Below are 288,358 nucleotides of genomic sequence, written 5' to 3' on the forward strand. Positions count from 1 at the left end.
CTGTTAGATCCTTTGACCTCTCTGTATTTACTAGTGAGGTAATCAGAGACCGGTGAGTGTGCTGTGCGCATTGCATGTTTTTAGTGGAGTCTGGTAAATGTTAAAACTTTACTGCTGGGATAGGAGGCAGGGCTTGAGTTTCCCAGGTTGTTCTCCTCACTGATGAGGCTCGTCAGTGTTTATAAGGCAGAATGTGGCACTTGGATGTAAATGTCAAAGAGGAATCATTATCAGCACGGCAGAACAAGTACGATTTGTACCTTTTATGTCATTTTATTTATCTTCTAAAGATTTAATGACTGCTGGAAAATACGTGTAAAGTTTCATTGAAGTAAACCCAGTAAGTTCTTTACTAGCTCTGTTACGCCCCATCAGCCTTCCTTTAGGCCTAAACCACATTCAAACAATCTAACTCAAACAATGTTCACATCATACTGACATTTCACATGTTTTAAGGTAAATCTATATTAAGTAGGAGTTCAATAAATATTTGGACATTTAAAGTTCTAGAGCAGAGTGTCAAACTCATTTTCATGTTGGGACATTACGTTATGATCATGAACGTCCTCTAGGGGCCGCTGTGACAGAATGGATTAATAAAACTACTCATCAACAAACTGTTCAAATATTCTACCTTTCTCTGCATTCAATGCATTCATAAACAAATATTCAACCTCTTTTGACTTTTATGTAATTTGGAATTTTACAAACTGAAATGATTTGATTTGACTGATATAATATTTAAGCACACAGCTGTCATCTTGAAGTTCTAATTCTGTGGCTGGATCTGAGCCTTCAGCTTGACACGGCTTCTAGAGGATTTCAGTTTCAAAGTCAGCAAAGTGTTTAGTGAACTCGATGCACAAAAATTGCACTTGGTAACAGCAGTGGTGACTTGGCTTCTAGTTACTTGGCAACATAAAAAAAGGTTACTGGTTCCTTGATGCATCAGATTCTCCCATAACCGCACCAGTATCTTGAGCAACTTGTAGTTGTTGTGGTGTGAAATGGGATAGGTGATGTGACTGGTGTGAGCACTATGCTGGCCAGTAATGATAGATACATGACATAACTGTTTGCTTGAACTTTACATTTAGTGATTGTGTCCCTGGGCAACACTTGGTGAAGTGTCTTGTCCAGGTGAACCAACACTCAGCCTGCTGGTTGTGGTCAGTGGCCCCAGAGGGGCCAGAGGGGCCAATTGAATGGCCTGGGTCTGTCAGTGTATCCCAGTGCAGCTGTGGCTGCTATGTAGCTTCCCACCATCAGTGTGTGAATGTGTGTATGATGAATGACTGTAGTGTGAAGAGCTTTGGTGTCTTCTGGAATCTGTCCACAGGAAAACTATTAGTCATCTTCACTAATGTGGTTTTATGGAAGAGTGGTAAGAAGAAAGTCGTTGTTAAAAGAAAACCATAAAAATCCTGTTTGCAGTTTTCCAGAAGCCATGTTGGACACAGCAAACATGTGGAAGAAGGAGCTTTGGTCAGACCAGAGCAAAATGAAACTTTCTGATCAAAGTGCAAAACATGGAGAACTAACACTGAACATCACTCTGAACACACTATCCCCACTGACAAATATGGTGGTGGCAGCATCATGCTCCACCATATACATGTACTAGAATGACCTAGTCAAAGTCCAGACCTCAACCCAAGGCAGCATTTGAAAACTGCTTTTAACTAAAACTCTCCATCTAATCTGATTGAGCTGAGTTTGGAAAAGAAGAACAGGAAAAGATTTCAGTCAGTAGATGTTAAAGCTGGTAGAGACAAACCCTACAGACTAGCAGCTGGAATCGCAGCAGTAGGAGGTTCCACAAAGTACAAACTCAAGGGGTCTGAATACTTTTGCTTTTCAGGTTTTTATTTATAAAAAATGTTTTGAATCCTGTATAATTTTCTTTCTACTTCATGATTGCATCCTACATTGTGTTGGCCATTCACATTAAGTTCCAATGAAATATATTTATGTTTGTGGTCGTAATGTGTCAAAATACAGAAGGCCATTGTCATTTTTCCACTGACAACGGAAAAATGACAAAAAATAGAGCCAAAAATAGCTTCAAAATGAACATAGAATGCAGAATACTGACACACCTCCACCCCCTCTGCTCCACCTTAACCACCCAGGAATATACAAGAATCATCAGCACTGGCGCCCCCTAGAGGTGTGCTCTCTCTGTGTTCTCTCTGCCGCTCTGTGGACTGTTTGTGAAACTTCTGAAGTCACAGATGATCCTGGTGACAGCAGTGAGTCTGCATGCAGACAGGTTCAGCTGGTCCACTGCTGAGCCAGAACCACCTGGAGCTGGACCTGCTCAAGACAGTGGAGATGATGGTGGACGTCCCCCCCAAACACACACACACACACACCCGCACGCACACCCCCCCTGCCTGCCCTCATACAGTCAGTGACATCATGTCTACTGTAGATCAACGCCTGCTCTCGTTCTCAGGACCTGAGACGGTTCTCCCACACACACTGTGTGTACTGGTATCCTTAATGCCATGCACGTGTACCCTGTCTTCCTCATTTGTAAAAATATTGTTTATATTCATATTTGCAAGAAAGAAAATGTTTGTTTAATTTTCTCTTTTTCGTTTATCTGTATTTTAAATGACTGGTGTTGAGAGCAAACCAGAGTCAAAGTCACATTTCTTGTTTGTGTGCATCAGACTTGGTGAATGTAGCTGATTCTGATGGTTTAGTTCTGAAACGGTGTGTTAGTTTTACATCAGCTTCATCAGGACACACACCTCCCAAAAAGTTCCTCTTTTTCTCTTCAGTCTACAGAATATTTTCCCAAAAGTGTTAAAGATGGTCAAGATGTTTCTGGTGAATGTGAGTAGGCCTGTCACAAAAACAAAATTCGATGAAAGATAAATTGCCATAGAAGTTGTTGTGATTAAATGATAATAATATTGTGTCCAAAAGTTAGAAAAAAAACTCAATGAGGAACCCGTCGGGTCCAGATGCTTTGCCACTACTTAGTTTTAATCATTTGTTCCATGTTATTGGAGCTTCAGTCATTTTAAGGGCTTCCAAGTCAATTTTTGGAATCTATCTGATTTAGAAAAGAGCCTTTACTAAACTCATGAACCCACTTGCTCTGCAGAACTAAACCTCAAGTGTCCTACTCCACAGTTTGCTCAACAGCGCCCCCCTTTTTCAAATTCTGACCCCACCCAAATCCCCTCTCACTTTCAGAGCCACTCAGAAGTTTCCTGCTCTGCCTTGTTTTTGTCATGTGATCCAGGATCAGACAGTGAGTGTTATTTAGAAATACAACATGATAAATCTGCCAATAAATCAGAAGTGTCACAGATTGACTGAACTCTTGGCCTGTGATGGTTAATAAATACAGGTTAGCAGGACAGAGGTTGACTGCAGGGCAGAGATCAGTGTGGATGTCACCTCTGCTGCTGCAGTGCTTTCACAGCACAACGAGGGAAACACAGCTTTTAGAAACACTGCTTCTGTCAAAATAAACAAAAAGTTGTTTCACACGGATCAATTTCTTAAGGAATAAAAAGATCCTACATTTATCAGACCAGAGTAACCCTCTGGGCCCCCTGTCTGCTGAAACGTGATGCATTTTCCAGCTGGAGCCGTCAGCAGTCGTCCTGTCCTGCAGTGGAACGACAGTCTGTGAACGACTCACGTTTCAGTCACACCTCCCACAGAGCGCACCATTCCAGGCCAGGAAGTCATTTTACGCTTCTCACACATGTGAGAAAGTTTTATGGGTCGGGGGAGAGGAGGAAGAGGAGGAAGAGGAAGGAGGTGCTGTGATACTCAGGTTTCAGATCTTCTAAGAAGCCATGGAGTGAAGACTCAGTTGTTTTCTAATTTTTTGCTTGTTTACTTTGGTCTGCAAATCTATTTGGCTATCTTATATCACACATTTGTTTGAAAACAAATAGATTTATGAAAAAAATTAATCAAATGCTTACCTTATCTGAACTCAGAGGTTCCACCTTTCATCCATGCAGTGGCTTACCAAAGTATTCATAACACTTTTCCATATTTTATCACATCACCACCATGAACATGAATATTGTAAGTGACTTACAACTGTGAAGGAGAATTAAAGATGATTCAAAACATTTTTTACAAAAAGATCCACAGCTCAGGGGGGGAATCTGTCCACAGGAAAACTATTAGTCATCTTCACTAATGTGGTTTTATGGAAGAGTGGTAAGAAGAAAGTCGTTGTTAAAAGAAAACCATAAAAATCCTGTTTGCAGTTTTCCAGAAGCCATGTTGGACACAGCAAACATGTGGAAGAAGGAGCTTTGGTCAGACCAGAACAAAATGAAACTTTCTGATCAAAGTGCAAAACATGGAGAACTAACACTGAACATCACTCTGAACACACTATCCCCACTGACAAATATGGTGGTGGCAGCATCATGCTCTGGGTTGCTTCTCTTCAGCAGAGACAGGGAGGATGGTGAGAGTTGATGGGAAGATGGATGGAGACGAATACAGGACAATGTTGGAAGAAAACCTGTTTGAAATAGACTTGAGACTGAAGAGGAGCTTCAGGACAACCAGCCTAAACATAAAGCCAGGCTATAATGTAATCCTTTAAAACAAAACATGCATTTATGTTAGAATGGCTCAGTCAAAGTCAAATACCAGACATAAACTCAATCTAGAATCTGTGGTAAATCTGTTTTGCAAAGAAGAATGTGAAAAAGACTAGGGTTATACACACAGAGGTCACTTCCTCACACTCTGGTTGAGGTAACAAGCTGCTCTGCATAGAGGAAGTAAAGAGTTTAGAGCTGAATTTAAAGGAGACATATCATACAAAATTTACTATTTTAAGAATTTGTAAGAATTACAATTCTTAAAATAATTTAATAATTTGTAACAGATTTGTAACACATTTTTGTGTTCTGTAATGAAATAGACGTTTTTGTCTATGACGTCACTGCATTTGCTGTGGAACTGCTAAACAAGGTCATGGACTTCCAGCTCACCAATTTTATGAATCCATCTTTTTTTTTTTTTTTGTCGCGTCAATTTTCAGCTCTGCTGAAGTTGCAAATAGACGAGTCCAAATGTTCAGTTCTAGGGTGTATTAACACACAATTTCTTACATCACCGTCCGGTGCCTGGTTAAATTGTATGATTCTTGGAAATGTTCCTCCCTCTTCACCTACGACTGCAGACCTGTCCATGGCTCTAACGCCATCATCAAGTTCGCAGACGACACCACAGTGATCGGCCTCATCAGAGATAATGACGAGGCCGCTTACAGGGAGGAGGTAGACCGTCTGGCTGAGTGGTGCGACAAAAACAACCTGCAGCTGAACACCGAGAAGACCAAGGAGCTTATCGTGGACTTCAGGAGGAACGCTGACCCACATCCACCCATCCACATTAAGGGGACAGTGGTGGAGCGTGTGGACACCTTTAAGTTCCTGGGAGTCCACATCTCCGAGGACCTGACTTGGACGACCAGCTGCTCCAAACTCATTAAGAAGGCGCATCAGCGCCTCTTCTTCATGAGGACCCTGAGGAAGAACCGCCTGTCCTCAGAGATCCTCACGAACTTCTACCGCTGCACCATTGAGAGCATCCTCACCAACTGTATTACAGCTTGGTACGGGAACTGCTCTGTCTCCGACCGGCAGGCGCTGCAGAGGTTGGTGAAAACTGCCCAGTATATCGCCGGGGCACCGCTCCCTGCCATCAAGGACATCTACAGGAAGCGGTGTTTGAAAAGGGCCGGGAAAATCACAAAGGACTCCACTCAGCCAGCACACACACTCTTTTCCCTCCTGCCCTCTGGGAGGCGTTACAGAAGCCTACGGACCAGAACCACCAGGCACCGGAACAGCTTCTTTCCCACAGCTGTCACGCTTTTGAACGCCTCCCGACATAAAACATAAACTATAAGGACTGTACTCCCCTATCCTCTCATACAACAATAACACATGGACTATCCACACACACACACACACACATCACGGACTGTTTTCTTCACACACACATACAACCTGTAAATTTTATCTGCCATTATTTATCTATAATCCATTCCCTACCATTCTTGTATATTCTGTATAATCTGTATAATCTGTGCATATAGCTCCCATATTTATATTTATACACAATATCTATATCTCTTGCTATAACCCCTTATAGTCCATACATACATAGTCTTGTACATCTGTAAATAAATATTTATATCTCGTAGAGCACTTCTGGATAGATGCAAACTACATCTCGTTGCTTGTACTTGTGACAGTGCAATGACAATAAAGTTGAATTCTATTCTATTCTACATCAGTGAAGAAAGTTCTCCTGATTTATACAAAGTGCTTAAGGACAAAGTGCTTCAGCAACCTCTGCCAGAATCAAAAGAGATTTTCTGAAAGATTTTGTCTGATGGATACATCACTTCCTTCTCTCTACAGAAAAGCAGTAAGCTTCAAATGATACTAAAATGACAACAAACTTTATTTCAGACATGAATTTTGTGAGTCCTGGCCATTGGTCTGATAGTAGCGTTGTTTGAACAGCTTCTCTTAGCGCTGTCTGCTAGCTCTTAGCTGCCACCTTGACAATATAACTATTGCATGTTTTGAATATAATTTATTCAGCTTTGTTTTTGTGGGTTTTGTCTTAGGGGAACACATGATCCAAATGCATTCAGTGCAGTGACAGTTTCTGACATGGGCAACCCCCACTGAACCAGAGGATCAGAACATCAACGGTACCTTTAAAATAAATAAATAAATAAATCATTGCCCCTCCCCTTGCTCTACAGCTTTGTGAGGGGTGGAGGGAGCCGGTGACGGTCACCCATCGGGTAGGACCACTTCTGATTCAGTGGCATTCTTGACATTTGCTAACTCCTTACCTGTCAGGGCCTTGTTTACTGGAATGGATGCAGAGGGTGTAAATACAGTAATATCACCATGGTGACGCTTTCATTTGAATGTGTGGTTCTGCAGGCTCGTCTTCATTCTCCTGCTCTGGGTCAGACTCTGGCTCCAACATGTAAGGTTGGATGGACAAGTCGTCCATTGTTGACATCTTTAATAAACTTGGGAATAAAAAGTTTCTCTGATAATTGCAGATAATTGTATTGCTTCTATCAAACTACAAAAATGGCCAAACAGGGTGGAGAGGATCATTGTGTGCCCTGGAGGGGGCGGAGCATGAAATGTCTCATTTAAAAAAACGCAGCAAAACAAGTTGCTCTAAAACAAGTTGCTCTAAAACAAGTTGCTCTAAAACGCCTCAGAACAGGGAAAACAGGAAGTCTGTGAAGCTACAATAACAAGAAATTCAGACCACAGCATTGCAGTTCTACTTTATATAGACCATAAGAGCATTATTTACATGTGAAGAAGAAGGATTTAAAAGCATGATATGTGTAGCCCAATTACACCGTTTTAACATGGGTAAGGGCCCCTGAGTTCATTAAACTCATCAAGTTATAAATAATAATTTTAGTACACTCTCGTGTTTTAAACTTATGTTGAGTTTAGAGTAATAATATACCCGTATTTCTTTCCCTTCTCACCAAATAGTAGACTTAAACAGAAATAACACACTCTAAGTATAGTTCTTAATAAATCAAACGTACACCTGTATGAGAATTAAACATGTATTAAACACATTAACAAATGCACAAACTGTGAAATACTTCACTCTTTTAAGTTCACACAATATATTAATTAATGTGGGCCCACAGTTCTAAGTTCACCTAAGCCGGCAATACTTAACTAAAATAGTGTCCCAACAAAACAAAAAGAAACCCCGTTGCAGGCCTGTTGTGAAGCGTGGAACTTGGCGCCCCTCTCCGAGTGAAACCCCGAGCCCTTTCAACACCTCACCCGTCCTCAGTCCAGCCAGCAAGATGTCCTCAGGCCCCAACCAGTCCGGTAGTCCTCAGGATTCGGGAACAGAGACGTCCAGCGTAGCCCAGTCCTCCAACCACTCCACCACTCTTTCCACATGCGTAGCTCGCTGCTCCAGGCGCTACTCCATAAAGCTCCCACTTCGGAAACTTTAACTGAACTGTCCGTTAGCCGGGTTAGCTAACAGTCCTCAACGGCTATTCACTGAGTTAGCGAATAATAAATGCCTCAGCGAGCATTACATATAGTGTTCAGTGAGCTCCGGTCTGGAACTCACAGCAGCGGTAAAACAGAGCGTAGGGTTGATATACTTTCACCGACTGTCGAGCTGAAAGCCGAATTATGTACAAACCCGTTCGCTAAATTCTGTCACGTTTCTCTCTTTTTCGTGATCCTCCCTCTCTCCTTCCTGTCTCTCCCCCTCTTCTCTCTCCTCTCCTCCTGACCCTCAGCCAACCACGGACCAGTCAAGTTCCTTTGATCTACCCCACTTCCTCTTGCAACATGAGCCTTTCAAAATAAAATACAGTGAAAATTACTTTTTAAAGAACCTGAAATACAGTTTCTGGTTAACACTGATTAATAACATTTTTAGCATATTTAAGCAACACATTCTAAACTATCACTCCTTTGAACTTAATTCCTTACAAACACCTTTATTTTGGACCGGGTTACATATGTCCACTTTAAGGCCAATCAAGTTCGGTTCCTAAACATCAGACTGATGAGATGATTTGTCATTGTAAAGCATATTGTGATGAGTGCAGTTATTTTATTTTGGGAAATCATTGTTATGATGAAATGAGGAACACTGTCTGAAGGGTTAATGTGATAGATGAGAGAATGGTTGAACAACTGAAAACTCTCAGTAGCTTATTGACAGCAAACTTGAAAAGGAATTATTTTGTAAATCTGGGATGAGATTCTGCTGTTCCTCCACATTCCAACTTCTCCCATTTAGATATAACCAATCAATCAATCAATCAATCAATGAATCAATCAAGTACCTTCCAAAAACAAAGACAAAGCTAGTTGTGTTCTGTCAGCTAAAAACAGGAAACTGAAGCTACAGTTCACTCAGCCTCACCCAAACTGGCCTATAACTGGACAAACTTCACCTGCTCTAATGAGAAATGATTTCATCTGCAACGTTCAGATGGTCGGATTACAATCTGGTGACATGACAACATGGTTTCATCCTGCCTTCCATCAATACTCCAGGGTAGTGATGGTATCATGGTGTGGTATCAAATTCTTACAAAGCAAAGGGAATATTCAAAAGCAACCAGCCTCTATAGTTAAACAGAAACTTCACTACAATCTGTGTAATGAACTCAGCAATAAGATTTGCTGCCTCCTTTAAAAAGCGCAGATGCAGATTGTCTGGACATGCAAAAATTTTGTGGTCAGTGTCCTTTAAGGTTTTATGTCTTGGCAACTGAAATGGGCTTAAAAGCAAACAAATCTCAGCTTACATCAGTTACTGGGATGGAAGAGAAACGATCAGAACTTTAAACGTTGTCCTTTAATTCAACCAGAACATTGTATCCTGCAGCTGGAACTAGTGGTTCCTAAAGCCAGTCCTGCCTCCTCATCATCTCATTCTCCTCTGACCTCTGACATCAGTGTGGCATTCTCATCCATACAACTGTGACGTACTTGATATTTGCGCATATTCAGACAGTTGTTTTTGAGTGGAATGATTCTGTGTTCTGTGATTCTTCTAAAGAAGTGAGTCTGTACTGTAGTTGAGGCAGCTTTGCTCCCTTTCATGAGCACAAAGGCAAGAGGCTGAGGTGGGAACTTCTTGTTCATGTGTCGAGGCAGAGGAGGTCGTTCAGAGGACAGAAACTCACAGGCAGTCTCTGGTCTGCCCTCCACTTAAACTCTTTCACCCAACACACACACACACACACCCACCCACAGACACACACACACACACACCCACACACACCCCCCGACACCCCCCCCCCACACACACACACACCTCGTCTCCTCTCTTTCCCCTCTGCCCTCAACTTAAACCTTCACCCCAGTCTTACCTCACCCCACTCCTCCAGGCCTTAACCCCCACCTAGTGTCTAATGGCCACTGTTTCACTCCGCCTGTTGCCTCTCCTGCAGCAAATCCATCCTACCCAACACACAAACACATCAGATGTGTGTATGTGTGTGTGTGTGGGGGGGGGGGGGGGGGGGGGGATGTGTGTGTGTTCACATTCACACACTTCTGATCAGGGGCAGAGTACCCAAAAATCATACTCCATTAAGACTTCAACATATTTTCACTCAAGTAAAAGTAAAAAGCAACCGTCTAAGAAATTACTCAAGTAAGAGGAATAATAATAAAAATATTCCTAAAAGTAACTTTTTTTCATATTTGGTAAAAAAAAAAAAAAGTCTACTGAAGTACTGAGGGATTAAATTATCAATTATTTGATATTATATCATCAGATGCACCAAAATGTAGAGTTATGTAAATTTTGGTATTTCAAGAACCAAAATGACACTTTTTCATATAAGTAACAAACAAAACAACAAAAGCAGCCAAAATTGTTTTTTCCAGATAAGTTTTTTTTTTCAATATAAAACTTATGAAATTATAACAAAAACTGCAGGTGTGTGTTTGTGTGTGTGTCTGGGGAATGTTTGGTTAAAACATGTTTTTCATTCAGTGGGCAGAGAATCCAGAAATGTTGTTCAACTAAGTAAGAGTAGAAATACTTACTAATAAAATTACTCAAGTAAAAGTAAAAAGTACAGCTAAGTAAAAATACTTTTAAAAGTAAATTTTCTCAAAATAAAGTGACTTGAGTAAATATAATTAGTTACTACACAACTCTGGTCTTACTGTAAAACCCTCACAGCTTTAGCCTTGATGGATCTAATGGCAAAAAGAGAAACAGCAGCAAGAAACACATTATGGAAGTGAAATACCAAAAAAAACAAAAAAAAACTTTAAACCTTAAAAGGCTTTTAATCAGCTAATCAACTTGAAGACCATTAGACCAAAACAACAGGACTCAGTGGTGAGTATCCTCACTGTTCTTCTTGATCACTCAGCAAATTTGTTCAGATCCTTGATGTGTGTATCCAGGGTCCGCCTCACTAGTTCACATTTTCTGCTTAAGTCAGTGAGTTTTTGTTGAGTCTATGCGGATGACAAGCTGAAGACAGATCACTCAACAGGACCTCAGGTTGTCATCCTGTGATGGACCGACTCTTTTACAGTATTCACCTCCTATGACGAGCCTGCCTCACCCCTTCACGCCTGATGTAGAAAGTATAGGAGGACATGACTGTCTGCCTTCACTCCTGCACAGCAGCATCCCACCTCAGTATGACCAGGGTCAGCACACACAGCAGTCTGCCTCAACGGAAATCAATAAAACACACATGAACCTCATCCTCATCTTTAACACAGACTGCTATCTGCAAACCTTTCTTTCATCCAGTACATTTGGCTAATAAATTTTCATTAAATTTATTAGTTCAGATCAATTTCTGCGATGGTTCTAGTTAAGGCTGCCTGACGGCTAATGCAGTGCCGATCCAGATCTGTTAGTCATTCGGTTCCTGACCAGTTCTGTGTTATGGTCCAGATCTTTTAATATCTCCCAAAGTTCTATAATCACATCACTAAAATCTGTTTCATGTTGCCAAATCATTTCCACATAGAAACTGTGAAGGCTGTGACAGTTGCAACAGTAGTCAGGAAAAGGTCAGAGTTCACAACAAACAGGGCAATGGAACAACAGCACCACCTGATGGTTAACATTGCACAGAGCAACACACTAGAACCTCTGACCCCTGACCCTATCTCCAGTCGCCACGTAAATGATGTAAGGATCCCATCGTCTCCATTCATCAAAGGACAAACCATTAAAGATGCCTTTCTGCTAAGTTCTTTAAGAACATTCTTTAGTCGTGTGTGTGTAGTGGGGAAGAGAATAGAATCCGCTAGAAGGAACTAAATTAAAACTTTATTCATTTTATACCAACAATTTAGTTCTGAAAACTCAATGTGAGACATTATAAACTTAAATCTCACCTGAATAAGTGCTGGTTCACACCATTCTCTAGAATGTTGTGCTCTGCTAATCTGCTAGTTTAGCAGATTAGTCATTGACTGCCAAGAGTCGCTAGATTTATCACTGGTTTTTTTGAAAAATAAAAGTTTGAAAATTAATAAACATAGTAATAAGGTGGATAAGTTGACAACAGCTTCTGTCTTTTCACCCTAAGGACTCATCCCCACACCCCAACCCAAATCTTTTGGCTCGGCCGACTTTGCTGTAATTTTTCAAAATTAGCCAGGAATAGGGTTTCAGGCGTTAGTTACACTTTAATCGCAAAAGAGATGCTGCCCTTTAATCCAATCAAAAAAATCAGCATTTCCAAATATGCTGCAAACATTTCACACCCAGTACACAGCAGTAAGTTTATACTAGGCCTGTCACACGAAGCTGAAGTTCGTTTCCAGTTCTAGCTTCTGATTCTGGAAATGGCTAAAGGGCGATTACACCTAATGTTTCACTACCTTCTGCATCTTTAATCAACTCTAGTTTAAAAACTGATTTCTGATTTGTGAAACTTCAACAAAGGTTAATTTGACCATTTTTTTGGATCTTTGTCAGTATAATTGCTCCAATTCCAAAACTACAATACCTAGACACTTCAAACCTGGATTGGACTATTTTCAACTAATAGCAGAATATTTAGAACCATGGTTGGGATTTGTGAAACCTTTATCTGATTTGTGAAACTTCTATAAAGGTTGATTTGACCACTTTTTTGCATGTGGATCACACTAGAACTGCTGCAGCTCCAAAACTACAAAATCTAGACACTTCGAACCTGGACTGGATTATTCTGCAATAATAGCAGAATATTTAAAACCATGTTTTGGATTCGTGAAACGTTTTTCTGTGAAACTTCACTTCACTTAACAGACTGCTGCAGAAGATCTTTCCTTCCAACAGCCATCACCATCTACAAAAACTCTTTGAAGAATTAATGAATTACACCAACATTTAATTTCCCATTGGGATTAATAAAGTGGTTTTCAATTAGAATCGAATTTGAAAAAATCTGCATGGAAAAAGTGTGAATAGTAATCTAAACTTTAGTGAAGTTTCACAAATCATGTAAAGGTTTCACAAATCACAAACATGGTTTTAAATATTCTGCTATTAGAGCAGAATAATCTAGTCCAGGTTTGAAGACTAGACTAGGCGTTGCAGTTTTGGAACTGGAGCAGTTATACTATGACAGAGATCCAAAAAAAGTGGTGAAATCAACCTGTATTGAAGTTACACAAATCAGAAAAAAGTTGAACAAATCCCAAACATGGTCATGAATATTATGCTACTAGTTGAGAATAATCTAGTCTAGGTTTGAAGAGTCTACGAGTTGTATTTTAGGAACTGTATCAGGTCTAGTGTGATCCAGATGCAAAAAAGTGGTAAAATCAATCTTTATTGAAGTTTCACAATCAGATAAAAGTTTCACAAATCACAAACATGGTTTTAAATATTCTGCTATTAGAGCAGAATAACCCAGTCCAGGTTTGAAGAGTCTAGGCATTGTAGTTTTTAAACCAGAGTCGATTAAAGACACAGAGGGTAGTGAAAAATTAGGTGGAATCGCCCTTTAGCTATTTTCCGAATCGGAAGCTAGAATTGGAAAACTTCAGCTTCGTGCCTGACACGATCAATTTTGCTGGGAAAATTACTTAGATAAAAGAAAACATTGTCGTTTGAGACCATTAACTAATAGAATAACAATGGAATATCAATTAATACCCTCTCAAATGTCAAACTAAATTCTAAAGAACATTTAACACTGGAACTGCAAGACATTTTAAATACAAAATAAACAAATAAAATGGATTATGAAGTCTCTGTAAGCAAACTTGCCCTTCAAACTATATTCGACAGGTAATATCATCAGTTACGACTTTTGGGGAAAAAAGTACAAGCTTTGTATCTTACACTTTTTTCACAAAAGTGTGTTAAAGAGAGATTTCTACAAACAAGCTTCATTGTTTTAATTAGGTCTGAGCAGCGAAAACACTGCAAAGATGTTTTATAGTTTTATTTTCCATCTGCTTAGACAGCATTGCTTCGCACTGTTCTAATAGATATAAAACTTGCTTAAATGTTTCCTCAGGGGTCACCCTGGGTTTCCCCTGGAGGAGCTGCTACGTCCGCCACCCGACTGCTGATAAGCAGAGGAAGATGGATGGATGTTTTCTTGCCTAAATGTCTTATTTTGTACTGTATTCTGTTAGCCTTTAAAATATTTTTTTAAATATAGTTTTGCCTGTCAGACTACATAATGAGGTAACAGCTTTGTGGTTCTTATCTACTAGTTTACCTTCAGGCTGTAGGTCCAGATTGTCCATTTGTCTGGTTATCTGTCGGGTCAGTGGCCCGGGGCTTCAGTGGGCCTGGTCCCCATTCTCTGACGATGGGGATGATTTGTTCCCTCCGTTGTCCGGGTTACCCTCTGCCATAGGATCTTTGGAGAGTCTCATCAATCTCGAGCTGTGAGTCAGTAATAATCCTCTGCAGAGCTCCTTCCGGATGGTTCTCTGCATTCAACCATCCGGTTCCAGGATCTCGTCTCATCAGAATCAAAACCACCAAACAACATATTTGATAAATCCATTTTAATGGAAAATGTAAAACTTTTTGAACTTTAATGTACAAAGCATTAACACTTGCACTTCAAAATTGAAAATTGAAGCAAGCCATGTTTTAAAAAAATACTTCACTTAATGTATATATGTATATATTTACACTTTATAGTTAACTTTATTATTTTAACCTTTAAATCTCAAAAGTTCACAATAGTAAATCTTATCAAAAAAGCAAGACAATTTGTTTATTAAATAAATTACATCTTTTTTTAAATGTCAAAATTTTACAGCGATTAGTTTTGTTTTCATAAACTGTTGTGTAGAAGTCTTTTTTTTTTTTTTTTTTTTTTTTTACATAATACAACTTTACAGTCTGAACAACAGCTTGGCAGTTCATTTGCAGAAAATAGATTTATGGCATGAGGACTGGAGAGTGTCAATATTTCCCAAAGTCGCAGGCATTAGCCTGTGTGTGTGCGTGTGTGTGTCCTCCATCACAGTAGAGATCATAACAACTGAAACCACAAAGTAAAAGAAAAGAACTATACAGCTCACATTTACATGAAGTCTCTCTTCTTCATTGCATTTTCAGAGCTGGAACGTCTCTGCAGAGGAAGAAACAACAGTTTGAAAAAGAAAACCGAGAACAGAGAACACAGACGAGAACGTCTAGAAAACAAAAGACACGGACAAATTGGAGAGAAAAGAAGGGAAAGAAAAGAAGCTGCTGAAGCTGCTGAATGAAGCATCCTTAATCTCCTGGTTCTCTCTTGTCTTCTGTTTTTACTCCTTGATTTTCTGGAGCCTCTGAGATTTTGTGTTTTGCTCCTGATGCTGCTGGTGATGCTACTGAGATCAGCAAAATCTTCCTTCCCAGAAACCACAAGCAGATTAAAGTGAGCCTGTCCTCAGCAGTTCCTACAGAGGCTCAGTCTGTCACTGATGCAGCAAGCCAAGAACAGGCCAAGGAGGTCAGAGTTCCTCCAGCGGTCCTTGGTGTCCTGCAGCCATCTCTGCTCTGGTTCCAGGCAGTGAAGCTTCAGTCTCATGGGTCCAGCAGGCACTCTGGTCCTGACTCTCCGTTTGGCTCAACAGAACATGGACTCAGCTGGGTTTGGAGTTGGCCACTAGATTGGGTCTGACAGTGCAGAGCCTCCAGCGTCATGGGAGCAGCTTTGAGCAGACCACCTTCAGCACATGATGAGGAGGGTGAGGCTGAAGACCGGCGAAGGTCGGAGGTCGTTTTGGATAGCACGGTGGAGGTTAACTAGGTGTCATGAATTCTCTTCCTTCAGATCTATGTCAGAGTTATTCCTCTTCAGTGAGCTCACCACCTCCTTCACACAGTGGTACAAGATATTCTTCACCTGAAATAGGGACAAACATCAACAATTTTATATGTAATCAAAAGATTAAACCTACATTTCTTTTGATAAATGAAAAACTTCTAAATGACTGTCGCAAATGGGCTTCATTTCTCTTCTGCTCCTACTACAGCCGAGGTGGTGAAAGTAAAACTAGCGTCTCATATGAAAAGTGTTTTTGGCAACGTCTAGTGGTCAAACTGTGTAGGTTGGGAGAAGTGAAAGTGCAGCCTGGAAAAACTACACAGAATTAGGATGACAACCAGCGGTGACCAGCTTCTAGTTAGTTCCTCAAACAGGTAACTGAGTTACAAAGCTCTGAAAGTAACTAAATACCATAAAAACAAAGTATTTGATTTATACTTCATGGCAGTTAGTTACCTGAAAAAAATGCTAATCTCTTAACACCAAATTAATAACTAATATTATTGTTTATAAAACAAAAACTTGTTTGAAATTCTGCTTTTCTGCTTAGATACAATAAATTTACATTTGTTAAATTTTGCAAAAGAAAAATCTGATGTTTAATTCAAATTTTTTCTGCGCTAATTTATAGGTTATTTATTGATGAATATATTGCATGTGATTGCTTGTTATTTATTTGTTTACATCTGGTCATTTTGAACTTATCACTCTTAGGAATATATATATTTTACAAACTTTGTATTTATTACCTAAGATGGAGTAGCTTTCAACAAATAAACTATTTCCCCTTGGGGATCAATAAAGTATATTCTATTCTATTTACTTTGTGGCACTTCCGTTACCAGAAAACGTGCTCATCTCTTAGCAACAGACTAACAACAAATATTGTTGTTCAAAAAACATAAGATTTCTTTTGCTCTTTTGAAATACTATTTATCTTACACGACTTACTACTTAACTAACATTGTGCAGTTAGTGAATTTTGCAGAAAAGTGAAAATGTTTTTTTGTCATTGGTGGTAAATATAAAAGTTGTGGAAAAGACAAAAATATAACCTTCTTCCCTTCACAATAAAAGTATACATTTGGGTGTGAAATATATACATTGTAAACACCACAAAGTAAAAGTTTGATTTATACTTCGTGGCAGTTCGCTTTCAGAAAATAAATTCTCATCTCTTAACACCAAAATACTAACTAATATTATTGTTTATACAACATACACTCTTGAAATACTGCTTATCTGCATAGACACAAGAAATTTACAGTTGGTAAATTTTGCAAAAGTAAAAATCAGATGTTTACTTCGTGGCACTTTGTTACCAGAAAACGCGCAACAATTTAACAACAAATATTGTTATTGTTCATAATGACTTAAAGCATAAGAATTTTAGCCTTATTTTAGCCTTGCTTTGCAAGTGACCTGAGAGAACTATTGAGGCTTTCATTTTGAAATGTTCAGTAAGCTTCATTTTAAGAGGCCTCACTAATCCCTTGTTTAATAGTGGTTCGGTTTAACCAGTCATATAATGCCCAAAACAGCAAACACTTGCTGTGAAAAATGTGAAGGCTTTTATTTTGTTGGATATGTGTTGCTGTTATTTTGACAGTCCAAAGTGGTTATCAGTTTAGGGGCATCAAGTTTCATGAGTCATATGGAACTTAATTCCTTTGCTTTACTGCTGTTTTGTCTGTAGTAAGTGTTCCTGTAGTAAGATGGCATCTCTGTGGTTCTAACTGGAAGCTTTGATCTTCTCTGTAGGAACCGAGTTCCACCATCTCTATAGTTCTCTACATCTCTGCTCTCCTCAGTGTTCTATTTCTATGGTAATTCATCCTCTCTGAGAACTTTCATGTGTGAGTGAGACACAGAGGGACAGACAAAATCCTATCTCTGTTTTGAGTCCAACAAAACAGTGTCAGTTAAAATTTGTTTTGATTTGAATTTGGCTCATCATGGTTACTCAAAAAGCCAACAAAAGTAATAGCACCCATCAAGCCTTTGATATTTATATTGTGAGGGGGCACGCACAATAAATGCATTGCTATGGCAGGCCCCAATTAATATAGAACTGTTGATATTTATTCCATACCAACAGGCTGCAACTGATGATAAAATTAAAGTAATCCTGTCAATCATCATAGTGCAAATTATTTTACAAAATTATGTTATAAAAAGCTGAAATGGTTTTAATATTGAGAACTACAGTATGTGCACAAATATAGAAATGTAAACTCTACAGGTTTCTTTAGTCTAATAATATTTGTAAAGTCTCTCAGTGGTGACGAACAGTAAAGATAGTAAAGAGACCAGGTTTATTTTGCTTTGCTTACGTTCAAATTAGTGCCAGGATTTTAGTGAGTTCAAAATTTTAACACAATTAACTCCAATTATTATTATTTTTTTTTTTACATGCAAAATTCCTGAGCCGGAACCTTTGCATTGTGTGTCTCATATAACTGTAACAGCAGAACCCACTGGAAGAAGATCGGTTTCTTCTTCCAAACTGATCTGATTGGACGCTGGAACACACTATTGTTGTGTTCAAGTAGTTCTAAAAGGAGTTAACCTATCAGCGAATCTATTTAAACCTAAAATATAGCACCTTGTGTATTCATAGATTTAACCTGGGATAATATTCATGTGAAACACCAAATGGATCCTGGCCTGTTCAAAAGGTTCCTTACCTGCAGCTTATCCTCATAGTTGACCTCCTCTTTGTTGGCACGCAGCTCCTGGGTCAGGTGGAAGGACCTGCCCACATGCTCAGGAGACACAAAGTCATTGATGACTTGGACACAGCTGTGAAGATTCTGGACCTGATGGACAAGAAGACACACAGTTCAGCACAGGACAAATGGACCACAGTCTACCTACTGCAGAAATAAGTGCACAATAAGAAAAAACTCAATGAAATGTGTGCTTGGTTGGCTTTTGTCTTGGTTGTAACCATGACTCTTGATGATACGTTTTCTACTGTTGGAGCCTCTTATTCCTCTTCAATGGTGTGGGTCCAGTAGCAGAGTGGAGTGTTTGTGGATTGTACCCATGACAGACTGACCAAATCTTCTCTGTCACTGCCAAACAGTTTTTGGAGGAGGCAGTATGATGATGTGGGGCAGTATCTTCATCACTGGTTGTCATTGGATGTAAAGTTTGTCCCAGACAGACCAACACACCCACACTGCCTCTGAGACGAATGCTGCATGGAGAAAAGGACACCATCCCACAGCCACATAGGACCTTGTGCAGAAATTCCCAGACTTTGTCCATGTCTCTGTTGAGGTAGATGTGCCACAGCCCTCCAGGTCCCTCAGCCGCCTTCGAACGCCCTCGTCGAAGGAGACACTCTCGTGAAGGAGAGTGTCAGGATGACTGGGGTTCTGTATGGTTCACCCATGTTTGTTAAATGACCCAAAAGTTAAAACTTCCAGCCTTCGATCCAACAAACGGCTCCAAACCAGAATTATCATCAGAATAGTGCCTGGCATGGCAGAGAGGGTTTCACTGGTTTTTCTTTGGTGGAACCAACAAACTGAACTTTGCAGGTCGACACTGATGAGTTTTTCTGACAAATGTGTCTCCATGTTGAGGGAAAGAGCGCTAAAGAGCCTCTTGGCTAAGAACACAGCCAAGAGGCATCACTACAACAAAGACTTGAAGACAGGAAATATCCCAGTGGCTGTGCTGTGTGGCTACCTGGTGCATGGCCCCTGCAGGGATGAGGACCGAGTCTCCCAGGAACTGAACAACAGTCCAGCCTTGAACTCCGTGCTCATCCAGGAGTCGCTGGCGCTGCTTCCTGCTCAGGTACCAGCTCTGCTCTCTGATTGGGTCCTGGTCCAGACACACATCTATACCTTGCTCCTTACACAGCTGACAAAGGAAGAGAGTTTGTGAAGTGACAATATTATGTTGTGTAATATGGCACTGAATGCACTGAAGAGTCATCTGAGTCTGCTGCATGTATTCCATGCAGTTACCAACCTTGTGCAGAAATTCCCGGACTTTGTCCATGTCTCTGTTGAGGTAGATGTGCCACAGCGCTCCAGGTACCTCACTGGAGTCCTTCAGCCGCCTTCGAACGCCCTCGTCTAAATCTTCCTCCTCAAGACGCTTCAACACTCCTACAGACACAAAGTCACATGCTACTCATACAATGCTTACCCATTCATTCTGATATCACTTTTTATCACATTTAAAGGTCCCAGACAAACAGATAATAATAATAATTATGAACAAGGTTCTTCTACAGCAATTATTACCCTGAAAACAGAACAGTTCAAAAGTCATTAATTCATTCCAAACATGCATTTCCTATTTGTATTTCTTAAATAATAGGTTTTGTTCTATGTTTAATACAATTCTCAGTGGATTTTAGAAAAACTAAAAGACAATTCAGTCATACAGGTTGCTTCGTTACGTCTCAAAAAGAATCATTTAAAGTTACCAGTTTTGGATAGGACTCCGTTCCCTTTCGCCACTCCGACATAAACCAGGACAGAAACCACATCTGATACTTCAACATGGAGGTTGGCAGTTCCAAAGTCTTGATCCTGAGACGCAGCTACGCCTGCAGCGACAGACAGCCTTTAATCACTGCTGCAAAAGTGAAGGCAGTGGAAGATTACACCAGGAAAGAACATTTGAACATCCCAGGAAAAAAGTCCTCCAGAAGGAGTTTCTTTTGTGTTGGAAAGATATTGATGGTTTTATTATGGACCTTGGTCAAACAGGTCAGCATCGTTTAGCAGAAGCTTTTCCAAACTTAAACCAGATTACTGCTGTGTATTTATGCCTGGTGCTTTGATTTCAGCCAGCTGGTATAAAATTAAAACTGTCTGCCTAAAGCTGCCAACGTTGCTGGTTAGCAGGAGTGAAACACTGACAGAATTCTGTTTTTACTGACATTATAGAAAAACATTTTCCCTCTGAGGACAAGAAAAGTATTTCAAAAACATAAATAAAGAGTGGAATCTAAACCAAATCGAACTCCTCCAGTAATCTGCTGTATTTTTAGAGCCAGGACCTTTAGAGATTTCAAGATCTTTGCCACTATAATATATCTTAGCATGATCAGTTTCCTTGGGAAAACATAATGACTGGGGATTTAAGGGATGAAATTATAAAAAAATTTGTTAATATTTAAGAAATAAACAAATGCCATTTTAATTTCAGAATTTCAATATACAGAATGTGTATTCTACTTTATATTTCATGACTGAACATTTATGGTAAAGTTAAAGATTTAGTAGGATCTGTGACACACAGGCAGGAGTTTAGTGTTGGGTTTTGCAACAAACAATTATCAATAACACCAGAAATAATTCACCCATGGCAACAACCAGGTTACATCCAGTACACTGCAGCTTTCAAAATATCAACCATGTAGAGTTAGCAGTGTTAGTAGTGCACTGACTCTTGTCCATTTAAAGGCAAGACTCAAAATGCTGATTTCGAAATACTTGAATCAAGGTTTTCCAGGGATTTTGTGTCAGTCTGTTACCATGCATCGCAATCGTCTGAAATATGTCTTCAGCCTTTATAATTGCAACAAAATAAGAATAGTTGTGTCTTTATTGTGTTAAAGAGCAGCTGACACTCAGCTGTAATCTGTTGTTATGATGTTAGATCTCTCTAGACCTTACACACTTCACCTTTAAGCTCTCAGAACATAAACACTGTATCTTCATGTGAACTCCGTCTACAATGAACAAAATCAAACTAAACCTGAGCAGTTCGTCCTGAGCTGATCCTCTTACCATATGCACAACATAGTCTTGGCCCGAGGTCAGGCCTGACAAAAAAAGATGGCAGGTGTGAGGCGAGGTTGAGGCTCCCTTCTGGATCCGAATACTCTGGCAAAGGAAGGTTCTTCATCAGGTCGTCATACCTGAAAAATATGTTTATGACAGACTATAAAATAAAGCTGGTTTTATAGAGAACTTTATCATTTCATGACTTGGCTGATAGTTGTGCAGTGGAAAAAGAGAGGCCTTTTTAGAGTTGCTCTACAGAATACTGAAAACACAAAATCTAAGAAAATACATCAGATTTATGCCAAATTTAATGCATTTGTCAGAATTTCAGTTGATCTTCTGACATGCTACATGGACATTTACAAATTATCTCATAAAATTATGATGATGCTGACTCATCATAATTTTATTAGTGCACACAGTTGATCACAGTTGGATTTCTGTTTTCAGTTAACTTATCAGGATCATCAAAAAGCCATGACATCATCATCTGGGCCTTTGTAAATTGCTTTTAATGTGTAATAATCAAACTGAATGCAAACTTCTGAATTTTAAAAGCTGTGAAAACTTTCTCTTGGTCATTTTTTGGCATTTACTGATGTAGAATAAGTTCAGTAATTCTAAATGAACTAAAAGAGGAAACTTTAGATTTCATTTCAAATAGTGAGAAAAAATGTCTTTATACACTGCATGAAAATATCAGTATGTTTATAAAATTTTAAAAGGTTTACCTTGATGGCATCAGAGCCATGAACTCCTCCCCAGACGGCCAGTCCTTCAGCCGGTAGACCATGGCTTCACCGTCTTTGGACTTTGGTCGCTCTTAACAAGGAACAGAGTTTTAGTTACGGTAGATTAAACAACAAAACTAATCAAGTCAGAGTGAGATCTAATCAACCTAAACTCACTGGTAATGTCTTCAAATCCATCCCAGAACTCCTTTATTCCAGAGTTGGACACCACCTGGTCTTTGCAGTTGAGGAGGTCTCCCTGGTGGTCTGCAAACTCCTGGTTAAAGGAGTCGGCCTTCCACAAGTTGACATTCAGTCGCTTATGGATCCCCGACACCAAAACAGGCTGGAAATGCACAGAAAACACAACAATTAACTGTCCAGCCTTTACTGCTGACGGTAAGCGTGGTAGTGGATGATTTGGACCTGACTGTACCTGTCCTTGTTTCCAGCACTCTCTGAACAGCTTCCAGTTGTTCTGATTGCGGTGATCTTTGAGCCACAGCAGCCGCCTGTTGTTTAGCCACGAGTGAGGAATGTCTGGGTACTGATTGGTGGAATCCTCCAGCACCACTGCAGGCACAGTGGCTGACTTCTTCCTTTGTGCTTTGGTGTCGTCCGTACCAACGGGGGAGGGGTTGCTGTTGTTGCTAGGGGTCATGTGATCCTGCTTGGTTGACAGCTTGGTGGTGATGCTCTGGCGGCTGGCAGGGATTTTATTCTCTACCACTGAAGCAATGATGTCATCCAGGATGTTTGGCATGGTCCGACCATCCTTTCCAGTCTGTGGACACAAAGAATATTTCAAGAAACTCAAATAAAGCAGTTTCACTGTGAATTTGAAAACCTTAAGCTTGTCTAAGGTGATGCAACAGTGTGCACTATTTAATGGGATTAATGAGCTGGTCAGTTTACCTGTGCAGCAGTAGAGTAAACGGGTGCAAAGGCAATTCCTGCATCAGTAGAACCCAGCTTGAGCTTTCCTGCAGTGGTGGTGAGCAGGTCTCTGAGCGTGGAGCCCTGCTCTGTGCTGTTAGCCACCAGAGATGGGTTTTTACACTGCTGCAAGACCCCTTCCCCGTCTTTCTCCTCTTTCACACATTTACCTGGCACCACTGACTGCTTGTTTTCTGTTACACAAGAAGAGCAACAATGTAGCAACGTAGTTTCTGAAATTAAAACCAAACTTAAGATACTAACTGTGAGATAGTGACACACCAATAAATTAAAAAAAGTAACTTTCTTTTCTAACCTTTCTTTTCCTCCCTGGATTTCTGCTCTGCAAGGTCAGCCAGGAAGTGAAGTGGGGACTGAGACTCAGGTGGGGTGACAGGTGTACTGTCATGGTCACTGTCAGGACTGCTGCCCCCCCCATGTCCTCCGTTGGTTTCTGCCTTGGCTCCTCTGTCCTCTGGGTTCTGCTGGGAGCCGGGCTCAGCCTTCACCAGAGACAGCTTGTTACTGTGGTTCAGCACGTTCTGCAGGACCTGGTGGACAGAAACAACACAGTTACATTTAAAGACAGACTGAGTTAAGTTCTATAAAGGGCTACATACATCAAATATGACTTTTAAAAAATTTGTCCGTTATTTGACATTTTGAAATTGGGCCTCTGTCTCTTTAAAAAAATCCTGATCTTTTTAAAACTCTGCCTTCAGGAAGTCATCAAAGCATGGCTCCTCTATTTGTCCTTTATCAAAGTTTTTACCAACGCTGAACTGAGAAGTAGTTCCTATAATGAGCTCATCAGATGCACAGTTCCACCAGGTGTTTGCTAATTGCTGCTGGCTAGTCTGAAGGAGCTGAGTGGTGGACTGGCAGAGGAGGGCTGCTCTGTGAGGTGGAAACTTGGCAACTGCTAGGGCTAGGTCCAACCAGGTGTTTTACACAGCTGAATGGTTGCCATGGAGATGAAAGAATTTCTCAAACATGTATAAAAGAACCAAGGCAACACTTTAGGCATGTTTTTAATAGGGAATAGAATCAAAGTAAAGTTAAAAAAAGTATTTTATACAGAATACTGCCTTATTAAATTTAACAGCTAGACACAGACTGAAGGTGAGAATCCTTAAGAAACATTTGAACTGTTGACTCAGTCTGTTTGCAACATGAGGAGGTCGGAAATTCTGCAGCCCATCTTGTAGTTTTATTGCCCAGTTGAGGAGTTAAATAGGATGAGGGATCAACATGATGGGAAGTCTCTTCAAATATTCATCTTGAATTTCCATTTATTTAAAACCTAAGCTATGCTTAGAAGCAGATCACAATATGCATGTAAAAGTTCCCTCATTATGAATGAGCCTGTGGTGTGCCAGAATGGGGCAGACTGCAGTACCTGTGACACTCCATTAGTTGCTGGGAGCTTGGTGAGGACGTTCTGTTTGGTGCAACACGGACATTTAAACGGGATGTTGCTTTTGTCTCTCAGGGAGTGAATGGAGGTCACCAGCTCTGTTAACACTACAATAAAAAGAACATTAAATGTGAAAACATGTTAAAGACAAGTGTTTCAGCAAAAACATACCATAACTATACATAGTGAAAATATAAAAATCAGTAATATCCATCACATTAAAAACAGACATGAAGCCAGCATGTAGTGTACCTTTGCCAGGGATGATCTGTGTTGGCATGAGATGCTTATGGTCATGAGGTTGACCTTTAACACACTTCAACCAGCCATACAGCTCTTTATCTAAACAGAGAGATGACACAGGTCATTAGCTTCAGAATTAGCCAACATCTGAATGATTCCAGCCCAATGTCTACAACAATACTCATGTTACTGCAGACAACAGGGAACTTTAATCCTCTGGTGACTACTGTGATTGAAAAGTCTTCATAGTTAACAAAAAACTGTGAGATAAAACTACTTTATTCCAAGTAATTTATGGAAGATTTGTCATTTAAATCTGTAGGTTACATGTTGAATTTTGAGTTTGTTTTCACAGCATTTTGGGGATCAGATGGTCTAGTGCTGCCCGTCTACAAAAACAAATACTGACCTTTGCAACTCCTTCTCTCCTTGGCTTTGTAACAGTCGAGGCAGACCACAAAGCCACATTTCTGGCAGACCCAGTGGATGTTAAAGAGTGTTGCTTCACAAGCGTCACACATCTCTCTAACCCCTCTCACGGCCCGCTTCCATGCTAGCTTCGCTGAAACAGAAAAAAACATATTCTGTGTAAAAATCTGAGCAACTTTTTTACAGTCAAGGCACAAAAAGGAAATCCTGTGTGAATTGTGGCATTTTCAAATCTTTAGCGGGTTCCAAAGCTAAACTAAATCTAGTTTCACGAGTACAAACACAAACAGAAAATTCCATTATCAATTTTAAAGGAAGCCGTGCTGGAATAAGCTTACGAGATCTGCAGCTCAGGAGGATTACGTATAAAGACTTATTTAAATTTATCACTAAAAATGTAAAAGGAAAACCTGCCTTCAAACACACCTACAGTTATGAACCTCCATTTTTCCTAAAATTACATACTTCCCCATTAGAGAGCATGTTAGTTGATTTTAGTCTACTCACCATCCTTCTTGATCCAGCTGGCTGCAGTGTTTTCAGTCATCACCATCTGACAGAACTTATCTCCTATGTAGCTGAGGATGTACTTGGCAGTGGTCTGGTCCAAGTGGCTGTCCTCCAGGGGCCCAGGGACCCATAAGGCCAGGGCCTCTTCGTCAAACTGGTCTGGGGTGGAGAAGCCATCCATTCGAATGACTCCATTTTTGCTGAAGGAAAGCCTGGATGGTATTAAAAATAACAGGTGAAAAGGTGAGATTTTTGAATAAAGATCAATAAAGCTCCTGAGAACACCACTGGAAGTTCAGGAAGGTTTTTGCATTATAAGAAAAGAGTTTGTTTTTTTTAATGGAGGGGGGAAGAACACTCCTGAAACTCAAACCAACAAAAACCTCAAATATCACAGCAATGACCCATTTATCTATGATGTCTGCACTGAAAGACAAACTCACCGTTAGGCATGACCTACTTTTAGATGAATTCATCTAATAATTATTTGACCACTTGGGGGCGCCCTTTCTGTGCAATTTTATTCCCAGATGTTCAGTATATCTTTAATATGAAAATTTTTAAAGTAAAATAACAGCTTTGTCTCATGTCATAGTTGAGCAGGATACTGTGAATTTCACACCCTTGATTCCAAACCATGTGCAAAATTCTCAGCAGTTCATCAAACAGCATATTCTTCAAAGATGTGACAGGAATTCCTCACGTTTACTCACATAAAACACAATTTACCATCACACACAGCAAGATGGAAAACATTGCAAGGCAGTTTTACAATAAATCAACAAGAATTAAAAAGTTAACAAAACAAATCAAGTCAAAAGTAAAAGTAGATGCCAGTGCTTCTGTGTCTCAGGAGAACCGGAGCTATAAGAGTCAGATAACAAATTTTGTTAATGATCTTTAATGTCAAGCTATCTGACAAATCACACACAGTCTGGGCCAACTGCAGAATGACTGAAAACAGAGTGGAAACACACAATATTCTGTACAGGAGGACTGCAAAAATGGAACTACGGTGGCAATGTTGGATTATATCTCCATAAAAAATGTGTAGGATTATCAATAAAGAAAAATCATGGAATCAAATCTGAAATAGAAAAATAATTATGCTTCAACATTTGTAACTGGGCAAAGCCCATGTCATCTGAAAACCCAACTAATAAGGAAAATATTAAAAACTAAATGTCTCCTCCGGGACACAGATGGGTGAGAAAGCTATTTACCGTCTGAAATAGTAGAACCGGCAGAAGACGGGGGAATGGGCTGGCTCCTCCCCCTTTTTACTGCGGACGACCCGGCACTCTCGACACTTCTGGAGGTTAGGTCCAATTTCTGAACACGAGTCATCCTGCAGAAAGGACTCCCCTGTCTGTTTGAGCTTCTTCACTCTCCTCCAGTCTTTCAGCACAGAACGAGGGATGCCATCTGAACAGAGCACACACCAAGTCATTAGTCCTGGACGTGACAGACAGATTACACGGAAATGAATCAGAATCACAAATGTTATTCTGATTCATTTATGATGAAGCTGGCAGCCTTGGTTCCATTTGAAAACGGAAACTTTGAGACTTGAGAAAAAAAACAAAAAACATTTGTTGTTTTACTCTCATGTTTAAATGTGAACCTGTTTTAAAAGGGGGGTATTATGTAAAATGTACTTTTTTGAGCTTTATTTGAGTTTGTTCCTTTGATTCTTTCAGAAATCCTTTATTCTCTCCTGGCAGCCATTCAGAGGTGGTCTCTCATGCTCCACAGAGCGCCCCTCTCTCACTCAGCTCCTCAAAAGGAACTAGCAAACACCTGGTGAAACTGTGCGTCTGCTGAGCATAGTATATGAATTACACGCTCCTAGGAATGGTTGTAAACGGTATCATGGAGGAGCATTGCTGTGATGAGGTGCCATAGGTGTAAGAACAGGTGCTTCTTAAAGAGACAGAAACCCAATTCAAGGCATCAAATTACAAAGTTAAATATCTTTGAAGCTATGTTTTATATAGAGAGCATTTTTATAACAACTGAATGTAACACTTTCTTGACTGTGCTACAAAATGCCACTATGTACCTGGATAATAAATAATACCGCCTTTTCAAGAAATTTGGAAAAAGCTATTTAAGGATCCTACAAACATTCCAAGTGTCCCCTGAGGCAGCTGGGAGGTAGCTTGCCATACTTGGTGCATGAATGTGTGCATGAATGGAAATGACTAATTTCATTGGAAAGCATCTTTGAAACACACTCTAAGTCTGATGTCATTTCATTAAAAGTTCCAGACGCTTCAAAATAGGGGTGCACCGATTTTAGCAGCCAGTCAATTTTCTTAATTTTGGGAGTTCGGTGTTTGGCTGATACTTACATGTTGGTAGAATTAAATTCTATCACATGTGAAGCCGATTTTACCTACCTCATCAGAAGTCTAAATCAGCCACTACAATTGAGGGAAAATCCCAAAGGGATCAATCAATCCATCCATCAATCTATCTATCCTCTTCTGTTCTCCCATGAGAGAGGTTTGACTGACAGACCAGCTCACCAGGTCATGTCTGTATGTTTCTAGTTAACAGTCACCCCACTGTTGCAAGCGGAGTAACTTCCTTGCTATATTTAGCAACATTTTAGATAAAAAAATATTGGTATTGGCCAAAATCAGAATTGGCAGGTCGATTAGATGGGTAATCTGCGATCAGTAAGAAAACTGCAGTCGGTGCAACTCTACTTTAAAATTCTCAGTGTTTTGCATTCTTTTTACATTTTTTACATTTGAAGAACATTAGTGAGGGGGAAACACTTTCAAACATTAACAGTACAGGACTTACTGCTGCTTGCCAGTTTAAGCTTGGTTTTCTCACGAGCTGATCGAAAGATGCCGTTGGGCTTCACATCTTCATCGTCCTTCTCATGGTCTCCTTTCCTTTTGGCCATGTCATTCTGCTTCTTCTTATAGGTTGGTTTAGACTGGCGCTTTGCTCTGCCCTCCATCTTGCTTTCACTGGTGTCAGAGTCGTCTCCTCCACTTTCTGACCCAGAGTCATAAGAACGTTTGAACGCTCGCCTTGAGAGATGACTGGATTTCTTTTCCTCTCCACCTCCACCTGTTGATCCAGCATTCTTCCCCTCCAGGTTTCGTTCACCTTTGCTTCCAATGTCTTTGTTCATGTCCACCTCACTGGAAGTGGAGGCACTGAGATTGACCGTACAGGGCTTGATCATATCTGACATGGCTGTAGTGTTGCACATGCTGGTTGTGGTGGTGAGCAGCTTCTCTGCTTTCGTGTTAGAGGAGGCCGTCGTAGAAGTCTTGTCCTCCTCAGAGTGTCGCGTTAACCAGGCTTTCTTCAGCTTGTGGTAGTTACTGGGCTGTGCTGAACCCAGCGAGGTCGATCCGGAGGACTGGCCATTAGGTAACGGACTGGATGTGCCTGGTGTTGTGCTACCAGGTGCACAGCTGGTGTTACTAATCTCACCTGAGGAGACTCCGCTAGTACAGGGTGGAGGGGTGGAGCTGTGACTGGGTGTCTTTTCAACTGGATCCACAATTGATGAAGTGTTTCCAGTGGGCAATGATGCAGGACCAGCAGGGAGGTTGGTCTTAGACTGGGCTGCAGCCAAGGCAGCCTTGTGCTTTTTGAGATGTACAAAAGAGGACAAGTTAGGCTGGTTAGAGGCAGTAATGGGACTAGAAGCTGAGGTGTTGCTTTGAACAAGTAGGGCTGTTGCTGCCGAATTAGTCAGAGGCAAAGACAGTCCTGGTGATATGGAATACGAGTCAACACCTTCTCCTGAGAGGCTGGGCAGCCAGCCTCCAACACCAGGTTTAAGGTTTCCAAACTCAGCTGAATATCCTGACTTTGGTGGTTTATTCTGAACATCAACAGCTGGTGAGAACACAACAGGGGACCTGCACATAGAGTTTGTATTGCTGACACCTACAGGTCCCTGATAGCTTTGCATGGAGGTGGCTTTATACGGAACAGAAACGTCGTCCATGTTTGAGTTGACTTGAATAACTCTGCCTCCTCCAGCTTCTTGAGCAGCCTCCCTCAGACGTGGACATTCCCCTGGGAGCCTCGAAGGGTAGGACATAGAAACCTCCCTATGCACCGTAGCACCAGATTTGTTAGCACCAACTGGACTTTCATACCTAACTGACGTAGTTGGACGTACAATGACGGAGGCCATTGCTGCTTGAGGCTTACCCCTCAACACATCTGTGTCTCTACAGAACACACTTCCTCTTTCTTGAATCAGATCTCTACCACGCCATCCATCTGTCATAACATCCCCACTGATAGCGGAGGCCACTGAGGTGATGGCAGCACCGATTCCATGGACTTTAACATCCCTGAGTTCTGGCACCAGCGTGGGAGGCTTCTGCTGCTCTGCTGATGTTTTGGTGCCAGCTGTTGGTAAGCTGACTGGCTGGATGGGTGTGAGGGTCGGGGGTGACAGACGTCCACCATAGCCCGCTTTGTCCCTATCTCTGTCCTTCTCTCGCTCTGCCGTCTCTTTGCGCTCCAAAGACAGCTGTGTGGGTGGATGGTAGACAGGAGCTCGGTACAGAGATGGCATTGCCCTGAGCTGGTGTTGCTGATGCTGATGATGGTTGGAGACCAAGGACATGGGGGACGACGTGGAGGTGGTATTGGAGGCGGCAGGACTGTGGCGATCCTTCCTGTCCATGCTCGTCAAATGTTGATGAGGGATAAGAGTAGCCTGCTGGCTGAGCTGCTCAGTAATTTTCCCTGCTAAACCCTCCCCTCCCTCTGGTTGGTGCTTTATAAGAGGAGGAGGCTTAGAGAGAGAAGCTTTGGAGCTGTAACTAACCAAGGACTGACTTCCCTGGCTTTGCACAGCCGCCCCAACACTGAGCCCCACTACTTTGTCATAGTAAGAACTTTGCTCCTTGGAGGGATACAGCCTTGGAGGCTCATTCACAACACTGTTTGAGATTGTGGTGTAATAGCTGCTTTTTTCTGGCTGGATGACGTGGGGGTGAGTGTGGCTGGTTTTTGGACTTGAAGAGGCAAGAGCTGGTATCCGGACAGGGAATGCTGGCTCTTTGCTCCTGTCCCTGTCCAACCCGGGGTCAGAGGGCCGCAGAATCTTAGCAGTGAAAGGTGCAACCTCAATGCTCTCCTTCAGGATTTGACGATTCTCCTCCTTGTATTTAATGGTCCGGTCTGCAACATGAAGTACTTCCTGAAAATTGAAAATCCACATATTGTCAGAAATTACAAAATTGTATTAAAATAACTTCATCCAACAACATTAAAATGGTCACAACTACAATAAAAGACCCATTCATTAATTCAAACTGCTTTATATTCTACATTTATTAATAGTTCTTTGTGCTTTTTTTGTTTTCATCTTCTGAACTTTTCTTGTTAAGTTTATCACAACTTTTAATGGGCCTTTATGTCTGAAGTGAAAGCTATAATATTTTGAAATGTTTAATAGGTACAGTAGTTTTATTTATAAATTCTGCCACAACTCATGATCTGGTTGTGACCAGAACTGAAAATGAGTTTGAAATTCCTGCTGTACACCTTTCTGTTATTAAAGGAAAACACCTGAGACAGTCTTCAGATCTACAAAAAATTATTCTTTTCTTCCTTTTTTCATAAAAACACAGAATGTTAAAAATCACAAAATTTAAGATTTACAATAACATTATTAAGCTATTGCAATGGGAACAATGCTAAATGCTTTTGTTTTTATTCACATTTGTAAATTCTGTCTGTTTACCATCAAAAACATACACAGCATTCAGCAGTGAATGTCCTCACACTGTTGGCTTGTGCAGATACAAAGAAAGCAGTGGTGACAGATGAACAAAACGTGAATATGTTCTGAAGATGAGCTTTTAACAAATCTTAACTGAAATGTTTAAAGCAATGCTGTGAACATTACCCTCTTGGTAAAACAGGTTCGGCTGATTTGAAGCAGTAAAACTCCTGTGTTGTGATCTTTTTTTTTTCTTTTTTAAATCACAGCTTTTCCTTTTCACTAGAAAAGCAAGTTTTGTTATTTATGTAACAAAACACGCGTAATAGGAGATTATTTTTACAACAGAATATGAACCATATGAAGCTAAAACTGCTATTTGAAGAGTTCTGGTTAGAACATTTTTACCTTTTTAATCCTAAATGCAAAATGTATATTATTTGTATAGTTTTGGCTTAATTACTGCTCTGAGTATGTTGGTCTTGAAGCAAATGGCCTTATTTGAGTCTGAATACTCCAGTTAACTATTATTTGATTACTAAATGAGTTGTTATAAGTTTAAATGTCTAAAGTATGTAAAATGTTCATTATATTTTTTAACCTACATGATTTCCAGACTGAAATCAATTTCTTATGAATCACCTTGTAATTTGTAGATAATGATTACATGATATAGAATTGTGCTCTCTTGTGTGAGATCTGGAGATTTTCCTAAAAAAGAAAATGACTGATTCAAGAAAAGTTTAAGTGGCAGTAGTACCTCTCAACACAAATGTATTTTTACTTCATCAGGTAAATTCATATGCTGGATGAGGAGTTCATTTTTATTCAGAATCATGTTTATTATGAATTTAGGGAAGTCATGAAAGGGTGCCCCCTATCTACCTGGGTCCAACACCCAACATAATACCTGTCCATCTATGGCAGCACTGGCCTTTCTTAAACAATGCTGATCCAGCTGCTGGAGGCGCAGGTGTCACTATCTCCAACCACTGACTGGTCCTGAGATATTGCTTCTCATTGGATTTAAAATGTTACTGAAAGAAAATTAATATTATTGTGAAAAGTTATACTGCATTGTCTAGATGTTGTTTGGGTAAAACCATCCAGAATATTTTTTACTGTCATTTTTAAAACTGTGTGCACACACCTTCATTTTCAAGTAAAATGCCTCAAGTCCAAGTCGAGTCCATCAAGTCAAATCTAAAGCCATTGAATCTGTAACTAGAGTCTGACTAGATTCAAACTCACAACTTGAGTCCATGTCTCTGTTATTTAGAAAGCCTTTAGTGATGATGGCTTTGTAAAGAAATCATCATTGATTATGCACTTGTGCACTTTGACTGCACAAGATGTCACAGTGCAGCTACATACCTGTGTATTTGTCAGGCGGGCTTTGCTGTGCGGATCCAGGTAAAGGCGGTGCAGGTGGACATCTTTTCCTGTTGGAGTACGACTTCTGTCTGTCTGGTCTGGTTTTATTTGAGCAAAGATTAAATTCCTGACGGGATCCACAAAACCCTTTTTCTCCACATCTCTGCACACAGACAATACAAACAAGTTAAAGCAGATGCTTTTGCCTGAAATCTCATCATAAAACAACATTTTGCAACCCTTTTTAAATGTTAATGGTGGTTAGATAAGCAACAGTGGTTTGTGTATCCTTAATGCTCCATTTTGAAAATACATTAACCATTAGAAACATAGAACTAATGATAGGCAAGTTTTTTTTAGAAGTTTTGTTAAGAATAGAAGGTTTTACACAAGCTATTGTTGGGTTTTAACTCAAAACAGACATCACTCTTAATTAATCACCTTTAAGACTATTTTTTGGAAAATAAAGTTATAGATTTATTGTCTTACTCTTTATGAACATCCATGGCAGTCTTTGACATTGATGGGTTGGTATGCGTGCTGATCTTAGCAGAGGGGCGGTGAGCGTCAGCGCTGGCTGGCCTGACTGGAATGTGGTTCAGTAAACCGAGACCATCAGTGGAACTACCAGCAGCCTGATGCAGCCATGGACTGGCAGTGTTCTGCACAGGACAAGCAAAACCCAGACAGGAAAACACTTTACCATCACTGGTAAATGGCTACAGCAGGAACAAAGTAAACACAATAACACTAAAACTTAAAGAAAATGTTTTAAAGCAATAGTATGCAACATTTACAAAAAATGTTTTTTACATATTTGTAAAAGTTATGTCATGACAGTGCAATATAAGAGAAATAAATGTGAAAAAACAAACTCATGCTCCTCTGCCTTCTCCCAGTACTACCTGCAAAAATACACAGCTCAGTCAAAAACAACCAACCAGACTCAGGAGGAGGGTCTTAGCGCTGTCAATCACTCTTATGCTCAGACCCTCCCATTTGCTTTCTGCTGAGCTACAGGTGGGTCACTGCAGCATAGCCTGCCACGAATGCTAAGGTTATTTAGCATAGCCACTGATGACGGCGGTTAAACAAACAAAAAAAACCAACAGTTTTCCTATCTGTTAAATTGTCACTCTGCCATTAGCACATTTAGCACGATGTGCACGAGGTTGACAGCTCTAAGCCCCGCCTCCAGGCTCTGATTGGTTGTTTCTGTCTGGTATTAGTGCAATAGCAGCTGAGGGAGGAGGTAGAGGATGATGACGGCGGTTAAACAAACAAAAAAAACCAACAGTTTTCCTATCTGTTAAATTGTCACTCTGCCATTAGCACATTTAGCACGATGTGCACGAGGTTGACAGCTCTAAGCCCCGCCTCCAGGCTCTGATTGGTTGTTTCTGTCTGGTATTAGTGCAATAGCAGCTGAGGGAGGAGGTAGAGGAGCTTAATTTTTTTCACAGATTATTGGTCTCAAACCATGCTGTCACAATATAGTGATAGTTCTAATAAATATGGAAAAAATATGTTTTTGGAAAAGTTACATACTGCAGCTTTAACAGTTACGTGCTACTTTGTAAGTTTATGTCCTACAATCCCAATGAAATACAAGCTAGATGTGCTTCAAACCCCCTGAACTCTGAGCATTACACCTACCCTCCTTAAAGACGCCTCAGAATTCACAGTGATGGGATTTTCAGAGTGCACCCATTTAGCAGTTGGTGGGAGGCTGAGTCCTGGGGGGTATGGAGGTGGCGTTCCATTAGGGTAAGGCCATATGATGGGGAACAAACTAAGACTTGCTGCTCCACCATGACCCTGAAAACAGAGGGAAGATTTAGTGGACCCTTTCCCCAACGCAACATTTCAGAATAAGAAAGAAAAGGATGAGTTTAAAACAGTGGAGGTATTATTGTGGTTCTTATATCAGGACACACACCTGCAAGAACTGCTGCTGATGTGTGGCTGCTGGGTGAGGAAGGGCAAGGTGGCTGAGACCGCCTGGGGAGTCCAGCCGAGGGTGTCCTGCAAACAGGGAGCCTGGGGGAGGATGCATAGCTGGGAGCATTCCAGGGGGCAGGAGGTGTGGATGAGGGAGGGGTGAGGAGTGAGGAGGGGCGAGGAGATGAGAGGCACCATGGGAATGGGATGCAGATGTTAGGCAAGGGGAGTGTGGAGAGGGGGGGTGCAAGGGGTGCAGATGGGGATGCAGATAGGCTGCCACATGGTTGGAGGAGTTAGATGGAGTGACAGAGTTATCTGAGTCTGAGCGAACTAATGCTGGGTCCCTGTAAACAGTGAAGGTCTCGTTCTTGTCGATGATCAGCGGACTCTTTGTGCTGCTGCTCGCACTGACTCCACCCGCCTCTGACCGCAACCCCACTGGCTTGAAACCAGAGCGTTGAGGTTCCACTAAGTCCACCTTGATGGGCAAGCGAGCGCTTGGGGATGGGGAGGAGTCGGGGTACCTCAGGACTTTATGCTTACTGACCTCAGGAGTAGTGTTTGCTTTGGGTTTGGAGATGTCCAGGAGGCCTGGGTGGGGTTTAGCTTTAAGAGGCTCCACTGGGTTCGGGTTGGGATACGACTGGTTGTGAGAGCTGCTGGGGGGTTGGGATTTCTGAACAGGACTGGATGTGTGGCTGGGGCTCACTTTGGATTTGACCAAGTCCGGGGAGGGGGTGGGGGTCTTGTGGAGGGGGGGTTGCTGCTGTGGAGGTTTACTGGAACCCTCAGATAGAGAAAGAGGAACTACATGGGGGACAGCTGTATATTGTTGCATCTGTTGTGTGTGTTGTTGCTCATGCAGCTGCTGTTGCTGATGATGAAGCTGATGAGGAGAAACAACAGTTTTCTCCTTGTCCACCAGGGGCGTAGTTTCAGCTATGGATGAGACCGGCCTGGAAACGCATAGGACAAAAGGAACTTTAACAAATCTGCTAATTTCTTCAACAAAAGGAAAAGAACATGTGAGTTCCAAACACACTCCCCAAACAGTGATGTTTTAACCACTAGAAAGACAACAGACACATCATTCTGCCTTGCTTTAGGGCATTAATGATGTATCAAATCATTCAAATAACCAAATTATTAAAATTCTTCTAGGCAAATTATTTGCTGCTGAGTTGGTGTTTCAGTGCCCAGCATGTGTGGAGCAAATAGTTCTGTAGCTAATGCTTAGCATAAGTGCAGCTTTACAGATGAATTTCCTACTATCCTGGTCACAACAAATAGGTGGCGGAGTGCACTGTGGTGTGTACATAGCTGGCATGTGTGTGTCTGTGTGTGACAAAGGTGTCAAAGAGCTGTTGCTCACAAGGACACAAAATACATAAGTGGCTGTGTGTGGAAAGTGAGAGTTCATCTATTAAACTGTTTAACAGATGAGCTACGACTAAAGATGAATGCGACTTGAGTATTTTTGATAGTGTCTTTTTCAGCCTGATGCTTTATTATTTTTATTATTAAACTGAATATAATTTCAGATTTATGTGTAATTTTTGTCCAGGTTGACTTAAAAATTAGCTATTTGTATGACAGATTAATTTTCTAAACTACAGAAAAGTAATTGTTAGGAATACACATGTAAGAAAATTTGGACCAATATTGATGTTATGGCAGAGTTTACCAATATTTTTTTTTTCTATTTGATTTCTAGATAAATCGACAGAATAATCAGTATTATTGATTATAATATTACTAAAATAATTGTTTTACAGCAGCCCCAGTATGTGTATCTGATCCTGGATCAACAATTTTTTCTTCTCTGAAAAAGATACTTAGAGAAGACACCATACTTAAGTATGAGTACAAATACATGTGAAAAAAGACTTCTTTTGAACTAAGTTAAAAAAACCCAACAGGTTTTGAAGTTTAGTTAGGTAGGGAAAAAATCTACATGTTCACTTTTAAAGATACAAAATGACTTGATAAGACAAAAAAAAGGTATTAGGCATCAAGAAGTTCTCTTCTTTTGCTTTCCTTAGCTTTGTTGGTATAGTGAAGATAAATTAAATAAAAACCTCCTTTATAAAAAAAATTATAAAATATCATGGGTGCATGCTAGTTTTTCTTCAAACAGGAGAATTTAGTTTGAACTGTACAGAGCTCATTCGTGGACAGCTTGATGCGTTTCGGAGCTTTGGTTCGGTTTCATGTTCTTTGAAGACGACATGATTTCTGTCTGCACCGCACATTTTCCTGTTTCTCCAACTTTTACATCGTATTGATTACATAATGGAGTCATTTGCAATAATGTAAGGAATAGAAAATACAAATGTTTCTCTTGAAATGTAGGGAGTAAAAGTAAAATACTGTTCTTCATTATACATACTGAATTACAGCATTTATAAGTGAAGTACAGTAACAAAGTACATTTACTTCATTACTTGACACTTGTCGACCGTGCGAACTAAGCTTTTGAAGTCAGTTTTAACATCCAAGCAACCAACAAATAAACCAGCTTAATGAAATTAAGTTAGCATAATTTTTTATATTTATTCTTTCCCTTTATGTAGAAGACTTTAAGTAGTACACTAATTTTTCTTTAAAACTCATGCGTGTTCTCTGACACAATAATATTTTTTAATTTGCATTAAATTTTTTAAACACCTTTTTTGTAGGAAGTAAATATTCTGAAAGTCAAATAGATGCAATGAGTCAGCTGGCTCTGCTAGCTGCAGTGGGATTTGGTGAAAACCTACATAATTAAATAATAAGTGGTTTCTGAGCTGGATTGTTTTACTCAGCATACACAAGGGATTGGTTGAGTGCATATATTCTTTCCATTTCATTTATTTCTTTAGTAATTCATATGCTTTTACGTGGCCGGATGGAAATTTTATTTGTCTCTTTAGCATTGCTTTTTCTGCTGGATGAACGTACCAGGAAAACACCAGAGGCTCACCTCATGACCTCAGCTGGGGTAAACTCCACTTTGCCGTTTAAACTTTTGGGCAATGTAACGCTGCCTCCAGTAACTCCCGGTGGCTTCATGAGTGAGTCCACCTCCGCTCTGCGGCACCCCTCCGGTGGGGACGGGGATGTGGGTACAGGAGGTGAGGAGACGGGGGAGGGGTTTAGGGGGAGGTACGGGGAGAGGGCCACCGACTCGTCTTTCTGGGAGGCAAGCAGCGCCGAGACCGCCTCCGAGCTCTCCTGGTGTACGGTGGCCTGAGCGTCGTCTGTAATGTCAATCACGTTGTTGCCATGGAGCTGGGACAGTGATGGAGTCTGGGATGGAGATGATGCTGGAAGACAAACATTAAGCAGGGTGAGAAGCTGGAAGCAGCTGAAAGGCCTACCTTTTACAGTGCAGGCTGCAGCCTACCTTTTACAGTGTTCTTGGTGTTCTCCCCAGCTCCACTTTGGACCATGTCAGGTATGAGAGACGCTTGCTGCAGTGGAGACTGGGTGATCCGAGTCACTGCCTCCAATTCCTCCTCTTCATTTGTCAGAATTTGACCTGAATCTTTTACTGCACTTTTCTTAATGTCCTCAGCTGCTCGGAGCTCCGCCCACGGAGACAAGCACCTGATGAAAGACGAGGTATCGTTCATTTTGGGTCCCTTTAACACTGGCTTCTCCTCGTCCTCCATTTTGGAAATGGCACTTTTTATCACATCACTGCTGCGAGTCTTTAGCTCATTCTCAGAGTTAGGCTCAGAGGAAGAGGAGGAGGAGGACGAAGATGACGAGGATGATGAAGAGGAGGAGCAGCATGATGAGTGGGTGATCCTCTTGTGTGGGTTTTCTGAGTCACTGCTCTCTGACAGATCTGAAGTCATGTCAGCCTTCAGTCTCTTCAGACCTGCTTTCTTCTCATCTTCTTCACCTTTCCTGCGTTTGTTTGCAGTCTGCTTTACCTTGGCCTTAGATTCTGGGCAAATGAAAACAATAACTGTTAGTTTTATCATGTTACATAAACATAGAATCTCAAAACCTCAGTTTAGATAAAAGACAATATATCTGGAGAGGAAAACTTGACCAATAGTAAAGTAAAAAGAGATTTTTCCCAGATGTTTAAAAGGACAATAAGAGGGGAGGGCTGTTTAGTGGGTTGCAAAATAAAAACATTGACAGGTGAATAAAGGAATTGGATAATAAGGAGACAAAGTCAAAGAAAAAATATCGACTGCTGATTTGCTTGACTTAAAATACACGATAGCAGATGATATCAGTGCTGTGTGACCATTTGACCCAGAGCAGAAAACATGATCATGCACATATTCAACCCTGAACAGCTGCACCTCATCACACCATGGCCTCCCTCCATGTAGAGGTATTTAGAAGGTAAAGTTGAAGGCCTTATCTCATCACAATCTCTTTAAATGTTTTATCTAATTTGGATCTAAGATCCAGATTGCCATTTAGTGTGAGGTTTTGAAAACAAACATATGACTGAGAAACGAAAAGAGCCAGAGGCTGCATCCTGGGAGAAGGAGTAGCAGGTGGAATACAACCTGCTAGAATGGCTTTCTGTTAAAAATGATGTTAATGAGGAGAAGTGCAGCAAGGATCTGGTTTTGGAGGGAGATCAGCAGCAGTTAATATGTTAACAATTCTGTTATCTGGACACATGAGGGGGTGAAAGAGTCAGAAAACTGAGAAGGTTGGCTGGACTGAGCAGCTGACTGCCTGGGTCAGCCACACTGCTGTGATGACACCTGCAGTAACTGGTTACTATGTAAGATAAAATGAGCATTTTTCTGTTGTTTACTTATTGGTATTATCAATAGCCTGGTGATGAAAGAAAATACACTTTATGATTTATGAAGAGTTGATAAAATGTACGTATTTTCTGCGGCTACAGAAAAAAACTTGGAATACAATTTTTCACAGAAGGGATATCTGTGTGTAGGGAGTAAGACAGCAAAATGTGGTAAAATTGAAATGTGAATACTTTTCGGATTAACTACAAATGTACATTTCTCAAATGTCAAACTTGCTCACCTCTCCCAGTGGTTTCCTCTCTCCGGTCCTTGTCCTCCTCTGGAACGCTGCTGTCAGAGCCTTTCCTCCTGGAGGAGCGGCCGCCGCGCTGCTCTCTCTGCTCTCGCCCGCTGCCGCCTGGTGAGTGGTACGACTGGCTGACCGTCTGCTGCGTTTGCTGCGACTGACTCTGCTGCTGAGGGGCCAGAGGCCCCTGGGAGGTCTTAGGGCTGGGTCCGGATGACATCATAATGGGACGGGGGCTGTTGGCCTGGGCTCGTGTGTAATGACTCTGTTAGAATAAAAGGAGTTAGACATGCGCTTTAACAAAAATCAACATCAGAGATTTAACACAAACTGCCTCATCATCAGATTAAAGCTTGTAGTTTATATCTGTACTGACCACAGCTGCTTTCTGACTTCTGTCTTTAAGACATAAAAATCCTCTTCAACAACAAAACTGAATTTTCTTTTGACTGTCACTTGAAGATGACCTTTGTACCACTATTGGTTGACGAGAGCAGCAAAATGTCACTGGAACTGATTGAATGAGCAGAGCCCTATCTGTTTAGGTCATGTTTCAGACAAACCTTCAGTGCAAACAGTGTCACTGAAATCATCCAAGAATCTAAATGTTGATAACACACTAGGTGGATATGATGAGGGAGCAATACTAAAGTCATAATGGATATCGATACAAAACTTCAACATTACAGGTGCAAGATGAACTGGAGGTTTTAGTCTATTCTATGGTTGAACCAGTGATACGCCGGTGTTTCAGACCTGAAACATCTATTATGGGATTGCGGAACAAGTGTGGCGTGGCAATGTGAAACAAAGTGAACACACAACAATAACTGGAAGCTGTGGGTGTGTAGAGAACAGAATCACCGTCTGATCCTCCAGCATGTCTGATCTGAGAAATAAGCTGCAGATAATAGCATGAAGGAGAAAATGCTGCAATTTTCTCCTTGTTTTTAAAACAGTGGTCAGAATGAGAACTGCAACAAACCCAGATGTGGGGGAAATGTTTGACATACAGTACAGACCAAAAGTTTGGACACACCTTCTCATTGAATTCAATGAGAAAGTGTGTCCAAACTTTTGGTCTGTACTGTACATATCGCTCAGTTGTAGACCCCAGCTGCAGTCTCTAAAAGAAGGCGGATATGTGACCTCCACAGATCAACTTGTATGATATGAAAGGACAAAGTGATTAAAGTGTGAGTTTATAGTGGAACGATGAATGAAAGGGGTCAAAGCTATGATTAACAATGAAACTTGTCTACTAGCAAACTATTTTAACCTCTGTGTGTTCTAGAAAGTGCAGGTATGGAGGATTAGGGAGCAGATGGAGGAGAGGGGGGTTAAGGATACCTGAGAGTTGCCAGTGGTCCCGACGGGTCTCCCTCCTGCCATCTTTAATGTATCAAACAGGAAAGAAAATAATAAAAACAAAAGGAAAATCAAAATGAAATGATTGTGGGACAAGGACAGATTTTATTAATGACTGTAGGGGCCAGAAGTTACTGATTTCTAACATGTGAGCTATTTTATTCATGTTTGTCTTATGAGGCATCTGACAAGAACAAAATAAAAATAAAACATAAAACAAAATAACATAAAAGACAATGATCAAATTTATGTATTTAGCAGACACCAGTGACATGACAGGATCTTACTGCTAATCTGAGCGACAGAATGTTTGAGTGGTGACTGAGCACCACACATAAAAAAGACAAACCTCACTATGCCTAAGTGCATGTGACTAAGTTTTAAAGGAATCCAGTGAGACAGTCTCATTTCTGTTTGAAATCTATCTCTTTAAGATACAAAAATTACAGTCAGATATGTGAAATAGAAAAATGTATTCCAGTCACAGAGAGCCTCATCTTAGTGGTCATAAACCTACAATAAACAAGATTTACGCAAGAGCTATAAAAAAAACACACAAGTTTCCAGATACTCACATGAGCAGAGTTGTTCTGGCTCGATCGCGACCTTCGTCTAGAGGTGATGCCGATGTTTTCTCCTTTTAGCAACGAGTGAACTACATCATCCAGAAAGGTCATCTGCACCATGGATGGGTCCACATTCTGAGGCTCTAGCACCTGAACACACATCAACCATGTTTTACACTGTTCATTGTTAACCAGGGGACAGGCCTGATTAACATGAAGTTGAAAAACAATTAATTTTTGGTGCCATATAATCTGAAAGTCAAAGTGCTAATATAAACATCACCATACTTAGTCAAGATAATCACCATATTTACAAATAATATTGCAAATATGATCTACCACACTGAAAAGCCTTTAACTATGACAATATAAGACATACACTTTAAAAGCTGAATTCAATCAACCTGATTTCTGAATATAAAAATCCAGTGACAAACTGAAAACGGCTGACTTAATTCAACAGTGGAAGTCAAATTATATCTTGAGTTCTCTTCTCATATACCTGGTCATTCATAACAACCATATTTCTACTGAAGAGGTCATGGTGCGTAATGATTCCAGTGAACCATTGGGTGGCCGAGTCTTGTCTGTACACACGCACACGGTAGCCATTGAGGGAGTAGGGTCCTGAAACAAAAACAACAGGTTTAGGGTACCACTGTTTAAATATGCAACAATACTTCAAGTTCAATCATGGTCAAAGCAATAACAACCATAACAGACCGTGAGGAAACAAGGTTCGACTGACTGATGCTTACCTTGCATAAAAATTTCCTGCACCTTCTGGTTTTTAAGCCACCCTTTCACTTCTTCTTGGAGTTGAGGGTTGTCTCTTAACACTGGGTTCTGATTGTCCACCTCATCCTGAAACATGTTGGACACCAACTAATCAGCAACCAAATGACAATGAAGTTGTCTAAGCTGGTCAACATTGATGAAACTCCCCAACACTACATGAGCAGATCTTCCAGGTGAGATCATCTAAATAGTGACAGTGAGAGGGAACCACCCTTTGTAGAGTAACAAGTTGGAACTAAATATACAGGGAATATTTCAATGTTTTCCAGAGGGAGACATGTTCTAGAATGCATGATCTATGCCAGGGGTCGGCAACCAATGGCTCCGGAGCCACGTGTGGCTCTTTCATCCTTCTGTTGTGGCTCCCAGTGACTTTGGGAAATAGAATACTTTATTAAAATTAAATCATTAAAAAATTATAAATTAAAATCATTTTAAAATAAATTTCTAAATCTGAATATTATGGTAAACTTGTAACATTAAAACAAAAGTTTTGAACATTTTTAGCACCCAAAATATACGTCATGTCCGCTGATGTGCGACAGGCATTCCTGGCGAACCCCACATGTCTGGCAGACCGCATTTTTTTAGCGCACTGATTTATTGACTTTTTGATCCTTGCCTGGAAGATACATCATGAATAAATCCAAGAAAAGGAAACATTCTGAAGATGGCAGAACATTTAATGCTACGTGGACAGATCATTTTGCTTTCACCGCTGATGAAACTGGTTCACCAGTCTGCTTAATATGTGGCGAAAGACTAGCAAACAACAAGAAGTCAAATGTTGAAAGACATTTCAAGAGCAAACACTCTGTCTTTGCTAAAAAATATCCCGAGAGAGAGGAGAGAAAAAAAGGCCATTTCGGAGCTGATGCGAAAGGCTGAAGCGTACGGAGCCCCCTAGGGGACATGGGGAATTTTTTTTCTTTTGTGTTCCCTCGCAAAACTTTTGCGTTCCCTCGCAATACTGTACTGGTCAGTTATGCAGCATAATTGAATACTGTAAGCCTTTCTTACGGTGGGCGCCGTACTTTCTGCTTTAATATAAGGTTATGTGAGGTTTTTCCATGAATGTTAGTATCTTTTTGTGAAATATCTGAAGTTTTATATCTTTCTTTAGGGTAGAAAGGCACCACAAACCTACGATATAAACAGAAACTTTCCGTAAGTAGGAAAGAAATAAAAACACATTATAATTTGGACTATTTCTGAGTTATTATCGCGGGTAATAAATCATCTGACAGTTTTGATTGTGTCTCTGTTGTGTTCGTAGTCTGAATGGTTTAAAGAGCTGCTTTCAGTGCCGCTCCATCTTAGCCTTAACAGACATAAACATGCAGTAAAAAAATCGATTTTCAATCAGTGTTTTGCACCAAACAGTTAATAACAATAAACAAGTTTTCACTGAGGCTCTGTAAGAGCCATATGAATGAAATAAGTAATTATTGATATGACAGGAGCAGGAGGCTTTGACACTGGGGTGGTGGGCATGTCGATGTGGGAGTGACGTCATCAGGTATGAATGGGAAGGATACTGGCTTTGTGTGTATTAGGAAGCAGGTGAGCGGGGCGGTCAGTCCTTGCAAAGTTTGGAGCATGATGATCAAAAAGGAATAAATCGATAATTGTGACAGAACAAAGAAGAGGTCTGGAGTTGATTGATACACGGACAGATGAGATTCCCCGAGTTAACCCAGTGCGGCCCTTTACCATCATTAGTTTGTCGTGTTTTTAATAATAAAAACTTGTTAATAGTAAAAACTGTTTGGTGCAAAACACTGATTGAAAATCGATTTTTTTACTGCATGTTTATGTCTGTTAAGGCTAAGATGGAGCGGCACTGAAAGCAGCCCTTTAAACCATTCAGACTATGAACACAACAGAGACACAATCAAAACTGTCAGATGATTTATTACCCGCGATAATAACTCAGAAATAGTCCAAATTAGGATGTATTTTTATTTCTTTCCTACTTACGGAAAGTTTCTGTTTATATCGTAGGTTTGTGGTGCCTTTCTACCCTAAAGAAAGATATAAAACTTCAGATATTTCACAAAAAGATAGGCTACTAACATTTATGGAAAAACCTCACATAACCATTAAAGCAGAAAATACGGCGCCCACCGTAAGAAAGGCTTACAGTATTCAATTATGCTGCATAACTGACCAGTACAGTATTGCGAGGTAACGCAAAAGTTTTGCGAGGGAACGCAAAAGAAAAAAATTCCCCATGTCCCCCAGAGGGCTCCGTACCGTACTACGGGACACAGAAGCAGACTGCGCATTTTTTGGTTTGCTTGGTTCGTTCAGTGCCGGTGGATAATATTTGGATAAGTTTTGATTTTTATCTCCTGAATAACAGGAGGACAGGTGACTGCATTCTGTTTCTATTTTTCCTTCAGTGCGGGTTGGGTAAGTTTTGATTTTTATTTCTTAAATACAAAGACCCAAATAGACAGAGGGTATTTTGTTTGAAATTGAGCATCAACAAAGTGTAAAATGCGTTTTGTTACATACAGAAATAAAATTTTGTGTTCTCTGCAGCAGTTCGTTGATTTCATAAACGCAACATAGTATCGATTTTTGTACATGGCATATAGGTTTTTATATATATGACGTCAAAATGGGTTGTGGCTCCAAGTGCTTTCTTTTTATTGGGAGGCGGTCCCAAATGGCTCTTTGAATAGAAAAGGTTGCCGACCCCTGAGCTATGCAGTATAAACCAACATTATAAATGTACACATGGTTCTTTTTTCCTTTCTAAAAGGAATAGTTACATTTAGTTACATTAGACATTTACATTTAGTTACATACATTTAGATTTTCTCAACTTTTATTAGCAGATGAAGATCAGGGTTCCTACACATTTTTCATATAAAAACATCAGACTGACAGAACCTTTTAGAGTCATCAGTCTTTTACAATCCTTTGAAAAATAAAAAATGAAAACGTTCCGAACTAACACATGGCAGATATTTCTCCAGAGTTCAGGATATCATGTGAATGCAAGCATCACCAACAAGCTCTATGCTGTTTTTCCCTCTACTTGTATTACCAAGATTTTCTCTTTTGCATCATTTTATAGCATAAATAGATTTTAACTTGACCATCCCTGTTAGTTTTGATTTCGAGACAGAACTTTAGACTGCATCAACGCCCAGCTGGGTCCCATAGAACTGCCTTTAACAGATGTCACTTCTAGTTGCTTTCTGTCTGACTACGTCAGTCTTTCACATCATTATGGAAGGATCTTAATCCACTCTTCATTTTAACATTTCTTTAGTCTGCTAAGATTCAGGAGATTCTGATTTGCTTTCATAAAATCCTAACATCATTTCAGTCAGTTTGAGGTCAGAACTTGGACTAGGCCATTGGAACACGCTGACATACTTGTCAAGTTTTGGACATTAGAATATGGGAAATTTGATGTCCGGGACTAGCAACTACTGTCGGAAAGGGGAGTGGGAGTAGACTACCGTAAGAGCAGGGGAAGGGAGTATGGAAGGCAGGGTGTGGGGGGCACGTAATTACTATAATGGAGGAAAATGTGGAGTAGACAGGTATGTACGCTGATCATTCACTCAGCTAATGCCTTGTGTTTGGGATCCTTGTTTGTAATCATTCTCCACATATTTAGCTACTTCCACCAGGATATGTGCAGAAGGCCTTCTGACTTTACACTGAACTGAAATAATTAATTCTGGAGATGATGAACGTGGAATTTTTAGAACATGGGATGTTTGTGACCTTTGAGCTTTTATGATCACTTCTTATTTAGCTTTTTGTCAATTTATGTCACATTGGCTTGTGAAGATAATGGCCTAATCCTGTTGGTACAAAACACAATAAGCTTTCAAAAAGATCAATAATAATTTTATAATCAAATACAATCTTTAAATAGGGAGTTAGTGTGTTAACTTGATACGGTGCTATTATCTCATTCTTTTTTAGAGCTGCACAATAAGTTGCAGCTGTCTGTGGATATTTTATGTAACATTTGGTAAATGAATCTTCCTGAAACTTAAACGACAAGTTTTGGAAAACAGTAGATTGTATTTCAGCCTCCAGTTTTCCACACGTTATTCAAACTCTTCCCCAGGTAGGGTGATCACATCGGATCCATCCAGTCACACATCTGTGATACATATTAAATCCATCTTATTCAGCAGGAATACTTCTGTATGGTTGAAAATTTGGTTCCAAATTCCAAAGGGGAACATGGAACAGTCCTGTTTTCATCTGGCGCCTCTCTGGACTGCTGCAGCTGTTATTACAGAGCTAATGCAACTTGCTGATCTTCAATGAAAGTTTGTTTACTGCATAGTATTGTGAAACTTGTTGTGCAGTTTTGGACACTTAATGTCAGATTAAAAATCATTTAAAAACCTGGAAAAAACTAAATCGTTTTTATCAACTACTGATACTCCAAATACTACAACTGAGAGTGTGTGTTTTCTTTGTTCCATGACTGTAGTGTTAACAGATCCAACCTCAATGATATTTCTCTCACAAAACATACAAAAACATGTTCAGCAAATTTATGAACAGCTGCGTATGGAGCTCTGGGTGTGTTACTAATAGTACTTATTTTAGGGGGCATGGGACAACTTCTTATTAGTAATGGATTAGTAAAATTACAACAGCAATCATTTTACTAATCCATCTAGCACTACTGGGTTCCAGCGATTTCACCAAAATAAACATAAGGTCAGTCAGTGGGTGAAGTCAGTGCAGAGCTGCAGGATTAAACGCTGATAAAAAAAGACCTGAACTCAGCAAGAAGCCAAACAGACAAGGCACTCATAGATCTCAGCTCAACTTCCTCACCCAGCTGACTGCAGCATTCTGCTCAAGGAGTAAGCCTCCACAAGATTGGTTACTGGTAAAACTATGACTGGAACGCATGAATACAGCTTGATCTGGAAAGAAAGACTAAAAATATACAGTACATGATCAGTTCTTCAGTTATGAAATTATTGAAATTAAATATACATTTATGACTACATAAAAACAAAATGCAGACGTGCCTAGAATGCAAAATGAGTTAAGCTTTTATTTTTCACCTGGGCTCTAGAGCACGTCTATGTTATAAGATCAAAGTTATTTTAATGAACTGTTTATATATTTGAATGTAAACTCCATAAAACTCTGATATCCAGCATGAAAGGTTGAGTTAAATGATGTGCTACAGAATCCTGAACTTTGGTCATGTAATTTAAAGTTAACAGAAAAAGAATGAACTAAAATATTGTTCTTTGCCAACTAAACTCTCATTTCAACTCCAAAAGCATTCCAGAAAAATACCAGTCTGGGTTTAGATCCAATCACAGCACAGATACTGCACCAAAACAGATTTTAAACGGTCTGCAGTAAAATATGGATCAGAGCTTATATTACTAGACATTAGTGGAGCTTTTGATACAACATCATTCTGCTAGACAGGCTGTCCTGAAGGGTTGCTACTCATGTCTCAGCAAACAGAAAATTATTTGTCAGTACAGAAAGCTGCTCCTCAAAACGTTATGACCCACAACACGATGTTCCAACTGTAGGTCCTTCTCTTTTTAATCTATATATGCCATTGTTGGGGGGTGTCATCAGGAGATATGAACAAAGTTAAAATTTCACAGCTACACTGATGACTCACAGCTCTGTATCACTGTCTCATGATAACCCAAATTCTGTTGTGCTATTAACTGTATTTTAGAGTTTCCTTTAAGTCAATCGATCCCAGGACCTTCTTGCTGCAAGGCAACAGTGCTACCAACTGCACCACTGTGCAGCACTCAGTATGTCATATTCAAACTGGAGCTTCTTGAAAAAATAAACGCTATCTTAAGAACATTGCCAGAGTATCACCTTTTACCTGCCAGTACTATGCAGAGACTTTGTTCATACTACCACATTACCAGAAAGTGAACTCACATCACACTGATTTTAAAGTCTCAGCATTGACTGTGTCTATTTTAGAATTGATTTACTGCCAAGATTTAACAGCACAAATCTCAAAGTATTTCCTCACTAATCTATTATAAACGACTGTGTTTCAACACCTCCTCACTTTCTGCATATAAATGATTTCTATTACTTTTAATTCCTTGTTTTGTCACAAATAATTGTCTGCTTGATTTGATCATTTATTGTAATTTAAATGTCTGCCTTCCTGTTTTTAAGCCTGTAAAGCACTCTGTGGCACAATGTACAGTGTAACACATTCTGTGTTAATAAGGTTTGATTCATTCAGTCATTTTTAAAAGCTGTTTTTACAAATTAACTAAAAATTCTGTCCGCTGTAGAGCTGTTTAGATCATAAGGGACGTTGGACAACAGGACATTGTCTATTGATCAAACTACACTGCTGTCACATGCTACTGCAAGAGATAGTAAACATAGCACAAAAGATTTGGTGCAACCCAGGTGCAAAGTTGAGACTGAGGAGGGACTTTCTTAGACTGTTGAGTCAGCACAGACCCTTTCATTATCTGCCTGTTTTTCAGCGTCAGCACTCAACTTTCTAGCAACAGCAACCCACAGACTTGAGCAGCAAGCTGGCTCACTGAACAGTGATTTCATTGTAGATTTTTGCCAAACCGTTGGACCCCCTTCCCCCTTCCTTCCATTCTTCCTGTCCAACTGGATAAACCGATGGGAGTGGCCACGGTTTGTGTGTGAGTGAGAGAGAGTTTTATGGCTCTATGTGGATCAAAGGTCTCCTTCATAAACCTGGATGTTTAAATTTACACAGACACAATACGTCCACATGTAAAAATCTGAGAAGTGGAAGCTTCTCTTTTCTTAGATTTATTTGGTTAAGCCCAGTTCACACTACACGATTTTAGAATTGTCGGCCTATCGTCGGCCGATTTTCAAAACCTGAGACTACACACTAGCCGACCAAAATCGTAGGTATAACGCGTTCGATCGGCCCGATCGTGCAGTGTGTGGTGTTCAGCCAGCCACACAGGAAGAGTAACACACCACACACGAACTGATTTCTCACCTGCATTCAGATTCCAGACCGAAAATACAGGAAAAGCCCACTATAACACACGTGAATTTAGAGTAAACAAACATGGCCGACAACGTAGAAGTTTGTGAGCTTATTTTAAATATAAAAGACGTAACATGGGCATAAAAGGGCAGAAACTCATGGTGTGGTCACCATCCTCCTCTGACCTCAACCCTATTGAGAAAACTTTGGAGTTTCCTCAAGCAGAAGATCTGAGGGTGGGATGCAGTTCATATCAAAACAGCAGCTCTGGGAAGGTATTCTGACATCCTGCAAAGAAATTCAAGCAGAAACTATCCACAAACTCACAAGTTCAATGGATGCAAGAATTGTGCTGTGATATCAAAGAAGGGGTCTTATGTTGACATGGAACTTGGTCTGTTAAGATGTTTGTGATTGAAATAGCTTTTGATTTTAGTACATGTGACCACTTAATGCTGCACATTCAAAGAATGACCGTTTGCAGTTCTTTATAATCCATAAAATGTTTAGAAAATCTGCTGTGCATAATCATTTGGAACAGTGCATTTTGAGTTTTTTATTTTTGAAAAAATACTGTTCTCATGGGGAACTTTGTTCAGTAAAATTTGATTTATACTGTAATAGTTCCTGACTTGAAAATTATACTGACCATCATTTGCATTGAGCATTTAAGAAAATCTGAGAAAATATCACTTGCATAATAATTTGGAACACGGTATAGTAAGAAAAACTCACAATTTCAATATTGTGATTTTTTTTTTTACAATAATATATATTTGCTTATGTAGAAATCTTACTTTATACAGGCAAAAAGAAAAGAATGAATTGCTCTGGGGAACCCCAAGTGGCTGTGGTTTTTGCTTAGGACCCCATGGAGGATTAGAAATGAGTCCCTAACTCTTACATTTCATGGTGCAGAAGAGGGTTTTTGTTTCTGTATTTTGCAGCATTTAAAGAAATATTAATGCCCTTCCTGACAGCTCACTAACACGGTTTTTAAATATCCTAGAGGAAACCTTGTTTATTATTTGTTTGACATTATATTTCTCAACCATGTGATGGAAGGTTTGCTGCAGTTTGATTTTGCTTGTCTGCCAAAGGTAGTCAAACTATTGTTTGTCTCAGTTTCTGTTTTTTTTTATTTTGTATTTTACATTGGCTGTTCTACTCCTAATTGCACTTACTGAACAACTTCAAGTGTTTTTACATGTTTCACCAAGCTTGTGAAACATGCTTGGTGTATTTAAATGTGCTGTACTGGTGCAAAATAATCAAATCAATCTGTAATTCAGTTTATTTATGTTTGTGTTTAAGAAAGAAAGGCTTCAAGTCAGTTCAGCTGTTTTTCTGTATTGGATCCGTATTGACTGATGCTAAAGCTCAGATATCTCTATCAGCATCTGAAGTGAAAAATGTGGATCGGTGAATCCCTAATAACAATGATAAGATTAGCTACCATAACTATGCAGATTAAAAGCAACTCCACATTTCAATGTCACTAGGTGGCTATGAACCCATTTAAATATTGAGGAGATGAACAGAACAGATAAATGTATGGATGTGCCATAACTTTATTCATCTGAACAGAAACAAAACTGAGTTATTATCTTCAGACCTAAAGAGGAACGATCTAGAGTCAACACACAGCTTCATTTATTACAGCTGGAAACTAGAGATCAGGTGCAAAATCTTGGAGTAGTGATGGACTCTGACCTGAACATTCAGAGCCACATAAAGACAGTTACAAAGTCAGCCTTCTATCACCTGAAGAACATTTCCAGGATTAGAGAACTAATGTCTAAACAAGATCTAGAGAAAGTCATCCATGCGTTTATCTTTAGTCGCATTGATTACTGCAACTGTGTGTTCACAGGTTTATCTAAAAAAAAAATCAATCCTCCAGCTGCAGCTGATCCAGAACACTGCTGCTGGAGTTCTAACTAAAAACCAGGAAGATAGAGCAGACTTTAAAATACTGTTGTTCATAAATCACTGAATGGCTTAACACCACAATACATTAAAGATCTGCTGTTGTTGTAGACCTCTCAGGTCTTCTGGTTCTGGTTCTGCTCTGCATCCAGAACCAAACATGGAGCAGCATTCAGCTTCTATGCACCACTGATCTGGAACAAACCTTCAGAAAACGGCAAAACAGTCCAAACCATGCATGCACCGATTAATTGGTTCCTTATTTTTGGGAGACTGGTGATCAGCCGATACTTACAAGTGAAGCCGATCTGATCTATCTTGCCAGAGGTCTAAAAATCAACCACTGTCCTCTTCTCATCTCCTGTGAGAGAGGTTTGACTGATAGGCCCGTAGGCTTTACCAGGTCATGTCTCAACATTTGCAGTTAACAATAGTCAGTCCACTGTTGCCAACTCAGCACCTTTCTTGCTATATTTAACAACATGTCAGACAAAAAAATGGCAGAAGAAATCTGAACCACCAGGTCAGGCTTCTTAAAGGCCAGTAATCAGCAATCGGCCACAAAACTGCATTTACCCATGGTCAAAACACTGAGCTCTTTAAAATAAAGGCTAAAAACCGACCAGTTAAGGGTTGCTTTCGATTCATAATAACTGAAAAACAAATTCCCTGTAGTCTGGATTACACATTTTATTACTTTCCTTTATTTTCCCACTTTAATGTAATTTTTTTGGTTTGGTATTGTGTAACTTTTTTCATGTAAACCACTTTGAGCTGACTTATTGCTGAAACGTACTTTGCAAAGAAACCCAGCTTGATTTAACTCACCGATTTTCTACTTGTTTTTCCAAACACAGGGCTGGAAAGGAAATCATTCATTATAAACCCATGAAGTACCAATCTAAGACTGAATCAAGATGAGAGAAATTAAGAAATGTTACAGCACTGGAAAGTAAACAAATGGTCATCACAAGTGTTTTACACACATGAACGAATCACAAACTACAACACAGACCAATTGCAACAGCAGCAGAGCTCGCCTCTGGAAGAACAGAGAAACCACAGAAACAGACTCTCTCTCTTTCTCTCTGGATATTAGGACTTGTCTTATGCACAAACTGTTGGCTAAGGGAGTGAGTACAGAACACAGCCATCCCATCTGGTTGACACTGAGTGGAACACAGTGTTCCAGAACAAAACAAGGAGCTGCTTCCAGTTGTCCTGAAACACACTCTTCAAATTCAGAGCACACAACTACATGAGAGAAGTTTAAATGTGTCTGTGCCTTACTGTCTGCGGAAGATTTATTACATCAGAGGTGTCATTTGAAACATTCAATATTCTTATATACATATTCTCTGTTGCTAATGGTAGCCATGGCTACTCTCAAGTGACAATACAGACTCCATTAGGGAATTATTTCTCTACAAGTTACAATATGGACATCTGTCATAAAACGCAAAATACTCTGTTGCTTCTCAGAGAAATACAAGTCTCTTGTTCAAAATTAGGTGACATTGACATTTTCAATTTTGCAATCATAGTAGGCTTCACTTATGAAAAACCATTGCAGATTAGCAATAATAATAGGACAAGTCTGATATATGACGATGTATATATATTTACAGTTGTATTTCATCCCTACTGACCAAAGGTGGTGCATCGAGCACCTTTGGACAGGTCGAGTACTAATGACAACAAAGTCACCTGTTACCTGACGGGGACCCACGTGACTCTATATAGTCACATGGCACCCGCCGTTCAATCCCTTTTGTTCTTCTCGCTGACAGGTGTGTTGAGTACAGGTGTGTGGTCGTGTGAAGCTGGTTGCTTCTGTGTGTACCACTGTTATCCTAGCAGCTTGTTGCTAGTAGCCCAGTGACCGAGTTTGGTCGGAGCTGCGGGTAAGTCTCGCCCTCCAGGGCCTACACAAGCTGTTTTCACCTTTGCCAGATCTCAGGTAACCGCTGCGACGACTGGTAAGTTTTGTTCTTTTCTCAGCAGTAGTTTACTGTTTGCTTTGATTTGCCACATTCATTTTTGTGGCTCTTTTGACTCACTGGTGGGGTTTCTGCAAGCGCTGAGTTGATCTTACTTTGTTGTCGTTTTATCTGACTCACCTGTAGATGACCACCAGAATGCTTGGTCCCTCGGAATCCTTGCTTCTCGCGAGAAGGTTGAGGGATTGAACGGCGGGTGCCATGTGACTACATAGAGTCACGTGGGTCCCCGGCAGGTCACAGGTGACTTTGTTGTCATTAGTACTCGACCGGCGCATGCGCAAGAATGATCATTCAGTGCTTGAAGCACTGCCTCTGGCGGTCATTTGGGATTCATAAAACCATAGTTACAGTAGTAACTTTCGTTTTCAGAGGCCATCCCCTCAGAATGTGGAACAGGAATATAGGAATGAAAGTAAAAACTAGTTTTCTAATTCAGATTTTAAAGTGACAGGAAGTTTAGTGGTACTAGAGAGCAACTTTAACCTTGGTGTGAAGAACCTTGGTACACGGGTGTGGCTCTAACCTATTCTTCCCCAGTCTGCCCCGGCCAGATTCATCTCTATTTGCAGATCCTGTGCGGTTACTCCTGGTTTTTGGAACCACCTCAGTGGAGGTGCAAGCCGGACATAGCCAATTTGGGTTTCCTGGTAGCAGACTGCAGTCGGTGATTGGCCTGAGGAGTTAGGTCTACAACAACCATTTTTAATTCGCAATGAGACCATAGTAGTTGGAGAGATGGCGAGATGCAAATTGATAATTCCATGTTCAAACCTTGAGGTTCAAACCTCTTTATCAATTGTGACAGAAGAGTGCATTTTTGTTTTATTGCAATTTAATTATAAACAAGCTGAAAAGATTGTCTCCAAATGTTTGGAGCAACAACTACATTTTCATGAATCTAGAAAATGGAGTCACAATGATGTGGCCCTGTTTTCACCTCCCTTTAAGTTTTGGTCGTGGTGTTGTCTCAGAGTAGATGGTCTCAATTACAACACGGTGTGGTTAAACAAATCCCAAAGCACAATTGTTGCAAATGTTGGGTAATATTTCGCCAGCCAGTCAGTAACAAATATATAGATTTCATCAGGCCCGTGAGTTGATGGTTTATTACCTGGTATGGTTGGCAGGCTGACTGGTTAGAGACAAAGTCCCGCTGACGGTCCAGCAAGAACTCCACTGCTGTTACTGAAGACAACAGGTTCTTCCCAACCAATGGTTTAAACACCTGGAAAACAACACAACAAACAACTTATTATCAATAGAATCATTTATCCCTGTGAAAAATACAAATATCTTGACTGAATGTACTTAATGTTCTAACTATACAGAACATTAAGTATATACATGTATATATATACAGTACAGACCAAAAGTTTGGACACACTTTCTCATTGAATTCAATGAGAAGGTGTGTCCAAACTTTTGGTCTGTACTGTATATATATATATATATATACTTAATGTATATTAAGTATATACAGTGTATATATATATATATATATATATATATATATATATATATATATATATATATATATATATATATATATATACTGTATATACTGTATATATATGTAGAAATCAACAATAAGAAACTTGACATTTCCTCTGACACTGTTACACAACAAGCCACAAGACTAAAAACTCAAAACATGAAAGGTGAAAACAAGAAACAGAAATGAAGGAAAATCAAATCAATTACTGAGTTATAGGACAGATGAGAAGAAGGGTGAAGATAGGACATGATGAAGAGTAGCAAAGAGGAAGTGAGGGATGGAGAGAAAAGAGATGAGGCTGTAGAAGAGCTCTAGAGTAATGAATAAATGAAGCAGCAGAGGTAGTCTGACAGTTCAAAGGCAAAAAAAGTCAGCTTTGAAGTTACCTGTTTGACTCATTCAGTACACAGACGTGTTTAGCTGGAACTGCATGAAACACAACTCTGCTTCACATGAACCGCTGGTCATCATTATATGACACTTTAAATTACGCCGTATGTCGCCTACTGCTGGACAGGTCAAAGTACAAAACGCCACTCAGAAGATTAGAGGGCCACAAGTTGAATTTATAACAAGGTCAGTTTGATGCAGAGGGAAAAAAATGCTTTTACTGTCAGACAAAGACAACCAAAGAAAATACAATATGCAGCTTGTTAAATCATAATTTTATTTATTAAAGCTGAAGTTTAAATATAATTGCTTTCTTATTAAATAATTAACTGATCACATTTTTCAATTGGCTTCAACTAGCCACAACCATGCCTGATTACAGCCAGACCGTAGAATCAAAACATCCCCTACATAGCACCTTTCCAGTTACATGAAGCAGGCTGAGGATTCATAAAAAGCAGCACATCATGAGCAGAGGATCAGACTGCCTTTAGAACAGTGGTTTCTAAAGGCTTTGGGAGTCCAGAGAACCACAGTATTAGTATTATATAGAGAACCTTTATCCATGGAGAAGACATGGTGGATGACCTTCTCAGGAGAGGCTGACCTCCAAAATCACTCCATGAAATCATCAATGACTCTTGCAGGAGGATCAGAAGACTTAAGAGAATCTAAAACTCTTCAATAAATTGCCTTTATTGAAGAGTTGTCCAAGGACAGAACCACTACCAACCAAAAAAAACCATAAAGGCCTGCTTCATATTTGTCAAAAACCTTTTGGGCTGCTGCAGTGGTGCAGGGGTAAAACACAACCCATGTATGGAGGCCTTAAATGTCAACGCGGCTGTCACAGATTCCAGACGCTAAAGAAAACCCAACTAATTCAGGTTAACCTCTAAGAAAACCTATGGCTGTAGTTAGGAGACCAGTTTAACCATAAGTATGAGAAAGGCAACAACTTTATCATATAGATTAAACTTAGTTTGGTTTATGTTCAACACTGAACATGTAAGCATTCCTGCATAACATTTTAACAAAAAATGTAAATAATATTTGTTTGATTCTAATTTGTTGACTAAAGCTGATAACAGAGGATCAGATGCTTAGTTTGGAGTCAGTTACTTCAAACTGTTAGATAGGAGGGACATACGCCATACACACAATATGAAAAATAATTGATATTCAATTTCATTTCTGATTCCTGAAGGCAAAAGTTTGTTTTTATTACAGAGGAGAACAATACATCTCTGACACATGCTCCTGTCTGAATCAGAGCTACACCAATAAGACAGCTCAGCTCTCACATCCTGTTACTTAACTGCTCACACACTAAAATCTTTCCACTGAACAAGAAATAAAGGGCTGGTCTATTTTCCAATATTTTTTTTTTGTTTGTTTAAAGATGAATCATTTCCATGTCAAAAAAAATGTACAAATGTTTTCAGCAGTAGCCTAGTTTAGTATTATATAGTGGCATTAGCTTAAAATGAAGTCACACTGTTCTTGTACCAGCAACCCTCCGCACATGTACACACACATACCATTTAGCCACAACTGGGCCATATCTGTGACTAACAAGGGCTAGGAAAACTAGATTCCTGTCTGTATCTCTGCTATATGCAACAGCAGAGAGGAAGGCTAGACATACTTTCAACTTGCTACAAAGTAGAAAAACGTACTTAATCCAGTGAATCTAGAGAGAAGCAAAGACACAAAAACTCCCCATAATGAACAGATCATTTTTAGAAAATCAAAGGTAACAATGGGACATGGGACATTCAAACATAGGAACATCAAAAAGTGACCTGTCAGCAGAGCAACTACCAGGACATCCACAGGTTTACTCAAGTTTCTGTGGCATCATTCAGGACATACAGTACCTCCAGCTATTCAGCCATGATAACTATTGCTGTTATCATTCAAACATGACCGCAGTCAGTACATCTTGGACTAGTAAATATGTTGCTTAGCAGCCATGGAGTAAGTTAAGGTGGATAAAAAGATGAAAAACTTCACAAGGCCCAGCGTCAGCAGTCATACAGCCAAGAGTTTAAGCCATTAAACCAACACAATAAAAACACTTTATTGTATTTTTATTTACTTAACACTGTATGAGTAGAACTTATTTTCTTATAGGGACAGTAGTATGTATTTCCTAGGCACATAGTGCCATTTTATAGCACAATTAAGTAACTATGTTACCTTCAGTTGTTATAAAGTCAAAGAAAATTAACTTTGCATCATAGACATGTTAATAGGGATGCATGAACCACTTTTTTCCCTTTCAATACAAATACAGATATGCAAGATTTAGTATCAGCTGATACTGCTCCGATACACAAAAACAACCAAACTTACTTAAAATGTTTCTCTTTTTAAAATACAGACATAAATGTACTCAATTACAAATTTAATTGATAACTCTGCACCAGTACAGCACACTTAAATACAACAAAACCTTTACAATCTTGGTCAAACATGTAAAAACAACTTTAATTTGGTCAGTCAGAGCAATTAGGAGTATGAATCAGAACACATTGTTACCAATATCCAATCTACATTTTATTTCCAATATCAGGACCGATACAGATATTAATATTCGATCAGTGCATCTCTACGAAAATGCTTAGTGCAACATTTTATAGTGGAACTATAAGTTACACAAAACAAGTTCCACACATCCTTCTCCAATATGAGTAACTCTTCAAATAGTCTTTTTCACCTCCTTATGTACATCGCCTCCGGTCACTCAGACCAACATTACCCAGCTGATGTCCTACAGAAGGGACGCGTGAAAAGTTGGCTCAGACAAGTCAGCAATGGGTTTCTGCATCTAGCAGAAGTTCTACCTTTGACACCTAAAACTGCCCTAACTAACAAGCTTACAAGTCACATAACGGACGTTTGGCCTCCCAAAGCTGATTGAATTGGCAACAGATAGAGTAATCAATACTGCCCGAAGAACAGCAGCAACCTCAACTGACAGCCATGTCAGTCTGAGCAATCTCTCATCTGTTTATGAATCAGAAACTCGACCCACGCAGAGTGATCAGTGAAGACAAGTTATCCAAACAAAAGACTCCAGGTTCCTGTCAAATGATTGCTGTCGGTAATAAAGACCCCTTAAAAAATCTTCTGGAAATACATATTAGAGTAGAACCAAGCCAAAGGTTCTAGTTCACATTTTATGATGTGAAATATTTTTCATCATCAACATCAAATCCAGAATGATTGAAGTACATTTTATACTAGTTGCAGTATGGGTTGACAACTTTTCTAGCACCTACATGGTGAGGTAGTACTGAGAACACAGTTCCACGCGCACCCCCCCCCCACACATAACATATCAACGTCTAGCTAGAATGAGCATAACCTCCCGTTCTGCTGTGGAAAAAGTCCAAACTTGTCCGTTTATTACCTTCTGCCTGTTTGCTGACTGACGCACCTCAATCTTTACTGACTGATGGAGAGAATTTCCAAAAATATAAAGACACAAGCAAAGGTGAATACTAAAATCTGTGAGATTACCTTTTCCTCTGTTTCCCAAAATGATTGAATGATGGCTTCGTAGAAAAGCTTTTTGCAAAGCTAGCTGTTATCCATCAACCCAACAGGAGACACAACGAGAAGAAAGACTGATGAGGTAAAAAAAGACAGCATGGTTTCCTCTTGTGGTAAGAAAAGACAGATGGTGAAGAGGGGGAGAGAGCAGAGCAGAGGAAGAGCTACGCAGCAGACATTTTAACTGCCGCTGACGAAAGAGTGAGAAAGAGAGGAGGAGAGAGAGGGAGGAAGACGGGGAGGGAGGTGGAGAGGGAGGAACAGAAGTGAGGCCAGCCAACACTCACTTCCCCTCTATGTGTGTGAGTGTGTGTGTGAACATGATGGAGACTGGTTCTCTCTTTCACTTTCTCTCAGCCTACAAGCCTGTCCTACTGCCCAGCTCAGCTGTTTTACCCACTCAGGCTCACATTTACACAGAATAACTACTACTGTAAACCTGAGGACTGCACAGCCTCCTGAACATAGCTACATATGAAACTCATCACTCATTACTCTCAAAAGTCTACATAACCCTGTTAGAATGTCAGGTTTTAACATGATAAATCATTAGAAACATTTCCCTCATGATACGACTTCACAGAGTAAAACAAAACTGAAAAACAAATCTAGAAGTAGTAAAAGAACCACCAAACCTGGCTGCATAAGAGGCTACAACTCTATCACTATATAAAGGTGTGTGGAGTTTGTTGAACAACTTTTTGGCTTCATCTCATTAAATTCAGTTCATCAGCAGGTTACATTGAGGAGTTGGTGACATTTATCCACCCTTTCTTGAAAAGTTCTCCAAATCTCCAGGATTACACAAATCATTTTTTTCCACAGTTATCCTCAGATGACCCTCAGATTGTTTTTGTCTGGTTTAGAGTGGAACTCTGACTTGGCCACTCCAAAGTTTTTATTTTCCTCTCATGAACTTATTTACTTACTGATCTGGATGCATCCTGAACACACCACCATGCTTCAATGTGGGCCATTGTCATCAAAATAAGTGACATGCAGAAATAATCAATGCTTAAAAAGATTTAATTCAAACCCATTTGTGTCCAAATGTATATACCGTAAACTATATATACTTTCCTGAACACAAATGTGTTGGGTTTGAGATTTCAAAAGCCTGCCAGCTTAGCTGTGACTACGGTGCTCTTTTGGAGATGGTCGGTGTTGTTTTTGCACCAAACACAACTTCTGGAAATGTGGCCAAAAAGATGAAATTAACTGTCATCAGACCATAACTTAATCACCTGAAAGGCTTCAGAAAATATTTACCCATTAATGAATGTTTTCTTTGGAGAAAAGGCTTCCTTAGCAGACATGTAAAGGATACAGGAGATTGCTGTCACAAGTGGAACACGACCAGAACATGTAGGAAATCCATGCAGGAAATATTATGTTTGGTCTCTAACCAGATTACATCTTTTTATTGCCCAAAAGCATTTATTAATAAAACTGAGTGACCTGTGATGAAATGAATGAATGAGTAAATCTGACTACTGTTGTTCTCTATCAGTCACAAGAAGAAACAAACAGCTTCTCTTAAAATCACAAGAATGTATTCATTTAAAACCCATGTTGAAAGTTAACATACTGTGATTATTACATAACTAGCATAAATCAACAAATCAACAAAAAGCAATCATCAGAAAAAATGATTCTCAAAGCAGGAACATAACAATAAATGGGTGTATTATGTTTTTACATCTATCTGTGTGTGTAGGGGGGTGAGGGGGGGGGGGGGGGGGGGGGGGGGCCTGAGTAGCCGTATGCTAACTGTGGAAAAGACAGATATGCCTAAAGTGACAAACAAAATGATGGATGAAATGGGCGCCACGCTAAAGGAGCCTCCTAGTCAGGGCCTATGTCAATGAGTGGGTTGACTGGTCACCACTCAGTGACCAGTCTGTGACCAGTCTGACCAGCTGGTGCATCTCTGCCAGGAACAAGTGTTCCACAGGCAGCAGATCACACCATGGAAGATTCAGAGAAATCAGAGCAGACTGGTTACCAAACAGAGCCTGAGTTCCACAAAGACATTCAAATCTAACAAAACCTGCTCTCCCAGTGAATCAGCTCAATGACAGCACTGTGGGAACTTTCTCAAGCCTGGTGAGTCTCAGAATAATTCAGCATGTAAAGTCAAGCTTGTATGTTTAGAATCTACTGAAGGTCCACAACATGCCAAAGGGCAACCGGACTGACGAGTGTAACTGAGTCAGCACTGAATGCATTCCGACCACACCACAAGAGTCAATACTGCACTGTAAAAATAATAGGACAAATCTTTAATGTTAAACTGAACTAATAATCTACAAACCAGGTCAACTTGAATTTGCATCACAAAAGGAATATTTTTTTTTTCTTCTTTTTACAAGAATGTTGGAGATGTGATTTAATTGTTGTTACCACATGGACATCTAGACATATAGAAGGTAAGAGTCTGGTTTAATCAGCAGTTTCCTGATCTGTGGTTTAGAACTTGTGCAGTTCTGGGTTTCTCTTTTGATTTTAGTAAAAGACAATGAGTCATTTCTCCTGCTAGTACCAGACACACAACTGTTTTGGTTGTATTTACCCAGAATGCCCTGTACTGTAGTCCGCTTCCTTGATGTGATCTCTGGTCCACTTGGTGTTTACATATGCATTCAGACTTCACTTCAACAAAACAGGCAGAGTTTTGTAGGCAGACCAGAGTTCACCTTTCTGGTCCGCTTCAGAGTTCTGCTGCCCATTCACTCCTCTGCTACTGTAGCAGTAAAACTCAGAACATTTCAAAACCAATCCAGGATTAAATCTGCTGACATTTATGCTTCAGTCCAATATGGAGTAACCAGTCTTTCCCTCCAGGCAGGGCAGATACTGGTTTGAGGAAATGGGCTGAAAAAGGTTTAAAGACAATCGGAGATCTTGTGGAATTAGAGGATGAGGTTTTGATGTCATTTGAAGAGTTGAAGGCCAGATATGATATCCCAAGTAAACATTATTTTAAATATCTACAGGTGAGAAATTTTATTAGATCATCTCAAAATCAATGTGAATCCATCCTTCCGCTGTCCACCTTGGAAATCGAAATGAAGAATGATTGTTTTAGAAAAGGAATTATCTCCAAACTATATAGCATGTTAGTGGAGGGGTCCTCTGAGTCTTCTTTATGGAAGCTAAATACCTGGAGGGAGGATTTACAAGAGAACTTGCCTTCAGAGGACTGGGAGAAGGCGTGTGCTGAAGCACAAACACAAACTACCAATACACACGCCTCAAAGTACTGCAATATAATTGGCTAATGAGAACTTATGTGACGCCAGAAAAGCTTAAGTACAATGGTGCCATCCCAGACCTGTGTATTAGATGTGGAGAAGAGAAGGGAACGTTCTTCCATTGTACCTGGAAATGCAAGCATGTTACACAATTCTGGAGGGAGATTAAACAAGCTCTAGAGACTATACTAGGTATAAAACTAGTTTTTGACCCCAAATTGTTCATTCTAGGCTTATATCCTGACAGACATCATATGTCCAGAAAGATTATTACTGCCATGGATTTATGTTTACTACTTGCAAAAAGAGTCATAGCACTTTCATGGAAGAGTAAAAGTAAACCAAATTTCATTAACTGGATTAATGAAATATCCACATTATAAAAGGGAAACTAATACTATTTCAAAATATTTGGGGTCCTTTTATGGAATATATAGAAAACATGGATATGAGGAGTGTCTGGGGTGAGTTACAGTTGCGGTTGGTCCCCTGCAGTGTCCTAAGATAATCTTTATTTGACTACTTTACTTTGAATTATACATTCAAGTTTGTATTTTCTGAACCACGTACAATACTAAAATAATTTGGGCTAATTCCTGGAAAATAGAGAAACCGTTATTGTTGTAATTGTTGTTTCTTCTCAGGGGGTTTTGGGGTTGGGGGCATTGTTTTTCTTTTCTCATATACTTTGTATGTAATAAGTGCTGCTCTAAAATATTTCATAATGACCTGGCTTTCAAGGAAAGACAAGTTGAATGTTGGACAATAATTTAACTACCCTGGACTTTTCTTTTGATGTGAGAGCACATTTATGTCCTGTATATTATTGGAAACATTGTTGAAAAGCCAATAAAGATAATGTTGGAAAAAGAAAATCTGCTGACATTTGCACCAAACACAACAAATGTCCAAATACTGAAATGAAATAGTAAAATTAAAAGAAAACAAATGATGAATGTATTTTCAAAGGTGCTATTACTTTTTCAGTCTTTGACTAATTAACGGTTATGATCTTGCTAAGCATCAATGTAAAAAAATGTATGTCCAAAAACGTTTGAGAAGAGGTGAGTAGAATAAGAAGATAAGAATACTCTGCTGGGTGAAAGGGCTGGACTGGTTCTTGACAGGGAGACGTTACATGTGAAGGCCTCGCTACTAGCAGGGTAAGCTATAATTACATATGCACACACAGATCCACAGGAGGCGATTAGACTATCCCAGCACCATCTGCTCAGGAGGGCAGGCGGCAGGGTGGGAGGGTGGGTGCTTTTTTTTTTGACCCAATTTCCAATCAAATTACGTACAACTTGCTCATGGCTCATGTGCAAACAAACCACACACTCCCGCTCTTTCTGCTGGACGACAAACTGAATATCCGAGAGTTTCTTCATGCCTCTGCAAATGGAAGTTTCTGTCCAGCAAGGCCAAGAATTCAACGAGAGAAAATGCAGAGAAGATGAGTAAAGAAGCTGTGTGTGTTCGACACGCTGCTGTGTCAGCACTTATTAGCTTTACAGTTAAGCTTACATTACATGAAATTATTCAGTTTTCAGAGTTTTGTCATTTTAACAGCATGCTAGAAACAATAATGGGTAAAGACATTCCATGAATCTCTTGGCCTCCATGATCATAGCACACAGATGATGACTCAACATTTAGCACATCTCCCCCAGGTTCACCACTGACTGCTTTGGTTCTGTAGAAGGATTGGCACAAGCATGAAAACTCCAGCAAACTAGTTAGCAATAGTTAGCAAGCTAACTATTGTGTTCAGTCAGAATCTGGTAAACTATTATTATACTTCAGAATCAGATGACTGAACTGTGGTTTAACTCCGTCCAATTTAACTGGAGGTCAACCGGCATCATCAGCCTGCAGATAAAATTGGATGTTTTCCTGAAATGAGTCTTTACAGTGAACATTTGGCGGATTCTTAACAGGCATATCTTTGGGCAGCGCAGTGATGCTGCCACTGTCCAGCAGGTAGTCACCAGAGGAGAGTGATGATCAATTGTGTCCAAGTGTTTAGTTGGTCAGGGCATTAGTCTATAAAGTATAATTGTGTTACTGGTGGTAATAAGCATGTTTTATACAGATGTTGTCATGCTTACAGTTTGCTTTGATGCTTTGTGAAACAAGGTGTGGCTGCTGACAAGCCACACCTCTGCAAGAGTGAATCACATGGAGCCAGACAGAAAGGCTATAAACGTTCCATGCGTCCACACACACACACACACACACCCACGCACACACACACACACACACACACACACACACACACGCCCGCACGAAGACACACAGACACATGCACACACACGGATGTGAGCTGTTACATGTGTGCAGTTTCCAGAGACTTTTCATCAGTTTGCAAATAAACAGTTGAGTGAGTAGAGGGCTTGTTCACAGCCTCAGAGGCAGAGAAATGATCCAAAGGTCCTGCATGTCAGCTTTGACCCCCCACACTGAGACAAACGTTTGTGTCTATTGTCTATTAAATATCTGGTTCCAAACTTATTCTTAACGATGGTGGAGAAACTTAATGTTTTAAAAAAAGCTGCTCACACTAGACCCTTGTATATATGAAACAAATTGCTGGCGTCACTCTTTGTAGAAATGGCCAGTGATGTACATCTGACACCACCAGTGTTGCTCTTTATGGCAACACTGGTGGTGTTGCCACCAGTGTTACTTTGATGAGCACTGGAGGGATATTTTAACCTTTTCAGACTACTTTCCTTTCATTTTAGAATCAAATTCAGCTGATGTTCCTGTCGATGCTTCAGCTGACGTTGTTTATGTTTTTCTTTCAAATGTCTTTTTATTTTATTTTTATTGCAGTATACTGAAAAATAAGGTACAAAGTATAGCCATAAAATTTATAAGATTGTAACCCACCAACAAATGACAGCAGACAGCCACACAAAACTAAACTGAGATAAAATAACATTTGAACAGTAGAAAGAAAGAATACTGAATACTAACCCTGACAAATATATTATCCATAAATATGAAAAGAAAAACATATGTATAAGAAAAAAAAGGTGGAGGGTGGGGGGAACATTAGGAGGGGACAGGAGTTACGGTACTCAGAGAAAATTGTCAAAGATTTCTTCTAAGGAGTTAGGTAGGGGCGCCAAACTCAACTTAGAAGGATGCAACACTGCTGATCAGCCGGCAGCTACATGAGAAACCAATCCTATGTTAATCTACAAAGATCTGAAAATCAGCTGTGAAAGAGGGCTGGCTGACAGACCACCCACCAGTACTCAATAATAGTTGCCCCACTGTTGATAATTAAGCAGTTTTGGTGCTATGTTTAGTAACTTTTCAGTCTAAAAAAGCAGGATCTACCAGAATGAGAATCAGCCATTTTAAAGATCACTAACGGGCCAGAAAACTTCAATCGGTGCACCTCTAAAACCTGTTCATGTTCAGAAGGAATGGCTACTTTAATGTAGGAATATATGACAGCAGATCCATCAGTTCAGCACAGGTTAAGAAGTTAAAGCTACTCGCTTCAATGTGAGACTCAAACTCTTAACAGCTATGTTCTGATTCGTCGTCTTATCAGTCTATCTGTGCATCCATCCCTCCATTCATTCATGCATTGTATATACTCACTCATGAGTGCAAGGCTGCAATCAATAGGTGAGAGACAAGTACAGCTATTGCATGGGAAACACAAAGACGAATAGGAGCAATGATAGCAACTGTGACGTGACCTAACATAGATGGTTTTGAGAAACCTGATACCTGGAGGGAACCCAGGCTTCACTGGCAGAGAAGCCAATGAGAACCCAAATGCTGTCAGAGGTTTTTATGCATTTTCTGTTCATACAGAAAATGCATAAAAACCTTAAAATACCTTAAATAACCTTAAAAAAAATAAAATGCTGAATCTTAGAATCAGATTCAGCATTTTATGGTCTCATAAAATGCTGTAATATGAAACTATTTTTAAAAGTAATACTTTAACATTCAACTGGTCCAGTCTTTCCACATGGGTCTTTCCCATGCAGAAAGACCCAGTGGGGCTCACACAGCGGAAGTGGTAACAAATGTGCCACCATGCAGCCAAGCCAGTGGCCTGCCTCCACACATCTGACCTCGAATCAGACCCCATTCCTCATCCAGATGGTTTAAAAGTGAAGTCAGTCAATCCTTTGCAGCTCCAACAGTTTCATCTCGTCTGGGAAGGGTTCCAGCAAGGTTTAGGAATAGAAGTGTGTACATGGCAACTCCAGAAGCACATTTTATGAGATCAGAAGCTGGAGTTTGATGAGAAGACCTGGTTCACAGTCTCCACTACAACTCATCCCAAAGGTGTTCCTCTGCCTTCCATAATAAAGTAAATAACCTCAGTGTTATTTTAGATTTAGCCCCATATTAACAGGTCAGATTTCCTTCTTTCATCTCCAGAATATTGCTAAAATTAGAAATATTATGTCGAGGAATGATGCCAAGAACTAGCCCATGGCATGCATGTGTTCCTTCCAGGCAGAACTACTGTAACTCTTTACTTTCAGGAAATTCACAAATTGCAGTAAGAAAATGTTCAGCTGACCCAAAATGATGCAGCAAAAATTCTGATGAAAATTAAAAACAGAGATCATATTTCTCTCATTTTAGCTTCTCTTCATTGGCTCCCTGTTAAATCCAGAATAAAATTTAAGATTCTCCTTCTCACAAATAAGGCCCTTAATAATCACCTCCATCATACAGAGATCAGATTGATCCATGTGTTCCTAACACAGAACTTCACTTTGAGACTGCAGGTTTGCTGCTGGTTCCTACAGTTTCAAACAGTAGAATGTTTTTCATTTCTGTGGCAGCCATCAACTATTTAGAAAGCTGGTGAAGTCTGAAAACTTTGCTCCTTAGCATGGTGACCACTCTCCAACACAGACTATCCTCTGTGATCTGATGTGGTCTACCACGTTGTGGCTGAGCTGCTGTCATTCCCAGTTGCTTCCACCTTCTTCTAAACACCACGAACAGCTGTTTGTAACCACTGGACTCATTGCACAGGTGGAATTCTCTCATGGCACCACACTGGAATTCACTGAGCTCCTGAGAATAATTATTTCATTAATGTTTCTAGAAGCTATCTCCAGGACTGGGAGCTGGAACTATCCACCTGTGGCCATATATGGGGTGGGAACCCAGTAAACAATGATGAAAATGGGAGATGCAGTACAGACGAAAAGCAACACAATGACAGCAAAGTGCAGATGTGTGTTGTATGTACTGTATATATTGTATATTTCTTCCTTACTTCAAATAAAGTTCATCTTTGAATTTTAAATCTCACATAATATCAGGACAGTTCAGTACAGAGGAGGGATCAAATCACTGATACCCGAGTCTGAAAGCACATCCAAGGCAGCCTGGTAGAACCAGCTCCTTGTTCTATGCTTTGCTTCTTCCAGAGGGTCTGGACTCTAGCTGTAGAGAAACGATTGCTTCCTGGAGGCGTGGACTGTGTTGAGGAATTAAGTTTTACCTAACTGCTAACATCTGTCTGTGACATACAGTACAGACCAAAAGTTTGGACACAACTGTGTGTCCAAACTTTTGGTCTGTACTGTATGTAATGCTCCAGTTCGATGCTAGAAAGTCTACCAGAAATTGCCTGCAGTGCACAAAATCGTCCTCCACTGCAAAGAAAGAAGTACAGATTCAAACGAGGCGACTGTAGTTCAATATTTGGGGCTGAATGGCTTCGCTTGCTTCCTCTGCTGCCATTAATAAAACTACAGGCAGACCACAATTCTAAAACAGCAGAAAATAGATGTCAATGTTTACAACTTCTCTCCTTCTGTTCCGATTGGCCCGGAAAAACAATCTACAGGACAAAATCCAACCGAAAGGAAGAAACCCAGACTGTAAGCAAGAACTTTTTCAAGCAGAATTGCACAGGAAGGTGATGGCCAAAGTAAAGACATGTAATTTAAAGTCAGTTCCAAAATAGGACATTATCACAAAATAATATTATTTGGAAGTTATTAATAAAATAAGCAAAACATTTGTTTTCCAGAACAGTGAGATCCATACTGTTTTTCACTGCAAATATTAACCAAAAAAAGATAAATTATTTTGATTATTTGTGTTCAAAACAAACAGCAGACTGATCCATAGGAAAAAATTTTAATTTTACATAGAACAAGATTTTTATGTTATCCAGCTACAGCTGTACATACCTATTTGTACAGTAAAATATGAGTATAGTCAGATCATTAAAATAAGTGGCATTATTTATAGAATTGCATTAAGATTTACTTTCTGATCAAGTAGATTTGGTAAGACATGCTTATGGTTCAACAATCTTCCAGATTAGATGGACTGGCTGATTAAAATGCATCAAATTACCAAAGGAAATGATTTATAAAGGAAATGAGTCATGTTATGAAACTTTGTCATTGCGATGCTAGAAGATACAGCAGAGTTAACCATGTGCTTTAAACGGCAGCTTGTCAACTTTATGAGGTTCTACCTCTAGGTGAAAATTTGCAACACTTTCATCATGTGTTCAAGATGACATCACAGCTTTGAGCCTTTCACCTCACTGTACATTCATTACTATATGATATTATTACGACTTAAATAGTCCCTTAGGTCATGTTACACACCTGCACTGATCTCACCTCTTCTGGAGAATTTTACAAGTATAGTTTTTGTCTGTATGTGGAAGCTAGATTAGAAAATATTGAGCTTTTGACAATATTGGTAAATATTATGATTGCAATATCAGTTGCCAGATCTACCTATTTTTTCTATAATCATCTGTGTGACCTTTAGCATTCGGCAGCTAGTGTGAACATCTGTAAGACTGTCCAGCTGGATGAATGTTACATTAGGATGAAAAATGCAAGGTCATAACGCAATATTTTAGTGGACAATTATTTATTTATTTCATTTACGTATTTTGAACAGACAAAAAGGTAAAAAAAAAAAAAAAAATTAAAACAAATAATCATGCCTGTTGACAACCAATTTTAAATTAATTGTTTGAAAAGGAGTCAGTAGTAGATACCAGATCTTATGATTTCCTGCTCTTCTCGTACTCATAACAAACATTTAAATCTTCCCACGCCAGATAAACTCAAATTATTCCCACATTGAATGAAACTTAAATCTCACATATATTTAATCCTTAAATGTACATTTATTTATACATTTTTCATTTCAATAGAATTTTTGGTCTTTCAGACACCTAAACTATACTACATATTTCCCAGTAAGATTGCACATCTAACAGTTGTTTGCAATGTGAAAATTGCACACACTATTATTGTGATAATGTATTTGTGATATATTGCACAGAACTAAAGTTACTCTATTTCTTTCTATGGTTTTCAGCTCAGATAAATTTTCTTTTGACCAAACACGTGGTTTGTACAAACAAATCAAATGATAATATAATGCTCTTCAGGCGGTGCTGCGTAACTGTTTATGTCTTCATGTTTGTCTTGGGCAACTTGTTAAATTGGGAGATTACTAAAGCTCATTAACTAATTCTAGAGATGTTTAGGGACAATTTCTAAAAAAATTAAATTGTCTGAAAACAAATTTACTTTGTTTAAAACAACCCATTTGTGTTTTGAAAAGTTGAATATGGAAATAATATTTCCTCCTGAAAACAAAAGAAAAAATACTAATCTATTTATTTAACCAAAACATAACCAAGTGAGGTGATTGAGAACCAGTTCTCATTTACAAGGCCAATCTGGGTTAGAAGCCTGAGAGATACAGCATGCATGTTGCAGCAACATGTAGAGGGAACTCTGCTAAAAGGCCAGAGGAGTTCTGTGCAGTAGCTCGGCTCCAGGGACGACATCAAAGACTCAATTTAAAAGGCTCAAATCCAAGTGAAGTTCTGAGTCTTTACTGATGAGATAAAGTTGGGTTTAAACTCACACCTCTGGTTCAGTCACATTACTCAAAGGAGACGTTTTTCTGTAGAACTCAGCTTTTCTCCTTTGACATAAACCAGATGAGTCATTCAATAACCACACAACACTACAAGGCCCTCTGCAGCTTCCACATCACTCTGCTTTGATTTCCTAAAAAACCTTCATGTAGACAAAGTGATTACAAACCGATTACAAATCAGTTGGTAAAAAAGACATTGCATCATCGACATAGAATTTCACCTGTTCACAACCAGATATCAATTTGACCAGCAGCACGAGATAAACTGTTGAGATCAACCCAAACAAACAAGCATACAGACATGGAGGCCTGAAAATTACCACTAACACTTCAATATGTGCATCATTCAGATGTTTCCGTTTATTATTCAAATGTGAAAAATTTACTCTATATTACTTTGTTTTTCTTTTAATACTAAGAACGCTAGAACATGGTGTACGAGGAAGGATGCATACATCAAATGATCCAATTCCATTTTATTTTTTTCAAAGACATCCATTTATGAACCTTTGATGTTGTTGCTATGACAACAGCAGCACAGAGCAGGGATAGAAGCTAGAGTACAAAAAAATAGACAGGAAGACAAACAGAAGAGCAACAACCAGGAACAAACTAAATTTCATCCCAAAGCAGCTTCTAAGATCAATTTATTACATATATATGTCTCTAAAGCTGACACACACAGAACATCTCCACGGCGCCAGCACAGATTTTGTTGATTTCGTACATTTTTCTCAACTTAACCCCCTTATTTAACAGCACTGCTCTGTAAGATTAACCACAGAACCTCACTGCCACAGACAAACAAGTCTGGCAGAAGTATGGACATAAAATCGAGACAAAAAAAAGAGAAAATGTGTGTGTACTAGGTCTTTATATACTTGTGGGGACCACTGCTCCTTGACAGGACAAATCCTTGGTCTCCATGAGAGGAAATGCCGTTTCTGGGTTAGGGGCGTGTGTGTGCATGCGTGTAGGGGTGTGTGTGTGCTAATGAGCTAAGACATTGTTTCTGCTTCTCAATCAATTATTTTTGATTTGTGATGTTCTAGCTGTCAGTTGTTGATTCCTCAGTAGTTTTCAGACACACAAGAACAAACCCTTTTCACACACCAGATGCATCCTCAAAACACTCGTTGGTTGAGCAAAGTAGCACAGTTGGTATCACTGTTGCCTTGCAGCAATGAAGGTTCTGGGTTTGAATCCCTACCTGAGGGTCGTTTTACATGCAGTTTGTTTTCCTTATGCATGTGTGTGTTCTCTCTGGGTACACTATGGCTTTCTCACAACCCTATCAGTCTAAAAACATGACTGATAGGATTGTTCTCAGGTTCAAACTAGAGTGTGTGTTTGTATAATTTGTCTTGTCGGTCAGTCGATCAGTCCTGATTTCCTTCATTTTGAGTAACTGGGCGATCCTTACATGAGAAACTGATCTTATCTTTCTCTGCAAAAGATCTGAAAATTAGCCACCTCTCTCTGCTGGTAGAGAGGTGGGACTGATAGACCGACCCACAAGGTCATGTCTGCATGTGCGTGATTAACAATAGTCACCTCACTGTTGCCGACTTAGCCATTTTGTCACTAAGTTTAGCACAAAACCCAAATCTGTATCAGCCAAAATTAAGAATTTTCAGGTCAGGCTTTTTGAAGATCAGTGATCGGCCAGAAAACTGTAATTGTTGCTAGCCGATTTATTGACCCAGAAATTATTGCGATAAACGCTAACATTGTTGTTTGGAGACGTAGGCCTAACTTCTAGCTTAGAGAATAGATAAATGTTATGTGATGTTTTATTTGTTTTTGCTTTTTTCCCCTTTAAAAACAGTTGAAGGAAAAGGTGCCTAATTTCCTCAGGACTGAGGACACAGAAATTCTTACTATTCTGCATAATCTTTCCACAACTGATCAAACTGAACTGTGTGTTCTTTGCCAGCTAGCTTCCTATCAACCAGGCTGATGATCTGACACTCTCTGATCACAACATTCTAACAGCTAGCTATCTGACTGATAAACTAGGTCTGTTCTACACTTTCTCTTTTTAAAATGATTGCTGAAAGCTGAGGTTAGGTGAGGATACAAGTCAAGGCTTGTGATAAAGTGATAACCAACAAGTGTTATGCATCTTTACACACTGAAATACAGGCTCAGAGTGTTGGAGGATAAACAATAAAGTCTGATGTGGACATGGGTTTTACACCTAAAGCACAACACAGTCACAATCTGTTGTCTCAACACAAAACTCACATTTTGGTGATACATTATAACACCGCGTAGAACGAATTCGATATGTTAAAATAGCAGTCAGGTACAAACATCTACCTATTATGTATATAATAAGAAACTACTACCACTACACAGTGATAATGGCACTGGAAGAGGAGAATTAAAAGTGCATTACTTTCAAAGTAAGCAAGAGGCAAAGTATGCTGGGTATGCTGCAGTATTAATGAGTAGAAAGTTCCTTGATATTTCTGCAGTTCAATTCTTACTGAGATGCTAGAGACAGAGCAAAGTGCCTACAGGCTGCATAGCTCTCCCCTGCAGCCTGTCGGCTCTACCTGGTGGCCTATTGAAGGGAAACTCCTTCAATCTTTCACTTTAATAAAAACAAACTAATCAGATTTTAAAGTAAAACTGTGATGAAACAAGCATTTAGAGCAAACAGCCTGCAAACAGCACGTCTACTATCTTCTATCCACATGGTATTCACTGCTGAGAAAAACAAACATCAGCTTTTCAGTGATCTACCGTCATTTCTGTTTATTTTCACCAGACAATTGATTTTCTACTAGAATCAAATCCAGCAGATGTTCTGAGACTTGAAGCTCCTTACCAAACTTAAATCATCGATAATACCATATGTATTATCGATGTATTATTTGGATGTATGATTTGGATGTATTTGGATGTATGTATTATCGATGATTTGGATGTTTGAAACATCCAAACAGCAGTAAAATGTTGTGCTGATTTTTTATATTGATTACTGAGAACCAATTTAAATATTTTTAACATGAAATATAAATGGAACAAATATATTCTTCAAAACAAATCTAGCTGTTACACTGTGGTGAGAGATGTTCATCTTATTTCCTGTCAAAATAAAATTATTCTAAATCTAAGTTTGCCTGAATACTTTGAATACTTTTAGGCTTATCAAGATAAGTAAGTCTAATTTTCTACTAATATAATAATGATAACACAGTAATATACATCTAAATCATGCAGTCCCCAGCATGATTGTGCTGGCTAGTCTGACGGAGCTGAGTGGGGGAGTCCTGGAGGATGGAAGCTTAGAAACATCAGCTCCAAGGCAGGGCTAGGTCCACTCAAGTGTTCTGAACAGCTGAGTGGTTGTCAGGGGAGATTCAAGGATTTCTAAAACATGCATGAAAGAATGAAGGCAACACACCAGCTATGTTTCTAATGAGTGAACAACATTGTAACATGATGTAAAGCTGGTTGGTGAATGTACTTCATGCTCCCCCAGTGATTCTTTGTGCTTGTGTAACAGCAAACTGCTCACTTGGTGGAGCTCACCTCGCCTTACCTTACCTTACCCTTTGACCTCTCACCAACTGTTTTCCTTTTGACAACCATTAACCTGGTAGGTTAAGTGGGGCAAACCTGAGCAACTCTTTTCATGACACCGTCCCATACTACAGCAAGAAACACCAGCCTGTCTTCACTCCAGTCTGGGGGTTAAAGCACACCTTCCAACTTGCTCCGTGCAAGATGACAGAATGGTGAAATCACCAAATGACAGCGGCGGTCAGTGAGAGAAGACCCAGGTCCAAATCACATGCTAAGTGACATCTACTGCCAGTTTAAGCTTTATTTATGCTCCAGCTTGGTTTGTGCGTTTCACACATGCTATGGAAAATGCGAACATTACATATCTCTTAGCTCCGAAACTTTTTAACTAAGTGGACAATTCCGAGAGAAAAAACATGGCACAGGTTTGCAAAAACAGTCATCTAAGTAATGCAGCCCATTTAAACAATAATACCACCACCACACTGAAGGCTAACTAACAACTGTGTTCTTTACTGCTAAACATGTTGTGCAGTGTTACCTGTTTGCTCTACTCTGAAGAATCAGAGTAGTGTCGACGAGCCACAGAGCATAAATGCTGCAAAAGTTGTACCCATCTGGTTCCAAAAACAATAAAAAGTTTTGGGGCTGAATGTACATGTGTCAAACATAAACCAAGCTTCACAGCTGGAACAGGGATTGTCAACATCATTCCAACAGAAAAGATTTAAGGTGGTGTGTGAAAGGGTGTGAAGCTTTGAGCCAACTTGACCAGATTTATGAAAATACTTAAAAACCAAGACAAACTGGCAAACAACCTCATTATGGAGACAAAGAGGCCTTAGGAAGTTTACCAGAAGATGTAAAAGACTGATAATCAGACTGAAAACTTATCTAAAACAGAAAGATAATGCATCAGAAAGCAGACGTGTATAGCAGCTTCTCCAAGAGATGGATTCTGTATCCTGCCAGGTCAGTCACATGACTGAGCTGGTCATGTGACTCCAGCCCCTAAAATGGAAGGTGAGGTCTTACCAGTGCAGGCCACTGGACGTGCTTGGCCTTGGTTCCCTGCAAAAGGCCTGCAGCTCCGGCTCCTCCAGCTGCTCCCTCCTTCCTCTTTGCCCAGACCAGCTGGTGCTCCAGGAGAAACAGCTGGAAATCCTCATAGACCTTCACCCACTCCCTCTTCTCCCACTCCTGGTCATCAAATTCCACATACACCTGAAGACAGATAATAACAGCATTCTATGAGAGGAAGGTAATGTGACAGTGTCCAGGGATGATAAAACCACCACCACCATATTCAGCAACTAAAGATTTGTTCTAGGGCTACAGCCAGTGATTATTTTAGTAATCAATTATTCTGACAATTAATTTGATAAAAATTGCCTCATTCTGCATTTTTCATTTAATCACTTAAGGGTTTTCTATACAATATTAAAAATACAATAGTTTAACAACTTGCTTGAATACGAAAACAATTTATTGTCTAAAATTCAGTAACAGCATTCCTTTACACAAAGAATAAATATGAAGCTAAAAACAAATCCTTTTAATATCAACATGTGAAAAGCTCGACCCCTTCTGCTGGACTCTGTGTATGACTGATCTGGGGATTAGTATTTAATAATATTAATGTGAAAGGTGCAAAACAAGATTTTTATTTATTTATTTTAAGAATTGGCACCAGGTGAATCTAAAACTATAACTTGAGTACTTCTGGGTAGAACATATTAACAAGGTTAAAAGGATTTTCTTTTAATATTAAATGTAAAATGTATCCGTTTTGTACAGTATTACTGAGTATGTTGTTCTTTCAGCAAATGGTGTTTTTGTGTCTGAATACTCTAGCAAACCATTGATTTAGTTCTGAATTTGACCATTTCTGGCATCGATTCATCAAGATGATTTCGATTAATCATTTCAGCCCTAATTTGTTGTGGTTTTGCAATTTTGTCACATATAAATGACCTGAAAAAAACTCAAAAAGCTGGTTGATAGTAAGGCTTTTGTTTTAAGACCAAAAAGTTGACCAAACAAACCTGGTCCTATGTGGAAGGAAAACAGGCTGTTCCACCATTTATAAATGTGTGTGTGGGTGTGTGTGTGTGTGATGGGGGGGAGGGTTATTATAAAAAGATGAAAGGCCTGGTTAGCTGGTTATTACATTTTATTACATTTTTTAAAACATGCATCAGTTACTCTTGATATTCTAGTTCTCAGATGAAATACAAATAAAGAGAGGTTCCAGAATTCCAGACCTGGAATTTCAAAGCATCTTTCAAAGTGATTCTAAATGCCATCATAACTAAACCAGTGGCTGGTAGTTAAACAGAGATGAAATCAGAAGAAATAAAGTCAAACCTTTGTTTTTTTTTTACATCAATTCCTAATGTATAATAGAAAATGCAATTTGATAAAGTCAACATCCACTGCCAGCAGCCAGAGACCTTTCCATGCCCTCTTTAAGATAATCCATTACTGCTGGAGTGCACAGATGTGCGCATGAATCATCCATCCTTCCCTCGTCTCCTGATTCCATCCTTTTTCTCCTTCATCCCCTCCCCCTCTCCTCTCTTTGCAGGCAGCGTGGAAGACAGAGCGGAAAAGGGATCAACGAGTGCATCTCTCCTTAATCAGCCTCCCGCCCTCCTCCCCTCCCACAATGCCCCGCTGCAGTCAACTGAGTGATCACTCCCAGCCAGAAGGCAGTGAGGGGAAGCAGGCTGGCTCTTTGTTTACGGCTGCTGCAGTCTCTCCACATGTTTGAAGACTTTCCTTTCTTACTGCCTGATGTCATGCTTGCCTCTTCTCCCTCCTGGACACATTTCCCACTTTGTTTCAACCAAATCATTAAAAGTCACTCTAGGACGCTGGGTGGAACTCCTCCACCTCAGAGAATGGTGGATGACAGATGGAGACAGATCCAGCCGTTTATTCCTCCTGCATTCCACACAACAAAAGTTGCCCTCAATCACCATCCACTTCTGATGAGGCAATTAGTTGGAGCAACTTTTCCCCATTTGCTGTAAACAATGGCTTATTCATTCATGTAGTGATTCAACTAGATCCGCTGACCTTACTCTATAGTTTCATGTCATTTCCGGGGCGATGAGCATGTTCAGCATACTGAGCGCGCCGTCTAAAGCAAAGTTCTACACATATAAAGACATGGGTTGCCAGGAGATTCTCACTGTAGGATACAAAATACTGCTCTCACTGCATTTAAGCAAAACATTGAACATGACCAAATTATTTGTAATTATATGGGACCTATTATACTTTGTTTAAATCTAGTTATGATAGGTCTGTGGGCTATAAAAACCATGTTCATTATGTTTTTACTGGAAATCATCCTCAGATCATTTCTCAGTCTGCTCAGTTCTGCCTGTTGTAAGATTTCAAGATGAGCTATCTAAGGACTCTCGTCATTTTAAATGCAAATACTGTAAGCCACTGTTGGCCACGCCCTCCAAATTTATGTTTACACCATACATGTGAAAATGGCTGCAAACAGATGAAAATAGTCCAACTGGCCATCTTTGACTCTGAGTGAAACCCAGAAGCAGAAGAAGTGGAGAGTCCTGGCCAATAGAGGTTTCTGGATGGTGAATCAACAACTAAACACCGTCTTTCCCAGCAGCCATTGCACAGCGTATAGAGCTTCCAACCAGCTTACCAGCTCAGCTTGGGTTGCAAGGTAACAAGGCAGTGCGTGCTAACTATGATTTAATAATTGGGAGGCTTTTGAAACGGCTCGATTTCCAGACACCATCAACTTATTGTCATAAAACAGTTGGGTGATAGTATTCAGTTACTTATGTTTTTTGCTTTCTGGAAACAGTAGAGAGGAAATACAAAAAAATTGCATTAACTGAATTTTGCAAAATAAGTCTCCTTTAAAACAGAAAAACAGTTATCCCTACTGCTTCTAAAATAGTGTCAAACGTTGAATATTACAGTTACAAAAAATATTTTTGGAATAATGGAATATATCCAGAAGGATTTGAAATTTTCATCTCTTGCTACCAACCAATTCTAAAGAACAGAGAAATGAGATCACCTGGCTTCTGTAATGCCCTAATGATGTGATTTCTCTTAGTTATCTGTTTTGTGGATTTGGTCTTGTACTTTGGGTTTGCTGTATGTTTTACTGCTGCTGTCTTGGCCAGGCCACTCTTGGAAAAGAGATTTTTTTTTATCTCAGTTATTTTTCCTGGTTAAATAAAGCATTTATACATACATGAATACATTTTTTAAGTTTTTCAACATATTTCCAATTTTACTAGCCTCATACAAAAGGGAAAAGTGCAGCAGTGCCTAGCAACAGGTGAGGGCAGCTCTGTGTTCATCTATGCTTCATGCAGCCAGAGAAAACTTCAGTCACTCTTATATTTCACCTGGTTTCTCATTAAAAGGACAAAAAAACATAACTGGAAATATTATTTGGAGCGTCGTTATATCTGGATACTAGCAACCAATCAATGCAGAGACATTTATGACATCAAACTGAGGATGGGAGTTGAAACTAATCAGTCAATTGAGACAATAAACCAATCATTAACAACTATGACTTGTTCAGCTAACAGTCATTTGATATCATCATCATCATCATCCTCCATCAATGATGGTGAAGCTTTAGGAGGAGAGGGGTCTTCCCGGTGAATCTGTTGTCTTTTTGCTGTGAGTCATCTGAGACTAAATATCTCTTGTGAAAAATGATCAAACAGCCCTTAAAGAAAAGAAATCAAAAGAACTACACTGTCTTCTCAGATAAGAATAATACACATGAGGATTGGGGAAGATCTGTGGCAGAGACTGTTACTATAGTAACTGGGAGTTGCAGTGAGAGCAAGCTGTGGCTCCGTGTGCCATTCTAAGGACTTTTTAACATGTTGATACTAATGAGCTGAGGCTGAAGCCAGGTGTGTGTTTTTGTTTAGTTGGCCTGTCTACATAAATGGAACACACACACATGTCTTTAAGGTTGCTAACTGTTAAAATGAGGAGTAAAAAAATATGAAAGGTAAAACCCTTAAAATGAAAGAAGAAATTCAGTCTAAAACAAAGCTCATGCATCTGCTTTGCTGTTCAGGATTCATATGAATGTGTTCTGAATATGACTGAAGGGGAAGGAGTCAGTGCATATGAAGAAACACTTTTCAGAAGCCTGACATTTCTGCTTCAGACATCCTTGCTTATTAAAACCAAATGTAAAATTATTTTCTGAGATTCTGAAATTGGGGTTTTCATTCTCTGTAGAAAAACACTTGAACTGTTTCACTGTGTGTAAAGAATCTATTTGAGAATTACACTTTCTGAAATAATGGGCAAAAAATATCAAACTTTTCCAAGTGATTCTAATTTTTTTTTAATGTAGTTGTAATAGGGAACTTGTCCCATTCTGGCATCAGCATGGCTAGAGCCAGACACAGTGAGTCTAAACAGGTCTGGACGTCCAACACTACTGGAACTGTAGTCAAAAACAGAACGGGTGATAGGAACAGAAAAATGTCTCAGCTTCATTTGGATTGGTTCACTTTCACACTGCACTAATCAAAGTGGACAAAGTGATACAGTCACAACAGCTGCAGCTCATACAGCCCGATGATGACCGAACAGGAGGGAAAAAACACAAAGAAACGGAAAACCATCCAGCACCAATTGTTCACAATGAAAACTAACCAGAGCCATGCAGACCTGGGCTTCCTGTTTCTAATTTAAACTGATTGATTTCTCACAAGAAGTTGCATGATATGAGCAGAAGGGGGGGCACTGATGTATCCCACATATTACTCTGTACCGACGGTTCATTTCCTTTCTTTGGCATCACTGAATAGTCTGTTTGCGTTTCCCACTGTAAGCAAACCACACAAGTGTTCACTTGCAAGCAAACTGGGACCCACGTTTTCATGTGCACCAGACTTCAAATCAGCTTCCTTCTACTCCTGTCTAAACAAAGTCTGATGGAGACAAAACTCCTTTCACCCAGCATCAGAGGGTTGGAGACCTTTTAACTTCCTTCCATCAAATACTCCCTCAGATTATATATATCTGCATGCACACACATACTTAATGCCATTGAATAAAATAGCTCCACAACATTTGTTTTTTGTTTTAATAGAATCCTGTAGCAGCGCCTGGAGCCCAGTCCCAGTCTGGTGCTGGAAACCATTTAGCAACATAAAAGCCCTGAGGATGTCATAGTGTACTTACTTACATAAAGCATCTGTGGATAGTGAAGTTATGTAGAAAACAGCTGACCATCTGGAAGTGAACAGTCAGTTTTATGGACTTAAAAATAAAATAGAGTTCTGCAAGATCATATATTATTATGCTCATTTTTATATCACCAAGGCCCAGCCACATAATGAAGTTAATATTATCTGCATTATCTATAATGCTCTTTGGAATAAATTGAGGGGAATCTGGAACAAGTTCAGACCACTGAATGTCTAACGGGATTATGGGATCAAAAGGGATTGCTGTAAAGTCAACGACAACGCCAGCAACTGTCTGCTGTCGCTGCTGCTGCAGGTCAACGACTAAATGCAATCTGTGGCCAGATAGGAACTTTTTAAAGGAGCAGTATCATGTAAAATTGATTTTATTCTTTTTAAGTTTTACATCATGTTATAATGTTATTCCCTCATCAAAACCATTGTTTTGATGAGGGAATTGTTTTGATGAGATTGTTGTCAATCCAGGTATGGTTCATGAAAGTTTGAGAAATTCTTTAATCTCCATGACAGCCATTCAGCTGTTCAAAATGCCTGGTTGGACCTAGCGCCGCCTTCCAGACTTAACTTGTTCTCAAAGCTGCAGTTTCCAAGTTTTAAAGCCTCCGCTTCACAGAGCAACTTCCCAACTCGGCTCCTTCAGACTAGCCAACAGCAATTAGCAAACACCTGGTAGAACTGCTGAGCTCTTTATAGGAGCTACTTCTCAGTGAAAAGCTGGTAAAGACACTATTAAAGAGTTAACAGAGAAGCCATGTTGTGATGACTTCATGAAGGCAGAGTTTAATAAAGAGCAGGAGTTTTTAAAGAGACAGAAGATTGAATTTATGCCATTACATTAAGAAGTAAAGTCTCTTTTAATTCAGATTTGATATATGAATATACATTTTTACAGTTACTTTACTGTCCTACAAATGGCAGTATGTGAATGGAAAACACATAATACTTCCCCTTTAAATATCATTTGAATAATTAACTAAACTTGATGCACTAACTAGGATTAATTGAAATTTATGGAGTATTAAACCAAAATGATGTTTCTTGTAAAGTGCCTTGAGAAGACATTTGTTGTGAATTGGCGCTATATAAATAAACCAGGAACATCTGCACAACCGATGTCCTCAAATTATCATTCTCTGTGCATTTTACAGTCAGGTATGAAGCCACATACCTAAAACTGTCAAAACATTACATACAAATCGGGAATAAAAGTCAGGGTGATAATAATCATCAGCAATTTACTATGCGGAATTTTAGATTTATGAATTTAAGCAATATATTGCCACAGTTATCAACTGTAACATTAATAAGCTGTGTGTGTATTGTCATTTAAATGTGGTTTTAGTGGTGCAGTGGAGTATAATCTGCCCATCACCATCAGATGAGGAGCTGATTTCTGGCTGGCTGCACCAGAGGTTCCTGGGAGCCAATGAGCATGAAGCATGAAGCAGCCAACCAGAGTGGAGAGAACAGCCAAATCTGCCTCTTAAATACTGCAGCAGGGAAAACTGGAGCTTTACAGAATACAGAGTAGGAAAAACAGAGGCTGCGAGTCTTACTACTGCTGCTACAACCATGCAGAGTCTTTCTGAAGACAAAGACACAAACAGGTGTTAACCACATCTTGATGTCAGGATTATTGAATGCCATATTTATATTTTAAATGCAGATCCAATAATCACTCAAGCCTACATATAAAATTCCTTAGCAGTTGAACCATTTTATTAAATTACCTTATAGTATGTTGGTGTTTCAATAAAACTAGTCTTACTTTGAATCTGCTGTGATGAAACTGTTCCTCAAACCCCCCAAGCTCCCTCTGGTAATGAGGTTTCAAGCAGCTTCCTGGCTCTTTTCCCACAGACTGAGACTCAGCTTTGCTTTAAGTAATGCAGACAGTCATAGAAAAGACGCAAATTGATTTCTCTGGGCAGGAATGAAGTACAAACAGTTCAAATAATATTGTTTTAAAAAATTAGAAACGTCAAAGATAATTGGGTATAAAGACATACGTGTTCTTTTGCAAAACCTAGAGTTTAACAGAAGCAAAATAGAATGGTTTAAAACAACACTGAGAACCATGTCAGATCAACCCTATCAAGTATGTTAGTATATGATGTATTACGAAGATGAACATCGACTAATTAGGCACATCTGTCCAAACAGACTTGTTGTATTAGCACCCATGAATTTATTTTGCATCCCGGTGAACCCAGACAGGGCTTGATGAAGGGAAAGACGTTGCTGGGCTCAGAGGGAAAATTATCGGGCTGCAGTTTCTAAACACCGACTGCACAAAGACGATTCTAAGAACCAAATATGGGAATACTGATTTATATGTAGATTTAATATCTACAGATTTAAATCAGGATTCTGAGGATAAATAACCAGCTGAGTCCAAAGTCTGATCACTGTTAATTTTGACAGAAAAATTGTATTTATTTTTAGTCTTTGTAGTCACAATCTAGACATCAGAATTGTTTTAGTTTTAGTCAACCAGTTGCAATAAAATTTAGTCAACTAAAACTAGTCAATTTAATGGACAAAACCATATTAAAATGTAGCTACTTTATGAATTCACTTTAATTATTAACAACATTAATCATGGTTTTTAACCAGTTATGGCAGAATATTATTGTCTGAATATGCAATACATACAAAAACAGCTGCAACTTTTTCAAATGTCTTTATTTTTCTGACTTTACTTTCAAATATAGCAAAATATTTAAAAAAGTTGGCCTGCTTTGCCTGAAAATGATATGAATCATCCATAACAAACGGCATATTGATGAAGTGTTTGGAGAGGCTGGTGAAGGATCACATCTCAAAACTCCCTCCTCTTGATCATTCCAACACTGCACTAGAGCCTGAAACACCAGCAGGGGAAGAATACTCATGGACTTCAGCTCAGCATGTGTAACTGGCTGCTGGATTTCCTCACAGACAGACCCCAGTCTGAGAGGGTTGGTAAAAATGCTTCAAGGGTTATCTCCCTCAGCACTGGCTCCCCCAGGGCTGTGTACTGAGTCCACTGCTCTTCACCCTAGTGACCCATGACTGCCAAGCCAGGTTCAGTACGAACCACATCATTAAGTATGCAGACGATACTACATTGGTGGGTCTCATCCGGGACAACAACAAACTGGCCTACAGAGAGGACGTGAAACATCTGGTGGACTGCTGTGATGCAAACCATCTAACCCTGAATGTCAACAAAACAAAAAGAAATTGTTGTTGATTTCAGAAAAAATCTGTTAAGTCACACACTCCTCCTCATCAATGATGTGGCAGTGGAGCAGATCAGGAACATTAGATTCTTGGGGATACAGATCACTGACACTTTGACCTGGTCCCTCCAAACCTCTGGTCTGGTGAAGAAAGCTCAACAATGTCTGCACATTTTACGTAGGATGAGAAGAGCAAACCTGCCCCTCCATGCTCACCACTTTCTACAGAGGGACAATAGAGAACAAACTGACCAGCAGCACCTCTGTCTGGTTTGGAGCATGCAAAACCTCTGACTAGCAACGTATAGAGAGAATGATGAGGACAGCTGAGGGAATCATTGGGACTGAGTTTCTTTCCATCCTTGTCATCCTAGACCCTTCCACCCTCAGCATGGTTTGTTCTCCCTGCTGCCCTTTGGGAAAAGATTCAGCAGCTTCAAATGCAGAACAACCAGATTCCACAACAGCTTCATGCCATAAGACTACTAAACTGCCATTAATTTAATCTTTTATTGTATATACTTATATTGAACTTTTATTACTTATTATTTTATTATTACTGGGCCTTGCAACAAAATTTCTTTCAATATGTACATTTTAAATGTACAATTGAATGACAATCAAAACAGTCTATGTCTACGTCTATATTGCAATCTTCATAAAAAAAATAACTGTAAATCACAAATAATCATCATCAGGACTCCAAAACACTGACTTTAGTGTCCTTTGTTTTTCTAATTTGATGGTAAGCTGAAGACCCCAAGCTTTAACGTCCTGAGGTGTTGCTTTAATATTTCCACATCATGTTCTTTCCTCACCATGTCATTTCACTATCACACACAACTTTATTCACCATGTTTGTCCATACAAACAAGGAATTTAACTAGGTCTCAATGAAGGCAATATAAATATATCATACATAAAAAGAATTGTTGTTTCTGTAAATACACATGTACAGTGTTTTCACAAAACAGAAAGTCATCAGGGTGCTCTGCCTGCTCAGTGTTCATCAGAAGAACAGCCTGTTGAGAAACACAGTCTCTGTGGTGGATCGTTTGTACAAACAGTGCTCTGTAACACTGACCTGAGGTAAAAGTCTAAACAGTTTGGGTCCGGGATGTGTGGGGTCTGCAGAGATGTTAGTTGCTCTTTTCTCAACAGTAGGCCTTTCAAGGTCCTGGACCTCTCTGTGACCTGATTGGATGTTGCAGTCTGGACCTGTCCATACTGCAACCACCACTGTATACCACTGGATATACAGTAGTAGTCCTTTGTAAGATGCAGCTTATGTAAATTAGTAGGACTGGTGTTAAAAGATAGCAAGGAACTGGTTATATACTCTCTCCATAGAAGTGTTACATGACTGGTGGAAACATTTATCCAGGATTCTTGTAATTAAAGCTTGGTCCATATTTAGAACTCAACAGTAATTATTTTTATTTATAAAACTGGTTTTGCTAGCTTTATTTACGTACAGTCTGATTTCTCATCTGCAAAGATGCAAATCAGCATCTGTTTATTTTATTGGGAACATTTACCAGGATAGGGACATTAATGCCCTGGTTTCAGTTAACTATAGAACTTCATAATGTGTTATAATTTATTTATGTGTTAAGTGTGAAATGTGAACTTGTGTGTAAATGATTAAATATGCTAACGTGTCAGCAGAATTGAATGCAGTGCATAGTGATGTGTGAGCTGCGTAGGAGTGTGACAGGCTGCCGGTTAGTGACCGGGTTGGAACATCTGACAGCAGCAGCAGTGGAAGCATGATGAACACTCCTCTGTGTAAACTTCAGAGATGATCGTTACTGCAGATGCCCAGCCTTTACAATCTGAAGCCAGAGAATGTCTCTGATGGAATGAGACATCCTTACAAGGTGAGATGGAAAACAAAAAAAGCTGAACGTGTTGTGTTGCGATGGCAACAGGCTTTCAATTCTCATTCTAACAAATAATAAGATTAAAATTGGCACATGTCCAACAATGTTGTCACTAGAGGTGCACCATCCAATATTAATGTCCGTATCAGTGACAATGTGACCGATCTATTCAGTCCAATTCTATGCTTTGTGGTCTGAGTGACGTCATGCGCTGGCAAATAGGCAAGTGTGTGTTAGTATGAGAAGTCCTAGTTACAGCATAAAAATGCCAAACATTGTACCGATCTGGGATTCTGTTCCCTTTTGTCATATAACAGGACTGATTAGCTCAATAAATCCCCTCAGTTTCATCTGTTCTTCAACAAAAACATTTCTCAAAAGAAATCTGTTTAAAAGTCAAGAGGTCAGAACAAAGATAGGTACTGTGGAAATATCTGAGGAGAAGCAAGGTCTGAAATAATGAAACAGGTTAGCGTAAAGAAAAAAGGAATGGTTTCTAAATAATCATTTTTGAAATGTAAAGTAAATGTTTGTATTTTTAGGAAACAGTGTAATGCAGGCATCCATAAATGCAGTGGAAAACACAAAAGCACTAATCAGGGCCGGGGTAGTGGATCAAACTGAGCATAGCCAAATGGAGGAGAAGCAAGAGAATTAAAATGACTGTAGCAATGTGAGAAAATCACTTAATGTATAAAGAACAGAAAAATAATTAAAGTGATTCAGAACTGAATGTCTTTTTTTGCAGTGAGAGAGAAGAGCTTCTCATTCAACTATGAGCAGAAAGACGTTCAAATCTCCAAAATCAAAGAAAAGCTGTGGAATAAAAATGTTTGCATGTTTGAAGTTTGGCATTTTTATGGTTTTAACTAGGACACACATTTGTCTTTTCATCATGCTCAAATTATTTAGCCAGTAAGAGAATAATCTAGTCCAGGTTTGAAGAGTCTAGGTGTTGTAGTTTTCTAGCTGGAGCAGTTCTAGTGTGGTCCAGATGCTTAAAAAGTGCTGAAATCGCCCCTTACTGAAGTTCCACAAATTAAATAAAGAGTTCACAAATCTCAAAGTTGGTTTTAATTATTCTACCATTAGTTGAGAATAGTCCAAGGTTGAAAAGTCTAGGTGTTGTATTTTTTTAATTAGAGCAGAGGGAAAATGCTAAAGGTAGTGAAGAATTAGGTGGAATCGCCATTTAGCCATTTCCCGACTCGGAAGCTGCAATCAGAAACCAACTTCAGCCTCATGACCAATTGTCGGACACTTTAAACATTCTCTAGCATATTCATGGTAGCAGGATATCCATTTGGAGATGAACATTCAACCTAACCGCCTGCAACCGGAGGTCAAAACAGAAACCACATGGTCGAGTCTGACTGAACACAAACCAAAGGTCTACTTTATTCTGCTGACCATGAGCTGCCCTCTGCAGCCACCACCAACCAGTGGGCCTTGACTGAGAAAATAAAGACGTCCGTTGAACCGTTTGAGGAGTTTAATAGGAAGGTGAACACAGCTACAGCCTCTACAGCTGATGTCATCCCAAGCATCACCGTTCTCAAACACCTCTCTATGGAAACCGTAGATGTTAAACCACGACCGTGAAAAGAGTCTTAGCAGCTGTTGACGAGCACTTTAGCACCGTGGAAGATGAACCTCTGTATGAACTTTCAGCTGGACCCTCGATACAGACAGCTCAGACTGTATTCATATAACAGGACTGATTAGCTCAATAAATTACCAGCATGGTGACATACTTTGATGTTTTTGTTTCTCTCCTTGTGACAAACATTATGCAACTGTAATAGAGATTTGAGCAGATAAATATACCCACAGTATAAGTACTTAAGTACAGTAATCGCTTATAGGTGAAATTATTAGATAACTGGCAAATGTGATCTTTCTATCTATCTATCTTTATTTATTTATTTATTTTTACCTCGCGAAGTATTACTTTTTGAGTTAATATTTGAACCCAATGCATTTTATTTTTTCTGATTTCTCACCAGTCCAGACTCAGTTAACCAGTGGAAGAATGCACTAGCCAAGGAGCTGGAGGAAGACTTGAGGACTGCTACTGCAGATGGAGCAGCCAAGGCTTTAGAGCCACCAGAAGGAGCAGCAGCAGCTTCATGAAAAAATTTGACAAAATTCGGGTGAGTGTGAGAAAAATCCAAGGGCAGCAAACAGTTCTAGCACTGCTGTTCAGCTGGATGGATATTTTACAAAGGAAACCATTCCTGCCACAGATACAAATACTGCGGAGTCAACCGCCTGCAGTTTCCTGGCCTTGCTGCTGCCAGTGCCTTCATGTATCTCTGCGCAGAGTGTCAAAAGTGAACCGCAGCACAACCTCCACTATCCTGGATGAGAAGTAAACCAGACCAACAGCCAAGAGAGCAGAAATGCTAGCATTCTTAAGCAAAAACCTGCCGGTGATGCTTAAGCCTGATCTTGAGAAATGCAAGAAATCAGCTAGATCAGATCACTGATACAAAACTTGACTAGAAGCAAATATCAGATTATTTTAATCTAAACTAGCCTGTGAGGGCTGCTGCAGCGGTGCAGGGTAAAACACATCTCACATGTGGCCTTGTGGTGCGTTCACACCAAACAGGTCTGATGCTTCAAGTTCGACACATGCACTTTTTGTGTGTTCACAACAAATGCATTTTGGGCATCTGGTGCGTCTGGGTTACATTCAAAGTCTATGTGGAGCGTCGGACACATTAGACGTGCTCGACACGTCAAACGTTCAAAACGCTCCAAACGGTTCAAATTGCACCACATTAGACTCGAAATGCGCCGCCATATAAACTTTGAATGTAAATCAGATGATCAAAACAGTTCCAGAAATGGTTCAGAATTCCTGAACCATTTCAAAGGTTCGTTGCAGTTTATTTTTTCATGTTTGCCAAAAGTTGTGAATCTGTGGTTTTTGTTAGTTTCAGGTTCTTTATTATTATTTATTTTACATTGAATGTTATAATAGCGCTAACTGATAGGGGTGCACCAATTTATCAGCTAGCTGATTTGTCGGTGTGGATTTATTTAACTGTGGGAGATCGGTGAGTGACCGATAATTACATGCTAATCTTATCCACTAATCTGATCTCCCTCAACAAAGGTCTAAAAATCAACCTTTGTCCTCTTCTGCTCTGCTGTGAGAGTCTGACTGACTGACCAGCCCGCCAGGTCATGTCAGCACGTTTGCAGTTAACAGTCACTTCACTGTTACCAACTCAGCAAGTCTCTTGCTATATGTAGCAACATTTCTGATAAAACAAAAATGTTGGTGTCAGTCAAAATCAGAATCGACAGGTCAGGCTTTTTAAAAATGAATAATCAGATAATGGCCCGAAAACTGCTATTGGTGCTCCCCCCTACTAACTGAGCAAATGCAAGTTGTGATTTTTATTTATTTATTTATTTTACATTTTTATGGGTGTTTAAGTGTGTGCAGAATTTTCAATAAATTTGTAATTCAGTGAATTTGTCTGCGTTTAAAAAAAAAAACAAATGTAAGTCAATTCAGCACTGTTCTTCTGTATCAGATCAGTATCGGACACAGGAACCTCATATCTGTATCGGTATCAGAAGTGAAAAACGTGGATCAGTGAGTTATGACTAAAGTCTGCAGTAGTTGTGCTGGTCTGGAAAGAGAGACGATACGTGACAGATGGGAGCTGAATCATTTAGGATTTAAATCTGTATCCATGGCAACAGCTTTCCTAAACAGGTCTGTGTATTTCTATCAGCTGCATGATTTCACATTGGTGCACTGTGCACCACATCCAAGCTGAGATAATTATGATGCAAAGGTAGAACCAAAGCAGAAGAAGCAACTGCTGCTGCACACATACACTGCGTGCCAGAATTATATGCAAATCGGTCTTTTTGTTCTAAGTCAAATAGTTTTCAATAAAAATTTGCGATACTCGACACGTTACATGACAATGCTAAGACATGTGTAGATCTAAAATTTCAAGCTGATCGGAGCAATAGTAAGCAAACGGCAGCCTTTTTGGTAATATCTAGTCTGTGTGAGTGAGCCATGTTTATATGCAAATCATTGTTAAAGTGCCAAATGTGGCAAAGTGAGGACGGAAAATCAAAACATTTATTAGATTAGGAACATTTAATGTGAAAACAACAATAATGCAGAGCAAACATAGTCAAAAAGGTTTCTTGATACAATCAGTGTTTTAAGTAATTGCCATTTTTGTGGATAAGAGAAAAAAGCCTTTGGTCCATCGAAGATGTCAAACTTCCGATGTCATCTGATGAGATGTCGTTGGCAGCAGTCAGAACGGCATTCCAGAGTTCATTCTTGGAAGAGTACTGCCTCCCACCGGAGTAAAGCTTCCTTTTCAGGATGCTCCACAGATTTTCGATGGGATTCAAATCTGGTGAACAGGCTGGCCATTCCATAATTTTCCCATGCTTTGCAAAAATACTCTGCAAATATTCGTTGGTAAGCCTCGCAGCATGGGATGGGGCATTATCATGCATGAATACCATATTTTTCCGGAATGACAATTTCTTCTTCTTGTGCCAAGGTTCCAGGTGTTCCTTGAGGAAGTCAATGTAGAGTTTGGCAGTCATTTTCACCCCATCTGCAACTCTGAATGGTCCTACCAGCTCGTTTCCAATGATTGCCGCCCAAAACATCACACCACCTCCTCCTTGCTGACGCCTGATTCGATGGGGACGTGGACCCTCCTTGCAATACCATCCTCTCTTCCATCCATCGGGTCCATCAAGGGTCGCTCTACACTCGTCGGTGAACAAAACTGTTTGAAAATTGACTTTCATATGATTTCTTGCCCACTCCATCCTCTTCTTCTTGTGAACATCCTTTAATGGTGGGCGAACTTCTGGTTTTCCACATTCCGCAACCTTCCTCAGGATACGACATCGAGTTGATTTGGGTACATCTGGAACGCCTGCGTTTTCAAAAACCTCTTTGCTAGTTCCAAGAGCGTTACGGCGGATTTCTCTCTTGATTCTTCTCATTGCTCGATGCGAAACAGGTGCTTTCTTACGAATCTTCCCTTTGTCAGAACGTCCGTTGAAAAGTTCGGGTTTATTCGCAAATCTTTTGATGGTACGATGATCACGGCCCAATTCTTTGCTTATTTCCAAGGTAGATTTGTTATTATGAAGCCTTTGAATAATTTTAGATTTCTCAGCTTGACTCAAAGCACCTCCACGTCCCATCTTGCATATAAAGTTGGCACGTTGCACCAGATGAAATATCGTCATAATTTCTGCCGTTTGTTTACCATTGCGCAGAACAGCTTAAAATTTTAGATCTGCGCATGTGTCAGTATTGCCATATAGCGTGCCAAGTTTTGCGAATTTTAATTGAAAACTATTCCAGTTAGAGCAAAAATACCGATTTGCATATAATTCTGGCACGCAGTGTAATGGAATACAACCAAACCCATTTCAGAGTTCTGTGCAGCAGGTTCTGGAATGCTGGTAAGGGGAAAGGTAATCCAGTCCAGATCACCATCAACACACTCAATGCTGTTCACACTGCAGTGACCAACAGAGAGCAGCTTCATGGACTTCAGCTATGAGATTTTTCAGCCGCAGAACTAACAGATCAAAAGCAAGAAAAATCAGTTCCTCAGAGATTAAATTCATATTTATTGATGTGTGTCAGACACACAATGCCTCAAGTGATTTTTAATTTAATAGGTTATAATCAAATTATTTAAGCTATTAATGCGTGGCTGTTATAATCATATACATACACATACAGCCAGACACACACGTATATAGAATTTATATCCTCCGTCTTTAGTGTACAGAGTGAAATATGAAAATTAATACAAATCTGAGGCACACCAGTAAATTGTTTCAAAAATGTCCTGTGTGAGTTACATCTGCCCGTTTGGCAGGAGTAATTCAAAAGTTTTCACAAACTTTATGCTATTTACATATTTAAGTTTTTCCCCATAACTTTGTTTCAGAGGAGAAGAACATAATGTGGAAAGGTGGTGGTTTTTATGCCATAAGACATTTTAAATGCTACAGCTTCTGATATCACCCATCACACAGTTTAAGTAGGTCAATGCACTGCATAGAGCTGCAGCCAAAGCAGATACTCCCCTTGGATCCAGTCAATGAACCCTGTTCTTAAAGGGACAGTACTATGTGTTTTTTGTCACATATTTGAATTTTATGGCACAATCAAGTTACTATGTTAATTTCAATTGTTATAAAAGTGCTGTATACATCAAATACAAAATTTAATACATTTTAATACATTTAATACATACATAATACATTTAATACATTTACCTCTCTCTCTTTAAAAAATACCTGCTCTTTCTGGAACTCTGCTGTCAGGAAGTCATTACAACATGGCTCCTCTATTAACCCGTTGACAACGTTTTTACTGGAGTTACACTAAGAAGTAGCTCCTAGAATGAGCTACATCTGATAGAAAGTTCTACCAGATGTTTGCAAATTTGGCTAGTCTGGAGGAGTGGAGTGGGGGGACAGGGTGCGGGCTGCTCTGTGAGGCAGAAGCTCAGAAGCTTGGATGCTGCAGCTCTGAGGAAGACCTGCATCCCGAAGGCAGCGATAGGTCGGTGTTTTGCACAGAGGAATGGTTGCCACGGGTGATTAAAATATTTCTTAAACATGCATGGAAGAATCAAGTAAACCCTTCAGGTATATTTTTGATGAGGGGATAACATTATAACATGATGTAATGCTCAAAAAAGTCGATTTTAAAAAATACTGTCCCTTTTACAACAACCCTTGCAGAGAACTGGGACCATTTACGGGAGGTGAGGGGCTCTGTTGTGTAGGCTCACTAGGTGTGAGCTGAAGTAATACCCAATGACGGAATGAAGAGACATTCCTTCTTCCACAGGGTTGGTTCTCTCTGGGAAAACCACATGGGAACGGACATGACAAGACTGATCCACATGGTGAGGATGTGTAGCAGGGTGTGGAGTTCTGGGAGAAACCCCAATGAGAGAGGAACAGAACAAACAGAAATGGTAGAGAGATAACTAGCAAGGCAGAGATGGAGCTTAAGGAAACCAATAGGAGTGACGTGTTCAATGTCTCTGCCGCTCAAACACTACTCATTTATTTCCTCAAGGGGTGTGTGATCCAGACAGGGTGGGGAGGGGGTAAGAACAGGCCCAAAAATAGCATGGCGGTGTAGACGTATGATGAGACGACAGCAACAAGTTGAGTCATTGATTTTGATCAGCAAAATAAACTCTGTGCTACAGGAGACGAGCCAACAGCAGACAGACTGACTGACTGACTGACTGACTGACTGACTGACTGACTGACTGACTGACTGACTGACTGACTGACTGACTGACTGACCCAACCTGCTGCTGTCTGACCGTCCCACTCTGCACGGCTTCACTGCAGTGACACAAAGATTTTATATCCAACAAACAGTAGCAGAGATGTCATCACTTCTCATTACTGTTTCTATGGTGTCAAATGAAAATGTGACTCATTTCTGTAACTACGCCTGATAAAGCAGCTTATTTAGACCTGCCCTAATCAAAGAGAAAAGCATGAGTTTTAAGAAGAGGTCAAAGCTAGAGAAACAAGCGCATGTCTCTCTCCTGACACTTTTACATCCTTGCCTGATTTTCCTTCCTTTTTTCTCTCAGTCCATCTCTCTTGATAATACAGCTCTAATAATAGCAGAGTTGTATTGAGACAATTGTTTGGAATCTAGGGCAGCCGCAGCAGAAGCAGTATGGGAAAATCCCTCTCGTCTGGCCCACGCTGTATGGCTGCTTGCACAACGCAGGCATACATGGATTTTATTAATCCCTCTGTCCTGGGCAGGGATAAAGAAAGGCCAGCCATCTTTAGAAACCAACAGACATCACAATCAGTTAATGACCAAACTGCTAAAAAAAAAAAGCAAAACCAAACAAAACAACTGCTATGTCTCCAAAACTTAAAAGGAAGGAATTCCGAAGTACTACAATAAACAGTGATAAAAATGTTGTGCCTTAATTCGCATATTTCTATCAGTGCAAAGTCATGCTCTGAATTTCAGTTAGTCAGATGTAAATATGGATATGTAAACACTGTCTGCAGATGCTCAGGCATTAGAAATCACTACAGCTGAGTCCTGAGGGCTAAAATCGTCTCAGATAAAAACATTTTTTAACTCAATTAAAACTGAGCAGATTTGGATTTTAGGATGGCATTATTAGTCAACTATTAAACTATTAAATTATTATGAATGAACATCTGACTGGAGCTAAAGGTTAAGTGATGTTGGGTTTTTGTTTACAGATCTACTTCATGTTCACACACAACCCTAAAGTGAGTCGTTTCCTGATAAAGGTGACAACATCAAGCTGCTGACTTTGAGCTCTTCCCTGTCTGTCTCAGCTGCTGGCTGAGTGTCACAACTTCAACACACTGGCTGCAACGCTGCGCTGCTCACAGATTCACCTCCCTGGAAATCAGACAGGTATGCAAAAACATGGCAAATGGACAATATCTTAAGAATTTATGGACTGGCTCATAAATTGGCCAGCCTTCCAACCAATAACTGAGTATACAAACTCAGGAGATCCAAACATCCCAGCTGTTTTAAACAACTACAAATGGGTCAAGTCTTGTGGTATAAATACAGTCTTTACAGTTGACTGCCAGGATAAATCTTACCATCTGCAACCTGCGGCTCCGGAGCCACAAATGGCTCTTTGAATCTTCTACAGTTTTTCTTTAGAACTTTAGCTAAGACGATTAAAAAAAATAAAACTAGTCTTTCTAAATATGGATACAATAATAACAACAGGCTTTACATTTGTGGAAATGTGATACTTTTCATGTCATTAGGTTTGGAAAGTATGTGCTCATCTTTTATATAACTTTCCACAAATATCTTATAAAAGACAATGTATACATCTTTTTGTTTTTTAAAACGTCTTATGTTGGTTTGGATATTATTTTAAAACATGACAAATAAAATGTTGGCTCTTCAAAAATGACACATTTTCTATAGTAGATATTCATCAAAAATGAGAAGCTGTCTTTTTCAAAAGACTGTTATGGAACATGTATGGCGCCTCCAAATGGGGTATTTTAGCTGCATTGAGGGTAAAAAGGGCTCTTTGGACTAGATCAGGGGTCGGCAACCTTTTCTATTCAAAGAGCCATTTGGGACCGCCTCCCAATAAAAAGAAAGTACTTGGAGCCACAACCCATTTTGACGTCATATATATAAAAACCTATATGCCATGTACAAAAATCGATACTATGTTGCGTTTATGAAATCAACGAACTGCTGCAGAGAACACAAAATTTTATTTCTGCATGTAACAAAACGCATTTTACACTTTGTTGATGCTCAATTTCAAACAAAATACCCTCTGTCTATTTGGGTCTTTGTATTTAAGAAATAAAAATCGAAACTTACCCAACCCGCACTGAAGGAAAAATAGAAACAGAATGCAGTCACCTGTCCTCCTGTTATTCAGGAGATAAAAATCAAAACTTATCCAAATATTATCCACCGGCACTGAACGAACCAAGCAAACCAAAAAATGCGCAGTCTGCTTCTGTGTCCCGTAGTACAGTGGTACGGAGCCCTCTAGGGGACATGGGGAATTTTTTTCTTTTGTGTTCCCTCGCAAAACTTTTGCGTTCCCTCGCAATACTGTACTGGTCAGTTATGCAGCATAATTGAATACTGTAAGCCTTTCTTACGGTGGGCGCCGTATTTTCTGCTTTAATATAAGGTTATGTGAGGTTTTTCCATAAATGTTAGTAGCCTATCTTTTTGTGAAATATCTGAAGTTTTATATCTTTCTTTAGGGTAGAAAGGCACCACAAACCTACGATATAAACAGAAACCTTCTGTAAGTAGGAAAGAAATAAAAACATATTATAATTTGGACTATTTCTGAATTATTATCGCGGGTCATAAATCATCTGACAGTTTTGATTGTGTCTCTGTTGTGTTCATAGTCTGAATGGTTTAAAGAGCTGCTTTCAGTGCTGCTCCATCTTAGCCTTAACAGACATAAACATGCAGTAAAAAAATCGATTTTCAATCAGTGTTTTGCACCAAACAGTTTTTACTATTAACAAGTTTTTATTATTAAAAACACAACAAACTAATGATGGTAAAGGACCGCACTGGGTTAACTCGGGGAATCTCATCTGTCCGTGTATCAATCAACTCCAGACCTCTTCTTTGTTCTGTCACAATTATCGATTTATTCCATTTTGATCATCATGCTCCAAACTTTGCAAGGACTGACCGCCCCGCTCACCTGCTTCCTAATACACACAAAGCCAGTATCCTTCCCATTCATACCTGGTGACGTCACTCCCACATCGACACGCCCACCACCCCAGTGTCAAAGCCTCCTGCTCCTGTCATATCAATAATTACTTATTTCATTCATATGGCTCTTACAGAGCCTCAGTGAAAACTTGTTTATTATTATTAACTGTTTGGTGCAAAACACTGATTGAAAATCGATTTTTTTACTGCATGTTTATGTCTGTTAAGGCTAAGATGGAGCGGCACTGAAAGCAGCCCTTTAAACCATTCAGACTACGAACACAACAGAGACACAATCAAAACTGTCAGATGATTTATGACCCGCGATAATAACTCAGAAATAGTCCAAATTATAATATGTTTTTATTTCTTTCCTACTTACGGAAAGTTTCTGTTTATATCGTAGGTTTGTGGTGCCTTTCTACCCTAAAGAAAGATATAAAACTTCAGATATTTCACAAAAAGATACTAACATTCATGGAAAAACCTCACATAACCTTATATTAAAGCAGAAAGTACGGCGCCCACCGTAAGAAAGGCTTACAGTATTCAATTATGCTGCATAACTGACCAGTACAGTATTGCGAGGGAACGCAAAAGTTTTGCGAGGTAACGCAAAAGAAAAAAAATTCCCCATGTCCCCTATGGGGCTCCGTACGCTTCAGCCTTTCGCATCAGCTCCGAAATGGCCTTTTTTTCTCTCCTCTCTCTCGGGATATTTTTTAGCAAAGACAGAGTGTTTGCTCTTGAAATGTCTTTCAACATTTGACTTCTTGTTGTTTGCTAGTCTTTCGCCACATATTAAGCAGACTGGTGAACCAGTTTCATCAGCGGTGAAAGCAAAATGATCTGTCCACGTAGCATTAAATGTTCTGCCATCTTCAGAATGTTTCCTTTTCTTGGATTTATTCATGATGTATCTTCCAGGCAAGGATCAAAAAGTCAATAAATCAGTGCGCTAAAAAAATGCGGTCTGCCAGACATGTGGGGTTCGCCAGGAATGCCTGTCGCACATCAGCGGACATGACGTATATTTTGGGTGCTAAAAATGTTCAAAACTTTTGTTTTAATGTTACAAGTTTACCATAATCTTCAGATTTAGAAATTTATTTTAAAATGATTATAATTTTTTAATGATTTAATTTTAACAAAATATTCTATTTCCCAAAGTCACTGGGAGCCACAACAGGAGGATGAAAGAGCCACACGTGGCTCCGGAGCCATTGGTTGCCGACCCCTGGACTAGAGGATGCAGAGCCCCAGCCTAGAAAAACTGGCCCATATTTTAGGGTGTTACGAGTTTCTACCTGTATGTTATCCGACTCTCCCTGCAGGTGCATTTTAGCCTCTCAGTTTATGTTAATTAACACCACTAAGCTAACACCAAGTGTTGTTTTACAGTCCAGGCTGGTTGTGTGTGAGCACAAACCTACACTAACACACACCGAAGAACACACAATAAGCTTCTCACATTTCATAGCAGAGACAAGACTGGAAGCACTTGGGGAAATTAGTTTCTTACTCATCTCCTCTGTACCTCCTATGTTCCAGACCCCAATGGAGTCCATTCAGCTTTCTTTCCATTACTTCACTATGCACAGTGCAGTAGAGGGACCTCATGTGTTATTACTGTCATCACACATTATTCAGCTGAGTGAGTGAAATTTTAGCTAACATGCCTTAAATTACTTAAGTATAACATTTAGACATGTCTTTAGTGGACTTCACCTTTTTGAAACCACAAACAAAAAGGCTGAAAATTTCCTTAAAGATATAAATCCCTTTTATTATATGTTAGCATTTCTGAACTCTACTCTAGTTTAACCTGTTGATATTTATTACTGCTTTAGGAGGATTTCTTTCTCTGGATGTCCATAGTGCCATTTTGTAGCACAATCAAGCACCTGTTATCTTCAGTTGTTATAAAAAATGCTGTATGGATTTAAAAGATTTTTCAGAAGCTCCAACTTTTTTCACACACACCCTCCTCAGCATGGCAACGCTCCTCCATGATGCCATTTACAACTGTTCTTGGGAGCTTTATAATGAGAAGACCTTCATATGATGAGCTCAGTGGACACAGTTCCTTCAGGTCTTAGAATGAAAGCATCAAAGCAACACGTCAGCTGTGTTTTTGATAAAGGAACAACATAACATGATATAAAGCTCAAAAAGTGGATTTTATATAACATCCCACCTTTAAATGACAAAAGCCTGTGGGAGTGCTTCCTTGTTTCTGTAAAAATCTGTTAACCACAGTTTTTATGGTGCCTCAGGAAAGATTTGCTGTGGTAAATGCAGCGATAATCATGGGGAACTAATATTGTTCCCAAAAAACTAGCCTGTTTGTTACAACCTGTCGTTCCTACGGAGTCCCATAGGGCACATGGGGAAATCTTTTCTTTTGCATTGCCTCGCAAAAGTATTACATTTTCTCACAATAAATATTGCATTCCCTTGAAATAAATGAGCAAATATACCTGAATCTATTTCGTGAACAGTCATAATAACAAATGTCTATTTAAAATTGCCCACATTTTAACTTCACCACACAGTTCCTTTTCTTTTTTATATCTTAATATTGTTACAACCATCCATCAATCCTTCCTTATCAAAGCCACAATGTATGTGTGTGTATGTCTGACTCCAAATTCTAAACAGGGTTTCCACTAAAACCTGCACTAAAACAAACAGGGCATTTTCATGTGGCGTATACTGTATATGCTACAGGCTACAGCATCTGAGAGACAGGCATGGAGTGCAGCGCTGTCTGCTGGCTTGTTAACGCTAATCACAGTTGGGTTTAACTTTAGTTCCAACTTAATTATATAGCTTTTAAGAGCCAAACCTCACAGTGCAACTCTGACTTCCAAAAATAAAAGGCCTGTTTATGTTTGGCCCAGAAAGACCAGAACCATGGAAGGTTATGTTTGTGAATAAACATGAAAAATCTAGAAGGACAAACTATTTATAGTTTAGAAGGCAGTCTTTCCATTATAGTAGTAGAACAACAAGTGTCATCATACTTGTCAATGTAACTGATGACATCAATAATGACTCGACAATAATGCAAATTTTAGTCAAAAGATTAATTTTATGGTTATACATTTTCCTGTTTGTCAAGAGTCCCCCCCAAACAATCTACATCAGTATCTCTGTGTCGATGCATGTTACATAGTAGCTAAGTGCAGCTAGCGGTACTGGCTGGCTGGCTGCGCTACCACATCAATAACAAGCATGGCAGAGTGTCTGATAAATGCTAAATGAGTTCTACCTTTCACCAGGTTTGGTGAAAAGCATCCAAAACCTTGAAAAACTTTGTTCTCCAGTTTGGAAAGGATAAACAGTGATTTATGCACAACCTGAAAGGTTGCCTACAAACCGCAGCAGCAGCTCCAAGAATGGACTAAGAGGTTGGGGACAAAGAGGATAAAGCTACAATAGGTTTTCTAAAAGCTGCTGAATGCTCTGAGGTTAGCTGTTTGTCTGCAACATCTTCCAATTCATCTGCACATTTGCCAGATGAAGGACCTGGGTCTGCTTGTGTTCATGTGCTGACTTTACTTTTTTATGTCATCTTGTTTAAGTCACATTTAGTGGGTACATAATATCAAAATCTAAAAGATTTAAAATATAAGCCAAATTTGTAAATAATGCACACTTAACAAATACTAGTCATTTTAATGTTGGTCTCTACTACTACCAGCGTTTCTCCCAGTGGATTATAAGCCTGGCAGGGCGCCAGGGGGAAACCCTGAATACCTTAAAATAAATGGTGTGCTCAAAACTAATTCTCTCTTTTACAACTGCATCCTTGCTGAACTAAGGCCTTAGCCTTGAGGATCTCCCTTCCTTCACCCAAAGCTGAGCAGTCAAAGCACAGCCATGTGACTTCAGGATGTTCATATTTGCTCACAACTTTCATACTCAGACCAACTGAGAACCCCCAGCCACCCCACCCCACCCCCTGCCTCAGTATATGTCACACACTCAATAGAAACATCATATTTCGTTGAATGTTAACGATTCTATTAACATGGAATTCACATCAGATGAGTGTAAGAGCCCATTGCACACTTACTCCACAACAGCACAATTTATGAGTGCATGAATGAAGTTCAGTGGAATGAGATCAAAAATCAAAAAATAATAAACACATCATGAAAAAAGGTGAGATTCACTGCACAGCATGGTGAATCTCAGCTGCTGAATCACTCTTAAGCTACAACTCCTAGGCTGGAAAACATGAAAAAATAAACTTGACATATTTTATGTATATATACATATGCATATAAATATGCATAGCCTAATATATATTATTCTGTATTCATCATTATTAATCATCTATGTTTCTCAATAGTATATTTGTATTATTTTGAATTTGTATATTTATATAAATATATATATTAATGTTACTAAATTAATTTAGATTTAAAAAATAGAGTGGCTGTGTGCTTTGTAAAATGCTCATCATAAATCAAATCAGAATATTCTATTTGTATTCTATTTTCTATATCCTGAATGCATCAATCCAATTCAAATATACTTTAAAAAAAATAAATGTCCCTGTACATGTAGCTATGACAGCTGTTTGAATAAGGTTTCCAGCAAAAAAGCATGAAAATCTGTTTAGTATTTAGAGAGTTATGATCAATTAAATGTGATGATATTTTATTGTGCCTGCCAAACGTACAACACTGAGTGGAGCAGTCGACCTCTCCAACATGGCGGCCCCACATCATCGACAATAGGTAAGAGCGGTCCATGAGGCGTCTATTGTTTATTATGTCTATGGTCCTGACAAGTTCTCCAATGTGGAAGTCAAAGTAATGAAACCTGTTGCCAAGAGCCAAGGAGCAACCAGAGAGAGATTCAGAAACGCCTGGAAGCAGCAGGCACAGTTTGGTTCTATGAAAACAGGAACAGTCTCAACCTCAACCACCTCTTTGCACACTTACTCCACAACAGCACAATACAAATTCTAAAATAATGATGACTTTGGACAAAGTATGTGAAAAACACTTTATTGTATTTTGAGCTGAATGATGGAAACACTCCATACGGTAAAAAACATCGTAGGATGACATGGGTCCTCCTAACAGGACAGAGCACTGGCAGATGCATCATGGGCCAGTGAATATACCAAAACATTCTGCTGTTCAGTTCTGTGGTAACAAAACAAAAATCATAATTCTCACAACAAACAACAGAAAGGAACAGACAAAGGGTGGAGTGAAAAGCAGGTCTGTGCTCCAAACTGCTTACTTTCAGCTTCTATCCCATAAATTATTTTCCAATCACCTCATTCTGACTTACAATAATAAGCAATGAAGAATGGTTATTTTCTCAACTCATTCCTGGTAGATCTGTAGTCAGAGGACAGCGTTTAGGAGCATGATAGAAATACATCCGCTGCTCCACTCCATGTTTGTGTACATCAGAATGCTTCAATCAAATAAACAAAGACACCACAGGGAACTTTTCTAATGCAGCAATTCATGTAACAGAAAGTCCAACCAAGTACTGAGTGCATGGAAGTAAACATACTTTTCAGAGGCCTGAGATTAATTTACAACATATCCTTTCTTCCAGCAGATTACTGCCTTTACACCATCATTCATATTCCCCTGACCTAGCATCCACTGATACTGTTTGGAGATGGATTGAAGGGAAGTTTACAGAAATGCTCGTTGATTCAAATTTTTAAGGTGAAGTTTGAAGCAGGGCTGCTCACCTAGACAGACTGTTTTTGCTGCCTCTTGCTCATGTTGCTCAAATTACAAGCATGCCATCACAATGGCTGTCACTATCGTCTCAATTTAAACTTTATACAGGCTCATTATTTTTGATAGCAATGCAAGCTCTTTAAGGCTCTGAGATTATGTTGGTCATGCCGTTGCTTTACTATTTAGCAGCCAAGTAAGTGGTCAACTGAGGGATATTTTTCTACAGTAATCTGTTCCCACATTAGAACGGAGCATGGCGCTGTGTGGCAAACACTGGATGGGAGAACAGATCAACTCACATCAATGAACTGGCAGCAAGCAGCAAACACTTAAACAGATGTTAGCACGTGTCACCAACCTTCTTCGCCAGTTGATCTCAGTTTCACTAGTTAGCATTAGCACAGCTAATGCTAACTAGCTGCAGTTTGCATCTCAGCATCTCAGCTTTTCCTGTGTCATTGATCAAAGTATCTCCCAACAACACTTTGTGTTTGACTCGGTGAGAGAGAGGCTCTTCTATGTCTATGCTGGAGTTTTAAACTTCCAGCAGCAGTTCACAATTTCATTCTCAGCCATGAATTTTCAGGTGAGCCTCTGTAGTAAAGGAGGGCTGAGTCTCTATGTTTTTGCAGCACTGCTGTTTGAAGGATAACAACTTGGATGAGGAAAATGGGCCAGTTAAATTGTTTGACACATTGTCATATTATCAGTATCAGTTATATCTAGATATTGATTAAATTGACATCCCCAGTTAGAACCAAGTACAGAGACTGACAGAGGAAGTGAGGTAATGGGCTCCACTGTCCTGGTTAGAAATACTTCCTCCTGTGGAGAATACAGGGACTGAACTCGCAGCCTTGACTCACCCTTTCATCTAAACAGTCACCAAAACTTGGGGTGTAATGATGGTCACACACACTCACATGTGACTGTGAGAAAGCCAAAAAACAAAGGGAGGATTGTTGAGCGCTTTAATTAAAACCAGACTACCTCTTGCTCTTTTTAAAGTGGCTGAACTGAAAGCAGTTTGTGTCTGTGTTGAATGGAGGAGGAGCCACAAGCCCTGCCATATCTCCTCCTGCTAGGCCTGCTTCATCACATAAACCCTGGTCCTGTTCACAGGAGCCTTAGCAGAGCGAAGGCAGGAAAACATCAATGAGACAGCCGCAGACTGTAGAGCTCAGAATCAAGCCGCATCAGGAGAGAAATGATCAATAACAAGAGAAAGTCAGTCGGTTCTGAATCAAATTCATCATGCTTTGATGAGACAGGACTTCCTACTGCTACGCTGTGCTGCCTCGTCTCAAATGATGACATGCAGGGCATGTTATGTCACCAACAAATCCTGCTGTTTTTGGTCGTTATTGTCCCTCTCTACTGTTGCATCATGACATTTTCCCCACAGCCTCAACAGTTTTATGTATTTCTCAAACTTTCAGCATTTGTCCAAAGCTTTCTCTTCTTCTGCCTTTCCCATTTCATCCTCAGCTTTCTCCAGACTGAGTATTTTGCCGCTGTGCCATTCCACCTCCCCCACTCAGAGATGGTTTGAGGTCAACTGGCTCACGTGTTTCCGTCTCCTGCTACTGCATGTGGACTAGAAATTCCACTACTGTTTCAAATTGCAAGTTTGCTGGCTTGAAAGAAGCACATGTACACCCCCCCCCCCCCCCCAACACACACACCCACACACACAACCACAATATGCCTGCTGGAAGTGCACATGCACACAAACAAGCCTGTATATTTATCACTTAGAATAAAATGAGAAAATACAAATCCCAGGATACACATTACATAACAATAGTGAGCTAATGGCAGAAGACTGGAACAGACAAAACACTCAAACAAACTGCCAAATGAAAAATGGAGGGCTTTTATATTGCTTAGTGATTTTATAGACAGTTAACACTAAAACTGCTTTTATAAAAACAACATAAATAAGTTCACAAAAAACAAGTTTGCATTTATATTCTTAATACTGACAATTTTAGTAACTTGATTCATAACTAACCATGCAACCAACCAACCAGTCCCTGACTGATCAGTACATTCCTAACCCTAACATGATCCACCATGTTAGGACCAAAAAAGGTAGGTGATTACACCAGAAAAGGTCCTAAAGACATGATTAAGTACACAAACACACACACACACACACACACACACACAAGTATATACAAACCTAGCAACCATCAGAATCTGCTTTATGGACCAGGATTGTGTGCATGTATTAGAAATCCGAGTTCAGTTTCACATGCGCACATTACACACACATTAAGTATTAATATACAAACATTAGAGGACATCAATTGAAGACAAAAAGAACAGTATGTATGTACACCTAAAAAATTTTAATCTTTTCTTAAAGGCAGGTTGTTATAGTACAACATGATTGCTACTCAGGCTGTAAGGTGATCATTGTGTTCATCAGAGAGACAGCCTGGAGGAAGAAAATGTCTCTTTGGCGGCTTGTCCAAAAATAATGCTCTGTAGGTGATGAAAGTCTGAATAGTTTGTATCAGAAGAATTTTTTTTTCTCTAAAGATTTTTTTGACTCTGGTGGCCTTTATTTCTCAGTAGACTGAGAAATAAAGGAAAGTGAGTTGTGAGAGAGGAGGAAGACATTTGGCAAGGGTCAACAGGCCAGGACTTGAACCCATGATGACCTTGTCGATGAGTAAGGCCTCTGTCTGTGGGTCACAATTTTACAATTTCCCTGAGGGAAAATTACAAAGGACTTTACGATACAGTTAACTCATCCAGCTTAAAGCTGAAAGTTTTCTAATGCGACATGTTTAACAAAGGTTTACAGCAACAAAACTTCGGCTCACCCATGTTGCTTCTGCTCAGGATACTTGAGGAAAGAATCTGCAGAAAGGCTTACTGCTGGCTCTCCTCGACTGTTTTAACAAGCTTTGATGCTAATTTAATTTGTAACATTTTTAATTCTCTTCAAAATGAACTCGCATGAACTCACATGATCACTTTGAATAATCATGCGAGTTATTCAAAGTGAAAGTGTTATGCTTTACAACTGGTGTCACTGATCAAGTCATATCAATTATCACATGCTATTCATTTCCTTTTTAAACTGATACAGATATCTGCAGCTATCTACTAGTCACCCTGGCAAAATGCTGCCTCCCACAGGTCAGTTGTAGAAAATGCACACTGCTCTCCTATTCAATTAAAAAACTCACACAATTAAAAAACTCCAACTGTGGCTTGTAGCTTGGGTTACAACATAAAGCTCCGTTTGCCATGAAATGCATTAACAGTAAAGCTACAATCTACAAATAACCCAGGAGTCCACCACCTGACTCCAGGGATCAGAGGCCACAGCTGCAACGGGGACTGTAAAAAAGGCCATGCATATAAAGAATATGTTTCTTACATATTTGTTAAAACTGTCACCATGTCATAACAATATAATATGATACTGTTATATACTTATATAATATAAGATCAATCTCATCCACCTCCTTCCTCAGGAATTATTGCCATCTGAAGAAATGCATCGCTCCAGACTAAAAACAACCAACCGCCCAGGAGGTCCTTTAAGTCAGTGGTTCCCAAAGATTTTCTGGGCCCCCCTATAGATTACAATAAAATCCCCCCCAAAAAAGGGGGGAAAAAATAAAAAATCAACTGGGCACACACATCATTCAACCAAACATAAACCTATACACATATTTTGTTTTTAAACTCCACTGAAGTTTATTTCACACTTCAGGTTGCAACAAAACAAACTACAAACCATCTTTACAGTGAAACACTTTTGTGTAACTTTTTTTAAAACTCATCCATACCGCTTCCCGCGCCCCCTTGCAATGGCACGGCGCCTCCCCTAGGGGGCGCACCCCACACTTTGGGAACCACTGCTTTAAGTTAAGATGTAGCCTTCATGCATCTGTATCAGCCCAAAAACATTATGTGCTGTTATGATGATCTGAGAACAGACCAAAATGCTTTAACCCATCCAGACTGTGTCAGAAGAACAAGCACGTCCCTAGAAAAGCTTCCATTTTAAAAGTTAGCCCCAAACACACAGCAAACAAAGAATGATCAACAGAGTATTCAGCAACAACATGCTGAAATCTGGGAGACTAAAGAGAAACTGCAGACATCAGTTCACAAATCTGGGAGAGTAAACCGCAGATGACGTCTTGGCAAGAAGTCATAAAAGTGTCTCTTTGTACACGCCATCTGGGTGCGGCTCTTTGGCACTTCTGAGTTTCACCTTCTGCGGTCTTCAAAATTAGGTCATAAAATGAGATTAAGATAATCAACTTCAGATGTTTATTGTTCCAGTCAGAGAAGTCAATAGATTGAAATCACACAACCTAATAATGTGATTGGAAGAGGACAAATCCTGTTATTCTAAAGTCAGACCAACACTGACAACATTTTGCACAAGTGGATGGGCTTCATCCCAGTTCAACATCAGTTTTCACTTCTCCATTTACAGCAGCAGTACTTTAAGAGACGCTCATGTCAGAGTTTTCAGTTATCACCAGGGATGAGTCAATCGGGGTCCTAAATAAGGATATTTTAAATTACTGTTATTCATTTCAATCTATTTTTGTGTGAATGAATGCAAAACAGGCCATGCACATTGTTCTGCTGATCTAATGGTTTCACATTTGCATCCAAGTGTTTTAATTACTGCTCTGTATGCATATTTTTTTCCTTCAGCAAATGTTTTTTTTTGTGTCTGTATACGAGTCTGTACACTCTAGTTAACGATTAATAGATTATCAAATTAGTAAATTATTTAAATAATCGATTAATCGCAATTACTCACTTCAGCCCTACGCTGAACCAAGTCTGCTGCAGCAGAGAGCTATCCGGCAGCTGAAAGGTTGGGAGTTCAACAGAGGGTTCCCCGGCCACATGTCAGTGTCCTTCAGCAAAAAGCTAAACCCTACATTGCTTTGCTTACTGATCTGTGAAAGGGTGTGTGACGGCATGTGTGTGACAGTGGGCAAAAGGTACAAGCAGTCTGAGTGCTTAGCGTGGTATAAAAACAAGTGTCATGCTGATATAATTAACATGAAAACAGTGTGGGGGTACAGTTAATATTGTCTACATCATATCAGGGCTGAGGGATAAACTCTACCTCTCCATTCATCAGGATGCAGACATGGACGTGGTTCTAAATCAAAGCCAAACTTCATTATCCTAATGTTAATTCATTACCTCAGTTTGAGGAGCACAAATGGCAGAAGTGTAGTAGCCAGGCAGTTTATGGTGAATAGATAACTGAGCAAAAATAGATCCTGAAATCTCTGCACTCAAGGAAAACATGGCAGACCAGAGTCACAACACACGCAGGCTGGGGCTGCACAACATATCACTAGGGCAATAGTGTGGGCAATTTTCCTACTGCCAAGGAGTCATTGGAGTGCAACAATTGTTGCCATATATTTTTCAGGTAACATGAACTGTTATTTTACATGCTAATGTAATCTTAATCCAGTACGACTGTCTCATGGCAGCTGATGTTCATACAGGACACTAATGATATCAGCGAAAGTGGTAATGGTCAGAGTGATATAAGAACATATTTTTGATTGTTATGCTGTTTAACTTTCACGTCATCAAGTGTTCAGGATACAGTGATCCCAAACCCGAGTCACAGGTTTGCTAACAGCAGGTAGGGCAGGTATAATATGTAATGCTTGATTGGGTGTTGCTATAAAATCTTGTAACTGTAACTTCGAACTAAAGCATCTTGGGTGGTGCACAGAGAGGGTTTGGTGTGGTGTGTATTTCAATAAGCATCTTCAACAGTAAATGTCTATGAATTAGTTCATGTCCCCATTGGATCCCAGTAGCTGAAGCTCCAGCAACATAATACAGTATTGTAGAGGAGTCCCATCCACCCCTTCCAACCTAACCCTGTAATCTGCATATACTCGACAGTTTTACATAATGAACCAATACAGACGTATTAAAAATGACCAACATCGTCGAAAACCAAAGTTAGATTTTGAATTTTGTTATATTTCTTAGATGATGTCATATTTTGGATTTTTATATATTATTGTATATTTTATGTTTTGTAAAGAGCCACTCAAAAATGTATTTGTTTTGAGGGGTTATCCTCGAAATAAATAAACAAATTTAAAGATTAACATGGTCATCGCCATATTGGATAATTATGTCCCATACTGGATGGTATGTCATCATCTACTGTGCATGGCATACACAGAGTTTCTACCAGGAAATGTTGCTAAGCCCAGAGGTTGGGGCAGCAGGGCGGTCCACCAGCAGCCTACCATGTTTTTGTATTAAAAAATCTTAAGTAGACATGAAATGTAAACATATTAGTGGATACTTATGTTACTGGAACACAAGTATAGAGTCGTAAGAAACAAACCAAAAAAGTATAATTAAAAATAAATACAAATTTTTGCATTTCTATTAAATCCCAATTAAGTAATCAGCCACTGGATCTTCAAACACATTTAGAGCCGGCACAAGGCATAAATGAACTCAGCAGCTGCAACTGTTTAAGGCCCTCCAGACCTTCAGGGCCCCCCACAAACATAACATTTTAACCCATGCCTAGTCCCGTCCCTACAAATCTATGGGGAATATGGCATGACCTAATTTGACATACTTTCCATAGCATATTAAAAAGGCATATGATCTAGGTCTTTTTTAAGCTAATAAATTGACAAAATTTATTCCAACACCTATACTGCAAAAATGATTTAAACCCAAAAGAAACTATGATTTTACCAGCTTTGCTGACCAACTCAGTCTAAAAAAAAAATATATATATAAAGAAGTTGGACTTTAAATATTTTCACAACATCCACAGATTATAAATACATTAAAGAAAGCCATTGCTTTGGCTTCAGACAAAAGAAAACCAAACAAACCAACATGTTGCTCTGAGCTGGCATTACGTTAGTGAACAAGGCCTGGCTGGATGTACTGCTGGCTGCTGTGTAGGCCGCGAAAGTTTTTTAAGTTGTGTGAGTTGTGTCCTGTGTTTCTGGAGCGAGTGCGCATGTCTCTGGGAGAATTACAGACATCTGGTGTGGAGGTCAAGTTGCAGTCTGTGTAGAACCAATCAATGAAGCCAGCAGCAGAACACCCCTCCCTCCCTTCATGTGCTGCACCACAGCTAAAAAACCAAGAATGATTGTACACACAAACAAACTTATCACGCATACACACACCAGTCCAAAACACACCCACCTTTCACACAACAGTGCGCTTTCAGGTCATTGTATTTACTGACAAATCTCGTCACACAAGCCAGCAACCAAAGAGCAAACACATGTAGGCTGAGAGCATGAGCAGGCATACTCGACACGTGTGGAGAGGGAACCTTGCCCTAGATTCTCAAGGAAATCTCATATTACATCTCTGCTTTAGCCGGACTGTGAAGGCTTCACAGTCATCCAGGGTGTGCAGCCCTGTACACTCTATAGGACACACTCTGGCAGACTGCACCAACACACCCGCACACACACACACACACACACTTCTGTTTCTAGCTGTTGTAGAAACCAGAGGGTTTCTACAACAGCTAGACATACAAGTGTATTATCACTTAAGTGACAGCAGACTTACATTAAGTTTTTAAATACTTTTATACTTAAAATATTTCTGCTGTTTACATTTACATGTCTTTATACAGTTTGTGTTTTGATTTAGGATTGTACATTACGATGTCTAACAATAAAATCAAAACTTCAAACAACTTCTGATGACATTAAAGTATCACCTTCTACCATGTGCATTATGGTAACTGCAAAAGCAGCAGTGCCACTGGTGAACATGTAACAATGCTGTGTTGTAATGTCAACAGAAACTTTGGACTTCACACACCACTGTTTCCCCGTGTCCACACACACACAAAACCAAAACCATGCAGAAAATAACTGAAATATCAAAAGGCACTGTTGTTTTTATATTTTAAGACAACAGATTTATATACATGAACTAACCGGAACAGCATTCACACAAAAATGCCTTAATGCTACCTGTGTTTTAGGAGACAGAGCAGGTACTGCAGCTGATAGATCTGGTAAAAGCTTAATGGGACCATTAAACTTCATTTTCCTTTATCACCTTAAGCACATTCTGAGCTATAGCTGAAGTTTCCATTGAAGAGCACAGTTGTTAATAAAGTCTCCATGTTAGGTCATGCCACATTCACAAGCTTTATTACCCTGAGGGACTCCACTACTTCAGCCACACCTTACTACGCTGAAACATGTGGCAATACAGGCAGTTTTTCAGGTGTCAGAGACAATCCCAACAGACTTGTTTCAAGGTGTGTCACCATGGAGCTTTCTTCCCATCTCTGGTGCTTAACCCCAGTCTGTTAGCAGCACTATGGGAAACAAAGGCCTGCACATGTCTTCTAACATTTTAAATCCACATCTGGCTTTTCTTTCAGTCCCAACAGTCTGTGTGGAAAGCTGATACACAGAGCCATACAGACTATGGGAGGCAGGAGGGGTGGGGGGTCGTCTGGCTGAATATTTGTGCAACTGGCAGAACACAGTGTCTGCTCGTCTGACAAGCTTTACAGTCCTTAGGCCAGTCACTGCTGATTGAGTCACTCAGTATCACAGGAAGAACCTCCAGAACTTGATCCCATTAAGTACAGATATGAGGCAAACACCAGCATCTTTGTAAGGTGTGTGTTCACATCTTGTAAGAGTGTGTTTAAGGAATCAGAGCAGGGCTGTTAGCTGCTGCTCACGAGAAGTTCAGTTTTCCTTCCAGTAACAGGAAACACTTTTGGATTGTACTGAATATTTTCACATGTAAATAATTTCAGACCTATGTTTCTAAAAATGGTTCATTCCTCCTGAGGAAGTGCTGAACATCATCTACAGTAATGATGGTGTTAGTCAGGAATAGTCTTCGAACAAAACCCAGTTTAACCTGTTGGATGTTTCTGTCTCCTAATGACTAAGAACTGGTGACCAAAAAGACTAAAGTATGACACGATCTTTATCTGGTGGTCTATAACCATGACTCAGTTCTTCACTAACTAGGTGTACAGAATCAGCCCAATGATTGGACTGATTCTGTACACCTGGGTGGCGCGATGATTTTTATGATAGTTACAGCATGAAATAACTGATTTTGCTGCATCTTGGGAAAAAAGTTGCAAACTTGCATATATTTTAAGCTTTTTTTAATTAAAAAAGTTGAAATTTATGCACATAACCTTCCCCAAAAAAAAGACATCATTTTAACATAATTAAAAGTGCAAATAACACTTTCAAGTAGAAATATCACCATTTATACAAATCAAATTATGTCCTGAGGAGTTGTCAAAGTGCAAAAGAAGAATTCCACATTAAGTCATTCAGGTTAATATGAACCATGTACACAGTAGAAGCAACTCCTACAGAATGTCTGGAAATGGTCTTCACAGCAAAAAAAGGGAAATGTTACTGTTAGCATCATACATGCTTTCATCTTGCAAATTCAGGTTTCAAGAGATGTCATAAAACAAAGTTAAATTAGGGAACAACTGGTCAAAATTCAGAAAACGTTAAGCTGATTGGTCAGATGTGTGGAAACTTTGTGAAGTCCGTGTACAATCTGTAAATGATGAGTGAATTTGCATTAACAGTTAGACTGATTAATACAGGACAAATTGTTGAGCATCATGCTCAACCAGTTATCCTCATGTGACTCCTCTGCTGGACACTGGAGGTTCAGCTCACAGCTGTACAGGGCTTGTGATCGCCTCCTCAAAAGCTTTGGATTGACAACCAGTGGCAATGGCTGCTTGATGGGGCGCCATCATGAAAAACTGCAAGTACAGGAATCAAGCAAGTGTGCCTATGCCAATTTGACATTTTTTTTAATAAAGAAAAAAAAGTACCCAGTGAGTGAGTCACTGTGACCCAGTTTTTCCAAGTAAGATTTCAGATTCAGGGATCCAGTATTCATCTTGATAGCAAGAATGTGCAGATAGGTGCAATGGCTAACCCTAAACATAGAAATGAAATGAGTGAGAAGCTTCAAAACATGCTGTGGGGCCACATGTGCTGAGCAGGGACTCCTGAGTTTTCAGGTCACATGTACATAAAGCATGTGTATAAGAGACATAACTTCCTCCCTTCAGTTCTACGGATCATCAGCAAACTTTTCCACTAGAAAGAAAGTGCACTAGAAATCAGCTCCACATCAAGAGTGGACCAAAGATCACTTGTTGTTTTAAAGCAAACCCAACAGCTCCGGTGTGAAAGAGCCCTGAAAGTCAAGACTGAGCACCAAAATAAAACTCGAACAAACCTGCAATTAAACCCAACTAAACCAAGCGAGTCATCCATTTTTAACAATACAGAACACTCAGCAATTAAGTTAATAAAAATACAGCAACAACTCATAATTTAAATGAAAACATTATTCAATGTGGAGAAGAAGAAAAAGGTGTCATTTATTTGTCATGTTAAAACTGAGAAACAGAAACATCTATAAGAGAAATATTCTCTCTCAGCGTAAATATGTCTAAAGAAAGCCCAGGGTAGGTTAAGCTACTGGTTTCAAGGTGCACCCAGTTTACAGCTTTAATTGGATTGAATTTTAACCTCATAATACACTGACAGTTTACAGTCTTTTCTCTGGCTCAGAGTAGCACAGCATTGCTCAGTTGAAAACTGATTACTACTGTTTAATGTTGCTAAAAAGGAAAACTAATTAGGCATTTCAATGATTTATGGGCACAAAAAATCTTTCAGATTTACTCTTATGATCATTGGTACAAGAATGACTCACTGTGACTGCAGTTCATATTAATCATTGATGTTTCTAAATACCTTCTCTTGAAGCAAACAAACAAATGAAATCAGTAAGTCCTGGTTTTAAAAAATGTAACTTGGATGTTAAACTGTCCATGCTTTAGCCTCTGTTCTCTCATCAATCAAAATCTTGCTACATAAAGCAGATGCAACCGAAAAATCTTATTATAAAGAGTAGAATCATGTGATAGTTTAAGAGTAGAAAATGATCTTTTCTGCTTGGTGTAAATCTCTCCAAAGAGTAGTAGAGTTTAAGATGCTCCAAGTTTGAGAGGCAGTTTCCAACCAGCCCAGGCCTGGTCCTGTAAGAACACAGAGCAGAGGAGGGAGGAGAGGAGAGCTAACCATCCACCATCTGGAAAGAGTTAGCTCACTGCTGGAACAGAGCAGAACAGAGACTTCTCTGCTTCAGTGTGAGCTAAAACATGGATCACTTTCCTCTTACTGGAAACACTGGGAGACAATTGAGACATTTCAAGATATCATAAACAAGGAGAATCACAATTCAACAACCTCAACCTCAAACTGAACATAAGTAAACATGTAAAGATAAGCTCATTTTTACATGCAATTTACTAACTGCAGATAAACATTGTGTACTGTCTAAAGACAAGCAGCAGCGGTGGAGCAACCTTCCATTAATGGCCAACTGAAGAAGCTGAGTGAAAATGCTTAGCAGCATATCCAGAGGTTGTTTGGCAGCACTTGATAATAGATGTTCAAGTGCTGCCAGCATTGCTGCTGAGGTTGGCGTGGAGAAGAAGGGGCCGATCAGACCGTACGGAGCATCAATGCCGTCCTAGAAGGAAGGCTCTTCTAAAGATTATGCACAAGAAAGCCTGGAAGCATGAATGACTGGAACCAGGTTCTGTTCCTGTGGTCTGATGGGTCAGAGGCTGTACTCCTCAGCAGGTCTTGAAGCTTAATTCTGATTTTTTTATTAAATCTGTTTTGTTTTTTGCTTTGATTTTTGTGTGGTCGTTCATACTACTAATTAAATCTGACCACAATGTGAACGGTTTATGTCCCCAAAGCGACCCGCATGTGCAGAAGAACACTGATGTCACCCAGAAGCGCTCTGTTTATGGACATAATAATGGATGGAGCCGTCAGCCGACAGTACTGTCACCAGATCAAAACAAGGTGAAGGAAGCTGACAAAAGAAAGCACAACTAACAGCAACAGCCTTTACTGGAGCGCTGACTGTGAGTCAGTAGAGAAGTTTGTTTGGATGTGGAGTCAGAGCAATACGCATCACTCAGACCGCTTTCATCATTTTCAGAATTAGTATTTTCAGCCTTTGTTTAAATCCACGTTTAACCAGTCTGGCTTCTTCTGCTGCAGAGTTATGATGCATGTCTTCCATCCCCGACATAAAAGTCGGATAAATGTGACATGAACGTTCAGAACTATCCAATATGTATCAGAGTTAGTTCCACATATGGAAGGGGCACAAATCACATTTTTTGATTTGATTTTTTTGGTTGGGCCGTTCAGACCATCATAAAAAAGTCTGACATGTCAATGTTTTTAATAAGAGGAGCATAAAATCTTTGAAAATTGTCACAAAGGTGGAGAAGGATAAAGACTAATGATGCTCTGATGTAAGGAGCATCAAGGTTTCAATTTAAGCTTTCAGTTTTATTTCTATAGAGCCTAATGACAACAAATATTGTCTCAAGGCAAAAACTCATTTCAATTCAATCACACACATTCCAATCGGTCCTAGTTAAAGAGTACAGTATGCTCAATTTATTATTTAAAGTACAGTACAGACCAAAGGTTTGGACACACTTTCTCATTGAATTCAATGAGAAGGTGTGTCCAAATCTTTGGTCTGAACTGAGTACAGACCAAAAGTTTGGACACACAGTTGTGTCCAAACTTTTGGTCTGTACTGTAGTTTCAAAAGTTTCAAAGGAAACCCAGCAGATTGCATTGAGCCACTGACTTGCAGCGTTCACTCCTCCTGGACCAGGATGCAGCAGCAATCGTGGTGTTGTGTCGTTGACTGTACAGCAATCCCTCATACTGAGCATCAATAATTTTATGTGGATATGACCAACATTCAGTTTCTTTCGTACAATCAAAGTAGTAAATCATGCTAAACATAGGTGAAACAGAAACTTTGTTCCTTTCTGCTACATTTCTAACAGAAAGACTGAGTGAAATATGATTGCAATTTGCAAAGTCAATGATTGCTGAGTTCCTCCTTATTCTTATGATTAAATAAATTCACAGTTGGAACCTTGTTTGAAACTCCTCCCGACAAATAAATCCAGTCTGAGATAAACATGTCGTGACGTTGGATGCAGACGTAGTACATCAGTTTGCTCACCTGGTGTTTCTCCCATTATAATCAAGAGTTGTCAGGACATTTAGTTGCCTTCAAACTTTTCTGACTAATCAAATTCCCCAAAACAGGAACCAGCTGATTGCTACTCAGCTTAGATAGTGACCTCTGAGGTATGAGGTTTGTTTTCTCTGTGTGTACAGGGCTGTTATCTGGTACTCAAAGAGTTAATTCAGTGCAGTGGGTGAACTCAAAGGAACTGGCGTTCACGTGGCTAAGCCACTGTTGCTATGGGAGAAAGCCCAGACAGACGAGAAAGAAACCCCTCTCTCTCTCCCTCTGTGTCTCATTCACATTCCCATTTTCTCTCTCTCTCTCTTTCTCCCCCCCCCACTCTCTGTCAGGCTCTCCTCCTCCTGCCCTCCCAACCTGGCTGGAAAACTGAACAACTAATGAGAGTACACAGCTCTCAAATTCTCGAGCTCTCCTTCTCTTCTTTTTCAAACTGTGTACATCCTTTTCTTTCACTTCACCTCTCCAAAACATCACTCTTTCATCCCCCTGTTCTCCATTCTCTGTGTGTTTCTGTAATATCAGAACGCCAGTCAGTGAGTCATGTGGCAGCAGCACAAGGCCAGGCAGAATATGCCAGTACCAGAGAATTAAAAGGAAAAAAAAGACAACACAGCAACCAATCTCTGCCATTTTGTTTTTCCACTGGAAAAAAACCCGAAGAGGATGTTGTATTGATCTACGAGTATCAAATGTAAAATGACAGTTAAGGCTCCAGCAAAATAAGATTCTGTCTGATTTAAAAGATAAACATGGAATACTCCAACAAATCCCTTTGTAAAAGAAAACATAAAAACACTTCTCTGCACCAAGTGACACCAGACCCCTGGGGTTGTATCATCAGTCTGTGTGGATGGATACGTTGGACCTGTTAAAGTTGAGGGTCTAAAAATGTCAATTTTCTATTTTTCTTTTCCTGTATTTCACTTTTCCACTAAGGCAAAAAGTGTGCAATCATGAAGTGAATGAAAACTATTTAACAAATCAATAGCCAAAGAGATTCACAATTACTGTTATTCATACACATACAACCTGTATATTTTATCTGCCATTATTTATCTATAATCCATTCCCTAACATTCTTGTATTTTCTGTATAATCTGTATAATCTGTGCATATAGCTCCCATATTTATATTTATACACAATATCTACCGTATATCTCTTTGCTATAACCCCTTATAGTCCATACATACATAGTCTTGTACATCTGTAAGAAAACCTCTAATCAGTAAGGCTAACCAGAAAAAAAGGCTTCAGTTTGCTAGGGAGCATAAAGATTGGACTCTGGAGGAATGGAAGAGGGTCATGTGGTCTGATGAGTCCAGATTTACCCTGTTCCAGAGTGATGGGCGCATCAGGGTAAGAAGAGAGGCAGGTGAAGTGATGCACCCATCATGCCTAGTGCCTACTGTACAAGCCTGTGGGGGCAGTGCTATGATCTGGGGTTGCTGCAGTTGGTCAGGTCTAGGTTCAGCAACATTGTGTGCCCAAAGAATGAGGTCAGCTGACTACCTGAATATACTGAATGACCAGGTTATTCCATCAATGGATTTTGTCTTCCCAAATGGAACGGGCATATTCCAAGATGACAATGCCAGGATTCATCGGGCTCACATTGTGAAAGAGTGGTTCAGGGAGCATGAGACATCTTTTTCACACATGGATTGGCCACCACAGAGTCCAGACCTTAACCCCATTGAGAATCTTTGGGATGTGCTGGAGAAGGCTTTGCGCAGTGGTCAGACTCTCCCATCATCAATACAAGATCTTGGTGAAACATTAATGCAACACTGGATGGAAATAAATCTTGTGACACTGCAGAAGCTTACTGAAACAATGCCACAGCGAATGCGGGCTGTAATCAAAGCTAAAGGCGGTCCAACAAAATATTAGAGAGTGTGACCATTTTTTGGTGGCGACTTTTTTTTTGGCCAGGCAGTGTATAACAAAGCGCTGCGGTTCAACAGAACACTGAATGGTTTTAGAAGGTATTTCAATCTATTTCACAATTTTTAATGAACTTAAACATTATGTGCAAAACAAAATGTGAAAGAATTACTTTCACATTTTAAATGAAAGTCTCCCTTCCATAATGATCACAACCATTGTTCATTCTCATTTCTTCCATCCATCACAGAATCTCAATTCAAGTACATGACTCAGTCTTTGTGTATTCAGCTCCCACTTTTTTCCAAAAGGAATATCTTTATCGGCACACAGAGCAACAAAACCTTTAATAAACTCTCACTTCTCTTCTACTGATTTATTAAAATATTCCATAGTCAGCAGGTGTGACTGGCTGCCTGCTTTGTGTTCCCTCCCCCTTCTTCTGATGTGACTCTTCTCAGTAAGTGGTCATCATATGCAACCTTTAGTCTCCGGTCAACAATGTGTTGGCAAGATGTACAGAAACGTTTTCTAGCAACACATAAAACTTCATAGTTAGAGGTTTTTTTCATTTTGGGGGGGAATTCAGTGAAGTTACAGTCAGCTTTTTTTTTCTTTTTTTTTTGGTCCACTGAATTCTTTGAGATTCTGCTTTTTGTTGTGGATTCATTTTGAGTGTTGTTGATATTGATGTGCCTATTGATAAAAGAAAATCTGTGACAATATCTAATGTATTAACTTTTAGTGTGTGTGTGCCCCATTTCATAGAGAATCATTTAACCCCCTATATTAGTGATCTCAAAATAAATATTAAAGGTGGGTTTAGGGATATGGACAGGAGTACCTCAAGGTAAAGGGATTTTACCAAAGAGTCTTCAGGCACAATATTAAACTTGTAATAAAAGCCAGTCATTACCTTCTGCTTTTAAATTGCTGAATGTAACCATGTATAAAAATGGTTAACAGAAAAGTATTGTAAGTGCAGCTCAGTTAACCAGAATAAATCACAGGTTGATCATTTTCTTCCTGCTAATAGAAATGCAGTTAAAATGTCTGCAGTTCTATTCTCATTCTTCATAATGTAGAATCTCACTGGGACATCATCAATGTTACCATCACAGCTGCATGATATTAGAAAGTCTTGTGATGCCAATAATATTAGGAAATATTGTGAATTTCTTTTTTACCCCATCTTTCTTGTCTGAAGGAGGATTATATTTTCCTCTTTTTTAATAGTAATTAACTCTCAGATGTGAAGAGGGCAATCACATTAGACCAACAACCAACCATACCAAGACTGTTTAGGTGGTCTTGGTACAGTTTCAAATTAATTGTAGACCACTCTGTTTAAAGTGTGAATGTGATTTCAACACAGCTACTGTTGCAAGCTTCAACCAAACACCTTCTGGTAGACAGGTTTATGTTGCATTGTGGGATGTGGCAGAATAAATACAATATTAAACAATGGTGGCACAGCATAAAACCATATGCATCTTTCAAGACATCTTCTCAAGATCATGCAAAAATATCTCTCAAATCATTTTACCTAGAATAGCCTCCAGAAACACGCTACTGATGTGATTAAATTGTCTTTAATATTTCTACCTGTTCAGAAACTGGCATCTGCTTCCTGTATCTGCATTTGACCATCCTGTCCTGGACACATCTGACCAGAAAAAAAAAATACACTGAATGTCCTCATGTAGTTTGTAGCAACAAACTTTGGTTCACTTGGAGTTTTGTCTGCATGATAGGAAACTGAACCACAGGAAAATGTTACAAATTAAACTCAATAACTGATTTAGACCATGCGGACCAGGTGAGAAAACTGCCTTTAGAAAAAGCTACAAATACAACAGGGTTCCAGACTTTTCGGAAGCTTGTGGCTGGATGGTGAACCTCTGACGAGTGAAGTACAGTATATGTGAGTCATTAGGTTCTTTAGGCTGAACTACTGACCATACAAGAATGACTTCCATGACAGGAATTCAGAAGAATTACTTTTATCAAAATGTTTCTACATATAAAAGATTGGTTGAAAAAGGTGTATCCAGAAAACAATAGAAAAAGTACAAGAGCATCACCAAGAGGGGCATTTCTCTACAGCACACAGTCAAACTCCCTCTGTAGGATTCACACAAGCAGAGCTGCCTCCAAGCAGAATGGAGGCCTCACACACCAGGGCTCGACCTACTCAAGTCAAAACGTATGAAATGAAACAGGCCTATTCAGGACTTCTGCATATTAACTGAGAGCAATGTTCCTCAGATTGTTCAGCATCTCTGTCCAGCCTTCTAATCACACAGACAACCACAGTTCTGCCTGGACAACGAATGCCAGTTATTACTTTACCATGCAAGGAGGGGAACAATAAAAAGCTACGGTAAAGTCAAATGATGTCATCATGACCACAAACCCAACTAATGATTCAATTTCAACCCCGATTCAGACAGAATATCACCTTTACTGTCATTTTTTCCCCAGGCTTGACTAAGACAGTGCACGTGATGTTTATCAATCATATGACATGTAAAACGCTTGCATCTTGTTTAAGTGAAATTAAATGTAAATGTAATCACATGCATTAAATATTCCATCCATCCATTTTCTGTTCACCCTTGTCCCTAATGGGGTCGGGAGGGTTGCTGGTGCCTATCTCCAGCTACGTTCCAGGCGGGAGGCGGGGTTCACCCTGGACAGGTCGCCAGTCTGTCGCAGGGCAACACAGAGACATACAGGACAAACAACCATTCACACAAACACACCCCTAGGGAGAATTTAGATAGACCAATTAACCTAACAGTCATGTTTTTGGACTGTGGGAGGAAGCCGGAGTACCCGGAAAGAACCCACGCATGCACAGGGAGAACATGCAAACTCCATGCAGAAAGACCCCGGCCGGGAATCGAACCCAGGACCTTCTTGCTGCAAGGCAACAGTGCTACCAACTGCGCCACTGTGCAGCCCGTTAAATATTAATGACAATAATTACAGAAGTTTAAATTGACACTTTTTAAAACTGGATCTTGTTGAGTGCTATGAGTAACTGCTTCTCTGGGGGGTTCATTGTATTTCAGGAATAATTCTTCCTATTAGGCTGCAGAACGGTGGAATATTTACTTTATCCCCAGACCCCGGCTCTATTGTTTGTAGTAGAGGCTTCAGCAAAGCCTCTACTACTTTGCTGTAGCAAAACAACTCCACTTTTGTGGAGTTTGTTTTTAGCTAATAAGGAGGCCGGAAATATACTGTGTCATGTTCAGTGGTAGATAAAAGCTGTTGGAATAAATATGTCAGATTTATATCAGCAGAGTCATAATTATTTTTAGACCATTTTTATTCCTTTGATACACTAAAGAAAAAACTAGGGATGAATGATACTAGGCAAACATTATATTACAATATTATTGGTGAAAATCACAATGAATCAATTGTGATCATCTCATGGTTTTCCCTACTCCTCTGTTTATTTTCCTGGGTAGCACACCTTTATACGGGTTATAAATGTAAAGGGGACAAAAATTTATTTCAAATTGAAAAAAAATAAAAAATCTATTGCGTCTTGCATATGTGGACTCATTGCAGTAGTTGGCAAAGATGTCCTACAATCCAAGTGAACACTCTTGGTTTGATACCATTGAAGAGGAGACGCACAGTCTGGTTACATATGCAAAGTAAAAACTAGAGTTATGATCAAAACTACAGACATATCCATGTCCACATAACTTGTCTCTGTGTTGCCCTGCGATGGACTGGTGACTTGTCCAGGGTGACCCTGCCTCTGGCTCATGACTGCTAGAAATAGGCACCAGTCATAACTAACAGAAATAAAGGCTTGAAAACATCAGTCTGTGTGAAACTGAACTAAGTTATTAAAATAAATAAACTTTTTATTTTATATTAAATACTATGTGATGTACCCATGTGTGGGATGTGCCACACCTCGACATTAAAGACAGAAATCATCACACTGCCAAACAATGCAGAGAGTTAGCTGGTGGAGCTATCATGTGACGATTCCCTGAAATTGGTGGAGTGAAGCTTCTCTCAGTTCTGGTGCTGCTCTATGCTGAGTGAGAGTCCTTCCCCTGGTTTGGCACTACTTGTTCCTTCTCAGGTCTGGCTCAGCTGAAAACACAGAATCAGAGCAGACACTGAGGCAGACTGTACTACTGTATTTTTTCTGATAGAACTCCGGATGTTGAATCTTTTATCAGGAGCAGAAACATGCTCTGTTCTTCCACACTCATGTCCATAATGTTTGTGTTACTTCTAATGTAACACAAACATTAGAAGTAACATGTTTGTATTACATTAGAAGTAACACAAACATGTGTTACTTCTACTTGTTTGTGTAGTGCTGCTTAATGCTGCTTAAAACTTGAGCAGCATTAAGCAGCACTTAATGCTGCTCAAGTTTCTACAAAATCGAATATTTTTTCTGTATTTAACTATGAAAGGTAAGCAGAAGAAAACCTAACTTTGTAAACATGAATGCTTTGAACTGCACTTTTGTTCATTTTCCTTTAGTTTGAAAATGAACAATTTTATTCAAATCTATTTTTTCTGTAGTGTAACTTTGGCTATGGTTTAAGTGAGGATTCTCTGCTAAAAATGAAAGTTAAAATTAAAAAAAACTCAGTATATGTCTTTTTTATTCCATGTACTTCACATGCAATAAGCAACATAGTCTGTTAAATAATGATTTAATGAAAGATTTACATGTGGCAGATTATCAACAATTGTGGGTTGACATCCACAGTTCCAAACTACGGAACAATGTAACCATGTCAGGATACAACATGGTACATATTAAACTGCAATGATGACTGTGACTGGCTTTATTGTGCAGCCTCAATAGAAATTAAATGCTGCATGAAAAACCATGCAGTAGAAGTGTGTGAATAAAATTTCTTTACTTGAGATGTTGAAATTACCAAAAGGCATACCATATGCTACATCACAAATCAAGGATTCAAGATTGATTGATTGTTCTATCTGTGCTTATTCAGACAGAACAATATGTCCTTCATTAATGCTTCATTATATTTTTGTTATTATTTAAATTCATTCTTGTTATGTCCTCTGTTCTAGATTCACTTGGTAACTATGACGATTGTTCAGTGCTAGAGTTTATTGCATCCCCAGGGTTATTTGGGAAGCCTGCAAGCCTATAGAAGACTTTATGGCTGTTGTAGAGGCAATGTGTCATGGAGCTTTTACTGCACCGTCTGTGTGTGGGTCTGTGCCTCAGAGTTGGGGGGAGGGGTAAATCCAGCTAGCCCATCTTGGCTTCACATTTCATTCTGTCTCCTTAGGCACCAAAAAACAAACCACTAACACTCTGTGTATCCAGTTACCCAAATACCACACAACCCGCTGTTGCATACAAAACCTGAAGTCTAAGGAAATAAAATCAAATTTCTAAATAACAAAGTACTGACAATCTTACCAACTACATGCAAATAAGTTAAATCTTTACATTTGTAGGGTGTTAGATACTGAACTACAATAAAACATACCAAGACAATCTGACACATGGGCACCAGTGAGTTCTGCACTATTTTCCCCAGCTATAGACTCTCTACGAAAGTTTTAGAGTTGGGAATTAGACACCCAACTGTCCATCACTGGTACACCTGTGAGCTGTCGTGTGAGATTGGTCAACCCTGTAAAGCCCAGCACATTCTTTGCAATTTCCATACAGAAGTTGAACATGTTTGTTAGTGCGACAGTAAGTGGTGTCACAGCCAGACTGACTGACTTGTTGCTACATCCAACAGCTCTATCACTAAGTTATGGCTGTTAAAGTAAGATGGGGAAAAGATAGGAAGGGAGAGAGGAGACTGGTAGAAGTGGTTATGGCAGCACAAGAAGACAAACAATCAAACAACCACCGTCTGGTCTGTTCAAACTAAACGACCATGAATGACCAGAGACTTTCTAGTAAATTGTGCTCAATAAACAGGGTTTCAGTCTAACTTCTTGCACTGGTGCAAACTCAGAATTCTTTTAGGAGCGCTATTGAGAAATTGTGCACCTAAATTGGTGGCACTCTAGAGCCCTAATAAACCACATCACTGGTCTTCAGCCAGAAGTTAATTTCTTCAGTAGAAGTGACAAATGAAGGCAATAAGACAGCAGTGTCCACGTCTTGTCCTCAAAACTCTATCCTAGAATTGGGGCTGTAACAATTCATTGAATGATTCCAGCATGAAGCAAATCATCTGCCTCTGGTTAGAGCAACTTGCCAGTAGAAAAGCACCTTAATGGAGACTGCTGTGCTCAGCTTTCAGACCTTCTTGGCCTGAAGAGACAGGCCAAGAGAACCTGGTGTTCAGTGATGCAAACTCTCATATGCTTCTCCAGCATCATTGGGTGAGTCCTGGCCACTGATTTAGATACTTTGAATGAAGCAGTAGAAACATCTTATTTCTCCTGGCCCTTCTTTAGAGGAGGGTAAGAGAATCTGTGAGTTTTCTCGGACAGTCCCAGCGTCCCATGTATACACTCACTATATGTTCCTAGAGAACCTTTTCTTTGTTGCCGTCTTCTGTTGCTCTGATAGCTGACTCTTTGTTTATGGGGACATTGATTTCTACTATTCCTAATCTTGTAGCCAACTATCCCAGACACTGTACTGCAAGTCGGACTATTAGTTGTGGAAGTTTTCCTTAGACAATCCCAGATGTGAAGTTTCAAACTTTTAAAGAGATGGAGGCCCAATTTCAAGGTGTTAAATTGCAAAGAAAATTTTCTTTTAAGTCATATTTGATATATGTAGCATTTGTATAACAACTGAACAGTTACGTGATTGTGTTATAAAATGGCACCAAATACCTGGAAAATACATTATACTGCCCCTTTAGAGTTCATTGATTACTCAACGGTTGTTATGACTAATGCCATTTCTATGCCCACTTTGATCAACACTATGACACATAACTACTTTAAAATAATACAATTTCTTGTGCTTATTCTTTGGACACAATTCTACTATGAATAACACTGATATTCATGACCTAACACACCGCATACATGCTGAACTGCAGCACAGCAATAACCCTGCATGGATGTATGTGGAAGATTCTTCCCCACTCAGTCATTTTCTGCTGATTGGCCACAGAATACAGCAAAGCTACTGTACACACACACACACACCCACACACACCTACACACACACACACACACACACCGGACTAGTGTAAAACAAAAGCTTCCACAGGCAAAATTAGCTGGTTGCCTTGCTCTTTCCATTCATTGTTCATATGGATGAGTGAGGCCGTTAAATGCCCCATGTCTGAATGTCGGGCTCTACTCAGGATGAGCTTTCAGCAAAAAAAAAAAACAAGTTGCCATAAATAAATTACCATGCTAAATACAAAGAGTGCTATGATTTATCATTCACACAGCTTCCTTACAGCAATGTTAAGAGTCTTGAAGAGGAAATTGTCAAATCAGGAATACAGTAGTTTGGTTTCCTTTTCAGAAGGTTGAAAATTTTTTCCTTTGGGACTAAAATAGAAATGAACATTTAACAGAAGGAATGACTAACTCTAATCCAGTTAGTCAAATGGGCAGTAATCAGTTAATGAGAGAATGTACTCATTGGATTTTATTGCATCAGATGAACAAAACAACATTAACAAGTTGAGTCTGTGTTTATTTTTTCCATCTGTAGTAAATGCGCAGTTATTTTTTCTTCCTTTTCCACAAAAAAAGTAGCCTGGTCATTGCCTCCCTTCTTTGCTCTGTCTGGGATTTTTCCCACTGAGCTAAATTCCTCCGATAGAATTTCAAGCGAGCCAATCAGCAAACAGAAGGAGCAGTTGTGAACAATGACGTAGATTTTCTTTGCCGTTTCATGGACAACATGCAAAGCAAACATAATTATAGTCAGAATCTATCTACTGGGTGGAATTCAGATCAGCACACAAAGTCATTCTGACATCAGTATCAGAACATAGGGATATGCAAATTACAACATATCCATCTGGGCCTTTTGTGAAAAAGCTTGAGAATGTCCTGCTTTTAGCTTTAACTGCAACATGGCTAATTCTTGCTGATGTGCATACTTTACAGCCAAACCTAAGCATTATGTAAGCAATAGAAGAATCTGAGTAAGTGTTAAAGGCAGCTGCCTGCATGTGTGTACATTTATTGTGTTTCAATAGTTTTGAGTGCTAAAACAAAACTACAGACTAATTCTTGAAAAGAGAGCAGTGCAGAGTGAACAAACACTGGTGAAAAAACTAGGGAGCCAGACCAGAAGACAACAACGCAGAATTATAGAATAGAATAGAAGTACTTTATTCATCCCAGCAGGGAAATTACTTCGCAGTTACAGCATAGAGACAAGACACAATAACAACTACCACTGAGTAGTAGTTGTAGATAAAATAAAAAATAAAATGCTATAAATTGTAAAAATATAAAATGCTGTTAATATAAAAAGCAACTTAAGAGCAACTTAATTATTTCTATCAACTCATGCCTAACTCTAGGGTCTGTGAGCTACGTTCAAGTGAAGCCGATTATCGTACAATGTTCAAAATAAAATAGTTAACAGATGTTGAAAATGACTTTTTGTAAGTAGTCTGGGGGAGGGGTGCCCATACATACATAGTCTTGTACATCTGTAAATAAATATTTATATCTCGTAGAGCACTTCTGGATAGATGCAAACTACATCTCGTTGCTTGTACTTGTGACAGTGCAATGACAATAAAGTTGAATTCTATTCTATTCTATTCCAAGTCTAGTCCTCAAGAGCTACCACACCACCCTGCAACTTTTAGACGCATTTCTTCTCCAGTCTATCTGAATCAAAAGAATGGGGGATTCAGCTATTTTATCCAGCTATGATGGAGAAGGGAGACTCCTCTGCAGGATTTGACTGATGGCCAAGGGTATGAACCCCATTTACCCTCCATATCATAAACACACACCGCTCATGCCAAATACAATGTTCATATAAAAAGATTTAGTAAAAAAAAAAAAGAAAAGAAAAGAAAGTATGCAATATACGCTGCGATTCTGTCATAATAGTAAGACATTCCTAAACTAGTTGCAAGTTTCGAATTGGAGTCTCAATCACAGAAGTTTTGATTGTTCTCCATCACTGTCAACTACAGTCAACTCCAGATTCACCTTATTAACCAACTGTGAGCTGGTTTCGGTGACACAGTAAAGCTGTGAGCTTTAAACAACATAGGCTGCCATAAAATGTAATGGAACGCATCAGCTTAAGATCTGGAATTGTCTGCAGGTTGGGATTATGTGAAACAAACTCAAAGCAGTTAAGTCACCAACTGAAATCCTGAAGACCTGAAGAGAAGTCCAGGCATTTCTTGAGGTGCTGGTGAAACAGCTTCATACAAATACCTCTTCCAAAAACTGGACTATACAGATGACACAGAATAACCAGGTCACAAAGTTATCTGCCTAACGAAAGTAATTAACACAGTATAATGGCACACATAAGAGCCTAGAGCCCTAACACAAGACCAATGTTCAGGGACAGAGATTGGAAGCAGAGTCTCTTAAAATGTTACATTTTAATGAGTTAGAAAACACAAAACACAGCCTACAGTTTAGGCTTACAATAAATGCGATGCAATCTAGCCTGACATGTTGGTAACTGATCCAAATATATGGTAGGTATCGTATGTCATGATGGCTGTTGCTCTCAGGTAGAAGACAGCAGTGCATAAAAGAGATTATAATGGTCTTGAAAAACTGTCAAACAAAAAATGAAAATACAACAAAAAATGAAAATACAATGGATAGAACATTAAAAAGAAGAACATGGTTAAAAGGAGAGTGATTAGAAAAGCAGTCCAGGGTTTTCCCACTGTATTATAAGCCTGTCCCCCCGCCAGGCTAAAATTGTTTTTTTTGTTTTTTTTATGTACATCAATAACCCCACATTGCATGAGTCTTTGCTGAGCTCTGCTGTGCTGTGAACTTCATCAGCAGCGCGGTATCCTTCCTCAAAACAGGGTTTATAGCTGATGCACTGAACAGGGCGTGAAGTCGCAGGGGTACACCTCTCTGCATAGTGGCCACCCCACCTTGCATGCTGCTGCAGTTGCATCTCCAACGTTTTACTCAGCGTGGTTTGCGTGTGCCATCTTCCACTCAAACTGGAAGATTTGGAAGGCATTCTTGCAGAGAAGCTTCACCTGTATCAGCATTTATACTAACCCCTCATGTTTCTTTGGAGAATAGTGCACCAAGGCAGGCAAGTTTAAAAGCTACAATGCTTGTTCTGCTTGCTCAAGCTTAATGTGAACCATAAATACAACCAATAGTGACTCTTTTAGAGGTGCGTGTGTAGCATGCAGTGCAGTGAGAATATATATATTTGAGAACAAAGAATTATGTGTGCTGTGTGTGTTTACATCTCACACACACTCACCAAGTACATGTTCTGCCAGAGCTTGGGTTTGTGTCTGTGCTGCAAATTGATCAAGTTTATGACTGTTTTCTCTGGTGAATGATGCGTTTAGTGGGCCGGTTGTTTAGCCTGTGAATGTCACACATGCAGCGCCACAAAGCCTCAAACTGCAGAATATCAAATTGTTTCTCTACCTTTGCTTCTCTCCAAAGGTAGAGAAGACAGACTATCGTGCGGCCGCACACTTGACCTCTAACATGTGAACGAGTGCTACAGGGCCAGCTGGCTGAAGAGTAGAGATCAAAATAACTCATCCCATAAAGACTGGGCAACCAAAACAAACAACTCTATGGCAATTATTATAAAATAACAGTCACAAAACAGAAATGCTGGTCTCTACTATCATTTGCTAAGATGTATCTTTGAACAAGCAGAGCTCAAACTCAAAAATTAAACTCATAGCATCAGATTGTAACTATGGTAACAAAAACTATGAAGATTGTTCTTTGCACTTTTACAAAGTAAACTTGTCAGCTCTTTTAAATCTTAAGTTTGTAGAATTCTTATAAATTATAATCATATTTATCTCTGCTGAAACCATTACATCAAATTTAACAGCATTGTCATTCTTAATAAACAGATGTTAAAATTCTAAATCTGTGGTCTGTGTTAAAATGTTAGCATATATGCCTAAGTAGCCTTTTAGTCAATTTATGCCTTGGGTGGGCACTACATGTGACCAGCATTTGTGTTTGAAGATCCACTGGCTTTTTACTTAATCGGGATTTAACAGACGTGCAAAATATTTATTTTAATTGTATATTTTGTTTGTTGCTTTGAAGACTCTATAGTTCTGTGTTTAAGTATTGTCAACAAGGTCAACATATAATTACCAAGTCATATTTAACATATTTAATTCAAAACCATGATGTACCACTAGTGGACCCTGACCACCAGGCTTAGCGCATTTTCTGAGGGAAACCCTGGCAGTATATTAACAGTTAGGCCTGTTGCGATAAACAATAAATCAATTAATCACAGATAAATGAAAGTTATCGACCTCATTTTAATTTATCGGATTTATTGTTTCTTCCTGCCTTTTTTTCTTTCTATTGCTGACACTGGATGAAAAAAGGCTCAATTCCGGTGCTCTCCACTAACTCCTCCCTTCCTAATTTCCTTAGTGTAATGCCCGGGTCACACTACACGATTTTAGAATTGTCGGCCGATTTTCAAAACCACACATTAACTGACAAAAATCGTAGGCATAACAGTTCGACCAGGTTGTCCAGCCGAACGGCAAGAGCAACACACCACACTCAAACCGATTTCTCTCACCTGCATTCAGATTTCAGACAGAAAATCCTCTTAAAGCCCACTACATCATACGTGAATTATTGTAAACAAACACGGCTGATGATGAAGCAATAGCAATAAATTGTGAGCTTATTTTAAGTGATAAAAGATGTAACAAAAAGAAAAGGCGTTGGATAAAAGAGTAGAGGATGGGGCTTTATTTGCTGCAATGTGGTGTGGAGGTGAGTTATTCTGTTTTTTTCAACTTTACCATTTGTGTGTTTAATCATCAGTTAATTAGTATTTACCAGGGCCGGACTTAGGAGAGTGTGGGCCCCTGGGCTTGAGCCAAGGTGCGGGCCCTACTTAATCATCGTTACATATATATATACAGTACAGACCAAAAGTTTGGACAACTTTCTCATTGAATTCAATGAGAAGGTGTGTCCAAACTTTTGGTCTGAACTGAGTACAGACCAAAAGTTTGGACACACAGTTGTGTCCAAACATTTGGTCTGTACTGTATATATATATACACTGCCTGGCCAAAAAAAAAGTCGCCACCTGGATTTAACTAAGCAAATAGGTACAAGCCTCCTATTGGATAAGTGCTGCATAGGCGATTATCTTTCAGCTGGCAACAAGTTATTTAACCCCAGCTGATGCAATGAGTAACTCCTCATTTCTTAAACAACCATGGCAAAAGACACATCCTGTGGTCGTGGAAAAGACGTTAGTCTGTTTAAGAAGGGTCAAATCATTGGCATGCATCAAGCAGAGAAAACATCTAAGGAGATTGCAGAAACTACTAGAATTGGGTTAAGAACTGTCCAACGCATCATTCAAAACTGGAAGGATGGTGGGGAACCATCGTCTTCCAGGAAGAAATGTGGTCGGAAAAAAATCCTGAATGATCGTGATCGGCGATTACTTAAACGTTTGGTCAAATCAAATCGAAGAAAAACAACAGCAGAACTCAGGAGTATGTTTAATTGTGAACGCAAAAGCATTTCCACACGCACAATGCGAAGGGAACTCAAGGGGTTGGGATTGAACAACCGTGTAGCCGTAAGAAAACCTCTAATCAGTAAGGCTAACCAGAAAAAAAGGCTTCAGTTTGCTAGGGAGCATAAAGATTGGACTCTGGAGGAATGGAAGAGGGTCATGTGGTCTGATGAGTCCAGATTTACCCTGTTCCAGAGTGATGGGCGCATCAGGGTAAGAAGAGAGGCAGGTGAAGTGATGCACCCATCATGCCTAGTGCCTACTGTACAAGCCTGTGGGGGCAGTGCTATGATCTGGGGTTGCTGCAGTTGGTCAGGTCTAGGTTCAGCAACATCGTGTGCCCAAAGAATGAGGTCAGCTGACTACCTGAATATACTGAATGACCAGGTTATTCCATCAATGGATTTTGTCTTCCCAAATGGAACGGGCATATTCCAAGATGACAATGCCAGGATTCATCGGGCTCACATTGTGAAAGAGTGGTTCAGGGAGCATGAGACATCTTTTTCACACATGGATTGGCCACCACAGAGTCCAGACCTTAACCCCATTGAGAATCTTTGGGATGTGCTGGAGAAGGCTTTGCGCAGTGGTCAGACTCTCCCATCATCAATACAAGATCTTGGTGAAACATTAATGCAACACTGGATGGAAATAAATCTTGTGACACTGCAGAAGCTTACTGAAACAATGCCACAGCGAATGCGGGCTGTAATCAAAGCTAAAGGCGGTCCAACAAAATATTAGAGAGTGTGACCATTTTTTGGTGGCGACTTTTTTTTTGGCCAGGCAGTGTGTATATATATATATATATATATATATATATATATATAAATAATATACAGTATCCCTGACTTCCTTCCCTTTGGGTGGTCAGCTTGGCCGTGACTTACTTGTGGAACCGATCCAATCCCCAAACCTTATCTACCTACAAGGCCACAAAAATCAGCCACTGTCAACCATGAGAGGCTGATGGACAGTCCCAACCACAGGTCATCTCTCCATGCAAGGTTTACAACAGTCACTCCATGATTGCCAACTTTTTTGCTGTATTTTGCACACACATGCACTAAAGAATTTCAGCAAGTCAGAATTTTAAAGATCGTGATCGGCCAGAAAATTGCTACCGGTGCACCTTTAATGAATGTAAAGATCATTACTACAAACAAAATAGTTATTAAGGAAATACTTGAACATCTTGAGTGTCTATTCAACAGAGCTTTCCTAAGGAAGAAAAAAATGACAATGTTCTCTATCCATCCTCTATGTACAGTATTTATTTATCCTTCTTCATTTCTATCTTTATCTGTTTCCCTCCCTCTTTCAATTTTTATCAACTGTATCTTTCTCTGTAATTATCAGGTTTATTTCCTTACCAAGTTCAGACAGTCAGGTTATTTCCCCTCTGAGAGACAAACCTGGTCAAAACTTTTATTCAGTGACGACTGGATTTAGCTGCATATCAGGGCAGGGCAGGACACACTCATTGCTGCACTTGACGAAGATGTTCGCCCTTCCGCCGCCTCTGGGCGGCGGAAGGGCGAACAGTCAGAGATCCAGGTTCTGGCTGACCATAGAACCGCTGTTAGCAAGGCTAACGTCTTGAGAAGCAGAGAGGGATGATGGTTCTGTTCCATGTCCAATATGAGTTTTAAAAAACCCTGTTAGCTTGGATATTTTCTTCATCAGCTCTAGGTCACGCTCTTCTGTTTCTTTAGTTCCTGCGCTTCGCTGTCATTCATTCTGTTGTCCGCCATTGTGAGAAATCACTCGCTGATGCTCTGCCCCAAAGCGTAAGAAGCGTCCAACTTGGACCAATAATAATCAAGCATTTATGATGGACATTTGCCAGAACAAATTAGACATTTTTTCAACAACACTGCCAAAATCTCCTTAGTCAGTCAGTGATAAAATTAAGACATTCTGACCTTATTCATTCACAAAAATAGCAGTGCAACAAGGGCTTACCAGGCTGCAGCCCCGGTGCTAAAATCCGGGCTTGTATTTACCATTTTAATGTTTAATATTACATTGAGAACAATGGGCACAAAATAATGGCTACAATTCCAGTTAATTAATTTTAAAACCAAGCATTAATCAATGTTTTACTACAATCTACATGGAATGCATGTGGCTAGTGTCAGCGTAAAGTCCTGACTGAATGAATAACCTTATTACAACCTATTTATGTCATGTTAAAGATGAACACGTTATCACAATAATTTTGGAGATAATTAATCGCTCAGCAAAATTTGTTATCGTGAGAGGCCTATTAACAGTCAGTTAATAAACTGTCAGTCTGGACGTTTTATTATGTGGAATGGTCTGCCAGAGAACCTAAGGGCCGTAGAAAATATTGTTGTCTTTAAGAGCAGGTTCAAGAGCCATCTTTTTAACTGCATTTCCTGAATTACATCATTTCCGTCCAGTTTATGCATTTTCTATACATTTGTGTGTTTTTCCTAGTGGTGAGTGGGGTTGTTTGTTTTGTGGGTTTGTTTTAGCACAGCACTTTGAGCTGCTTTTAGAATGAAGGGTGCTTTATAAATAAAATTGATTGATTGATTGATTGATTGATTGATTGATTGATTGATTGATTGATTGATTGAAAAAAGATTAACTTTAAAGTCAAATTATGTTACTGGGAACCTTGTTAAATAAAAATCTGTATCAATAAAAGTCAAAGAGCATCAGAACAGACTTTAGAACAACAACTGGTTTCCACTGTTTATGTATGAAATTGCTCATCTTTTAATGCTGTAAACAGTTTAGAGTATGGCAAACTTAAATATTACTGTCTTCATCAACATAGTTTCATAAAAATCCACTTTTGAGGGTAATCTGAAATCTTGTCACATTTAATTCCTGATAAAACACTTAAAGCAGAGTTAATAAACTGAGGTGGTGATATTAGAGCATTTGTTTGCAGTGGGCACTGGAATTGGTTACATTATCTAGATCCACTATGATTCTTTTCAAAAGTACCAAATAAAACAGAAAGAGGTTTAAACAGCAAGTGGATGAGATGTTAAAAATCCCAGCCTTCAAGTTGGTTCTCAGATGGTGAAAAAGCAAAGCGGTTCTTTAACAGAACCAGTTCAGAACTGGCTCTAGTGGCAGCCCTGGATAAGAGCTGGAACCTCTTTGGGGAAAAATCTCCCAGGCCTAGCATGACCTGAGGGTCGCTGCATGCTAGACCTGAGGGTCCCACAGCAGAGCAGATGGACAGCTAGTAGATAAGATATGTACAACTGCTCTCCAGTTCATTACCATGTTGTTCACCTTTACCACATAAGTCTGACTATTATTTTCTGCAGCTCTTTTAATGGATGATGAACTTGCATAACAGGTGTACTAAGGGAACCCCCAACCAGACCAGTAGAAGGAGCTTATTGACACTAACCACGGTAGAAAAACATGGTAACTCAGTTAGTAAGAACACTGATCCACACCTCCAACAGTTTCTAGGTATGCTGCTGGGCTGACAGCAGTTCATTACATATGAAAGCCTGCAAAACTTTAAAATGAACTTATATCACAAGCAATTATTTGCCACCGTGGCAAACTGCAGCCAAACAGAGCTTGCCACAGAGCACTTTTATTCACTATATGGCCAGAACCAGTGAGATTCCTGGAAAAGATCCTAAACAAAATGAAAATCAACAAGGAGCCTGTTTGAGCTAGTTCACATGATAATCCAAGAAATATTAAAGGCCCCGTTTACCCGGAGTCACTCTTCAGTTCAATGTTACGGAGTCCGTAATATTTTTGATCCAGACGCTCGTTCATGCAACACCAGGGACCGGAGTATCTCACTCCAGCACGTTTGGAGACCAGGTTTCAGAGTGAAACTTTTTTGTAACAGAATTACTCTTCAGAACACAGCGCTGTTGGGGTTACGCTACGCAAGCACAAGCAGATAACAACAAAAACAATGGTAGATAGCTACCATTGTTTATGTAGCTACAAAAACATGTGATGTACATCACAGTACTGTGATGTAACACAGTACTGTATTGTGTTACATCACCTGTATATAATAATATATATGTTAAATGAGCACTTTGTTCTATGAGGTAGAAGCTAGTAAGGTGGAAGCCAAGGGTCAAATGTACATTTGATGACATCTTCAAATCACTGTGCCATCTAGTGGCCGGGCAAGACAACTACAGCTGACTCAAGGTGTCTTGGCAGTGCTGTCTAAATGTGAAACTTTTCACCAATCAACATCTGACAATACCTGCAGTTCCTGGGCAGTGGTCTCATGTAAACATAACCAAAATAAGCCAGAATGATAAAGGAATGCTTTGTGCACGCTACTCGGTTAACTTTCAGAACATCCCATCATTCCATGAACTGTTCACGTTCTTTAACCCAATTGAAAGACGTGGACATGAAACAAGAAGCTCAAAAACAAGTCAGTTCCCAAATTCCCCCCGTCAGATCCACCACAGGGGCAGTAACAAAGGGCTGCAGGTTTTTAGAAAATCATGGCATATAAGAAAAGAAGTGAATGATGTGACTTGTGATAAGTCACAGTAGCAACAGATTTTGAAAACAGCATTCACACTGACAGACGGGTTTTTGTTTTACAGCTGAAGATCACACACTTAACTGAACCACTAAGGGATGACGTACAAATAGGCCTGTCGCAATAAACGATAAATCAATTAATTATACGATAAATTCAAACTATCGAAGTCATTTTAATTATCTGCACTATGTCTCTTCCGGCCTTTTTCTCTTTCTGTTGATGACACTGAATGAAAAAAGGCTCAACTCCGGTGCTCTCCACTGACCTCCTCATTTCCTTAGTGTAAAGCCCAGAGCACACGACACGATTTTAGAGTTGTCGGATTGTCGGCCCATTTTCAAAACCTGACAGACCACACATTAGCCGACAGAAATCCTAGGTATAACGGTTCCATCGGTTCGTTCCTGCCGTGTGGTGTCCAATAATGAGCACAAAATAATGACTACAAGTCCAGTGTACTAATTTTAAAACCAGGCATTAATCAATGCTTTACTACAATCTACCTGCAATGCATGTGGCTAGCGTCAGTCCTGACTGAATGAAAATCATTAGAACCTATTTATGTCAAGTTAACGAAGAACAGCTGAAAAGTTACCGGGTTTATCAACTGCGGTAGCAATTTCGCTCCAACTCCTTCCCTTGTCATTTCTATATTCTTTGCACAAAATGTTGAATAAACATTAATGTTGTTTCCACATATCATCTCCAATGTCTGCTGGACTTCGGGTTGGCTGTATCAGCTGTTTGGGATTCCCCTCTGTAATTTCCCCTCAGAAAGCACAGAAAGGAGAATCCGCGCTTTCTGATTGGCTACCTGTCACATTCAACAAGCTGCGTTAACGCTCCCAGTCGGGGAAAACCCCTGATTTAGATCGAGAGGCCACAACGATCTACCGTAACACACCAAACACTACAGGATAATCGGTTATGAAATCGTAAGCGACAATCTTAGAACGACCGACGTTCTAAGATTGTCGTAAGGGGAAAAATCGGGGCAAAAAAAACGTGTAGTGTGAACTATTGCATCAGGTAATCAGATGTGCCCATCTTCTCTATTTAAATCTAATTATTACTGAAGGGCAACATAATATACAGACTTCATAATCTGCACTCTTTTGGTTGAATGCAGTATTTATTTCCACTTTGGCTTTATGTTGTCTAGTTTTTATTCAAGTAAATATTTTGTTAATGAAGACTGAGAATCCATTTTATTTTTGTTTTTGGTCGTTTTGTTTATTTTGTTTATCAGTTCCAGTGTTTAGTGCTCTTTTGAAAATAAAGTGTATCTATCTTTGGCAGGAAATTGCATACATTATTATGTCATTTCCATTAAATCAGTGTAAAAAGGTCTTCAAACAATATTATCATTTATCGCAATAATTTTTCAGACAATTAATCGCTCAGCAAAATTTGTTATCGTGACAGGCCTACGTACAAAAGGATTTATGAACATAACTGAACACATCAAACCTCATGGAAACTCAAAATGACTGGAGACAAGCTCACAGAAAGATAGACACCAAACTGCAACCAATGACGAGAAACGCTTCAGAAATCGTACAAGCCATCTATGGCTCTGTCATAATTGATAGAGACGAGGATTCTTCTAAAGAGGTGATCAAGTTCACATGCACATCAAAATGGAAAACCAAGAGGTGAGCTGGCCAGCAGAAGCTCAAAAAGATCCATGCAGCTGGCGACAAATATCAAAACTATTATTTTAGCAATAAGCAGAGTCAATGACTAGGCAGCGACCAAAAGTAGCACAGTTGGTGGTTATGTAAACGGATGGCAGATTTAATTTACTCGCCAGTCAAAGTATACCAAAAATAATGACTAAGCTGAATGTCAGATTTATTCCTTTGACTAGATAAAACCTGTTGAAGCTCAAACATTTTCCTTGGGATATTGCATATTTTATATAAATTTAGGATATATTGTGCAACCCTATCTGTAACTTCTATGAACAGTAAGAGGTAATCCAGAAATGCAGAACAAGTGTGATGAAGGAACATGACACCAAGCAAAGGCAGGTGAAGCAGCAGCAGCAACACCTGAGCCGGGCCACTGCATCACCTTCTATTATCTGTCTGATGTGAGCAATATGGTAATCAGCAGAATCTGATGTAAACATAACCATGAATGTTATGTAGATAATATTCTGGTGACAACTAACTTGTGTTTAAAGCAATGAATGCACTTGAACAGCCTGCATGTTTATCACAACAGAGCTCCCGATGGAGTGGAAATGCTCCACTGGTATTACGCTGATTGGAGAAGTTGACAAGGTAAGCTGTAAACTTGGTCTATATGCTTTATGATCAGAAAGCCCACATGGCCCACCATCTCAGCAGATTGTTTTATATCACACAAGTCAATCTGTAATGAATGGCTCATGTTTGTGTGTTTATTATAAAAACATCTTAAAGGGTCTACAGAGATAGTGGGTAAGGTAGGATCATGGCTCATCATTTGGAGCGTTTCAGACTTCTGTAGAAATACTGCATTCTCTTTCCTTCCTTTATTTAACCGGGTAAAACCCCACTGAGCTTCAGATCTCATTTACAAGAGGGACACATGCACCGATCAGGTTTTTTGCTGCCGATTCTGATGACCTATGAGGGCCGATCACCGATCATTGCCGATCATGTGGATTGGCTGTTAATTTTTCAAGTTAGGTATAAATGCTACTATGTTATCTGGCAAAATGGAAAAATTATCTGGCAATAAATTCACCTAATTCAGAAACATACAAAGTACTTGCAGCCACAAAACAGCAGCTACTCAGTCAAAAGGACAACTGAAAAACCTGTAATCAGTTTTTACTGACTACTGATTAAATATTATTTTTAATATTTAACAGTAAAGTTCTCTGTACCATAAATTATTCACAAGTAAATATCACAGCACTGCCTATATCAAATAATGTCAAGTAAAAAAGGAAACATTTATCCAAAGTCAAATGTAGGTTGAATCAAAATAAACAATCCTGAGTGACTGAATCCAAACTTCCTGAGAACTTGACTAGCTGATTAATGCTGGTTCTGATTGGCTGTTTCTGACCAAGCTGAGTAATTCTGAAGAACACAGAGAGGAGGCAGAGGAGATTGATTCTTTTTCAGAGATTATCTGATTGGCGATCCATGATTAGAACACCTCTAGCAGAAATCTAATCTAAAATTATCATATACATGAAATTACACTTTTACTGTACTTTACATATGTAGTGTGCAATTAAAACACAAAAAAATATAAGTATCAGATTAATATTTGAAGCACTTTGAACAATAGCGAAAGCTCTACTGTCTGACCTTACATTTCTCTTTAGACTTTGAACTGATCAATGAATAATGTGATTACATAACAGGCAATGCAACTGTAAAATGTGACTACCAGGCCATCTCCTAAACACAGATGGATGTTAGAGTTGTAAAGTAATGCACAACATAAACAAATTTGTTGCTTGTTTATTTTTTTTCCATTTACCACTTTATATTTTATGAGTTATTTAAAGGTATTCTGCATTTGCTTTCACCACAAAATAAATATAAATGTACAGGAAGAAATAATATGAACACAAATCTAAGATATTGATGAGTGATAAAGAAAACACCTTCACCATATACAGAAACTGTCACAGGAAGACAAAACTTTGTTGCTAGCACATTGAGAAGTGTGTGTGGGTCTGGATATTTTTACTTTAGCGTCTGCATAAAATATGTTATCTCAGCTTGCTTCCATTTTTATTAAAAATGAGCAAAAAGACTACTGTCGAGATTTGGTCAGAACATTAAGGAATAGTGTGAATGTCAACAAACTGATCAATATTTGTCACGTCTTAAGATGCCGAAGCAGAATTCATCTGCTGTCAAAACCTATTCCATATTTAGTTCAGAAATGCCCCACAAATCTCTGTTCAAAGACAAACATACTGTGAACAGTTGTAGTCGTAGCCAAGTCAATTTGTCATCAAAACAAACATCAACTAGGGAGGAACATGGGGGCAAAAGACAAGGAGCTCTTAACTAGTTAGCCAACAGCAAAGTCGTCAAATAAATTAGGTTGCAAATGATTCATTTAATGAAAAGGACAATTATCATTCTCACACTATTAGATTTGTAGTCATAAAGGAGAGAGCTTAGGAAATGCTTTGAATACCAGCACTGATCTGAAAGACTCAACTGTATTGCTTGTTTATTACATTGATACAAATGATCAATTACAATAAACAGAAGCTTCTAAACATAAAGACACAAATAACACCTGCAAAAGTCCCTTCCCATCTTGTATCAAAGCCTACATTACAATTAATAACACAATAAATATGAACCTCAGAGATGGCTGCTCAAACGGTCAGGTTTTATTGCTAATACTCCAGTTATATAGTTATACTGCGATCCCAGTGACAGATATGTTTATTCATCCTTCAGAACTAGAGCACCAACTATTCAGCTAGTGTCAACATCTTACTCTAAGGTCAAAAATACACAAAGCATAGAAAAACAGGTGAAATAAGGCCTTAATTGGTTTTACTTTTTCTCTACTCAGGAATGCTACTGAACTGACAATTAATAGGGTCAGAAAGTATGGGCAATGCAGTTGTATCAATGACAATCTGACAAACAGTTGACAAAATCCTGACAGCTTGAATTCACATTTAAATTTTTCAACTTTTTAAACTGACTGAACACCATGATATGGATGAAACCAGAGTTCTACTGCTGCTGAAGCTCCAGCTACCAGGAAACTCGCTGGATCATATGCATATTTCAATGCAGTTCATGGAATTATCACTGTGAGGAGTCTTTAGCAGTGCAACGCTAATTAATTCATGAAACTATGCTACTCCCTATGATGCATGTAAAAGCAAAATATGAAATATATTATCGAAATTCAAAATAACCAAACTCTGATCGTGTAGCTTTAAAAATCTGTTTACCAACATTTCAATTGGAAAGCTGCAGAAGCACTCAACAACAAAACACAAGAACTTGTAATACAAACATTGTCCTACTTTTAAGCTTGAATGTATGCAAGAGAACACATGAGAAACAAACTATAGCTGATGTCTTACCCATTACTTCAGACACAAAGAATAACTCTAGCACAAAGCTCTGTCAGTAGCAGCTGATTTCTGGTAGAAGAGGTAATATATCCTGACAGGCTATCCTCAATCAGCAAAACATGCACACAAAGAGAATATGCGAAATGATCAAATCAGATCTGTGCTAGGCTCTGCCCAGTTATCTGCACAGGCAGACAGAAGGTGTCTGGGAACAAAAGAAAACTGAGCATAGGCATACTGTACAGTGTGTACTGTGGGGAAAAATCCTGTGTACCTAGCCAAGGGCTTGTCAAGACATATATTTTTCTTGTATAGTTGTATTGCCGTCATTGGCACCAGTTGTGAAAAATATGCCTTTTTATAATCTGAGGGTCAAAAACAAAAACAGATTCCTGCTGCTGCTCAGTGGCAGCATGTTCCCTTTAAAATCTGAACAATTCTCCACACCATGAGTAACTGACTATTGTTTGAGCTACAGCACACGTTTATGTATATATGTATAGTCTTTTCTAACACTTTGAGCTTATTTTTAGGACAGGCAGTAGGGGGGAAATTAACAAATAAACAAATGAATAAATTACCAACACTGTGTAACCAAGAGCTAATGGGGATTAGTTCAACCTTAAGTCTGTAAGGCGAGAGAAACACTGAAAAGCTAAGCTCATCACCGTCAGCTGATTTGCAGTGTACAGCAGATTAAAACATTTAGCTGCTGGGGAGTAAAATTCCTCCACATGTTTAAACAAATGCAGCACCAACAAGACCTGCCAGCTGTTTGGCTGCACTAATTGATTATACACCTACCACCTGATAGCCCGCTGCGGTTTAAAGATTCTTTTCACGAAGCAAGTATGGGAACACACAGGTTTGATGTGGCCACAGAAAATGTTACACGGGCTGCAAAACTCTGAGAACTTCCATGTAAATATGCAGAGAACTGTCTGTCCGCAGCTAGCTGTTTGCTTTCCATAACCCCCTGCTGGCAGCCTGACTGGCTTCTTGTGTAGTCAGTAACGGGCAAATCTACACACATAGCAGCGAAAATACACAAAACAATACGGGATACGAGATGTTGAGTCTTGGGTCTCGTATCTATGGGAACAAAGCAAGAAAAATCTTTCAGCCTGGCAATCCTACTATAGTACCTCGCTGCCTCGCCAGGAACCACAGATTTTCCCATTTGTGTTTCATGTAATATACCACAGGGCAGGATAAAAATCCCCACATTCCTTACCGTCAGGTCGGAATAGGTGCTGTCACGGTTGCTGACGGCTCGTATTACCCCGGACCTCCATGGCAACCGAACAATATCGCCGATTTCAGGTGACTCGTCCCCGCTGACACAGAGGAACCGTTTTCCGACCAGCTCCGGCCGAGCCTCGACTGCCATGGCCTTTTGCTGGTCGAACCCCCCTCGGAAAACTTCCCAACAAGGACGACCTCACAGACGTGTCATTTATGACATTAAAGTGGCTACTAAGAATCCAACGGTAAAAAAGAAAAAAAGATAAAGAAAGTTGTTCGCTAGTAAAACCTGAAAACCCGACTGGGATTTAATGGAATAGCAATCTCCACCCGCTCAAGCGTTAGTCTCTTCTTTTTGAGGGTGAAAAAAAAAAACTGTGGAACACTGAACCGCACCAAATCCATGCTAGCTAGTATTTCTCCGCTGCTTCCCGAAGCATTCACAAACCGCAGAACTATTGTATCCCTCCGCACAGCCAGTCTCCAGTCACTCTGGAGCTATTTTTGCAAAGGCACCACGACAAATGTTCTTTCTTGTACCAGAGCCAAGAACCCTATCAGTCTACAATGGAGAGAGAATCTGTTCTACAGCCATGGCTGCCTCTGTCTGTCATTAATCCATTATTATTAGCATAAACAAGAACAGCGTCTGCTTCGGGGCTAACTGGTTTTGAAAAATAACTGTGAAAAATTGGGTCATATCTGTGTGCAAAAAAATAGTTATTTTTTAAACTGTCGCAGCTCTTATGTCTAAAATTTTTTTACTTACATTTTTGGCATAAATAGTAACATGGACTTGTATCTTACAGTTCCAGTTAAAATATGCTAAATTGGGTAAACACTAAGTGTGGCTGTGTTGTTTTTGCTCTCTTTCATCAATAGTTGAAATCAGATATTTACATACACCGTCTATTTTATAGCACATTTAAAAATAACAAAGTTGACCAATGTACTTCACAAAATTAAATGCATCAGGGATTAAAAAAGACAAAACAAAATAAAGTATGATCAATAAAAAATAGAGAAAACAAACTAGAAATAAAAGCACCACAATAAGCAGACAATGCAGTATAAAACACCAGAAGGAACTCAAACTGAACTGGAGTTAAAAATAAACATGAAAAGATATGTTTTCAAGAGGATTTAAAAGACATATGGACTCTTCAGTACAAATATCAAATTACAGGCTGGACAGAATTTCGGGGTTGCCTTTACTAAATTCCCTTTATTCTAAGATTTAGACCTAGGCTGCACTAAAAGCATCTGGCCAAATGATCCTAAAGTTCCTTTGAGAATATATGGCTTGAGCAGCTAAATAAATGAATGCAAAACCAGGTAAGACATTAAAGGGAAGAAAAAGAATTTTAAAGTCAGTATTAAACTTAATATTGCCCCACCCCCTCCATACCCTCGCCCAGCTTACCCCACAATACTGCAATGATAAGCTGGTACAAACAATGGATAGACTGATGGAAAAAACTTAAGCAGCCACTACTAATTAGCCACAACTGGTGTGATATAATCATGACTTCTGACAGTCTACAAACATTCCACGGCATTTTGTAGCAACTTTAACTATTGATGAAATGATTGTTCAGTGCCAATATAAAGACAAATGCAGCAGACCAATCTAGAGGTAATGATACCATGAATAGGATTTTCAAAGACTTCTAACTGAAGAAAAGGTTTTACTCTAGAGATCCAACATAACTGATCAATCTGGTCTTGACTTGCTTATCTAATTTAAAATAATTATCTAAAACACTCCAAGATCTCTTCTGACAGAAAATAAACAATGAGATGAGGATCAAGTATCAGGAAATCAGTTAGTTCTTCTATGGGAGTGTAATTTCCAAATAGAAGGACTTTTTATGAGTGGGTAATGTAAAATGATCACAAAAGAGGACCTGTAAGATGGAACCATTGGGTAAACAGCAACAAAGGGGGGGAGAGAAGATATTTACTTTTGTATAGAAATAGAAAAAGACTTTTCTGACAAATAAGATCAAATCCATGCCATGACAGTGCCTTTTAGACTTTTATATTGAAATCTGTACAAAGGAACATTGTGATCAACTGGTCAGCAGCAGCTATATCTATAAAACAAACCCAGAAAACATTTAAAAGATCAAAAAAACTCTTGAAAGTACCATCTCAATGCTACTGCAGATCCTAAGATCTGGGGGGCAATGGTGACAACACTGGTGGGAGTTTTCTCTGCAATCAGTGGATTGCCGGTTTGATTCCCAGTCTGCCTGCCTTCGTTGTTTGTGTCCTTGGGCAAAACACTTCTCCAGATGGAAAGAGTTCTAAAAACTTATGATAAGATAATAAAAAGTTCATCTAGACAAAAAGAATGAATCTTTCCCCACTAGCAACTTAGCCACTACAGCTTCTTTTTAGATGCATCTAAAAGTAAAACCCTTCCTTCTATCAGACTGCCCCAGGGCAGCTGTAACTACAGTCCAGTAGCATGGCATCATCAGCATGTGAATGTGCCCTTCACATGTTGATCATTATTATATACAAAGGCTACTGTCCTCAACACTGCTGTCACGGGTTTGATTCCCAGCCCCAGGTCATTCTCTGCATGTCTTCCTCTTCTCTCTGCCCCTCTTCCTGCAAAGATAATTATAATGGGCACTAGTGCCAACAACCTTAATAAAAGAAACAGACCAAAACTCTTCACAAACATAACACCATCAAAACATCTGGAGTTGGTTGAAGATAATCCTTTTTCAATATTTTAATCATACAAGCGACTTCAGATGAAGGCCTACATGTAGAAATTCTTTTCTTCAAGATTTTTCTTTTTAATAACAGTTTACACTACAGTGTGCTTGAAAGCAGCTGGTACAGAGCAAACATGATTAGGAACAATTTACCAAGTGAAGAATACTGGGCCCAATAATGTGAAATGTTTCCTTTAAGAGATGCACAGGGAGGATATCAATTGGGAAATCTGAAGACGTCAAGTGGTCAACTGCTGTCTTTCCTTGCTGGCTTCAACCTTCTGGTGTTCTCTCAAGATCTCCTTGCCACCTTTCAGAGCACCTCAAGACACTTGAGTCTTTTAGGATCTGCCAACTTTAGCCCCAATTGGATATAGCACCCATCCACCGGACCTACAAACTCTGGAACCAAATAAGATGTAAAGACTTTCCAGGCAATCTCACATCTCCTCACTGCTCTCTGAAATGGTTGATCAACCAGCTCTCCCTCCTTTCAGTCCCTTGACCTAAAGTCTGTTGACCATGTAGACATCTCTCCTGTGATATTCACAATCTGCCTTGTGTCTTTTGTTTCTGAGCCGATCCATGCAATGCCCCATCCTCATTATCATTTATTCCGTACATCTGTGCTGCTTCCCTGATTATTCCCCTTCTTAAGCCTCACTCACACACACTCATGCTGCCAGATTATCAAACACATGATGCAAGTAGTCTTCCAGCACTCTCATCCTCATCGTTGTGATGTTGCTCTTGTTCCCTGGGTTGTCCCCTTTGCCTTGCTCTTGTCTGATTGTCGCTGTTTGTCTATCTGGGCCTCGACCCACGCATGTCTTACGGATTTCCCACTCACGCCTGCTCCTACAAATTACTCTTCTCTGTGCCTCTTTGTGAATGACCACCACACTGCCCGTCTGACCCAGGATTTGGATGAGGAATTGTGCATGTGCTGAACGATATGGGGGATTTAGCACATCATCAGGGACCGGAGCGGATCACAGGAGCATCTCTATGTTCTCACCTCTGACCCCTTCATCAGGGTCTGCTCCGTTCATCGCCTCTCGGCTGATCAGTACTACAGCTGATCGGCAGATCAGGTTAGTGTGTTTATCCCACACACTAATGGATTCATTTGAAGTGTTTCTCAGGTCACCAATCCCTCCACTTTCCTCTGCAGTGCTGCAGCTGATGATTCAGTGTGCTGTTGCTGTTGTCTTTTTTTAAATAAAACACTTTATTTTTCAGGCACGTGTCATGACTGAATTTCCGGGCTGCTCTAGTGAGTCTTTACATCTCCAGAATAAAATACTTTAAACTCCATTCTGAGTCCATAGGTTTTTCAGAGTTTCAGTCTCTTTATTCACAATAAAACAAGTCCTGTACCAACATGGGCTCAGAAGCACCTGGAGAGTGAGAATGCATTGATCCAAAAAAAACCAAACAACCCAGAACGTTTGAAACTGCAAACATGTCATTTTCCGGAGGTATATCCTATGGTCTGATGAAAACTAAAACCAAATCAACAATGACCATTAACCATTATATTGTTAAACATTAACAATAGAAACGTTTGCAAACACCAAGTGAAGTACAGGAGTGGAAGTATCATGTTGTAGGGATGTTTTACTGCAAAACGAACTAGTGCGCTTCACAAAATAAAGGATCACATGAGGAAACATGTAGAAATATTCAATACTTCAGTAAATCAGCAAGTTAAAACATGGCCCCAATGGGTGTTCCCTCATCATACCACCAAATTAAATACAAAGTTAATTGTGATGCATGCAATAAATTAAAGGAAAAAACAGGTTTTCTAGTATGTTACCTGCTTATTAAAAACAAGATCTGTCCTTCCAGCCATCCATTATCTATACAGTACATAGTCAGAATTAGATGGTCATATGTGAAGCTACAGCAGACAGGTCCCATTCAAAACCAAAAGAAAAACTGGTCCAATCTCTGGGCAATTGATTGGTATAAATGTAGTAAACAGCCACATTTTTGTAATCCTAATTGACCTAAAACAGCATTTATTTTATAAGCATGTTTGGGATTAGAGTAAGTTACATAAACAACCTTAATGAAAATATACATGCAAAACAACCTATAACTTTTACCACACATCATTTGAATAATCAGTTAGTGCTGTCTGCATGTTATGGGACGGTGCATCAAAGTGACATGTTGTTGGTTATTGCATTTGTAGATATCAGAAAGTCAGGAAGAAGGGAAAAGTTGCAGTTAAACTTTTTTGATGATTTCCAGAAGGATTCCTCTTTATCTTGCTGTATATTTATGTGCATAATAAAAAATAATTAAAAGGAAAATGCTTCTGGAAAATGGTTAGAAAAGTGAACTATGACTGTCATAATCCAATATTCTTTGATCTTTGTTTGTCAATTGTTTTGTATTTAGATCAATTTTGATTATTAACTGCAGTTACTATTTGTGCTCTCTACAAATAGTAACTGCAGATTCCTCTGTTGAGTTTCTTAGTTTCTTCTTGGTTCAGTTTTTGGGTTGAGTAAGATCCCTTTGTCTATAAGTCACTTTCCCTGCTCAGGGTTTCCTCCATCTGTACACATAGTCATCATATTTCCTTTCCACTTTCCCAGAACTTTAAAAAGTGGTCAGTTTCATTACCTCCTTGCCAGATTGTTTTGTTATCTCAATCCACCACTGCTGTTTTCCCATGTGTTCTGTGGGAAGAAGCTGGAGTATAGGAAGAACACAACTTCTCAGAGAGACCATACTAACTTCATGTAGAAAGACCCTAGAATTTTTATATTTAAACTTACATCAATCAGTAACGTAACACAATGAAGCTGTTCATTATTCTACAGCAGCGGTTTTCAGAGTTACTTCCCTTCAGAGAGCAAATCAACAATCATACCCCGCCCCTCAACAAAACTTTATTACTATTATTTCTTTGTACTTTATGCTGATGCTATACTTAATGTTCCATTTATTTGTTTCACGAATGTTGTGAGATTTACCTACTTTAGCTCTGCATAGCGCCACATAATATGATGCCACAGCTACCTTGTCATTTACAGAGCTAAAAGTACAAACTACTCTGCTGCGATCACAGTTCATTTAGCCTCGTGTTGACAGGCTTCTGAAGATGAGCCTGTGCCTAACTGTGGAAGCCCCACACATTGAAAAGCCCTTTGCTACGGCAATACCGATGGACAAAGCCCTAATAATGCCTATGATTCAGATATTATTGTGTGCTCCTTTAAGCCATTGTTTGACCTGTACTCTTGCGCTGCTAAGTTCCCAATGTTTGTGTCTTCTAAATTTGAATGATCTGCGAGACATCAACCAGTATTTGGAGGTGTGTTATGTTCAACAGTAATCGTCTGATGGCGGTCCATACAGGCTGTGTGACCAGACCTAGGCTCCACTGGAATTCTCCCTCACATTGCTGCACACTACAGCAGCTGCCTTTATGAATAACAAGCAGTTATGACTCCTGCTCCCCTTCCTCCCTCCCAACCTATACCTCTCAGCCTCCTCAATGTGTGTATGTTCATCCATATATTTCTATATAGAAATATAAATACTGAAGCCTGCCTTCATGGATCCCACATGCACATAGTTCAGACGACATTATGCACAACCTGCTCACACTAATGCATACACAATGCACATAAAGCTGGGCATGCAGAGGCTCACAGATGGGGTTTTTGTCTGCCAAGAGCTATGTTTATAAAATTGTGAGGCCTGTTTAATGAGTTAAACAAAGGTAGTCTACCGATTAGTGTTTCTGGTGTTCCTGGGTGAGTCAAACACAGTTAGATAAAGGCATGCATTTATCAAAATCATTTCTTTGCTTCAGTTCTGATCCTTGTGTACAATAAATAACAGGAACAGATTAAATATTGCTACAATAAAACTAATCTTTGTTTGGTTCAGAATCCACAGATGTTTGTATGTCCATCGAAATGTCTGAGAAAAAGGTTTGAAGACATTCATTACATTTCAGGCAATTTTGATTTGTCTTCAGTTAGACTCCTGCAGTCCAGAACTGTGTGATCTCCATAACTCAGCAGAACCCAGTGACACTTTTATGAGACAACATATTTCAGTGGACACAAAAAAACCAGAACCTTACTGTACAACTGCTACAAAAAGCTGAACTATCAATAGCAGATGCTATGGAAAAATTCTAATTTACTTTAAAGTTTTATTTCAATATGTATTGGGAAAATTTCCATCATTCAGTGTTTTCACTGAGATCAAACACATGATAAAAATGAGTCCTGAAAAATACTGTAATGTTTTGTACAATCATGACCAAACATTTTTGGCAGTGACATGCTTTGCAAACTCTGCAACTTTACCAAGAATTTACACTATTCAGATTATTGTACAGCAACAATCAGATGCATACAGATTTACTGCAAATAGCTTTACTAGCTTAAAATGTTTCAAATAAAAATTCTCAATTTTCTTGTATTTTTGCCCTGCTTCTAAATGATGAGCTAATTTAGTTTGGTACACTCATGAGCACAGATGAAATTTCCCTTCTAAAATGAGTAAGTCAAATTTTTAGACTGAGGGAGCCTCAAATTATTTTAATGTTGGTTTTGAAAGGTTACATATTCTATCATGTCATAATGTTATTCCCTCATCAGAAACATACCTGGAGTGTTGCTTAAGGGGGGAACAGTTGGACAACAGTCTTTAACAAAAAGAGTAGCAAAGAAGTCATTTCACAATCAACGATTTTGCAAGAAGTACAGGAATGAACTGCAGTAGACCAGTGCAAAGATATTTCTCTTATCAATCCTGTATTCTGTTGTTGGGGATATCTGAGATATCATCTGAAAAACACGGTGTTGGCAGGATTTCTTTTTCTCACCAACAGAAGCAGCCACATACAGTACATTCTAGTTGTGCTGTTTCAGGATCCTGTGATAGTATGTTTGGATAAGACAAGTACAGAACTCATATGCACATGGTGCCACGTGTGCCCTCCTCCACATGTTAATAAACGAATCATGAAAGATTTGCTCACCTGAGTCTGGCTTATTTGTTACAACAACGGCCTCAGCTGGGCATTGCACCACCATTGTGTAGTGGGCATTACCAACAATATTGTTAAAATCTGAACTTGAGTGACGTAAAAAGCATGTTTACTTCCAGTAAGAAAGAATGAACTGTAGATGTTCTGTATAGCTGTTAACAATCTAAATATTGACTTTTCAGATGTGAGCAGAGAACTCCTAAAACCTAAGAAAAATGTCTCAAATTTATTCAAACGTGATGAAGTTACAGAAAATGACACCTGTGTCGTGGACAAAACATTTTGTCTTGACTGTGCTTTTTAAACGTCTCTAGGTAATAGTAAAGCTAAAAACACGATAAACCCGTCTAAGAGAATCCGACCAATCAGAGCACATAAAGCTCAACTTCAAAATCTTCCGCTTCAATCATTCAGCGGAGAAAGAGTGACCAACCAATGGCGATGAGTATTCTTTGTAAACATGTTCCGCTGGCCAATGAAATGCACGGAAACTTCTTCTCTTCCTGTTTACGTCAGAATCTCCGAGCTCCATCTGTACTGCTGTGGTGTCAGGAACTGGGCAGAGAAGTGGAGGCGAAGGAAGAACAGTCAGAAACAGCCATTGCGCTCCTCTTGGATATGTATTTAATCACCAGGTTATGACTACAGGGAGTGATCAGTGAGATCCGCGGTGTTTTCAACGTCCTGGATGCCTGCTGTTCTTTGATATGGCTAAGTTCTGCTGGATCTGATCGTCGAAGTTTTGGCCGAAGAAGTTCTGACAATAGACCTTGTATCGGTGCTGTCTTCCTGCTCTGACACATCTTCACCCAGCAAAGGCAGAGGTCATGGTGTCTTGGATCATTTCCAGAAGCGTCGTGTAAGTACTAACGTGGCTCACAACTCCTGACTGAGTTTAGCTTTAAGTTAGTTTAACCCAATACTGGTAATAGCTAGGTTAGCTAACCTGTTGTCCTAGTTACGTCAGGTTCCGAACTAAAACTTTCTCATTCTTGTAACGTAGTGAAATTTTTGTCAACAGCACGCGATTTTGTTTATGCTGTAAGATTATTAGTGGCTATATTAGGTGATATGGAACTTGTAGGGCCCTATGCTGGCTGGTCTGAGGACCAGGAACTTCATGCTAACGCTGCGTGTGACCCTCAGCCACCAGGGCTGACGGTGAGTCACACTGGGAGCACCTTCTGTTCACTCTTGAAGACTTTACGTGTTAAATCAGAACAGTTTGTAAACCCTGCCTAGCTTCATATGGCAAACGTGATGTGTTCAGGTACCGTGATGGTTGTCGTCGGATTTTGTTTGCTCACAGCCCAGCAAACTGACCTGCCAGTTTGATTTTCTGCACCTTGTTCAAAGTCATTCTAAGAGAAAACAATCAATTAGGCCGTCATTTCGGATGTGGATACTGAATGTCATTGCGTAGGTTCTTTTCGTTTACTGGAATTACGTCACACCAAACCTAACGCTCTAGAAACAAAAAAAGTATTTTTCAAGACTTTCAAACTATGTGGGCACTGAAACAGGGACTTAAAACAAAATGTAATTTAATTCAGGTTTTATTTGAAAGAGAAATAAAAACTAGGGTGCACTGATTTATCGGTGCCAATTTCCTTAATTTTGGGAGATCGGTGATCGGCCGACTTTTACATATGAAGCCGATCTTATCCACTGATCTTATCTAGCGGCAAATGTATAAGAATCAGACCAGCCCACCAAGTTATGTCTGCAAGTTTACAATTAACAATAGTGACTCCGCTTTTCCCAACTCAACAACTTTCTTGTTATATTAAACAACATTTCAGACAAAAAAAAAAAATGGTATCGGCCAAAATCGGCAGGTTAAGCTTTTCAAAAGATCGGTGATCGGCCAGAAAACTGATTGCAGTTTTCTGGCCGATTGGTCGGACCCCTAATAAAAACCCTGTCAAATAATGTCACAATCACAGATACAGGATAGAGTCAAGATTCAAATTCAAAAGTAGTTTATTGATCCCAAAGGGAAATGAAATGTTTTTATTACTCATTTTAATTTAAATTCTTCAAATAGTTATTGTAGATAGTGACAGTTGTTTGCAGGAAAGATCTCTCCTGGTGGTCTGTATTACAATAAATTTGAAGAAGCCTCTGTTTTTCTAAGGCTGTCTCATGAAGAGGATGGTCAGGGTTGTCCATAGTTTTCTTGATTTTTATGAAGAATCCTTCTTTGCGTCATGATCACCAGAAGTTCCAAGTCAGAAAATCAGCATGATTTTCTCCTTGCTGTGACGAGTAATCGGATCAACTACTAACTGAGTATGAAAACAAAGTCTTTACATTTAAACATTGTAACAATACATTTATGAGCAGATGGGTCATTACTCTGTTGACTGATTTACTAAGATTCAAACAGTCAAAGTTCAAATAAGCAGGTAATAAGTATCACTATCATCACCTTTAATTAAGGCAGCAGTCATATTAGAGTTTTACTTGGGGTTGGTAGAGGCACCTCTGACATTGCTGGTGTTTGGAGTTGCTTTTTGAAAATTCCTACTTCCAAGTGCAAATCGAATGCATCAAAACATATCTTCTTATGATCTCACACTTTTGCTCATGTTCATTTGTTTATTCAAGATGCGAACTACACTCTGACGACTGGAAGTGGGCCAAACTCTTCTACAGTATGAGTGTACAGGATGGGTTGCAGTTATTCTAGTTAACAGCAAATCAAAACAAACCTGTTGGTCCAACCTGAACGAGTTTCATGGGTGTTTAGAGATGTGATTGCTCAGAGTGGGTGTTAGCATTAGCTCCTAACTAAGTTCTGATGTAATCTGCATTGGTGAAACTAAAGAAAATATTTTCTAAAAATGTTGTCACATAATATATAGTGGAGAGAATAGTTATTCGATGGACTGCAGATTTTTCAAGTTTTCCCACCTACAAAGAATGAAGAGCGCTATAATTTTCATAGCTACACCTCAACTGCGTTAGACTGAATAATATTCCAGAAAGTGTTTCTACTCTGAGGCCAGCGCTCCAAATCACCTCCTTCAGTTGTATTTAGTTCTTGTGAGGGAATCAGTCGTTCCGATCCATCTGCAGCTCAGGTGTGATGGGTGTTCCAGGCGGTTGACCTATGTTGGCCCAATAAAACTTCGAGACACAACATGTTTCATAGATGTTGTTGAACTTATGTTCTGGAGCTCTTATCTGCTTGGCTAATGTCCAGGCTTTGTTCCATGATGCCAGAGGACGAAAGTAATTCATGTTTGTTGAATCTACGGTTAAAAACCAGGACAAAAAAAAGAGAAATGAATACAGGTGTAACTTGAGAAATGCTTAGCAGCATCAGAAGCTGATTAGCACCAAATTTAAAAACATGATTGCAATGTGTATGCATTATATAAATTTGTCTTTACCAATAAAAATCTAGCAATAAAAATTAAAAAATACATTGAGAGAGGGAGTAAATGTTATTCCATATTCCATATCTTAACTTATTAAGAATTTTATTAAATGAAATGATCATATTCCAGGTTTTCCCCCAGAAAGCCCGGTGGTCGGGGCACCTTGGCGGAACACCAGGATTTGGTTTTAAAAGATGTTACATTGACAGGAAACGTAAAATATGTTACCAGAAGACATTGCCGATGATACTTACACCCACAATAATAGTTTTAAAAATACAGTTAAAATAAATATCAATTATTTGCACTCATGTTAAATCCAAATGAAGCCATCAGTCAGTGGATCTAAAAACATAATGTAATGCTGATCACATTTAGAACCAGCCCAAGGCATAAATGAACTAAGAGAATATCAATGTTGTTAAATTTGATTTAATGGTTTCAGGTTAGATAAATTAAAAGATTTTAAATTGTTTAACATTTAAATTTAAGATTTTAATGAGCTGGGAAGTTTACTTTGTAGAAGTTCAAAGATAAGGAGCCCTCTAGCGGACAGGGACATTTTTTTCTTTTGCGTTCCCTCGCAATAATGTACTAATCAGTTCATGTGGCATAATTGAATACTGTAAGCCTTTCTTCATCGTACTTTCTGCTATAATATAAGGTTTTCATGAGGTTTTTCCATCTATCTTAGTATGTTGTTGTGAAATATCTGAAGTTCTATATCTTTTTCTTTAGGATAGAAATGGACCATAAACCTATGATTAAAAACAGAAACTTTCCGAAAGTAGGAAAGAAAAAAAATACATCCAAACTATATCTGAGCTATTATCACAGAGTAATAAGTCATCTGACAGTTTTAATTGTGTCCCTCTTGTGTTGATAGTCTGAATGGTTTAAGAGGCCGCTTTCGTGCAGTTCCATCTCAACCTACACAAACAGACATATGCATGTTTATGCATAGTTTCAATCAATTTTGTGCACCAGAGTTAAGAATGAACACTGAGGCTGTTTAAATGTGTATACATGACATATATGTATATATGACATTTGTGACTGTATACAAACCATGTTCCTTGGAGGGCTCCGTACAAAGATCAATCTTAATAGTTAGATTGTTTTGTTACCATAACAACAATCTGATGCTGTTAGTATTATCTTTGAGTTTTAGTTGTTCAGTAATACATCTCAGTAAACTACAATTACATTTGACTGCTTGGTCAATTAAACTAGGCCCCCTCACCCAGATTCCACTAATTCCATGGTAAAATGCTGTTAGTGGTGCTAATGTTTGCAGCAAGAGGGGCCCCTAAATCAAATTCTGCTCAAGGCCTCATTCAACATTGGACTGGCTCTGCATGATGAGCTAGACTCACTGCACTGGCATCTCTGCTGCTGGATGTAATGGGACAAACTGGAGATTTAATTTATGTGGCTTTAGTAACTCTTCCATTGATTGACTATTGTGACTATTGAATTTTTAATAAGCACCACAGAAACTGTTTTGGTTGCCCAAACAGTCTATGGGACAAGTTGTTCTGATCTTTGCGCAGCTGCGCAGCAATTTTACCTGACTTTAAGTAGACGAAGCATTTGATATGATAAAATAAAATAAAACAAACCAGCATGCTCTGCTGGTCACGAGGTGAGCGCCAAGGCTCCTCCACAGGCTGAACCACCAGTCCACTAATGCACCGGCTAACCAGGTACTCAAACTTTATCACCATTTTGAGACATAAACACACATGCCGCACATAATGCTTTGTTCATAAAGATATATCATTCTCACTGCACTCTCAACCTCCAAATGTGCACTTGTGCACGTATAGCAGGGGTGGGCAACTCCAGGCCTCCTGCAACTTTTAGATGTATGTTTACTTCAACACGTCTGAGTCAAATAATGAGGTCATTAGCAGGACTCTTGAGAACTTGACTGCACTGATTCAGCTATTGGATTCAAGTGTGTTGGACCAGGGAGACATCTAAGAGTTGCAGGACACCAGCACTCGAGGACCAGGATTTCCCATCGCTGACGTATAGCATGGCGACCCGCCAGGCCTATCATACACTGGGGGAAACCCTGATATTGTGAAAAAGTTCATTAATGTTTGTCACTAATTTCGGAGACTGAAACTCATACAAAATACGATATAGATTTAAGAAGGTTGTTTACAACTTGCTTGTGTTTTTTTATTTTCAAAAGGTGCTCTTAGACTGATAAACGAGCCTCACCAGAACACATCTAATTCACCACACATGACTTTATGTTGGTTATTCTCCCATAAAGGAATTTTCTCTAACTACTCCCATTTGCTTCAGCAGCACTTCAAAAACAATCCACTCAGTGCTTTTAGGGGAGAGTCAAATAATGAAATTCTTATTTGTCAAGTTCAAACCAGATGCTGTGAGCTCAACATGGCAGAGACTGGAACCCTCCCCCATCTCGTCTCCCTCTGAGTGTTTCGTTCTGTTTTCTTGTGTGTTTTTTTTTCTGTTTCCTTCTGCTCCATGCTTCCCTCCCTAAAACTGACTGTTGGTGGTGTTCGATGTCAGGAAACTAGTGAAGCTGACCCGGAGCCCCAAGTCGAGGCCCATCAGAACACACTGGGGCTATTTTTTCAGCTGCATGAAGGGTGGAGATGTGGGCGAGGTACAGAAAGATCGAGTTAGTATGAGGTAGGGGCCCCAAGTTTAAAGTTAAGGAGAACAATTTTTTCATACATCTGACATTCTGGTTTGTAGAGTTTAAGAAAGTTTTCAAGCATTTTTTTATTTGTTGTTTTTTTTTTTAAGGGTTTAAAGAAATGTGCTGCAGTCTTTCTGTGCTGCTGTAACATAGTGACAGTTGGCTGCTGTCGTGTTCAGAGTGCTTCACCAAACATGGGCGTAGCTTTGTAATTATCCTGCAGGAATGTCTGATTCTCTTCTTACAGTTACCAAGTCTGCAGGAGCAGATGTAGACAGACTTTGAAGAGGAATACATTTTAAAGACATAAAGTAGTGTATTATAATGACTTTATAATATATTATAACGTCATGTATTGGTCTTCAGGATTTTTGCATGTGGAGAGTTTGCTTTAGGGATAGTCTCCATTTCTTAGAGTCCTCTCTGAGGGTTAAAAAATCACCAGATTTTTTTTAGCGGCTGAGTTTTATGTCAGTAACCGTTCGACCTACAGACATGCTGCAGGTTTGCTCACCAAATCAGGCTTTTCAGAGTTTAGTGTTAAGGCTTCCTCCAGAAAACGTTCTAAGCCTGGTGGTCGGGGCACCGGAGCGGTCCACCATGTTTTTGTATTAAAAAAAGTTAAGTTGGCATGAAATGTAAAATATTACAGAGTAATTAATTGTGACCGGAAGACTTTGCCAACAATGTCTTCCAGTAAACCAGCAAACGTAAAAACAAATGTACAAATGTAAAAACACCAAACCAAAAAAATATGTTTGTTTATTGAGAATTACATTGATATTAAATTTGATTTTAGATGATTTAAAAGGTTTTAAATTGTTTAACATTTAAATTTAAGATAAAGGAGCTGGCAAGTTTACTTTGCAAAAGTGCAAAGAACAATCTTAATAGTCACATTGTTTTGTTACCATAGCTACAATCTGATTCTGTGACTTTAACCTTTGAGTTTGAGTTTTATTTGTTCACAAATACATCTTGACAAATTACAGTTATCACTGCTTGTTTTTTGAGCTCAGCTAATTAAACTAGACCCCCTCTCCCAGATCCCATTCAGTCTGTATGAAACACTGATAGTGGTGCTGATGTTCTCAGCAGGAAGAGGAACCCATATTCTGCTCATAGAACATTGGACCGGCCCTGCATGAGGAGCTAAATCCACTGCACTGGCATCTCTCTGCTGGATGAGAGAGTCAAACGGGACATTTAATTTATGAGGCACTAGTAGAAATCAAGTTGTTTCATTTCATGACTGAATTTTCAGTAAGCGCCACAGAGACGATTGGTTTTAGTTTCCCGGGTTTTATGGGACGTGTTCTTTCTGATTTCCACTCGGCTGCGCGTAGCTGCTCTGCCTGAGTGGAGTAGAATAGAGGTAGAGAAGACATTTGATATGGCACAGTTTGATGCATGGTCGCGCTGCAAAAAATAACAAAAAAGCAAAAACCAGCAAGTTGGATGATTACGAGGTGAGCGCGACAGTTCCTCCACAGGCTGAACCACCGTCCCACTAACACACCGGCTGAGTGGGGAACACATACATAAACTTTAATCAAATTTCACTGCAAACACAGAACCACACGCTGGGCAGCATGTGAGAAGTAAACACACACGCCATAAATAGTTCTTTGTTCACAAAGATATATCATTCTCACTCCATGGCACTCTCAATGCTCACCTGTGAAAGCAGGTGAGCAAATAGGTTATATTTGCGGTTTACATTGAGCTTGCGCAACCAGAGGAAGCGCTGTCACTTTTAAACTTGAAGTCTACCTTGGTGCAGTATGCTCTGAAGAAACATGATCGTCACAGTGAGTTAGTATAAATGCCGATACAGGAACAGCTTCTCTTCCAAATCATCCAGTTTGAGTGAAAGATGCTGTGATTGGTGCGCGCTGCCGGCTTTGTGCCCTGTTCAATGCATCAACTATAAACTAGAGGTGCAAAATTCATTGGCAAACCGATTTAATTAATTTTGGGAGATTAGTGATTGGCCAATATTCATATGTGATGCTGATATTGTCCCCTGATCTTATAAGAAATCAACCACAGTCCAGAAAACAGCAATAGATGCACATCTACTAATAACCAGTCTTTCAGGAATGATTCTGCTCTGCCGGTGAAATGCTCAGTGCAGCAAAGATGCAGGTAGTCTTTAAACTATTGTTTTTCCCTTTTTTTAAAAATAATTAAAACAAGCAACGTTTAGACTGGCTGGGGGGCAACTAAAACCTGGCGGCCTGCCAGGCAGAATACACTGGAGGAAAAGACTGTTGTGGGTCTCTGAGATTCTCTCCTGTGCCTTCATCACACTGTAAATTCACAGCACATTCCCATGACAATTCCATGACTAAACTCTATCCAGACGTTCTTGGATGAAGTCAGGAAGGAGCAACACGCTAGCACAGCGCCACCGCCAGGCTGGAGGCCTGTGTAACCAGTGCTGCTTCTCCCTCTGGATGGCCACACCACAGTGGTTTGTGTGGGCTCAACATCATGACTACAAGTGGAGGCTGTTTACCACAGCGATCACTACCCTACATCCTACGCTCCATCTGAGTGACACTGATCGCTAATCAAGTCACATTAGCTCATTAATATTCATAAGCACACCAGTTTTTGAATCTGTATAGTCCACTTATTGATTAATCAAATTTTAAATGAGTTGACAATTATCTTAATAATTGATTCATCATGAGTAATCCAACAAATTATTTCAACCCTAATTTAAACATCAATTTGTTCTCAAAGGAGAGAGCTTTGAAAGTACTTCTAGAATTGTTTAGCATATTTCTGAGATGTTTCTTTACATTTCTGGACTGAGTCAGAATGCCTCACTACCTTTGGACAAAAACTCACAGTGCCTTGAAATAAGAGTGTAGCACACAGTGAAGACAAGAGCCAGGGAGCTTTGGCAGTCTTTCAGTTTCTATAGCAACAACGGGAAAATAAACTGCTGTGGTTGTGCTCGCATGCTGCTGTGGAGACTTGGGTTTGAGGGAGTATACATGACTAAATATAGTGTGTCTGTGTATTTGGGAAGCTGCTGTTCTTATGGAAGCCGTCCAACTCCAGATTTTTGCCCATATTGTGAGATTTGGTGTTATAAAACGAAGTATGTGTATGTAAATGCTCTGCTAAGGTTGACCTGTTTATTGGTTGGAAGGCTGAATCTGAATGAGGGAATTTTGGCCAGAAAAAGCTATCGCACTATTTCACCAGCACAATGAGAGAAGTTTTTATGTTATTTACAGACTTGTGGAAAAAATGAGGACAACTCATTAAACATTGCTGTCTTTATTAAAAATGTTCCAATATCAAAATCTGTTCTTAATTTTTTAAAATTTATCTCTGAGTAAAAATTGGCATAATTGCTCTTTAAACAAAACTGAGCTTTCTAGCTGAGCTTTCTAGTTCGAACCCCATAATTGCTAGTCTGTTTCTTGAAGGCCTACCAGTCTCTGACATCAGTCTGAAGTCAGTTCGTCCCTCTCCTCACTTTCAGATATGAGATGTTTGATTAGTTAATTCTACATTCAGCTTGTTTTAAGTCATCCCATGGCATCACAATGAGATTAGGAGCTGGACTTTGATTTAATTTCATTACTTTCGTATTTTTACTGGGACATTTTAGGTCACTTTTTTATGGATGGTCTCACATTTTAACCCTAACCCTCTGATACACTCTACATATTGGACTCTGACGATGAGCTGGCCAGGTCCTGCTGCAGCAAAGCATCTCCAAACAATGACACCCCCACCTCCATGCTTTACTGGACTGCTATATTTGATTTATACCAAACATATTCTCTGTTCTTGGCTCCTGGAAGTGATCTGAGGAAATCTGTTCCGAAGCCTGAAGTTGGAGGGAAGATGTTGGTGGCTGTTCAGAACAGAACCATTAGCTTGCCTAGCAAAACATTGGCATGTGGTTGATGTGGTTGAACCAAAATTCTGATCAGATTGGCAGCAACTTGGGTTCAAGTTGCCCAGGGACACATCATTTTCCTAGTCAGCCACTGATTGGCTCATTAGCCAAGGGGGCAAGTACAGCGATGAATAGTCTTCCAGCGACTGCTCATTCTCTCCTCTAGTCTGTTGCTGCCTTATGCCGAGGCAGAGTTGGGTTTGTAATTCTTTGATGGATTCCACCACAGCTGCCCTCTTGCCTGGTCCCATGGTGAGCTGAAGTTTGACCTCAGCTTCCTGAGGTGACGGGCGGGTGAGAAGCTCTGTGTTGTCTTATCAGCCACTCATGAGATGAGTTGAGTCATTATATTTAGGGGTGCACCGATAAATCGGCCCTGATTTCCTTCATTTTCTGAGATTGCTGTCGGCCAAAATCAGATTTGGCAGGTCAGACCTTTTAAAGATCTGTTTTTGGAGTTTTGCAAGAAAACGGCAATCTTTGCACCACTAATTGTTTGGGACTTTAGTAAATTTGGGGACATTGCAAACCAATTTATAACTCAATTCTAGTGAAGTGCCTGGTGAGCAGACCCTGTGCTTCCTCTACAGATATCTGCTGCTCTTTTACACCCTTGCCAAAAACTTCCAAAAGTTATCCTGCTGTTATCCGTGTCATCTGGCGTCTTTCATTCCAGTCAAGAAGAAAAATCTAATATAAGGAGACCATTCTGGCTTGGTTCTGGTTTGTGCTCAGTTTAAGTACTTACATGAGTAGAAAATTAAAATTTGACCATCCTTTATTAAATCTTAGAAATGATTAAAAACAGATTCATGATGCCTCGTGTAGTCTTAAGGTGCATTATTTTCCAGCAGGAGTCAGAGGTTTTTCCTGCTGAACAGAACCAGGTGCATTGCACTCTCTAGTTTGATCTGCAGAGAAAGCTCTGCTGTGGAAATGGCACAGAATGAACAGAGAGAATGAATGCAAAGAGTAGTTTTTCTTGCTTTGGAACAAAGAAGACACAATGTACACCCTGAGAGAAGGTTTGTGGGGGTGTGTGTGTGTGTGGATGGTGATAGTTTTCTCTCAGCTGTGTTCATGTGGAGTTGATATAAAACACATCTCTGTCAGATTCTGACTCTGCAGTAACTCAGTGTTTCTTTATTACTGGAGGACCTGTCTCCTTTTAGATACTTGCACAATGGCTTGGTCTGGCGTTTCTACTAATTACGTCTGCTTGTTGAGCGCCTGCTCTAGCACTGCACCACACTTCACCCTTACAAACACATTGGGATATGATAATCAGTCTGTTTAACATCTCAAGACTTTAAAGGAAGAGCTGTTCTGATGGGTTTTTTATTTTCAGATTGAAAGAATATTTGATTAATATTTCATTTTTGTTTGCCATTATTGACTGACCTCATGAAGTTTTTTCTTTTGTCTCCTTTTTTTCCAGACTCCTGTTTGGGACATTGTATCCTGCATATTACTCCTATAAAGCTGTCAAGACCAAAAATGTTAAGGAATATGTAAGTTCTCAAGCTTTACCTGCATAGCAACATTTCTGACTGAGTTGATGACATGTACACCATGTTCCAAATTATTATGCAAGTGATATTTTCTCAGATTTTCTTAAATGGTCAATGCAAATGATGGTCAATATAATTTTCAAGTCATGAACTATTACAGTATAAATCAAATTTTACTGAACAAAGCTCCCCATGAGAACAGTATTTTTTTTCAAAAATATAAAACTCAAAATGCACTGTTCCAAATGATTATGCACAGCAGATTTTCTAAACATTTTATGGATTATAAAGAACTGCAAACGGTCATTCTTTGAATGTGCAGCATTAAGCGGTCACATGTACTAAAATCAAAAGCTATTTCAATCACAAACATCTTAACAGACCAAGTTACATGTTAACATAGGAGCCCTTCTTTGATATGACAGCACAATTCTTGCATCCATTGAACTTGTGAGTTTGTGGAAAGTTTCTGCTTGAATTTCTTGGCAGGATGTCAGAATACCTTCCCAGAGCTGCTGTTTTGATATGAACTGCATCCCATCCTCAGATCTTCTGCTTGAGGAAACTCCAAAGTTTTCTCAATAGGGTTGAGGTCAGAGGAGGATGGTGACCACACTTTATCTGTACAAACCCATCTTTGTTCTGACTCAGCCACAAATCTCTTCACAGTACGATAATGCTTCAGTTTTCCTTAAATATCTAATGTTTTCATACCTTGTCATACGGCACTACACTCTGATGATTTTCCAGCAGAGAGATCCTTTCTGTTTCCCATGTTGCTTGAAACCTGTAGCCTGCTTAATAATGTGGAACATCCTTCTTAAGTAGATTTCCTTTAATTGAGCTCACCAGGCAAACTAATCAACTGAGCTCTCTGAAATTAATTATAGTGATTCAAAGAGCCCTGACACACAATACCATCTATAAATTTAATAGTACAACAAAAAATTAAATCTTTATGCCACTTAAATCCAATTTGCATAATAATTTGGAACACGGTATATTTATTTAGCATACCTAAGGTTGGGGACAATACGAGCAGGAGGAATTTTATTTAAACTCTTTGTCAATGGGTTGAATTTGTTATCTCATGAATAAAATACAAATAAGGTGGTAGTTCCACTTTACATGATTTGTTCTCAATAAGCCTCTTGGCTTGGTAGTTGGGCAAAATGGGAGGACATGCAACGTCTATAAAACCGCTTCTCCACTAACTGGTTCTGTCCTAGTCTTCCATGGCCAAATTCATCTGCATTAATTCAAATTCAAAGGGGAATCCCTTTGAATTTATTGACCCCAAAGGGGAACTATATAATAAAGTAGCAGATTGTTCGCCGCTTTTCTCTGCAGTACAAGGCGCGGCGAGCCATGTACTGTGATTTGATTTAAGAAATAAAGAAGCAGTTTGATAGACAGCTGAATGCATTCGTTGATTGGCTCATGATTTACGTCACTGCAAACTCCAAACAACATTTCCCATACAGTATAGCAATGGACCAGCGGACATGCCATCTGCCATCATAGAGCTGTTCAGTGTGGAGGACCATAATTATGAGTTTAATTTGAGCAGTGCCAGGAACACATGCATTAAGCTCTGGCAGCGCTGCTAGCAGCTCATCTCTATGAAGAATGGGCAGCAATGAAAATATATTCTACTGGAGAGTAACTGGTGCATGATCAGAGATTGTGATTGGCAATATTGTGATATCTTCAATTCTGTGTAGCTCGGCTTTAGCAGTAAAAAGTAATCTGTGAGTAAGATGCATGTTGGTTTGAATAAAATGTCAGATTGCTCTCATTTTGGGAATTTGGATTGCCATACATTCACTAATCCATCTTCTACAGATAGATTTGAAGCATTTTACCCATTTTAGATTTAGGGCTCTAACAGTCTGGTTGTCTATCTGGATTAGGCATTACGCAAATAAAATCTTCCCCTAGCCCCATAATCAGGAGACTGGAGCTGTACTCCCATTTACCATTATAAATCCACCTTCCCTGTTCTATGCACTAAGGTTTCAGTCGAGTTACTTTGCCTGTGGATTAATATGGAAACACCTCTTTTCCTACCAGAACAACACGAGGTTGTGTTAAACTTTATCAGCCCAGGACTTGTTTAATTTTGTATGTTCCACATCTGTTAGGTGTGTTCCCTGTAAAAGTGCTACTTGACACTTGGATTATTGGAGTCGCAGTAATAATTAGTTTCTTTTGATTGGACTATCCAGACCCTTCACATTATGACTTACTACAGTTAAGTGAAATGGATGGAAAACCACTAAGAAACTACTAATACTTTGCTGTACAATTTTTCAAAACTAGGATTCAAATGCTCTTTTTTTAGATACAATAAAGTCCTCAGGAAACAAAGAATCACAATGCAGAAAACAACAATTATTAAAAGTGTAAGAGTGCAAGGTAATGGTTTCATTCGCTGGCTTATACTATAATAAGCAGCAACAAACACAACCCAAAAAATTGTGTGTACAAAAACAATGAAAAGGAAAAAGATTAAGAGTGTAGCAGTTCAAGCTCCTGCAGGTATGCATAACTTATGTACGTACAGTACATGCTTATGTATGTACTTCAACAACAATGTGAAATCTACCAATAATATTAATATAAATTGTGTACATGAGGCAGATCTAATTGTGACTTTGTAAAATGATAAAGTTAGTAACAATGTTGGGCACAATTCCTGAAGACAGACCAGTTTAGAAAAGTGAAATTGATGATCATACTCGGTTAGTAGTTCAGCAATTTAAAACACAATATTTCAGTGTTGAGATCTACTTGTCAAGAGTTGCTTTTGAGGTTCAGTCTCATAACTCATTTTGTATGTTCACTTTGGCCCCTGACACACAATATCATCTATAAATTATATTGTAGCAGAATAATCCGAAGTGCTTGTAAAGCTCTCTGTGCATCTGAGAAGGCTGCCACACTGGAGGTATAATCCATTGTAGGTCAGCGGGGCTTTGTCTCTGCTGTCCTCAGAATGTTAGCAGCGTCTCCATCATAATGCAGCATGGCAATGAGCACACAGAGTCTTTCTCCATCTCCGGGTTTCTTGGGTGCAGTGGCCCGGTATGAGCAGTTGACTTTCACATCCTGCGTTGTGGATCTTTGTCTTCTGGAGTGTGTTGCTTGGTGGATATGGTGTTAGCCGTTAGCTTTGATACGCTGCTGTCATACTTGAATTTACTTTCTTTTTTTTTGCCATTTATTGAGAAACGTCAACTGAAATGTATTTCTTTAAAGTTCAAAATTATCAATATGGTTTTGGTCACCTTTAATAAGAAGTTATTGCTTTTAAGGCAAAAATGTTAACAAACCTGCTGGAGCTCTGAAATATCTGTTTTTACTCCATCTTGGCTCACTGGTGCTCCCTGTTTACAACTTTTGATTGCATTACCTATATCCAACAGAGTGCACATTTAAAAAGATAAAGTACCAGAATGTAATTATAGTGAAATAATCAGCTAATCTGAAATAGTCGGCTAATTCAACGCTGGCCCATTATGTTTGGGCCAGCATTGAATTTCTATAAGACAAAATGAAATATCAGATTTTTTTTGAGTCCATCAGAAACACCATAAATTCACTTAATGGAAATGCCAATTTTGAAAAAAACTCAAGTTTTTCTATAAAAATCTTTTGTGCTAAGATGAAGTGGTTTTTCAGCCGTATCATAACATTTCTCTTTGCATCACACAAGTCACATGATCAACAGCTGGCTGTCACTCCTGGCGAAGAAGACTACAGGAAGTAGTAGAAGGCTGATGGTTTTTTTTTTTTTTTTTTTCTGACAGTGTGCAGCTGGCTCCACCAGCATCTCACAGTATCACACAGTTCAGAGCAAGTTGTGTCATTCTAACGTGTTGAATCCATAGCTCTTCTGCAAAATGGCCGACTACAATTTCCCCAAAATGTCACAAACATAGCTGCTCCCAAGTAGGCGGGGCTTGTCGCTCCAACACCTAAATAAAACGCTAATGTCTCCTCTGATTGGCTGATAGATGCTGAGCGCCAGCACCATGACTGAATTATGAATGTATCTCATGTGACTCTTTACATCAGTCGCTGCCATAGTTGTTAAAGACTTATCGCATAAACAAACTTATTCACGTGTGATTTTAATTTAATTTCTCATTTAGTGGAAGCATTGCGATTGTGAAGATATGTTTTGTGACATCAGCAGAATAGTGACAAAGATTTGCACACATTTGTAATGGAAATTCAGCTAGCTCTGTTATGTTAAAGCCCTACTCATCTGTAGTGATCTGACTGATGAAACTGAAGTTGTTACCTGGTTTCCATCTTCTAACAGCACGAAAGCAAAGGGACTATTTCAGAGGTTTTGAAGACATTTGGTCTGCATTGTGTCCTCTCTGTTTTAAAACTAGTCAGATGTGAATGCTGGATGCCTTAAAAGGAATTTATGTGAAAACTGCAGCACTCTTTCTGAAACGGGTCGTTCTACCTTATACTGATGTTGCTTTAGAAGAAACGGGACGCTCTGAAAAATGCCGCAGGACAGGCTCTGTTTGAACCCAGACTTTGATAGGAACATACATGTAGATATTGGTTTAAAAGCTGAAGCTGGATTCTGTGGAGAGATTGGTGATGCAACTTGTGTCAGTGAGAGTGAAATCCCCGTCGACTGAATTAGAAACACATCCCCAGCTCACCCACAGCAGATCTAAAACCCTAGGTACCACAAGTGTCTCTCCTTTCTTCTTCATATTTTAGATTTTTGCATTTACTGATTCTTTAAGGTCTCTGCACACTCCACAAGAATAAAGATGTTTGCTCTCTGTACCAGGGCTGCTAGGAAAATGAAATGGTTCTATTTCTTGTAGGTTGTTCTTGATGTGTCACCTGGTCTCATGTTGTAAAACCACTACTATGTTTGATCAGAAATTTGACGGTGGATTATTTCCTAACGTATCCTCTAGTCTTATGAGAACTTCCCAGGAAGTCTTCTGTGTTCTTCGTATCACATCAGTTATTTTTTGATTGAGAAGCTGACACTTCTGGTCCATGCAGCTCAGCTGAATGACCTCTATTATCAAGGTGAAACGTAAGGAGCTTGTCGAGTGTTCATATTTCAAAACAGAACCTTGAAATATGAAGGTTTCATATTTCAAGTTACTTCATAACCTTCAAGGTTATGAAGGTTTTTCTGTCTACAATATGGGGTTGTGGGGACCACTGTTTTGGGTTAGGTATGTGATTGTAAGGGTAAGGGTTAGGCTGTAGAAAATGAATTGAGGTCCATGTAAAGTCCCCACAAGACACGAAAACACAACTGTGTGTGTGTGTGTGTACGCAGCAGACATCCAGTTCATCATGAGGTCACCTGTTGACTGGTGCAGCTGTCATGCTGCCTCCAGCAGCTCTGTCTGCATGTTGAATTCAGTGTAATGGTATTAGTCTATCAGTGTATAGATTTCTGTGTTGTTTTTGTTCAGTCAGCCAACAAAAAGTTTTATAGCAGATGCTATAAAACTCTTCAACAGTCTAATAACTAGCAGAGGTGACATTATGATTAATTTCTACCTTGAGTACTAACAGCTAATTTAATGCAGAAGAGATAGACTTGGTAGATTTGAGTATAGACGAGCATATATGAGAGTTAATGAGTAGTTGGATTGTGGAAAATGGGACTACTGTGAAGGCAGCTGCAATTCAACCACACATACATTCCAATTGACTCTAGTTATCAAATGGAGCATTGAGCTCAGTTTATTATTAAAATTAGTGTAAAAAGCTTTGTGTCTTGGGAAACCCAGCAGATTGCATTGAGTCATTGATTTGCAGCATTCACTCCTCCTGGACCAGCACATAAATAATCGTATCGTTGACTTTGCAGCAATACTGCAGCAATACTGAGTATGAATGTAGCGATAGTGGAGAGGAAAAACTTCCCTTTAACAGGAAGAGACCTCTCTGGTACAAGCGGCCATCTGCCGCATCAACTGGGGATTTGAGAAGACGGAGAAGAATGTACAAGAACTGATGCAGAATTATTTTAAAAGTAAAGAATCAAAGGAAAAAGTTAATAGCAGGAGAGGGAGAAGGTGTAGTTGATGGCAGCGTTATCTCACACCCTATGGGGAAAAAAACTGAGAGAAAACTAAAGTTACCTGTTGAAATAATCCAGTTCACATTGGACAATGTTGGATTACAAGTTTTGAAATAGAAGTGATCTAATCTAGTTCAGATGACATAATATATTCTGTGAATTCTATGTTTTGTTGTTTACACATAATAAAACATCAAAGGCCTAATGTAATATGACTATATAGAAAGGCATAAACCGAATTAATCCAGACGTGTGTTCAACGATGTAATCAAACAGATTCAGATTGTTTGTTTGTAAGTCATGTAGTACTTAGAAATCTTGCCATTTGGTATGAAATTTAAGCCAAAAGTTGCACACTAAATGGCTATGCGGTTAATTTATTTTAATCCTGAGCTATTCCAATATGATCACTGCTATGTGTAGAATATTCATCAACAGGCATTAAGGTTCACATAAGCCACCTTGTGGCAAATTAAGTAATCAGAGTCTACATGAGGATAACATCTTTTTAAACTCCCTCAAATGCAGTTGATTTTTGGAGCCGACTCATCTGGCAGTAGGTTGGGCTGTACCAGTCTGCTGTGGTGAAGACAGCTGAGTCACAAGGTGAAGCTCTCAGTTTACCAGTTTATCTATGCATATTAGGGCCACTGTAGATATAAAAAATGAGTATATTTCTGCCAAAAAACCAAAAATAATTAGATTAATCTAAATTTTATTTTTGGAAAAAACTGAAATCTTGAGATTAGCCAAGTTTCTAGAAAAAAACGTGAATTTTTGAGTTTCAAAAGTCTAAAATTTTTTAAATTTTACAGTTCAAATGTTTTTGTTTTTTCAAGAACTTTCCATCTCAGAATTTTACTCTTGCTGCATTTTGATCCGTTCCATAATTTTTTGGCCTGTTCACAATGTTGTTTTATGTGCAGATTTGCTTACAAATGGTAAGTCTTCTTGTGATTATCACATTATGATGTCACTTCATTTTATGTTTTTGATGGTAAACCATACATGGATTTGATTTTTATGTAGAACAAAAGCCAGGTCACTTTGGTAAACCAATAGATGGCTAAATGGGCCCCGGGTCACTTTGAACCAGAAAAATTGGACCCCGAGGTCAAAAAGATTAAGAATCCCTGCTCTATAGGGACTATGTTTCTCGGCTGGCCTGGGAAGGCCTTGAGGAAAACAGATGAATGGATTCATTATGTCACGGTCAAAATATTTGGAAGGTTTTCCAGCTCAGTACAACCCTGTACTGAGGTCTTGGGGTGGAGATCCTATGCTTGAGCTTTTTGGAAACTATAGGTTACGTGGAAAGTAAAAAGGTTAAGGATATTTTGGTAAGTAAAAATATGCCAGCAGGGGTTTAAACTTGACCCCTAAAAAACAGACAGATTGTAGAATATTCATCCTAATTATTCTGGGATGAATATTTAGGCACTGTGACAAAACATTCTTGTAAACTTCATGCTGGACAAGTATCAGGGGCGCACTATTTGGTTAGCTGAGGTTTTAGTTTTAGTGAATTCAGGATTGTTTAGAAGAAGGCATGAAACACAAGGCACTTCTGATACAGAAATCCAGGACAACATGTGGCTAATCTGGCAGGAACTGAAGGACAGCTCAAACATGATGGAGCTATGGGTTTCCAGGCCCCCATGGAGCTGTATTGTTTTTAATTATATGTCGCTGGTTGAGAACAGACCGCAGCACCAACGCTGCTCCATCTCTGAAGCTCCTTTAGTGGAAAACCCCTTGGATGCTGGAGTGTTTTCTGGTTTACATGCTTTCTCTGCCCAAGTACACACACTCTGTACTCACTCTCATCTCTCCAGCAGAGAGAGATGAGAGCACATGCACTGACATTTTCTCAGGTCCTGTCAGTGTGTGTTCAGTCATGCAGCAGCAGAGTCTGGCTTCTACTCCAGCTGGCCATGTGACTGTCTGGCTGCCACAGCCTGCTGCTGCCTTTCATATGGAAATGCAGCCAGGAGAGCCTGGGAAGCCCTTTAGGAGGAATGGGGAAGTGACAGATTAGGAAAGACAGCAAAAAGCAGAAAGACGGCGAGCTCATCTTGTTTGCCCTTTACTGCTGCTGCTGCAGCTACGGGTTCCAGGATGGATCAAACAAAGAGAAAAGGAAATAATCTGATTAAAAGCTTGTTTTAATATTTGGGCTTCCAGTCCCTGTTTCATTTTAATTATTTATTTTACTCACAAATGTTAGTCAAAATAACGTGTCATGGTAGTAATAATATCAAGGTAAATAATTATGGTTTGACAAGCACACATTAAGTTGGCATTTGTTATTAAGATGCATGTTATTAGATTCTCCATAACATGTCTACCAGACTGTATTAATGGTGATGTTCTGCAGTGTTTAACACCAATCCAGCTCAGGTGTGTGTAGATTAACCGTAGTGATTCTGTGTGTGTGTTCAGGTGCGCTGGATGATGTACTGGATTGTATTTGCTTTGTATACAGTCGTGGAGACAATCACTGACCTGACTGTAGCTTGGTGAGTAACCTGAATGAAGCACATTGCTAACCTTAGCACACACACACACACACACACACACACGCACCCACACACACACACACACACACCCGCATACAGACACATTTGAACGTAGTTAGCATGTTGTGCACATCCTGCAGCTAAAAGCACTAACCTCAGTTTGTTCCTGCCAGTACTGGCTTCTAGTTTTCTGGTCTGACATTCTAATCAGAATTTTGACCATTTGAGTATTTTTGTCAACAGACTATAACACAAAGAGCCCAGTTATTATGAATGACCTAAGACATATGCTGCAGGTTTTCAGTATTTAACCAGCCCACCACTGGTTAGTGCCAACCCTGGGAAAATGATTGATACTGAGTTGTAGTTGACCACTTAGATTATTTTAATCTTCTCTCAGTACACTAGTCTCAGTACTCAGTTGACTAACTCTCTTGACATTTGAAACAATGCCCTGTTGATAAAAACAAAAAGCACAAAATTATTAAAATAGCTTTTTTTTCTAGCAGAGGTAGGGCAGATTTTTGGATAAGATTGATTTCACATAAGTATCGGCCAGTCGGCGATTTCCCAAAATGAAGGAATTTGTGGTCAATTTATCTGTCCATTGTTCATTCCTTGGTTTATAAATGATGTCAAACTGAATCCATTTTTCTTCACCTAATGATGAGACCTGAGTGAAGTTGGCCCCCACTTTCTTCACATTGAACAAAATTGGTGTCAAATGTTTGAACAGCAAACATTTTCATTTGTGGCACTATCATTTTAAAAATATTAATAATGTTTCTAGGGATCATCAAAGGTCAACCAGCCAGTCAACATTTACCCAAATAAAATAAAATATGGTGTCAATCAATTTACATTAAGTTACATTTGTGCTGGTTTGTGCAGCAAAAATATTTGCAGCACAGTTGATTGATGCCAAATTTGCTTGATTTTGTAAATGTGGACTGATCTCTGTTAATCTCTAGAGATATTTAATCTTTAACTTTTTGATGCACAAATGTAGCACAACAGTTTGACACCAATTTCATTTAATTTGAAGAGAGTAGGGGGCTAACTCCACTCAGATAAATAATACATTTAATTTGTAGGCGCCCTTCTTAACACTATTGACATAGTTACGCTACGTCACACATAGTTTAACATAATGTTTTACTTGATGGAAGTGGCCATGTTGGCTGCATGTCTGAGGTGGAAAAGCAGCTCAGACCTGAGCCCCATGTGAGCGAGCAGTTTCTCTGTCTGTCCAGGTTCCCTCTGTACTATGAGCTGAAGATGGCCTTTGTGATCTGGCTGCTGTCGCCTTACACCAGAGGAGCAAGTCTCATTTACAGGAAGTGTCTGCACCCCCTGCTGTCCTCCAGAGAGAGAGTACGACCATCCATCTTTCTCTGTCTGCCTCTGAGTACACGCTAAACTTCTGTTGAGAATATTCTGCTTCTGTTGCTTTTTACCTGATTAAACTGTCCCCAGTAAGAGTGTTATTGATTGTATCCATCTAGGAAATAGATGAATATATCGTGCAGGCCAAAGAGAGAAGCTATGAGACCATGGTGAACTTTGGGAAGCAGGGATTAAGTATTGCGGCTACCGCTGCTGTCTCTGCTGCTGTCAAGGTGAGTGAAAGAACATTTTCCATTTTGAATGCATTTCTTTTAATGAAAAGAAATCATGTGTTAATGTAAATGTGTCCAGTATTCCACTGGTGTGCTTCTTTGTAGCTACACTTCCCAGCTGAGTTCAGACTAACATGACAGGGATAAATGGGTCTGGATATGGGAACCAGTTCAAGTCATAAATCTGTTGAACTGAATTATTATACAATGATGGCAGATGCTTTGAAACACTGCTGTTTTTTTATCAAGTCACTCTTTTTAAAACAAAAATGTGGATTATTGCTTTCTCCAAAAATATTGTTCATACTTCATGTTCTCCTGAGCATTTTATTATATTTGCTTCCATCTCATGAATGGAATGGATCCTTCAGCTCTGTTTATTATATTCTACTTTTTAATGATTCAAAACCTGCATTTTAACAGGGATGTGAACTCTTCTAGATGTATTGTAGTTGTGAAAATTCACTTTGGCAGGGTAGATTCTGACGTTCTAACGTAGTGGATGCCGCCGGGTTCTGACTGCACCAGGAGCAGTTCTATCAGTTCCATCAGAGACATTTTCTTCAGAAAGGAATGAAGCAAAGGGAACATTTGATCAATGTTTCTAAACTTGAACTAGTCTTCACTGTCTCCTTTGACCCTAACATGACTTGTGTTTTTCTTCCTCTGCACTGACATCCTTCAAAGTGTGTGCACCTCAGCATGCTCCTCTGAGAGGTAAACAGCAAATAGCATGCTTATTCATACAGTGCTGCCCATCACATCCTCTCAGCATACAGCCATGGGTATGGACTCTATGCTTTATTATATTAGGACATCATAGCAATGATCTGGTCCACCAGGGTCTATGAAAAAACACACATTAGTTACTAAACCAAAAAGTGACCAAAGTGGAAAAATGTTTGGTAAGAAAATTAAGTACACCCTACAACTGAACTGATCTGAATGAGAGTGAGTGAGAACAACCTACAGTACAGACCAAAAGTTTGGACACACAGTTGTGTCCAAACTTCTGGTCTGTACTGTATATCTGAATGAACTCTGTCCAAACGGCACAAGTGTGATCGTTTCACCCCCAAGAAATCCAGTCTGTGCTCCTCCCATACGTAGAACTAAATCAGATACATATCTGACTACGGTTCAGTATCCTGAACCGTATCAATCTAAATGTTGATTCTGTCAGTACCGAGGTGAATATTGTTTTGGATAGAAGCTAGCTTTATGAGATACTTTTATGTGCAGTTTCTCTTTGCCAATTAATCATATTTGCTCATAGAGGAATTAAAATTTGAATTATCAAGAGCTTACATTTTCAATTTGAGAGCAGAACTTTATACCTTTGCGATGTTTGCAAATATGAATATGGCTTAATATAATAATGCTTTTGTGTGAATTATCCTTCCATCCATTTTCCCAGTATAACTGATTGGGTGAGGGTGACAGAGTAGACTAAGTGAATTCTGATGTAAATAATGGCTGCAAGTTCTAATTCTGAAAATGATGAAACATTTCTGAAGTGCACCACTCCTGGTCCAGCTCCACATCCAGACTTCTCTCCAGAAGCTGCAGTCAATGTTCCGCTAAAAGCTGCTGCTACAAGTTGTGCTTTGTTTTATTAGCTCCCTTCATCTGGTTCTGATCCTGTGACGATGCTGCCAGCTTTCAAGAACTTTAAATTCCCTCCATAGACGGCGGCGTCCATTACTGCCTCTGTAAAGAGCGCTGCTGTGTGACACCAGCATTCTTCTTCTGCTCATGCGGGTCGCTTTGGGGACACAAACCGTTCACAGATGTCTGATTTTGGTCACATCATTCATTAGAATGAACAACCACACACACAAAAATCTGATTCAGAATTTCAACAACAACAACAGGCATCAAGACCTGCTGTGTGAAGGTAGCTGAGGTCCCATTGCACTTCAGTGTTACTTCAGTTCATTGATGCTTGCAGATATTTGTTTCTTCAGTCCAACATGATGAGGTCTGGATTGTCTGTCTCTGCAGCACTTCGATCTGAATCCCTGCTGCCAGTCCTGTCAGAGACGAGAAGAAAACCTTAGAATTCCTACTTGTTCAGTCCTGATTCACTGCCATCAGCTCTGTCGTTTAGTCTGCCTGCTTAGTAGTTTTACTTTAGCATTCTCAGCATTCTAAACACAGTCTACAGCAACGGTGTACTTAATTTATCACAGTGATTCCTCTGATAAAGACCAGATCATTTTCTTGTGATGTGCTAATAAATAAACCCTAGAACTAAACAGGGAGAAGCTTTCAGACCTGCAACCCAAAAACTTGGTATGGATTTAATAATTCAATGTCTTGCCAAAAATATTTTCTATTTTTGCAACTATGATTCCCAAATTACCTTTGACTATTTCATATACGAGGCTTTATTATTTTTCTTACTTTTGTTGTAGTTTCCACTCATTTTGTCTAACTCTGTCTAACTATGTTAGCATGAAGAAATTTTGTATCTGTTATTAAATAAATGAAGGCAAGGATCATATTTCATATGTCTGTATTTCAGTTTGGCCTCGTTAACCTTTCTGTCCTTCATTTATTAATGTAACAGGACTGATTTATTAATGTGTTGGCTCTTTAACTAACACAGAGTGGCTCCTCATGTTGTTAGCATCTTTAGCTCAGTGATAATCAGAGAGAGCAAGAACATTCTAGTTACTGATCTTCTCATCATTTTTAATATTTTGTATTTTTTTCTAACAGAACTAATGTATAGGCTGACACAATCAGATTCATTGCGATGAATCAATTATTGAAATAGCCATCGACTAATTTAGAAGTCAATAATTGTTAACTAGAGCATACAGATTAAAAAGGCTGTTTACTGAAAGAACAACACACTCAGGGTAGAAATTAAGCGAAAACTTTACAAAACTATAAATTGGAATTTAAGATAAGAAAACAAAACTACCTAATTTATCTAGAAATGTGTTCTACCCAGAAGTCCTCAAGTAGCAGATTTAGCCTCACCTCTTTCAAAGTCCATATAAAAAGCACCATTAGCTATCCAGTTATTAATCGATTAATCAAAAAAAAAAGAAAAAGAAGATATTGATGTTAGATGTATGCAATTAGCTGAAGATTCATCCTTTGTGTTCACTATAGGAATGCTGCTATTGCATTTTAGGCAATAAAATTTTCATTTTCTCATTTAAGAAATGACTTGGATTATTTGTTTATTTGCATCTTTCAATGTATTTCCAACTTTGTATGAAAAGACTTAAGTGGTTAAATGAAAAATCTGCAGAATGTGCCAATTTTGTATCTGATTAATCATCAGAATAATCAATGGACTGCTTGATTACTAAAATAATCCTTAGTTTACTTTGACCTGTTGGCAGTTTTCCAGTTGAGCGTCTGTGCTGCTGCTCAGGATGCAGTTTCCCAGGAGACGTTTACTTCTCTGTACTCCTGGACCTGAGTCAGAATGAATGATGCAGGAGAAATGATGCAAACACTGAGAATTGTGAAGACAGATGACTGCTGCTTGAATGAAGAGTCAGGAATTCACTGAACTGATGTTTCTGCCAGTGTTTGATAGAAGATGTTGTTTATGCTTTTTAGAATGAACCATGAAGAGGTTTACTTATACTTTCTGAATGTTTCATCTTTAATTGTTTCCCTCTGAATAAGAAGAGCAAATTAAGATTTTTTTTGTTTAACACCAAACAAACAGGGTCTTTTTTTTTCTGGAGCTACGCCTCACCTCTCACATATTACTTTACTGTCTGACATGTAGACAGTAATGGAGAGAAGTGTTGAGCTGTGTGCAGTAACGTTGCCTGTTGGCTTGTCAGGGTCAGGGAGCCATAACAGAGAAGCTGCGCAGCCTGAGCATGCATGACCTGACGCAGATCGGCCAGCAGGACGACAGAGGAAACCAGCTGTACCCGTACAACCCCCACTCAGCTAACCCGGCCTCCAGGAGGTCCCAGAACATCGACCCGGCCTCCAGAGATGGTACGTACACACACACACACACACACACACACACACACACACACACACACACCACACACACACACAGGTCTGTTTGGATTTCTCTCTTATTAGGATATTGTTGTGACTTTCATGCATTTCTGGAGCCTCCAGCCAATCCTCACCAAAACATTCATTCAGACTCATATACAAACACACACACACACACCTTCATGCACCGTCACATTGGTAGGCAACTAGTGGCTAAGAGCCTTGCTCAGGGGCACAATAACCTATGGCAGGAGGAAGCTGGAATCAAACCCACAACGTTTCCCTCTGATCAGGAGTTCTGGTGAATTTCACCTGCACAGAATGTGTCCACATCAGCACTGCTCTGAACGTCCAGGAGAAAGTCCAGAGAAATGTTTCCCTCTGTCCCAGAATGAGTCAGTCATAAATACTCTCCTTTACCAGAACCTGTGATGTTAAAATCCAAACTCATGACCACAGGATCTAAACACGGACGCTCCAGGATCACATTTGAGACACAGAAAAGTCAAAGTTTCTGAACGCATAACAACAAAAATAAAAACAAATTATTTTCTTCTTTTCATGAAGCTTCCTCTAGTCCTTGCTCTGGCTGCTACCAATACGAAAAAGGAAAAGATGAACAATTATTATTATTATTATTATTAGTCTTCTTGTCTTTTTTTATGGAAGAAGCTTGTTAACTTACCTGTAACTGCGCTGTAATATATTGTATTTAGATCAATGGGACCCTGAGGGACTATAGATGAAAACTAGCATCTGTGGCTAACTCAGTGATATTTTGTAATCTACCTTCTCCCTTTGAAATAAACAACAACAGCTGTTCTATATTATGTAATGGAGAAATTACCCAAAATATATACTAATGTATGTATTTAGTGGAGTAGTTATGGTCTTTAATGTTTTAGGACTGATCACAGCTGTGATGTTCTCACAATAAACACAGATCATATAAATATTCACACCCTAGAGGGCTCCAGAAACTAAACTGAAGAATAAACCTGTTCATGGCTAAGGTATGGCTTGGTTTCTGGGGGTTACGGCTACTTCCTGTTCCCATTCTTTGCATTGCTAATCGTCAGGTCGCCTCCTGGCTGCATTAGAAACGGATCCAGGTAGCCTGTCATCACTGCACTTTGCCCACTGCTGTTTGGACTGATTTTCTCTGTGTGCTGTTTTTCCTCGGCTTCCTCCTTCCCTGCAGGTTGGCTGGCATTTCAATGAAAGCACTCAGCAGCTGTGTGTGAAAGAGTGTGTGTGAGATGACTTCCCAGCAGACAGAAGGGATGAGATGAGATGAGGTGGAGTGGGGATGCCAGCAGAATGCCAAACACATACTCACTGTTCCTTCTATGCTTGTCTTTTTAATACACACGCGCGCGCCCACCCCCACATGCACACACACACACTCTCTGAGTGGAGCTCAAAAAGACAGAGCTGAAGAGGAATATGTATGAGGAGAAAAGAGATTCCAAGGATGGATGCAGGAGGAGTGATGGAGTGAACATGGAGGCATCATATATTCAGCTCAGGCAGCCAGAACCTTGGGTTACCTCATCTGCTCTACAGCTCCCTCTAGTGGCCAGATACATGGAGTACAGGTGGATTAAATTATGTCAACAAATATTCCTGTTGGATTTATTTACTCCTGGCTCACAGCTCTGTTGCTGATGTTACAGACCTGCCAGTGAGTTGCCATGGGAACCTACAGTGGGGTGCATCTGTGTGAATCATTCTAACACATTCTCTCCTGTGAACACACATGTTGGTAATTAGTGGCGTTGCAGTAGATGTAAAAGATTGAAATTGATTTATCTTTCCATCAACAGCTTTGAGTTCTGACAGCGCACAGCTGGCGTCTAGGCAACCGTAGCCTGGGAAACATCGCCGGTTACGTGTCTGAGGAAGCTTGCATTGTTGGGCTGCTTTTCTGTGGCTCTCTGACCTTCTCGATGTTTTTGTCTGAAGGTTGATGGAATGGTATTTGGCTCTGTCCTTCACATTCAGGGTGTTGGAGAGAATTACCACAGAAGTGACTCTGTGGAATCCAGAGGTTCAGCTGGGAGTTAAACTTCAGAGTTCTGCTGGGTTAATTGTCTCTGGTCCAACCCATCATTGATTATTTGAATTATTTCCTCACCATGTCATCATGTTCTAGATCCCGGCTTACATATTTGATAGAGTTTGAAACAGAAGCTCTTTTAAAAGTGACAGGACTCTGAACAGATGAGCTCTGAGCCGACTGGAAGGTCTGTGGGACAAACAGCAGAGTATCTGCAGCTAGCCGCAGTGAGACCTCGTTTCATTGGTCTGTGGAGGAGGAGCATCAGGTCTGAAGTTGATGAAAAAAAATAGGCTTTTTTTCCATCAGTGGATAACATGGAGAACAGTTGAGGGGAAGTGCTGTATTTTCTTTATTCAGTCAGTTGTTTGGTGTTTCTTGATCTCTTGGGAAGTTTGGTCCCATTACATCTCTTCTAATTGGCTCCTGTCTGTTTCCTTGGATCAAGTGGAGAGACGACCTAAGACCCAAAACAAACAGAAAGCACACACTTGCAACAAAACCAGGAAATCCCTGGTAAAACAGCTGTTGGGGTCAGAGGTCAGGAAGCAGCAGCAAGGAAGCCATTGTTTTCAGGTGGTGTGGGTTAGAGCGTGGAGCTGCTGAGTCAGAAGGTCCTGTTGGATAGGAACGGGCAGAGATGTGGGCTGGCCTGCATGGTGGGGCAAGGTGGGGCGGGGCGAGGCAAGGTGGGGCTGGGTGGGGCAGGGTCACTCTGTGTGTTCAGCTAAGCTTTGTGTTGTTACAGAATTCAGAACAAAAAAAGCTCTGAGCTGGATCTGCTTCACTCTGAATTTTAGTTTTTACTATTTTAATATTCTTTAAAGTCCTCAAACTGGACTAGTTTATGTGTTTTATTAAACAGCCAGTCTACCACAAGATGGCAGTAAAGATTACCTTTTTCTTTCATTTCAACCCTTTGGTTTATTGGTGAAGCTTAGAGCAGAAAGTCTGAGCTTCTGACTCAAAAATAATTGCAGCTAATGTGAAATTTGTCTCCATTCTTCTGACTTTAATCACAGCGTTTAAAGTTTGTGTCACCTTTGTGTTGATACCACAAACAAAAGTAATGTGTTTTGGCCCAAAGGTCTGTATTATTATTATTATTATTGTTGTTGTTGTTTCCTTTGTGAGTGAAGGGACAGACAGGGCATTTGTTTGGCTTCTGCATATGGACATTTACACACTATTTAAATACGTCAACAAAAAAAATCAAAGACTTCCAGGCAAGTCCAGATGATTTAACAACCACTGATAGATCCTATAACTGGAACTGAGGTGCTGAGTTCCTGAACTTCTCGTCATGCTCATGAGGTGTTTTTTTTACCCCTGGAACCAGGTGAAGCTAAAACGATGCCATTTGAGAAGTTTGGCTAGAGCATACAGAGACAAAGAAGGTTCTTCTTGTCTTAAATGCACAAAGCATTTATATTTTATACAGTTTTGGCTTAATTATTGCTCTAAGCAAGTTGTTTTTCAGCCAACAATTAGAAGCAATTAGTTGATGATTACTTCAATAACTGATTCATCATGATTAATCCGATTAAGTGTGTGTGTGCTCTAGGTAGCAGAAACATGAGGGTACAGCTGAGCTCAGCTGCACCCTGACTTCTTTAACACACACCGGCAACACAAAGACACACAAACATGAACACACATTGGGGTTGGAAGGGAACCTGCTTGATGTGGACCGAGAGGAAGCTGAAACTCCTCAGCGGTGCTACAGTCATCAACATTCACAAGACCTTGTGAGACATGGAGGATCCTGCCTGATGTTAAATCCTGAGCCTACTTTTCACTGTTCTTCTTCTGAACAGTTCTCTCACAGTACACATCATAATGATCATCTTCCCATATGGTTAGGTTTGTTGTCATATATACATTTTTACCACATGTAACATTCCGTATGTCAGAAACTGACATCTGATGAGGGAAGGAGAGGCCCGATGATTTCCTCCTGGTAGATGGAAGTCAATCAGCTCATCAAAGGAAGCTTCACACACAATCACATGGTTTCATTGATTACTGTGTGTGTGTGTCTTTTGTTTCTCCAGAGTACTACTATGAGCAGGAGGATGGGTCTGATGAAGAGGCCGAGCCAACGTTCTCTGAAGATGAGGCCGTCAGTCAGAAAGGACTGAGACGTTCCCAGAGCGTCAAGATCACAAGATCCAGAGTCCGCAAAGACGTAAGTGTCCACCTGACCCTGCTGACCGGGAAAATATTAAAAATACACTCCTGAAGGGACAGACAGGGCATTTATTTACACACTATTTCAATACGTCAAAAAAAAGGAAAAAATCTAAGGCTTCCAGGCAAATCCAGACGATTTAACAAGCACTGAGAGATCCTTTAACTGGAACTGAGGTGCTGAGTTCCTGAACATTCTCAGATCTTTGTTGCTGCAGCTGAACTTCTAACATTAAGCTTAAACTGGAACATTCTTAGTTGTAGTTTCCTGTATGAGAGGCTATTATAGAATGATGACTGCATGCTTTCCACTGAAACTAATCCATTGCTAAAACCAGACAGTCCCCACATTTTTCTTTGCCAATAACTAATTGTGAGTTTCCAAATGGTTTCACAGCTTCACCTGTGCTAAAGATGCTGAGCTGAACGTTTCTCAGCAGTAACACCCTCCAGCGAGCTGATCTTGAAGCACCTTCTGTGTTTTCTGTCACCAGCAGCTTCGTTATGGATCACTGAAGATCAAAGGCAAGAAGAGGCCGGCGCTGAGCTCCGTTAACTACGGCGCGTCATGAGACCCTGCAGAGCTGCCTGCTGATTGGTGGATGATGCTGTCATCTTGTTTTCCCACTCTGACGTTTCCCTCTGCTGGACTCTGTGATGACCAATCTGCTGACATATTTATTACCTGCAACTCAGAGTGTTTCCCCTCAGAGCGTTGTCCAGGGGTATTATGGTCTGTCTGTCGTCTCTCACTGGGACTGATGGGTTTTTACTGTATAGGAGTGGGAAATATTTTGTCTTTTATTTTTTAGACACATTCCTCATCATCTGCTCTTTCATTTAATATGAATAACGTGGTACCACTGTGGCTTGGGGATTTCAAATGTTGCTAATAGCTTTAGTATTAATTTTATGCTTCTGCTTTCCAAAATAGCTGACTCCATAATCAGAATAAAATATTATTTTCATCAACTGAAATGTTCTTCTGGTTGATGGACCTCCTCACGTCTGACTTGTTGGTTTGAACTCATGTGGACCATTTTCTGTTTCTCTATGTTGGATCAATTAAAGTGCTGTTTTCGAACCATTGCTTGAAGCAAAACGATGCTTTTAGCCTCAGTGTAGTCATGAGGAGCATTTCTGACTGTGCTGCTGCTTTCAGCTGCTTTTCCTCTGTTAGACGTGGCAGCAGCTGAGTCATGTCTCAGAACAGGAAGGGGGAACATGCTGGCCCTGGATGGACAGGAAGCCAGGCCTGTTGGAGTGTTCCCAACACTTTCATTCTGTCAAAAAGGGGAATTCGCTAGTTTTTCTGACTTTCACTGATCTACCCGGAGAAGATCATGGTTGTAAATTTCAAGCTTTAATTATTCTGAGTGTTATTGGTTTGCTTTTTTATGACTTTTTTGTGATTTATATGCTTTTTATTGTAACAGCATAATTTGCACATGCATATCCTCCCATTATTTTATATGTGCTGATGTTTTTCATCTCTGATCTAGTTTTCTGTGTGGAGACAGACCAAACCATGTTAGCCGCAGCACTGCTGCTTCCTGTGGAGCTCAGCATTTCTCTGAGCCAGTGTTTTTTAAACATCCTAATGAACAACCTGCAAATGTGCAGCAGCACACGCTCACGTGTTGATGTCCATTTAATGCTCATACCTGACTAAACCAAAGGCCGATGTGCCCACCACGGCTGTGTGGACACAGTTTTTAAAATGTTTTGATGAGTTTGATGAAAATACACTAAAATAAAATCTGCCTGTCAATATAAAGGCAAAAAAAATGTGGCTTTTATTGTCTTTTATGCTCTAAAGACATTGTTGTTTCTTTGTTTCTCCCATCACCCAAAATCACTGCAATAAAAGCATCCATTCAGGACTTCTAAACCACTGCTTCCTTGTATGACATCATGAGAAAATGTAAGAAGACCAAACATCCTGTAAACTACTGTGAGACAGACCAAACCATGAGACCAAACCATGTTTGTGGAAGTAAAACCCCAGATGTTGAGCCATGTCAGACAGTGTAGTAGGTAGTTCTACCAAACACTGAGGAAATGTTCAGTAGCAAACTTCTGAATTTCAAAATTTCTTAAAACTTCTGATTCTGGTATTTAGCAATTAGAAATGTTAGTAGTGGGAGAGGACCTAAAACAGGAAATGTTTGGTTTGATTATTTGTCAGATGTTGAAAACATAAAGTTGGTTATATAAATATCTACATTCAACTGTAGTTATTACACATAAACAGATTGCATGTCTGAACATCTCGTATGTCTAGAACAGGGGTGTCAAACTTACGGCCCGCGGGCCGGAACCGGCCCGCCGAACGATTTAGTCCGGCCCGCTGGCTAAATGCATTATCGTTATTCAACAACGATTATTGAAAAAAAACATGTACTTCGTTTAATTTAAAATCTGCAATTCCTATATTATCCACGAGGGGCGCTGTGTTTTATTCAGAGTGGACAACATGATGCAACACTGCATCGGAACTAACAGCAGATGGCAGCACTGAGCTTCAGGTCCTGTAAACGGCTTCGATTCTATTGCTTTACCAGCTTTTTACTTTGGTCCTGGCAACCTCATCAACGAAATGTCTTTGTCAAAAAAGAGAAAGGTAGACACAGAGTGTCGGATTTTTCAAGAAAAATGGACTTCTTCTCATTTGTTCACGGAGGTGAATGGAAAACCCGTGCGCCTTGTGTGTCTGCAGCAGGTTTCGGTGCTTAAGGAATACAATATTCGGCGCCACTATGAAACTCAGCATGGCGAAAAATACAAGCACTTTAACGGAGAACTGAGAAAACAGAAGATAAATGAAATGTTGACGGGTCTGAGGAAACAGCAATCTGTTTTCACCCGGAGTCGAGAGGCCAGTGATGCTGCGGTGAAAGCCAGCTAGCTAATTGCTAGCCAAATAGCGTTAGCATCAAAGCCTTACTGTTCGTCAAGAACTGCATGCTGAAGGCTGCCGAAACTGTGTGTCCTGATCAGCGACAAGCTTTTGCCAATATTAGCTTGACGAGAAAATACCGTGGCAGACAGAATTTCGGAACTATCGGCAGATTTGGAAACCAACTCAAACGCAAAACGGAGTCATTTCTCGCATTTTCTGTTGCAATTGATGAGAGTACTACTGATATTGCGGACGTCTCTCAACTGGCCATAATCGTTCGTGGAGTTGACGAGACGTTGACTGTCACAGAGGAGTTTCTTGAGTTGGTGCCCATGACCGGACACCACGACAGCTGAAGACATTTTCCGCTCCGTTGCTGGAGCGCTGGACAGAGTCGGGGTGGACTGGTCCCGCGCCGTAAGCCTGGCTACTGATGGCGCGCCGTCAATGATTGGGAAAAAGACAGGTGTTGTGACAAAGTTCAGAGAGAAAGTACAAGCTGCAAATAAAGGGGGTGAGTTTTGGACATTTCATTGTATTTTGCATCAGGAGGCATTTTGCTGCAAGTCGTTAAAAATGGATCGCGTCATGGAGGTGGTTGTCCGAACTGTCAATTTCATCCGAGGCAGAGCTCTCAGTCATCGTCAGTTTGACAGCCTTCTCAGTGAATGCAACATTGCCCATGGTCTACCATACCACACTGAAGTTAGATGGTTAAGTAGAGGTGCTGTGCTGAAGAGCTTCTTTGATCTACATGGGGGAAATTGGACAGTTCATGGAGAAGAAAGGTAAACCTGTTCAGGAATTACAATGCCCGCTATGGCTGCAGGACCTTGCATTTATGGTTGAGATCACAGGACACTTGAATAATCTGAACAAAATGTTGCAAGGATGCATATGTGCATTCAAGTCAAAGCTGACGTTATGGGAGACGCAGACGGCAAGCGGGGACTCTGTTCATCTTCCCTGTCTAAGAGATGTGTGCGCAGCAAGCGTTAACCGTGATGTGAAACGGTACAAAGATACGACTTCAAGGTTGCTGAGTGAGTTTGAGAAAAGATTTCAGGTATTTAGCGAACTCGAGACAGAATTCTCAGTTTTTCGCTCACCATTCACAGTCAGAGCTTCTGATGTGCCCGTTGACATGCAACTTGAAATCATTGATTTGCAGTGTGACGTGGAATTGAAGGACAAATTTGCATCAGTTGGCTTGGACACATTTTACAAGTGTCTCCTACCAGGATATCCTAAACTGACAGCACTGGCTGCGAAAATGTTGTCCATGTTTGGGACTACCTACCTTTGTGAGCAAATTTTCTCACTAATGAATATAAATAAAACAAAGCTGCGCTCAAAGTTCACACATAAGTACTTAATACTTAAATGAGACTCTGAAATTGGCTGCTGCTCAGGACATGATGCCTGATATTGATGTACTTGTCCAGGCTAAAAGATGCCAAGTTTCAGGGGCAAATACTGAGTAAAACCAAATCCTATGGAATGTTACTGTCAACGTTGCACTATTAAAAATTACAGCTTTGAATATTTGCTGAATTAATTCTGTTAAAGTTAGTGCTAGTCAGTAACAGATTTACAACAAAAGAGTTTTGTTGAGTAAAATATTTATCATGCATGCAATACATGTTATGTATGTAAGTTTTTCTATATGTATACATTTTATGCATCAACAAGAAAGGTGACAAATGTACTTAATTAAATATCTGTTTAAAGCAGCTGACACTGAAGATTTCAAATGTGTGAAGCCAGACAATTTGTTCAAATTGATTCCCAGATGTGGAAAATTGATTTTAAATCATTTATTAATTTTTATCTGTTTGATGTATTATGTCATGCAGGACAGTGTTTTTAAGTTCCAAAAACTGTGAATAAATGTTTTGCAACATTGTACAATCACTGTGATCAGTTCTTATGCATAATGCACTTAAATAAATGTAAAAGTAGTGTTGAAATTGCACATGCTTTTCTTAAAAACTCTCTTTTTCATAATATATTTTGTAAAAGTGAAATTTGTTTAATATAAAAATCAACAAGTCCACTTTTACTAGTTCTATTTAATCTTGCAATGAGTTTACTTGTGTGGCCCCCTTGAGATCAGATTAAGCTGTGTGCGGCCCCTAAACCAAAATGAGTTTGACACCCCTGGTCTAGAAGTTTCCGTTTTGCTGAAAAAATGTCCAAAAAACACCTGAGCTCCCCCTGCTGGTATTCTTTGGTTAGTGCATCTACTGAAGCAAACTACAAACATTTGATCTAAACTAAAGTCACTCATTCAAGCGGCATCGAGTTCACAGATGTGACCTGTGGCTTATAATGAACCAGAGGTCAGATGTTTTTCACTGAATCAGAACAAACTTCTCTTGCTTCAGGCCAGTTAGAATTTGCATTTACTTAATGTCAAAAATAAAATTTTAAGTGTTTTTTTTTATGTAACTTTCTTTGATTTCAGAGGTTTATATTCATTTGGTGAGTATCAGGAATAACTATCTTTTAAACTCTATGACATGGGTCAAACCTTTTCTACAAACTGATAGGTTTGTAGAAACTTATCTGAGTTAACTGGAGTCAACCTGATAAAGAAGACTGATCTGGTTTTGATCTGGTAACGACTGTGGGACCTCTGGAAATGATGGTTCATGAAGGATTCTTTATAAAAATAAATAAAAGAGACACAATTATAGACAACCTCAAGTATCCTCGTCATGATCCTGTCAGTGTCTCCAGAGTTGCTGTAATACAGACTGCTAGAGGACATCCTTCCTGCCGACAGCCATCAGCATCAATAAGTGAAGAAAACTGTGATATTAGTTCAATTTAATTTTACCTCTGGAATTAGAAAACATTTTTGAATTGATTTTTTGTCCATAAGCTACTTTGGAGCTAATTTGCTGGTTCACTCAGAGACACTGTCCATGTGGAAGACCCACTTGGGTTCAATTCTTGAGATGTTGCATCAATATTTCCACATAAAATAGATTTCTAAAGTGCACCAGTCCCTCCTGCAGTAAAACTACATGATGCTGCCTCTCTGCACTACCCATCTGGGCTGGTGAGCTCTGGGGTCCAAACTTCCCCCTCTCTGTTCCAAATGTAATGGTCATTATTTCTATCACCATCTCCTCTGTCCTTAAGCATTATGTTGTAATGCTTAAGAGATAAAAATCACAGCACACACATATAATTAAAACCTTTTAATTTCTGTCTGCTACAGTGGTAGAAAACTGCAGCCATGATTTTCAGAGAGCAGCAGTAATGTGCTCACCTGCAGCTGATTCTCACTGCATCTTTATCTGTGTGCAGAAATATGGATAGTAATCCCAAATATGTTGTGGGAGGGGCAGGGCTCTTTCATCCACAACCATGCAGAAGGATGGAGGGGAACATAAAGGTGATGTAATGTTGTTGACTGCATCCTCCATGGTAACAGCCAGATGACCTGAACTCTTGCTGCAGATAATTTCTACATGCAGCTTTCTGTTCCTCACCTGATGTCCTGCTATGAAACACTTTGTTCTTAGTGTCACAAAGGCCAAGGATTGATGTTATCTCTGAACAGGAGCGAATAACAGAGCCTGGGTAAGTTATCATTGTGGTGAGTGAGTGTATGCTATTACGTCAGAGGGATTTACTCCACAGTTGCCCTGTTGTGTAATGATGCTACTATCTGACTGTGATTTCCAGTCCAGTAGAACATGTTGAGCTGCTGGGACAGGACTGTCTCCTGGACAGTCTTGTCCAGGAGACAGTCCTGTCCTGAAAATACAGACAGCAGACATGTCTGTACTTTAGGTTTAACCCACATGAACCCAGCTGTCAGTGACCCACATCTGACATGAGGGCTAGTAGTTTGATGATGAAGATGGTGGTGTGCATGTGTGTGTGTGGCTCAGTATTGTTTCATCCCAGTTTGTCTATGTCCAGCAGCTCCTGCAGTTCATTCTTAATGTCTTCAGGCAGTTCCAGGGGCGGCAGGTCATCCAGACACAGATCTTCCTGAGCCGGCATCTCCAACGGCGGCAGCTGAGGGATAGCAATCTCCTTGCTTTTCCCACTGTTCTTCCCTTCCTGCCCGCTTCCCGTTCCCATGGCACCCGCTGCATGAGGGAGCACCCAGAGCTCAGAACGCTCCCCAAAGTCTGCGGCCTCAGACTGCAGCCGGGCGTTCTCCAAACGTACCCGCTCGTTCTCGGCCGACAGCCGCTGGTTTTCGTTCATCAGATGGTCGACCAGGCGCCGCAGGTCGTCGATGGTGGTCTGCTGCTCCTCCAGGCGGGTTTTATCATCCTTGGTGGTTTTGGAGCCAGGGCACGGTGAAGTCAAACGCTGGCAGGCTCCAGCCTGCCGAGTCTGAAACTGGTAAAGCAGGGTGTCGTACTCTCGCTCAGCGACTCCTCTGCCTGGTTCAGCAGAGAGCCTGGCAGCGCCAGCAGCCGGGGGCTGACCTGACGGCTGGGTTTTGGTTAAGGGGTCTGGCCCGGCACCGGGTCGCGCCCTGGTTGCCTCACGTCGAGTTTCTCTCTTCCAGCGCTCTTGAATCAGCCTCTGCTGTTTGATATGGCTGTCTCTCTGCAGCTCCATGGACAGACTGGCCTACAGAAGCAGAACACCAACATCAGCCATAAAGCTACGCTACACTACGCTAGCAATAACTTTTAACACTCAGCTGACAAAGAAAATACACAGCTATGGTACACCTTTATTTCTAATCCCAAGTTTAATGAAATATGTAACTTTTATAAAAATATATTCTTTTCATATTTATTCAAACCCTGTTAAGACAGTATTAGTGAAAACATGGATCTCCTCCACCTCCTAACTGAGCTACTATTGCTGTCTGAAGAAATGCACCAATCAGAGCCAGGAGGCGGGGCTTAGCGCTGTCACTCAAACTCATGTAATCGCTGCACAAAGTGCTAATGGAGGAGAAAAAAGTTGCTATTACAGGAAAACTCTTTATCCGCTGTCATCGGTGGCTATACTAACTTGCCTTAGCATTCAAAATAGAATCGGCTAGCTGCATCGCAGCAGAGAGTGAGGAGGGGTGAGAAGCTCATTGAATTTTCTCAGTTTGTATTGATTTTGAAGCAAATAAGTAAACAATTGTTTGTTTTAGTATTGATTAAATCTCGGATGCAATCATGAAATGAAAGAATAATCTGAAAGCAGCCTGAGACTCATGGGAGTGTCAAACCTAAAGCAGTACCTTCGTACCAGAGCATCTATTAAAAGCTTCAACCTGCTTCAGCTGATGAAGTCATGCAGACAGAGAGGAGAGGAAAGACGGGAGTTAACAGAAAAGAGCTGAAGTTTTGGGCTGTTTGTTTTACAAAAGGACAGAGGACTCATTATGTGCGAATGATGAGCCAAGCTGAGAATTTAGCTAAATCTGTTAGCAGCTTCTCCTCAGAATGCTGGGAAAACTGTTGCTATATTCAGTAACTAGGCTCTCCTGACATGCCTTGGATCGGATGAGCATGAACAAATAACAACAACATGAATCTAACTGTAACCCATCACAGATACATAGAGTGGATTTAGATCAGTAATTTCAAAATCCTGACAACAAGAATCAGTGCTGGAGGAGAACTTAGTACAACTACTGAGAGGAATAACAGATTCTCACCTGCTCACACTCTGTTAACTTCATTGCTTCTGTGAGAAGATCTAAAAGAGACAGAGAGACATGGGAATGACATGTAGTATCCTCAGTCATGTCTTTGTTAGTTGTATTACCACCCCATACCACTAGAGGCAGTAGTAGATCTATGGGGATGGAACAAAGTGAGAGATGAAGAAGCTATACAGAAAGAATCAGAATGATGAGCTGTGTGGAAGATCATTAAGAGAAGTTCAATAGATGCTGAGTGGAGCTCATTCATAAGAGAGCAGAAATTACATACAACCCAATAATTCAAATTAACATCAATAAAGTCAATCATTTGAAAAATGGATTTTGCTTATTAGTAAATTACTGAAGCATCACAGAAATAGAATTAGAGAATAATGATGTGACCTGTTTTCATCGTTATTCAAAGTCAGCCTGCCTCAGTGACATTTGGAACTACTGCCTGACATGAGTGTACTTACAGAATAAATTACTAGGAAGACCACATAGTCACACAAATATTTGTCAGTGCAGTCCAGATAAATGTTTCTATTCTTACAGTTCCTAAGAGTAACACATCCAGAAAACCATACCTGCAGCTTTTCCATGGCAGGAAATGGCCTCTTCATACTTTCCAGCAGAGACCAAACGTTCTGCCTTTCTGCACTGCTGATGTGCCTGAGCACAGTTAGATGATGGCACGTGTGCAATATGGTAGAAACAGGGAAGAGGATGCAGAATAAAACAATTTGTTTAGAGTTGCACTTTGTTCAACTGCAATATATATGCATTAATTAATAAGAGATGTCCAACTTTCCAGCTCAGATTTTAGGCACCATGAACCTGAAGTTACCTCTTATCTGAGGAAGATAAGGTCATTTGATAAGATCGGCTTTACATGTAAGCGATCTCCCAAAATTAAGGAAATTGGGGATAATTTATTGGTTCAGTCCTACCCTGAAACAATAAAAAACATTTCATAATCATCCCCAGCCATGAGTCCCTTTTCATGAGACCCCTCCCAGTTAAAACAGATATATGGAACAGAATACATCCCACAGCAATGTGCTCACATAACACAGTGAAGAACTCAAACAGTGATGTTTGGATTAAACAGCTTAAAATACACACACAATCTTCAAGCTCTCTACACTGTATGAACACTTAACACATGTTTAGACAGAGTTAAATCTAACACACACAAAGAAGCTCAGAGTCCTCGCCAACACTTGGCACATCCATTATTAAAAAATAGTTTTCTGGGAGCATGCATGTAAATAGTGAAATTATGACTCCGATTTTACTGAGATGGTGCAATTTCATGGGTTAGGGTTAGGGTTAGGGTTACCCTAACCCATAAATCATCATACCAAGCTGAAAGTGGAAATGTACAGTACAGCAGATAAAGCAGCTGAAATATTGCTTTTTAAATGTCACTAAAGTGTTACTATGGTGATAATTAACAGCACAATGCAGCTGGCAACTTGAGAGAGGTGAACTTTGAGGAAATCCTCCCTCACACAGCACAGACTGGGTAAGTCCTTCTGACATATAGATTTTTTCCAGAGCTACGGTCCTAGATGCAGTAGCTCCTTCTACACAACTGAATCATATGGTTCTGCAGATGTACAGTACAAGTCATTCACTTGATTCGGGTGTGTTGGATTTGGGTGGTAGCTCTAGAGGACTGGGCACCCGCTGACCTAACATATACAAGAGCTCAACATGGTTAAATTATTACCTAATGTTTCATTGATATGTCACAACTAACATTTGTGAAAATAAAGCTAAATAAAAATGCCGTTCTCGAGGAATTTCTCATTAAGTATTTTTGTCCCTCGTTGTTATCCATAGAAAAAAAGATAAATAAATAAGTTCCCATCACTCCTCATAAACATTAGCATATCAGAAATCCAAACCGCTGTGACGGTATTGAGCAGCTCACATAATTGGTTTTCTTCCCTGTCGTTGCCTGATAGGAAAAAGATTGAAGTCGTTTAATGACACAAAAACATTAAACGTGTGCGACAATTAGTCGAGGGTCAACGTATGGACAAATATTGCTACTATAATAGCAAATATGCCCATACAAGCAGTATACTTGACCCACAACCGAAACAAACACGATAGTACAGTAAGTACTGTACAGTAAGTCCTTGTAAGGCACTGTGTAGGCATTTAAAACCGTGTCGGTCAGTTAACATTCACCATGCTAACACGGACTCCTTTACATTAGCTTGTTATTGCAACATCAAGATGGGAACTTACCAGGTTCAGAGGACTGTCCACGACCTCCATGGTGTCGCTTCGTCGATGGTTTACTCTACATGTACTGTGCCTCTGAGCTTCTGGGAGTGTCATTCGCACAGCAATACAAATATATCAAATGTATAATAAACACAAAGAAATTAATTACAGTCGAGGAAGCTCAGTTGCCCTCGTAGCACTCAGAGGTACAGCAAACCGTCGTGACGTGACAAGCAGTCAATTCAGACGTGGCAAGAGGCGCACGCGCAATAGGCAAAATCTCGGGGTGAGGGAACGCAAGCCGCCATTTTTTGTATGGCAAAACAACTCGCTGGTATCATTACGTTCTAGGGAAGGAATGATAGTTAGAACACCTGTTGGCTGTAGTGTGGTTCTACAGGATTTTAACTCATGACCACAAACGACATGATTCTTGGACCAGAAAAAGAGTTTGTCCTGAAGATCCTTATGAACGGATTTGTAGTGCACACTTGCTGATATCTCAGTTACATGCAACACCTGCCAATCTTTACTGATATATTCATATGCACGTCATTGTACTGGAGTTACTTTATTATGCTTCTCTGTTTTTCTAAGTCTCACTCCTTTCTACGGAGGGACAATAGAGAGGCGAGCAACATCTCTGTACGGTTTGGAGTGTGTAACACCTCTGACTGGCAAAGTATAGAGAGAGTGGTGAGAATCACTGGGACTGAGCTTCCTCCATCCTTGACACCGCTGGCAGACGCTGCCTGTCCAAGGCTCAGAGAAATACAAAAGACCCCTTGCACCCTCAGCATGGTTAGTTCTCCCTGCTGCTCTCTGGGAAAAGATTCAGCAGCTTCAAATGCAGAACAATCAGATTCCACAACAGCTTCATCCCTCATGCCATAGGACTAGTAAACCCCCATTAATAAATTTTTTTATTGTTTATATTCATATTGATTCTTTTATTATTACTTATTCATTTTATTATTATTGGTGCCTTGCAACGAAATGTCTTTCAATATGTACATATACTATGTATACGACTCTGACTACATGCCAAACACCTTTGATTTCCCACACACTCCAACACCAGACAAAAGAGGAAAGTTCTGGTGATGAGTTCATAATGTCAATCACAGAAACCACCATTAAAAACGGCTGTGGTTGATGAATCAGTGGATAGATGTACTCAGTGTGATGCAACACATAAATATCAATGCTTTGCATTTACAAACCAAAACAGTCAAGAACAAACCTTGATAGAAAAATGAATGTACTGACACAAGTGCAATGGAAGTTCTATGCAGGTTGACAGCTCCTTTCCTGGCATGTCCCTCATGGTATTAAAGGTCATACGCCCAACATTCATGCCCATTACACTTACCCTAACAATGTTAAAAAGGGCAGTAGAAAACTAAACATATATTTAGAAGATTACTTTCAGTATACTTGTATAAAGTACTTTATATATATACTTTAGAAATATACCTTGTCATTAAGTTGAGTATACTTAATGACATGTACTGCCCACAGCTTTCAACATCCACAAGAAAGCAGAAGACATTTTTCTAATATATTTTATCATATTAAATAATATAATCTAAAATAATATTAACATTAAATGCTGAATTCTGCTATTAATACATATTAAAACTTTATCCTAAAACATTAATCGCATTTTGGTCAGCGTTTTAGTTTTGTCATGTTCAAACCGGAACTACATGTGTGTTCGCCTGGTGATGCATTCAAGTTTTCTCGGAAGTTGTAGTTGAGCGCTGCGAAATTGCTAATCCTGAAAGCAATACAATGCCAATAACGTCCTATAAACCAACCAACAACTTTCTCCACATTATATGAGAGCGGCCATACTGAATTCGTAAATTCTTGTATCGACTTTAAAGGTCGGTTTCAACTTCATGGCGCATTCTAATTCCTTTTCCAACTGGTAACTCGGTAATCCAATTTACGAGCATGAAGAGAACGCACCAAATGAGTCCAGGAAGTGACTACTGTTATTGACCTACTGATTGACATCCACACGGGACTTTATCGTGCATTTTATTAATCGTTAGAGGGGTTTTAATTTGTGCTTCCGCACTGTGTCCTCGTCGATTTGAAACAGATTCTATTTCCAGACACAGCGAGGCAGCAAATGTTGATAAAGAAGAGAAGCCATTGGTGCCTGATAGCTTCAGGTATGGTGTCATTAATCCTGTTCGTGACGCTGCTGTACAACGGTAGCAGCGGCGGCGGGCTGCGCCGGAGCAGCTCCAGCCTGAGACATGACTACCAGCTGATGGGGAGACCGCTGTACAAACTGGACCTGGGCTGGCCCAATAACCCGGAGATCTTCACCGGAGAGGTGTTCTGTGTGGCTGTCAACCAGTATGCGGCGGTGGTGTACGTAGCACAGAGAGGTACACACCTTGGTTAATGTGACACTGTGTATGTTTGGGTGCGCAAACAAAACATTTATCAGCAGCAAATGTCACAAAGGTGATTATCGTGGGGCTAATCTACTAATCTGGAAATATATTGCCATATTTTTTTCCCCGATAATGTTATTTAGCTGGTGACAAATATTAATGTTTTTGTTTAGTTGATATCAATGTAAACATTGATGGAAACCTGAGATCACATTAATCAGCTGAGTAAGCCAAACTTAGCTAAACGATGAAAATGCAGCTGTCTTTTGCAGAACATTGTTCTGTTCCAGCTATTTGTTTATTTACCAGTGATGACAGCAAGAGTGAAAAGAAAACATATTTGCAAAAGGGTGCCCAGGGGGTGAAAACTTCACTGTTTATTTATCATATTGAGATGGTCTCACCAATTCTATCTGAAGCCTTCCACAGGCTTTTAAACTCAGCAAACAACCTGCAGTGCAGATTTGTTAGTTTTCAGGAATGTGCTTTAACAAGAGCCAGAAAACAGATGCCTCACAAGCCCGAGAAGGCGGATCAGCAAAACATCCAGGTTCTTTCAAAATGGGAACAAGGACCATTCACAGACTAAGATGTTGAAAAAATTAGAATTCGTTGTCCTCTTTGACTGAAGTAACTTTGATGATTCTGTGTGATGCGCCAAAAACAGCAATAGCCTCTTTTTGAAATGATCTTTATTGGTTCCTAGCTACACCATCTTTTTTTCATTTTTAGACGTGTTTCTAGTTATCTGAGTCAATGTTGACTTTTGCTTTTCTCCAGGAGCTAATGTCCCCAAGGTGCTGGTCTTCACCACAGAAGGAGAGTTTCTCATGTCGTGGAACACAACCACTCTGGAGATGCCTCATGGGATGTTTTTAGCAGACGCATCCTCCAAAGATCCCACCATTTGGATCACTGACGTGGGGGACGGTCCGTATGGCCATTCCATCAAACAGTACTCCCCATCAGGAAAGCTTTTGCAGGTAAATGCTCCTTTTAGATTGTTCTTTAATACCAGAAACAGGATTTTAACACAGAAACATTCTCTGTCACTCAACATTGTTTTATAATCTTTTCTTGCATGTGTCAGGTGCTTGGGACTCCAGGTAAAGCAGGTTCTGGGTTGGACCCTCTGCAGTTTGACCAGCCAGCTGAGATTTTTGTCCATGAATCTGGGGAAATGTATATTGTGGACGGTGATGGAGGCATGAACAACCGCCTCATCAAGCTCTCTAAGGACCAGAAAGTGTTGTGGATGCATGCAGAGAAAGGACAAGGTCTGGCTCAGTTCTACATTCCTCACAGCGTGACAGTGGATAGTGCCCAGAGAGTGTGGGTGGCTGACAGGGGCAACAAAAGGATCCAGGTGTTTAACTCCATTACAGGGGACTGGCTGGGCACATGGGGCAGCTGCTTCACAGAGGATGCACCCTACTCTGTTCGCCTGACTCCAGACAAAAAATATTTTGTTGTTGTACAGCTAAACACCAATCAGATTACACTGCTGGATGCACCACCTGTTGGGTTAATTGGTCAGTGCAAAGTGGCAAGCGTCATCCAGCTGGCGGAAGATGTGAAGCCCCACCTGGTTGATCTGGATCTAAAGGCCGGAGCTTTGTACGTGGCAGAGATCGGAGCTCAGCAGGCTCAGAAGTTCACCCCCTTCAGTCTGGGTGGAAGTTTGCTTTGAATGCATGCTGGGTTAAAACTGAAATATTGAATTGGAAGAGCTCAGATGTAACTGAGATTCCAGTTTTAAAATGTGCCAGGATGTCAGTAAGATTTCTAATTATGATTTAGAAAGTTAAAAAAAATCAATAAATAAAATCCTCTCATGCTTAATATTAGATGTCCTATATATCGTCTGGTAAATCTTGCTCTAAGAAATCTTGCTGTGAACTGAAAGTTTACCAATTGTTTGAATGGCCTTTATTGTTTCTGCTGTTTAGTGCGGTTATGTCCCTGCCAGTTTGCACTGCTTGAATACATCAAAATCCATATGAAGATGAGGAGTTTTTTTTTTTCATCCTGCTGTTGACACTTGAAGCTGTTTGTATTCATGCTGACTCAGTTTGTACCTTACAAGATTTAACCTGACACATTTATTCTCAGTGACATGACCCATGTTTCAACTTTATAATGGGAATTGTTTTGCACTTTTTTTTCTATCAGTCAGTGTTTTTTCTGATGGAATGCTTGTAATTTACATGTAAAAGTAATCGTACCGTAAGTAAGCTTGTAAGTGGTGAAAGTGAAAAGAATAGTTGATATTTCTCTGTGGTTCAAGGCTGAACCAACTGTCTAAAAGAATAATATGGGTTTGGAATTGAGGCCCTGGTTTACTTTGAAGTACAGTTGTTCTGTTGGCATTAAGGTGTAAAGACATGATGCTCTTTTTTTAAATGATTTTGTGTGCTTATCAATTTTTTTTATTCTTTTGTTCGTGATTAAAATCAGGGATATTAATGATCGATACATTGTAAAAGTATAATTGTTCTGTTCTCTTGGTTTTAGTATTTAGAAATGAGTTTCTATGAAATTATTGTGAATTATAGTTCCCATGGCTGTGGTCGAAAAATTTTGTATGACTCCTAACTTCTTGAAAATGAAGAGAAGTGAGGATGGTGGAAGCTAACCGCTAGCGACACCATCTGTAGCTGGCGTTAGCTATTTAGACATCTCAGTCTGTTAATGTTCACTAACATGATAAAGTATACCATTTTATTAACATCTTTAGTTTTAAACTGCTTGTCAGTTAAAACAATGTAGATCAGGAAAAATGTATCCACATTTTCAAGAAAATCAATCTTTTTACTACAGACAAAGGATCTATTACTGTAATGTTTTATAGAACCTCACTTAAATATTGAGGTTGAAACCTGTGTTTTATTTAAATGTTTTAAGATTTTTTTTTCCTATTGTCATTGTTGTCATAAAGCCTGCAATTTCCTTCAATGTTGAGGGTTTTCATTTTAAGGACATAGATAAATTAATGTCAATGTCAAAATCATTACATATCATATCACTATGTAATAAACAAAATTAAGGCAGAATGTGAAAGCAGTGTATGAGAACTCAAGTCTACATGATTTGTTTGGAAACCTCCCTTTTTCAGTGTCTTGGCTGAGTTATAGTTGCTTTAACAGTTCAGGTTGAGCGCGTTTTTGAGCCAAGACAGCAGTATGGCGTTTATAGTTAAAGTTTACATTGGAGCCGCCTGGAAGAGCATCAGGTCCTCACCCAAACATCAGAACACTAAAACTGTTACATGTCTAAACATTAACTGCTGATTGTGACACAAACTACAAGGCTGCAGAATTCCCTTCACTCTCTTTCATCTTTGTTAATTCCCCCTCCTACTTCATCTAAACAGTGTTAAAAGCACATAACTGTTTCAAAAGAGTCAACAGTTGAAGTGAAACAAGGTTAAAGGAAAGGGATTTGTGGAGGTATAAACAACAATGTGCTCTGAGCAGATGTTTTTTTTCCCCTGTATTACTGTAAATGACTTTTCTAATATTTTGTGTCTCCTCATGTCATGTATTTGTTGACATGATAGTCGATGCTTTTATTTTGAAAGGGGCTTGGAACGGTAAGGTGACTGACGCAAAACGGTAGAAGTAGCGCGGCCGTTGGGGCAGAGAAAGTTGACATGAACGAGTCGGAGTGAAGGGGAGATAGTTGGGGTGTGATTCAGGGTGACAATCGGTTGGTTGGCGCTTGGTTGATGAGGGAACAAGGTGAGTGTGTTGTCATGTATATATGTTTATTTTTCCTGCGGAACGTGTATTTCTCTATTGGGTGTGACGGTTGTGTTTTGCCACTAGATGGTGCTGATTTACTATGGTCAACCGTCAACAGTTGAAATACGTTGCATTTTATTTCGTGACAGGGATTTTGGATTTTAATAAATACATCTATTGTAAAACATAATTTTAGCATAGAAGGTAAAAGATTTATATGTTAAGGTCAGAACAACACTGTTTGAGTACTAATGTTATTTTATTTGTATATTTTGTAGCTCTTACGGTGAGTTCACAATAAAAGGCTGTTCAATAAAGGACTGTGAACCATCAGTTTAAGAGACCATCTTATTCAACCGGGACGCTACAGTAAGAGCTTGACCCAAGCTGAGAAGAGCTTCACCCCGAGCTAAGAAGAAGTTCAATCATTCTCAGCACCAAGGTCCCAGTGAAAGCCACATTAAGGTTCCAGCTTCACGGCTCCAAGTAAGGTCTTCTGGGATTTGATGGTCAACGGTATAGCCCTGTCCTCAGCATGGAAGCATCTGAAAAGGAAACAGAGTACACAGAGGACCTACCTGTCAACGAGGAAGAGGAGCCTCCATGCTCTGTTCGTCAAAAGAAGCCCACAGAAAAAATGCGAGCATATCAGGAGGAGGAGGCCCACAAAAAGGAAAAACGTCTAATCAAAGTTTATAATCAATGGAAAAGGCAAGTACGTATGGCACGAGAGCAATTAAAAGGAGACATAACAAACAGTCAAATTGCTTCACTCATGGACATCTTAGAAAAAGAAAGAGATGGCGTCATAAACTTATATACAGAAATAAGGGAAATCATTACTCCCTGTAGTGACACAAGGCGACTTATAGATGCATGCGAAGCAGTCACCAATGACATTATCAGAGTTGCATATGAAAGACTCTCAGGCATAGATGACTATGACAGTGGGAAAGTGAAGGCTCGTCTACGTGAACTTCTTAATCCAGACTATGCTCAATCCATTTACAGTTCTTCTATCACATACTTAAGTAAACGCTCAGACGCCAGTAATTCAAACTCTGCAAGGTCAGTAGTAGCTGTAAAGAGAGCAGAGGCTGCAGCTGAGTTGGCAGCCAAGGAGGCAGAGTATGAAGTGTTATTAGAAGAAGAAAAACAAAGAGAAAGGATTCAACTTTTGGAGGAAAGACAGAGAAAGGAGCTAGAATCTCAAAAACGTGAATTAGAGAGATTAAAAGCTGAAAAAGAGTTAAAGGCTGCTCGAGCTAGATTAATAACTTATGACCATGAGATAAAGAGTGAGAGCAGTGTTCATGTTGACAGTACCAGAGCAGCTCAGAAGGCTTCCATAGTTTCTGCTCCCATTCAAGTCCCTAAAAGCAACATTGTGTCCACCTCACCTCCACAAGCAGATGTTCTTTATTTAGCCCAAGCATTACAGGACAGTGTTACCATGAACAGACTGCCAATGCCCGAGCCTTCCACTTTCACAGGTGACCCAATAGAGTTCATCGAGTGGAAAGCTTCATTTGCTGCACTCATTGATAAAAGGAACATATCACCTGCAGACAAGCTGTACTACTTAAAGAAATATGTAGGGGGTTCAGCTCGACAAACACTTGATGGCATCTTCTACAGAAATGACAGTGATGCTTACCAGGATGCATGGGAACGCCTCAACCAAAGGTATGGACATCCATTTATTGTACAAAAAGCGTACAGAGAAAGACTGGCAAAATGGCCAAAGATACAAACAAATGACTCTGCAGGATTTAGAGCATTTGCTGACTTCATTCAAACATGTCATGAAGCTATGCCACACATAGAAGGTTTAAGCATTCTCAATGATTGTGAGGAGAACCAAAAACTTGTTCAAAAATTACCTAACTGGGCAGCTGCAAGGTGGAATCGTCAGGCCACTCAGTACATGAAAGAAAATGGGAAGTTTCCAAGTTTAAGGCACTTTACTGAGTTCATGTCTTCTGAAGCTGAGATTGTGTGCAATCCCATCACGTCATTTCAGGCTCTCCACTCAACAGACGTCACCAAAACCACCAGTAAAGTTTACCAGAAAGAAAAAAGGCCCACCTCCAGTGTTCTCCATACGCAAGTGGTAACAGAAACGGAAAGCACAAAACAAAGGTCAAATATTAAACCACCATGCATGCTCTGTCAAGACAACGGACACAAGCTTCACAGTTGTCCTCAGTTCAAAGGCAAATCACTTGAGGAACGAAGAAAATACATAAAAGATAAAAGACTTTGTTACGGTTGTCTCAAACCCGGACACAGCGCAAAGGACTGTCGTTACCGACTTGCATGTGAAATGTGCAAGAAAAAACACCCTACCTGTCTGCACGATTTTAACTATGACAGCAACAAATCACAGACAAACCAAATTCAAACGAATACAGAACAGGCTGCAACAACCCTGTCTCTCAATGCAGAAACCAATGAACAATGTGTAAGCACTTCTATGATTGTACCAGTATGGGTTTCTTCAGAGCAACAACCAGATGAAGAAAGGCTTGTTTATGCACTCTTGGACACCCAAAGTGATACAGTATTCATTAACCAAGAAGTATCTAACAGTCTCAAAGCTAAGTCAACCCCAATAAGATTAAGACTCACCACAATGCTTGGTAAAAATGCAGTTGTGCCAAGCGAGCGTGTCTCAGGTCTCAAAGTGAGAGGCTACAACTCCTCAGAAATAATAGAACTCCCTCCTGCTTACACTAAAGACTGTATACCAGTCAACCGCTCTCACATTCCTTCCTGTGAAACGGCAAGGCAATGGGATCATCTAAAGGTAATAGTGAATGAGATTCCACCACAGCTAGAATGTGAAGTTGGGCTTTTAATTGGCTACAACTGTTCCAAGGCATTAGCACCAAGGCAGGTCATCTTAGGAGGAGAAGGTGAACCCTATGCTGTCTGCACAGCATTGGGCTGGAGTATTGTAGGCCCCACATCATCTCACAATGACTCTTTCAGCATATCTACTGTGTGCCACAGAGTTACAGTCAAAGAACTCCCTTTAATGACTCCCACTGATGCACTCAAGATTCTCGAGTCTGACTTTAAGGATGATAGCAAGGATAACAAATCAGTGTCTCAAGATGACATTCTCTTTCTGAATACACTTAAGGAAGGAATTTATAAAAACAATGAAGGACATTATGAAATGCCACTGCCTTTTAAGGAGAGACCTCTGTTACCAGACAATAAGCAAATGGCCACTGTGCGACTTCAAAGCCTCAAAAACAAACTGTCAAAGGACCAAAGGTACAAGGAGCAATATGTAAAGTTTATGGGCGAAGTCATAGAGAAGGGTGATGCAGAGGAAGTTCAAAACGAAGCAAAAGAAGGAGAAAGGTGGTATATTCCCCACCACGGAATATATCATCCCCAAAAACCAGACAAACTCAGAGTAGTCTTTGACGCCTCAGCAAAATATAAAGGTAACAGTCTCAATGATCACTTGCTGTCAGGCCCAGATTTGCTGAACAATCTAAATGGTGTTCTAATCAGATTCAGACGGCATCAAGTTGCATTATTATGTGACATTGAAAAAATGTTCCATCAATTTCATGTGTATGAAGCGGATAGAGACTATTTAAGGTTTTTGTGGTGGAAAAATGGCAACCTGAATACTGAGCCTCAAGAGTTTCGAATGAAAGTCCATCTTTTCGGTGCCACATCCTCACCAGGATGTGCCAATTATGGATTAAAACATCTTGCAAAAGAAAACGAGACACAGTTTCCCCTTACATCTCAGTTCATAATGAAGGATTTCTATGTCGACGATGGTGTAACAAGTACTGCAAGCGTCAAGGAAGCTATTCAGCTCGCCCAGGAGGCTCAAACACTTTGTGCTTCAGGTGGCCTCAGACTACACAAGTTTGTAAGTAATGACAAAACAGTGTTAGAAAGCATTCCATCATCTGAACGTGCCTCTCCACTGCAAGCATGTGACCTAGCATTTAATGACTCCAAACTTGAAAGAGCGCTAGGCATTCACTGGCACATTGACTCAGACACACTGAGGTTTCGCTTTCAATCCAATGACCAACCTGCTACAAGGCGTGGCATTCTATCTATGGTTGCATCTTTGTACGACCCATTGGGATTCATCTCCCCCTTTGTACTCACAGGCAAAAGAGTGCTTCAAGAGACATGCAAACAAGGCACAGGCTGGGATGATCCCCTTCCCAGTGAACTAAAGCCAGTATGGGATAACTGGAAAGATGACTTGAAGAACTTGGAGAAAATTACAATGTCACGCTGTTATGTTCCTAAAGACTTTGGCCAAATAGTAAAAACCGAGCTTCATCATTTTTCTGATGCAAGTTCATATGGTTATGGTCAGTGTTCGTATTTAAGATATGTAAACAAAGATGATAAGGTGTATTGTGCTTTAGTTACAGCAAAGACCAGAGTTGCTCCTATTAAGGTAACAACAATACCAAGACTTGAACTAACAGCCGCTGTTGTTTCCATTATTGTAAGCAACATGTTAAAGGATGAGCTTGGGTTGACACAGATTGATGAGTATTTCTGGACGGACTCTAAGGTAGTTTTAGGCTACATTAATAATGAAGCGCGCCGTTTTCACACATTTGTCTCCAATCGAGTTCAAAAAATAAGGCTCAACAGCACCCCTCAGCAGTGGAGATACATTTCCTCTGAGCAAAATCCAGCAGATATTGCCTCCAGAGGTTCAAGCGCAGGTGAACTCATCTCATCAGACTGGTTCAAAGGGCCACAGTTTCTGTGGGACAAAGAAATCCGTCCAGCTGCAAAGATCAACATGGACTTACCACTTGGAGATCCAGAAGTTAAAAGGGCACATACGCTGAACACTTTCAAAACAGAGAAGAAAGGTTTGGCAGACAAGTTAACAAAGTTTTCTTCTTGGTACAAATCCACTCAAGCTGTTGCTCGACTGATTCGCTGTGCCAAGAGAGATAAAACAACAGGTCACAGCACAGCACAAGAAAGACGAAACGCTGAATGTGTTATTCTAAAAGATGTTCAAGCAAATGAATATCCAGAGGAGATAAAGATGCTTAAACATGGAAAGGCACTTCCTCACAAAAGCAAGCTGTTTCAGATGGACACTTTTCTTGATAGTGATGGACTCCTTAAGGTGGGAGGAAGGCTAAAGGATGCTTCTTTCTCTTCCTCACTGAAACATCCAGTATTAGTTCCAAAGGGTCACCATGTCACTCAGCTATTAATTGCTCATTTCCACAGTAAGGTGCAACACCAAGGGAAAGGAATGACAATCAATGAGATCAGGTCAAATGGAATTTGGATTCCTGGCATCAACAGAGCTGTAACAAAATTTATACACCAATGTGTAAAGTGTCGCAGACTCAGAAGAGGAACAGAGGAACAAAGAATGTCTGATCTACCAAAGGTGCGCTTAGAGCCATTGCCACCATTCACATTTTGTGGAATGGACTGTTTTGGTCCCTTTCTAACCAAACAAGCTCGAAAGGTGCACAAGCGTTATGGACTTCTTTTCACTTGTCTTTGTTGCAGAGCAGTGCACATAGAAATGTTAGATGATATGACTACAGACGCATTTATCAATGCGCTCCGTTGTTTTATAGCCATAAGAGGAGCAGTCAGCGAGATAAAGTGTGATCAAGGAAGCAACTTTGTCGGAGCTAAAAATGAGCTGCAGGAAGCTTTACAACAAGTGGACACTAACCGCATTATCACATTTCTGGCTGAGAAGCAGTGTGACTTCAACATGCACACGCCTCATTCAAGCCATACAGGAGGTGTGTGGGAAAGGCAAATCAGGACGGTTCGAAACATCCTGCGCTCGACGGCTTCACTTTCGTCAGGCAGGATGGATGACTCATCTTTAAGGACATTCTTTTATGAGGCAATGTCGATCGTGAACAGCAGACCTCTTACAGTGGATAACCTCAGTGATCCAAACAGCCCAGAGCCATTGACCCCAAATCATCTGCTCACCATGAAATCAAAGGCAGCCCTGCCCCCTCCAGGTAACTTCATCAAGGAAGACATTTATGCACGGAAAAGATGGCGGCAAGTGCAGTACCTATCAGAGCAGTTTTGGTCACGTTGGAAAAGGGAGTATCTATCTAACATCGCAACAAGGCAGAAATGGCATACTCCGAAGAGAAATCTGAAGGTTGGAGATGTTGTCATGGAGAAGATGGATGATTTACCTCGCAATGAATGGAGATTAGCACGCGTAATGGACGTAGTAACAGATAAAGATGGACTTGTAAGAAAAGTAAAGATTCGTTTTGGAGAACGGAAGATGGAGAATGGGCAGAGTTCCCGTAAACTTTCTATAGTGGAACGCCCAGTGCAGAAACTGATTCTATTATTAGAAACTGTTTAACTATAGTCTTAAGTTTAAGTTGCATTCTTTCTTATGTCTCGTGTTTTCATAGAGGTTAAAGGTTACAGGTCATTTTTTCTGAAGGAAATCATTATCGCTCTATTTGTTTAGTTAAGCTCTAATGATTTGGTGGGAGTGTAAATGACTTTTCTAATATTTTGTGTCTCCTCATGTCATGTATTTGTTGACATGATAGTCGATGCTTTTATTTTGAAAGGGGCTTGGAACGGTAAGGTGACTGACGCAAAACGGTAGAAGTAGCGCGGCCGTTGGGGCAGAGAAAGTTGACATGAACGAGTCGGAGTGAAGGGGAGATAGTTGGGGTGTGATTCAGGGTGACAATCGGTTGGTTGGCGCTTGGTTGATGAGGGAACAAGGTGAGTGTGTTGTCATGTATATATGTTTATTTTTCCTGCGGAACGTGTATTTCTCTATTGGGTGTGACGGTTGTGTTTTGCCACTAGATGGTGCTGATTTACTATGGTCAACCGTCAACAGTTGAAATACGTTGCATTTTATTTCGTGACAGGGATTTTGGATTTTAATAAATACATCTATTGTAAAACATAATTTTAGCATAGAAGGTAAAAGATTTATATGTTAAGGTCAGAACAACACTGTTTGAGTACTAATGTTATTTTATTTGTATATTTTGTAGCTCTTACGGTGAGTTCACAATAAAAGGCTGTTCAATAAAGGACTGTGAACCATCAGTTTAAGAGACCATCTTATTCAACCGGGACGCTACAATTACTAATTTACAGAAATCCACAAGAGGGCAATGTTGTTCCACTCAAACCCTGTCGGGCAGAGAGGAAGACGTACTTTTCATTGAAGGCGTCTGAGCCATGTGGTCGCAGTCACAGTGGTGTTTTTTTTTTTTTTTTCAAAAAAGATGAACAATCAACAGTGACGGGTTGGGGGGAGGGAATAACAGAAATAAAAATTCATGCCAAACAATCAGAATGAAATGTTTTTTTCTGCAAATCAGCGTAATAAAAGAAACTTTAATGGAAAAGGAAGGCCTGTGCCAGGGAACCGTTGCAATCCAAAGATACTTTGAAATAATTACATATTCTGCTCAAGAGCTGTTAATTTCACATATTCACTGCTGATTTATCATCGCTGTCACTCTTGGCCATCAGCAATATAGAATCACCCAGAGTCAGAAGCACAAATGGAAATCTCCTGCAGGCTTTTCCTGATCTCAGAATGGCTGTTGACAATATAAAGCCATAAAACAAGCCTTGTGCTCAGAAATGTTCTCTGACAAAGTGTTATTCCGTTTTGGTTTTTTTTACGATAGAAATGGCTGCCTTCGCAGGCTCTGATTCTGCACCACTGTGCCTCACCGTCTCTCAGTCCAGCACAACAATTTTCAAACTAGAAAATTCCTGAAGAAATTTAACTGGGGCCTGCCAAAGTGTGCCCGTCGGTTTGGACCCAGCGTTCTGATGCTAAAAATTAGCATCAATGCTAAAGAAAGGTGAAATGTAATCAATAGCATGTGAAGAGTAACAAGCATGTTGACGAACCTGGACTTGCACAATTCCGTATGTTGAAATTAGTGTATAAGCTAAAATTAGCCAAATGCTAATGTAAGCCTAAATGCTGTCAGTAGCATGTGGGGTATCATTAGAATGTTTTCTTGACAGGTCAGGTGCACTCGTGGGGGGCAGTGAAATGCTAATGTTTGTGCTAATGTTAATATACTGCCTTGCTACGCAAGGCAACGCACTAACCTAAGAGAGAAAGATTATACAGGCTAATATTATTGCACTGCCTATGGCGGTGTACAAACCAGGGGGGAGTATTAAGGCTTTTATTTTGAAATTTTCAGTAAGCTTAATTTTAAATGGCCACACTAATCCCATGTGTAACAATGGTTGGTTAAAATCAGTTATAGAATGCCCAAAAGAGCAATTACCTGATGTAGAAATTGTCAAGGCTTTTATTTTGAAATTTTCAGTAAGCTTCATTTTAAATGGCCACACTAAACCCATGTGTAACAATGGTTGGGTAAAATCAGTTATAAAAAGCCCAAATCACAAGTAGTTCTAAAGGCCAGCTCAGTCCTCCTCTGTAGTAACTGACAGTTCCACCATGTTGTAGTTCTTACATTCAGCTCAGACCTCTTTTGTAGGCACTGAGTGTCCACCATGTTGTAGTCCTAACCTTCAGTCATTGTAGTTCTAAAGAGCAGCTCAACTGTCATGTGTGTGAGACAGAGAGGGAGAGACAGAATTCTAATAGTTTGAAGTAGTTAGTTTTTCCGAAAGAGCTGACAGGAATATTCAGGCTTTTATTTTGAAATTTTTAGTAAGCTTCATTTTAAAGGGCTTCACTAATCCTATGAGTAACAGTGTTTGGGTTAAATAAGTTATATACTGGCGAAAACAGCCAGTAGCTCTAAATGGCAGCTCAGCACTCTGTTTTAAGAGTGTTAGTTAGAACTACAGTGATGCGTATTTGTAGTCCTAACCAGCAGCCAATCCCCTCCTGTGTTCCGTTGCTATGGTTATCAATCTTCTGCTAACTGTCGTGTGTGTGAGACAGAGAGGTGGAGAAAGAATTCTATCTTTGTGAGACACCCAGTCAGTTTATATGGAAAAAGCAGCCTGAACAACTCCTTGCCGTTCAGGAACCGAGAGACGTATTGGAAAACTGTTTGAAGCATATGAGAGGACTATTTGTCGTCTCCCATAGTACCGCGATTCATATTTGTAGCTCACTCACAGTAATTGCAGTGATGAGACAAAGATGGTGTGCTGAGCTCAGAAATTTTTCAGAAATACATGGAAGTGAATCTGGGAAATTTGTCAGTTACCCTGGCGCATGATTTCGCTCTGAAGCACCTTGACAGAAAACCATGAGCCCTAGAGAAATTTCGAAAACATTTTACGGGAGCAGGCATTCGTATCAATGTCATGCCTGAGTTTGATACTGATAGGGCGATATTTGTGGGCGTGACGGCGATTTCAAAATTGTTTTGGGGTCAAAAATCTACTTAATTCCACACTAACCGAGCGGCAGTTGGTGTCAGTTACACTCTGCGTTTTGGCAGTTGGAAATTTTGCTCGTTTTTCGCTTTTTACGTCGCCATCGTAACAAGTCAGTCACTGCTCAACGAGGAAGAGTTCATGACACAGATTAAGGCAGAGAAAGAAAAAAATAATGCCCTCCAACAGGAGCTGGACCACATCAAGCCTTGCTACGAGGAGCTTCAAGCCAAATCCAAGAGGAAACTGCGGGTTGAAATGCAGCTGATCTATGATGACGACAATGAGAAATATCTGCAGAGCGAGCTGGAGCAGATGAAGAGGTCATACCGAAACCTAAAGTGGAGGTATGAGGCAGATGTTTCTGCCCTTAGACAGCAAAACGAGGATTATCAGCTTGAAATGACTCGTGTGAAAGAAGTTCATTTGGAAAAAGCCAAGAATGACCTTGAGCTTATCAATACACTCAGAGCAGAAAAGGACAATCTGGATCAGAGAAAGATAGAAAAGTTCTCTTTCCTGGAACAGGAATCATCTAAGACAACCAACCATCTTCAATGTCTTCTGGACCTGGCAACAATTTCTTACAAGGGACTTAAAGCCAGACACGAGGGACATGTTTCTGGTCTACTATTAGACCAATATGGGCAGAAATATTTAAGCAGAATGTAGATAAAAAGATGGAAGCTTCTTCACAAAAAATCAACGAGCTTGAAGCTGAGAAGGACAATCTTCAAAAAGAACTGACTGCCTTCCAACAACTGCACTTCGGATGTGAGCTTAATTGCAAAACAGAGCAGGAAAGGCAGTCAGTTCTTTTTGAAGATTGTCTGAGCTTCAAGACGGAGACGAATTCGGACCTTCGGGACAAAACGTGGCAAAGTGTCAAGAAGAAAATGAGAAAGACATGACCCCTGCCATTTCTGACCCTGCAGCCATGCAGGACAGGGTTTCCTTAGAGGAAACCCTGTCAGAGGACATTGATGTTCCTCATGCATCTCCCAAGGAGGTAAAAGATGTTGTAGAAGTGAGTGATCCCGAACCCATCGAAGTGACAGACAGCTGTGTGGAAAAACTGTCAGAGGAACCAGTGGAGGCAGTCGGCAAAAGAAAATCAGTGTGGAAAAGGATTCTAGACAGTTTGAGGCTCAGGAAATTACAAAAACAGAAGAAAAGCAAGAAAACTTCTTAATCGAGCAACTAGGAAAAAACATCTAGTTAATTTCTGAACCGTTTGCAAAACCCCAAAATACATCTCTTATTTTAGACCAGAAGAAAAAAATGGCCGTGGGTTTTCTCCGGGTGCTCCGGGTTCCCCCAGATTTCCAAAAACCATGTAAATTTTAGTGATTGCCCAATGTAACGTGTCCTCAAGAAAGGTAGTATTAATTTCTATCAAATTTAATTTGCAAACGGCTCAGATTGGAGAAACATTTGTGGTGAGAAAAGAAAACCTCTAAAACAAGCAACTAGTTAAAAGAGTCCAGGTCAGAACCATTTTCAAAACCCCAAATTACATCTCATATTTTAGACCAAAAAAAAAAGGTCAGCACGGGGAAGCAGTGGTTAACACGACATCTTCACAGAAAAGAGGCCTTTGTTCTCAACCGGGCGCCTCTTTCTGTGGGAGTTTGACTGTTCTCCCTGTGTTAGTGGAGGGTTTTCTCCGGGTGCTCCGGTTCCCTACAGGATTTCAAAAATGATGTAAATTGGGGTTATTGACTAATGTACATTAAGGTAATATTAATTTCTAGAAAATTGAATTTTGCAAACGGTTCAGAGTCGCTCTCCACAAGTTGCTCTCCACAGGTTGTCACAAGTGTCTAGATGCAGTCAAGGTTTTGATTGGATCTGTTTTAGAGGTCTTAGCATCGCGTCTCTGCGTTTTGCAGATGTGACGAGGTCCTATTGGCTTCAACAGCTGTGAGCAAATAACCTTTGTTGTAGGCCTAACAAGGCGATTGCCTAAACTGGAAAAGGAGTGGCCCTTGCTGGCCCTTGGTGGCCCTTGCTGGCCCTGCCCATTCAGATTTCTGGCTCCCCACAAGACAGATTATGAAGATACTTTGAACTAACCAATAGCATACAAAGCTAATGCTGATGTTACACCAGTGAGTCACTAAGGAAAGTCTTGAAGCTCAGCACAGATGGACAGAGTACAGAAAAGATGTTGCATTTTTTTCCGAATAATCATGTAAGTTGACTAATGTTGTTGTATCCACAAAATGTTGGCTAGATGATGACTAGTTAATTCATACCAATATATCATGAAATGCATGTTAACATGAATATTAATGTTGCTGTTAACCCATGCAACACTCCTTGATAGATAGTTGTTGCCAGGAATAAACCCAGTTCTCTTTATTTTCTTTGCAAAAGTTGTTCTCACTGTTGCTTTTGATATATTTCAAAGAAATGTTTATTGTCACAATAGAATGAGCAAAGAATTGGAGAGGAGACAACAGACCAGAGGCCAGCAGCAGGACCATGATGCAGGATCTTCTCTTACCTGAGAATATTTTGCTTAAGACAAGCAAATTATTACTTATTAATAATTTGTTTATTACAAAGATAAGTAATAAGCAAATTATTACTTACCTTAGTAATAAACTGCTTATTACTAAAATAAGTAATAAGCAAATTATTACTTATCATACAGATAAGTAATAATTTGCTTAATCAAACAAAGCTGCAAGTCAACAGAATAAGAACAGAACTTCAGGATGCAAGGAAAGCCATCGATGATATACAAAAACTCGACAACAAGGTGAAAAATATACAGAGGTGCAGAAAATTAAGGAGATGATGACATTACCTAGTGACCAGGGAAGTGGAAGCGATTTCTTCAAATGTTTTGCTGTGTGTAGTTTTGCATGCTTAGCCATAGGTCTTGTAATTGTGTGTGGAAAATATCTATGAAAGCCTACGGTTAATGGATCTTTTAAGCATTAACACAGAAAATGTGTTAATGCCAACAGTCAAACCCTCCCTGACCGAGATCATCCTCACCGCAAGTAAGGTCAGTCTGTTTTCCACTCACGTCTCCTTTTTTCGACAACCCTGAACTTACCACCTCTCTGCTATCTCCATAGTGTGCCGTCCACTTCGAGAGCCGCCCCCCTGGGAACCAATTCCTGCCGTCCAATCTTGTTCTTTCAATAAACTATTTTTATATTATTCGTTCTCCTGTGGTGTTCTGCATGTGGGCAAGAAAACTAGAGTCCAACATGGCAGTGTGGTACTTTTTTTTCTTTCGAAATATTTTATTTTTACTTAGCACATTTAAAAACATGGCATTTTACATTTATACAGAAATTTTTTCCTTTAATAAATACAAGTCATTCGCTCAGATTAGACTAAAAGAAGCTAAGAACAAGGATATAAAACAAATGTCTCTGCATGTTAAAAGTTGAGCAGGACAGGGGTGACTCCTTACGAAGTTTATTTGACAACGCCTTTCAAAACACCCAAGAACACTTTCAACATTAAAAATACAAATTAAACAGTAAAGAAATGGCTACAAAACGTGATATGTCACGTGGCATGTCCCTTTTTTATTTTTAAATCTTTATTAAATCTTTATTTAAAATTATATTAGTAACAAACAATCTAAAATAAGCAACAATAAGGAATCATTGTGGAGATGTATTTATCTATCCTTACACCCAATCTATCTCAAACAAAAGTCATAAAACATAAATCAAATTAATATTTTGGAGACAAATGTACATTACATTAAGAGCACATTTATCCATCCATTAATTATCATGAATTATCCCTATAGTGGGGTCATGAGGGCTGCTGACCCTGGACAGATCGCCAGTCCGTCGCAGATTAAGAAAACAGATATAAACAAATGAAGTTCAAATAATATATTTTGATGTTGTGAATGGTACTCTTAAAATAAATAAGTTACAATCTAAAATATAATAGCCTCTGGCTTATTAAATAAGAACTAAATGGAAAAGAGGTTTGGTCGGTAAAACATTTAGTCAACAATTTTGGCCAACTTAGTACGTCCATTCACAGCGCACTTTTGTTGTTTATTTGCCAAATATTTTTCTTATTATTCACATTGTGAATATAATTTACAAACAAACCAAAGGACTTCTGAACTTCTAACAAGTGCCATTCTGAAAACTAGAATATTTTTGGTTGCAGGTGACCTGGCTCAGCTATTATCATTGTTTACCATAATGTCTCATTGGAAACTTTTGCTATAAGGACTCCAGCTCAACCAGTAAACTGATTGGTGTCCCACTATTCCATTTAGAAATTCCACATCAATTCTATCAATTGCAATCGATTCATAAAATAAAGACCTTAAATATCAAATTGTTGAAAAACCCAAAGTGATTCATTTAAAACTTTAAATGTAGCTTCAACCTGGAAAGACTCACACAGAAAGAAAGTAGGTTTTAGAAAGTTTACTTGACAAGAAATAATCTTTGGCGCTCGGACCCCGGCAGTAGACACTGCACTGGTAACCGCCAGAGAGAATGATCTTTGTTCTATATGAAAACCTTTTTGAATAAAGTCACTGGTTACATAAATTAAACCAATGTGTAATTTCTAACTATAACTGTCTTCATCTCACCTGCTCAGCCAATCACCTGATCATGTGTCTCCATCCCAGTCTAACGGCGTCGGTCTCATCTCCTCCACCCTTCATAAAGTCCGGCTCAGGATACCTTTAATCTTATGTTTGTTATGACTTTGTAACCGAACAATATGTTTCTGTATGTGCTTACTTTATTACAAAAAACCCAACAGTTGATTCTGACTGTTAAAACATAAACTTAGCTGTATGTCAGGTTTGTAAAGAAACTTTGTATTGATTCCAGTCATTGTTCAAAAAGTATAAGAAACATTGTATTTACACATATAAAATATTGCAAGTTATTAGCTTTGCTTGCATTTAAAATTTTTAAAACAAGGTTATCCTATTGTTAAACAACGCTGTTACAATATATTTACAACTACTTTATTGGTTCTACTCTCTCCAACAAATTACAGCCACAATGTAACTTTGTGTGGAAACGGCACCATTTCTATGAAAACTAAATAATGCAAATCAACTGAACTACAACAAAAGGAACATTCAAAAATGTAAATAATATTGAAAGAACACATTATTAAAAAGGATGACTGCACAAGTCAAAAGGCAAATATTCTTTAGCAGAAATGATTTAAAATGGCTTGTCACAAAAAAAATAAACTAACAATGTGTGATAACTGAAATGTGTGAAAGACTGTGGAAAGCAACTAATATTCTCCTTGCATTCAGTATTGACAGTCAGTGCAGTGTCCAGGTCGGCCATCACAGTAGTAACCAGGGTACTCTCCTCGTCTTCCATTGCCGGTGAAGCCCACAGTCTTTATATTACCGGTTGCAGGAAGAACACGTTACAACCGCAAAAGGAATCCGGTTTTCTGCCTTGAATGACTCTGAAAGTTTACCCCAGTTGATCTCACCTGTTAATGAAAAATTGATTTCATGTAGTTGAAATCTAATTTCACATGTTTTAGGTGAAAAAAGGCAAAGGTCCTTACCATCCAGCCAAGCAAAGTGAGTCTTCTTCCTGAAAACTGGGTCAGACACAACGGCTTCAAAGCACTTGCAGGTCAATGCCAAGGTGAGGTAAGCTGAGTCTCCCTGTGCTAATATCAGTATAACATGTTTCTAAGAGATGTGTGCCAACTTTAACTTCTTTAATTGGATTAAAATACCATTATAACCATAGGTATTTTAGGAATTTTTTACTTATAATGACATCAGACTCGCATAGTGCTTTCAAACCTCAAATGATTCTCAAAAACACTCCAGAATCAGTAATTCCCATTCATGCACACTTTCACACTGTGATGACTTGCAAGATACTGGATGGTTGCTACAACTTGCCTCTGGCTGCCTGATAGAAGAGCGGCTGCTATTTCATGCCATCGTCCCTTCTGACCAACACCAGCAGGCAATGTGGGTGAAGTGCCTTGCCCAAGGACACAAAACACAGGTGGATGAAGTGGGTATCAAAGCAGCAATCTTCAGATTGCTGGGTGAACCTCTACCATCACACCAACAATATATTAAAAATTTCTTCTAAGATAACAGCTTTTAGGTGCATATAAATAGTTTATGGTCATGGGTGATGTTCCAGATAACCACATTGTTTTTTTTTCATGTTCATTTAGATGATTTCTGAATTGTTCCAGAAGCTTCAAGATAGGTACATCCAACAAAGGGAACTGGGTTGGAAGATGAAGCATCTTCGTCAGCCACCCCCAACTGCTGCTTCACACTTCCTGCAGTCCCTCACTGAACTCACCACCCGTATGGAAAGGTAGAAATCACTTTAAATCAGTTCATTTATACTGTCCTTATGCCAAATAAAGTAATCTCAGGGCACAATACAGAGAAAAGAAAGCTTATAATTCAAATTCAGTTTGGAGTTTTATTGAAGTATCTGGTTCAGGTTAAAGTCCACCATACCAATTCCATCTGTTCCATTTTGAACTTTTAAACCCTGAATCAGTAAATAAATTAGCAATCTTGCCAGTTCATGGAAAACAAATAAACAAGAAGGAAAGTAATCAAAAGACATCTATCAAACATTTACTTCTACTCAGGATAAATATTATTTTTGGTCTCCCCCTGTCTAACATGTTTTTGAACCACTAAAAAGTGTATTTGGGCTGTAGTTCATGTTATAGACTTATTTACATTAATCTCACTTAATTCTTTTGGTTTAGTGATGACAACTTACTTTTTTGTGTTCAATTATCTTAAAAGTTACAAATCTTAAACTTTTTACTTTTAAGGAACTTTTTACTTTGACTTGACTTGAAACAATTGAGTTCAATGCCAATGCTTGTGTCGTCTTGCTGAAAACCACGTGAGTGGCACCAAAGATGTCTCGCATTGCATGGGTCCTTTAATTTCGGTCACTGCTGAAGACAAATACTCCTCTGATGCGCGATCAAATACAACAAACCATGCCATGAAGAAGCACGGCTCATCACGCTTTTATTTTGTAAACGGACACGCAAAATGAAGCAGTCACGTGACCCATGCAATGTGAAGCATCGTTTGTTGCCAGTCGCAGGGCGTCATCTGACACGCCTCCTTTTTACTCGGTACACGCCTCGAAGCCTGGCTTCAGATGGCCCATCACTACATAGAACAAGTAGACGAGAAATAAACTAGACTCAGTAAAGAAGAACTGAAGTGAAAATGGAAATGAGGCAGAACTAATAGAAAAAAGTAAGGAACACACACAAAAAAATGACAGAACCCAAAGCAAAACTCAAACCACCCCAGATATGACAATTACCATATCTTTATGAGGAATATTATGAGTATTATGAATAATGTGTTAGTTGGTTCACCTTTATCCGGCTTCTTGCAAAAAGCTCCACAATTTCTGTCCTGAACTGGTCTTGATTCTTATTGAGGAAATTATGGACCTGCCAAAAGATGGTGGCAGTTCTTTGTTCCAGTCTTCTACAAGTACAAATTAGTTGTTTAACATCAAAAGTGGTGAATACAATACCTGATATGTGACAGGTCCTGCATAGTGATGAATAGTGAAGACTGGTATTGGGTTCTTTGGTTTGGTATAGAAGGGGTTGGTTGCATGGTGGTAATGGCATTTCTGAAGGAAGGTGTGGTCAGTAGCCTATAAAACCCCAAAGAAGTTTCACCTAAGTTAAAGCTATATTTTTTTTACATACACACACACATGCGCCCCCCCCCCCTCCCACACACACACACACACACACACACATCTTGAACTTCTATTAATCTGAGGACATTGTATTGACTTTTTTCGTTTACCATTTACCAGTAACTTTGTAACCTTAAACAAAATTTAATTGACACAAGAGGGCACTGTGGTACCAAATTCAAGGTGAGCAGTGGAGTGACCTCTGTTTTTTTTCTTGTAGATCCTGGACTTTTTAAATATAAATTTAAAACATTTTCCTTCGAACGGCTTTTAATAGTAGAGCTGTGATGCTCTGACACTCGCGCACATTTTGTAGGCACTTTTTTATTTTGTGACATGTTTTCAATTTTTTAAATGATTTTTTTATGTTGTTGTTTTCTTCTTTGTGTGTTTGATTATTTCTGTTTTAATTTTGCTGACTTTGTTCATCTTTCGGATGTTGCAAAGCGCTTTATAAATAAAGACTGATGGATTTATACTATCCTAATTTTCAGAGAAACTGAATTTCGGGGTTTTAATTGGCTCCAAGTCAAAACAATCAAAGTTAACAGAAATAAACAAACAAAACATGTCAAGGCGCCACTGTGAACTTAATTAATAAAATACATTAACATTTAATTGATATAGTAGGATTAGTCACATTATAATGACTATTACAGTCCTGTGTAATTCTCCATACAGTCGACTTGTGTTGCATTGCTTCCACAAGGTGGCGCTAAGCTCATAAATTAGTAATTTCTCCCTTCATGTGAACAGTATACTACCTTTTTTATTTAAAATATTCAAAAGTTGACTTTATTGTCAATATGTGATTAAAAAAATAAACATAGTTGAAAACATATTGTATATTAAATGCAAACTCATATTTAGCTGAACTGAGATCACATTTAAGTGGAATTTTTAAAAATGGTTTCCTTTAAAATCTGAGTGAATATGTATTACATGTCAGCGTCGCCCATTCAGCCCCTGAAGCAGATAATACAATTATTTACACCCTCTCCTATTATTCAGAAACAGACTAACACTTTAAAACAGGCACACTCACAATTAAATAATATTCTTCCCACCTTCAATCAAAGGGTTAGGATTAGTTAATTAAAAGCAAAGCAAATTTTCCTTTATTTTCTAAAATATTTTAAATATCCATTTTTACACTATTTTGTCTGTTTTACAAGCCTGTTAAAACAACCTGAATGTACCATCTTCAGATGGAGTGCAAATCACTTAATCATCTTTTGATCTTACAGTTTACACAATTAAACTATTATTTAGTTCTAACATAATTTATTGCTGATTAGTAGAACATTTGTTAATGAAATTATAGAATGTCTGTTTTAATGCCAGGACACTTGTTAAATAAAGAAATAAGTTCAGGCTGACAGGGTGTGGAACAGGAAGGGCCTGTAGTCGGAGGCTAAACTTATATTATCATAATTATTGTAAGTCTTTATGCAGAACAGTAAAGCAGAACATTTAATAACTTCAGTCTAAGGAACCTTTGGAAATTATTGTTTTCATAATTTTATTTTCCACTCTATAGATACTATATTTATTGATGTCACTACAGGGGAGTTCACCACCAATTTCCGATTTTTCCGATTTTATTGCAGTACACACACAGAATATTTGAGGAAAAATTCTACCTTAAATTAGTGTGCATTTAAGTGGAAGAAATTGAAGGGAATTACTTAGTACCAAGCTTAGTAACTTGTATCCTTAAGAAAACTTAAAAAAATTTTATTAAATGAATGTAGCACTCACCTGTTTGCTCTACCTTTCTTATCAGGGACACAGCAGGGTTCGGGCCTATCTCAGTGGTGAATGGATGAGAGACGGTACATACTCAGTAAGTAGTTCAGTACAGGGCAACACACACACAAACACACGCCCGCACCCCCCCCACACACACACACACATGCCCACACACCCCATCAAACAACCATGCATGCTCACATTACTCCGAAGAGATTTTTAGAAAGGTCAGTTAACACAACATGAATGTTCTTGGACTGAGGATGGAAACCAAAGTAATCAAACCCAGAAACTTTTTGTTGCAAATAAAAGGCCTGCAGCTGTAATACTGTGTAGTAGGCAATAGAAGCATTTAGTTTTATTTTTTCATTTTCAAAGTTGAAACACATTTTAAATAGATTCATATAACTTCATATCAAGTAAACAGTTGAGAAGAAAATGAACTGAAAACATTTTTAGACAAAATTTAAAACAGTTAAAAAATAAAAGGCATCTCACATAAAGACACTGATACAACACAATGAGCAGAAACAGCCTTCTGTTGATTCAGATGGTGATTTGTTTTTCAGTAAGACCCTTAATCAGTTTTCTTAGCTTGTTTTGGGGTCGGCCTAAAATTTGGTTGAAGTGGAATTAGTTTCCAGTTAAAACAAAATTTTAAAGCCCTATTACTGACCCATCTGCTATGTTGCATTTAACAACAAATACTTTCATAAAGAAAAGCTTTTTGCCGGGAATAAAATATGTGCGTGGGGGGGTGGGTGTGCATGTGTGAGGAAAGTCTGTGGGAGTTATTGTAGGCTTCCCCCTTACAGCAGAAGTCTAAAGACCTGCCCACACACTCGGAATCCCGCCTTTTTTCCTACCAGGACTTCCAGCTGGAGTCTCTCAGCAAAACAGCCAGCAAGGCAGAAACCATAGATGAAAAGGACAACAAACTGGAGGAGAACAAAGACTGCAGGACAGTGAGGGCAATGAAAAAAAAGAAGGAACGTGTGTGATAGGGAAAGTGTGAAGAGGATAAGGATGCAGAAAGTGTGTCGGTGTGACCAGCCTGGAGCGGAGAATAGGAGCACTCCTACACTCACATTCCTCTGTATTATAGAGAAGTCAACAAGAATGACAGCGGAGACCCAGACATCCTTGACAGCTGCAAAGTGAGAAAGAAAGACAGAGATACCTGCCAGAGGATGATCTGTGTGGGAAGTGATGCTTCCGCGGGAAACTGGAGCTCACTGCTCTCTGCTCGCTAGATCTGGATTTGTTCTGAGGCCCTTCATACAAAACATATAGTAGAAAAGGTTGTGTAACAACACTTCCAGTTTACCCTAATATTTTATCTATAAATGAAGAGAAGGAATGAAAACTCACATTTTTATGTGGATCTTCATAAACCCTTTTGAGCTCCTATACTGGGGCATATGCAGCGCGATGGTGGCTGTGGCTCCAACATCTACACTCTCCCCAGAGCGTTGCTGGTTCCCCTGTAAAGAACACAAGAGAACCATAACTCATAGTTTAAAGAGTCAAATTTATTACCAGATAAATATGGAGACAAAGATTGGTGAAAAGGGGAGAAAGACTTTTTGCAGTACTAAGCTAGTAAGATGTAAACACAAATGAAGGTGGTGGTACAGGAGAATATCTTCCAAAGAATATACTGATGATTTGTACAGGGCTGCAGACGCCTCTCAGCTCTGAAACACAAACCAGAGAACAGTGAGGAGCGTATGTAGAGGGGGAACAGTGCTCACACTGATTATCAATGATGAAATGTATTGTGAACTGATGGCTGGTAGGGCTCTGTCCCCTGAATCCCCCATAATGTTCCTCACTATAGAACCCAGGATATTTTTGGTACTAGGTATTAGGTCCATGAGTTTCAATATGAACCTTGTTGGCCTAATTCCTCTAATTTTGTTCACAACATATTTGTTCAAAACCAATAATTACAACAACCAATAATTATTCAAAACCAATAATTACAACAGGTAAACAGTGCAAAGTACTCCCATTGACAACATAAACTCATTGTTGTTTCCATTTCCTCCCCCATAATGCCAGTTTTCACTATGTCAATATTTGTATTCCTTAAGTAAAAAATGAATTTCTCATACAAACATAAATATTTTATTAATAATAACTGGTGATATTATCTCATAAAATAAAAATGGTTGCAAATACAACTGAATTAGAGATTGGCATGCTCTGAAGAAAAAGAATTTCTACGTCACTGTCCAACACTAAATCATGTAGGAACTTGTAGTTATTTTAGGTCAGTAAGAATTACCAACATTTTCACATTTGTGAAATGACAGAATATTAGGAGGGCTTTCTTCATATTTTCACATTTTTATATTTCCACAGTATTTGATAGAATTGTCTTTTAAGCCATATGACTTAGACCGCACTTTTTCGGCTTTCTTCCACAAACTTCTCATAATAGTTAAGTGGAATTTTGACATATTCCTCCTGACAGAGCTGCCTAAAAGCTCGCATGAAATGCAGTTAAACAGCAAATTATCAAGGGTTGCAAGAGTATTATAATAAATCAATCAAATCAGCATAGTTGATTTTAATATATTTGGTGTGCTGGACAATTTGCCCCAGCTACAGAGAATGTGGTAAAACTTTAGATTGCTATTGTGATACAGCTGATGATGCTGACAATGAAAGTCAATGGGAAGCTTAGATCAAATTCTCCATCTTGAATGACAAAGCAGAGGATTTTACAGATGGCATGTTTGCTCCATCTTTGTTATGTGTGTTTGATTAGTCTTGGCTTCCATATTGTTCTGTTCTAGGAAACAGGAAACGACTGTGGAACCTCTCTATGATGATGCAAAGAAGGATTCTTCATAAAATCAAGAAATTTATGGACAACCCTGACCATCTTCTTCATGAGATTGTATTGGGAAAACAGAGTGTCTTCAGTCAGAGGATTCTTCAGATTCACTGTAGTACAGACCGCTACAGGAGATCTTTCCTGCTAATAGCCATCACTATCTACAATAACTATTTGAAGAATTTAAATTAATATGAGTTATAACAACATTTAATTTACTGATAATCAGTTGCTGTGGTTTATAGATGCTTATTTTACTCTGGTTAGAATTATGCTAATGCTGCGCAGGATCTTTTTTTAAATGATTAATAATGATCATGGTTCATGTTGTGATTATTTCATCCTTACCAGTGTGTTTTAGTTCTCTTAAGCTTCTGCTCCTTTGTGTTGATAGCTGATTCTCAAAAGTTCAGTTTTGGTACTTTTAGCCAATTTAGCCCTTCATGTTATTTTGCATGAAAAAGGTTGTTCTATTGTGAGACTGTAGTTCTTTTCCTACTGTTCATTTGAATCCATATTCTGGACCATGAAGAGAAATTTACTGGCACATCAGCATCACCAAGTTTTTTTTGGTTTTGTCTCTGAGTGGCCTCTCAGCCCATGTTGGGACAGGACTTGTTTCACTGTGGATAATAACTCTACTACCAGATTCAGCAGCATCCTCACAGGATTTCACACTAATAAACATTAATCTCTGGGACTCTGAATACATCTCCTTCCTGAACAGTATGATGGCTGGACATTCCCATGCTGTGTATTGATATATAAATGTTTGACTTTCTGCAGGTGAGACATTTAGACATCTGGAAATTGGACCAGCTCTCTTCCCGATATCTTGGCTCACTTCTTAGTGAGTTTAAATGTGATCTATGAGTATTAACCTGTTATTTTTTTCATCTGTATGGCTGAAGTAGATTTCCAAAAATGTAATTAGTCATCAAAATGAAAACAACAGAACACAGAGTGTATGTGTGTGACTGATGGTTTAGAATCTCTACACATCATTTTTTAGAGGTGTAATTAGAATTCAGTTCTTTCCTGTCATTGGTATTGCCTCAACAAAACCAACAGCCAGAGGTAGCACTGCTGTGTCGACGCTCCTGTCTTGTCCTGTCAGAGAAACAAAGACAGCAGAAGATGGATAATGCTGATCCTGTGAGTCAGCAGACAGATGAAACCTTCCTACATTTGTAATTATGGATAGTTTTTTTGGGCAACACAAGCGACGTGGAAAAGAAGTCATTCCTGAACTCCAACAAATATGGACATTATTTTGGAAGCTTTTACAGAAGTCTGCTAAGTATCACAATATTAACCCTGACTGTCCCCATGGTGATGGACCGCTTCCCGTCAGTGGGCGGGGGTTTCGCACGGACGATTGAGGACCGGGGTGGGAGGTGAGGTGGATGAGGGGTCAGAAGCAATATCTCATGTCTCATGCTGCCCACCACAAGATGCTGCCCTGGGCGGTTGCCCATGTCGCCCATATCAGAAACTGCCAGACTTAAACCTTTTCTTGCTTATAGTTAGACTGGCCTCAGGTTATCCTGAGCTATTTCTGTCGTTTTGCTCCCAAAGGATTAGGTTACTGAAGGACATAATGACCAGTTTTCTTCACTTTGCTACCTTCTCATACTACTGTCCAGTTATGCAATATCACCAGTCTGATTTTATGGGGGAAGAAGATCCGCTCCCCAATAGATGGTCCTCCACTAGACTCAATAGTGCTTGTTAAACTTAGGAAAAGAAAATGTGTTTTCTGTGTGACTAAAAAAGCTAAGACCCAGAAAACAATCACTGATCACCGGTGGTTCAGACTAGGTGGGACAACAGCCCTGGACTTTCTCCTGGACAGGCCTCTGCCCTGATGGGTGATGGGATGCAGTTGGTTGGTTTTCAGAAACCCTTTTATGTAATAAACTGATCCTCACTGCATTTAGAACCAGGACTGTGTTGGATAATTTGTATTTAATGTTGAATTTATTTGTTTGGATTGAATCATTTATATATCTGTGTATATAATTTGGATCTGTTTGTCTTGAACAGTCCCTGAAGATCAAATTTTATGTGAATCGTCACTATTTAATGAACTGAACTGAGAATGAACTGTGATGGAGTAGAGCAGAGATTGCAAACATTTTAGTGAACTCCCATTGAAATGCTTTTTACACAGATATCAGTCAGGCTCTATCTACCTGCCTCCCAACCAGTTAACTGTGTCACAGGTAAAATAAACACTGGAATTTTTTCAATGTTTGTCTCAGTGACCAACCTAACTACTAACTCGCAGCAATCAGTTCTTCTACATTCAGAGGCTAGACCAATATATGTGGGAACAACAAAAACACATCAGAAGTTCAAACTGGGAAAATCTAACTAGGACAATTGAATATTATCCATCCATCCATTTTCTAACACCCTTGTCCCTAATGGGGTGGGGAGGGGTGCTGGTGCCTATCTCCAGCTAACGTTCTGGGCGAGAGGCAGGGTACACCCTGACAGGTCACCATGTCCATCACAGGGCAACACAGGGACAGACAGGACAAACAACCACACACACTCACACCTAGGGACAATTTAGAGAAACCAATTTACCTAACAGTCATGTTTTTGGACTGAGGGAGGAAGCTGGAGTATCTGGAGAGAACCCAGCATGCACAGGGAGAACATGCTACCTCCATGCAGAAAGACCCCGGGCCGGGAATTGAACCCAGGACCTTCTTGCTGCAAGGCGACAGAGCTACCAACTGTGTCACTATGCAGCCCTTGAATATTATCATTATTAAATTAATCAAATGTGGTTCAACAAAAATATTACTTTATGAATTTAGGCTATCATATGGTTTTACATTTATTTATTAAACATTATATGCTCTAACAGATTTAATTGTTTTTCAGCTGAATTGATTATCTGTCGTATTAAACCTGCTTATGGTCTCTATCACAAAATCTTCACAGTTTCACAACCACTGCAAAATTTTTGAAAAGATGGACATCCAAAATTCATAGTTAACCAGTAAGTGTCAACAATCAGGAGTAGATGGACAGATTGTCTTCTGACAGGGTGGAAGGAGCAGCAGGAGGTACCAGAGTGTGTGAAGCTGCAAGCTGGGAAGAGGCTGGCTGGAGTAACACTGACTGTCACTTTGGAGATGGATGGATTTCTGTCAGAGCTGCAACGTTTCTGGGAATACTGGATATACACTGTAGATGAACTATATCAGTTCAATTTAGGAACATGGCATGTTCATATTTAATGTTAGATGCTCAATGCTCAAACATCAACTTAGCAAAATTCAAAATAATAGACTGCAGCTGCATCTGCTCAAGGAAAAATTATTTGTATAACATATTCCAGCCTGAATACTTCCTGCAGAAAGTCAGTATTTATGGTTGCAGTCTGGAAATTGTGCATCACATCAAGTATGTTGATTACAGCAACAGTGTCTTCACAGGTCTGCCTAAACATTCAGACAGCTGCAGCTGATCCTGAACGCTGCTGCTGACGTTCTGTCTAGAACCAGGAAGATGGAGCACACCACCCAGTTCTACACCACCCAGTTCTACACCACCCAGTTCTACACCACCCAGTTCTACATCACCTAGTTCTACACCACCCAGTTCTACACAACCCAGTTCTACATCACCCAGTTCTACACCACCCAGTTCTAAAGTCCTTCAACTGAGAGAATAGACTTTTAAAATACTGTTGTTAGTTTTTATATCACTCAATTCAGGTCGTGTGCTCCACAAATCTGCAACAAACTTCCAGAAAACTGCACAACTGCTGGAGCACTGAGTTTGTTTAAATCAAGGCTGAACAATGATTAATTCTAGTCTGGATAACAATCTCTAATTAATTCTCTTCATGTTGTCACTGCAAAGTTTTTTTGTTTGCTTATTGTGTTATGCTTTTATTATGTAAAGCATTTGGAATTGCCTTGTGGCTGAAATAGGCTACTAATAAACTTGATGATGAAATACATTTGATCACACAACTTTAGCTGTAATAACATAAGTATGTAAAATAGCTTCGAAAATATCCTGTTTTTATTCCTGGAGTCCTTTAAATACGTCAAATATGCAGCAAAGTGTATTAAAAAAAAAAAGTAAATACAGAAGCAACAGTTCACATTGTTTTCTGTCTCTATGGAAGTTTAGAAATGTTTGAGGGTTTGACCATTTTACTGACACAGTAAAAATGAACATGTATGTTTAATATGTGTTCAGTTCATCTGTCCAGAGCAGATGTGGATTAGAATGATTAATAATTATAATAATGTGGAGCAAAATGCAATTTATGAGTTTTTGAAAAATATTATTGATTTATTACTGTTTAATAACCACTAAGCTCTAGAAAAGGTTGCCTGACAGCAGTTGGAATCCTGTAAATGTCCTAAACCTGGGGTCCATTTAACGGCCCCTGGATGGATTTGGTGCCATCCATCCATCCATCCATCCATCCATCCGTCCGTCCGTCCGTCCGTCCGTCCGTCCGTCCGTCCGTCCGTCCGTCCGTCCGTCCGTCCGTCCGTCCGTCCATCCAGACCTGGATTTCATCTAAATTGTAAACAGAGCTATCTAAGTTTATTAGTTGCTGATTATCAACATACATATTTCTGTACATGACACAGACAGAACATGTAAAACTCATTTTGTCATGTTATGATCCAGTCAGAACAAAATGAAGGTAAGAACTTACTTTAATTAAACTTGCTGTTTAAAAAAGTGTAAAAAATTTTTCAGATGTCTGTTTATTACTCTGATTTCCAGACTTTTCTCTGCTGTTTCATTCACTCCCAGTACCCAGTGGGTTATTCAAAGCTTGTTGATTTTTACCCTTGAGTAATAAATGTTCTCCAGTCTTTAATTGAAAACAACAAGAAGCAGTGTGATCTCATGTATTTCTATGATTCAAGCTGCAACTACATTTGCATAAGAAATAACTCACACTGATGGCTGCTATATTTTGGAGCTTTTCAGATTGAAGTGAAATACAATAAATGAACAAATCTGTAAAACAAGCCTCCATCGCTGCCTGAAGGGGAGCTCTGCATCAGCTCCTGTGTGTGGTTGAACATTAACAGGCTTTCCATCAACAAGCTGCCACTGTGAATAGGACTCAGTGTAGCTGCAGCTCTCTGCTGCATCCTGAATCCCTGCTGAGACAGACAGGAGGCTTTTGGAGTCCCATCAACACTGAGCTGTTCAACAGGATCCTCAGTCTTTGTTTGTCTGGACGGGACAAGACAGGGATGATGGCATGTCAGCCCTAACGGCTTGGTCTGTAAATTTCTCCTGCTGCAGGAACTCAGTCAGCAGACGACAGAGTCGGAGAAAGGAGAGCGGTGATGGCGAGCTGTCAGCCTCCTCTGTTCAACCAGTGGAGAGCCTCCATGTTTCTGCATGCTCAGGTCATTTACAGCATGCAGGCTGCTCTCCAGCATGATGTTGGAAGAGCAAAGAAAACAGTTCAGGCTTTGTTAAGGAGACAGGTTTTTTCACTCCTGATGTAGAATTGCAATACAATTAAATTTCCTCTGATCCAACAACTTTAGCTCATTATTTTGAAAATATTTACATTTCCCACATGTATTCATGCATATTAGTGCAATGAATACATGCATACATGCATACATGTATACATGTATACATGTATACATGTTTCTCATGAAGAAACATGTGAAAATGTTTCCTTTTTTGTTCTTGTATAACTGGTACAGAAAGAAAACGGGACTTGAAATGTTAGATCTTTAAAATTAATGAAAGAAGACATCATCCTGAGCTAATCTAGGAAAATCCATTCTAAAAATCTTTAAAAGAAACTACTGAAAATCACAATTGGCAATTTTCAAAGCAGATCCCTTTTCCCAAACATTGGGAAATGTGACATTTCTTTGTTGTTTGTCCAATAATTGGAGTTTTAGCTGCTCTGATGAGGACAACTTGTAGTTTCTGAGACACAAAATTAAAATTAAAATTACTATATGATCCCAAAGAGAAATTAAATATTGTAACTCATATTAATTCAAATTCTTCATAGAGTTATTGTAGATAGCAGCGCCTTGAAAGATCTTAGCTTCTTAAAAAGTCCAGTCTGCTCTGTTCCTTCTTATAGACACACAGTCATTCAGTCTCACAAACTGTGGTCTGTTTGTGAGGTAGTCCTAGATCCAGGTGATTGTTCAGGCCTCCACCTGGGCCTTCTGGAGTTTCTCACAGAGCAGATCAGACTGAATTGTGTTAAATGCACTGGAGGAATCAAAGAACATGATCCACACAGTGCTGCCTGCTTTGTCCAGATGACAGAGGGTTTGTTGAAGCAGGTGTATGATGGCATCTTCAACTCCAACTCCACTGATAAGCAAACTGCAGGGGGTCCTGATATGAGCTTGTTCTGGTGCCTTGCTGTAACATTGTTCAACCTCTGACCCTCTGTGAAATGAGGTAAATGAGAAAATCATTTCTCATTAATTGGGCCTCAATCAAATGATCCTGGAAAACCTCTGAACAAAACTCAGTGGGTAGAATTTAAAGTTTTTTGGTTTTTTTTACAGAAGTTCCCAGAGCTCTGTTTTCTTCAGACATTTTCTTGCTTTGACAACCTTGAAGTTAGTGAAGCTGAACAACATTTAGACAGAAATCCCATTTCATCCTTATCACTCGCCCCTCTGCCCCTAGACCTGTGGTCTGAAGGGGAAAGAGCTGGGGAAGTGGTGAGGCATTGGGTGGGGGGAGAATATGGAGAATACGTGGAGCCAGCAGTTCTTGCAAATCTGTCACAGCGCATCTGTTTGAAGGCAGACAAATAAACGTAAGAGTGCAGGAAAACAACAAGCACATATAAAGAATGTATGTCTGATTCAGACAAGAAGGATATTAAAATTATTCAAGGGCGGTTAAAGCGCTGAGATGAAGTCACAACGTATTGACTGCTGATAAATTATGACCTGCAGTGTATTGACCCAGCAGGACATTTACCGACAGTAACCAGACAAGCAGGTACGTCTCAGCCCTGACTATGAATAAATTAGAACAAAGAAACATGGATCTTATTTCTGTTACTATTATTAACAACTGATATTTTAGTATTCTCTGAAAGAAAGTCTGAAGCACAGAACAAGAATCTCTCTTGACGTGACTCATCCTGAAATACGTGCCTGTCCATGTTTAACAGTTAAAATGGAGATGGGACGTCCCAGGTCACACAGATACACATCCAGTCTAAAGATGTTTTTATTCATAAACATGTCATGTTCTTAAACATCTGGATCTCAGTTTCTCATAGTCATCTTGAAAAAGGAAATAAGACAATGCAATGTTTTGTCTTGAGATACTCCAGATGGTACTTGCTCTGATGTTAATTGATCAATATTTGGAAGCATGAACAGCTTGGTTCACTTCCTCTGCAGCCATCGCTAACACTACAGACAGACCACAGTTCTAAAACATCGTTCATAACTCCTTCTGTTACAGACTGGTCAGGATGAAACTCATCCTGAGAAACTGAGCTGATGAATCCCAGACTGAAGGGAGACGAGAATTGAGTGCAATTGCGTAGGAAAGGCAGTGACCAGGTTACTGCACTTGTCTAAAAAGATGTTTTTTTTCGACCTTCCACCTCACATCCATTTATGGTGAAATGTGTTTCTTTACTCTGTTCTTGGTTGCTGTTGGCGACTCATTTAAATACACACTAACATTCTTGAGGTGATTTGTATTGATCATTTTTGGTTGAATCTGAGTGTGTAGAGGGCAGGACAGGAGGTGGAACCTTGAACACAAACCTTTAGATTCATCTGTGGGAAAGTTGCTTTCTGGGCGAGGTTTATATTTATGGATTTTTCTTGGCATGAACCACTTTCAACTTTAGGGCATACTTATGTTCTTCTAGTATAAATCCTACACAATGTTTTAGAAATGAGACTCCAGATCCTGCAGCAGCAGATCATCCTCACATCGCCACGCATCCATGCTGCACAGTTAGGGCACGGTTCTTTTTCTCACCGGCTATTTTTAGTTTAATCCAAACATGTTCTCTGTTCAGTTATCTAAATAATTCATTTTTGGACTCAATACTAGTTTTTTTGTCTCTGTCCTAAACAAAAAATTCAAAATTTTACATTTCACAGAAAATTTTAGAATCTTTTTTTAGTTGGATTTTTCAGTATTGATAAAATTAATATGAAAGTTTAATGTATTCAGAGATGTTATAAAAACATAACTGTTGTCATACGCTATCCCTATTTACACACGACTGTGTTTGTATGCAGCATAAAGTTTGCAGTTTGCTAGAAAAGAGGAAGAGATTGAATAACAACAAAACTAATAAGGGAAATGGTTCCAGGAGCTTCTGTACATTCCTTTATTCTGAAGAGAGGCAGCGGTTTTGCTATGTTTGGCTCTCATCAGCCTAAGATCAGATCATCTGCACTATTCAATATAAGAGTAAATACATCAGGATCAGCTCCAAGGCCCCTCTGCAGAAGACGCACAACACACACAAAGACAATCAGCAGAGACAGAGAGATTCTTGATGATTTTCTAATAGAGTTTATTCCTCTCTCCTGTCATTAGTCAAATGATGACAAATCCATTTGATCTCCGCTGTGTGATGTTATATGAACTTCACTGGGGAAACTCTCTCCTCTCCTGCCCAAATGAGTCTGAAACCTGAGCCCTCACATTCCCCCTTTTCCTTAATTGAAGCATTGAGAAGCAAATTAAACAATGGCTCGGTGTAATTAAATCTCAGCAATACCCTGTTGTGGTAGTTTAGGACTATAATGATATTTTTACCACACTCCTCTCTCCTGTTCCCCAACAATTAAAACCTGCTGAAGATTGTAAAGACAGCTGGATCAGATTCTACTTAATACCGGTGTTGTGGTTTTCAATCTGTCCTCCAGTGGCACTAAGATCCAATAAATGGGATAATTGTCATTCCTAAATGACAAGTTGCAGGTGCAGGGTGATTTTTAAAATTATTTTTATTTTGGTGTTCACACTACGATTTGACAAGACAAAAAGTTGCTTAATTGTCTCAGATGAATCTGATTTTGATGAGAGCTAACTTTAAGAAGCAGCAGCTGTTGGTCAGCTAGTATTGAACATCCTCACTTTAAAATGACCTCCCAGTCAGAAGCCAGTGGTAAAGAAATCTTTTGGAAATGATTTACTACTAGATCCTCTGGTTTATTCATGGTGGCCATTGCAGCTTCATATTCCATGATTTTTGCCCTGAGAAAGAGGCAGTAGAGAGCATCACTGTGGAGGGGAATGTTGAGGTCAGAGTCCCTCAACAGTTCAGTTAATGTAAGATCTTGACTGCAGTTGTTGCTGCTAAGGTTGGCCCAACTACTTATTAGGTTTATGGGAAATCACTTTTTCACACAGGATCTGTAGGTTTGTATTTTTTCTCCTTAATAATGAACAACTTCATTTAAAACCTGCACTACTGTATGTGTTTTCCTCTGCTGTCTTTTACTAATATTTAGCAGAACATGGTGTGAAGGTTTGAATAAAAAATGTTTGATAACTTAACTCTATTTAAATGTCAATGCAAAACTTTAAGTATTTGAAAGTAATGAGGATTTTGGACTCTAAAAGGTTAACACTTAAAGTTCAGGACACACCCAGACAAACTGGTTTGCATGTGACAGTAGGAATTGGCTAGCCAGATATCCCACAATGCATTGGGCCACCAGCAGTAGCAACTAATTAAACCACTTTTTTATTTGTAAGAAAAAAAAGTTTTAAGATGTTTAAGGTGAGACTCCAAAGCTTTATCTATGCAGTCACTTCATCAAGAATGATCCACCTTCAGAATAGTAGAGCACTTATCTAGTTTTAGCATTTACATTTTAATAGATGAAACTGCATCATGAGTGAGTTGTGTGCTCATTTTTATAACCTCTCTCTGCCTGAGGGTAAGTTGGCTGATTGCTTGTTTTAGTAAAAAAAAAAGTGAACAATCTTTTGTAAGACATTTCTAGGTGTGACATCATTGTTTTTAAAGTTGCCTTTTTAAAATATAAACTTGAGGATTGAATTGGTCAGATTTGTTTAATTAGTCCAATGAAACAAACAGTATTAATGTTTCAATTGCTTAACTCAGTTATCTCAACTGGTTAAACTAAACTAGGGTTTTAAACTTGAACTTCAGAACATTAAATTCAGTTAATGAAATCCAAGAACCTTATTACAACTCAATAGTGTGGAATACACTGAACTAAACTGGCATAATAAATTCTATTAGCATCTTGTAAATTTAAAATCACAGCATTAAGTTAAACATACGTCCAAAGTGTTAGATTTACTCCTGCCCTGGAGGTTTTAGGTGTTCCCCTTCTGCCACACACCCGGATTGAATCTGTGGGTGATTAACAGACTTCTGCAGTACTTGATGGATGAAGAAGAGGTCATGCTGTCATCTGGATCAGCTGTTCTAGAATAAAGACACATCTAAAACATACAGAGCAGGGGGCCTGAGGACTGGAACTGAGAAAAACTGGACTGAACTGAATTTATTTGTCTTTGCTTAAATGATTATGATGAAAGTAAATGTGTAATACTCTTTAGATTTAATTAACTAGATTTAGTGGAACCAGTTGACATAACTTGGTTGAGTAAATTCAACAGTTCATTTCTTAGAGTGTATGAAAAGCTCAGGCATTGAAGGTGGTCTTGGGATCACGTCTCTGCTTTTTACAGATGATGTGGGTCTACTGCAGGGGTGTCAAACTCCAGTCCTCAAGGTTCACTGTCCTGCAGTTTTTAGATGTGCCACAGGTACAAAACACTGGAATAAAATGGCTTAATTACCTCCACCTTGTGTAGAGAAGTTCTCCAGAGCCTTGCTAATTATTCTATTCAGGTGGTACAGCAGAGGCACATCTAAAAGTTGCAGGACAGCGGCCCTTGAGGACTGGACCTGTGGTCTACTGGCTTCATCAAGTTGTGATCTACAGCTTTCAATTCCAAGTTTGCATGGACTTTGTCAGGAAAAGGGTAGCGTGCCTTTTCCGAGTCGGGGCTCAACCATGGTGAACAGATTTACTGGTAAATCTATGTTCCCACCCTAATCTATGATCACAAGAAGGAGATCACTGAGACAGGTGACCAAAATTAGTTTATCCCCCGAGGTGTCGGGGTTCGCCATTAGAAATAGGTGAGAGGCCTGGCCATCTGGGAGGAACTCAGAGTAGAGCCGCTGCTTCTCCTTGGAACCGCCTGCAAGAGCATTTCTGAGATTCAGTAGCTCTCAACTACTTTTCTTAATCAGTTATGCCTTTGTGTTATGTTATAGGCATGTGTTCTGACTCTCCACGCTTGAAAACTTTAAGCTGTTTATTTATGGATAAAGTTGTGGACATACACTGTATAAAGTGATACATTGCCTGACATTAAATCAAGCAAAAGTTTTCCTGTTGTATGTCAGTTAGGATTATCAAAATTTCCATTTGCTAAGCGCTAAAATAATCCGAAAAGAATTTTTACAAATTTTTGTTACTTTCTTTTCTCAAAGTTACATACATTAAAATGACTACAATCATTTTGGGATGTCTAGATGATGGTGTGATGGTTTGGAAAGCTTTTAATTGCCACTATCTGAATTAGAGGCCCTCATCTGGGTTTGTTTAAGGCCACAGCTCAAACTGTTACACTACTTCTTTTTGTGAAAAATCTCCCAAAAATCAGACAAAATATCAGGAAAATTGTGGTGTTGTATTCTTCTGATCAAGCAATGAAAGCTAGTATAAGCAGCATTTCCAGTCATCAGACCATTCAGGACGGAAACAGTTTTGGTGTCCGAGGCATGAACGGGTTCTGAACTGAACGTGTGAATCAGTTCTAGAACAAAAGCCAGAGACCCTGTGCAGATGATGCTGAAGCTGGAGACAGAGAATCGTTAACCACAGTGGAAAACCAACGAGCTGAAAGGTCGCTCAGTGAGGATGAGAGGAAACCAATGTTTTGAGGTGGCAGTCACAAAGTCCTGATCTCTGTCCCATAAAACAGAGGGACACAGAGCTGAGTAAGGCGGCCGACAAACCTGACTCAGCTGAAAACATTGATTGCGATGTTGGTATGAACAGCTTCATGGACTAAAGTGAGGCTTGTTCTCACTTACATTATTCATGTCAATGGATTTATTATTGTAGAAGAATTTTCAACTTCACAGCATTAGGCTATGCTGTGAACGTCTGTCTTCTCATGCCCTCTTGTCTTCTCTAGCCTTCCTGTACCGCTTGTTTAACGAGTGTCTGTACAACTGAATGGCATTCAATTTAGTAGGATATTATCCGTCTGGAGGTTAGGCCTTCATCTAATTCACTCCTACTCTGTTGTCGCAACATTAAGACCCCCCATCCCACCCATTCCTCCTCTGTTACAGCGGCCTTCTGATAATAATGCTTGATTATGATGTCTACCCAAACTCCTCCACTTCTAGCCCCCCACAACTCATCCCCAGCTAAATGAAAGTAAGGAGTGGATGAGCTTCTCCTACGCTGCTTTAACAGCATTAAAGTTTTGGGGCAGCTACAGTTTCCAATTATTTTCATCTAGGAAGAAACACGAGACTCACAAGCATCATTAGCAAGCAGACATAATCTAATCACTCATGACAGAGTGTGTGTGTATTGGTGTGTGTGTGTGTGCTAGGTAAGGTGCTGGTAAGCCAATATTATGCTCTCTCCAGCTGAGATTATAAAAAGTGAACTTTTTGGACTTTTTTGTTTGATTTTTATATATATATATTTTATATATACATTGGTATAAAGTCTTTGTTTTACTGCAAACACGGTAATTAATGTTTAGTCTGTGTCAGAGGCCAGAAGGTATCACTGTGAAGTGTCAGATAATGAGACTGAATGATGTGGAAGAATAACTAAGATCAAGAATTGAAGACAGAACAATAAACAGGTTGAGACAATAGCTGAAAATCATGTAAAAGTATAATCACAAAAGACGATGAATAAGAACACTAAGCTTGTGTACAATCGGAAATGTGGCTGAAGTATCCTGCCAAAGGAAGCAATGACTGACAGGCAGAGTGGGGGTTCAAATCGACAGCCCTTCAGTAACAGAATGAACTTCTACCTCCTGATTCACTGTCACCACAGGAAAACACAGATGGGATAAAAGATCTAAGGTAGAATAGGTATAGGTAGAACCAGCATGAGAGCAGGTGAAGAGATGGATGTGAAAGAGAGGTGGAGAGAGCTGAGGGGTAAAAAACGAGTGAAAGGAAAAAATGGAAACAGTACGGAGAGTGATGAATGAAACACTGAAACACATCTCAAACACTGTCAGAGATGGGAAAAAGAAACTGCTTAAAAACAAAATGAAACAGAAAAAAGTGTCTAAAGATGAGGAGAAAAGGAAGAGAAAGATTGGAAGAACAGAAACTAGAAAAAGAACGAGTTAATGAAGAGATCAAGTGGTGAGAAAAAATATCATGAGAAAAGTGAATAAAAGGTGTGGAGAGGAAAGAAAGGAGTGGATGGCAAGAAGAGGAAAACCTCTTTGTGGTGGAAACATGGATCATCAGAAAAATATCTAGGCATTATACTCTTCTGTGTGTGTGTGCGTGTGTGAGCAGTTGTGCGTGCGCTCATGTGTGTGGGTGTGTGTGTCTATGCATGCAAATGTGTATCAGAGAGGATGGGTTGCAGGCTGCCTCCTCATGTTGCAATTTTGTACTTTGGCTTTTTTGTCTCTGTCAGCCTCCATTAAGTCACTCACATCACTGTTTATTTGCATTAATCTATCAAGTCAAGTTTTTGGCATGTAGCAGTGAGTGCGGAGTGGTAAAATGTATGAGATTGATCAAGTTCTTGGATATGTGCACTAGTCATGAAAAGACCTTTCAGAGCCTTGGTCCAGCCTCTGCAGCTGAGAAAAATCCAGTCAGTACTGCAGGTTTTAGGAATGTGATAAAATGTAATTGCTACCAGAAACGTCAACAAAGTCTTAATTTAAGCCTCAGTGGAAGCAAAATAGTAATCAGATGCATTTTACTTATCGTTTGTATTTTTATTGGAGCCTTTTTGGAAGTGGTGGATAGGGCTGAGCTGATCTCCTCTGGTTTTGATGCTGGAGAACAGGTGGGGTTCCAGCCAGCTTGCTGCTTCAGTTTGGGATTTTCAGAACCATGAAGTTACTCCATCTTTTCTGGGCCCAGCACCTGGACACGCCTGAAGGAAACCTCCAGATCAAGATCATAAAGACAGCTTCTGAACCAATCAATGTGCAAAGAATGAACGCGACAAAATACATATACATGCTTTACCATGAGCTCACTATAATCTACAAATTATTTTAATTATTAAAAGAAATCTTTTTGAAAATCTTTTAACCAAAACATTTCTGCATCTGCTGGACTGAATCATTTTGTATTTTTGTAGTATTTAATAATGTGAACAAAATAATTTAAAACAATTGAGGATTTTGCAGGCAAAAATAAAATTATTGATGACAAAATGTGAGATATATTTGTGGTTATTTTTTTCCCGTGGCCAGTTTTCTTCCTTCCATTTTCAATGTTAATTATTTTTTCCAACCTCTTCTGATTCTGCACATGCTCTGTTGCCTTGGACTGACTCAACAAATTGATGACCAGCTTTGTAAAGCTGAAGCTCAATCCTTACTATCAGGTGTAGTACAGTATTATGGAAAGTTGAAATCCATGAGCATCAAGTTGTATGTTATTCCCTGGACTAACTGTTGCTTTGATTCTTTCATGAATGTAAAAAAATAATAATAATAATAATAATAATTACATATATATATATATATAAGGTCACCTTTGCTACCTTTGTAGTATTTTATGCTGTTAGCTGCTCGACTTCACATCCGGCACACTGGCCCAGAAACAAAGCAGAATGAATCCATCTGAATTAATAACTACATAAATTTGCATCAGATCCACAGAGTTTATTCCTTCAGAGGTTGTGACTGGATGTTTGTGCAGGAGGCTTCACTTCTGCTGCTGGGTCTGACTCAGGATCAAACATGTACCACTGTGTGTGTGCTTGTAGCCATTTTCAGTGTTGGAATTGCTAATGTAAACGCTGAGTCAGGAGGGCGTGGCCAACAGCAGCTTATTTGTGTAATCGTGACGTAGCAACGCATTCCTTAATGAGCTCAAAACAGGCAGAACTGATCTGGTGAAATCTTAATATCTGAGAATGACTTTGTGTATAAAATGTAATGAACATGTTTTGTATAGCTCACAGACCTATCCTAGCTTGTTTAAGGAAGATTAATAGTGAACCTTTAACATTTCAAGTTACAGAGAAAATCACTTTCAATGTTTTCGTCCCCATAATAGTTTTTAGAAGTATCAGATAAAGAAATAGATAAACTAGTGTCATGGTTCTTTATTTTATTGTTTATTTTATTCTAATACTAATGTTATTCTTGTCAGTTCTGATGGATGACATGTATACTGCTCAAAAAAATAAAGGGAACACTTTAAGTGTTAAACACCTGTTTAAGTGTTCCCTTTATTTTTTTGAGCAGTGTATATTTGTTTGTCCATAAAATTCCTAAAAACTGCATTCTTTGAGTATTACACAGTGAAAATCATAATGTATATTAGCTTTTGGACTTGATAGATACACCAGAGAATCAATAAACAGCAACAGTGGCACAAGGTTTAATGTTGAAAGCCAATCAGACTTGTCAATATTAAAATATGATTCCGGTTTTGCTCACTAGCTAAAATTAGTTACATCCTACTGCAGCAGGCGGTAAACCTGCGGCTGGTAATATTTATAAAGGTACAGAAAAATTCCAGACTCGGACCAGATGTTGTAGAAGCCGTTAGGTTAATGTCAGACAAATACTCATAACTGGAGCTAAAAAATATGCAGAGGGGATTTCCTTTCCCACCCACCACTCTGTGTGTGTGTGTGTGTGGTTGTTTGTGTGGTTGCAGTGGTGCATTTTAAGCCTCCACACACTTTTGTGTGTTTGTCATTGACATTTGGTTTGGCCTAGTCCTCCAGCAGAGAGGAAGCACATTAAATACAAACTGTGGGTGGAGATATACTGTGGAGGTTAAGATACATCTGCATGCTTTCTCATTGTTGATTTTTTAATCTAATCTTAGAAACAACATAGAGACATCATCAAACTGCTTGTGGGCAGGCAGCGGACGGTTCAGATGCACACTAAAATGCTTTAAACCTGACAGAACTTCAATGTGAAACAGCAGTCAAACTGCAACAGTCTGAATATTATTTTAAAAGTTTGCTTTTGTTTAAAATGTTTAATTAATCCACCACATATCCACCATAACATGATATATTAAAACGATCAGCATAGAAGTAAATTCACTACAGTCCACTACACTGATTACAATTTAGAAATAGTTTCATGCCATCTTTCACAATTCCCCTTTGATCAAAGTACAACAAAGCCACTATATAGGAGAGCCGTTCACAAAGCAATGAGCTCAGTCAGAAAATATCTGTGGCCAGAAATGAACAGGTGTGTGTGAGCAGGGAGGCCTACAAACCTGGCCCAGTTCTACTGGTTCTGTCAGAAGAAATGGGACAAAATTCTACTGTAGGACGCTTGTGGAAGGAGACCCAAAATGTTTCATCTAAGCTAAATAGTTTGAAAATATCATATAAATACTGAGAGAAAAGATGTAAACTTCTGAATCTAAGAAAGTTATAAAAATCTCCTCTGTCATTATCCTCATATTTTGTGAGTAAAAATGACCTCGGTAATTCTAACTGAGTTACAACAGGAACAAGTACAGTTTGGTTTAGTGTCAGGTGGTTACTTAAACACCAGGTTTCAATAGTAAGAAGATTGAGTTCAGGATAAGTTTGTGCCCTGAGTTGCATCAGTCTCCAATTAAACGTTACGCTTGGAATAAATTTTACCACAAAATTCCCTTCATCTGTTTTCATGACAAATATCATATGATGAACATACCAGCTTATGCGTTCATATTTATAAGTTCACAATGAGAAAACCAGAAGATGCTGAGCTATGGATGCAATTATTTCTTGGCAAATATCTTTCCATCATCCCTTTTCAATGACTGACACATTTTATTTCTTAGCTTCTTCTGCAAACATGATTGATGACAAATATCTGTATGCAATCAGCTGTAATAATATTACATTTATTTTTTTCATTCATATCATTTAACTGGATGAAAATCCCATTGAATTTGATTTGTCATTTTATCAACGGGAACTAATCAATTTATATTGAAGCATTTAGCTTTTCTCTCCAACAGAAAGTGAAAGAGAGGCAGCTGCAGTGGCTTCCTGATAGATGGGAGGAGGAAGAGCTGCCTCCCGTCTGCTGCAGGCTCCCAGAGTGAGAACCTGGTGGATTTTAAAATCTACTGGACGCCTCTGCCTGCTGCATTGTGGTCCACCATCAACATTCAACACATTCTTACGTTTACTGAACATAAGATCTTTCTTGTCAGACATTTAGTTAATGATCTAATTTGTGATAATCAGATGGATTTTATGTTGCATCTGCAGCAGGTTCTCTTGCTGCAACCTGGCCCCAGCAAGAGAAGTATGTTAGAATAAATTTAGATTAATTATTTCAATTTTTACATTCGTCTGAATACTGGCAGAGTGAGAGGAGCAGCAACCATCTATTAGTCAGATTTATTAATTAATTCCAAGACACTTAACATGTTTAAAATCTCTAACCCTTAGTTTTCTTTCTTCTTCCAAGTTGCGAACCAAGAAAACTGCTTCTGTTTGTAGCTTTGTGTCGTCTGCCAGACCCTCACTCTGAATTCTTAAATCAGTTCTCAGATCTCCTGATTTACAGTTAAAATCTGATAAGGTCATTACATCGAGGGATTGTAACATTCATGTTGACGGTCAAATTGATGGATCAAATGTAGTCTTTACTGGTAAGCTTTGTTCAAACCTGACCACACACCGTCTTCATACTCCAGATTGTTGTTTGAACAGAAAATGTTTCCTTCAGACGGTGTGCTGTCTGAAACATTTTTAATAACTATTGAACTAAACCAACTCAAACTTTGCCCCTGACAAAAAATGTGATTAGATCGTTTTTCAGATCATGTAACAACTTTTATGGAATCTGACACATTTAAAATGTCCTTAGTATCACAGATCAGCACAGAAAAGGGCAGGAATTTAATTTCTAGACTTTCATAAATCAGAGTTCTTGTTTACAGTTATTTTGTTATTGTATGTAGCATTATAAAATTTAGCAACCTTAAAAAAAGAAGCTAATTATCCATATGAGGCCGCCTCCCAGGTGTAGTTCCAAGCTCTGTACTTTAAAGTAGAACGAGAGGAAAATGATGCTTTCCATCTCTAGTGGAGACCTGCTTAACCTGGTAAAAAAAAAGTCTACTGCTGTATTTAAAAAACTGTCACTAAGATATATTTTTTTGATAATTAATAGAGGAGAAAACATGACTGTCAGATTAATTGGTCTCTAAGTTCTCCTTAGATGTGTGCATGATTGTTTGTCCTAATTTGGATGGATGGATAATTTATTACAGCCAATCTTACACAGAGTCATAGTTCTGTTGAGCCATCTATAATGACTTCATGGGATTCATAATACATAAAATTGATTCTACTACAAATAATATGAGAAAAGAAAATTGACATCCTACCAATATCAGTACCAAGTGATGCAGCACTGAATGTGACGACGGAACCTGATATGCTTGGATTGTTTTGAGTCATATGAGCTTTCTGAGTTTTCAAAAATATTCGATTCTTTCAAACCTTCAACATGCATGTTGAACCCTATCCCAGCTAAATTATTAAAAAAGTGTTCCCTCTGATGACTATTCCAATTTTAGATATGATTAGTCTATCACTAGTGTACATGTGCTACATGATGAGATATGTACCACAAGCCTCTAAAACCCTGAACTGTTGTGAGGACACTGGTGTTTCCATGGACCCATTAACTTACATGTAAGTGTTCTGAGAGTGGCAGTTATTACAGTAGCTGTAATTAAACCTTTACTTAGGAAACTTTCTCTCAATCAAGGTGAATTTATAAATTATAGACCTATATCTATTCTTATTTTCCTATGTAAAATCCTGTAGAAAATAGTTACTAATCAAGTGTATGAGTAAATAGTAAGAAGAGTTTCAGTCATCATAGCACTGAAGCAGCACTTCGCCCAGCTCTCTTTGCTTTCTATATGCTTCCAGTTGGTTAAATCAGACAGGATGTGATACATTTCAACAGTAATACTGGTCATACTCAGCTATATTTATCAGTAAACACTTATTCATTCAATCCATTAGGTAAACGACAGCCATGTCTTGAGGACATAAAAATGTGTCCAAGAGTGATGCTAAAAATCTAGTCCATACATCGTTACTTTGTTATGTCAAGACTGGACTTCTGTAATTCCTTACCATCAGGAAGACACAGAGGAGGCTGGGGATAAAAGTCTAGAATACTTAAACTCCACGAACCAAGTTAGAATCAAAGACGATACAAAAAAATAAATAAATGAGCATTAACACAACATAGCATAAATAGAAGTAGATGAAAAGAGAGGAATCTGTAGTGAGGAACAAGCAGACTGTCATGAAAGTTATTCCAGAGCCAATGCACAGACAAGCACTGAAGTGAGCAGCAAAACTGAGATGGAGTAACACAGGTGGGTTTGATGGAGTTATTTGAAGAAGCAAATTAAGATGATAAGCTTAGTAGTATAACAGTGAAAAAAGGTACAGAGTGACAAGGAAAGTGGGAGGGAAGCTGAGATACTGAGCTGAACTGAGACTAAACCGGATCAAATTATTATTGAATAATTGTAGAATTATTGAAAACTGCATCTAAACTGAAGTCACACTATTCATCAAATGACTAAAAATGAAATCCATGGCAGAGAAAGTCAAAATCTGGGCATCTGTCACATTATGAATGAAGGAATCAATAAAATGACTGAAGGAAAAATAATTCTGTCTTAAAAGAACTCATAATAATTTAATAATCTAAATGAATAAATCTATGTTTTATGAAGTCGGTAATGTGAGCCTAACCTTGTCTTGCTGTGTTCTGGAGGACGCTGCTTCATTACAACACCTGTACAGTGAACATTGTGTCATCCTACCAGAAAAACAACGAAGCATGTTCTGCTCTTTGAATTTCATTCTCTTTGTCTCTCTCTCTCTGTAAATGGTCACTCTGTCGGTTTAGTGGGAACAAATGACAGAGACATGCTATAAAAACTTAAACACACTTGCATTTGACTTCCTGCTTCTCTGTGGTGTTTGCTAATGACAGGACTCTTGGCTGCCCACGCGACATTGAGGTCATTTATCTTCCCGACACCCTCCCACACACACACGCGCATGGATGAATAGGATGTCGTATTTCAAATTAAAGACCATAACTGATCTCACATTGTAACCCAGCATGAAATTGCGAAAGATAAAGTTAATGGAGATGAGCAGATTCTACAGTGATATCAATGAGGTAATCAAAGTAATGGTGGAGATACACATGTTTGATAATGTCTAATAATGCTAAATCAGGTGAGATTTAAGACAATTTACTAAATATGTACACATTTAAGAACTTAGATTATATGCAGTCAGGCCCACATACTCACACACTGTGTTTGCCTTTAGTTGTTCTAAGTTGTTGTTCATGTGGTACACCTTTCTCATCCTAACTTAAATCTAAAACCATCATTTTTATTGATTTCTATTCATAACACATACACTTTTCATGAGAAGTATTCCCTAATCTACTTTCAATCAATCAATCAAGTTTAATTGTATAGCACATTTCAGCAAGAAGCTGGCAGTTCAAAGTGCTTTACATCATAAAAACACAAAAATAAAAAGCCATAAAAACACCATACAGTCAACAATTGAGAAACAAGTAACAGCATATAGACATTGAATAAGAGGGACTCTAGGACTGGACCTTGTGGTGCCTCACATGTGACTTCTGTCTGCTTCAATGAGACGTTTCCTATTGAAACCAAGAAATCTTTATGTTCTTTATGTAAGATTTAGACCGATAGAGAACTGGACCAGAGAGTCCTACCCAACTCTCCAGTCATTTCAATAATATGTCATGGTCAACAGTGTCCAACGCTGTGCTGAGGTCCAACAGAACCAGCACTGTGGTTCCAATTGAAGTCAGTAACACTGGAGACGGAGCGAGAATAGAAAACATAAATAGAAGGAGGGGTTGCTACGGTATTTCATGATTCACTAAACTGTAAAAAGGCTTTTCTAACCACATTTTGCAGTTTGCAGTAAGTAGCTTTGTCCCATGTTCATTAAGATAGTGTCCGCCTCATCTGAAGAGATGATGACACTCCATGGAGATCCTGTGGTTGTCAATGAAGGTCAGTGAGCTGGCAGAGCATGTTTTTATGAAACTTTTGTCAATCAATCATGTGTTGATCTCATGACTCTTGTTGATGCTTGAAGGTGATGTTTCCTCGTTAGAGTCCTGTTGAAGTGCAGTGAGTCTGTTTTTCAGTGGAATTCCCGTGTGTCATCAGAGTGTGTTATGGCTCAGGCTGGTCACTTTGTCCTTGGAAGCCGAATCTGTGGAATTATTTGGGTTTCAGCTGCTTCTCTGTGTGTTCCTCTCTGAAACATGACTATTGCTTTCAGTCAGAAGAAATGTGTTGATTAAATGAAAAGATTACTGTAAGCTAGTTCTGTCAATTGATTAAAAAATGTAATCAGATTAAACACGATTAATTACTATGACTAACTTTGTAGGCTTAAAATATAAATATGCGTAGAGTTGTGGCCTTTGCAGGAATGGTACCCTGGATAAGTCCGTCCTGCTGCACTCCAACCAGTTAAAATACAAACCTTTATCTGACTTTTATTTTTGTAGCAGCAGAAAGCAGGTCATGTTTTCTCCCAGTTCCCATCAGAAACTAAGCGAAACTTATTCCACTACACATGCACACAGCTAAGATGTATTTTATTTCTAGTTCTTAGATGCCCCACCCTTTTCTGATGCCACCCCGGGAAACTGCCCATATTGTCAAAATAGGTAGTTTGATTAATTCGCATTATGTAATATTAACACGTTAAAATTTCAGAATAATGGCATGCATTAACACATTAGTAGACAGCCCTACTTAAACCTAAATCTGCTAGGTGTATGAGTCATTTCTGGCTTAACTATATATTATATTTATATTTCAATAATACTAATGACACTTCAGCAAACATTGACAATACTGTTGAAACAGTTTAATGAGCACTTACTCTCAAAAAGGTCAAAGACAGTTACATGACTCTGGCTTAACACACACACGCACGCCAGCACATACACATCCACACACACACACACATATGGGGCTGAACTAAAACAGATTGACCCATATGATGTGAATAGGTCTTTAATTGCACCCTTTGGTGGTTGGAGGTCATTATAACCACAAGAAAAGAGGAAAAAGTGAAGATATAAAGCTGGTATTTAACATCAATCATTGCTTCTGCAGCAGTAAATGATTTCATTAGACAGAACCCACAGCATGATTAATACTGTCTCAGTCTAATGACTGAACTTGTACCACGTTTTGAATAAACCTGCTTCAACATACAGAAAGTAGTTGGTTTGCTGGACTCTGTATGGACCTCATGTCACTTTGTGACTGCTGGTAGTAAATTAAATAACGATTAGTTGAAGCAATTTGTTAGCCTGTCTGACACCGGACCAGCTTCTGGAATGGGTTAGAAGATGAATGGAGTGCCCCACAAGTACAGAGTCAACAGGTGAAGATGAACTGGCTTTAATGATGCTATTTGCCTAATGTGTTTGCTGTTTTCACTTTTACTTTCTTTTTTCCCCCTGTCTTCTGTCCCCTTAAGGAAACAAACAAAATCACATGGAAATATCAAACTGATGATAGTGAAGAATATACAGTCCACATAATCATTTTAATAATGTGATATAGACCATACATTTATTTTATGTTTAACATGAGCAAAAACTTCTTATACAAAATTTTATTTTTCTGCTCTCCAAAAAACAGTCATTCATAATCCAGTAAAAGATTATTTGACTGGTTTCCACCATTTTTGGTGTCATTAATAGCAACAATTTGGGGATGTATTTTTCCATCATTATCATTTTTCACTATTGTCACCAGATTCTCTGACACATGTCCAACATTTCTTTTGTTCTGTCATCAAGATTAAACTGTTCTGTTCAAACTTTGTGTAAATTATTCCACATCTGTGAAATTGTCTCCAGTCCCAAATGTAACAAAAAAGTCACACTAGGCAATTTTTTAAAATTACCAAACAATCCCTCCACATTGATTGGGAGCAGCAAATCTTGTCTAATGGCACATACACACCTGTATGATTAGAACCAACCAATTGTCACTGCTGGTTGATGGTTTATAATCAGTTAAACACCCAAATTTAACTAGACACTCCATCCTGTGGCATTCGGGACAGAAAATATCAATTTCAGACTGCCACTTTCTGTTCAGCAACAAAATAAGATAAGGTCATTTATTAGTCTCCCATAGGAGAAATTTGTCTAGGAATCAGGGGCAGACTGCCATGCAACAATAAGGACATTACTTGTCTATGAGCTGCACTGTGTGAACTGTACAGTTTCTTTGCTGTGTCTGCTCACTTTGCTATCTGTCAATTCTTTCCATCCTTCTCATACTGTAGAATATATAATATGAAGTGTAGGCGACACATATCATGAGTGTGAAAAGACTCCCCATCATCAGGTGAAGTCATATTTTCACGGCTTTTATTTTCAGAATCACTCACACTAGCTACTGGTTTTTTTTTATCCCAGGAATGACACAGACACTCATCCCACAGCATATGCCATCAAAACATATATTCCACTCTACTATACATAAAATACTTTGGCATTTACAAATTTCATGAGGTTTATATGAAAATTATCACCTTATTTTCCAATGGTACATTGTGAATGTCAACAGATTTTCTACATATCTACTCTAAGCATTTTTCATCAGAGTCTAATGATGCCGTCTGGAGAGAAGCTTTTTTCTCTTTCAAGTTTTTATTGCTGTAACAAGACATTAGCATTAATGTTTTCTGATAATGGTGCAGAAGTCAAATGTCAATGGTGGAGCCCAGCTCGGTCTAATGACTGAGACATGGGATCGCTTTAATGACTGCAAACCAATTAACTCTGACCCGCTGATCTTTGGCTGCTCCCAGGTGAGCTTGCAGACATGAGCTGGATGATAAATGGAGGCCAGAGGATTCATTTCTAAATTACAAAGCTGTCACAAAATAAGGGATTGATCTCAAAACTGATCCGATAAATTCTGGCTACCCTTGGAATCAGAGTAGGCAATATACAGTATGTTGCTGTTATATATCTAGAACAACATATATAGTAACCTTCAGTACATTGCAGCCAAAACAAATATAATATATTTAACAGCAAATAAAGAATGTTAAAACCTAGCGACAGTCATTAGATTTTTCAATAAAAAGTGGTCTTTACCGAATGGACTTGAAAAGTGATTTTGTTGTTCAGGAAGATTTGAATATGTTATGATCCCCATTTTCCTTCTTTAGCGTTCTTCCTTTGCTCTCATTACGCAGGAATATTAGGATGAATATCAGGGTTTGTTGACTCTACATGAACAAATAAGCAAGCTCTTTTTTTTTTTTTTTACAGAGGTGTCTCGATTTATAACAAACTGGATGATTCCACAGCTGTATTCAATAAGATTTTTGAATATCTTTCAAGACTTGGTAAATTAAACACATTTTTTCAACAGTTAGCTAATCACAGTGATCAAATAGAACGACTGTTTCCATTGGACTGCACTTGCCCCAAAACTCACAAAGCATTATGTTTTTGTTCTTGTTTTTATTATTTATTTGTGACATTTTCCAATATGATAGAAACCCTGCTCCATTAATTTCCTTTACATCATAGCAGTTTTAAGGCAGCAGATTGCATTTCCACAGTCAGTTATAGGACGCCATAACTGATTGAAGTGAGTAATACAATTCTGTATCCTTGTTGGGGTGTGTGTGTGTGAGAGAGAAAGAGAGAGAGAGAGAGAGAGAAAGGGGTGTGTGTGTGTGTATTTACTAACTGGGATAAATGACGAAAGTGCTGACAGTACAGTGACTTGAAATAAGCACTCCAGCTTCATTGTCTCTCTATCTTCATGTGCTCTAAAGGCCCATCACTGTCCACCCACAGCTTCAGATTCCCCTTGTTACTCCGTGCTGCCAGGACACCCCCAACACAATCTGGTGAAGCTGACCAAGTGGGACACGGTTGCTTGTTTGGCCAGCAGATTCTCTTTCTTCTCCTTGGTCTGTGGGAGGCCTCTGTTTTTCTGTGTAATTTGGTGTAGGAGGTTTTTTTTTTCTCTATTGACGCTGACCATCAAAGGAATTTAAGAAGCAGGCTGTTGACAAAGTATGATAATAGAAAGCAGTATTACTATAATTCAGGAATGTATTTGTACTGGTTATGTCTTTTAGGGAAAACACAAAAGTCATTAGTGGAGGTTTTGTTGGAAAAGCTTTATTGTTTTAAAGAAGATTTCACTGATCACAAAAGTCTGTTTTTGTGAATAACTTGTAGTAATAGTAATTATTTTATTACACGTGTAGCTTTTCCTGTCTTAAACACGCAAACACAGACAAAGCAACATCTTATATTTGGGTATGACTCTGTATGGTATCTTGGTAACCTTTTGTGGCTCATTACTTCTTTGTGGTTTCAGGGAAAACATACTGACATTCTTCACATTTCTGATTTCCCAAAAATTGTGATGTAATTTGCTAATAAATGAATAGAGAACGTAGGCAGCTCTCACTTTCAGTTTCCTGTTATGTGTGGTTGGCGCCAAAATATATAATTATTTCTAGGAAACTGCAGCAAGGACACAGACTCAATTTCTTTTATTTTTCATCGCTACTTGTTTGGATTTTAAATATTGATTATGAAGTGCTCTGTAACCATTATAATATGTCTTCAAGGAATTTGTAAAGTTTGTGTCCTAGTCACATTTCAGCCCACTTGATCCATTTTTAGAAAAATAAAAAGGCTCAACAACCTGATAAAGATCCCCAGCTCTGTTCTGGGAATGATGATGCACAGAAGAGTTTTATATATAATCAAGAAAATTATGGATAACCTTCACCAACTGGCTTAGAAAAAAGTCTTAGTGTGTTCAGTCAGAGGCTTCTTTACATTCACAGTAATACAGACCTCTACTGGACTATCTTCCTACCATCACCATCTACAGTAACTCTTTGAGTATATTCAATTACAACAAATATTAATTTCCTCTTGTGATCAACTTTTAATTTGAATTGTATAGAATTAAGCAATATTAAATACATGATTCATTAAAAAGTGCTGTGGTGGTGATCATAATCCAAATTTCAGTTGAGCTACACATGATCGGGTCGACATTACGTAATAATGTTAAAGTTCTATCACTTCAGAAAATGTTTACATCTTATATTAGTTTAGGTGGTTATTATTTATTTCACCAATAGAACATTATCTTGACAACAAAATGTTATAATAATTAAATTATTAATAATAATAATAATTATTATTATTAATTAACTTTTTTAGTGAGAATATGTAACCAGTAAGGTTTGAAGACTTAATCTCAGTCAAAGATAAAAAAATAAATAAAAATAAAAATCATTGTGATGGTAAATGGGCAAACTTGTGTTAATTCTCCATCACCAAATTATAACTACCAAAAAAGCACCCAAAGATCACACTGAGACGTTAGTGACTAATGAACAATACATTGATAATATTTCTATTATTATTGAGGAAGATGGACAGAAAATGCTGAAGGACGAGGGATGCAAGACGCCAGCTGCTAATGACTGAAACCCTGAAGTTTGAGATCAACTGAAGACGGTCAGTGAAGCTCCTGTATCTGCAGCAGTGAAGTAATAAACCTGCTGGACGACACAAGCTAACATCTATTTAAATACAAGCTACCTGCTGACAGCCCCATTAATTTGAATCAGTCAGTTCTCCCTAGTGAGTACATTTATTAAAGTGTAATAATCTAAAAGGTTGCTGAAAGGTTAGATAACAACAAAACTAGAATGAAATAAAGTACATAATAAAGTCAACAGCCAGTAATCCCAACAAGATGAATGTGGAACCTTCTGGTATCTGGAAACTGGACTGAAGGATGAACCAGACTTGTGGAGGTCCACTTCTTCTTTATACATGGGCTGTTTTTTTTTTTTGTTTGTTTTTTGGCTATTTCAATGATTACACACATTTTGTAAAATTCACTCTCTCGTTAGTCTGGCATTTAGCAAATAGAAATAATGTGAGCAATGCTAACTGATCTAAATCAGGAAAAGTTTAGTTTAATTTAATATCAGTAAGGAAAAATATTGTGTGTTTATCTGGTTTCAGCTACAAAAGCAGAACTAAACACAGGAGTTATGTTAAATTACATTTTTAACTGTTCTTTTTTAACAGCGCTCTTATTCCCTGAGCTCTCTATTAAAATGGAGGCCAAATTTGTTTTGCCACATGAAGTTTTCCTCAGCTGCCTAATTTCATTACTCGCAGGAGCTGACTCAAAAAAGATGAAACAGATGTGTAAAAGAAAAGGAAGTTTACACAGATTTGGGGTTTAATCTCCAAGTGAGTTTTACTGTGTGGCAGAGAAACACGGAGGAATTCTGGACGTGATCCCAGCAGCAGCAGAAGTGTTGGGCTTGAGGGGAGCCGAGTGGTTGCTGCTTTTCTCCGCTTCACTCCGGAGCTGATGCTGAAATCAGAGTGCTGATGGACTGGCCAGCGTGACGTGGGCGTACACAGCTTTGTGCCATCAAACCCCAAAGGCCTCACAACTGAAAACTTCATCTCCTTTGTTTCTTCCCCCTCCCCCTCCCAGTTGTTGGGTTTCACTTGTTCCTTTATTATCCTGACTTCCTCATCTTCCAAGAAGAATATGAAGAAGTGCTCCAGACCTTTCATCTCTTTATCTCTTCTAACGTAATCAAACTTATTTTCTTCTCACATTGCTTTTTCACCATTCCTCAACTCATTCTTATTCCCTTCTTTATCTTTATTTCATTTCTTTCAGTCTACCATTTCTGGAAATCGTCTTTCTGAATGACCTGCTTCTCCTTCTTCACCCACTGTTTCTTCTCCCTTGCCTGTATTTGCCGTCCTCTTTTTCCCCACAAGAGCCCATCGTTTTCCTCTCCTCCTCTGTCATTTGGCATGACTTTCATTGTGCTCTCACTTCTTTGCCACAGTGTGCAAACATTTTTGTGTCTGTGGGCGGGACAAAAGAGAAACAGGCTGCATTATCTGAGGACGTCCCCACAGCTAAACTGTTTCCTCGTCTGAGTTTCTGGAGGCGGACAAGGAACATTCCTGAAAATGTGAAACATTCAGATGAAGCGTTTTAATGCCGGGTCTTTTCAAATGCCTTCTGTGTTCAGAAGAAAACTTAGAAGCTTTTGTGGCGGTTCAGCCATTGTCACTGGAGCTCCTCATACAATCAGCATCTTATGTTTATGCTGAGCAGCCTCACTGTGCTGAAGCTGTTATCAATGACCCTCTGTTTACAGGGTCATCATATGATGCTTTCTGCTGATCGTTCTATGCATTTATTGACAGTGAAACAATCGTTAGATTCCACTGTAACAGATCAGATTTAGTCCCTTACTGGGAATATTTTAATCCAACAGGAATATGTTCCTCCAGCAGGAACATATTTGTTTTGATGCTATGTAAATTAATATTTACAGACATTTAATGAGCAATCAGACCTTACAGCACTTTTAAGAGTAAATAATTCCTTGATCAGGCGTGACATTAAAAAAAATATTTTTAATTACATTCCGAATTTCATATATTGCACGAAACTTGACAAATATAGTGGGAATTTGTGAAAAAGTTAATGCTTTATTCCACAGAGTGAACTGGAACCTGATATATATTTCTTCTTTTATTCAGCTCATGTTAACCTGCCAAAACATCAGAAATGTCTCACTGGACTATCAAGAAATGATTACATCCTGGAGTCTTGGTCTGTGTAGAAGTTTTAAACTTTATCCAATCGCCAACTTTTGTATGTTTGTATGCAGTTCGATGCTATGAAGCTTACCATCATTCACTACAAAAAATGCTGAGCTGAACAACATGGCTGTTAGTGTTATTTCAATATTTGGAAGTGAGACCAAGACTGACTGAACGACATTGTTCACTTCCTCTGCTGCCATTGCTAAAACTACAACCATGGCTGGCTGCAGTTTTAAAACAGCGCAAAAAATTAATCTCATTGTTCACAACTCCTCCTTCTGTCAGCTGATTGGCCTGGGTGAATTTCAGCTGGAGAAATCCATCTCAGTGGGAGAAACCCCAGGCGGAGCACTGAAATGAGATGAGAATTGGGCAGGGAACTCCTGATGCTCCGACTCCGTCTTCACTTCTTTCCTCACCAAACTCCCTTCATTTTTGAATGGATTTATCTTGACAATCCTCTGCAGTTATTCCTGCTGCTGGTGCCCCTTTTCCTACCATACATTTTTCCTTTCACTCACGTTAGCATGAGAAAATAAAATAGTAATACCCTACCCTGATTTATAAGGAGCAGAGGGACTTCATCTAAAACATGAAATAATTAAAAAATAAAACAATATGCTTCATTCAGTCCTATTTGTTGTATAGAACTCCATTGTGATTCCTGGAGATATTAGTCATCCCTTTTGTTCTGCTATTCTTTACTTTTTTGAACAATTGCTTATTGGTTGTATTTTATTGCTTCGCTTTCTTAATATTTTTTGTTCTAACATAATTTAAATTTAGGACTGACATGTCTTATTTTATACTACATCATTCGATTATGAACTTTTAGGATACTGAACAGTTTCCCATGCTCCTGAATGCCACTAATTGTTCAGGGTTCTATCATTTCAATAAAAGAAAAATCAAAGGAAATACTTTTTGATGCTGTAACAACATTTGGGGCACTTTCCAACGTTCAAACCAGACGACTAGCACAGAGCAGACACTGGGTTGTGTGGAAACGTTTTTCAGACTTTAAGTTATGGGAGCCAGATGATGGAGGCAGGTGTGACGTGTGTGTCTGTGTGTTTTAATATGCTATCAGAGATGTTCTTGTAAGTGCCTGTCTCTATGATTTGGTGATGGCACAATAATTAGAATCTGTAAGCTGATGGCTTACATCACACTATAGCAGGTGTGTGTGCCTTCATTTTATTGCTCCTTATGCATATCATAGACTTCATTCAGTGTAAGTCTGCAGTCTTGTGGGTGTCTCATTATTTGTATTCACTAACTGGAGGAATATCTAAATGAACTTTTCCCTCTCACACCAGCTTATCAGCATCTTGTATGCTCTGTCAACCAGTCTGCTAAGCCAAAGTGGGTTTGGTCTCAAGCCTTCTGTCACTTTGCTGCCATTTCTACACACAGTGTTTGGACACACACACCCCTACACCCCCCACCCCCCACCCCCCCCACACACACACAGAAAATAGAGAGACAGAGAGACACTACACTGTATTTTTGAATAATACTTTTATTATTCAATATTTAAAATATTCAGGTATTTAAACACTGAATATCTTCTAAATGTTCCACAATTTGTGGCCCTTACTTCAGAATGTAAAGCTTATATCTTGTTTGGATTGTTTACACATAGAGTGAAATATTTCAAACAAGTCCAACAGATAATAAAAATTTAAAATTCAGCGAGACAGAAAATGACAATGCTAGATAAGATCAATAAAAACGGAAATTTAAAACAGAAATGTCAGGTTCTGAAAAGCATACTCACTTCTGTCCACTCAATGCTTGGTCAGTCTCCATTTTCATTTAAATTACTGGATCAATGCGCCGTGGCATGGAGGCGACCATCCGATGGTTCTGTGTAGGTGTGATGGTTGGTTTGATAGCTGCCTTCTGCTCAACTGCCCTGTTGGGTCTGGTGTCTCTCATCTTCCTCTTAACAACAGCCCAGAAATTTTCTACAAGGTTTATAGGTCAGGGGAGTTTACTGGACAATCAAGAACAGTACTACCATGGTCATTGAAGCAGCTTTCGGTACTGTCAGCAGTGTGTGCCAGTACCAAGTCCTGCTGGGAAATGAAATCAGAGCCTCCATCCAGCTGGTCAGCAGAGGAAGCATGAAGAGCTCTAGATTCTCCTGGTTGATGCTGCATTGACTGTGGAAACCCAGTGGACCAGAACCAGCAAAACATGACTGACTGAGGAAACTTCACTCTGGACACTAAGCTACATGGATTCTGGTCATCTCAGTATTATATTCTGGTCAATACAATTAGTCAGACATTAAACATACTTTTAATCCATCCATTATCCAACACCCTTATTCTTAGTAGGGTTGTGAGGGATACTGGTGCCTATCTCCAGTTAACAGGCGAGAGGCGGGGTCACTCTGGACAGGTCTTGAGTTTCTTGCAGATACTTTTCATTAAACCCACATCACTGTTTTTAGCAATAGTCTTCTTTGGTGGTCATGTTTTCATTAGCTTGTCATGAAGTGGTGGCGAAGGTGGTGAGGCAGACGCTGTAGACCCAGGTAAGATGAGTAATGAAGGTTTTAATGTAAAATAATCCAGAAAACACAGTCCAAACACCTGGCAGCACGGCTGAGCGGAAGCCAAGGCTCAACGCAGGTAGCAACAGGTTAACCCAGTGGACATAGCAACAGAATAACGCTGACAACGACAAGGACCCGACAAAGACACAGACACACAGGTGACACTAAATACACAGGAGGTAATTAGGGAACGAGAAACACCTGGGAGTAATCAAAGGGAGACTGGACAACACGGAGACACAGAGACACAGGAAACTTAAAATAAACACACAGAAAAACACGGAACATGACATACAGTGTAGCTTTAAGAGGGAAATCATCATGATTAACAGAAATAAAGGATTTCAAACATCCATCTGTGTATGTAATTAATCTGTGTAATTGATGTCATAAGTATGTTTCTTTACTTATGACATTCCTGAAATAAATGGGCTTTTTGGTAATATTCTAATCTTTTGAGTGGGTCTGTATAAAGTGATGAAGCAGCTTTGATAGTGGATCTATGTAAAGCTTGGTAAAAATAAAGGGCATCTGCACAACTAAGAAAAGTTTACGCTGCCTCAGCAGTCAGAAACAGGTTTCCCTTTGCTAATGGATCAAACACAACAGTTTTTAAATGTCAGTTTGTAACAGAAGATTATTTTGTAGTAAAATGGTAATGCTCCATAGTCATGTTGCTCTGTGACTCACTGTTAAACTGAGATTGTAAACTGTGAACAGCTAAAGAAAACAGGAGCAAACACTTACTAAGCAGATCACCTTTAGTAAAGCACAGGCCTGGACAGGGGCTGAAACAGAGACTGCAGCATTTCCACAGTGGAACAGTGCAGTGCACTGTGGTGTGAGATCAGGCAGACCACAGCAGCTCAGTATGCAGTGTGGAGCAGAGGTGGATGGTGATGGGGACAATGACTGTACACTTTCAGCTATGACAATTTGTCCCTGGAACGTTAAGGGGGCGGCTGCATATTTAGCCAGGTGGGAGGCTCTTCTGTCTGCAGACATACAGAGCATGTAGCATCTATACAGACACCATGTCATTAAGACATTAAGACAATTAGGAGATATGAGATCATAAAATATCGTCTCAACTTTACAATAAAACATTTGGGTAGTAATATTTCGAATCACAAAATAATGACAATATCTTTTTGAATAAATTAAACCTTGTGGTAAAGAGATTTATTATTTATGTCGAGTTCTTGTAGTGCAGCTGATAGACTAGGATATGACAGTAAAAATTTGGTATTCTATGGTTTCATCACTAACTGTCTGTATAAAACTTAAAGATTAGGAAAATGTAAAGACAAACATATGCTAGTTTTTAATCGTATCTATTGTGTTAGCAAAAAAACACTGCACTTATTTAATAAAAAGTCGACCAAAGACCTTAAAACAAGAAATCCTTGGCATTCTTGAAGCCGTTAGGCTGGAATTTAAAAAAAATTCTGCCCATATAATGGTAATATTTATTGTTCTTGCATTTTTTTCTCAATTAGGTCCAGGGTGGACCCTGGGTGGAGGCAGGGTCCACCCTGGACAGCCTCAAGTCCATCAAAGGACAGAGATGCACAACCAAGCCCACACACACACTCACCTGCAAATAAAGGAGACCAGTTAACCCTACATACGTATCTTTGACCTGTGGGAAGCTCTAGTACCTGGAGAGTTCTCACATCTGCTGTAAATTAAAATCAATCTTGCAACCATTGAAGTTAAACTCAGTCTTTGCTGTCAAATGAAAATAGCAACTGCAATTCATCAACATTATGATTTTTTCTCCCGGACAAACAGATCCCATTAATATTCATTCAGTTATTACAGTTATAATTCATCCATCCCCTTATTACAGTTTATTGCTGGCATAGTTGATTATTGATTGATTGTGTTTGTTTGCTATCAGGATGTCAGCAGAGGCATAAACAGACACAAAGAGCTTCAGGTGACAGACTGAGTCAGCTCTTTGGAGTCATCGTTTTACACTGCTGTTAGTTAAGCATGACATTCATTTTGATGTAGTTCAGGTTACTTATAGAGCACCAACTCACAGAGGATGCCATCTCAAAGTATTACAAGAAAACATCCGGTTTCATACAGAACAAGGTCGTTCAGTGCAATCATATAGACAGATTCAAAGGCAATAAAATACATTCTAATTTGATCTTTGTCATTAAACAATGTCAAGTCAAGCCCAAAAGGTTTTCTGGCTAAGGAAACCCAACAGGTTCCATCGGAACGTTTACTGTTTCTGCCAGGACAGATCGGACCAACCAGGCCTTTTGTCTCGTTGCTCCTTGTCTGTGGAAAACTCATGTCAGGCTCTACAGACCACAGCAGGCCTGCAAACCTTTCTCTCTACATGCCTCTGTTCACAATGTCCTTTTAAACAATCTGTCTCATTTTCATTTTTAATGTTTCTTTTGTTTCTCTTATTCTATTACCTACTGACTCAATAATTACCAAAAAATTGTAATTAAAACCATGTTATAATATTTATGTGCCAGTTCAGTATACTGTGCTAAAGAGCCAACAAATAAATCATACTACATAGACAAAATGGTTAGAAACTAATTCATAACAAGACAAGAAAATCTACAGATAATGACAATAGTAATGACACTTGTAAATAACAACCAGACATACAGCATCAGTATAATTACCAACTCCTTGCCAATTCACACCTATAAATTCTTCTCAATCTGTGTTATACAACAATGAATAAAACTTAGAAAAACATAGTAGGGTAACAATACTAGACTACCAGTAGTGGTAATAGTAGCACAGAAGAAAGAAAGGAAAAAAACTCATTTGTATTACTTCCCTTCTTCCCTGTGCAATTTGAGTAACAGCTTTCTATTTATTTCTAAACTGCTTTATTCTTGGACATTGTTTTAGTTCCATATTCAGTTTGTTCATTGTTTGACTCCAGCTACAGTGATACAAAGTCTTTATAGATCATAGTTATTTGGATGTTGCATATTTTGAAATTCAGTGTTTCCCTTAAGTTGTTCCCTCCCTCCCGTTCATAAAATATTTCTTGAAGATGTTTAGGTAACAGATTATAACAGATTTTATACATAAATAGTACAGTTTGATATTTCACAATGTCCTGCAATTTTAATAAATTAGACTTAAAAAATGAAGGATTTGTGTGTGTAAGAAAACTAGCATTGTCTATTACTCTGATGGCTCTTTTTGCAGTACTGTTAGTAGGTTCAATCCTAGGACCCCTATTCATTACCTGTAAGGTCCCACAAGCTCAAGTTATAACAGAAAATAAGATTAGTCACCATGACTACACAGATTATACACAACTCTACATTACAATGTCAACAGGTGACACTGAACCCATTCGAGCACTAAACCGATGAATAGAACAGATATATAAATATAAGTTATGGATATGTCATAACTTTCTCCAGCTGAACAGAAACAAAACTGAGTTATTATCTTTGGACCTAAAGAGGAACGATCTAGAGTTAATGCACAGCTTCAGTTATTACAGCTGGAAACTAGAGATCAAAATCTCTTGGAGTAGTGATGGACTCTGTCCTGAACCTTCAGAGACACATAAAGACAGTTACAAAGTCAGCCTTCTATCACCTGAAGAACATTTCCAGGATTAGAGAACTAATGTCTAAACAAGATCAAGAAAAACTCATCCATGCGTTTATCTTTAGTCACATTGATTACTGCAATTGTTTCCTCACAGGTTTGTCTAAAAAATCAAGCTCCCTGTAGCTCAGAGAATAGACTTTAATATACTGCTGTTAGTTTTTAAATCACCAAACAGCTCAGCACCACAATACATTAAAGATTTGCTGTTGTTGTATCAACCTTCCAGAACTCTCAGGTCTGGTTCTGGTTCTGCTCTGCATCCAGAAAAAGAACCAAACATGAGTAGCAACATTCAGCTTCTATGCACCACAAATCTGGAACAACTTCCAGAAAACTGCAAAACAGCTGAAACACTGAGGTCCTTTAAATCCAGACTAAACCCCAGCTGACTAGAGTTTCCTTTGATTCATAGTCACTGAACATTGACCAACATACATGATGTGTATTGATCATTTTGGTGATGGCACTCATAACAATGTAATGTTTCTTTCTGGCTTCTCAACTGGTGGCTGTATGCTGTTTAATGTAACTTTTTATTTTTGTATTTTTATGACATACAACAATTTGTTCAACTGCCTTGTTGTTGAAATGAAATAAACTTGATTGATTGATTGATTGATTGATTGATTGATTGATTGATTGATTGATTGATTGATTGATTGATTGATTGATTGATCTATAATATTCAGTCACAGTCAAGCCCCAAACTATTTATACTTCTGAAAGATTTAGGCTTAAAGTAATCTGTTAATCTGAGCAACATGTTTTTTTCTGACAGGATGTTGTATTGATGCTTTGGAGGGGCACAACCAGAGAAAAGATTTCAGTCATTAAGGGAAGACAATCTATCATAATACTCTTCTGACAAATAACTTAAAAAATAAAAACCACAAAGACCGAGACCTTTGACCTAATCCCTCATTCCCCCTGCAAAGTTCCTGTGTGATACAAGGCCTGCCTGTAATATAGAGGTTTCCCATGTTACAACTTTTTTCTTTTATCCACGACTCCTCTTGCTCTTCTTTCCCCTTTTCCTCATCTTGGACAGATATCAGAGCTTTTCAGCCTGCTTTCATGTCTGGCTCAGCAGTCGATGAAAGCTAACTGCCTGGGAAGCAACAAAGCTCACAGTCATGGTGGCAGGAGAACAGCTTTAAAGGAGAAATTATGATCTCAAGAGAAGCGACTTTCACATTTAGGGGGAACGATCTTCCACCCCAAGGAAAATGGAATGAGTGTCTGCTGCGGTGGTCAAAAACACTGCTAAAAGCTTTTAGGGAGGCCACTGAAGAACCTGCTGCTAACTGTAAAAGAAGTTTTGTGTGTGGGGACGCTTTGAATTTGTTGCTGCAGGGCCTGTCCCGAGTAACTCCACTTTACGTTTCATATGAGGTAAATGAAGCAAAGCTTTCACACTTCAGGTCTCTCTCACTGCCTTTACTGTGTCCCCTGCTGGCATTCCACACTCCACCAAAACACAGTTCCTTTACAAATACATTTTGTCGAATGCAATGATAAAAATGTGCTGTCACAAAAGAGTAATTTTTGTATGTTTTCAAAGATTACAAGTAAACAAAAACTTGCAGAATGAACATGAGAGCATATCAGGACAGCTTAAGCTTGGGATTCATGCTAGCTGTTCCTTTATTATGAACTTATGAGATTCACCACCATGTTCAAATTACTGTAGTTCTGAATCTAAACAGGATGTTTATTTGTAAAGTTGTCTTTAAGGAACATTTGTTGTGAATTAGCAATGAAAAAACATGTATTAAACTGTATTAAATTGTGAAGATCAACTTCCTGGTTTGAGTTTTTAGGCGACATTAAAGTGTTTGATCTTTAAGTAAGAAGACAAGGAGAGGAGTTTAAATTAAAAATGCACAAAAGTTGATCAATATAAAATGCTATGGTACAAAATCATAAGTCAGCTTTGTACTAAGACTAAGGTAAACATTCTCACTAAAACCATGAAGACACTGGCTCCTTGTAGCTCAGAGAATAGACTTTGAAATACTGCTGTTAGTTTATAAATCACTGAACGGCTTAGCACCACAGTACATTAAAGATCTGCTATTGTTATATCAACCTTCCAGACCTCTCAGGTCTTCTGGTTCTGGTTATGCTCTGCATCCAGAACCAGAACCAAACACAAAGAAGCAGCATTCAGCTTCTATGCACCACAAATCTGGAACAAACTTCCAGAAAACTGCAAAACAGCTGAAACACAGAGTTCCTTTAATTTCAGACTAAAACTCACATGGTTAGAGTTGCTTTTGTAAAATAATAAATGAAACATTGACCAACATATTTCAAGTGTAACGATGGCACTTGACAAAATGTAAAATGGCCACTGTTTTTCTCAATTATTGACAGTGAAGTGTCTTTTACAACTGTGACTTTTTGTGTTTTATGATGTACTTTGAACTGCCTTGTTGCTGGAATGTGCTATACACTGTTATTATTCAAGTAGTACTTTTTAGGGTTAATTTTATTGTTGAACAACTACAGCACTCTCTGTCAATCCAAAATGTTAACAACCTCTCAAACCTGAATAGTTAAGAAAGTAAAAGTGAGATTTTGGCTTTCTTAGGACAATATCTACGTATGTGTGTAAGATTATTGGGCAACTATTAGTTTGCAAAATTATTATGCAACTGAATTAAAACTGACAATTTTACCACCTCACCTGTCTATTGTCATCCTTTAGAATGAGAATAATAAACATACAACTCAAAATTGACAAATAAACATTTCGGACACAAAAAAATAAATCAGTAACCAATATAGCCACCCTTCTTTTCAATAACAGTTATAAGACTTTTTTCTGTACCACTTCTTGAACAAAGTGTCTTCTAAAAACTGGTAGTGGCTTTGAAGTTCATTTTGAGTCCATCTTCAACCTGAAAAGGTCCAACTAGCTCATATTTAATAATAGCAGTCCATACCAGTACCTGCCTCCACCTTGCTGGTGTCTGATGCCAAGTGGAGCTCTGTGGCCATTACTGATCCAGCCACAGGCCTGTCCACCTGGTCCATCAGTCCATAAACCCTTTGATGTTTCAACTTATATGTCTTGTTCAGTGTTGGTCAGGTTTCATCCTTCCTTACCTTGACCGTGTCTCTGAGCATCTTGTACTTGTGGAACTCCAGGTAGTTTGCAGTTCTGGAATATGATAGCACTGGAAGATAATGGTTCCTGGTTGCGTCACGTTTGATTCTTGTCAAGTCTTTGGCAGTTAATTTATGTCTTTTTTTCCCCCACAACATTTCTTATGACCCTGTTGACTATTTGCAGTAAAACATTTGATGGTTTTGTGATCAAACCCCAATATCTTAGCAATTTCAAGACTGCATTGCTCTGAAAGACTTTTTACAATTTTTGATTTTCAGAGTCACTTAAATCTCTTTTTTGGCCCGTTTTGCCTGAAGATAATAATGATTCACACCTTGATATATATGTTGATCTTAGCCCCCTCCTTTCCGCCCCCACCTTCAACTCATTAAACCAATACACATCAGCTGATTATACAGCTTGGATACAGCTGTATAAACTTGCTCTATCAAGTTTATACAGCATGCATAAAAATGTTGATATGGTCAAAACTAAAACTTGTCTAATAATTGTGCACACAGTGTACAAATAAATGTGACTGATTGATAAGATGATATGCTAAAGGCTTTGGTTAAACCTGGTCTAAATCAAGGATTCCCCTGCTGCCTTAAGAACTGTTGACACACTTTTACAGGTTACCTATCCAACAATCTGGTTTTACAACTATTATTTAGAGGCTGTGATTTGATCTGCACCCCAGGGATGAGAAGATAATGGTATTTCATGACATCAGATATAGAGCACTGAAAGGCCTTAGTAAGCCTTTCAGTGTTCTGGAACTCTGTGTTTGTGGAGGCAGATATGGCTGTTTGTTCATCTGCTGATTGAAGATGGTAAACTTTCATCTAAAACCATACTAATGTTCTCATTTTGTTCCTCACTCGCTGCCTCTCTCAGTGCCACTCACACACATTAAAAACATATTTATGTGCAAACACACACTCTGGTTGTTGCACTCCCACGCAGAAAAAATATGTGGGCTAAAAGCAAACTGTATCCACTGTGGGTTTTGCTTTGATGACTGTGACAATTAGACAGAGAAGGAAATAACTGCATAATCTCTGGTGATAAACTTGTGGCAGCAATACAACCTTAGTCTAGTTACTCAACAGGCATATATTTTTAAAGGTATCTGTGGAAACTGCTAGTCTTAAACTTAAATGTCTTCTCTTATGCTGTAAGTGAATTTATTATCTTTCTAAATGTGTCTAAACAGGATTTATTAGAGCCCAAAACTTCCACATATCATGATTAAACATCTTTTCAATGTTACTAAACTTTCATTTTTAAATGTGAAATGTATTGTAAACCAGTTATTACGTTAAGGTTATATTTAATGGTAACAACGTCTCACTCCTGATCAGCACTGATAAGCATCTATATTCACAGTACAGTAGGTGCACTTTAGGGACAGGACAGGGATTTTCCCTTGGTTACATCTGGGTAGGTAAGAAGGTTTCAGTCCATGTGAGCGAATATCACGTAAGCAATAAACTGAGAGCTAACAACAACTCACATCAGGCTCAAGAGCGCAGGAGATGTTATCAGCAGAAGCCTGAATATAGCTGTGGTCAGCCAGTCACAAACTGCTGCACAGAAATACGGTGGTGCAAAGATCTGACCAACACCTAATTATCAGAGTACACAAGTTCTTATAAATGTTCATCATAATCAATAACATAGGCAAGTAAAAATAATAATTTTAAGACAAGATATATAAAATAAGCAGCTTTATTGTCAATGCATAATAACACATTAAATTATTTTGTCAACGGTCAAACCAGCAGCTGAGAACCTGACTTGCCTGGGGAATTTAGGAATCTTGGCAGATTTGGCCAATCCATAACCGGTTATCTGAAAAAGGGATTCTAAACTTCATGTTTTGCTTTAGTTAGATTCTTTTTAATTATTCAGATTTTATGAGGATCCCAAAGCATTTCCAGGTCAGACCAATAGCAATAGCTTTACTTCGAGCTCCGCTCTAATGAATGAACTCCTCACTGTATCTCTCAGGATGCCTGGACTCCCTGCAGAGGAAGATGTTTTCATTTGCATCTGGAATATCCCACTTTCTGTCATCATCCATATATACTGGCCATAACTGAAAACTGGAACATAGAGAGTACTTGAAAGGATTGAAAGAGATATTTTTGTTCTTCTTGTCTTTCCACTAATCACACACTTCTGGCTTTGGGCCCCATAACTCTGAAGAATTTGAATTAATATGAGTTACAACATTTAATCAATAAAGTATTTTGGAATTTGAATAAGGAGCAGTTGGTCCCCACAATGTGAGTATTTGTTAGATAAATTGTACTTACAATGTATGCAATACAAGGCCACACACATACACACATACACCCATACATACATACACACACAACTTCAGTGATGAATACGGCTGGTATTGACTGTCTGTATTGATGACTGCAGTGAATAATGTGAAGGTTGTGTGTGACCATGAGACTCTGGAGCTGTTGCCTCATTAGTCATGTCCTGTGTTAGATGTACAGACACGTAACTAAAGGTTGTAGAGACAAACTAATTACATCATAGTGGCAATCATTCACCCTCAAGATGTTTAACTGGAGCAGAAACTGTTGCGGCATCTTAAAGCGGTGCAGTGGTAACAGCAGGAAGAATAAAGCTTCTTCTGGTTAGTTCTGAAATATCAACTAATTATCACAGGATCTGTATCTTAATTACTGATTTATTAGAATCTTAAAGCACAAGACGGCAAAAGAACTGAAAGTGTGCAAGTTCCAAGTTGTAGATTCTCCTACTGCCCAACACCGTCTTAAATATTTACTTGTTAAAGGGTTAATTTGGACTTTTTTGAAGGCAGGTTCTGTGAGTGCATTATCAGTAATAGTTATTTTGCCTGTTGTAGGAAGAGGTCTTGTCACTGTGAGTTTGTTGAGCAGTAAACAAATCCTCAGTGCTGAAAGATGAAAGTATGGAGCGTTTATTGAAAATTTCTGCTCATCATTTTTGTCATTGTCTTTACTTTTTGTTTATAAATCAAAATGTGGTGAAAAAGTAAAATTAATAATAGTGTATCCAAATAATTTTTTATAATCCCCTACAGAGACAGGCTGTCTCTGAATTAAAGGACACTAGGGCCAATAAAACCTTAATTAGAAAAAAAGAAGTGGGAAAGGGAGGAAGGACAAGGACTCATTCAAATTTAAAAAATTAAAGTAACACTATGCATGAAAAATAAGTTACATGAGCTTATTTTTTTCACTTGTGCTACTTTATTTAGAACTGCTTAAATAAATTAGGCTTTCTTACTCACTAATCATAAACTTACTTTGTTTAATTTTTTTGAGGCAGTGAGTTTGCATATTTTTTTAAAGTAATTTGAACTTATCAGATTTTACTGTGTAGAAAAAAATCCCCAGGCTACCATAAATTGTTAGTTTTTTACTGTCTAAATACAGTAACATATACTGAACAATAATCTATAACAATAAAGCCTTATTTTAGTGGTTTAAATGATTGTCTATGTTGTTTTTCACCGTTTTGTTTTGTTTTTCAACTTGTCTTTATTCTTAAAATTTACTGTTAGATTTTATAATGTACATGGATGGTTTATTGATCATTTCTGCCTGTCATTTTTTATACACTACTGTCTTTACTGTGATCCATTCAGTGTTTGTAAACAAAGACCAACGCTTCCTGTGCCAACAGAAATATGGCTGTTAGTAGATGGATGTTAAGCTATGACAGCTCATTACCCACAAGAGACCATAACTCCCACTTTAAAAAAACTACTTTAACCAGTAGTAATCTGTTTCCAGATCCATGGACTGTTACTGGATGGATGAATTCAAACTTCAAAAGAGAGAGTGAGAGACATGAACTTTTGGTTAAAAAATGCTTGATGATTTAGACTATTTTAGTTGAGTCCTTGTCAAACAGTTAAGTATATAATTGGTCAACAAGGTATACCACAATGCATTGCGCCATCACCAGCAGCAATTAATTAAACCATTTTTGTTGGTCACAAAAAATAGTTTTAAATACATCTAAGTTACCATCTAAGTTACTGTGTTCCAATATAGATGGGAACAATCAGCATATTTTAAACATGTCAGATGTAATGAACATATGAGTGTAGGCTACTTACTAAGTTCAGTTTACTATTAACTTTATTTACCCATGTTACCCTTACAGAAAATAGTTGAGTTAAATGTATTGTACTCAAAGTGAATTTCTTTTTTTAACTGAATTGTTTAGGTTAATAAACTTAAACTGTTAAAAGCAACCGGTTTCCTCAAATCGTTTGGGTTCAACTAAGTTAACAGGTTTTACAAACTGCTTGGTTTTACAAGCAGTTCAATAGCCTGAACTGCTTTTGCTGACTCCTTTCTGTGGCACACTTGCTGTACATATATTTACATATACATACTGTATCTGCATTTTTCGAATCTTTGCAAGGACTGCTCTAAGCTGCTTTTTATATTGACAGCATGTTATATTTTATTTTTATTTTTATTTTGTCTACAATTGCTACTCAGTGGTGGTTGTTGTGTGTCTTGTCTCTATGCTGCTGTAACTGCGAAATAATTTCCCTGCTGGGATGAATAAAGTAATTCTATTCTATTCTATTCTATTCTATTCTATTCTATTCTATGCAGAGCAGCAGTGGCTCTACTGCAGAAAAGCTCCTTTTTGAGGTTCAGCCCAGCTGGGGAGGGAGCTCATTTCAGGTCAACTTGCTAATGGCTATGGTCCATATCTGAAAACCATAGCTGGACAACCGGAAGGACCAGTAAAGTCGGAGCTTTGCATTTTTGTCAGCTCTTTCTTAATAACAACAGAATGGAACAATGCCCTTTTTACTACAGATAAAGCCCAGAACCTTCTACCCATTACCCCTCACTCATAGAATGAGACAAACATATTTGTACTTTTCCACTTAAGGTAGAGTCTCATTCAGTCTCAGAGAGAGCTGTCTGTTCATCTGGGATTGAGAACCAGAGAGGAGCTACCCTCATCCTGCTGTTTCACACTCAGCTATGAACAGCCCCAGAAACACTAAAGGCCTTTAGTGTGGAGACTTGGTGCCATGGCTCCAAGTCTCCACTGGAACTACACCCTGGAGATCCAGAGCATGCACACTGCAGCCTGGATCAGTGACAGGATGAGGCCATATTGGAGTCCAGCCAACACTGAAAGTAAGATCCATTTTATACTGACTATAAGGATAAGATTCTGCTCTGGCGTTCCAGAGACTAGAGAGCCCTTAAAACAATCGTTATTATTACTAATCATCTCGGAATCACTTTCAGATTTGACTAGGCTGGTGGAGGATTACCATCACTGTTCTGATCAGTGATCAGTTTTATACAAGATAACATTTGTCACTTTAACTGGCAGAGACTCAAGGTTCAGAATGAGGCATGACAACAAAACTGGAGTTAAGATGGATTTATTAAAGAACTGCAGGTCACGTTTTCACCAACACCATTTCATAAAGAGACGAAGAAGCTGGCTTTTATACCCTGAGCAACTTCAGAGATACCAAGAAAAAGTGGTAATCAAAAAACAAAACAAAAAAAACAAGAAATAAACGTTATTTACACAAAAATAACACCAAAACAATAAATGGCAACAAAAAAATATTTACATAGATGCAAATCATTACAACTAAACTAGTCTAAGACCAATCTAAGAATGAATTTAACTTAATATAACTCCTCAAATCATTACCTCTACTACTCGACATGGTATTCTCCAGGAGCTTTTCACCAGCAGCTGGAGTATTTGTCTCCCTTTGCTGCTCCACCCTGCTGAGGAGACACCAGGAAAGCTAAATGTTTATTCAAACAGTTGTTAAATTCAAATTAAACCAACATAAATTCTCAGAACAAATTGACATACACCCCCTCCTCCCACATTCTCCCTGTACTGGAAGGATGGCCAGCCCACCTGCCTGAAAGAATGTTCAACTACAGTATATGTCACACCACAACTGAAATAAAGAAACAATTGGTCTGTAACTCAGTTAAACACAACATAATATCAATAATACGCTATGAGTGATGGAACTTCTGGTCTCTATCATAGATTTGAAAAATGGTTTGACAGAACACTTAGGAAAGTGAAAGTTTTTATGTTTAACCTTATTAATCCCCAGTGGTTGATTTAGATATACAATGACATCCTATTCATGTCAGAAGGATGTACAGAATGTCCATTTGGGGACTAATAATCAAGTTTGTTTTACCTACACTGCAAAAATATTAAATCTTACCAAGTATTTTTGTCTAGTTTCTAGAACAAATATCTCAGTGCACTTGAAAGAAGACAAAATAACTTACAAGTGTTAGAAACATACATGGGAAAAATGTCTTGTTATAAGTGAAACAACATGCCTTTGCGACTAGTACATTTATCAATATTCAAGAATTATGTACTTAAAACAAAGTCCTATATCTCGCTAATAAATTACTTGGAAGTTATGTGTGTTTTATTTCAGGTGTACTGAGATTTTTGCACTAGAACATAAACAAAAGAAACTTGGTAAGACTCTGTGTTTGTGAAGTAGCTAAAGACATCAACTCATTAGTGATATGGGAGAGATGGCAAAACTTGAATATTCATCAAATCCACTCTGGTAGCTGACATTGTTGGTAAAGTCAAAGTCCGTACAGCTCTTGTAAATTAGTAAACTTTTAAAGTGTCCCTTTCCAGGCACCTTCTGCAGTCAAAATGCCATATAAAGATATATTGTGCTGAGTATCATCAGAGTGATTCCAGGTTTCTACATCATGATTGATGAACATTTGACTTTTCACTTATCAGGTATCTTCAGGTCACCCAAAGCCTTCCGAAAGGTTTGATTTAGATCATAACAAGATTGTGGTTGATTATGTGATGTGGCTGTGCAACACACAAACATAAAAGCAGACAAAACGGAAAGTAGATTCCACCCAAGGTGCCCAGTGTTTTCTGTCTGTCTTTTTTCTCCACCCACAGAGGGACTTTTCACAGTCAAGTAGAGCAGAGCATCGGCGTCTGTGTGTATGGAACAGAGAGAGGGTGTGAGACAGGAACTCTTCCTAAGGACACCACAGGGGGGCATTCGTTTTTCACAACTACAATAAATTCCTTAAGGTTACATTTACTAAACAATCATGAGCACATTTGCATGTAAAACATTGTCTTTATACCATCTGTGACTTGAAGTTCACATAGCAACTGATGGGTTTTCAGGGTTTATTCTTTAGTCCAGTCTGAAAGAAATAACATAGATCTATGAGGATCAGTCAACTTTAGGTATTGTATATTTAACATGCAGCATGCCTCTAGAAATATTGGTTTCCTTTTTCCTGCGCTCTATAAAAAGACTATAGATAACTTCGCAGTGAACTAAATCTAGTCTTTCCTAGAGCATAGTCAAATCAGGCTGTCAGAAGTTTCCGAGCCTTTGAGCTAGTCACCCAGAGGAAGAAATTCCACTTCTCTGTCCGTCTCATTTGACTGTGGTTATGCCTTTCTCTCTCTCACTATCTCTTTCTCTCTCAGCTCGGTAAAACTCGTCACTTTCCGATGATCAAAAAAATTCCGGAACAGAAAACCAAATATGGAATGGGGGGTGTGTCCCTATCAACCGGATTCGACCTTTTATGGGCTCAAAAGACAAACCTCAAATCTCTTATTTTGATATTTTGTGCAACTAAATCAGAGGCAGACTGAAAAACAGCAGATGGGAACTGAGAACAGGTGTCAGCAGAGTTCTCGCTCTGCTGTTAGAGTTTTTAGGAGCATCGGTGTCGCTCCACAGTGGAAAACAAACTTTCTTATCTCTCCTGCAGCAGCGGGCTCTCCACTGAGAAGTAATTCCCTTTGAAATCGTCACGGAGCCGCCCAGCCAATCAGAATTAGCTGCGCGTGCAGTCTCTAACCCTCCCTGTCCATATTTGGGTAATGACGTAACAGTCACATTCAAAAGGTTCCCCATATATACATACTAGTGTCAGGGAGCCCGCTTCCGTCACTAAAGCCAGTCGTAAACTTTGTCACATGAAGCGCAGCAGCAACACGGAGCGCATCCTCACACAACCGCGGTGACCGACAGAGACATGCAGTGGTGACCCCTCCGCGGCCGGGTTCCACGCACTTATTAGGCTCCAAGAAAAACAACAAAGAAGAAGAAGAGTCAGAAAGAGAGAGAGAGGTGAGCGCACGATGACAGCTAAAACTCTGGAGAAAGTGCCGGTGAATCTCGGAGGGTTCGTGCATCCCGTGGCAGACAGCGTGTACTCTGTGGATGACATCGCCGCCTGTCTGCCGACCTCTGTGGCCATCTTTCCCAACGCCGACCTGGGAGCACATTACGACCAGATGAATGTAGCAGCAGGTACGACAGATAAATCAGACATATCTCTCTTATTAACTGAATAGGTTTAGTAAACTGTTACAGACTTCTTCCAAAGTGTTTCTTGGGAGAAAACGATGAAATTCAAGTGTGCTCAGTCAGTTGTAGGTTGTAGCAAAGTGTGTTCATGCGCGCGCGTGTGTATGAGCAGGTGGGTGAATCATGGTTTGTTGTTGTCCGCAGACAGCCTGATGGGCGCTGACATGAACGCAGAGAAGCGCTCGGTGGAGCTCTCCTCCTACTCCAGCGGCTTCTCCCAGCCCGCCTCCCATCGCAACCAGACCTTCACCTACATGGGGAAGTTCTCCATCGACTCCCAGTACCCAGGGAACTGGAACCCAGAGGGAGTCATTAACATCGTTTCGGGTATATTCAACGTGGCCCAGCCGCCTCCCCCTCCACCTCCTCCTTCCTCTTCAGCCTCTTCCTCCCCGGCTTCCTCTGGATCTCCTCATCACTTCTCCAGTGGAGCTTTAAGTTGCACCATGGCGGCTCAGAGCCAGGCCGACCTGGATCACCACCATCACCTGTACTCACCCCCTCCCCCTTACTCCTCCTCTGGCTGCGGGGAGGTGTACCAGGACCCCTCGGCGTTTTTGTCCACCTCTTCCTGTCCCATAGCCTCGTACCCTCCGCCCTCGTACTCGTCACCCAAGCAACCCAGCAGTTCAGACGTTCCGGGCCTCTTACCCATCATCCCTGACTACTCCGGCTTCTTCCAGCCGGCCTGTCAGCGGGACATGCACCCTGCAGCTATCCCAGATCGGAAGCCGTTCGTTCCGTGTCCTCTTGATACATTCCGAGTCCCTCCTCCCCTGACACCGCTGAACACTATCAGAAACTTTACTTTGGGTGCTCCTGGTGGCGGCGGCTCAGAAACAGGGCAGCCACGGCTCTCCTCTGCCTACAGCCCCCAGAACCTGCCCCTCAGGCCGATCCTGCGTCCAAGAAAATACCCAAACAGACCCAGCAAAACGCCCGTCCACGAGCGGCCGTACCCGTGTCCGGCGGAGGGCTGTGACCGGCGCTTCTCCCGCTCCGACGAACTAACCAGGCACATCCGCATCCACACTGGCCACAAACCCTTCCAGTGTCGGATCTGCATGCGGAACTTCAGCCGCAGCGACCACCTCACCACGCATATCCGCACGCACACGGGCGAGAAGCCGTTCGCCTGCGACTACTGCGGCCGCAAGTTCGCTCGGAGCGACGAGAGAAAGAGACACACTAAGATCCACCTGCGGCAGAAGGAGAGGAAAGCGTCCACGGTGTCCTCGTCCTCCTCCTCTGGAAGCTCCGCGTTGGAGCGTCCGTCAGGCGGAATCAGCGCAGCCAGTGGGATCTGTTCCTAGGTCACACGAACTCCTTGAAGAACTCTGAGTATCGGTGTGAACGTTCTGGGAACGGGGAGCCGAACACCGAATGAAGAACTTGTGCACAGTGGTGCACTAAGACGCACAGCCATGCTACTGAACTCACACAGATGCTTATACGAATGCACTTTGCCTGCACAGCCTACTGAAATATGAATAAATATAAGTATAAATGTTTCCATTAAAAGGGGAGTCAGATATTCCCAACTCTTTGAACTGTGACACGGCCTGCGCTTGTACATGTAAAATAACGGCAATAATGTTTCAAAGAACTGAGGACACGTTTAAGTTATTTCATTTAATATGTCTGTTGATGAGTGTGTTTCTCCAGTGCCTTGCTGTGTCTTTTGTACACTGACTGATTCAAGGACGCTCCTAATGCAATGTAAATCTGCCCGATAATATGTAAAGTTGGAAAACATTCTATTTTTGTATTCAGTTTTGGTGTCGCTCCGAGTTTCCATTAATTGTTGCTCGTGTGTAAAAAGTCTGAGATGTAAATATGTTGAAGGATAATAGAGTCGTTTGTTGTGATGTGTGTTTTAAGACTTATTAAATGAACGAGGATGAGAAAAAACAAACACTGCTTTTATTCCTCATGACTGGAGCGCGACGCACCGCGCAGGCATGCAGAATAATAACCTCTCATCTGAATTTATACACACTTTTTGATGTTGGAAAGTTTTATTGGGCAAATCCCTCACTGCGTCATCTTTGGCATATCTGACTCAGAGTTTAGACCCACTCACTTTTTATCTTAGTGTCACCTCAGGTTATTATCAGACACTGATCTAGTAGGCAAACATGTTGAAGCTAGAAAGCAAAAAAAAAAAACTGAACGAATCCGCGCTTTGGCACAGAGAAGCAGGAACAAAGACTGGGCAGGAACGGATATTTCCAAAATTCCAAATATAGACACCCGATTATTTTAAGTATTCAAAAAATTGGTGATTACAGAAAAATGAGAACATATTTCCATAAGGGCAACTTTCTCCACACTTCAGTTCTGTATTTATCCATTTTCTCTTCTATATTTGTCTACATGTTCCACTGTTGTCATCGCCAAGAATAATATCTGTTGCGAGAGACAAACATGGTCGGTCCAGGATATTATTTTACCAAGAGGAACCGCAGACTTAGTTCTGAACAACCAAACTTCATTCAGTTATTTGTGGATTCAACCGGATATGTAACCAATGAAATATTACACTTGAAACGACTTCTTAAAAAAAAAAAAAAAAACACTAAAAGCTGAGAATTCGCAAACATAAAGAGTCAAATCGTTAATTCCGAGGCCGAAAATAAAGACATGAGCGTCATTCTGCTTTTTAATCTGAGTAAGACTTCCGAACTGAGACACTTCACAAGGTGAATTTGAACAATATGAGCGTTTTATTCATAAAATGATAAACGCTTGTATTAAACAAATTATGATTTACTGACCTGAATCAATTTAACGTGTTGCATTTACAAACCCAACAGTTTCTTGCTGCATCTATTGAGCACTCATATCAGTTTAACAGCATTTTGTTTGCAAATGCACAAATACACACACCTATACTTACACACACACACACACACGCGCACGCACACACACACACATCCCCCCACACCCCCACGCACACGCCCCCCCCCCCCCCCCCCCCCCCCCCCCCCCCCACACACACACCCAAGCACACACAGTGGGGAGTAATGTTAATTCTGAATCACAGGTCAGTAGAATAACTCCAGTCTCAGTTTTCCAGTATTCATGCCTGACTGTCTGCAGTCTGCTCCAGAGCAGGAGGATGGCCAAGAAGATGTACACTAACGCAACTTATGCAAAAAAAAATGAAAAAAATGAGTTAATAATCTTCATGGATTTTTTTCCAGATATTTTCAGCAGATCCATCTTTACAGGTCTTAAGTTGATATTTTGTCTTTGTTCTTGTGAAACTCACAACATTTGAAATGACTGCATACTTACACTAAATCAATTAAATGTTAGCACTAAAGCTGCATTACTAAGTTAACTTTTTATCTACATTATTGTGATTAAGTTGCCTTTATAAATTCTTTGTCTATTTCTGACAGATTAGACTACTTTAGTTAGAATATTTGCTAGTATTTGCAGGTGAAATAAATTAGTGGTCGTATCTTATTGTCTTACTCTAATTAGTTGGAAAGCAGAGTCACAAAATAAAGATGATTAAATATGATCAAACTCTATTTGAGAGACTGAGAACTCTCCAACGGTGGTCTGCCCTACCAGCTGCTCACCAGATTCTCACAGACTGACTGACTGCTGTATAGATGCTCTGCTGCACAGTGGATCATCAGAAATACTTGATAACTTAATCTATTGAAGTTGAGTTCACACAAAACAGTTAAGCATTTGAAAGTGGTGACTTTGGACTATAAAGGGTTAACACGTAACGTTCAGGACATCCCAGACAGACTCAGTTTCTGCTCAAGCAAACCTGCAAACCCAAGAGGAAGGTTTGAACATTTGTACAACTGATTTCTGTGTTGGAAAATCAAATGTGATTTGATTTTCACCACTGAAGGCATCAAAACTATATATATATATATATATATATATATATATATATATATACAGTACAGACCAAAAGTTTGGACACACCTAACCCTAACCCTATTCAATGAGTTTCCTTTATTTTCATGACTATTGACATTGTAGATTCACACTGAAGGCATCAAAACTATGAATAACACATGTGGAAATATGCACTAAACAAAAAAGTGTAAAACAACTGAAAATACCCCTTATATTCTAGTTTCTTCAAAGTAGCAACCTTTTGCTGTGATTACTGCTTTGCACACACTCTGCATTTTCTTGATGAGCTTCAAGAGGTAGTCACCTGAAATGGTTTTCACTTCATAGGTGTGCCCTGTCAGGCTAATAAGTGGGATTTCTTGCCTTATAAATAGTCATGAAAATAAAGAAAACCCATTGAATTAGAAGGTGTGTCACCTATTGCATTTTACAGTGTCCTCCCTCTTGTTTCTTGGTCCCATTGGCGATGCTGATGTGTCTTCAGAGTTAATTACTTATTGTCAATGATCAGGAACATGGAAAAAAAATTCATTCAAATGATTTGGCCTGACAGTGTAACCTGCCAGGCCTTTTTGCTTCATCCCTTTTTGCTTAAGGGATGAAGCAAAAAGGTTTGCTTCATCCCTTATTGGGATGAAGCAAACCTTTCCTTCATCCTAATAAGGCTGATTGGACCACAGAACGTCTATATGCTACCGGATAAGAACCAGGGTGGATCATACGGTGATGATGGAGGCATTCATTTGAAATAAGACAAAAACTAAGAAGTGGAAAGGTGGGAAGGTTAATCATAATAGCTGAAGGCTAATAAAGGCTGAGGATTATTCATGAGGATCCTCATATTTATTACTCCATTTACACTCAACAGGAAAACAATAATTATGGCAGATTTACAGACCTGTGTAGACTCAGAAAAAGGCACACTATAAGGTTAGGTAACATACAGTAGCATGATAGGAATGATAGTGAGTCAAAACAGCGTTTTATGTCATTTCTAACACTTCAGTAGGCCTTTAACATGGTGTGCTCTACAGTCTCCGTCTGGATTCAGTCACAATAAGTCAAGTGACAATATAATACATCAAAACACCACAAAGAAGCAGCTTTCTGTTTTATCAAATAAACCAGAACTATTAGGAAACATTGATATATAAACAAGTTTAAGGCTTTATAGAATGTAGTGTGGGCACTTGGGAAGAAGGACTAAAAGTATTCAATAAAAATAGCATCATTGCTAGGTATACAAATATTCACAATAAGGCAGGAGCAAGCTTTGGCATTAAGACGTCACGATGCGGAGGTCCTCTGCAGCAGAGACTTCATGGGAAAAGCTGCCACGTTTCTAACCATAACGCATTATTCACACATTGTTTGGCAAATGACATTCATCTGTGTACAAGGTAATATACGATTCAAAGAAATATAATATCAGATTAGGAATGTCCCTTCCTGGCCACCTTCCAGACCTCTTCCTGTAGAGTTCAGGAGCAGAGCGTTCCGGCTGATTCTCACTCCATAGGTGGATTCCCTGGAACGGGTGCAGAAAGTCAGAATTCCTGGTGGATGGATGAGTGGACGTCTGGGTGTTGTTCCAGTAGGAGGGGTGTGACTCAGATGGAGACCACAGGGCCTGGGTAAGGTTCCCCTCCACACCAGAAGTCCTCTGGCTGGGGGATTTCAAGGAGCCACCCCTCATTCTCCTTCTTGTCTCCCAGCTGCTCCTGGTCGACCTTTGCACCCGTCGCCGGCTCGGCCTCGCTCCGCAGGACTCTGTAATAGTGACAGTCCCGGCCGTCGTCGGGGTTGTAGGGAGGAGCCAGGATGTCCAGGAAAGCAGTCGGCCCGTCCACCGCATCGATCTGGTGGAGGTTATCCCGCACGGGGGTGAGGAGGCACGGCCCGCTGGTCTCAGAGTATTCAGCCACGGAGCGGAGCACGGAGCGCCACACCACCGCCGTCTGCAGCGGAGCCAGGGCCGGCTCCAGACGAGGCGGGACAGGAAGACTGTTCTCCAGCTTGTCCAAACACCTGACGTTCACCTTTCCATACAGGACCTGTGCAGATGACAGAAAACTGTCAGGATTGATGGTAAACACTTCTATTTCCAATTCGTCCTTTGAGTCTACCTTTCAGTGCAGCAAAGAACATCATTTCTTTTAGAGTCCATGACTAAAGTTGTTAATATGATGCAAAAACAGGGAAGTTCCAGTCTGATCCCAGGTATCAGCCTGGGGTTCAGATCACAGTAATTCTGACTGACATGCATCAGAGAACCTGACTGCAGTCATGTGACCCTCCTGTCCAACAACACAAAAGCTGGAAATCAGAACATCTGTAAGGTGACAGAAAACTATGATGGAATCTAAAAACTAGTGTTGCTAACATGTTTCAAACATAAAGTAAAAACAAGTCAGTCAACAAGGGATGAACGATAGTGATATCGCCACAAGCATCGCTATCAGTTCTATAAATAAAACTAGCATATATTTTAACAACCAATATTTATTTCCATCTTGTTGCTGCTTGTTTCTGGAGGTAAGGAGGTTGGTCATGTGATGGTGAGGTCAGCTGTGTGGTCGTTTTTAATCGAGGTGTGAAATGGGAAGTGAATTATTTATGATATCAGTTATCGCCCATAACAGCAATATTAATATCGGTCCAAATTTTCATATCGGTGCATCCCTACAATCATCATTTCAAATACCTTTGAGATAAAGTATTACATAAGAAATACTTTAACTCAAAGTCTGTGCTGTAAAAACACATATATGAGACTGAGACGGTGTATCTGTTATTGTAAATGAATGAATTAAAGAAACCAGCAGGAGGAGTTTTAAAAAAAAAATCAACAATAATGTCTATGATATAATTTTTGTCCAACACGTATGCCGAAACCTCACCTAACACATAAACTCCACATGTATTTTTGTCAGAAAGATTGCTATAAACTATTACAGAAAAAGGAACAACATAATTCCTCATAAATGCGCTAAGCTTCTGTGAACCTTTGCTGGTTGTTCTGGTTGGACACAAAATAGCTAAGTTGGGTTTTTTTGCCTGACATACTCGGCCACTCTCAAATAATCTCCAACATTCATCACCATTAAGTTTCTAATTATTCATAACAGATAATAAAAAATATTAATAAATTAGGATACAGGAATAGTCACTTTTAGAGAGCAAGTGAAGCATCTAGGTTCTATACATCTACAAAGGAGATTTCTAATCCTTCAATAAAAACTAATAAAAAATAGTCAAACAATGTATAAATCTTATAAAAGCACAATTAAGTATTTTCGAATGAAATTTCTATTTGGTGCAAAAATGTGGTCGACCAGCTGCAATCCAAACACATTTAAGTTCATTTTAATGACTTTCACAACAGTTTGGCTAAATTGGCTACTACAATTGATGAAATTAATGAAGTACTTTTAAACAAAAATAATTATGCTCTGTGGCTCTTGTATTGTAAAGGACAACAGGTGGTAAAGGTAGTTTCGGTGGATTTGCTGTATCCACAGATAAAGTTTAGGCATTAAGGTACAATAACCTTAGCAGTGTATTTCAAAACAGGGTCATTTTGTTCTCACAGCAGCATAAGATACATTTAACTCAGTTGGGAGAAAAAGAGCTCAGGACAGACAGGCAGACAATGAGACCTTGAGCATCCCGTTCATTCCTGGGTGGTCGTGGAGCGGGATGGAGGTCCCGGCCTTCAGCAGGAACACCCCCATGCTGAACACCTCCGTCTCACAGATATGCATGTAGGTGACTGGGGGGCTCTGAGGTGCAGCTGCGCCGGAGCTCGGTTTGTTTTTCGGCGGAATAATTTTCAGGTCCTTGGCCCGGACGGAGGTCACTAAGGAGATCAGTTCATTGAACTTGTCCGTAACGACGCTTCCGTCCCCGTTGTTCGCAGACCTGCAGTCTTTAAACGTGATAAAGGCCTGCTTCGCTATTTTCTGGATCAGGGCAGTTTTGTTGTCTCGCGGCATTCTGGTTGAGTGGGGGGGAAAAAACTAACGGTTACCAGGGAGTCCCTGCTCCGCTGTAAAAACAGCTGAAAAAGCCTCTCACACACCCTGTTGTCTCCGTGTGTCTCACAGCGCTGCTCGGTCCGACTTCAGAAAAGACTAGGTTGACGAGTTTACAATAACAGAAAATAATTCATGGTGATAATGTCAAATTTCACCGCCACATACTAGCCTCCCACATCACATTTTTCGTCGTCTCGCCCCCTACACGTCCAACCTCACGGGGCATGCGCATAACACGAAAAGCAATCTGGGATATGAAGTTCCATTAGAAAATAGCAGGCCTCGATCGTGTCAGAATTTAACACTGAATCAGCAAAGCTTACTGTTAAATTCTGATGAAATTAATTTGATTCTTCATTTTAATACCATTCTACCATTCTAATTTATTCCAAACGAAAAAAAACATTAGCATTTCTGTTAATGACACTACATTTCCCAGTAGTCCTGAGGAGGCAACAGCTAGAGAGGGGAAGGCCAGACAGGCCATTGAACTCTCCGCCACCCTCCCAATTACCAGCATCGCTCTGGCTTGGTTTCATCTCACATTTTTTCCCCTTGCCAGCTTCAATATTACAATAACATTTGAACTTTACATATATAATATTTATATTATTAAAATTAATGGATGAAAGGGGCATGCTCTGTGTTGCTTTGGAAGTTTCTTTGAGTTTCTACATTTTATTGTAAAGAACATATTTCCAAATGAATGTTCTACTTCAGCACTTTTATTAATAAAGAAACAATTTTTCTATATTATGAGTAAAATATGAGTTTATTTATGTTTGGTGTTTATTTATGTGCAATTGTTGCTTTGACTTTTGAAACCAGCTTTTATTTTGAAAGCGAATGTCGAGTGTTTTTCCGTTTTGGGGTGATGACCTCCAGTCTCCAGATGGATTAAAGGGCTTCCATCCCTCGGCTTTCCTGAGTAAAGCAGACTATTTTCAGGTGAAAAAAGTTTGTGAGAAATTAGAGAAGCTTTTAAGGACTGACACGACTCTCTAAGAAGACTGGAAGTGAATGTAAAGTTTTAAGCAACACATAATGAACATTAGAGTATTTATTTCCTGAAGTCAGAGGCAAGGTAATGGCTGTTTCTAAGGATTGGGGCTTCAGTTAGTAAGCGTAAGACTGAGCGCAGAAAAATGCAACTAAAAATTTGGAAGATACGTTTTTCATAGGCTTTTCCATTAGCACCGCAAAAAGCCAGGCTTTTTTATGTTCACCTTTATAGTTTTTGTGGTATTCTATATTGAATATACTATATTCATAGAAAGTATATTTCGAAATGTATTTTTATTATTAATCTTAGTCGTATGATACATCACATATGTTTTTACTATGTCACTGTTGTCAGCAGTAGGTAAAAATGAATTTTATTACTAGTCATTCAGTCTATATTTAGAACATACCAATATTTTTTTTTTAAGTCTGACATTCTGATTCCATGTTTTTATTTCTGAGGAAACTGATATGTAGACAAAAAACTGTGCGGTAGTCTCTTTGATAAAGAATATATTTTGTCTAAAAATAATTAGGATGATTCCAAAATGGCCAGAAAGAGAAATGGCAAAAGCAAAGGTGGATGATTAGCAATGCTTGTCAACAACTGATGGAGTCATCCAGAACATGCTACTGTGGAATATTGTCTCTGTCCTTGGATATCGAGATAACAGCATCTCAGGACAATTAGATCCTTCCTGCCCACATCATCATCCACAACAAAAGCGTTGGACGATGAGAGTTACAACAACCTTTAATTTCTTTTTGGGATAAATATAGTATTTTTGAATTGAATTAAATTTCCACTTATGCTTCAAATTATGTCTCTAACCTTAAAAACCCAAAAAACTAAAAAAAAACCATCAAACTTCAAATACACAACAAAAAGATTGATGGTTTATTTGTTCATAGACTGAAATTAATGAGTTCTCAGTTTTATTGAATTTCACTGGAAAATTGAGAATTGATCATCTTCGATCTGCAGATCACTGATCACAATGGAAGATGGCCCATTCTGATTGGTTCATCACTTGAGTAACTGAGTTCAGCCTGTTGTTGAGATTCTTCCCAGCAGATGCAGATACTGATGTGTCCCACTCCTGTGGTAAACTCTGTCTGGTAAACTCTGTCCATACTGAATGATAAAGGACTTCAATGTAACTTAAATATATATATTTTTTCAGTGATTATAGATTAAACTGCTTGAAGATGGTTCATTACTACCTGGATGTCTAAACAGTTATTACACATTCAGATAATTTATTAAATGAGACATTTAATACTTTGGTTGAGTTTCTTATCCAGAGTGATTAACCAGCTGCAGCGTCTCCATTTGGAGCAGCTACTGGGGAAACACCTAGAGCCCTATATTACCTTATATTACCCTATATTATCAAGCTGGCTCAGTTTATAATATTGTTACTATTTTCTTTAAATGCAGTTGCATGCAGTTTAAGGGAATATTTGTTCATACAACTGGAAGAATAAAATGTAAAGTAATTAAATTCAGAGATTTCAGTTCGGATCCGAAATGATACAGACATTTCTGAAAACAACATAAAACAACATAAAATACTAAGCATTGTTTTGGGATGCTAGAGCCAGTGACAGTTGCTCACCAGGAACTTAACACATGTATTGGTCAAAATCTAAAATCGTCAATGATGACAGGATCTGATTTTTACCCAATTTTTATGTTTCTTTTTATATATACATTTAAATCTTTTGAGTTTTATATTCAGAATTTCAGAAACATGATATACTGTAGCATATCACTTATACAGGAAACAACTAATCAGTTAATCTTTATTAAAAGAACACTTTTCACCCAGTCAAAGACTAGACTAAAAGTGTAAAGGTGAAAAACAAAGTCAGATGGGTGATTAGGTTTGAATTATTTTGGCCACTTAATGACAATAATTCCCTTGTTGCTCCAAAGTTTTTCTGTCAAACTAGAACAGAAACACAATCAAATAGTAACAGAGTCTGTATGGGTCATTTTAAAATTGATAATGATGTTTTCTGTCATCATAATGTTAAAATAATAATAGTAATTGACAGAATACCAAAATGAATTAGTGGTATTTAAAAAAAAACAACAAAACAGACAGATAAGAAAACAGAATCATGAACAAAACCCATTGGTTTCTGATCGGTGTAATAAGGCTCCAGGATTAACTAAGTCTGGCTGTTAGCCTGACTCTGGCTGTTAGCCGGAGCAGACCCGGCTCCGGACCAGTCTGCTCCGGACCACCAGCCGGGTGGTCCGGAGCAGACTGGTCCGGAGCCGGCTGGTCCGGAGCAGACTGGTCCAGAGCCGGGTGGTCCGGAGCAGACTGGTCCGGAGCCGGGTGGTCCGGAGCAGACTGGTCCGGAGCCGGCTGGTCCGGAGCCGGCTGGTCCGGAGCAGACTGGTCCGGAGCCGGCTGGTCCGGAGCAGATTGGTCCGGAGCCGGGTGGTCCGGAGCAGACTGGTCCGGAGCCGGCTGGTCCGGAGCAGACTGGTCCGGAGCCGGGTGGTCCGGAGCAGACTGGTCCGGAGCCGGCTGGTCCGGAGCAGACTGGTCCGGAGCCGGGTGGTCCGGAGCAGACTGGTCCGGAGCCGGCTGGTCCGGAGCCGGGTGGTCCGGAGCAGACTGGTCCGGAGCCGGCTGGTCCGGAGCCGGCTGGTCCGGAGCAGACTGGTCCGGAGCCGGCTGGTCCGGAGCAGATTGGTCCGGAGCCGGGTGGTCCGGAGCAGACTGGTCCGGAGCCGGCTGGTCCGGAGCAGACTGGTCCGGAGCCGGGTGGTCCGGAGCAGACTGGTCCGGAGCCGGGTGGTCCGGAGCAGACTGGTCCGGAGCCGGGTGGTCCGGAGCAGACTGGTCCGGAGCCGGGTGGTCCGGAGCACACTGGTCCGGAGCCGGGTGGTCCGGAGCAGGCTGGTCCGGAGCAGACTGGTCCAGAGCCGGGTGGTCCGGAGCAGACTGGTCCAGAGCCGGGTGGTCCGGAGCAGACTGGTCCAGAGCCGGCTGGTCCAGAACAGGCTGGCTGCTCACCATGTTAACTTTTGTGTTACCACTTCAAGTCATAATTAAGGAAAATTCCAGCCTAATCCACTATCCTGGTTTTGTGAAACAACCCTCAGGAAGGTTAACACCAAAATAACTTATAAAAACACACCTACCAGAAAAAACTAATAATGCAGAAACTATGAACCACAAATAACCCATAACAAAACTACAAACAAACACACCCAAGAGTCATGGAATTTATATTTCTTCTCTGTCTGATGACATTATTTTTAATATTAAATTAGATGTTATGATCATTTACTCAGTACTTAAATAGTTTTTTACCAAATACTTTTTACTCTTACTTGAGTAATTTCTTGGGTGATCACTTTTTACTTTTACTTGAGTAAAATATGTTGAAGTAGTGCTACTCTTAATTGTGTACAAGCTTGAAGTACAGTATCCACCCTTGTTGAGATCACAATTTTGAAGTCTTATAATAGTCTTGATCTTAGTGTCGAGTTTAGTCTTGACCTTTAGATCATTTTAAAACCAAGATCAACTACAGCTTTGTGTAAAAGTAGTGGATACATTCAAATGCAGCCCATTAAGTTATCTACTTTAATAATTTAGACTCTGCTAATTTTGTCCCTCCAGATGAGGAGATAAGAGGGAAAGAAACCATTGTAAAGTGCAAATATGTGGATTTTTGTGTAGTCTGTAAAAGACACATAAAGAAAGAACTCAGAATGAGTTTAGTCTTCTGCCTCCATCGATCATGGCAGGATACCTAACCAGCACACCGTTGCAACCAGTTAGATAATAAGATAACCTCAGAGCTCTTTTGTAGGTTACCTTATTTGCCGTCACAGGTACATTTTCCTCAAATGTTTGCAGAAACAACTTCATTATCATGATTACACCAATGGTCTTAAAAATGGACTTTCATTGGTTTGTTAGACTAGATGGTCTGGGGAGGTTACACGCCAGGTGTAGCTTCAATGCGGAGAACAAAAAGAGAGAGAACATTATGATAGTGTCAGTGATAGTTGCAGATTATTGGTGAATGAAGGGAGTAAGTAGAGTGGGGGAAAGTGGCCATTATGTCCTCCAGGAGCCTAAGCCTATAGCAACATAATTACTGAGATACCTTATGACACGGGCGTCATAAGACTATTATCAATAGACCCAGATCTCATGAAAGATGAAATTTTATATATTTATGTATTTATAACATATGTTGTTTGATCTCAAAGTGTCTGAACTCTGTAGTCAATTGGTTATTATGTTATTATGGGTTTTTTTGCCCCCAGTCAGAGAACTACGTTTCTGTTTTTTATCATGATAACGCTAATAATTTCCTACATATAGGGCTGAGGGGAAGAACGTACAATTTAACAGGATAAAATAGGTGTAGAAATACAATTAATCAGACTTTCTTATAATCTTACAAAATGGATGTCTTAAGGCAAAAGTGTCAAACTCCAGTCCTGGAGGACCGCTGTCCTGCAACTTTTAGATGTGCCTCTGCTGCACCACCTGAATAGAATAATTAGGTCATTAGCAAGACTCTGGAGAACTGATCTACACTAGGAGGAGGTAATTAAGCCATTTCATTCCAGCGTTTTCTACCTGTGGCACATCTAAAAACTGAAGGACAGCGGCCCTTGAGGACTGGAGTTTGACACTCCTGTCTTAAGGTGACATTTTTCTTTGGTCTTTAGCTGCTTTTTCACACAGTTCTACTGTAATATTTCTGATCCAATTTACCTATTCATTGGACCGATTTGTCATTCTAATTAAATTTATTGAATTAATTTCCTTGTGCCTAAGCTTTGACAGCATATTGGGCAGCGTGAGCTTAAAAAATTATGAAGTCACTGAATGAAAAACCGCAGAGGATTCTGGGATACATTTTCAGTACAGGGAAAGGATCCAACAAACCCATGAAAGAGGACCTGTGAAAAATCTGTGGTTCAGTTGATATTCTATCTATCTTTGTCCCTAGTCTATATGCCAAAGGTACCTGATCATGCAAAACTAACAAAAATCACATTTGTAGTAAACAAAAAAGAACAAAGGAAGAAAAAGAAATGACTGAATGAATTCATAAATATAAACATATGTAGGATCGCCCTTTGATTGACTGGTGACCTGTCCAGTATCCCCCCTCTTGTCCAGTGGCTGCTGGATATGGGCACCATCCCGTCACAGCTCCCCATAACCCTGAAACTCTACAAAGATAAGAGGCTAAATATGATGGCTGGAATCCAAATAAATATATTCACAGATAAAAACATAAATACAAATACAAACAAAGCAAAACTCATAATAAGTAGATCACAATAAGGGCAGAATAATTCACAAAATAAACTGACAAAATCTTTGCCAAAAAAGTATATACTAAAATATTCAAATGAACAACTTTTAAAAAATTTCTGAGCTTTTCCTAAAAAGATTTGAGATTAATCTCAAAATTTCTACGTTTCTTGTCAGAAATTTACCCTTCCTTTTTTTCTGTCTCCTATGGTCCTATACCAATAAAAATTGTTTTATTGGTTTTTAAAGCTATAAATGGCTTAACCCCAGCTTATCTCCAAGACCTACTTCACGACCAATCCATTTCTACAAAACTTTGGTCAAATAATAAACTACTCTTGTATAGTCCAAGAATCACCCTGGAAAGCAGAAGAGACTGGGCATTCACTGTCAGTGGCCCTAATCTGCAGAACAACTTCCCCATAGAACACTTCAATTCACTCCTTGAAACTATTTTTTATTCTTTGGCATTTCCTTTGGGCCTGACATTGAAATATAATTGTCCTGTCTGTTTTAATTTGTGTTTTTATTCTTATGTGTTTTTATCTGGGGTTTTATGAATATTGTACAGGGCTGTTTTTAAAGTGCTTTATAAATAAATTGACATTGGTCCTGTTAATACAACATCATAGGAATCTGAGTGATAGTTAGTTTTACATGGTAGTAAAAGTTCTGCTTTAAGCTTCTTTTTTTTTTTAATTGTTGGACTTTCTGAAGGAAATTCAAACATTTGTGAGATGCCATATAGAACTCTGTTCTGTCCTGTTCAGTTGTGTTCTGTTCTGTTCTGTTTTGTTCCGTTCTGTTCTGTCGGTGAGTGGCAGCCAGAGCAGAAGGAAGTCAGCCTGGTAAACCCAGCAACAAAACATGGGGCTGAGTCACCCAAATCTAAAACACTCAAAAACACTAAATTGAGTCACCAGCATCACAAACCCAAATGTACTGTACTGATCACATGTTAGAAGTTGGCAGGGTTGTGTGTGGGTTCAAATTTGAGTAGCTCCTTTTTTCCTCCCTTTTTGGTGTGAGTAGCCGAGTGCATTTGTGTGCATGTTGCATTATGTATGATGCTTCCTGTGTGATGAGCGAGATGACACAAAGAAAGCGATATCCTCTCCAGAGATAATGAGGGCAGCACACACACACACACACCGACACACACACCCACACGCCTGCATACACATACACACACACTCTTCAGATTGGTTAACATGCACAGTGTGTTGCTTAGAGACCCGTCTTCATTAGATGAGATGTGAGGTAATCTCATTTAATCTTATTAGGAATCATAGGGTTAGACAGACAGGCAGTAAATGAACTGAACCTTTGTTCAGTTCTTCTTTTTGCCCACAGTGGACTGATACTGAAGCCAAAAGAATCCCTCTAGAAATGCTGTTAAAGATGATCAGTTTATTGCCTGTGAACGCTTTATTGACTGAACTTACATTGTACTTTTATAGTCATAGCAAACACTAAAAGCAGTTTTTCACATTATCCAGTCAATCTGCACTCTAATACCTCCAATGACCCTGGACCCATTTACCCCATCTACACCTGTAGATATTCACACATTCATTCAATGATACATGGTGTGAGCTTGTTTTGAGGTCATCCAGGGGTCCTTAAAACAAGGAGGACCCCTGTTTGACCCCTGTTTGACCCCTGTTTGACTGGGGGAAGCTGAACTCAAACTCCAGTCGCCAGTTGACTACTGAGATGTTGATGCTCCAGATAAAGCTGGTTGCAAATAAATACATTTTATGAAAAAAGCATCAATCCCTGGAGCCAAAGTTTTACATTTGAACAATTGGTTCAGTGAGTGTTCTTACATATTCTTGTCTTTATGGATAAAATAAATATTAGTAATTATTAGTAATCAAGAAATATTAGAAACTATCAGCTATCAAACATGTAATCAGTGCTAACTATGCTAAAAGTACATTTAACATATTGTTAACTTTATTGTTCAAAAAGCAAAGGTTAACCAAAACTTTGCTAATGGCTAGTACAAAACTGTGTATTCAATTTAACTCTTGACCCTTAGAGTCTCTTGGAGCCAATGCTGTTGCCCCCAAATATGGGTCCCTAAGGAATAGTTATTATAAAACTAAGAATGCTGGTCTCAAGACCTTCAAAGCAGTGATTGATAATTTTTTTTCTTTGTTCATTTCTACAGAACATTTCATTTACGTTTAATAAATAGCAGAACATGCCAATCAGCCACCCAAAAACTTCTACATCAAAGTGAAATAAATTAACGTACCTAAGGGTTTGATTTTCCCCCACTCTGTCATTTTTTGTGAATTTTTGATTGCTCAATTTAGATCTTGTTGCTGTCACTTGTTAGCTACTTTTGAAATCAAAGAGTAAAAATATGAAATGGATGCAGAAGCTGAATACAAGCCAAAGGTCCAGGAGGGGGCATAATGTGGTGAACACATCAGATTGACCAATATAGTTGTTTTTATTGTCAATGCTGATATTTAAAGGCTGTTTTGGTCCTAGATCATTTCTCGGGGTTAACAATACCATTCTTGTTTTTTTATTGAGTGTATGGTTTATTGTCATTCTTAGCATGACCTGTTGTCATGTACTGGCCTTTTCTTTGCCATTAAACCTGCGCAGTTGTTAGTTGAGAGTTGATTGAAGCAGCAGCTTCATTTTATTAATCTGGTGGTAGAAACATTTCGGATCACAGATTTTTTTAGCTCCCATTCTGAAAATGTACCTTATCACAATAAAAAAGGTAATTGAGCCCTAATATTTTTTTCTCAGTATCAGTTTTCCAGTCATCATCTACAGTTAGGTGTAATCAGTCTTTTATTATCAGGTTTCTCCACCATCATTCATAACATCATATGTGTGAGTATGCATTGGACAGAGCATGCTCAGTAGAGAGTGTACAAACAGGCGTGTGAACGAGGCAGAGCACACAGTGGCTGTGCTGCAAGATAAAATAAAGCAATTAGACTTTATTTTAAAAGACATCTGTTATTTCCCATTGATATGTTTGTTTTAGCCATTACTAAACTTTGAGGAAAATTACCAGAATGAAATTACCTGAAAGTGTCATTTAGAGATTTTATAGAGAATAATTACATTTTACAGACACTGAGTCTGGTTTACTTTAACTACAGGAGTGGCCACAGCAGTATGAGTTTACCCAATAGCTACATTTTGTCCATTTTGTTTGCTAATAGGGAATATTGAAGTTACATAATTATTTTTAGTTCTTCAACAGTTTCCTAAAGCTGCAGCTCTTTACCAGGTCTTGTTTTTAAATGAGTGGGGAGGAGACATAAAAATACAAAAGATACTTTAACTAGTCAGAAATGCTCCTTACAGTTTCTGCACAGCTTTTGCAGGGACAATCACAATTTAGGTTGCAGTTAAACAATATTGTTAAAGTTAAGCTGCCATGGAGGACAATGTTGTAAAGGACCCATTCAGTCAGAGATCATATTTGCATCTGATGCTCGTTCCTATAAAGCCAATATTATTCCCCTTCGGTTTAAAATATGCATGACTGGCATTGCAGAGAAGTCAAGCGGGCTTCATCTAGCAGTTGTCAGAGCTACAGCCAAAAACCTCTGAATGGAGAGAGTGATTGTCCCTTTGGCTACTTTTTGCATGGTATAAACACACACACAAATATTCTTATTCATGGTACATTCCTTGTTCTTCTGAAATTAGCATACTAGGACAATGAGACAATGATAAGGGCTGCTGTGTTTCACTTTGTGGCCTTTGTGTCCAGTCAATAAACAGCCTGTTTTCTTTCATCAGAGCCTGCAATATTTTGCATTGAGAACATGAGGACTCTTTCATTTACTGTCCCCTGTACCCTCACAATATCCAGCCTTCATTGAGAATAATGCCAACTCTGTTCTTCATCAAGGAACTCAGACAACTGAAGTCCAAGAGGAAATTCAGTTCCTTGAGCCTAAAACAAAATCCAAAACCCTGTTGATGCTTCTGATTCTTGCCATCTGTGCCTTTGTGGAAAAAAATGGGAAGAAAACAGCTTTTCACCTGAGAGTATTCCAGAGAGCCTATCTGTAATAAATATATCAAATTGCATGCATACTGGTGCTGGGAAGACCTTAGTCTGGGAAAAACAATAACCTACTATTTTAAATAACTGAGTGGATTATTTCAGGATATTAGGAAACCATCAGAAGGAGGGCCCAAAGCTGTTTAAATCCATCATAAGAAGAAAAGCATCTTCATGTGATGAGCCACAAATAGCTGAAGTGACTGAGATGACCTAATCCTATCAATGACTAGAGAGGACAGGACTCAGGACAGGAGAAGAGACTTCATCACATAGATGAAGAAACTAGGAACAGCTAAGATCTCCTAGGCCTCCAGTAGACGACCCGACCTGGTGATAGCTCATCATGATGTATCAGAATAGCACAGAAACATGAGCAAAGACATTTGCCAAATTTATTATGGTTATTTGGGATTTGTAACCTCTGGTTATCACAGCATTAGGCAGTGATGAAATGCCTAGTGCATTATTTTGTATAATTTTGATGGAGTCAGACAAATAGGAAATCTTGTGTAAATTTATTTCCTCTCACCCCCTCCCACTTGGACAGACGTGAACTTTCGTTCTCAGACTCCAAATCTCTCACAAATATGTGCAACAGTTCCGACATAGTCAAGCCTTGGAAGATCAGACATTATCTTGTTTTAATAAATCTGCTGCTTTTGGTTGAGGAGAATAGATTATTATTACTATTACTATGCTTTTTTTCTCCTTTTCTATGAAAGAAAGCAGTTTACTGCTCTCACAAATTTACTTTCTGATCCCAGAGTTGTATGTTAAAGGCATGCATGTATGAATACATGACTGTAATTTGAGAAAATGATTCATCATAAGCACTAGTGCATGTGTGTCAAGTCTTTGTGTAGTGGGGACATTTTTCACATATTATACAGTATTATCCATTAATAAATGAGCCTCTACCTCCAAAAGCTCATAGCACCCATTTCCTGTGTGAGTCATTATCTGTACACATACAGCGTACACTCAAACACACACACTAGAGAGGAAAGTATCTGAAAACCTCTTGTACACCCTGTGCTTCCTCTCACATGTCATGTTTTCTTTTCCTTTCTGTCTGTCCTCATTTCTGTCCATTAAAGGGAGGACAGACAAGTCAAAAATTTCAAACTGAGGTTTGGTGAATACAAGTATGTAATCTGCAGCAGCTTGCAAGTACTGGCTGGTAGCGAGAGTGCCAGGAGTTCAAAGGCCAACTTTTGATCTTCCTTCCTGAACTTTGATGTCTTTTTGGAGCAGGGCCGAAACCAGATTTCTGTTTCACTGTAGCAAGCCCAAATCTTTAAAAAGTCAGTGCAATTGACGCAAATGATTTTTATGAGTCCTTAACTTACCACCTCATTGGCCACACACAGATATTTACATAAATGTTTAGATTAAGATCACAAGATCTTAATCTTAATCTAAGATCTTGCCCTGCTCCGATGATCATACCTTGAATAAATGTGCAATATTTAAATTAGAATGGTGTCGCCAGGGCAACATATTGACTGGTCACAACCTCTCATCAGCTCTGCATCTCACAAATATGAAGTTTCTAATTACCTTCATCATTATAGTCATTTAGCTGAACTATTTCTGATGAGAGGAGCAAGGCGTTCGATGCCAAATCTTAAGCTTTGGTAAAACTTTTCTTTCTAGTAACGTTCAGTCTGTAGGGTGACTCAACACAAAAATTTGCTAATTTGAGATGGGGTGAAGGTTAATAAATAAATTAACTGACATTTCAGAATGAAATATTTTCCACCTGGAGTGGAACTATTTGAACCCCATCTTCATGTATGTAGTAAATAAGAAAAGGGAAAATAAAACTTTTCACACTTTCAGTATTTATGTTGTGTAAGAGGTCCTTTACAGGACAAATAGAAGATCTGAGATGTTCAAAGATCCTACCTGATGTAGGTAAGAATACAATGATTCATTCCTGGATAATGATTCTCTCCTACCAGTTTCAGCAGCATCTTCACAGCGTTTTTTGGTTTTCTTCTGGGATTGATTAACAGATTCCCCACATCTCTTCATCCATGGAGCACAGAACCCTTCTCCTTCCTGAACCACATGATCACTTGACATTCTCATGGTGTTCAATTCCATGTCATTGATGAATGAGTCAGACATCTGAAAAGCAATTATGCCCAAGTTGAACTAGACTGGTGAATGTCTGCAGTTCTCTTCCTGATGTTGGCTGATTTCTGTGGACTTTTCCATGATGTTGCAGAAGGAAGCAGAGTGCTTGAGCTGTTGCCTGCAGCTGCTTTCACAGGCAAGCCTCCACATATGGAGGCCTCAGTGCTTGACACGGACGTCACAGGTTCAAGTCCCGGCCTGATTACCTTTGCCGCATGTCTTCCCCCCTTTCTCTCATTACCCACTTTCCTGTCAATTCAGTATCAAATAAAGGCCACTAGATCCAGTAAAATCTTTTTTAAAAATGCAGCCTGACAAAAAAATGGCCACCACGAAGTTCAATTCAATTGAAAAATAATTTGTTGATCCCGAAGGTAAATTAAGTGTTGTTGTAACTCATAACAGTTCATTTCCTTCAAAGAGTTATTGTAGTTAGTGATGGCTGTTGGCAGGAAATACCTCTTTGTTGGCTTCACATACCAGCTCAGGCTCCTGGCCCAGAGAGGTGACATTCCACGTCCCGAGAGCCAGCTTCTGTAGCTGAGGATCAGACCGCCAAGGTCCCTGTGGTTGGCCACCTCCATCTCTCACATTGCACCCACCTAGGACCCATCTGCCTTGGGTTACCCAACTAGGGGTATGAAGCCCATCACAGTATAGCTCCTAGGAGGTCACAGGTTGTTGAACCTGTGACTGCCTGTTGAACATAATATTAATTTGGGTGCCTCTAGTTTAATCTGTCGTCCAAATGTCTGTTTTAGTTTGTGTTACTCTACATATCCAATGCACTGAATGACACAATAGAATAAGCTCCAAATACTTTCTTTGAACATTTTGAATGTTTGTGGAAAGATGTTTTGGCTTGTGGACATTTTGGAAGCCCAGCAATCCGAGGAATGTTCAACAGGAACAGGAAGATCAAGAACCCCCATCACCTCTCCTCCACTGTCACCAACCCACAAAGACCTGTGCAGGTTCCTGTCCATCCTTCCTATCATCTTCTCATACATCATCCTTCTAACCATCCATCTGTCAGGGGCTGTGGTGGAACCCAGCACAGCCAACAGACATGAGCCACTGTCAGGTTAAGTCTTCCCTTACGAGGACCCTTGTCAAAGTTGTCCAAGAGCCCTGTCAGAACCTGCCGTGCCACGCCAACTCAATCTTAGTAGTGGACAAAGTGAAGAAAGTAGGAGCTGTCCCATCAGTCTCCATTATGGAGGAGTGTTGTTGCTCTGCTGTCGTATTCCTGTGGTACTCCAAGGGAGATGCTGTCTCATACATCATCAGGGAACAAAAGGCCTGGCCAAGGCGGTGTGGAGGGGGGTGGAGAAGATAGGTCTTTCCTTCCCCCATGACACACACACGCACACACACACGTCTTCCGCAAAAACATCCCTCAGCATCTTGAGTGAAACAGAGTAACATGCAAAACTGTAAAATACACAATTAAATTTATTCATCAAGGGCAAAATAAGGCTTGCAGTTAAACTGCCATTTATAGTTTAACCTAGAGACATAAACAAGATTTCCTATTTGTGAGATAACTGATACCCAACAGAAAAACTATGTGAATTAAAATGTTTTTCATTTGCAGAAGTCAGCTCAAGCATGCAAGGTAAAGATGACCTGAAGCAAATACATTTTTTTTCAGTTGCTAACATGTGTCTGTCCAATGTGTAGCTACATTTTTCTAAATACAATAAGTACAACATCATATTTTTTTTCTATAGCACAGACTATTTTTATGTTGTTTGACACAAAATACAGTCAGTGGATACATGTCGATAAAGATTAATTTTCTTTAATAGACAAGTTATGACATTAGCTAAAACTAGAGATCTGTTTGGAATTATGTACAGATGCACAGCACACCAGAATGGAGAACCTTAGATATCAAATAAAACTTTCTAGTTTTCAAGAACTTCAGCTTAAATACATTAGTTTTTTTGTTCAATTTAAATGTCACCTAAAGTACATTATAAGACAGACTAAAAACATTCCATAGCAAGAAAATCACTTTATGTTCAATTCAGTGCTGGTTGGTAAAATTTAGCTAGACATAACAAGTCGGTTTATCATGTCAATTAAGAATTTATCAGTCTGGCTAGGAATGCTTTTACAACAAGACAGATCAGATCTGGTGCTTCAGAGGAAGTATGTGACGATGACTGACAGGAGCCACTCCATTTTAACAGGAAGAGGCCTCCAGCAGAACCGGCTCAGTATGAGCCAGGAAAGACACCAGGTGGAGGAGAAAATGAGAGCTTCAACAATGTTCTCAGGTGGGAAGAACAGAAGAAAAACAGGCTAACCCTGGAGGTTGCAGTAAAGTTTTATCTGTCAGGGATTTTGCTTTTTGATTGTTTGTTTGTTTGTTTTTACTACATCTCATCAAGTCCTTTTGTGTTTTATTTACCATTGTCATAGCAACTGAACTGACGGGTGCCAGGAGGAAAAAGAGTGATGGCGGTTCCAGTTAGCTGAGGTATAAACCTACTGTACAGGAGCTGTTGCGATCTGTTTTTATGTACAGATTGCTTAATATACCGTCAGTTATCAGCTATGAAATAAAACGGTTCTGAAAGTTGTTGGAAAGAAATATTATGTTGTTTAGATCGTTTTTACGTTACATGAGTTGAATCTGTTCAGCTATATTGTGTCTTTCTGTGAACATGCTGGTGTACAGATAAAAAAAAATACAAATATATTGTATATCGTTTATGCAGTAGCATATAGGCTAATGGGAGTTATTCTGAGACTTAAGTGTGTGATATAAGCTGTACCTTTGTATTAAAGTATCTAAAACTGTTTATTACAGGAATAAGTATATTGTTTAGAAGGACAAAGAAAATAACATGGACACAATGATTATTTTGAAGAAAGATCAGATCTGGTGCTGTTAGAAATGTTTAATAAATGTTTAACCAGAACAGATTCCAGGAGAATTGTTGAAGCACAGATTTGTTTCTGCCTCATCACTCCTACCTGTTCTATACTTTCTACAGGAAAAACAGCATCTGTTACATTGACACCAGTCCTGCTGTGTGTAACACATGCTACAATCACAATCTTTAATATGTTTCCTGGAGATGTTGCCATCAGGGCCACTGGCCCGAGCCTCCATGGGGACAAAGCAGAATTTTATTTTGGGGCTCTCTATATCTGCTACTAACATGGATTACTGTAAATCAACAGACAATTAGATAATTCGAACAACTGCTATAAACTCATTGCATCTCTGAATAGTGCTGTTTATGTTATATCTTACATGCATATCATCTAGTGGTGGCAAAAACAAGAAAGCTCTGGACTTAAGACACATATTTATGACATGCTTTGATTAAACTAATTTATCTTCAGTGTAATTCTAGTACCAAAAAATTAACTTCATACCAGGTGAGTCTCTTTATATTCTATATTCAAAGTCTATGTGGAGTGTTGGATGTGCTAGATGTGTCAAACGCTAGCGCTAGGTGCTTGAAGTGCGCCGCAATAGCCCTCGACGTGCCTCCACATAGACTTTGAATGCAAACGTGCCTGACGCTCAAAACACATTTGGTGTGAATGCACCATTATATGTCCAGTGTCACATTAGGTCAGTGCTTCTCAATTCCAGTCCTGCATGTTTTAAATGTGTCTCTAGTTCAGAACAGCTGATCCAAATGATTGCATGACCTCTTCTGCAGTAGCATGTTAATCACCCACAGATTCAATACATGTGTGTGGCAGAAGGGGAACACCTAAAACATGCAGGGCAGGGGGGTGAGGACCGGAATGAGAAACACTGCATTATGTCCATCATATTAGGACCAAAGCCCGGTCCTAATATGATGGACTCATTGCTTTGGGTCAGGGGAAACATTTAGAGGTGAGATGTGAATTAAGTTTTAGTTCATGTAAGGGTTATGAATAGACTAGTATTGGTTAGGGTTAGGGAAAATGTGTGGGTTAGGCAAAATCGCAGCTACTAAAATGAAGGGAAATCAATGCAAAGTTCTAATATGAGTCGAAATAGTTTTGACAAACCTGTACAGCATTTTGTTTTCTAAATCATTCTATAAATAAACAATGATGGTATAATGTTAGGTTGTATTTCTGCCAATTGCATAGCTGCAGTACATTAGTAGTCTAATGTGTTGAATGTGCTGAGACACATTCAACACATTAGAAACCAATCAGAACCAAAACCTTGTCTTTTGGTTCTGATTGGTTGTTTCTGAACAGTAGCAGAGCCAGAGGACTTTTCACAGATTCTCTGTTTCATATTCTACTGTCAGACATTTTTAACAAATATTCATCCATCCATCATCTAACACACTTATCCTTGCGCACACACATTCACACCTTAGGACAATTTAGAGAGATCAATTAATCAATTAATTTTTGAGAAATCTTACCTGCTGCAGCATAGGAAAGTTTTAATAATGTTTCTTATGCTGCTTTGAACTCTGAAACTGATCTTGTGTTTTCTCCATTGATTTTGGAGTCAGGAATTTTATTTGCGTTGAGGCCTGTGTCTGTTTTTATTTACCAAATAAAAACAGACACAGGCCATCATATTTGGACCAAAGCCCAGTCCTAATATGATGGACTCTTTGCTAGGTTTTGCTAAAACTGGTTTTGCAAAACCTGGGTCTGGATAGTGACCTAGGTTAGTGCCACCTGGGTGTGGGTCGGCGTAAAGGCCGAGCTGGGCATAGATTGGCCTTCACGCCAATGCCAACATGAAGGCCCTCCATGCAACCAGTGGAGGTTGGTCGCATGGACGTCGGTCTTTTCTCGGACCTCCATGTTTGTGTGGAGGTTTGGCTTTGCGTGGACCCCTCTGTTTGCAACCTGGGTGTGGGTCGGCGCAAAGGCCGAGCCACGCTATGCATGGAGACCCCTGGTTGATTGGAGGTCTGTCTTTCCTTGGTCTCCTCTGTTTGCAGGGGGACCTCTGGTTGGGTGGAGACTCTAGGATGGTTGTTTTCCAGAGCAAGTTTCAACTTCACCTTCAGGTCTGCAACCTGACCCTGCAGAGATTTCACAGTTTCCTAACCATCTTATTCTGGGAGGCTTACTGGGGAAACGATTA

At 39.3% G+C, this 288,358-nt stretch overlaps 7 protein-coding genes across 13 annotated transcripts; 4 read left to right on the forward strand and 3 right to left on the reverse strand.

Annotated features, from left to right (window-relative positions):
• Window positions 1–14,822: 14,822 nt before the first annotated feature.
• Window positions 14,823–140,104, reverse strand: jmjd1cb (jumonji domain containing 1Cb). Of its 5 annotated transcripts, XM_032573473.1 has the most exons (31): window positions 139,680–140,101; window positions 74,755–74,943; window positions 54,662–54,775; window positions 42,585–42,690; window positions 42,329–42,453; window positions 41,836–41,976; window positions 41,243–41,284; window positions 39,887–40,157; window positions 38,265–38,813; window positions 37,842–38,184; window positions 34,875–35,835; window positions 34,592–34,753; window positions 33,425–33,597; window positions 32,936–33,098; window positions 28,654–31,036; window positions 27,063–27,264; window positions 25,837–26,051; window positions 25,310–25,462; window positions 24,910–24,999; window positions 24,640–24,764; window positions 23,557–23,791; window positions 23,220–23,434; window positions 22,741–23,088; window positions 22,482–22,650; window positions 22,305–22,395; window positions 21,577–21,707; window positions 20,265–20,387; window positions 19,802–19,941; window positions 19,514–19,690; window positions 18,502–18,633; window positions 14,823–15,892 (listed from the first exon to the last, which is right to left on the reverse strand). In XM_032573473.1, the coding sequence occupies exons 1-31, from the start codon at window positions 139,833–139,835 to the stop codon at window positions 15,800–15,802; spliced, it is 8,517 nt and encodes a 2,838-aa protein (XP_032429364.1). In that variant the 5' UTR covers window positions 139,836–140,101; the 3' UTR covers window positions 14,823–15,799. The 5 variants fall into 5 exon arrangements, with proteins under 5 accessions (XP_032429364.1, XP_032429366.1, XP_032429362.1 ...); XM_032573475.1 differs by lacking the exon at window positions 41,243–41,284 and having other exon boundaries at window positions 139,680–140,102; XM_032573471.1 differs by lacking the exons at window positions 14,823–15,892; window positions 18,502–18,633 and adding an exon at window positions 18,643–19,417 and having other exon boundaries at window positions 19,455–19,690; window positions 139,680–140,104.
• Window positions 140,105–147,980: 7,876 nt separating this feature from the next.
• reep3b (receptor accessory protein 3b) lies at window positions 147,981–179,318 on the forward strand. Of its 2 annotated transcripts, none has more exons than XM_032573770.1 (8): window positions 147,981–148,310; window positions 158,890–158,962; window positions 167,493–167,569; window positions 168,823–168,943; window positions 169,075–169,188; window positions 173,007–173,169; window positions 177,292–177,425; window positions 177,922–179,318. In XM_032573770.1, the coding sequence occupies exons 1-8, from the start codon at window positions 148,279–148,281 to the stop codon at window positions 177,997–177,999; spliced, it is 792 nt and encodes a 263-aa protein (XP_032429661.1). In that variant the 5' UTR covers window positions 147,981–148,278; the 3' UTR covers window positions 178,000–179,318. The 2 variants fall into 2 exon arrangements, with proteins under 2 accessions (XP_032429661.1, XP_032429662.1); XM_032573771.1 differs by having other exon boundaries at window positions 177,925–179,318.
• Window positions 179,319–183,525: 4,207 nt separating this feature from the next.
• Window positions 183,526–188,442, reverse strand: nrbf2b (nuclear receptor binding factor 2b). The gene is made up of 4 exons (XM_032573769.1): window positions 188,221–188,442; window positions 186,546–186,630; window positions 185,971–186,011; window positions 183,526–184,937 (listed from the first exon to the last, which is right to left on the reverse strand). The coding sequence occupies exons 1-4, from the start codon at window positions 188,311–188,313 to the stop codon at window positions 184,245–184,247; spliced, it is 912 nt and encodes a 303-aa protein (XP_032429660.1). The 5' UTR covers window positions 188,314–188,442; the 3' UTR covers window positions 183,526–184,244.
• Window positions 188,443–190,165: 1,723 nt separating this feature from the next.
• LOC116727275 (NHL repeat-containing protein 3) lies at window positions 190,166–193,676 on the forward strand. The gene is made up of 3 exons (XM_032574614.1): window positions 190,166–190,604; window positions 191,394–191,596; window positions 191,704–193,676. Exons 1-3 carry the CDS (start codon window positions 190,340–190,342, stop codon window positions 192,301–192,303), a joined length of 1,068 nt encoding a protein of 355 aa, XP_032430505.1. The 5' UTR covers window positions 190,166–190,339; the 3' UTR covers window positions 192,304–193,676.
• Window positions 193,677–194,119: 443 nt separating this feature from the next.
• Window positions 194,120–201,621, forward strand: LOC116727274 (uncharacterized). Of its 2 annotated transcripts, none has more exons than XR_004340778.1 (2): window positions 194,120–201,121; window positions 201,403–201,621. XR_004340778.1 is itself a non-coding variant. In XM_032574613.1 (2 exons), the coding sequence occupies exon 2, from the start codon at window positions 194,892–194,894 to the stop codon at window positions 200,742–200,744; it is 5,853 nt and encodes a 1,950-aa protein (XP_032430504.1). In that variant the 5' UTR covers window positions 194,120–194,353; window positions 194,635–194,891; the 3' UTR covers window positions 200,745–201,621. The 2 variants fall into 2 exon arrangements, 1 of the variants encoding a protein (XP_032430504.1); XM_032574613.1 differs by having other exon boundaries at window positions 194,120–194,353; window positions 194,635–201,621.
• A 60,796-nt stretch (window positions 201,622–262,417) lies between these two features.
• Window positions 262,418–264,748, forward strand: egr2b (early growth response 2b). The gene is made up of 2 exons (XM_032575365.1): window positions 262,418–262,780; window positions 262,982–264,748. Exons 1-2 carry the CDS (start codon window positions 262,609–262,611, stop codon window positions 264,148–264,150), a joined length of 1,341 nt encoding a protein of 446 aa, XP_032431256.1. The 5' UTR covers window positions 262,418–262,608; the 3' UTR covers window positions 264,151–264,748.
• A 2,788-nt stretch (window positions 264,749–267,536) lies between these two features.
• On the reverse strand, window positions 267,537–270,723 carry adoa (2-aminoethanethiol (cysteamine) dioxygenase a). The gene is made up of 2 exons (XM_032575317.1): window positions 270,388–270,723; window positions 267,537–268,782 (listed from the first exon to the last, which is right to left on the reverse strand). Exons 1-2 carry the CDS (start codon window positions 270,721–270,723, stop codon window positions 268,339–268,341), a joined length of 780 nt encoding a protein of 259 aa, XP_032431208.1. The 3' UTR covers window positions 267,537–268,338.
• Between the last annotated feature and the right edge of the window lie 17,635 nt (window positions 270,724–288,358).

The sequence above is a fragment of the Xiphophorus hellerii genome, chromosome 10, assembly GCF_003331165.1.
Source record: "Xiphophorus hellerii strain 12219 chromosome 10, Xiphophorus_hellerii-4.1, whole genome shotgun sequence".
Classification (NCBI taxonomy): Eukaryota; Metazoa; Chordata; class Actinopteri; order Cyprinodontiformes; family Poeciliidae; genus Xiphophorus; species Xiphophorus hellerii.

Excerpts from the sequence above, each read along its gene's own strand:
- jmjd1cb (XM_032573471.1), bottom strand. The coding sequence starts at position 139,835 with ATGGCAGTCGAGGCTCGGCCGGAGCTGGTCGGAAAACGGTTCCTCTGT. Across the intron at positions 24,765-24,909 it reads ACAGATCATCCCTGGCAAAG|TGTTAACAGAGCTGGTGACC; the intron begins GTACACTACATG and ends TTTTTATTGTAG. Across the intron at positions 19,418-19,454 it reads CAAGTCTTTGTTGTAGTGAT|CGCTCTTTCCCTCAACATGG; the intron begins GCCTCTTGGCTG and ends GAGGCTCTTTAG.
- reep3b (XM_032573770.1), top strand. The coding sequence starts at position 148,279 with ATGGTGTCTTGGATCATTTCCAGAAGCGTCGT. Across the intron at positions 158,963-167,492 it reads CCAAAAATGTTAAGGAATAT|GTGCGCTGGATGATGTACTG; the intron begins GTAAGTTCTCAA and ends GTGTGTGTTCAG. Across the intron at positions 167,570-168,822 it reads ACTGACCTGACTGTAGCTTG|GTTCCCTCTGTACTATGAGC; the intron begins GTGAGTAACCTG and ends CTGTCTGTCCAG.
- nrbf2b (XM_032573769.1), bottom strand. The coding sequence starts at position 188,313 with ATGACACTCCCAGAAGCTCAGAGGCACAGTACATGTAGAGTAAACCAT. Across the intron at positions 186,631-188,220 it reads TGGACAGTCCTCTGAACCTG|GCACATCAGCAGTGCAGAAA; the intron begins GTAAGTTCCCAT and ends AACTGTGCTCAG. Across the intron at positions 186,012-186,545 it reads CTGCCATGGAAAAGCTGCAG|ATCTTCTCACAGAAGCAATG; the intron begins GTATGGTTTTCT and ends TGTCTCTTTTAG.
- LOC116727275 (XM_032574614.1), top strand. The coding sequence starts at position 190,340 with ATGTTGATAAAGAAGAGAAGCCATTGGTGCCTGATAGCTTCAGGTATG. Across the intron at positions 190,605-191,393 it reads GGTGTACGTAGCACAGAGAG|GAGCTAATGTCCCCAAGGTG; the intron begins GTACACACCTTG and ends GCTTTTCTCCAG. Across the intron at positions 191,597-191,703 it reads CATCAGGAAAGCTTTTGCAG|GTGCTTGGGACTCCAGGTAA; the intron begins GTAAATGCTCCT and ends TGCATGTGTCAG.
- LOC116727274 (XM_032574613.1), top strand. The coding sequence starts at position 194,892 with ATGGAAGCATCTGAAAAGGAAACAGAGTACACAGAGGACCTACCTGTC.
- egr2b (XM_032575365.1), top strand. The coding sequence starts at position 262,609 with ATGACAGCTAAAACTCTGGAGAAAGTGCCGGTGAATCTCGGAGGGTTC. Across the intron at positions 262,781-262,981 it reads CCAGATGAATGTAGCAGCAG|ACAGCCTGATGGGCGCTGAC; the intron begins GTACGACAGATA and ends TGTTGTCCGCAG.
- adoa (XM_032575317.1), bottom strand. The coding sequence starts at position 270,723 with ATGCCGCGAGACAACAAAACTGCCCTGATCCAGAAAATAGCGAAGCAG. Across the intron at positions 268,783-270,387 it reads GAATGAACGGGATGCTCAAG|GTCCTGTATGGAAAGGTGAA; the intron begins GTCTCATTGTCT and ends TCATCTGCACAG.